Source organism: Leucoraja erinacea, chromosome 7 (assembly GCF_028641065.1).
Source record: "Leucoraja erinacea ecotype New England chromosome 7, Leri_hhj_1, whole genome shotgun sequence".
Taxonomy (NCBI): Eukaryota; Metazoa; Chordata; class Chondrichthyes; order Rajiformes; family Rajidae; genus Leucoraja; species Leucoraja erinaceus.
In genome coordinates, this window is record NC_073383.1 from 46,987,623 (window position 1) to 47,275,980 (window position 288,358).

General features: G+C 43.0%; 4 protein-coding genes across 7 annotated transcripts; 3 read left to right on the forward strand and 1 right to left on the reverse strand.

The window, feature by feature from the left end:
• Positions 1-279: 279 nt before the first annotated feature.
• LOC129698964 (eIF5-mimic protein 2) lies at positions 280-38,390 on the forward strand. The gene is made up of 12 exons (XM_055638495.1): positions 280-433; positions 12,600-12,673; positions 14,798-14,974; positions 18,771-18,865; positions 20,276-20,341; positions 22,334-22,469; positions 25,060-25,169; positions 26,464-26,634; positions 27,794-27,940; positions 30,706-30,844; positions 34,147-34,269; positions 37,350-38,390. The coding sequence occupies exons 2-12, from the start codon at positions 12,610-12,612 to the stop codon at positions 37,376-37,378; spliced, it is 1,257 nt and encodes a 418-aa protein (XP_055494470.1). The 5' UTR covers positions 280-433; positions 12,600-12,609; the 3' UTR covers positions 37,379-38,390.
• A 4,286-nt stretch (positions 38,391-42,676) lies between these two features.
• si:ch211-227n13.3 (uncharacterized) lies at positions 42,677-61,880 on the reverse strand. 2 transcript variants are annotated; one of them, XM_055638500.1, is made up of 5 exons: positions 61,566-61,880; positions 57,907-58,455; positions 56,220-56,298; positions 52,871-52,981; positions 42,677-46,966 (listed from the first exon to the last, which is right to left on the reverse strand). In XM_055638500.1, exons 2-5 carry the CDS (start codon positions 58,037-58,039, stop codon positions 46,366-46,368), a joined length of 924 nt encoding a protein of 307 aa, XP_055494475.1. In that variant the 5' UTR covers positions 58,040-58,455; positions 61,566-61,880; the 3' UTR covers positions 42,677-46,365. The 2 variants fall into 2 exon arrangements, with proteins under 2 accessions (XP_055494475.1, XP_055494476.1); XM_055638501.1 differs by having other exon boundaries at positions 61,490-61,880.
• A 167-nt stretch (positions 61,881-62,047) lies between these two features.
• On the forward strand, positions 62,048-146,915 carry traf3ip1 (TNF receptor-associated factor 3 interacting protein 1). 3 transcript variants are annotated; one of them, XM_055638480.1, is made up of 16 exons: positions 62,048-62,218; positions 83,317-83,385; positions 89,060-89,221; positions 92,811-92,957; positions 94,401-94,841; positions 96,481-96,564; positions 106,263-106,338; positions 111,481-111,567; positions 116,353-116,373; positions 118,888-118,981; positions 119,123-119,206; positions 121,615-121,753; positions 125,424-125,460; positions 126,252-126,328; positions 142,087-142,310; positions 144,056-146,915. In XM_055638480.1, exons 2-16 carry the CDS (start codon positions 83,365-83,367, stop codon positions 144,219-144,221), a joined length of 1,860 nt encoding a protein of 619 aa, XP_055494455.1. In that variant the 5' UTR covers positions 62,048-62,218; positions 83,317-83,364; the 3' UTR covers positions 144,222-146,915. The 3 variants fall into 3 exon arrangements, with proteins under 3 accessions (XP_055494455.1, XP_055494453.1, XP_055494454.1); XM_055638478.1 differs by lacking the exon at positions 62,048-62,218 and adding an exon at positions 69,730-70,045; XM_055638479.1 differs by lacking the exons at positions 62,048-62,218; positions 96,481-96,564 and adding an exon at positions 69,730-70,045.
• Positions 146,916-170,521: 23,606 nt separating this feature from the next.
• Positions 170,522-200,233, forward strand: asb1 (ankyrin repeat and SOCS box containing 1). The gene is made up of 4 exons (XM_055638503.1): positions 170,522-170,938; positions 185,367-185,669; positions 188,434-188,819; positions 193,442-200,233. The coding sequence occupies exons 1-4, from the start codon at positions 170,685-170,687 to the stop codon at positions 193,573-193,575; spliced, it is 1,077 nt and encodes a 358-aa protein (XP_055494478.1). The 5' UTR covers positions 170,522-170,684; the 3' UTR covers positions 193,576-200,233.
• The last annotated feature ends 88,125 nt before the right edge of the window (positions 200,234-288,358 follow it).

Here is a 288,358-nt window from a genome sequence, read left to right on the forward strand (position 1 = left end):
GTCAACAGTCAGGCTGCGTGCAATGACGTCAGCCTGCTCAGGGCGGCGCCAAATGCCTGAATCAGAAAGGGGGAGAAAGCAAAAGGAAAGGCAGGCCAAAACAAAATCAAGTGATCAAAATGCGAAAAAATTCACTCCGGATAAAAAAAATATCCATCCGAACGAAATAAAACCCGCCTGCTTTCCATCATATCGCGGCATTTTGCAATATTCCTCACAACCTCACCTGAAGGAACCGGCGTCCCTTCATCCCGCCGGGCTGGTCCAGTGACGTCAGCGCCCCCCCCTGCGCAGGGATGCGAGTGGAAGCGTCCTGGCCGTACAAAGACCGTGCATGCGCACTGCCCCCCCCAGGCTCCCATTGTAGGACACCATTTGTACGTTAGTTAACTCCTTTAGTCCGACACTGACTTATACAGCTGTATTTATCTCGGTGAGTGTCTCAAATCCATTCTCCCTCCCGGTTCATCGGTGAAATTACAGTTAAATTGAGTGGGATCGGTGGTCGCCTCTGTCGCCCGAGCGAGGGTGAATACGGAGAGCCGCGAGAGGAGATGGGGTGGTGGGGCAGCCGCGATATGGGGAAGGGAGTAGCGGGGTGGTGTTGGAGGGGGAGCCGCGGGATGAGGAGGGAATAGCGGGATCGGGGAAGGTGGTGGAGGAACCGTTGACCGGGGCGCGGGCGACCCGCCCTCGCGCTGCTCCTGGCGTCGGTTGGATCGACGGGCGCGTTTGAAAACAGTCCGGTTTGTTCCTGTTTAAGCCGGATTGGAGGGACGGCTGTGAGGGGGGGGGGGGGGGGGGGGCTGGTGTGGGAAGATGGGGCGGCCACCTGGCAAAAGAGGAAGGATAGATAATGTAGGAAAGAACGGGCCGTGAGTGAGGGTGAACGGTAAGGAGGGGGGGGAGGTAGTGAAAAGTACGAGGCCATCCTTGGGTCGCCAGCTTCTCGAGCCGCTTCGCCCTACTGTTCGCATCGCACTGTTTTTCCGTGATTTTCGAGGGCGACGGGCAGTCGGTGTGTTTGGTTTTAAAACGGTCCCGGGGGCCACTGTTTATCTCCACGTTGTACACGTGCCTCCGCCATTACCGCACCTGGATTTCGCCGGCCACACTCGCTGGCGAAGGAGGCGGGCTTTCCTCTTGCTCCACAGTCCACACAAGTAGCGTGCGGGAAAAAGCTATTTGGCAGGAAATGAGGCGGCCGCGGTGGTGTAAAATCTCCAGACAGTTGAACACCAAATAGTAGGAGGAACTGAGCGGGTCAGGCAGTATCTAAGGAGGGAAATGGACAAGCGGTGTTTCGGTTCGGGATCCCTGAGTCCGAAGAAGCGTTGGGACCGGAATCGTCGGCTGTCTATTCCCTTCCCAGATGCTGCCTGATTTTCTCCAGCTCTTTGTTCCATCGTTTGCAGTTTCTTGTGTCTCGCAGGTCACCAAATGGATCTCGGGCATTGCGCAGCGCAGATTTTATAATTTACTTGCTTAATTGCCAAGAAAGTCATTTTAAGGCTCTAGTAAATGAAGTGTACAACCGCTGATCTGGGACATAACTTAGGAGTTACCACTCTTAATATTGTTAGACCACGCTGCGCCAATTGAGAGTAATTTGTCGGCTGTTATGTTTGGAACCGATTCAATTACTTGAAGATTTAGCTTTATGGGGGATTTTAATGGACCTAGTGCCACGTACCCCACCGAAGAAATGAATAGTGCAAATTCAGTCTGAAGAAGGGTTTCGGCCCGAAACGTCACCTATTTCCTTCGCTCCATAGATGCTGCACCCGCTGAGTTTCTCCAGCATTTTTGTGTACCTTCGATTTTCCAGCATCTGCAGTTCCTTCTTGAACACAATGCAAATTAAAGAGTGATTTCGTGGCTGCCTTAACTTGAGAAATAGTTTGAATTTCCTCAAACATTGTAAAGTAAGAATCTTCCTGGAAGCAATAGGGATATTTAAATTAAAGGCTGGTAAATCCACCATTTTTTAAATTTTGGATTATCATCTAATTGTTTTTAAATACCGAAAGGTGTTTGCCTAAAGAAAAATAAGAAGTAATCTGCTTTGACATTTTCATAGAAATGTCTACATTTCTCTTGAGTACGCCCTGTCATTTTGGAATACAGCTGTTTTCTATGGTAGTCTAGTTAGCTGGCAGATTTTGAGCTTTTGTCATGGGGTGATGAACTTCACTTCAATAATTATTTTTTTATTTTACTGTGTGAGCCCAACCTTATTAACCTTCTCTATTGTTTGTTTTCACCATCTGTTCGTCTTAGTTTGGGCAACAAAAAACTTGACAAGATTTGGAATGTTTATGTCATGAAGGTTCTTGATTATAGTAATTTCAAATGTGATTGTATTAGCTGTATATTGTAATGCATTGGATAAGTGTAGTATATCCACGTTTGCTGCTGTAAAGTTGAATTATGTGTTGGAGGAAAGTAGTGCCTGCAAAAGGATATTTTGGGAGGGGTTGTGGTTAGATGGAGTGTAACTTGAAATCTGAGATTATAAAGCAGATTTTTAAATCCTCAAATTCTTGAATGAAGGCCATCTGGTCCAGCTGATTTGTCTGTCTTTTGTCCTGTGAGTTTCTCTAATACTAATCTTTGATTGGGGTTTTTACACATTTCTCCATGTAATTGGAAATTTATTCCATCTATCATCAGGTTATTTGCACTATCTTCCGTGGTGAAAACTGATGCAGAAAAAAATAGATTTAACATAAATATAATTTCTTTGTTATTATTCACTAGGCTTGTTATCGAGGGGACACATAGTGCTGAAGTAACTTGGCGGGCCTGGTACTATCTGAAAAACAAACACCCACCACAGCCATCTTCCTATTTATAAATGTTCTAGCTTTTTGGCCTATTAAGACGGGTTCCTTAAAACCCCAGTCCTCTTGCCAACACCAACCCTTACACTTCTGTATTTCCTTGTTTTCAATTTAGTGTTGAGGGAACAGCAGATACTGGTTTACCAAAACAAAAGGCGCAGTGCTCGGGTAACTCTGGGTCGGTCAGCATCACAGGTGAACACAAATGGGTGATGTCTGGACCCTTGTTCACACTGGTGGGGGAGGAAGCAAGCTGGAAAATAAGTGGGGAAAGGACAATGTTTGGCAAGTGAAAGGTTGATACAGAGAAGGATGGGAGGGCTTTTGATTACCTTTGTGCAATCATTTGCCAAAGACAATAAATGTAGGTTAAGGAGAGGTTAAAATTAGGAAGCCAAAGGAAGGAATATAAGAGGGGTGGGGGAGGATTGAAGTAGAGAAATTGGTGCGACTCAAATTGGGCCATGGGGTAGGGATGGGAGGGGAGTAACCTAAAATTGGAGAATTCAATGTTCACACTTATGTTGTAAGCTACCCATGCAGAATATGAAGTGCTGTTCCTCCAGTTTGTGTGGCCTCTCAATGAAGGAGGCCCAAAACATAGAGATCAGTATGGGAATGCTAAAATAGTTAGCAACCAGGAGATCTAGCATGCCATGGTAGATTGAGCACAAGTATTCAAAGGTTGCCTGGTCTATGCTTGGTTAGAGGAGGAGCATGTGAAGTACTGTCTTACCTGGAAGGGCTGCTGTGGTGCTTGGATAGATGTGAGTAAGGTGGTATGGGGACTGCTGTTACATCTCCTATCGTTGATGGGGAAAGTACCTGGGGATGGGGTGGTTTAGGTGGGAAGAGATCAGCAAAGGTGAGGATAAGGGGAACTCTATCCATGTTTCATCTGGGTGGGAGCTGTGGAGTCGGAGCAGAACTGTGGAAGATGCGGGTGAGGGATCCAACTATGACAGCAGAAGGGAAACCACGTTTACTAGAGAAAGAGCATGCCTCATATCCTGGAATGGAAAGCCTGATCTTGGGAACGTATGTGGCTGAGGGAGAACTTAAGAGTAGGGATAGTGCATTTCCAAGAGCTAGGGTGGGAGGTGGAATAATCCAGATAACTGGGAGATGATGGGTTTATAGTAGATGCCTGTTGACAATCTGTCCCCTGTGATGGAAACGGGTCACGAAAGGGGAGAGGTGTTAAGCGGTCCAAGTGAATTTGAATGCAGGGTGAAAGTTAGTGGTAAAGTTAATTAAAACAACGAGTTCTGCACAGATACAGGAGGCAGACCTGTTGAAGTAATTGATGTAGCAAAAAAGAGTTGTGGTGGTGGGGGTGCATTTGGAACAAGGGTTGTTCTTCATGACCAATAAAAAGACACATAGTTGGAGCCCATGCAAGTTCTGCCAGGCAGAGGAGAGTGTCGGCAGGGGGAAACTGGCTGGGTTTCTGTTCCAGGAAGAACTATGGTCTTGACCTTCCTGGTGAGGGACTGGAGGTATAAAAGGATTGAACATCTATGGTAAAGATGGGGCAATAGGGGCCTAGGAATTAAAGGTTTTTGAATTAAAGGGTGTACGAGATGTAGGATTTGGGTTGCAAGGGACTGGACAACGGGGAATAGGGTGGAATCAAGGTGTGTTCTTTGGGGCAGGCAGAAACAATGGGTCTGCCAGGCAGTCCTGTTTGGATTTTGGAAACGGTGCTAGGAATGGGCAATATACGGATGGGGAATGATAAGGTTAGAAACTGGAGGGAAGATTGTCAGAGGCGATGAATCAGTAACTCTTGCAGATGGTGGCCTAATTTTCCTCTGAGGATGTGTCACAGTTGGAGCATGATAATGGTCAGCCTTTTAGACTCCAGCAGAACCTCCCTCGCTGGTGGGTTACCAAATGGGCAGAGGGGTGATTGGAGAGGGTAAGTGGGTAGGAACATGTATGTAATTAAAAGGGAGTTAATATGCACATTACCTCTTTTCATTGGTTGTACTTTGTTCCCTTGTGAATTTGTCCTTGATTATCATGCTCCAAGAAACAACACTTTGGCCAATGTGCGAGAGAATAGAGTTGGTGATAGCGAAGGCAATGTTTTAGCTAAAATTAGCATTGGCTATTGCAAGTTGGTGTAAGGGCTTCATAATTGCCCAGCTGGTCTTAATTAGTTATACCCTGCAATTGCAGTTTATTTCTCTCTTGCTGCTCTGGAGTGGAGGTATGGATGTTTATGATCAAGTTTCGGAGGTGGAATTTTTATTTCAGATTTGTGTATTTGCTGTCACGGCAAAGGCTTAAAATACACCTTTGAGTAATTTGCATTGTGTAGAAGTAACTTGAAGATGAAATGAAAAAGGTAAAAAGGCAAAACTTATTCTTTGAAACTTGTAACTAAAGCCCTTGTTAAACTGAGTTCTTTCAATCTAAAGTCAACTTGACTCAAACACTTGTTGCTGTTAAAATCAATTCTTTATTCAGCTGAGACTAGTCTCTTGAACCTTCCAACACAGAGCTGATGCTCTGGGGCGGGTCCAGAGAGGAGTAACTTTGATACAAACTCATGGCATTTATATAGGTATTAGACATTTTAGATACAGAGGGTATGACAAGCTAGTAACCAATCATCTGAGTCCTTCTGGTGATTTACAACATCAGTCACATGATCCCCCTTCCCTGGCCTCATTACAGCCTTTGTTTGCCTGTGCTTTATAACTGTTTTAGAATTATTTTATTTCAACACAGCAAAACCCCAGTAGGCTCTTATGAAAGACCATTCCTCAAAATACAAGATACGTATATAACACAATGATCACACAAGTCATACACACTGTCTATACCAAGAGAAAATATATTTCTATAAATCTAAACAATTTCTATAAGTCTAAAGTGTACCTTTCTATTAAGCCAATACATTTCATAATTGGTGTTACTATAATTTTACACATTTTGAAATACCATTACCTATGTCTTTAAAACATTAATTATATAAGTTTGCTGAATTACAGTTTCTAAGTTCAAAACACACATTTCCATCTCCCATCCAAAGATACATGGGTCGTAAATCTGTCAATTTACTTAATATGAGTTTGGTGCCTTTCCTGTTATCGGGAAGTAGGATTTCCAATCTCATGTACCAGGCAGAACACAAGAGACTACATCTCAGACCATTACGTCAGAATTCCATCTGCTTCAACCTTCTATAAACTACTCCCTCAATCTAATTATTTCTCAAAGCAACTATTCTTTCACTTGCATCTTATTCCTTATCACACATTATAATTGTACACAGCCAAAGCTAACTGCAGTCTATCATCTCTCAGCCTTGAATTCTCTCAAACCTAGCAAAACAAGCCATAACTCTTCACCTTTATGTCACATTCAGAGCTCAAAAATGTACCATAGAGACAGAGCAGATGGCCTAAGAAGAGGCCCCTTATTCAGCTTCCGAATCTTCAACACAAAGCCATATCAAATACAATTTCCTCCAGTGTTATAATTGCCCCAAACAATAACCTAAGCTAAGCAGGTTCTGGTTCAGGCCTCCATGCCTTGACTCATCTTTGCCTGTGTGTATGTGTCTGTTTGCACTTTATTTCGGTTCAGGAAAGCTTTTAGCTTTTCTTTTGCAAATTACCTAGCTTATATAAAAGTCACTATCCAAGCGGTTCTATTTGTATAATATTTCCTCACCCTCATCAGGCATCTGGCTATTCTATACCACCGTGTTGTTTTCTTAATTGAAACAAATGCAATGTCACATTGCAGAGTTCGTGAGTTTGTTACCTTGCAGTGTATTACAGCCAATTCGGTCAGTCTAAACTGGACAGGATAAATTGACTCTCGACAAGGTCCCACATAAGAGATTAGTATACAAACTTAAAGCACATGGCATTGGGGGTTCAGTATTGATGTGGATAGAGAACTGGCTGGCAAACAGGAAGCAAAGAGTAGGAGTAAACGGGTCCTTTTCACAATGGCAGGCAGTGACTAGTGGGGTACAGCAAGGCTCAGTACTGGGACCCCAGCTATTTACAATATATATTAATGATCTGGATGAGGGAATTGAAGGCAATATCTCGAAGTTTGCGGATGACACTAAGCTGGGGGGCAGTGTTAGGTGTGAGGAGGATGCTAGGAGACTGCAAGGTGACTTGGATAGGCTGGGTGAGTGGGCAAATGTTTGGCAGATGCAGTTTAATGTGGATAAATGTGAGGTTATCCATTTTGGTGGCAAAAACGGGAAAGCAGATTATTATCTAAACGGTGGCCGATTGGGAAAGGGGGAGATGCAGCGAGACCTGGGTGTCATGGTACACCAGTCATTGAAGGTAGGCATGCAGGTGCAGCAGGCAGTAAAGAAAGCGAATGGCATGTTGGCTTTCATAGCAAGAGGATTTGAGTATAGGAGCAGGGAGGTTCTACTGCAGTTGTATAGGGTCTTGGTGAGACCACACCTGGAGTATTGCGTGCAGTTTTGGTCTCCAAATCTGAGGAAGGACATTATTGCCATAGAGGGAGTGCAGAGAAGGTTCACCAGACTGATTCCTGGGATGTCAGGACTGTCTTATGAAGAAAGACTGGATAGACTTGGTTTGTACTCTCTAGAATTTAGGAGATTGAGAGAGGATCTTATAGAAACTTACAAAATTCTTAAGGGGTTGGACAGGCTAGATGCAGGAAGATTGTTCCCGATGTTGGGGAAGTCCAGGACAAGGGGTCACAGCTTAAGGATAAGGGGGAAATCCTTTAAAACCGAGATGAGGAGAACTTTTTTCACACAGAGAGTGGTGAATCTCTGGAACTATCTGCCACAGAGGGTAGTTGAGGCCAGTTCATTGGCTATATTTAAGAGGGAGTTAGATGTGGCCCTTGTGGCCAAGGGGATCAGAGGGTATGGAGAGAAGGCAGGTACGGGATACTGAGTTGGATGATCAGCCATGATCATATTAAATGGCGGTGCAGGCTCGAAGGGCCGAATGGCCTACTCCTGCACCTAATTTCTATGTTTCTATGACTGCTCAATTGACACACACGCACGCACACGAAGGTTGGCGCTGTTACAAGACGGCTAAACCAGTGTACGGTAAGTCCTTTAAAAGAAGGGGGAAGAAGGAGTGGAGACTTTTAAGAAGCCAGAGATACACGGCGGTGAAGCTCGGCGGACATTTAACATTACCGGTCGGTTATCCTTGGTTCTGAAACCTACTTTTTGTTTGTTTTTTTCCCCCAATGAGCCAATTAAATTCACCGGTCAGCACCAGCTCCAACCTGCGAGAACCTTTGACATCCTGGCAACCCACTAGGACCTCCTGCCGACCCACCTATGGCTCGGGAATCCTCGCTACTCTCCATGGCGGCTTCATTCTAGTCGTCGCTAATTTTTCAACGTTGAAACATTCACGGCGACCATAATTAGCCGCGACTAATTCCTGGAATGCGGGAACTCCTCACGACCATGAAGGCAATTCCCCGGCAACCACCTGCGAACATGTGGCGACTGCATTGTCTCCTGCAGTCGCCCAAATGGGACAGGCCCAATACTTGTAATTTCTGAATGCTCAGTTTGAGTTTTATCAGGACTGCTCTCCTATAGCTTTTGTTCAAATAAGACAAAAGGGATGAGTTTTGGAAGACTTCATGGGGCATGGGTATATGTTATCTAAAAAAAACTTGCGGAATTAAAGTGCGAACTTCTGAAGGAACTGTCCGTGGAGTGTCCCGAGCATGACTATCTTTGCCTATTTTGTGTGACTGTCAGAAATATGGCTGGTTGTGACGGATGGGACTATTTAATTGCATCTGTAACAGCTCACATAGAAACATAGAAAATAGGTGCAGGAGTAGGCCATTCGGCCCTTCGAGCCTGCACCACCATTCAATATGATCATGGCTGATCATCCAACTCGCTTGGATGGCCCAGCAATCTGGGCCAATGTAGATAGGTAATAAGGGAGGACCAATACTGACTTCCATCAACAAAAGATTTATTGGAACATGTCACAGGTTGGGTTTCTGTTCCTATGGCTTGCAATTTATTTGTGACTAGCTGGTATTGTGTTTATCAATGTAGGGTAAAAATGATTTTCCACGTTGTCCAGCTTGTCATCTGATTCCATTAGTTCATTCAAACTATTAAACAGCCTCCTTATCTTCTTCCACAACTTGTTTCTTTCCTTCTCGGTTTCCTTCAGAACTAGAACTCGGTATTTCTCAGTGAGTTTAACTTGTCTAATTGGTCTTTCGTCACCACCTCGTGGACCCTCGTACATGAAACTTTCAACCAATATCTGAAGTGTTTACACATGGAACTATTCCTGTTGGTCGTCAAAATATACTAAGACATGAAGCGTTGAAACAATGGCCTTACCTGCAGGATATCAAGATATCTGAAATAAATTCTAGTGTTGATCTACTTATCCAAATGTTTTGAAGGCATTGGAACCAATACAGATTGTTAGGAGTCAAGGTGATGGACCGTATGCTACAAAAACCTGACTTAGCTATGGCTCCTTGAAAAGGAACAACGAAAACGAGAATCAGAAGAACTATCCTGCCATTGCTGTTAATCAAATGTCTACTGATAAATTTGAAAAGCTGGCGATGAAGCAATACCATCATGACTTTAATGAAAGTATCAATAAGGAATCTGAAGAGATGTCAAATGAAGAGTTGAAGTTCGTGGATATTATGAACTACTCAGTAAAGATTGACGGACACTATTGTCTGGACTTAACTTTCAAACAAGAAAGTGTTAGTCTGCCAAATAATCGGTGTTTGGCAGAGCAAAGCCACCAGACTTTGAAACGCAAGTTTAGCGAGAATACGAAATTTCATGAAGTAAGAATCTCTTTTAAGAATAATTTCAACATGGATGATTGCTTAAAATCCACGTCTACTGAGCAGAAAGCTGAAGAAGAGACCATCCAGAAGACCATCTGACTTCCCTTTGCAATAAGGGAGGATTTCCACTTTCCAAGCGGATAAGCGACAATTGTGAAAGCATTCCACCAGATGATAGAGCCAAAACTACCAGAGAGTTGGATTTGGACAGACAATCTGCCAATGGAAAGAGCATTGGGAGTTACTAATGTTGCACAATTGAAATATGTTGACACAGAAGAAAATCCTACACATAAAGTTTCCAGAGAACTGACAGCGAACTGCTTCTTAAGCGATAAGAGATGGATCAATGAACTAAAATCTCTCTGTAAGTGTGACCGAGATTGGCCAAAGCTTGAGCTGGGATTTGAAATCTCTGTTAATGATCTGGAAATTAAATCAAACCTAACGGTGAACTTTATTGGTAAAAATCCTGTTATTCTTTTGAACGATTTTCACACTTCAACATTACTGTTACAACGCATCCATTGGACATGGAGGAAGATGTTTGAACGATGATGTTTTGGACTATATATTGGGTATCATGCCTGATTTTAAGGGTTTGGTGCGCTCGGTACAACTTTAAACTAAAACCAGTGTTTTACTAAAGTTAATCAAATTAAGCTTGCTTCTAGAAGGCGAAAGTGAAGATGGAAGAGTCGATGAAGAATTCTGATTGCGGATATATAGTGCATGCTATTTCTTCCTTGTTAGTATAGTGGTTACTATCCCCACCTGTCATGCGGGAGACCGGGGTTCAATTCCCCAACGGGGAGCCAGACCGGGGTTCAATTCCCTGATTTCTTTTTAAAAAAATTTTTTTGATATATGTCAAGCCTTCATGGCTGCTTTTTTGATGTTTATTAATAATTCCTATATATTCTGAACAATTAGGGGTTGGTATGTAGTGGCCATTTGGCTTGTTTTGTGTATCATTAATTATGGCATCTTTCAATTTTAGACTGCCCGTTATATTGTGGGTGGGATTTATGACGTAATTTAATGAGTGTTTGGAGCTAAGTTTCTTGCGCAGAAGCTTCGTTTTTAGTTCCATTTTAGACCAGCATGGGGAAGGCATACCCTTTGACCATGCGGAGTGTAACAGGGACACGAGGAGTTTTCTAACCTTTAAAGCGATATGCTGAAGTTCGATGAAGATTGTAGTGTCCGAGTCAGAAGAAGGTTGGATGTATACCTTATTGTTTTTCATCAACAATAAAGAATCTATTAATCAAAAGATTTATGAAGATTTATCTGTGAAGAAGCTCTGAAGGTCTCTGACGGAAAGCTCACATGCGTATAACGACATTCTCCTTAATCATGCAGTTCACCGTGGCTGGAGGGAGTAATCTCTTGAAAGATATAAAGATCTGCTGCTACACTCCCAGATGCCGTTGTTGAATAATTTTTTAAACATCGGCTATGAAGTGCAAGCCCATACCGCCTCTACTGTTTTGGCTTGTGCTAACTATTAAAGAGCAGTCTATCTCTCAATTCTTATCACTTTTTTGATTAATTATTCAGTTTCTTCCTGAAAGCTAGCATTGATTCTATTTCCTTGTCGGATCATTTCAAATCCTTTACCTTCTGTTTTAATTTGCCTACTGGTTATCGATTCCATTATTGGATCGCTTTTCAATCACCTATTGCAAGTAAATGGTCTGATAAAGCTAGTCGACCTGCTGCATTGCAGTTCCTTGGACCAGATTCATTCCTGGGTTCTAGTACGGTCTAAAATTTGCATGTTCTTTGAATGTAGCCTTTGACATGCTCTTGATTTCTACTCTCATTGCAAAATTGTGCAGGTTGATAGGCTAATTGGCCACTGCAACTGATCCCTAATGTGTACGTAAATGGTACAATATTGGAGTTGATGGGAATGAAGGATGAATAAAATGGGTAAGATCAATGTAAACACGAGTGGTTGGTCAGGATTTGGTAGGCTGAAAAGCCCGTTCCCATGTTCTATCTTTGATTCAATTTACTGGAAGCTTTTAATTTGAACTGCTCATTCAATTTTTAGCTCCTTTTAGAGAATAATTCCAACTTTTCTACTATATATTGCTATTGTTATCTGTAATCTCCAATAATACTGGTAAATCGTTTGTACCCTTTCGTATCCATAAACATCAACTGTGCCAACTAGTTTTGTATCGATCAACAGAACCGGTATTCTTTATTGCTATCACTTGTTTACATCTGCTTTTTTTGTACTTCACCCTCCTCTGGTGCCTTCAAAGAGAAATTAGTAAGAATTAGCAGAAGGTGGCTGTTGGTTTGTACCTGCTTTGCTGTTTGAAACGCACTCAATTGGTAATGCTGTAGGACATTTGGGCCACCAGGTCATTGGACCATGAAGTGAGTATATAAGCAGCTACCTTGGGGCAAAATCTGAATTTTCTGAAACTTGGAATTTCAACGTTGCATGGTAGCACTGGTACGTGGTGACTCTTTAAATGCTGATCCAGAAGTGGATCTTCGATTATCCATTACAATCTGCATTTTACTTATGCATGGTTGTACTACTGAGAAGTGTGATTTGACTTGGTAGCACACAATTACTTGTGAACTGCAGGTCTAGCAATAGAGTGTTTTTCATCCATCTACTTCCAATCTAACATTGGGTGCTTTGGTAATGCGACTAACGGGGCAGAAGGGTTACCTGACTCCATGAAAGGCTTCTGCATACATTAAACCCAGGCCCAGCTCAGTTTTCTTATTCCCTATACACACTCCCAACAGCCCTGGTTGAAATGTTGAAGTTTCATTATTGTGTTCTATATTCTAGCTTGTTGTAAAACTTACGCATCATAAATCAATGAATTTTCTCAACTGGTTCGGACAGAAGAGGATTATATAAACTTTTTGCTCTCTTGACAGGGTGTCTTTTATGAATAATCCAAAGCAGCAGAAGCCAACGCTAACTGGCCAGCGTTTTAAAACTAGGAAAAGAGGTAAGTTTCTGAAGATAAATTTAAAACAGCACAGTAGTGCAAGCAATAAAATTGCTCCCTGTTGGCTCCAGCCACCTCTGTTTAATCCTGGTTTCTTTGCTTGTGTTCTCCCTGGGAGTCGGATTCCTCTGCATTAGTTTCCTTCCATCATTTAAAAACACCTTTTGGTTGATAAACTAAACAGCCATTATAAATTGTCCCTAGTGTGTAGGTGAGTAATAAGGATAGGGTAGTGAAATGCCCATTTCCACGAGTTTAACTAAGTTAGGTATAACTATTGCTGATTTTGTTTTTTCATAAGTTGGTGCAGCTCAACGAGTACAAATTGGACTGGGAAGTGCAGAAATTTGATTTATCTGAATCCTACAAAAATGCTGTATTATACAAAAATAAAAATCACTATATGGCTGTCAATCTGTTCTTTAATGCATTAAATACATTAATAAATCCATACCCAAAGATTCACCCTCAAAGTAGAATTGGGAACTAGATGCTATATCAGAATAAAATTGATGCATATTATTGAATAGTATCCATTCATTAGACTTGACTATATATACTATAGTGTCTGAAGAAAGGGTCTTGACCCGAAACGTCACCCATTCCTTCTCTCCAGAGAGAGAGAGAGAGAGAGAGATCTATTTCTATCTAAAACTCTCATCTTGTTTGTATGCGGGAGTTCGAGAAACTACGCCAGAACAGTTCACGATAGAGCCACAATTTTTGGCCCACCTTGCCATTGTCCTGTGATGTAAATGAAACGGGTTTCGTTCAGATTGATATTTTACCTTATTAACTTTTTTAACTTTACAAAAACCACTTTTCCACTTCACAATGAGGTCACAATGGGATCCCGAATCTCTTTTTTTTTTTAAAGTTGCGATTTTCCTTGACATTGATTTTATTCTTGAAAAATCAATCCGTTTTATTCAAATTCTTCTGTTTTCATTAACACCTACATTGTTGCCTTTTGGAGATCGGCATTTGATATGCTCTACCACCACCCTCCCACGTGGGGTCTGGTGTGTCCTGATTGGCTCTGTAGCTCCATTGATTGGCTCCGACCTCCCGCTTGACGACCAATTGGGGGGGGGGGGGGGGGGTCGATTGATTGGCTCCGACCGCCTAGGCCTCTCCCTCCCCAAGTTCCCCCACAGCCCCCGTTTCAAGTACAGCTTCATGGCCTATGTGGTGAAGAAACCGGGGCCGGCAGTGGTTTACCTCGATCCTGGGGAGGTGAGGAGGGAGAGTGGGGGGGTTAGACGGAGGGGAAAAGTGGAGTGGGGGAGGTGAGGAGAGGGGGATAGAGGGAGAGGATGGGGGTAGGGAGGGGAGGGGTTATGGAGGGAGGGAGTGACTGAGGATAGGGAAAAGGGGAGGAGAGAGGAAAGAAGAGGGAGGGGGAGAGAGTGCTGGCGGATGAGGGGGAATTGATGATAGGGGTAGGAAGAGGGGTGGTGAGGTAATGGAGGGGGTGAGGAGGTAGCAGGAGAGTGGTGGAGGGTGGGGAGAGGGAGTATAATGGAGGAGGGGAATAGGGGGCTGAAGAGGGAGAGTGAGATGCGTTCACATTGATCTTGCATTTTACAAGTTATTGCCATTTTAAAAACGTCAGCTGTGCCTCCAAAGTTGGGGGTATGGGTGAGTGGTGGAATATTGTGTGGTGGGAACGGGGGCCAACGGGTCCCACTTGGTCTAGTAGTCTATAATGTTCACATAATGCTACCATAATTAAACAAGTGCAACATGTACAGTCTTGTTAAGGAACATTTGCTTGCATTTCTCTCACTTTCCTATCTTAACTTTCTTTGAACATATGGGAGAAGTGTTAATTTCAGTAAGTCATGTCTAACCTGGGGAGTGCCCGTGATATTTACTTTGAAACATTTTTTCTGATCTAATGATGACAGTAGGAACTCAAATGGCATTTGTTGCACTACTGTAGCAGTTGGGTATATTTCACTGCGTTATTCCAGATGAAATCACCAGCTGTTTGTTTTTTGGTGTAAAACAATTAAGGTCTTAATAACATAATTCTGAAGATTTAGTAGCATTTTACTAGCAATGAAGAGCAGTTGTATTCTAAATATTTTCTATGCTAACAGTGGGCTTCTTAACATGCAGATGAAAAAGAGAAGTTTGAGCCTACTCAGTTCCAAGATTCTATTATCCAAGGTTTGAATGAAAATGGCAGTGATTTGGAAGCTGTAGCAAAGTTTCTTGATGCTTCTGGAGCAAAGCTCGACTATCGTCGCTATGCTGAGACTCTATTTGATATCCTGGTTGCCGGTGGGATGCTGGGTAAGTTTTCACTCAATGTGACTTTTTAATCTGCTCTTGATGTTTGTTATAGCAATGTAGGATGATCAAAATTTAATTATGTTTTGTGTAGCTGGGAGGACTTTAATCCAGAAATCTGTTCCAACGTAAACTAATCAGTGCTGTACCAGTTCTTCCATGCTTAATTATTTCCTGGATTTTCTTAATGAATTTATTTTGAATAATGAATGCTACAACAGAGCGAGTATAGGAGCAAGGAGGTCCCACTGCAGTTGTACAGGGCCTTGATGTGTGCAGTTTTGGTCTCCTAATTTGAGGAAGGAAATTCTTGCTATTGGGGGAGTGCAGCATAGGTTCACCAGATTAATACCGGGATGGCTGGACTGACATGATGGATGGACTGGGCTTTTACTGGAATTTAGAAGGATGAGAGGAGATCTTATAGAAACATAAAATTCTTAAAGGATTGGACAGGCTAGATACAGGAAAAATGTTCTCCATGTTGGGGGAATCCAGAACCAGGGGTCACAATTTAAGAATACGGGGTAGGCCATTTAGGATTGAGATGAGGAAAAACTTCTTCACCCAGAGAGTTGTGGATCTGTGGAATTCTCTGCCACATAAGGCAGTAGAGGCCTTTTGCTGGATGTTTTCAAGAGAGAGTTAGATACCGTTCTTGTGGCTAGGCTAACAGAATCGAGGGATATGGGGCAAAAAGCTGGAACGCGGTACTGATTTTGGATGATCATATAGAATGGTGGTGCTGGCTGAGGGGCCAAATGGCCTATTCCTGCACCTATTTTCTATATTTCTATAGAACAGTACAGCCCCTCAGCCTAAAATGGCTGCATTGAACATGTCAAGGTAAACTAATCTCATCTGCCTGCACATAATCCATATTCTTCCATTCCCATCGTATCCATGTGCCTGTCTAAAAGCTGCTGAAAGCCAATATTGTACTTGCTTCCACTACCATTGGGGATGATCAGCCATGATCACGCTGGCTCGAAGGGCCCACTCCTGCACCTGTTGTTTATTGGCACCACTTTCCAGATACCAAAAGAAACTTGCCCCACACATCTCCTTTACAGAACTAGGCTGTCACATATTTCTCTGAAATCGCATCCTTACGATATGCTTCAGTGCACTAATGTATAACTCTACAGGCTCTCCCTGTCTCTGGCACCGCTCAATACTCATTAGTCCGTAACTCACATAATTGTCGGAATTTATGCAGGAGGCATTCATGGTCATGGATGGATTCTGCAGTAATCTAGACACCAGCCGCATTAAGTCTAGCCAGTTCATAGTGAAATCTTCTGGCACTGACGTGCAATGACAATAAAATATGTTATTATTATTATTATTATCAAACACCAAGATCTCTGGTTTTCTGAGAGCAGAAGCCATTGCAAGACAGTTGACAAACAATAAACTAAAATGTAATAGAATTTATCAAGGAGTGAGTCCGTACACTCAGACACCATGTTATGGCTGTGGTAATAACTGAAGCCTTTTACACCAAGATAAAGGTTCAAAGACTTTATTGATGACATAGCTTAGATTTTATATACTTCTATCATATCTCCCCTCAACCTCTAGCGAAAACAATCCAAGTCTGTCCAGCCTCTTGTAGCTCTAAACCCTCTAATCCTAAATCCTAAACCCTCTAATCCTAAAATAGCCCCAGAAATAGTGGATGCATTAGTGATAATTTTTCAAAACTCTTTATATTCTGGAGTAGTTCCGGTGGCTAATGTAACCCCACTTTTTAAAAAGGGAGGGGGAGAGAAAACGGGGAATTACAGACCAGTTAGTCTAGCATCGGTAGCGGGGAAACTGCTAGAGTCGGTTATTAAAGATGGGATAGCAGCACATTTGGAAAGTGGTGAAATCATTGGACAAAGTCAGCATGGATTTATGAAAGGTAAATCATGTCTGTCGAATCTTATAGAATTTTTCGAGAATGTAATTAGTAAAGTGGATAATGGAGAACCAGTGGATGTGTTATATTGGGACTTTCAGAAGGCTTTCGACAAGGCTTTCGACAAGGTCCCACATAAGAGATTAGAATACAAACTTAAGGCACACGGTATTGGGGGTTCAGTATTGATGTGGATAGAGAACTGGCTGGCAGACAGGAACCAAAGAGTAGGAGTACGAGTGCAGGCAGGTGGGACTAAGGGAAAAAAGTTGTTCGGCACGGACTTGTAGGGCCGAGATGGCCTGTTTCCGTGCTGTAATTGTTATATGGTTATATGGAGTTAACGGGTCCTTTTTAGAATGGAAGGCAGTGACTAGTGGGGTACCGCAAGGCTCAGTGCTGGGACCCCAGCTATTTACAATATATATTAATGTTTTGGACGAGGGAATTGAATGCAACATCTCCAAGTTTGCGGATGACATGAAGCTTGGGGGGCAGTGTTAGCTGTGAGGAGGATGCTAGGAGGCTGCAAGATGACTTGGATAGGCTGGGTGAGTGGGCCAATGCATGGCAGATACAGTATAATGTGGATAAATGTGAGGTTATCCAACTTTGGTGGCAAAAACAGGAAAGTAGACTATTACCTGAATGGTGGCCAATTAGGAAAAGGGGAGATGCAACGAGACCTGGGGGTCATGGTACACCAGTCATTGAAAGTAGGCATGCAGGTGCAGCAGGCAGTGAAGAAAGAGAATGGTATGTTAGCATTCATAGCAAAAGGATTTGAGTATAGGAGCAGGGTGGTTCTACTGCAGTTGTACAGGGTCTTGGTGAGACCACACCTGGAGTCTTGCGTACAGTTTTGGTCTCCTAATCTGAGGAAAGACATTCTTGCCATAGAGGGAGTACAGAGAAGTTCACCAGACTGATTCCTGGGATGGCAGGACTTTCATATGAAGAAAGACTGGATAGACTCGGCTTGTACTCGCTACAATTTAGAAGATTGACGGGGGATCTTATAGAAACTTACAAAATTCTTAAGGGGTTGGACAGGCTAGATGCAGGAAGATTGTTCCTGATGTTGGGGAAGTCCAGAACAAGGGGTCACAGTTTAAGGATAAGGGGAAGTCTTTTAGGACCAAGGTGAGAATTTCTTTTCACACAGAGTGGTGAATCTGTGGAATTCTCTGCCACAGAAAGTCGTTGAGGCCAGTTCATTGGCTATATTTAAGAGGGAGTTAGATGTGGCCCTTGTGGCTAAAGTGATCAGGGGGTATGGAGAGAAGGCAGGCACAGGATACCGAGTTGGATGATCGGCCATGGTGCAGGCTTTAAGGGCTGAATGGCCTACTCCTGCACCTAGTTTCTATGTTTACATGTCTGTTGTGCTGCTGCAAGTAAGAATCTCATAGTTCCATTTTGGGACATATGACACTGAAGACACCTTTGACTCCCTCTGGCTTTACATTTCATCTTTCTTCTTCTCCCATTGTCTGATGCCCTTTTGTCTCCTTTTGGCAGATGTATGGAATGAGTGACAATCAAAATCTGTATGTGCTGGGCTTTGTTCTGACCCCATCTCTCTTCCAGCTTTCTCTCCCCCACCGCAATCAGTCTGAAAAAAGGTCCTGGCCCCAAAAATTGCCTGTCCATTCCTTCCACAGATGCCGTCTGACCAGCTAAGTTCCTGTCCTCGTCAGAGTTATTTTGCTTGTAGGATCTATAGATGAAGGTATCATTCACTCCTTTTACCTATTTATGCCGCATCTGATTTCTTTAATCTGTCACCTGGGAAGAGATTCCTTCCATCTGTCACCTGGGAAGAGACTATAATTTGGAGAAGCCAATTGTAGTTTGTGTATTTTTAGGCTTGGGGTCTTATTTGTGTTACAGCTCCAGGTGGTACCCTTGCGGATAACGTGAACCGTACAGATGTATGTGTGTTCGCTGCTCAAGAAAACCTGGAGACCATACGTGCATATGCTCAGGTACGGTTTTGTGTTAACAAACTCGAGGAAACTTGTCAAGTTTGCTTTAAACTTCGAAAAGTGGTGAAACTAGCATTCAAAACTTTTTTGAATATCACCTTGCTTCCTTACCGCTTTCCTATATTTTCCTACTGCAGACCCTCATCTTTAATCTACCAGGATGTAGTCGTAAACTGTCAAATGAAAGTTCATGCTAATGGATTCTGGCCTGGTTTTTTAGTCTAAACACTTACTGTAATAGGACTATAAAACACATGATAAAGAAAATAAATGTGGAAATACTCTGATCAGTGTCTGTAAATAAGTGAATTTTAATCTTAAAATTATAATTTTTTGTTTGAATTTTAAATGCCTGTTGCATCATACTTTTGCAGTTGAATGTGGGTTCACGTTTTCCAGTTACATATTGAATATAATCGATATAATTTTTCCACACATTGCCCCTTTTCTCGTGTTTCCATTCAACTTTTACTAAACTCTTACTAAATATAAGATAGACACAAAATGCTGGAGAAGGGAAATCACGGGCTACTTGAAGTACTTACTAAATGTAGTTCTGCTTCCTTCTGGCTCTGGTACTATTCTACAAAATCTTTATTTTTAGGTTGTGTTTTGAATGCCTGATTAGATAGCCATATTAGTATTGTTTGCTTTAACAATTTGTCACTACTTTAAAATGTGCTTTATTGAGTTTATTGACCCGTTTGCTACTTTTAGAGTTGATAGCAATGTAACCGTGTTCCTGTGGGGTTTTTTTGTACATTTGCACGTGTTGGTATTGGACAACAGAATAAATGTTGGCTTTTTTTGTGCTCTAATTGATTACACTTTTATGTCAATGTTAATTAATGAGAGATGGGTTTGTGGGCAATTTTGGTTGCTTGTATATAATGAAGCCATTGATTTTAGAAATTCTGGTTATGATGTTGAAGTAGCGCATGTGTTCTGATGATAGTGTTAGAGTAACTCAACCGATCATGCAACAACTCTGGAGAAAATTGATGGATGCTGTTTCAGGTCAGGACCCTTCTCTGGCACAGACCTGAAACATCACCCATCACTTTTCTCCAGAGATGTTGCCTGACCTGCTGAGTTACTCCAGCACTTTGTCTTTCTTTGTTATAAACCACATTTGCAGCACCTTTCTGTATGTGCTCTTCGTGGTTATTTGGTTATTATTTTGAAATGGCTTTCAATAGCAGCACCCCAACGTTTTATTCCATTGCATGCATTTTTTTATTTGGTTGCTTTGGCTGGAGAAAATGCATTTGAACGGTTCCTTGTGCTTGCAAATATTGAATATTAGCTATCGCTCATCAAACTTTGTAAAACATTGTTTGCCTGATGGGAGTAAACACAATGTGACATTTTCCACTTCAACTTTTTTTTTACTTTTTCTTTGCTTGACAGGTGTTCAATAAGCTGATCAGGCGTTACAAGTACCTGGAGAGAGGATTTGAAGATGAGATAAAGAAGGTTTGAATTGATTGAAATAACTCTTGGTTGCTTCAAATGCTTCTTTATTGGTATTGGTAATTCAGTTTCACAACAAGAATGAATTATAACTGCCCCATGTGCATGTTCCAACATTCAAGAACATGGCTAATTTTACTGACTTCATTTTCCTACCTGTTCTGTCTTGCCCATCTCCCCAATTTATTAAACACATAACAGTACAGTGCAGGAACATGCCCTTCAACCCACAATGTTTGTGCTGAACATGATGCCAAGTTAAGCTGATCTCATAAAAACATAGAAAATAGGTGCAGGAGAAGGTCATTCGGCCCTTTGAGCCAGCACTGCCATTCAATATGATCATGGCTGATCATCCAAAATCAGTACCCCATTACTGCATTCTCGTATCCCTTGATTCCATTAGCCCTAGAGCTATATTTAACTCTCTTGCAAACATCCAGTGAATTGGCCTCCACAGCCTTCTGTCGCAGAGAATTCCACAGAATCACAACTCTGTGGGTGAAGTTTTTGCTCATCTCAGTTCTAAATGGCCTACCCCTTATTCTTAAACTGACCCCTGGTTCTGGATTCCCCCAACATGGGGAACATGGTTCCTGCATCTAGCCTGTCCAAACCCGAATTTAATTTTACATGTTTCTACGATACCTTCTCATCCTTCTGAATTCCAGTGAATATAAGCCCTGCCAATCCATTAGTTCATCATATGTCAGTCCCACCATCTTGGGAATTAACCTGGTGAACCTACACTGCACTCCCTCAATAGCAAGAATGTCCTTCCTCAAATTAGAAGACCAAAACTGCACACAATACCCCAGGTGTGGTCGCACTAGGGCCCTGTACAACTACAGTAGGACCACCATGCTCCAATACTCAATTCTTCTCGCTATGAATCTGCCTGCCTGATCCATATCCCTCTAGTCCCTAATTTCATGTGCCTATCAAAAAGCCTCTTAAATGCCACAGTCCTGTGTGTCTCAAGAGCTCCTGACAATGCGTTCCAGGCCCCCACCACTCTCTAAAAATAACTTGCTCCACACATCTACAGAAGTCTCGATCCGAAATGTCCCCCATTCCTTCTATCCAGAGATGCAGCCTGTCCCGCTGAGTTACTCCAGCATTTTGAGTAGGTTAGGTGTAAACCAGCATCTCGGTTCCTTCCTATCCATTAAACTTCTCCCTCTTGCATTACAGCAATGCTCTCTAGTGTAGGACATTTCCACCCTGGGGAAAAGGTTCTGACCATTGACCTGATCTATGCCTCTCAATTTTATATACTTCTATTGTTTAATTCCCAGATCAAACAATCCATGTTTATCCAACCTGACCAAGTTTACAATCTCCTTCATCCACTGCTCCTTTACTTTGCTGTCCTTTTCTTTCATCCTTGTTGGAAAATGCTGATTCTGCACTTTGATCAATTGGCATTCAAAAGACTCCCACGTGCCAACTGTGGTTTTGTCCAATAACTGCTCTTAATCTACTCTCAACTCCTGTCTAATAACATTGTAATCTGCCTCGCCGCAATTAAGTACCTTCCCCCAACATCCAGACCTGACCCTATTCAAAACAATTAAAAAAAAATTAAGATGTGATCACTATCTCCAAAATGAATTTATTAACTCCCCTGTGACATAAATTGCAAACCAATCCAAATCAAACACTTTTGAGCTGATTATTATCTCTAGATATCTTGATTGAGTTGAATTATTTACTTTGCAAACCTTGTCAGCAACATTGGGTGTGTTTATAAAATCATAAAGTGGCTACTTCACACCAGAGTAACCATTTTGAGCAGTGGAATTGGGAATGAGTTAATGTGAACTGTTTCTAACTGGCAAATGTATTGTATGATTGTACCATGAGCAGAATAAGAAACCTTTAAAAACTGAACCAGTTGGAACTTGTGTACAAATCAACTTTTTTTCAGTTTCCAGCATTCTACACCTGCCATGAATGCAAATGAGACTAATTCACACGTGTGGCTTATTTCAGCTGCTGCTATTCCTGAAAGGTTTCTCAGAATCTGAACGAACCAAGCTAGCAATGCTGACTGGGATTTTGCTAGGCAATGGAACGTTATCGTCCACTATTTTGAGCAGTCTCTTTAATGAGAATTTGGTTAAGGAAGGTAAATTCTAATGTTATGTTCTTGGTTGTTAAATTTTCTGTACAAAGCAATACGAATTGTTTGTGTCAACTTCGAGATATCTCCCAGAATTGTTGATGAATAATACTACAGGTGCACAATCTTTTATCCGAAGTTCCAAATAACGAAAAGCTCCGAATAGCGGACATTTTTTTAGTCCTTGAAGAAAGGTCCTTGAAAACGTTCACCGAGGGCGGCCCGCAGAGGTGACAGCGGAACCTCCGGTCGGTCCTCGAAGAAAGGGGAACTAAATCCCCATTCATAAAAGAGAAGGTGAGGGTATATTGCGCGGGAGGGTTAATAATTGACAATATGCTGCTGCCTGCCCGCTGAGTTAAAAAGTTCCCATGGTAGACTCACGATACGCAGTGTATCGTGAGTCTTGCATGAGAACTTTTTAACTCAGCGGGCAGGCAGCAGCAAATTGTCGCTCCCTTAAGTTTCACCCCACCTACACCCCTCTGCTTCCCGGCCATGTGTGTGACCCCTTCCCTCCCCTCTCCAGCTCCCCGCCCATTGCACCGGCGCGGGGGTTTTGCACTGTCTTCACGTCGGAGCTAGTGCCAGTCACCGGAGACGTCAGGACCAACGGGACACCGGCCCCCAGGCCCACTGCAAGCACGGAGATCCCAGAGACCCACAGCCAGCAGCAGCCGCCCAGCCCCGTTCCAATTCCAGAGGAACACGCTCCCCGTAGGGACCGAAGCTGATGGTGTGCAAGGTGCGTCTTGGTCTTGAGGTTGCGGATGAGGGGGCGCAGCTCGGGCTGTGACGTCTCCGGCCACCCCCTGTACAGGAGCTGAGACTGGGAACTGTGGAGTTGTTTGCAGTTGCAGAGGGAGGGGGCAAGGGCGGTACAGTTCCCAGTCTCAGCTCCAGTCCAGAGGGGTGACCGGAGACGTCAGGACCAATGGGACACCGACTGCAAGCACGGAGATCCCGGAGACTCACAGCCAGCAGCAACTCTAGCCCAGCCCCGCTCCAACTCCAGAGGAACCCGGGTTGCGGATGAGGGGGCGCAGCTCGGGCTGTGGGCGAACTGCCACTTGTCGCTGTAGCGGCGCATCGGGGAGCGGGTTTCTGTTGGTCCTGACGTCTCCGGCCATCCCCCTGGACAGGAGCTGAGAGACGTCAGGACCACCAGAAGCCGCTCCCCGATGCGCCGCTACAGCGACAAGTGGCAGTTCGCCCACAGCCCGAGCTGCGCCCCCTCATCGGGACACCGACCCCCAGGCCCACTGCAAGCACGGAGATCCCAGAGACTCACAGCCAGCAGCAACTTTAGCCCAGCCCTGCTCCAACTCCAGAGGAACCCGGGTTGCAGATGAAGGGGCGCAGCTCGGGCTGTGGGCGAACTGCCACTTGTCGCCGTAGTGGCCCATCGGGGAGCGGCTTCCTCTGGAGTTGGAGGGACAGGGAGACACAGCGGCTTTTGAGAATGGTGGGCAATCACTTCCAAAGTTCTGCCCACACAGTCAGTACACCACTCCTACACTTGTCTCCCGCACTAAGATTATCTCGCAGAGAATGATCCCAGCCTAACCCTCCCTATTCTCTCCTATTCTGCAAGAAAAAACTACATTGAAGACTCAAACTCGCGATCGAGTAACTGCCGGGATCGAGGCGCAAACTCGCGACCTTGCGGATACGAGCCGAGCACTCTACCACTGAGCCGGCCGTTAAAATCTACGCTAAAAATCTTCCATTCCAAAAGCCGAAAAATTCTGAATTACGAAAAGTGTCTGGTCCCAAGGCTTTCGGATAAAAGGTTGTGCACCTGTAGTACAAAATCCCTCTGTTTTCAAGGGCACTTTGAACTGAACTTTAAAGAAATCCCAGTGCTTTGCAGTTCAGTCACAGCCATTTGAGCTTCTAGATTTTGAGGAGCACAGATCTCATAACATTGCAGCTGTTTGACAAATGTATTTGGGGGGGGGGAGAGGGGGCTTATAGCCAAGTGTAACCGTTCACTTTCATTGTGCTCTGATTGAAAGCTTGCAAATTTTTTTGGATTGGTGGTCTTTCAGGTAATATTGGAATACTTTCAACCAGACTGCAGAATATTCATTTTCATAATTGCATTTCAAATAATTTTAGTTCAATAAATTGTAATGCAGTCATGTGACATTGCCACTTTTGGTAGTTGTTGGAATTACAGGTCTTTTCAGATTGTAACAGTTCTGATTCGGAGAACATAAGATGAACAGTTCACGTCATAAATATACCTGTCTGGTAATATATTTATACAAAAACATGGGCTGATCAAGAGCAATGTTTAGTTAACAAGGGCATTTAACTCAACCATTTAGATAATGCTGTAAACAGTTCCTCTATGATAGAAAGGGGCTAGCAACCTTGCAGCAGCTGACTAATCTATCCTGATCTCCCCAAACACTTTTTTTTAAATGTTTGGGCTGTGCCTAAATTGGGTGTTAGTAAACGGGGGTAGGTCAGTATTAAAAGAAAGATTTGGGTTGAGGAGAAATTTACAGTTAATAATACACTTTTGATGTATCATGCCTAAATAGGGAGAATCAATCTGCTTTAATCTTGCATACTGTTTTTGTTCCAGGTGTTTCGGCAGCATTTGCTGTTAAACTATTCAAATCCTGGATAACTGAGAAAGACATTAATGCAGTTGCTGGAGGCCTTCGTAAGGTCAACATGGACAATAGATTGCTGGTGAGTCTTTAAGGAAAATAGAATGAATCATCATGTTTATAACCCATTGGTAAGCCTTTATTTGTGGAAGTTATGTACAGAATTTCACAAGCAAATTGCAGCAAGCGCTGAAATCCTGAAATGAATGCTGCAAATGCTCAGCAGATCAAGCAGGATTTCTAGCTTTGCTTTTAACAATTCCAGAATTTTTGAAATCTCATGCTTTTATAGACTTGTTCAAAGCTGTGCCCTCAGCTCCCTACTATACTCATGACTGCACAGCTAAATACCAATCCAGCTCAATTTACAAGTTCACAGACAACACCATCATAGTGGGCCTGATTTCAAATAACGACGTGATGGAGGCCAGGAAGGACATTGAGAACCTCCCCACTGGATGCTAAGACAGCAACCTCTCCCTCAATGTCAGCATGACAAAGGTGATTGTGATTGACTTCAGGAAGTGCAGCCGTGTACACATCGTTCTTGTTCATGTTCTTGGGAATAAATATCACCAGCAATTTGTCCTGGACTTGCCACAGATAAGCCATGGCCAAGAAAGGACACCAACACCTCTACTTCCTTAGAAGGCTTAGGAAGTTTGGCATGTGGAGAGGATGTTTCCATTAGTGGGCGAGTCTAGAACAAGAGGTCATCGTCTCAGAATTAAAGGATGTTCTTTTAGGAAGGAGATGAGGAGAGATTTCTTTAGTCAGAGGGTGGTGACTGGAATTCATTGCCACAGAAGGCTGTAGAGGCCATGTCGGTGGATATTTTTATGGCAGAGATAAATAGATAGATAGATACTTGATTAGTACAGGTGACGGGCTATGGGGAGGAGGCAGGAGAATGGGGTTAGGAGGGAGAGATTGATCGGCCATTATTGAATGACTTGATGGGCCGAATGGCCTGATTCTACTCTTATTCCTTATGACTTTATGTACCCAACTACCCTCACAGACTTCTGCAGATGCACTGTAGAAAGCATTTTGTCAGAATGCATCACAGCATGGTTTGGGAACGGCTCTACCCAAGACCGCAATAAATTGCAGAGAGTTGTGGGTGTAGCCCAGACAATCACGCAAACCAATCTCCAACTACACTCCATCACCCTCCATCCACACCACGCTGCCTCAACATAATCCAGTTTCTAGTTCTTTCAATGGGATTGTTTGCTCATTACAGTTTTGTCTTGAAGATGTACATAGATTGATATAAAATTATTTAAAACATTTTGCATCATGTACAGCTTGCTTTTAATCAAAATGCATTATGTGAGGCATTGATTACAATAGGCATTCCTTTTTGTCTGCAGGAATTATTCCCAGCTAACAAACAAAGTTATGATCACTTTGTTAAGTATTTTACCGAAGCTGGTTTGAAGGAGCTTGCCGATTTTGTCCGTAACCAGCAGTCTCTTGGTGCACGAAAGGAGCTGCAAAAGGAGCTCCAAGATCAAATGGCCCGTGGTGATCCCCTCAAAGAGGTAATATTAAATCTAAAACTAATTAGTTGTGGGACATTTCTAAAGATTATCTGTTTTAATTGATACATTTAATGCTTCAGTTTTCAATTTTAAATTATTTAAGTTTGTTCATTTTAAGATTTGAAGTAAATATTTAGCACCTGCTTGCTGGCTTAAAGATATGTTGTTCTCTTGCATTAAAAAAACAAACTAAATCTGACAACCTTTTAAAGTTTTCAAGGGGCTTGTGCATTAAAATATGCTTTAGTCTGACAACATTTCTGAAGCTAGAAAAGATGCAATGCTGTTTTAAAAATACAAACTATATATAATGTCCAGATCAAGTGTATGTGATTGTGCATGTTAAATGTATGTTTTACTGTTCTTTGGCTTGTTTTTATGTGGGGGGGGAAGAAACATTTTTCCATCTCTTACCTCGACAGAGATGCGTTTTTTATTTTTCTCTCCCCTCTCCCCCTATCATATCTCTGCACTCCGGCCTAACATTGAGGAGTTGGCGGCCTCTGCTGTAGACTGACTGGGAGCCTGTGGACTTTAACACTCTTGGTCCCTGGTTAGAGCGACTTCAGGTGCTCCAAGCCGCAGGAGCTTCCGACACGGGTGCTCCGATCGGCCTGACTGTGGATGGGTCGACTGCCCTGACCACGGGAGAATAAAGAGGAAGAAGGACTCTATTGCCTTCCATCACAGTGAGGAATGTGGGGAATCCGCTGTGGTGGATGTTTATGTTAAGTTTTATGTAATTGTGCGTCTTGTTGCTTATGACTATATGGTAAATCGAATTTCACGATGCCTTAGTGGTACATGTGACAATAAACTGACCTTCAACTGGGCCTTTTAGCCCACTATGACAGTGCCAACCTTTGAGCATCTTTTTTTTACTATAATGGTTTTCTCCCCACTCTTCAAATTTTATGCTTTGGGATCATTTTAAAGACAATCTGTTCTTACCATGGGTGACTCAGCAATTAGATTGATTTCTTAAATTCCCCATTGAAATGATCTGGCCTCTCAATTAGGATATATTGAGTGACAAATGTTTGCTTTGCCAGTCTTTTGTAACATCATGAATGACTTAAAAATTGTGTGGAAAGTCTGATGTAAAAATGATCATTTGAAGGATGTGAAGAAAATTTATTGTTTCATCAATTTAATTTAGATTATCACATATGCCAAAGACGAGATGAAGAAAAACAGCATCTCTGAACAGACGATGATCACTATTGTGTGGAACTGTATAATGGGTGCAGTGGAATGGAACAAGAAGGAGGAACTGCTAACAGAACAAGCCATTAAGCACTTAAAGGTAAATTCGGGTTTCTTTCAACAACCAGGTAGTGCTTGTCCTAATTTTAAACTTAATCACAAGGAACAACCCTGTTGGGAAATTCATTGTACAGTATATTTTTTGAATAGCTGAAGCTACAGTTTGGGGCTTGCATTTTGAGAATTTTGTAACTTTGTGTGACCAATCTTGTTTTTGTAAAACCCCATTTTACAACTTCCATTGGTCCATTGTACACTTTTTATCCACCATATCCTAATATGATGTAGATTAAGCTCATTTGGTCCATGCTGGCTTTTCCATTTTTTTTGTGCCTGTTTTTAATTTGTCCTTTTCAATATCAAAGAATTGATCTGGCCACTAATTGGATAGAGAATTTTTACTTCTGTCACTGCATCTGGTTTCCTAATGTATCAGATATCCAGTATCTCAGGTGGTTTTGCCCAATGTGCGCATTTCCAAGAAAAGCACCTGACCATATTTGTCTTGTGTAGTGGCATTTGCTAGACTTTATAGTTGTTTAGTATTTGTATTGTTCTCATTTCCTGCTAGAATTTTGGGAACATAATTCGCAATTCATAAATTAGTCACAAATGCATAGGCCATTCAAGCCTGCTTTCCATTCGATAAACAATGGCCGATTCTATATTTCAGGACTCTTTCCTTGTGCTTTCCTTATGCTTTTGCATATATTATCTATTTACCTTTGGATGCCATTAGTAACTTGGCCTTTTGGCCCTAAACAATAGCACTGTCTGGTCTGAGAAAATGGAGGTTGGCGGGACTCACTCAAAACTTGGTAAATTAATCTTTGAGGTGCCATGGCATGGAAGGCTATAGGCTGAGTGCTGGAAAATGGGATTGGTATAGGCTGGTACTTGACTGGCAAGACTATGGTGGGCTAAGACCTGTTTCTGAGCCATGGCAGATGTCACCATCCTCTAGGTAAAGGAATCTTTATCCATGTCTAGGTCTTAAATCTCTTGCTCTGTGACTACCTACCCTGATCTTCCGTTCTCCACAAGGTGAAATGTTCTCCCCACTTCTATTCCTTTGAAACATACTTGATCAAATGTGGTTGATCAAGTGGGTTTGTATTCACTAATCTGTTCATACTACCGGATCAATCGGTCTTTAATGTGCTCGCTAATGGGAAATAAATTCCTTCTACTTGTGTCCTGTACAACTGTAATAAGACTTGCTATGAAGGCCAGCATACCATAACTATTTGCTGTGCCCATGTTTGCTTTCAGTCTTGTATAGGAATAGTCAAATTGTCTTGAACGGAAACTGTTCCCAGTGTAACGGTTTAAAGGATATGTTTTTTTTTCTCTAAAGTTTTTGTCTTTACACTCATCCTTGTGCTGTATCTTCTGCCCGCTCATTCAATCTAGGTTGACTATAAAGCTCTTTGCATACTCTACAATTCACAATGTTGTCCAGTTTAGTGTTATTGAATGAATAAGTTTATTGGCCATCTATTCACATACAAGGAATTTGCCTTGGTGCTCTGCCCGCAAGTGACAATAGACAATAGGTGCAGGAGTAGGCCTTTTCGCCCCTTCGATCCAGCACCGCCATTCAACGTGATCATGGCTGATCATCCCCAATCAGTACCCCTTTCCTGCTTTCTCCCCATATCCCCTGACTCTGGTATTTTTAAGAGCCCTATCTAGCTCTCTCTTGAAAGCATCCAGAGAACCTGCCTCCACCTGAGGCAGAGAATTCCACAGACTCACCACATTCTGTGACAACTTAACATACAGTGACAGTTAGGAATGACACAAAACATTAAACATTAAGAATAAAACATAATTGATAAAACATGTGAATTAAGTTACTAGAGCAAAAGGAGGCTACAGATTTTTGGCTATTGAGTAGAGCTACTACTCGTGGGGGGGGGGGAAAGCTGTGTTTATGTTTGGCTGTGGCAGCTTTGACAGTCTGGAGTCGCCTTGCAGAGGGAAGTGATTCAAAGAGTTTGTGGCCAGGGTGCGAGGGGTCAGAGATTATCTTACCCGCTCGCTTCCTGGCCCTTGCAGTGTACAGTTCGTCAATGGAGGAAAGGTTTCAGCTAATAGCCTTCTCAGCTGATCGGACGATTTGCTGCAGCCTCCAGATGTCGTGCTTGGTGGCCGAGCCAAACCAGACCATAATGGAGAAGGTGAGGACAGACTACGATGGCCGTATAGAATTGGACCATCATTGCCTGTGGCAGATTGTGCTTCCTCAGCTGCCGCAGGAAGCACATCCTCTGTTGTGCTTTTTTGACTGTGGACTAGATGATGGCCCTCCCATTTAAGGCCCTTGGAGATGATGATTCCCAGGAACTTAAAAGACTCTCCTAAAGTCTACTATCAATTCCACTGTCTTAAGAGCATTGATTGTTGCGATGGCACCAGGACGTCAGCTGTCACTTCCTGTCTGCAGGCAGATTCCTCCCCATCCCGGATCAGTCCAATCGGGGTCGTGTCGTCCGCCAACTTGAGAAGCTTGACAGAGGAGTCAGTGGAGGTGCTGTCATTGGTGTGTTGGCAGTATTGGCAAACTTCTAAATATATTTTGTTCCGTTATCCAAATGGGGCCAAGCATTGAACAAGATATGTTTATTCCTCTTGTATGTCCTGAATATTAGCCAAGTCAATACAGTTTTCAAAACTGCTTTATAAATGTTTTTGACAATCCAAATTGCAGTGCCTACAATTCGCACAGGAATCAAATTTTGCCTAATAAAAGTGTACTAATCTATCTGGTTCATTTCTCATTCTTAATCTTTCTATTTTCAGCAATATAGCCCTCTCCTTGCTGCCTTCACCACCCAGGGCCAATCAGAGCTGACTTTGCTGCTGAAGCTTCAGGAATATTGTTATGACAACATTCAGTTCATGAAGGCCTTTCAGAAAATTGTGGTGCTTTTTTACAAAGGTAAATATTATCTTATGGGTAGCCCAATGTGCTTTGGGTAATAGGAGCAGGAAGAGACCATTTGATTCTGCAACACCATTCATCATGATCATTTGTTCTTTTGCTGCAACATCTTTTCCTTGTACTAGTCCTATAATGTTTGATTCTATTAACAAGCAAGCATTTATTTTCAATGAACTTGACTGAGCCTTGCAGCTCTAATGTAGTGAACTCCAAACATCTACAATCTGCTTGGTAAATTTCAATATTGCTAAATCTCTGTAATCAAATCGTCTTGTAATTAAGATCATCTTTCTGTTTGCCTTCCTAAATGTTTGACTACATGTTGGCTTCCAGTGACTGCACATGCCCACCTCGGTACTTTTAAACATTGACAAACAATTTAAGAAGTTTTAATTATTAAAGGCTTGCATTTCTGAAAGAATGCACTGTGCGTCTTTTCATGTTCCGTCTATGTTTTGTCCATTTACTTGGATTGTCTTTACCTCTTTGAAGCCTCTTTCTTTTCTCAATTCAACCCCAACTAATTTGTAGAAACAAATGTGCCATTATCTCTCTGCAGCCACATCATTAGTATAGATTGTGAATAGCTGGGGACCACGTCCAAACATTCATACTAGTTCAAAAGTTATAAGAGTAGAATTAGGCCATTTGGCCCATCGAGTCTACTCCGCCGTTCAATCATGGTTGATTTCTGCCTCTTAATCCAATTTCCTGCCTTCTCCCTATGACCCTTGACACCCGTTCTAATCCAGAATTTGTGTAAGAAGAAACTGCAGATGCTGGTTTAAACTGAAGATAGACACAAAGTTGAAGTAACTCAGTGGGACAGGCAGCATCTCAGAAGGCATTAGTGGCGTTTCGGGTCAAGACCCTTCTTGAGATTAGGAACGTCACCCATTCTCTCCAGAGATGCTGCCTGTCCCGCTGAGTTACTCCAGCTTTTGTGTCGATCTAATCAAGAATTTGTCTGTCTGTCTTAAAAAATACATATATCCACTGACTTGGCCTCCACAGCCGTCTGTGGCAATGAGTTCCACAGGTTAACCACCCTGTTGGGTACCACCTATCTTAGCATCATCTGACTAAATAAGTTCCTCCTCATTTTTTAAAAGAGCGCCCTTTAATTCTGAGGCTATGACACTGTCCTTGACACTCCTCACCAGTGGAAACATCCTTTCCACATCCACTCTCTCAATGCCTTTCATTATACTGTAAGTTTCAATGAGGTTCCCCCTCAACCATCGAAACTCCAGCGAGTGGAGGTCCAGTGCTGTCAAGCACTCATCATACGCTAACCCATTCATTCCTGGAATCATTCTTGTAAACCTCCTGGGGCCCCCTCCAGAGCCAGCACATCCTCAGATATGTGGCTCAAATGTGCTTGCAGTATACCAAATGTGGCCTGACCAGCACCTTAGAACCTTAGCATTACATCTGTTTTTGTATTCCAGTCCTCTTCATATAAATGCTAGCATTGAATTTGCCTTCCTTACTACCTATTCGACTTGCAAATTAACTTTTTGGGAGTCCTGCACTAGCACTTTCTTTTGTTTTTTTTTGTTTGAATCTCTGATTTCTGAATTCTCTCTCCATTTAGAAAATAATCTCTTTATTCCTACTACCAAACTGCACGTTGCTAGACTGAATTTCATCTGCCACTTCTCTGCCCACTCTCCTAACCTGTCCAAATCCTTCTGCAGAGTTCTTGCTTCCTCTACACTGCCTGCCCCTCCACCTGCATCATCTGCAAACCTGGCCACAAAGTCTTCAATCCCCTTATCCAAATCATTAATATACAACGTGTAGCGAAGCGGCCCCTACACTGACCCTTGTGGAACTCCATTAGTCACTGGCAGCCAACCTGAACCTTTTATTGCAACTCTTTGCCTTCTGCCATCCAATCAACCCACTATCCATGCTCGTATCTTCCCTTTAATACCATGGGCTTGTATCTTCCCTTTAATACCATGGGCTCTCATCTTCCCAGGCAGCCTGATGTGCAACACTTTATCAAAGGCCTCCTGAAAATCTAGGTAAACAACATCTACAGCCTCCCCTTTGTCCTGCTATTAACTTCCTCAAATAACACACATCTGCTTCTCTCACTAATCATAGCCTGTTGTTTCCATTCTGATGGTTAACTTAAACTCTTTCGGTTCTCTGCAATCCTCTCTTGCTTTCAAAGAAAGGCTCTGAGATGAGCAGGGATTTGGCTGAGATGCTAAATGTAATTTCTGAAAATTACATAATTTAAGTAAGCCAACTGCCTGATTTTAAAATCTCAGGCGAAGTAACCAAGTAATTTATACTTTTACTGTCATTAAGAGGGATTCTAATCCGTTATACAGCATGGAAAGTGGCCCTTCAGTCCAACTTGTCCATGACAACCAAGGTGACTTCTTGAGGTAGTCCCTTCGGCCCATATTCCTCTAAATCTTTCCTATCCGATACGATAGATCTTTATTTATCCCAGGAGGGAAATTGATCTGCCAACAGTCATACAAACACAAAACGCATGAAACATGAAATTAAAGTGACGAGTGGAAAGGCTTGGGGGATGTGCAAAGATTGTGATGGGTAGTCCGTTTCGGTCTACCCCACAACAGAAGGGGAGGACTTGTAAAGTTTGATAGCCACAGGGAAGAAGGATATCCCATGGCGTTCTGTCCTGCATCTTGGTGGAACCAGTCTGTTGCTGAAGGTACTCCTCGGGTTGACCAGTGTGTCATGGAGGGGGTGAGCTGTATTGTCCAGGATGCTCCACAGTTGGAGGAGAAGCATCCCCGACTAGACCACCTCCCACGAATCCTCCGCCCACAGGACGGAGACAGCCTTCCTGATGAGTTTGATCCTATAACCTGTCCTGATGTTAAATAACATTGATAAAGTACCTGCCTCTCTCATTTCCTTTGACATCCTGTTCCGTATCTCTTCTCCCGCCCCCCCCCCCCCCCCCTAAATATTTTCCCTCACAATAAAGTTGCGCCCTCTAGTTTTAGACTCTCATATCCAGGGGAAATAGTGTGACAATCCAACTTATTGATGCCTTCATGATTTTATAAACTTCTCTAAATTCATCTCTTTGACTTTTTGAGGGAATACAGTACCAGTCTCTCCTCTTAACTCGAGCCTCTCATCCTGGCAACATCCTTGAGCATCTTTTCTGTGCTTGCTAGATTAATTATATCCTTCCTATAGTATGGTGACCAGAACCTCATAATTCCAGACATTGGAGAAATTGTCACTGTTTTGGATTTGTATGTATTGACTTTGGTTTGTTCCCTTGTCCACTTTTATAGTTGATGTTCTGAGTGAAGAAGCTATTTTGAAGTGGTATAGAGAGCCTAATATGGCAAAAGGGAGGAGCATCTTCCTGGAGCAGATGAAGAAATTTGTTGAATGGCTCAAGAATGCTGAAGAAGGTAGATGCATGCATTATAACCATATAACAATTACAGCACGGAAACAGACCATCTCAGCCTTACAAGTCCGTGCTGAACAACTTTTTTCCCTTAGTCCCACCTGCCTGCACTCGTACTATAACCCTCCATTCCCTTCTCATCCATATGCCTATCCAATTTATTTTTAAATGATACCAACGAACCTGCCTCCACCACTTCCACTAGAAGCTCATTCCACACCGCTACCACTCTCTCAGTAAAGAAGTTCCCCCTCATGTTACCCCTAAACCTCTGTCCCTTAATTCTGAAGTCGTCCTCTTGTTTGAATCTTCCCTATTCTCAAAGGGAAAAGCTGGTCCACATCAACTCTGTCTATCCCTCTCATCATTTTAAAGAGCTCTATCAAGTCCCCCCTTAACCTTCTGCGCTCCAGAGAATAAAGACCTAACTTATTCAACCTTTCTCTGTAACTTAGTTGTTGAAACCCAGGCAACATTCTAGTAAATCTCCTCTGCACTCTCTCTATTTTGTTGAAATATAGACATTGAAAATATTCAGCAGGTTGACAGCATCTATGGCAAGAGAAAGTATTTTGAGTCAATAACCCTTAAACCCAACATTTACAGTTTCTGGTATAAATATTTTAAATTGGAATCTAAAGCCCTTTAGTAAATTTAGAAAAGTCAATGATATTAAGTTCAGAAGATGCTTGTCTATTAATATTTAAGTATTGGGTACCTAGTCTTGAGTTGGAATTCTGTATTGGGCTCAAGGGATATTCCACACAGTTAAAGTCTATTTTGTGGGTGGGCTTAAGACACAAAACCATTTTAGACAGTGATAATTTGTAAGTTCCTTATTCTTTTTGGGCATGCATATTGAAGAGCTTGAACAGTGCTGAAGCAAATATATTATTTTTGTAGTTTAGTTTTTTGAGGGTGGATATATCCTTTCTGGAAGTGATTTGTTTAAAAAAATAATAATAACCTATTGGTTTGTTTCGGCATCAGCAACCTAACTGTATTAAGCTTTGTAAGACTTGAGCACTATTATGTGCAATATTTCAATGATATGCTAGCTTTTGGACAAAATGCAACATTGGCAGCCCCACCAACCCATTGATGTAATTGAAAAGTCTTTCATCATATAAGAGTAGAAATGTTTCCAGTCTACGATCCTCCCCCAACCAACAAAACTACAATTTTATCTCTTAATAGGCCATTATATTTAATAATCCCTGGTAAGTAGTTAGTTCCTTTTTGGTTTATTGGCTGTGAATCTGACTAGGATGTGTATACTTCAGAGTATACTTCAATGCACACAAAGTAAGAAGGCTTTGTGTGCATTGTACTGTATGTATTTGCATTAGGGTTCTGCACATTCTGCAATGGATTTCAAAACTTTGCTCCTAGTACGATTTTAGTGCACTTAATATGGCAAATTATAGTTGATTGTCTGAATCTGGTTTTTATTTGGGAAGGGACCCTCAGTTGGATCAAACCATTACAAACTTTACAGCAGCACTAGTCAACAAAACAGTGTTATGCTAAGTGGTTGCATATCTCCTAAAACTAATTGAGTCTGCTCAAGTGGAATTTTTAAATACTTTGCTTTTGGATTTGCCTTTGAAAGACTGTCTTATTTTAAAGAAACTGCAAGATTTGTTAACAAGGTCTGTAGAACATGGAGTTAATCGACTAGAATGTGTGGGGTGGAAAGTCCAAAATGTCACAGCTATTACCTGAATTGTCAGAATCAAGTGCTTGGATTAGCAATGTTACAAAATTTTGAGATTTTAAAAATCAAGTCTGCAATTTATCCCATCAGATAAAGCATAAAAAGAAGTTTAATTTGACACCCAATTCACTTTCATATCTTCAGTATTAAATCAGTTATGGCCTTTTTCATACTCTGAAATTAGCATCTTGTTCCTTATTGTGTTTCCATTGACTTAACACAAAAGCTGTGATCGAGGACTGTCAAAAGCCCATAACTTTCTTAAAAAATTAAAAGAATTGAAAGAAATTTTCAGTTATTATAGATTGAAGCATTCTGAAACAAATATGAAACAATCTTACTTGGATGACCTGAAATTAAAGCATATAATTAGTTAGTTACCCAATTGTAGCTAATTACAAAATTCAATTACTAGATCTAAACATCTATCCATTTCGTAAGAAAAGATTAACATTTTTAAATAGCCTAAGTGTCCAACTAACATTCACACAAGAATTCACAATATAACATGATTTTTAAATCTCATTGTCGTGAATTTATAGGCCAAATGGAAGGAATTTAGTGTTTAATTCCTGTAAATTAATGGCCTTTTAAAACATCTTGCGAGTGAGATTTTGTGGAACGCGATCGATTGGAACGTTGCGGTTTGCGGTGAATTTAAACCCCATATCGGCAGGAAAAATACTGCCAGTTTGTATGGGGCCTAAATCACCTTTTCGCAACGTAAAATTTGGAGTAAGGTAATCCCAAGAAGCACGTTTATATGTAAAATAAACGGCTTCCCTTTAGCTGTCGCGCACATGCAATCCCTCCCGGTTATCGCCGTTGATGGCATTAGAAACGGATTTTTATTTTACTCCAGCGCTGAAATTGTCCAGCAATTTTATTTTTTTTTAATTAAAAAAATTCACAGAACGACCATCTGAACAATTCTTCAGCATTCGCTAGCACCCCGAGAAAATATATCCAGGACAGGCAGGAGAAAAAACGCATTTTAACCCCACGCCCCCCCCCCCCTCTCAAAAGCCCAAAGTCGCGCACACGGCCAGTGACAGAACTGCAACGCCACTGAAGGCAAGTTTTGTAACATACCTACTTGGATTGGATAATGCTTTAAAAGACATTCGATTACTTGCACTAAAAATTCATCACTAAAATTTAGATTTCTGTATCTGTTTGGACTGAAGAACTCAAATTGAATTGCGGCATTAGTGCTCATTTTTGAGAACCAGCATATGTGGTGGACAAGTAGGGAAAGAAAAACAAAACTAAATTTGAGGTTTGAAGAGATGGGAAAAGATGAGAAATTATGGTCTTATCATTAACTGCTTCATTTCTAAATTCTCACCCTATTCTTTCCACAGAATCCGAGTCGGAAAGTGAAGAGGACTGAAATTGCGATCCAATTGAAATCATGTTCTGTATTTTTAATAAACCACAGGGGTTGTAGAATTGAATTTCAGAGTTCAGAAATTGATTTGGCATTCTACCTCCTGTATTTTCTACTGTAATATCTAGATGTAAATTAAGGGCTTTACAGTGATCATACTGGTTTGTTTTAATTTCATTTTCTATATAATAAAAGTTATTGCAACATTGACTTGAAAGTCAGTTGCAGTTACTTTTTGACCAATTGGATTTTTGTTGCTGTTCTTAAGGGAGCTCAAAGCACTTGATGGAACAACAATGCTTTCTTGGTCAGGGGGCATAAATTTTACATACCTTTTATCAGTTGAACTTGAGGACCTAGTACTTATCAGCCAAGTGACAAAACATTGTAGGGATATATTGCTGACCAATGCCAGTTCACAAAGAATAACTTTTTGTCTGAAAGAGAATTTACAGGAGGATGAAGTTTGAATATAGGACCAGTGTATTGCAGTCTCCCTTTGGCAACACAGTTATATTTTGTCCAATTCAAAATTGAATGCTTATTCTGTTCTGACTAAAGTGTTTCAATTTATGACTTTATGAATGGAGACCAGTGCGTCTCAATTTGTACAATCCCAACGTTGTGGTTTAGATCAAGTCAATTCTTTTTGAGTGTCCTTAGAAATTGGTTAACTTTAAAAGCACAGTCCATCAACCCGCAATATACACCTGACTGCGTTATTGGATAAATGGTTACATTTTTTGCCTTCGAGGTACAATCCATGTGAATACTTGTTTTTAAACCATTTTTTGTATTGCACAATAGAGGGATGGTTCTGGGGACTTCAGTCCTGCCACTAAGTGCTTTTCTTTTGGTGGCGTAAAGTTTACAGCCAGTTAAGGATGCATGTTTTCAGATCATGGTTAGAAAACAGCTCCATGGGGTTAATGTGTTATTGATGGTGAAATCTTCCCCAATAAAATTGTTAACTTTGGTTGTGTACCAAAAAATTAAACTACTTTTTATCAACCAATCTGCTTGGTAAACTGGCTTTTTGCAGTTCAGTGTCTTTGTGTGCTTTATGAGGATCTCTGCTGAAAGGAAATTAATACAAATATTGTTCAACTGGACGTAAACCAAACTAACACCTACTCGGCACGTTGTAATTAGTAAATTGGCTCACTAGAGTTAAAGCAACAAGTTACTTCCTGTCTCGGAAACTTTGGCCACTATGGGTGTTTGGGTTTTGATTCAAAGTCAATTTTATTCATCACATGCACCCGAAGGTGCAGTGAAATTAATTTGCCAGCAGTGATACACTTAAAAAGAACGCACAATACACAATAAGATTTAACACAAACATCCACCACAGCATTCTTCACTGTGATGGAAAGCAACAAAGCTCAGCCAGTCGTCCTCCTTTATTCACCCATGGTCGGGGCCATGAACCCTCCGTAGTCACTGCTACGGACGGCCCCATGTACAGGCCCTCTCGTCGGGATGATCCAAACACTGACGTCAGGATGGTCGAACACACTCCGTGGCTTGGAGGGCCCGAATCGGCACTTTCTTACCAGAGACCGCGGCTTCAGGATGCTATGGGCTGCAGGCCGGCGTTCGGAGCTCTCCAGCGATCCCACACCCCGCCCGCGGCCAGAGACTCCGCAGACCACAGCCCCATGATGTCAAAGTCACCAGGCCAGCGATCGGAGCACTCCTTTCTGGCGGCCTCCGGCAAGGGTTCACCCGCTCCATGATGGAAAAAGTCCATGCTACGCCCGCTGTTGTAGCTCTGTTCCTGAGTCCATGCTGTTAGGTCGCGAGGGAGGCGACAAGGGAAAAAGTGGTCTCTCTGTTGAGGTGACTGAAAGCTGTTTTTCACCCCTCCCTTCTCTCCCCACACAAGACATACCAAGAGACACTAAAGCAAACATTTGGACACACCAAAAAAAGTCAAAATAACGAACACGCTGCTGGCAGGGCCGCCAACTCTCACTGCCCCCACCAACCAATTGTGCATTGGTCTTGAATATTCCAAGCCTGTGCTCAGAGTAGATTTTCCACTTTGTTACAACTCAATGCACCAAACTCCATGATTCATTCGCAAATGTTCTGATCAGTGCTTTCTGGGTAATTTCTGCTCTCAAGAATAATCCTCCCATCTTAGCCAGTTAATGTTCCAGGAAACAGCTGATTACTGGATACAGTAACCCATAGTTGCAGTAGTGGTACTGATTTTCTGTATTTTGTATGGAAATGCAATAGGAATAGATTATGGTATAGATGAAAATGTTTTTTTTTTTTTTAAATTGGCTCGACTTCCCGTTTCATGTTGCTGCTTAAAAAAGGGAAGGATAAGTCATACTGTAACTCTAAAAATTATGGCAGATTAAATCGATTAGTATTTTAAATATCAAGATCTGGATGATTAATTTTGTAAGCTTTGATCTGCCTGTCCCGCTACAGGTTTAAACAGCGCTGTCAGTTTAACTCGTGGGAATTTAAACGAACAGTGCTATGGGTTCTAATTATAGCGCTACCAGCTAGAGCGCTATTGCCTTTACACAGCGCTATGGGTGACAAACTGTTCGGGGAGGGAAGGAGAGGGAGGCTTCCAAAATGGCTTCTACATCATCATCTGATGCTAAAAGCAGGAAGCAGCCGTTCAAACAGAAGTATACAAAGAGATGGCAATGAATCCACTGTCAAGTAAGGTGCGTAGAAGACGTGTCAATTGGTAGCAAAGTTATGCATTCTTGTACTCTTACATGGATATGATCGCACATTAAAAAAAATGAGCAAAATGGCACTGCGTAAAAATGCTGATTTCCTCAGCAAAATACTGATTTTCAGGTACTAGAATACTGAAATGCTCTGACAAAACTTGGCAGCTCTGAGTAACCCTATCTAGTACTGTTGCTTGTGCTCCAGCAATAGTTGTGCCTCTATAAAGCTGTTAGTGACAATTAAATGCAAATATTCCTCAATCTAACCAGTAGATAAAAGGTGTCCTCAAGTGGGTTATGTGTGGCATCTACTCTGATATCAATACCGCTTAACCTTTTAATGAGAATGAAGTTCTGAATTAAGCGTCTTTATTTTGTTACTAAAATGTTGCTTGGAGAAACATTAGGTTGAGTCGGGCCATGTGCAATGAAAGTGGGTCTCATTTGTTTCAGGACTTCACTGCAGTTCTTCGGGAAAGACCAAATCCTGGTAATGAAGGAGCTTCTATTGTTTGCTTCTACCACCAGACTTTACCTATATAAAGTTGGCTAAATGTTCATGAGTGTGGCCAGGATGTTGTGTGTCTTTGATGATACTGCCAGCCCTTTTGAGGCAGCGACTGCGATAAATCCCCTCAATGGAAGGAAGGTCAGCCGATGATGGACTAGGCAGTGTTCACTACTTTTTGTAGTCTTCCTTTCCAGGGCGCTCAAGTTGCCGATGGGTATGGTAAAGTTCTGCCTTCTATTTCAGAAAGGACTGAAGCATATCCACCAACGCAGCACAAAGATGGCAAGGGCTTCTACCTTAACTGTTCTATGCAGATCTGTAGGTACACTTTTTGGAAGCATATTAAAATCATTGATTTTTTGGCATAAACTCAAAATTGAGTTTGCACTACCTATCCTGATCAGTTGCAGGATAAGGGGCCCTCCTAACCTAGCACCCCACTTGCAATTTTTAAAGGTAGATGGCAATGAGGAAATCCACCATTATCTGGTGTGCCAGCACAATGGTTGGCTGGCTGAGGAAGATTGGAGATTAAAACCTGAACACAGACAAAGCTCAGTCTTCTAGACAAATGATTTGTCTGATGCCATCGCAACAAAATTCCACAAGCAACCTTGGTGACTGTCGCAAAGCAATATTCCCTGCACTGAGGTCCCAATTGCTTAACACTGGCAAGGCTAAACTCTTATGTCTGAACCTAGACTACAAACCTACATCATTCCAACTTTCATCACTTCAAGAGGTTGACATATGTTATGGAGGCTTTGAAGACATCTGGTATAAATTTTCTCCACCCACATGACTCAAGAGAATCTTTGGTTATGTGACTGCACAAAGGGAGCAGCATTACGGACAACACAGAACATAGTGCAATCATGAGCAGCACCTGGTTTCATAGTGGTGCATCTGCTGCCCTAGCACTGGCAGTTTCTCTGTAACCCAATCCATCTCGGGAACTGCAGAACTTCTGATCACAAGAAGTGGTCTGGAAAAACACAATCATGAAATAGTCCTTCAATAACTTGTCATCATCTTGTCCGAGTCTGTTGGCAGAAACCTACCCTGAGCAGACTTTTAAAAAAAAAAAAACGGGACTATTTTTGCAAAGAAGCCAATTTTTAATCTAAATCATTTTGTCTACGCAATTTAAAATTCTGGGAGCTAGTTCACACATTCCTTTCAGAATGCAATTGTTTTCCTCGGTAGGAAGATGGTTGTACTTTCTCTCCCACCTCCCAGCACATATAGGTCAAGTAAATGCACATGTGCTCTTAGAATCAAAGCTGGGAAGGGAGGCTGGTGCAGAGATGGTAATTCCAAAATAGAACCTGGCTCTGCTGCTACTGTACACCCATGTGCATCTGGCCTTTTACTCAGATGCTCAAGACAAGGCCCGACACAGTCCTTGGATATCTTGTCATTAAATCCTGAGCCTGTTGCTGGCAGAAATCTGGGTAGACAGCAAGGATAGAGTCCTACCTCCACTACATCTCTATAAACCATTCTCTGTAACACGGTGGCATAGTTCTGATTTGACAGTCCATTCTCAAGGTCAGCTAAGCTATTCATGCCTCGGGTACTAATGCCAGGAAGAGTGCAGATTTCTTACGAAAATCCAGCAATCTAGTTGAATTTTAAGTTTCATAGTTGCCATGATACATTTCTTGCATTTAAATTCAGCCTTCAGCTCAAGTCTCCAGCACGTCTTGTCCAAAATCTACATTAACTTAAACATTAACCTATTGTTCAATATATGCACTGGTAATTTTAAAATGTAAGCTAAATTAAACCCAAGAATAAATTAGATTCACCATTGCTCCATTTCAATTCCACAAAACCAAAAGGGGTAACCCTTTAGGATTAGATCTGTCACTGTCCATCTCATGCGTCAGGTTTAATCCTGCTCGCAGCTGCAGTCTGCTTGGAGTTTGCACATTCACTCTGTGACCGCATGGGTTTCCTCTGCGGTGTTTCGATTTCTTCCCACAACACAAAGACATGCGGGTTAATTAGCTGCTGTAAACTGCCCCAACATGCGTGAAAAAAGATACTTATTAAACAGACAACTCACAAAACGGTTAGGTAGACCAATTCAAAGTTTACTAATTATCGGCCGATGGAAGTAGCGAGGATACACCAGCCAAGTAAGCAACATAGACACTTGACTCTCCTCCACTTCAATGAACAAAGAATTACATGGTGTTTTATACTGTTTTTTTGGCACCCAAGCACATTCCAAAGATGTTAGTCATGGTCCAAGGTACAGTCAATACACATTACCACAGGATGCATCTGAGTTTGTCTCTTGTCAATCATCAGTCGCATCAAAGGCATCCTGTCAGTTGGTACAAGGCAGTCGCATATCAAGGTCATCATTCACTGCACACGTCAAAGGCATCGGACATTGTCTTAATACCCCTCACTGGGACTAGTTTGGGCTTCTCTCTCATCAATTGGTAAACACATTTCAAAGTCATCGGTCATTGTCTTAATACACAGCAACCTGGGGTAAGTCTGGGCTTGCCTTTCTGTATCAATCTACTGCAGAAAAGCCTGCTTTGAGACGAAATACAAGTTGTAACCTAGCCCAGGAATCCATAATATTTTTTATATTTTTAACAGCATTTAGCCTTATCATGCGAGTGGAAGAATATGTTAATGTAGGGAGAAAAATGGCCACCGGTAGGATTGGAGTATGTGTGTGCTCAATTGGGCCAAAGCTGCCATCTTTTCCTAAAGCAAAACAGCATTATCATATGCATTCTACTTTATACAGAACTCGGACACTAATCTATTTCAATTAATACACATCGATTGCATTTCTAGCCAGAAAATGCAGCCTACCAGAGAACTGGGAGAAATTCAGAGTCCAGCAGAGGAGGACAAAGGGCTTAATTAGGAAAGGGAAAATAGATTATGAAAGAAAACTGGCAGGGAACAGAAAAACTGACTGCAAAAGCTTTTATAGATATGTGAAGAGAAAAAGATTAGTTAAAACAAATGTAGGTCCCTTGCAGTCAGAAACAGGTGAATTGATCATGGGGAACAAGGACATGGCAGACCAATTGAATAACTACTTTGGATCTGTCTTCACTAAGGAAGACATAAATAATCTGCCGGAAATAACAGGGGACCTAGGATCAAATGAGATGGAGGAACTCCAGGTTAGTCGGGAAGTCGTGTTGGGTAAATTGAATGGATTAAAGGCCGATAAATCCCCAGGGCCAAATAGGCTGCATCCCAGAGTACTGAAGGAAGTAGCCCCAGAAATAGTGGATGCATTAGTGATAATTTTTCAAAACTCTTTATATTCTGGAGTAGTTCCTGAGGATTGGAGGGTAGCTAATGTAACCCCACTTTTTAAAAAGGGAGGGAGAGAGAAAACAGGGAATTACAGACCAGTTAGTCTAACATCGGTAGTGGGGAAACTGCTATAGTCAGTTATTAAAGATGGGATAGCAGCACATTTAGAAAGTGGTGAAATCATTGGACAAAGTCAGCATGGATTTATGAAAGGTAAATCATGTCTGACGAATCTTATAGAATTTTTCGAGGATGTAACTAGTAGAGTGGATAAGGGAGAACCAGTGGATGTGTTATATCTGGATTTTCAGAAGGCTTTCGACAAGGCCCCACATAAGCGATTAGTATACAACTGGGGGTTCAGTATTGATGTGGATAGAGAACTGGCTGGCAGACAGGAAGCAAAGAGTAGGAGTAAATGGGTCCTTTTCACAATGGCAGGCAGTGACTAGTGGGGTACCGCAAGGCTCAGTGCTGGGACCCCAGCTATTTACAATATATATTAATGATTTGGACGAGGGAATTGAATGCAACATCTCCACGTTTGCGGATGACACGAAGCTGGGGGGCAGTGTTAGCTGTGAGGAGGATGCTAGGAGGCTGCAAGGCGACTTGGATAGGCTGGGTGAGTGGGCAAATGAATGGCAGATGCAGTATAATGTGGATAAATGTGAGGTTATCCACTTTGGTGGCAAAAACGGGAAAGTAGACTATTATCTGAATGGTGGCCGATTAGGAAAAGGGGAGATGCAACGAGACCTGGGGGTCATGGTACACCAGTCATTGAAAGTAGGCATGCAGGTGCAGCAGGCAGGATTTGAGTATAGGAGCAGGGAGGTTCTACTGCAGTTGTACAGGGTCTTGGTGAGACCACACCTGGAGTATTGCGTACAGTTTTGGTCTCCTAATCTGAGGAAAGACATTCTTGACATAGAGGGAGTACAGAGAAGGTTCACCAGACTGATTCCTGGGATGTCAGGACTTTAATATGAAGAAAGACTGGATAGACTTGGCTTGTACTCGCTAGAATTTAGAAGATTGAGGGGGGATCCTATCGAAACTTACAAAATTCTTAAGGGGTTGGACAGGCTAGATGCAGGAAGATTGTTCCCGATGTCGGGGAAGTCCAGAACAAGGGGTCACAGTTTAAGGATAAGGGCGAAATCTTTTAGGACTGAGATGTGGAAAACATTTTTCACACTCTCTGGATCTCTGGAATTCTCTGCCATAGAAGGTAGTTGAGGCCAGTTCATTGGCTAGATGTGGCCCTTGTGGCTAAAGGGATCAGGGGGTATGGAGAGAAGGCAGGTACAGGATACTGAGTTGGATGATCAGCCATGATCATATTGAATGGGCCGAATGGCCTACTCCTGCACCTATTTTCTATGTTTCTATGTCCACTTTGATTTTGATCATTTCCTGGGCCTTCACCACAGCTGCATCCTTTTACTGCAAATCATACTGTAGTTATCAATCTTGAAGATTTCAGCACTTAACCACCTAACTTTTCATTTTGCCTCAACCACCCAACCAATAATGTTCCAAGTGAACTTGCATTCCTTAATGTATTAAGCTCTTCCTTTCACTCTTTCTACTTAACCATAGAATTGTTAACTCATTTGCAACTGACCCACATTCTCAGTTGGATGGAAAGGAGACAGTAACTTTATGGCAGATTAGAGGGAAAATTTTAATGTTACTTCTACTCAAGTGGTGGTAATGGCAGAAGAGTCCTCATCATCACATCAATGCATATAGAATCCATTTGCAAATGATGACATACATTGACAAATTCAAATTTAAATTTGAAGTAAATCTGACAGCTATAATAGCACAACTACAATGGTATTAACCCAGCGTTAAATCAGGACCTGCAGCTTAACCAAAACCATTTCCTCAACAAATTCCGGTTATAGTATCAACATGTTATTTGATTTATCCATTTACCAAAAGTTGTCTAAAACCATTCTGCCCGTGGCAAAACAACAGCTGACAAAATATTAGAATAAAATGTAAACAAAATCAATAATTCTTAAACATCTGTAAAGCACCTAATCTCACTACCACAGCTGTACAAGTTTTACCCAAGCAAAAAAAAAAAAAAAAAAAAAAGGATCTATTTGAGGATGTTCCCCGCTGTACTCGTTTTATTTGAATTGAGGGGAAAAAAATCACGAAGATGAGGTTTCAATATTTGTAAATTTTCTCGTGATAACTATGCTAAAGTGAACATAAGCTGCTGAGCTGGGAAATGTTGGATGGTGCTTATCCAAGTAAGAAACTGCATTTGGAATTTCTATTGTTTAGCATTTATTTTAAATAAACTGTATACATTAATCACTGCTGCTTATGGTAATGAATTAAATTTGGCAAAAAATTAAAATACTACAAAAAACATTTATTAGCAATAAATGGAGATAGACAACAACTTTGTAGTGAATTATTTAAGGAAAGTTTCAACAGGCAGGTCATGTCTCTTTAACAACAGTGCCAGGTAAGGTTTGATGTCCAGCCTTTAACTTAGCAATCATATATGTAAATCCCCCAGGTTTTAACCAACTGAAAGAACTGGAAAGAGGATCTGTGGAATTTTTGTCTGGTGTTTCCTGCCATAATTTTGGTTCCTCAAATTGAGAATATAATCGGTTTTCAGTGCATAATACAGCTGAAGTTGAAAATGCAGACGTTGTTTCAGATCCAAATACATCAAGTGCAAACTTATCTTTCCTGGGACAGATGCTGTTGTCACATTGCATGGACCTGCTGTCAGAGCTGCAAAACCCACTTTCACAGGTGTTCGAATCATCTGAAAAATCACAGCCATCTTTCTTGGACCTAACCTCTCGGTTCAGGACTGCAGAAGCTAACTTCCTTTTTACAGAGCAGTTCTTCATTTCAAATTCGGAGTCTTCATTGCCTGAGAGTACATTGGCGGCGGGATGAGCTTCAGGAAGCTTGTAGACAAAAAGATTTTTCTTCCTGGATCGCTTTCTCGCCTTTATACGAGGTGCTCTCTTTCCATTGTCGTGAAGAAATTCATCAACTTTTCTCTTACAAGAGCGTAAATTCCTGAGGTCAGAATAAAATTAGTTTTTTTTTTTAATTTTATTTTTTTTGACACATATCTAGCCAAGATTTTTATTTTCTTGTAGTTGTCCTCCAAATACAAAAGACAATATTCCATTGTTCCTTTATTTTCTGTATTTTCAATGACACCCCAATACCATGCATAGGAATTCCTAGTTTCTAGAGTTGCACTACCTTGTACATTCTGACAATACGCCATTTGGAAATAACTACTGAATTATGAGAACTTTAGCCACAGAGGACCTGTGGAGAATTAGACAACGTTATATGTTGGTGGCTTTGAAAGAATATAGTGACCCATAACATATTTATGGCCAAACAATACAAAAGCTGAAATAAATATGGCTCGGTTTAAGGCAATCAGGAAAGAGGAATGGAGACGGCAATTTGAGAACGTGTTTGTGGGAGCCTCAAGGCAGTGACAGCGAGCACAAATTTGACTAATGCAGTTCTTTGGGAGAACAGAGGGATAAGTATTTCTGTAAATACTTAGTACCTAGAGTTACAACAACAGCCACTTGCACTGTACTACTTTGCAGCATGAAGTGCTTTGTGGAAAACATCATGCTTCATTTTACAAAACTAAATGGAAAATTAGAAGTGCGAGGGATACAGAGCAGATGAGTGGCTGTGAAGAGAAGTTTTGACAATTTGGATGCATACTTGGTTGTTGCATGGGAGAGTTCCAGGGAAAGGGATTGAAGGCTGTTGAAGTGAGTATAAGCAATCTGTTCATGACATTACCATAGCAGTAAACAACTCGTGGCTTATTAGGAGAGGGTAATGTAGTTTTTATCATGGCTCTGAAAGAAAAGGGTAAGGTCAAGGGCAGAATATAAATCATAAATGATTGAGGACACAATAGTCCACTGAAATTCATGGCTAATTAAAAAGAAACACCTTCCGTGGTGTAGGATGTGAAGAAGCAGAGTGAGAGATGGATATTATATTTTTAATGGTACAAAGAGTAGAAGCAAGTGGCCAGGTACACAAGACAGCTTATGCCCATTCCAGAGCACAATCCCAAGGGGTCAAAATGGCAATCAAATTAATAAAAAATATTCTACACATAAATACAAAGATTACCTCTAATTATCCTCCAACATGAAAAAATGTATAGGGCCCTTGCACGGCAGGCGAGATCACTATCCCCAACCCGTTCTGTTGCCACACAACTCTTTCTGGAGCAAGGAGTGAACTTCAGGTAAGCACTTACTATGGCTGCCAGTACAGCGGGTCCGTCTTCTGTCCCAGCATCCGTTCAATTGTCGCAGTATCTATCACTTCAAAGCAATCTATAATCACTACCACACGCTTTCCAAATGTCTGCCGAAATTGCATGGGCATGGTCTTCCACAGAACCCCTTTTTTCGGGCCAAGCACAGAGAGTGGTGAATCTCTGGAACTCTCTGCCACAGAGGGTAGTTGAGGCCAGTTCATTGGCTATATTTAAGAGGGAGTTAGATGTGGCCCTTGTGGCTAAGAGGATCAGGGGGTATGGAGAGAAGGCAGGTACGGGATACTGAGTTGGATGATCAGCCATGATCATATTGAATGGCGGTGCAGGCTCGAAGGGCCGAATGGCCTACTCCTGCACCTAATTTCTATGTTTCTATGTACTTGGATATGCCGTAAAGGGCATCAATTCCGGTATTGAATATGCGCGGTATTGTGGAATCACTAACAAAGAATCGATACGCAAAATTTTCATGAGGCACTGCAAGTCTGAGCTTCATCAAGACGATCAGCAACTGCTGAAAATGTGTTTGTGAATGTCTAGTGGGGAGCTTGTCCTTAACATAATTGAAGACCAGCATCAAAATGGCAAATGTTGGTAAACCTGTGTAGAACTTAACCTTTTTGTCGTCCTTGTAAATAATTGTGTAGGCATTAAACAAGAAAAATTGAAATGTATATTTCGGCAAATAATAATGTCCTCCCTTCCAAAGATATTGTCAATTTACTGAACTGGATTATGTCCAATTAACCACTAGCAATTATGCCATTCCTTGGGCTTGCATCCGAGTAAAATGTATTTAAAACCTACATATGGTTTGCGATATTTTAACGATATATTCAGCTTAAGAAGCGTTTTTTTTGGCATGTAAAAACTCACTTAAGAACCATGGGTGATATTTTACAATTTTACAGCCAGATTTATCACTTGTAAAACTTTTTAGTTGCCAAAGGAAACACAAATAATGCCTTGCTGTTGATGCAGTGAGCAAACGTGATAATTCTCAATAATTTCAATCTTGATATCTGCATGGCCAATGTTCGCCAACCACTTTCGCTGTTGTTGTCCCTTCAGCTCTCGCTTCTCTCTACCATCATTTCTCCTCACTTTTGGAATTCTGAAGTACGATAAATATCTCCCACGGTCACCCATTTCCACAATTTTTTACAGCACAAAAATTGACAATTTTGGCCGTTTTTACCAGGTAAGAACGTACGTGTTGCGTGTGTTACTAGTGTATGCCGGAAGCTGCCTTACTCCAGAAGGCTTGAGCGACTCCGTGCATCACACCCTTTGACCACCCTATGAACAAGTCTCTGGAGCCAACGCTGTGCCATCCAATAAATGACTTCGATGATTGACCCTAAGGCATGCTTGTTAAATTTGCTGATAAAGCAGATTGTGAAGAGGACACAGAGGTTATGAAACAGATTTTTTTTTAAAAGTGGCTAAGATTGAGCATATGAAAATAGGTGGGCAAATGTGAAATTAACTACCTTGATTAAAAAATTGAAAACAAAAAATATATTACCTGCATGATAGATTGCAAAGTGCTGAGATGCAGGAAATTCAAGGCATCCGTGGCATGATTTGCAAAAGCTAGTGTGCAGGTGACGCAAGCAAACAGAATTGTTGGGGGAATTTAAATAAGTAGAGGTTTACTTCCTTCATAATGGGCATTGATGAAATATCTAGAAGACTAAGGATAGATATGCATTAGCAGTTTAGAAAACTAATGCCCTGTATGGAGAGATTGTTTTGGAGGAAACATTAGACAATCTGGGTTTGTATTTGCATGAGATTATAAGAGGACTGAAATAAGATCCTGAGGGGTTTTGACAGGGTGGACGTGGAGAGGATATTTACTCTTGTAGGACAATTTAGTGGGGGTCATTCAAGAGCTGCCTATTTAATACATAACAGGTAACATTTATTTATCTCGGGAGAGTCAATAGCTTTTGGAGCACTTTTTCCAAAGATAATGAGCAAAGTCTTTGAACTTGGATAGATCCTTTATAAACAAAGGAGTGAAGATGGGACTGCAGAGCTAAATTTACAGTCAAATTAGCCATGATCTTGTTAGATGGCTAAGCAAGGTCATGGATTCAGTGGCTTGCTCCGGTACGAATTCATACATTTAATTTAACTGGGTATAGAGTAAATCCTGCGCATTGAAACTTATGTTTATTATTGTCACATGTACCGAGGAAAGTGAAAAGCTTTGTTTTGCCTGCTAACAGATATACCGTGCATACCAGGTGTGGGGAAACCGCTATGGGGAGGTGGAAGATAACAAAAGGAGGAGCCGGCATGCTTTGTAACTGTCAGCACCATAGGTGGCTGCTATTGGTATACATTGGGTATGCAGCAAATAATTACTGTGCTTAGTCACATGTGACAATACAGTATTCCATTCTACCTCGTGCAATAGTTAGAGAACAGAAGAGTGCAGAATATAATACTTAGCACTGTAGCGCATTAATTCCCTGGTAACGCCCAGGATTGGACAAGTCTGATTCTGCTGGCGGCTTTTCCCAGGCAGCCCAAAGTGCTAATGGTGGGAAGTCCAATCTGTATGATGGACTGGGTTACATCTACAACTCTCTGTAATTCCTTGCAGTCTTGAGCAGAGCTGTTCCTAAACCAATCTGCGATGCAACCCGATGTATGCTTTCTGTGGTGCATCTATAGGATGCTCAGTCTCCTCAGGAAGTAGAGGCATTGGTGTGCCATCTTTGCTGTCACATCAATGTAGTTGGTCCACATTAATGCAAGGAACTTGAAGCTCACAACCATTTCCACATCTGTATCATGGATGCTGAATGGGGCTTGTCCACCATGCTTCCTGAAGTTAATAATTTTGTCTTAACAACATTGAGGGAGAGATTTTTGTCCTGGCACCATGACACTATGTTCTCGATCTCAAAGTATATCTCAAATTGTCAAAGTATACAACAGCTGTGTTTAATCTAAATTTCTAATTTGGGAGAGCAGTACTGGAGATCACAAATCAAAACCAAGGACAGATCAATTTCTGGTTAGGCATTGACGGTAATCAAAAAAGGGAAATACAGGAACTATGGAGGTAGAATGCTGCAATAAGACAATCATAGCAAATGGGACAAAGACGTAGCATAGGACAATTTTTTACAAATAAATTAATTTTGATATATTGAACACTACCTTAAATATAAAAGGTAGACAAATAAGCTGGAGAAACTCAGCGGATGAGGCAGAATCTATGGAGCGAAGGAAAAGGCGAAGTTTCAGGTCAAGACCCTTATTCAGACTGATGTCGGGGGGGGGGGGGGGGGGGGGGGGGGAGGGGGGGAGAAAGGAAGAGGAAGAGACAGTAGGCTGTGGGAGAGCTGGGGAGGGGGAAGGAAGGACAAAGCAAGGACTACCTGAAATTGGAGAAGTTAATGTTCATACTGCTGGGGTGTAAACTACCCAAGCGAAATACGAGGTGCTGTTCCTCCAATTTGCCGTGGGACTCACTCTGGTTATGGAGGAGGCACTGGACAGAAAGGTTGGATTCGGAATGGGAGGGGGTGTTGAAGTGCTGAGCCACCGGGAGATCAGGTTGGTTATTGCGAACTGAGCGGAGGTGTTGGGTGAAGTGATCGCCAAGCCTGCGCTTGGTCTCACCGATGTAGAGCAGGTGACACATGGAACAGCGGATGCAATAGATGAGGTTGGAGGAGGTGCAGTTGAACATCTGCCTCACCTGGAAAGACTGCTTGGGTCCTTGGACCTTGCAAGGGAAAGTACCAGGGGAGAGGGTGTTTTGGGTGGGAAGGGACGAATTGACCAGGGAGTTACGGAGGGAATGGTCTCTGCGGAAAGCAGAAAGGGGAGGAGATGGGAAGATGTGGCCAGTGGCGGGAATCTGTTGGAGGTGACGAAAATGTCGGGGATTATATGTTGTACGTGACGGCTGGTAGGGTGGGACTCTGTCTTTGTTACTAGAGGGGGGGGGGGGGGGGGGGGGGGGGGGGGTGAGGGGGAGGAGCTGTGGGATATAGAGGAGACCCTGGTGAGAGCCTCATCTATAGTAGAAGGAGGGAACCCCCGTTCCCGAAAGAATAAGGAAATCTCAGATGCCCTGGTTTGGAACATCTCATCCTGGGTGCAGATGCGGCGTAGATGGAGAAATTGGGAGTAGGGGGATAGAGTCCTCACAGGAAGCAGGGTTGGAAGAAGTGTAGGCGAGATAGCCATGGGAGTCAGTGGGTTTGTAGGAGATGTCGGTCAGTAGTCTGTTAGCTACGGGAGATGGTGAGGTATAGAAATGGTAGGGAGATGTTGTAAATGGTCCAGGTGAATTTGAATGACGGATGGAAGTTAGTGGTGAAATGGATGAAGTCAGTGAGTTCTGCATGGATGCAGGAGGTAGGACCAATGCAGTCGTCAATGTAGGTACGGGGTTGATCAAAAATGGTTATTCTAGAATGGCATTATCTTGATGCATTATTGACACCAATGCTTTATTGGATCTTATACTTCCAAGATGAGACCAAAATCTATTTAAAATAACAGCTTCATTGAAAAATTGAGCTAGTACTGTTATTAGGCAGGGAATGAATCAGACAAAAAATACTTCAAGAAAAAAATGCCTAGAACTACTCGGGAGGAACATGCAATTTTACCTGTGTAGAAACATATGCGGCCTGGAACACTGGGGAATCCATTTCTTTGCATCTCTCGTCTGGGCAGGCCATCCCAATGATTTCAGATATGTTACTGGTGTTTCAATCTCTCTGCAATTAGAACCATAACAGAAGTTAGAAGATTCAACAAAAACTCAACCTAAATCAAGGTAAAAAATTTAAGAGCGTCTCAAATCAGGCAGTATTTGTGGAGGAAAATAGTTAGTGTTTCAAGTCGACAAATGTTCATCAGAACAATCTGGCATTGAAGAGGGTGGGGAGGTAAAAAACAAAGGGAATGTAAACTATAGGGCAAAGACAAGAAAACAGGATGGTACAGACATGGCTGGTGTCAGCTAACATAGATATTCGTTTTGCAAAATAGTACACAAAGTTGACCTGGGACTTTGATTTGCCAATTACAAACTCCTTTTTCCAGGGCCATCTTGATCTTTCTGTCCTGGGCTACTCTATTGCCAGACAGGCCATATGCAAGCAAACTGGTGGAACAATATTGGATAGCTTACAAACCAACAATATGAACACTGTATTTTTTACCAATTTTTGGTAACTGCATAACAATACCCCTCTCCCTTTATACCCCATATAACTGCCCCCCCTTTTTCCCCCTCAAGCCAGGTCTTACCCCGTGCCCAACCTGGACACGCACCTATTTCTCCTCTCCCCCTACATTCCTTCCTCTAGGTTCACAATTCGCAACTCTACAATCATTTTGTATTAACTTCCATTTCAATCTCTGGCCTTATTCCAATCATGTACCTATCACCCGCCCTGCCCCTCCACACCTGCCTGCATTCTCTTATTTTCCGTCACGCTTTGCCATGGCTCTCCTCTCCCAGCTTTCCTTCCGCTCCTCCCCCACGATCAGCCGGAAGCAGCATCCACCGGCGGGCCGACACCCGACCGACCCCTCGCAGCATCCACCGGCCAGCCGACAGCCCGACCGACTGACTGACTCAAACCCTAATCCTAGCTCGACATTTTTATTTATGATTTTTATTTAACAGATCACATCATAAGTTTACAACGATAAATCAATTGTAAAACAAAATGATCAGCACGGTTAGCATTACCTTTATTCCTTTGAAACCTTGCTATTGTTTTGATGTAATTAGGAGGCAGCCATGATCCCACTGTGCTCGCTACCATGAAACAAAGCGCGTGATTGCTCAATTGCGTCCGACTCAATGTCAAACGTGCATTGATTGAACAGAATTTAAGGGGGTAGAGGAACTGAAAGAAAATTTAAATAGACGAGAAATAGTATTGGGTTGGCTAATGTGACTGAAGGATGATAAATCCCCTGGGCCTGATGGTCTGCATCCCAGGGTCCTCTGGGAGGTGGCTCTAGAAATGCATTTGTGATCATTTTCCAATGTTCAATAGATTCAGGATCAGTTCCTCTGGACTGGAGGATATCTAATGTTATCCCACTTTTCAAGAAAGGAGCGAGAGAGAAAACAGGGAATTACAGACCAGTCAGCCTGACTTCGATGGTGGGAAAGATGCTGGAGTCAATTATTAAAGAGGTAATAATGGGGCATTTGGATAGCAATAAAAGGATGTCCAAGTCAGCATGGATTTATGAAAAGAAAATCATGCTTCACTAATCTTCAGGAATTTTTTGAGGATGTGACAAGTAATATGGATGAAGGGGAGCCAGAGGATGTAGTGTATCTAGACTTTCAGAAAGCCTTTGATAAGGTCCCGCACGGGAGACTGGTGACTAAAATTAGAGCACATGGTATTGCGGGTAGGGTGTTGACGTGGATATAAAATTGGTTGGCAGACAGGGAGTAAGTAGGAGTAAACAGGTCCTTTTCAGAATGGCAGGCAGTGGCGAGTGGAGTGCTGCAAGGCTCGGTGTTGGGGCCGCAACTGTTGACCATATATATTAATGATTTGGAAGAGGGAATTAGGAGCAACACTAGCAAGTTTGCGGATGACACAAAGCTGGGTGGCAGTGCGAGTTGTGAAGAGGATGTTAGGAGGTTGCAGGGTGACCTGGACAGGTTGAGTGGGCAGATGCAGTATAATATAGATAAATGTGAGGTTATCCACTTTGGCGGCAAAAATAATGGGGCAGATTATTATTTCAATGGGGTTAGGTTAGGTAAGGGGGAGGTGCAGCGAGACCTGGGCGTCCTTGTACACCGGTCACTGAAAGTTGGCGTGCGGGTACAGCAGGCAGTGAAGAAAGCTAATGGAATGTTGACCTTCATAACAAGAGGATTTCAGTATAGGAGTAAAGAGGTTCTTCTGCAGTTGTATAGGGCTCTGGTAAGACCACATCTGGAGTATTGTGTACAGTTTTGGTCTCCTAATTTGAGGAAGGACATCCTTGTTGTTGAGGCAGTGCAGTGTAGGTTCATGAGATTGATCCCGGGGATGGCGGGACTGTCATATGAGGAAAGATTGAAAAGACTAGGCTCGTTTTCACTGGAGTTTAGAAGGATGAGGGGGAATCTTATAGAAACATATAAAATTATAAAAGGACTGGACAAGCCAGATGCAGGAAAAATGTTCCCAATGTTGGGCGAGTCCAGAACCAGGGGCCAGTCTTAGAATGAAGGGGAGGCCATTTAAGACCAAGGTGAGAAAAAATGTTTTCATCCAGTGTTGTGAATTTGTGGAATTCCCTGCCACAGAGGTCAGTGGAGGTCAAATCACTGGATTGATTTAAGAGAGTTAGATAGAGCTCTAGGGGCTAGTGGAATCAAGGGATATGGGGAGAAGGCAGGCACGGGTTATTGATTGGGGACGATCAGCCATGATCACAACGAATGGCGGTGCTGGCTCGAAGGGCCGAATGGCCACCTCCTGCACCTATTTTCTATGAGATTAGATGATTTAATGCCTGTTGCTAGTTTAATCAATACCCTTTGCCAATTTCAAAATCTGCACCATATTTTCCACTGTCGATTCCAGTGGCCCATGAATCAAAACTATCCCACGCACTAGAACATCCAGCAACATATTTGTACTTTTGATCCATTTCGCCCCATGCTATTCTGTACACGACTTGAGTAACAAGTCTGGAGTTCCACTGAAAGACTCTTTATTTCAAGTTAAACACAAACGAAAACAAACTTCTGTTCCGTCAGATGTTACTATACTTTCACGGCATTTCTGCAGCAATCCATGATGACCTAACATGATTTTATGCCCTCCTATGTTGTACTTGGCCTCTGTTCCATTTTTAATCTGTGGTCTCTTTTAATTTAAAATATAGTGCAAGAAATATTTGGTGGTACTTCCTCATTTTAAAAGCAAGAGCAAATTATATTTTTACCCCAATAATTTGAAAACAAGTTGAAAAAATACTTGCCTTCTGTATTTATGCAGATTACCTCTTGGCAACAAAGGTTTTTTTAAGACCCACTGGTCACAGGATAAAGAAGTAGGATCTGAAAGAGAAATCTACATGAAAATGGAGTTCACTGCAGTTTTACTCTATTCTTTGCAGAAATGAAGTTAAATACAGCAAGCTTTTTGAACAGCACTTGGAATGCTCTTCAGATCACTTGCAAAGAAGTTAAAGATCAATATCCAAGTACATGTAATGCACGAGGGTCAGAATATATAATGCAGTACCCTTCATAATGTTTGGGACAATGACCCATCATTTATTTATTTGCCTCTGCACTCCACAATTTGAGATTTGTAATAGAGAAAAAAAAGGAAAAAAAACCAAAACAAAAAAAAACACACGTGGTTAAAGTGCACATTGTTAGATTGTAATAAAGGTCATTTTCATACATTTTGGTTTCACCATGTGGAAATTACAGCAGTGTTTATACATAGTCCCCAATTTCAGGGCACCATAATGATTAAGACACATTGCTTCACAGATGTTTGTAATTGCTCAGGTGTGTTTAATTGCCTCCTAATGCAAGTATAAGAGAGTTATCAGCACCTAGTCTTTCCATCACCTTTGGAAACTTTTATTGCTGTTTATCAACATGAGGAACAAAGTTGTGCCAATGAAAGTCAAAAAAGCCATTATGAGACCGAGAAATAAGAATAAAACCATTAGAGACATCAGCCAAACATTAGGTTTACCAAAATTAACTGTTTGGAACATCATTAAGACGAAAGAGAGCACTGGAGAGCTTACTAATCACAAAGGGACTGGCAGGCCAAGGAAGACCTTCACAGCTGATGACAGAAGAATTCTCTCTATAATAAAGAAAAACGCCCAAACACTTGTCCGACAGATCAGAAACTCTCTTCAGGAGTCAGGGGTGAATTTCTCAATGACCACAGAAGACTTCATGAACAGAAATACAGAGGGTACACTGCAAGATCCAAACCACTGGTTAGCTGTAAAAATAGGATGGTCAGGTTAGTTTGCCAAGAAGTACTTAAAAGAGCAACCACAGTTTTGGAAAAAGGTCTTGTGGACAGATGAGACAAAGATTAACAAATCAGAGTGATGGCAAGAGCAAAGCATGGAGGAGAGAATGAACTGCCCAAGATCAAAAGCATATCATCTCATCTGTGAAACACAGTGGTGGGGGTGTTATGGCCTGGGCATGTATGGCTGCTGAAGGTACTGGCTCACTTATCTTCCTTGATGATACAACTGCTGATGGTAATAGCATAATGAATTCTGAAGTGTATAAACACATTCCATCTGCTCAATTTCAAACAAATGCCTCAAAATTCATTGGCCGGTGGTTCATTCTACAGCAAGACAATGATCCCTAACATACTGCTAAAGCAACAAAGGAGTTTTTCAAAGCTAAAAAATGGACAATTCTTTAGTGGCCAAGTCAATCACTGGATCTGAACCCAATTGAGCATGCCTTTTATATACTGAAGAGAAAACTGAAGGGGACTACCCCCAAAACAAGCATAAGCTAAGAATGGCTGCAATACAGGCCTGGCAGAGCATCACCAGAGAAGACTCCCATTACCTCCACCGTCACAAATGCCATTGTATGATGTACAATTACAATTTAAACAAACATTGTGCAAGTTAAAGAACAAAAGGGATGAGAAAATCATCCTACCATGAGGCTGTTTCTTGTCCAATTCACGTTGCCTTTTTCTAATATTTTTTTTATTTACCACTTTCCAAAACGTCTCTGAGCATGTTTCACAGGTAACTGTTTCTCTGTAATCCTCCCCAGATTGAATTGACATGGAATCATCATCATACAATGCTTCAACACCAATTGTGGGGCTTGAGCCCTGTATCTGCAGAGTTTGCTGCCTTTTAGGAGAGAACCCAGTCTCGGTGTTTGTCTCTGCTTTATATGGAAAGATGTCACATTTTATGTTGGGAGTTTTGGCAGAAAGTTTTGCAGTTTCAGTTGTGGCACTGCAGGTTCCCGCAACTCGCACATTACTGCTGCTGTCCTTCAGGGTTATATGTTTCTTCTGAATAGAATGCTCCACTTTATAGATTTCTTGAGGAGGTTTTTTTGCTGCTTTGGGTGAAATTCTGCGAAGCTCTATAATTGCTTAAATCTTCGCGTGCGATGAGGCCAGCGCAATATTTCTCCTTCAGGGCAACATTTTCAGCCACATATTCTTGGCTGCCAAGTAAGGATTTATAGCTGCGACAAAAATACAAACAATAGAATACATATGCAAAAAAAATCAAACTTCACAATTCATCGTCATGAATTCATTAAAGATTTTCCTTAATTTCTTAGTCACATTACTAAATAAACACTTCGAAGAGGCACATATTCCAAGTGAAAGAGTGAAGATTATAATAAAGGTATAATATGGGTTAATATACCTTGCCTTTTCTTAATTCCTTGCTGCATATGCTTGCTGACTTTATGTTTTGTGCATAAGAACATTTAGATCCATAGGTCTCCAGATCATTGAAATATGTATATAATAAATATTTGAAGATTTCGGGTCAACCCTTCAGACATTCCCCCTACAACATCCACTTTATATATGCTAGTTTTTAAATTAGGAAATAACGGTCCGAATCAGCATGGATTTATGACGGGGAAATCATGCTTAACTAATCTTCTGGAATTTTTTGAAGATGTAACTAGGAAAATGGACAAGGGAGAGCCAGTGGATGTAGTGTACCTGGACTTTCAGAAAGCATTTGATAAGGTCCCACATAGGAGATTAGTGGGCAAAATTAGGGCACATGGTATTGGGAGTAGAGTGCTGACATGGATAGAGAAGTGGTTGGCAGACAGGAAACAAAGAGCAGGGATTAACGGGTCCCTTTCAGAATGGCAGGCAGTGACTGGTGGGGTACCGCAAGGCTCGGTGCAGGGACCGCAGCTATTTACAATATACATCAATGATTTGGATGAAGGGATTCAAAGTAACAATAGCAAATTTGCAGATGACACAAAGCTGGGTGGCAGTGTGAACTGTGAGGAGGATGCCATGAGAATGCAGGGTGACTGGGACAGGTTGGGAGAGTGGGCAGATGCCTGGCAGATGAAGTTTAATGCGGATAAATGCGAGGTTATCCACTTTGGTAGCAAAAACAGGAAGGCAGATCACTATCTCAATGGTGTCAAGTTGGGAAAAGGGGAAGTACAACGGGATCTGGGGGTCCTTGTTCATCAGTCTATGAAAGTAAGCATGCAGGTACAACAGGAAGTGAAGAAAGTGAATGGCATGTTGGCCTTTATAACAAGAGGAATCTAATATAGGAGCAAAGAGGTCCTTCTGCAGTTGTACAGAGCCCTAGTGAGACCACACCTGGAGTATAGGGTGATTTCACCAAAGGTCAAATGAGCGTAGATCCCCCCTCACGTGACCGAAAATTTTAACTGGAGGACATATCTCAGTTCAGTACATGTTAGTGAATGGGGAAACAAGCACTTTCCCACCCGTTAAAAACATGGAAAACGGCCGATTTTTTAGCTGAAATTTTCTGTGATAGTCAGGGTGACCGTGAAGCACAGCGACCTAAATTTTCAGGCAAAAAAAAAGATAGAAAGTAAAGTAATTACAAGAGGGAACTGAAGGTAGAAAACAGCGGAAGTGAACAGCCGACATTTGCCGTGGAGATTTAAAGATCCAAAATATCGGGAATTATCGCGTTTGCTCGCTGAATTCATCAAAAGTAAGTCAATAATGCCTTACTTTTGATGAAATTCAGCGAGCAAACGCGATAATTCCCGATATTTTGGACCTTTAAATCTCCACGGCAAATATTTGCTGTTCACTTCCGCTGTTTTCTACCTTCAGTTCCCTCTTGTAATTACCTTACTTTCCATCTTTTTTTTTGCCTGAAAATTTAGGTCGCTGTGCTTCACGGTCACCCCGACTAGCACAGAAAATTTCAGCTCAAAAATCGGCCGTTTTCCATGTTTTTAACGGGTGGGAAAGTGCGTGTTTCCCCATTCACTAACATGTACCAAACTGAGATATGTCCTCCAGTTAAAATTTTCGGTCACGTGAGGGGGGATCTACGCTCATTTGACATTTGGTGAAATCACCCTAATGTGTGCAGTTTTTGTCCCTTAATTTGTGGAAGGACATTCTTGCTATTGAGGGAGTGCAGCGTAGGTTTGCACAGTTAATTCCCGGGGTGGCGGGACGGTCATATGCTGAGAGAATGGAGCAACTTGGCCTGTACACTCTGGAGTTAGAAGGATGAGAGGATATCTCATTGCAACATATAAGATTGTTACGGGTTTGGACACGCTAGAGGCAGGAAACATGTTCGCAATGTTGGGGGAGTCCAGAACTAGGGGCCACAGTTTAAGAATAAGGAGTAAGCCATTTAGAACGGAGATGAGGTAACACTTTTTCTCACAGAGAGTGGTGAAACTGTGGAATTCCCTGCCTCAGAGGGCACTGGAGGCAGGTTCTCTGGATGCTTTGAAGAGAGAGCTAGACAGGGCTCTTAAAAATAGCAGAGTCAGGGGATATGGGGAGAAGGCAGGAACAGGGTACTGATTGGGGATGATCAGCCATGATCAGATTGAATGGCAGTGCTGGCTCGAAGGGCCAAATGGCCTACTCCTGCACCTATTGCTCTCTCAGCAGAATCTCCAAATTTAAGTGTTGAGTTTTTGCCTGACCAGCTGAATCACTCCGGTGGTGTTTGTTTTTATACATCTATTGTCTTTCTCAGCATATTTACAATGGTACAGAATCAGAATCCCCCACCCCTGAAGAGCTTAAATCTATCCAGTGTAAACTAAAATTATGACCACTTTTTTTGTTGCAAGATTGGTTTTCATTTCAATACTTATCCACACATTTAATAACTCCTGAATATTGCCTAACACCTTGTTTGTCCTGTTCTTTAAAAAAATATATAAACAATGTTATTATATAATGGTTATATACAATAATAGTGCGAGTTTTGCCACAGTATCTAGATAACTGGGTTACCACTTAAGCATAAAAACGAAAAGAGGTGAAATCTCAACTGTGGAGTTCAATTGCTGTGGTCCATTCGACGGCATAGCAACGATGGAGCAACATTGTGCAAAACATATTCACAGCTCATCTGCAGTTTTGACCACAAGAAATGACGTTAAATATACCAACATAACTCAATGTTAATCGTTCTATAGCCAACAGAAACGCAGCTCAGGTCGCAAATCAGCCTCCCATCCCGTAAATCACCCAGGGCCACTCTTTACTCACCCCTAACCCCGCCCGTCTCCTCGTACATTGTGTCAAAGAAACGACCGTTGCGCTCAAACTGAAAAGAGATTCTTACAGCTCCTGGAAGGTGCTTTCGAACTCTGGCCGGCTCTGCTGTATCCTGCCGGCGGAAGCACCATGCTGCTTCCGCATCGTCCTCGCTTTACCACCTGCAACTCGAACCCCTCATCCCCCCGCCGGCGCGTGCACGCCCAACCAAGGATAACCGCTCCTCCCGGCGCGTGCACGCGCACTGCACCAGTCAAAGATACTAGAGGAGCTCTAGCAGCAATGTCCGACCGCTCCTTCCTGTGCATGCACGCGCGCTGCACCAATGCCCGACCTCTCCTTCCTGCGCGCGCACGCCCGCTACAACAACGCTCAACCGCTCCTCCAGATGAGCTCGAGTCACCCGACTGCCGCCAAACGTTCGAACTGGAGCGTTGGTCCCGCCTACGTCTTCCGATTGGACTGGGCCGCTGTCTACGATGAGCTCATGGGCGACGTTGGGATGGACTCCACCCTGATCGGTGAGAGTCGTCCTCCCGACCAAAGATCTTTGCTCCCGACTGCTCCCGCAGGCCACTTTATATTTGCCAGCTCACCCCCCAACCCCGCCGTTTGCCTTCGGGTCCACACCCTTCCTTGGGTCAGTAAGGCCTTCGATTTGAATGTAGAATTTTTTTTTTGGCGAATGGCGACAATGTTTGCTGGTATAGGTTGACGTAGGTGAATTCCATTAAAACTAGTCCCATTATGGACATTTTATAAGTTGCATTACTTACTTAAGATTGCACAATTGTGGTCTGGTTAACTGGGTAAAGCTGATAATGTATTGTATTATTGTTTATTGTGAAAAAAGACACAAAGTGGTGCAACTCAGCAGATAAGGCAGCATCCTGGAGAACATGGATAGGAGGAATTTCAGGTCAGGACCCTTCTTCAGACTGATTGGGTTAGAAAGCTGGAACAGATGCAGGGGTATGACCAAAGATCCTATAGCAGATCCTCCGCTATAGGATCTTTGGGTATGACAAAGTGTGGCACTTGGTTGAACAAACGCCAGAGATGAAAAGACAAAAAGTGTTAGTTTGCATGTGGTCTCACTCTGGCAATAGGGGGGTTGCACGAAAGGTCACTGGGTCATAGGGCTCGACGCACGGAGCCGCTAAATCCAACTGGAAGACATCCGTCACTTCCGGTATATGTTATTAATGCTAGAAACACGTACTTTCCTACCTGTTAAAAACCGCCAAAATGTTGAATTTTTGCGCTGAAAAAAATTGTGGGAGTCGGGGTAAGTGTGAGAGACATGTACCCAACTTTAAAATTCCAAACATGAAGCGAAATGAAGGTATAGAGAAGCGAGAACGGAAGGGACTACAGCAGCTAAACTGCTTGGTAAACATTGAAAATATTGGGAATTATCGCGTTTGCTCACTGCATTTCATCAAGTAAGGCATTATTTGTGTTTTATCTTGATTCCTTTGGTATCTAAAAATTCTCAGAAGTGATAAATCTGGCTGTAAATTTTTCTTCAGATGCGTTTTCATTTTGTATGTAAAAACCCACAAGAACCATGGGCGATTAAAAAAAATTACAGCCAGATTTATCACTTCTGAAACTTTTTAGATGCCAAAGGAATCAAGAAAAAACACAAATAATGCCTTAGTTGATGAAATGCAGTGAGAAAACGGCCAATGTTCGCCAAGCACTCTGACTGTTGTTGTCCCTTCAGCTCTCGTTTTTATCTACCGTCATTTCTCCTCACTTTTGGAATTCTGAAGTAGGCTAAATGTCTCACACGCTTATCCCGATTTCCATAATTATTTACAGCGCAGAAATTGACAATTTCAGCGGGTTTTAACGGGCCCGCAACGCTGGAAACAATGGTAAGTGCCTACCTGCAGTTCATCGCGTGTAATCCATTTGGAGTAGAGTAGCAACAGTACGGGTCATGGGTCGTGACCCGACTGCCGTGAAACCTCCCTATAGAGGCTGCTCAGTACAGAAAGGTCAGTATGGAAATACGAAGGGGAGTTAAAATGGTGAGAGACCAGGAGATCCAGGACCTGGGCAGACTGAGCACAAGTGTTTGGCAAAACAGTCACCCAGTCTACACTTGGTCTTGATGATGTAAAGGAGGCCACATCACGAACACCGAATACAGATAAGGTTGGAGGAGGTGCACATGAATCTCTGTGTCACCTGGAAGCACTATTGGAGGACCGTGGATAGATGTGAGGGTAGATATAGGGACAGGTGTTACATCTCCTGTGGTTGCAGGGGAAACAAGATACAAGATACAAGATACATTTAATTGTCATTTGGACCCCTTGAGGTCCAAACGAAATGCCGTTTCTGCAGCCATACATTACAAACACATAGACCCAAGATGCAACAACACAACATAATTTACATAAACATCCATCACATTGCTGTGATGGAAGGCCAAATAAACTTATCTCTCCACTGCACTCTCCCCCCCCCCGATGTCAGAGTCAAAGTCAAAGCCCCCCGGCTGGCGATGGCGATTGTCCCGCGGCCATTAAAGCCACGCCGGGTGGTGCAAGGTCGCACGCCGGGTCTTGGTGTTAGAGCCCCTGGTGTGCCTCGCAGAGTCCCGCGGCCATTCCAAGCCGCGCGGGGCGGTGATGTCAGGCCCCGCTCCAGGAGCTCTTCAACCCCGCAACTCGGGCAGGAGAAGTCGCCGTTGCGAGAGCCCTGAAAAGCGGTCTCCCTCCAGGGACCCACGGGCTCCCGGTGCCGCCGTCCACAGACCTGCCGTTGAAGCCTCCGACTCTCCGGTCGGGCCGCAGCAGCAGCAGCAGCAGCGCTCCTCCACCGCTCCACCCGCTCCGGACTCAGCCAGCCCCGCAACGGCGACAGTGAGTCGTCGGCACCAGAGTCCCCGGTCTCTTCCTGTTGGAGGCCGCTCCTCGTTGCAGCCCCAACGATAACGGAAACCCGACGAGAAAAGGTCGGGTCTCCCGTGCAGGGAGAGATTTAAAAAAGTTTCCCCCCCCCTCCCACCCCACCCCACCTCACCCCCCCACACACACACCCCAACAAAAAATAACAAAAACTACATAAAAACATAGACAGAAAATAATAAAAACGCGGACAGACTGCAGAGGCCGCTGCTGACGAGAGTCGCGCCGCCCACCGGAATCGTACCTGGAGAGGGGGAGATTCAGATTCAGATTCAATCTTTATTGTTATTGTGCAATGTACAGTACAGAGACAACGAAATGCAGTTACCATCTCACCCAGAAGAGCGAACATAGAATAATGGAAAAGTAAAGTATATATATGTACATACAGTGGCAGTAGTGCAATTTTTCTGGGGTAAGGAGTGTCCGGGGGGGGATGACTGGCAATCACCAAGGTGCAGAATTAAGTTGTGTAACAGCCGCAGGGAAGAAGCTGTTCCTGAACCTGCTTGTCCGGCAACGGAGAGACCTGTAGCGCCTCCCGAATGGGAGGAGGGTAAACAGTCTGTGGCTGGGGTGAGAGCAGTCCTTGAGTGTGAATTGATGAGTGAACCAAGGAGTTATGGAGGGAGCGGTCACTACAGAAGGCAGAAAGGGGTGGGATAGGAAGATGTGACTGGTGGTGGGATCACATTGGAGGTAGCGGAAACGTCAGAACAATGTGTTGGATGCTGAGGCTGGTGGGGTGAAATTTTACGACCAATGAATCTATCCTTGTTTCGTCTGGGGGGAGAGAAGGGGATTGAGAGCAGAACTTTGGGACACAGAGCAACCACGTCTCCTGACTTTTCTGTCGTGGGCCCCTTCCATTCACAGAGTGAGGCCATAGGCAAACTAAAGGAACAGCATCTCAAATTCCGTTTGGGTAGCTTACAACCTAATGATACGAAGTGTATTCTCCAATTTCCAGAAACTAACATACAAACACCTCCCTCCCCCCCTTTTTTTACCCTCTCTTCCCCACCTGAATGCCCTTCTGAATTTCTCCCTATCTGCTTGCTTCACATTTAGCAAACCTATCTTTATCTCATCTTTTGTTTTTTCATCTTTGATCTTTGTTCAACCATCTGCCAGTCAAACCCCTTCTCACCTATATTGACCCATCACTTGCCAGGCTTTGTCCTGTCCCACCTTACTCACAGCTTTCTCCTCTGGCAACAAATGGTCTGAAGAAGTGTTCCAACCCAAAATGTCACCAATCCATGTTCTCCAGAGATGCTGCTTGACTTGTTAGTTACTCTAGCACTTTGTGTCTTGTAAACCACCATTTGAAGTTTCTTGTGTCTCTATCATTCATTGTATATTTATTTGTTGTGTTCTTAGATTAATATGCATGTGAAGCTGCATCAAGTAATAAATGTGTTGTTCTGTTCTCTGTGCATATAACGGTTAGACACTCTTGACATAACTTGATTTTGGCTCCTTTGCTCCATCTTGATTTTTCTACCATTCACGGGTAGTCACGCGTTAAGTTGCAAAGACCCTCTGTGTAGGAATTTCCTTCCTAAACCTGCCTGCCTCACTCATCTCTAAGTGCTTAAAATCTACCTTGTTGGTTTTTAAGGGTCATAAAGCAGTCATCCCAGCTGATCTACGGGACAAATACTTTGATGCCGTCCACAGGGATCATCCAGGCGTGGAAGCAACCTTTCCCTGAGCAAAGAGCATGCTTTTCTGGCCGGAATGACCAAATTTGTGCACGAGACCGAATTTGTGCAACAGCCTGATGCCACACCAACAGAAGCAGCCCCTTCTCTCATACCCTGTTCCTCCTCTGCCTTAGACCACACTCGCTACTTACGTATTCGAGTGGCGTGGCAAACAGTATCTGGCTCTCGTTGACTCGTAATAGGGCTGGTTCGAAATCGACCTCCTCCAAAGCATAACATCCGATGCAGTCATCCAAAGGCTGTCGCGCCATTTCGCTGTACACGGTGCCCTGCATGCCTCTTGTCAGATAACGGCAGTCAGTTCACTAGCCAGTGTTTCAAAAACTTTGCTCGATGATGGGATTTTTGCCAAGTCACCAGCAGTCCAGAATTCCCACAGTCAAACAGACTTGCAGAACTGGCTGTCCGGAGCGCCAAGCAATTGATGGAGTGCTCACACCTTGTCAAATTCGATGTCTACCTGGTTTTGCTCAACTTAAGAAACATTGTCCGTGACCCAATACTGGGGTCTTCTGCCCAACGCCTGATGTCCCGACGCAGAGTTGACCATGAGGCAGACGCCCCCTCCTCTCCCTTTCCCAGATGCCAGGGTACCATACATACGGTGGATGGAGAACCCTTCAGGCTGGACCGCTGAGTCAGGGGAGCTGGGGCTGAGCCATGTCTCTGTGAAACAGAACACAGAGCATTACGCTAAATCTGCTAAACTCCAGCGAGTATAGGCCCAGTGCTGACAACCGCTCATCATAGATTAACTTTGAGGGTATGAGATGTGAATTGGCCAAGATTGACTGGCAATTAATTCTAAAAGGGTTGACGGTGGATATGCAATGGAAGGCATTTAAAGACTGCATGGATGAACTACAAAAATTGTTCATCCCAGTTTGGCAAAAGAATAAATCAGGGAAGGTAGTGCATCCATGGATAACAAGGGAAATCAGGGATAGTATCAAAGCAAAGGATGATGCGTACAAACTAGCCAGAAAAAGCAGCATACCGGAGGACTGGGAGAAATTCAGAGACCAGCAGAGGAGGACGAAGGGCTTAATTAGAAAAGGAAAAATGGATTATGAAAGAAAACTGGCAGGGAACATAAAAACTGACTGCAAAAGTTTTTATAGATATGTGAAAAGAAAGAGATTAGTTAAAACAAATGTAGGTCCCTTGCAGTCAGAAACAGGTGAGTTGATCATGGGGAACCAGGATATGGCGGACCAATTGAATAACTACTTTGGTTCCGTCTTCACTAAGGAAGACATAAATGATCTGCCGGAAATAGCAGGGGCCCGCGGGTCAAAGGAGTTGGAGGAATTGAGTGAAATCCAGGTTAGTCGGGAAGTGGTGTTGGGTAAATTGAATGGATTAAATGCCGATAAATCCCCAGGGCCGGATAGGCTGCATCCCAGAGTACTTAAGGAAGTAGCTCCAGAAATAGTGGATGCATTAGTAATAATCTTTCAAAACTCTTTAGATTCTGGAGTAGTTCCAGAGGATTGGCGGGTAGCAAACGTAACCCCACTTTTTAAGGAGGGAGGGAGAGAGAAAAACGGGGAATTACAGACCAGTTAGTCTAACATCGGTAGTGGGGAAACTGCTAGAGTCAGTTATTAAAGATGGGATAGCAGCACATTTGGAAAGTGGTGAAATCATTGGACAAAGTCAGCATGGATTTACGAAAGGTAAATCATGTCTGACGAATCTTATAGAATTTTTCGAGGATGTAACTAGTAGCGTGGATAGGGGCGAACCAGTGGATGTGGTGTATCTGGACTTCCAGAAGGCTTTCGACAAGGTCCCACATAAGAGATTAGTATACAAACTTAAAGCACATGGCATTGGGGGTTCAGTATTGATGTGGATAGAGAACTGGCTGGCAAACAGGAAGCAAAGAGTAGGAGTAAACTGGTCCTTTTCACAATGGCAGGCAGTGACTAGTGGGGTACCGCAAGGCTCAGTACTGGGACCCCAGCTATTTACAATATATATTAATGATCTGGATGAGGGAATTGAAGGCAATATCTCCAAGTTTGCGGATGACACTAAGCTTGGGGGCAGTGTTAGGTGTGAGGAGGATGCTAGGAGACTGCAAGGTGACTTGGATAGGCTGGGTGAGTGGGCAAATGATTGGCAGATGCAGTATAAAGTGGATAAATTTGAGGTTGTCCATTTTGATGGCAAAAATGGGAAAGCAGACTATTATCTAAATGGTGGCGATTGGGAAAGGGGGAGATGCAGCGAGACCTGGGTGTCATGGTACACCAGTCATTGAAGGTAGGCATGCAGGTGCAGCAGGCAGTAAAGAAAGCGAATGGTATGTTGGCTTTCATAGCAAGAGGATTTGAGTATAGGAGCAGGGAGGTTCTACTGCAGTTGTACAGGGTCTTGGTGAGACCACACCTGGAGTATTGCGTGCAGTTTTGGTCTCCAAATCTGAGGAAGGACATTATTGCCATAGAGGGAGTGCAGAGAAGGTTTCACCAGACTGATTCCTGGGATGTCAGGACTGTCTTATGAAGAAAGACTGGATAGACTTGGTTTATACTCTCTAGAATTTAGGAGATTGAGAGGGGATCTTATAGAAACTTACAAAATTCTTAAGGGGTTGGACAGGCTAGATGCAGGAAGATTGTTCCCGATGTTGGGGAAGTCCAGGACAAGGGGTCACAGCTTAAGGATAAGGGGGAAATCCTTTGAAACTGAGATGAGGAGAACTTTTTTCACACAGAGAGTGGTGAATCTCTGGAACTCTCTGCCACAGAGGGTAGTTGAGGCCAGTTCATTGGCTATATTTAAGAGGGAGTTAGATGTGGCCCTTGTGGCCAAGGGGATCAGAGGGTATGGAGAGAAGGCAGGTACGGGATACTGAGTTGGATGGTCAGCCATGATCATATTGAATGGCGGTGCAGGCTCGAAGGGCCGAATGGCCTACTCCTGCACCTAATTTCTATGTTTCTATGTTTCTATTAACCTACTCATTCCTGTTCTTACCATTTATTTTCCCGTCACAGATTATTAAGGGATTGGACACGCTAGGGGCAGGAAACATGTACCCAATGTTAGGGGAGTGCCGAACCAGGGGCCACAGTTTAAGAATAAGAGGTAAGCCATTTAGAACGGGGATGAGGAAAAACGTTTTCACCCAAAGAGTTGTGAATCTGTGGAATTCTGTGCCTCAGAAGGCAGTGGAGGCCGATTCTCTGGATGCTTTCAAGAGAGTTGGATAGCGCCCTTAAAAATAGCGGAGTCAAGGGATAAGGGGAGAAGGCAGGAACAGGGTACTGATTGTGGATGATCAACCATGATCACAGTGAATGGCGGTGGTGGCTCGAATGGCCGAATGGCCTACTCCTGCACCTATTGTCTATTGGCCTGCAGAGAGTTTTCACCAGCATGTGTTTTGCATTAATAGTTCTGCATTGGACTAAGCTCCCAATCATTCACGGGAAAGGGTGCAACTGCGATCCCGGTGGAAGTTGCCATGGAATCACAGATGGCAATTGACTGCTGACACAGTGGCCCTGCCTTGACGACAGCAGCTGATCACGTGACTGGTCGATCACGTGTGTTCGGTGTTGCGGCCGTTGCTAGGCTGGCGCGTTCTGCGCCGTGACGGAGGGTGGTGTGCGCGGTGGCTGTTGGGTAGGAGCCGGTTTGAAGTCGTTGGGAGGGGGAGAGGAGCTGAGCTCGATCGCACCCGGCCTGGGCCACTCGCCGCACCGGACGCGCAGGGAGCAAGAAAAAGGGAAGGGGGCCCGGGCCGAAGAAGCACCATGAGTTCCCACTTCGTGAAACGCACTCAAGATTCGCTTGGAAAAGTGATCAAGAAGCCGCCTCTGACCGAGAAGCTGCTCAGCAAGCCGCCCTTTCGCTACCTGCACGACATCTTTACCGAGGTGAGCGGACGGCGGGTCAGGGCGGAGGCTGGTCGGCAGTGCCCTCGTTCCCCTCCCCCCGAGCCGAGCCTGGTTGCTAGGGACAAGGCGACGCTGTGGGACTTGGTTCCTCAGGGCTCTTGTAGCGCACGCCGCTGTAAACACGCAAGAGCCGTCAGCATTTGGCACCGGGTGATGAGGAAGGGGAGGGAGGATGGGCGGTGTGGGTGCTGCAGGGAGTCAAATAAAGCGACATTCGACACACGAGAGCAGGAGAAGGCCTGTCGAGCCGCTTCGCCATACAGTAAAATTACAAATTTGCCCTCGACGACTCGTAACCATGATTTATTTGAATTTTAAACGTCTGTCACTCTTGTAGTATGCGAGTCTAGAAGTTGAGAGGTCATGTTGCAGTGGTATAAGACGCCACATTTACAGTATTGCGTTCAGTTATAGGAAAGACGTTGTCAAGCTGGAAAGTGTACAGATTTACGAGGATGTTGCCTGGACTAGAGGGTCTGAGCTATAGGCGGAGGTTGAGTAGGCTGGGACTATTCCTTGGAGTACAGGAGGATGAGGGGTGATCTTATAGAGTTATATTAGATTACGAGAGGAATAGATCGGGTACATGCACAGTCTCTTGCCCAGATTAGGTGAATCGAGGACCAGAGGACATGGGTTTAAGGTGAAGGGGAAAAGTTTTCAGGTGCGACAGAAGTTCACCTGCATCTCCTCCAACCTCATCTATTGCATCCGCTGCTCTAGATGTCAGCTGATCTACATCGGTGAGATGAAGCGTAGGCTTGGCAATCGTTTCGCCGAACACCTCAGCTCGGTCCGCATTAACCAACCTGACCTCCCTGTGGCTCAGCACTTCAACTCCCCCTCCCATTCCGAATCCGACCTCTCTGTCCTGGGTCCCCTCCATGGCCAGAGTGAGCACTACCAGAAATTGGAGGAACAGCATCTCATATTCCGCTTGGGCGGTCTGCACCCTAGTGGTATAAACATTGAATTCTCCCAATTCCGGTAGTCCTTGCTGTCTCCTCCCCTTCTCAGCTTTCCCTCAGCCCTCGGGCTCCTCCTCTTCCTTTTTTTTTCTTTCTTCTACCCGCCCCCCCCCCCCCCCCCCCCCCCCCCCCCCCCCCACCAGTCCCCCCCCCCCCCCCCCCCCCATCAGTCTGAAGAAGGATTTTGGCCCGAAACGTTGCCTATTTCCTTCGCTCCATAGATGCTGCTGCACCCGCTAAGTTTATCCAGCATTTCTGTCTACCGTCTAAGTTTTAATAGGAATCTGAGTGGTTACTTTTTTACACAACGGGTGGTGGATGTATGGAACAAGCTGCGAGATGAGGTAGTTGAGGAAGGGACTATACCAACATTTAAGAAGCAGTTAGACAGGTACATGGATAGGACAGGTTTGGAGGGATAGGGACCAAATGCTGATAGGTGGAACTAGTGTAGCTGGGACATGTTGGCTGATATGGGCAAGTTGGGCTGAAGGGCCTGTTTCCACACTGTATCACTCTATGACTATGACTCAATATGTTCAACGATATCGCCCCCCACAATTCTCTAGGGTGGAGAATTCCAGAGATCCGTTACCATCTGAGAAAATAAGTTCCTTACCTGCCTGAAATAAGAGACCCTGTATTTCTGTAAAGCCAAACTTCAACCCCTATTTTCTATAGGAAAGCGCCTCTTAGCATCCACTAGATTAAAGCCCTCTCAGAACATTGTTTTGATAATATCCGCTCCAATTTTTACTTAAATTGTAAATAGTTTAGATCAACCACTTTATTCCTGGATCAATTGAGTAAACATTCTCTGTAGTGATTTCAGCGCAAGCAAATTAATTGGTGGATATGGAGAGCAAAACTACACAGTTTAATCGCTTCTTATGGATCCACTGTGTGATTGTGAGTGGTTGACGTTCAAGACTGAGTATAGGTGGGAATGGAGCTTCAGATGAAGAGAAACCACATGTTAGAAGTAAAAGAACAGAAACTGAGAAATACTCGGGTCAAGTAGCATTGGAAAAGAGAGAAATAGATTTAATGTTTCAGGTCAATGATCTTTCATCAGAACTGGGAAGCATTAAAAAAAAAGTCAAACTTTTGAAGATGCAGAATAGGGGAGGGTGGAGACCAAGAGAGACTGGATGAAGTAATGGTGATGGCTGAAAGAGGGCAATAAAGGCATTTTTGGAGGATGTTAATGGAAGAATGTGAACAGGGAGGGGAATTGCTGAAAATTAGATACAAAACACAATAGAATTTGGAAATCTGAAATAAGAAAATGTGGGAAATTCTAAGCAGATCGGGTAGCATCTGAACAGAAAGAAAAATTGAGGTAACTTTACAGGTTAAACTTCTGTCAAAACTGGCCAGTTCTGAAACAAAATGGAAAGGATAGTTTCTGAAATTGTCGAATCCAGTGTTAAGTGCTGGATGCTGTACGCCTGGTTGGAAGATACAGTGCTATTCTTAGAGCTTGTATGGGGCTTTAATCCATTACTCCAAGAGGCACAGTTCAGAGTAAGATGTAGAATTAAAGTGACAGCCATCTTTTAAACCACAGCCAACGTTTCATGATCAGGTTCACTCTGAAGGAAGATATTCTGAAAAGCAATCACCCAATGTGCATTTAGTTTCTCCAGTGCAGGGGAAATCATGTGATGAACATCAGACGCAATACATTGAAATTGGTAAAAGTGAATGGCTATCTCACTGGAAAGGATATGTGGGTAAGGATGAAGCAAAGTGTAGGTGTTGCATCTCCTGCAGTTGTATAGTGAGCTGCTGTGATAATGGGAAAAAGTAGAAAGTTATGGATGGAACAACCACTTCAATATAATGGGAGTGGAACTGAATGTAAGTTTGGTGTTATTGTGTTGAAGTCCTTGAAAATCAGGATGATCTGTTGAATTTGTGGGCTAGTGGAGTGGAAAGTGAGGACATATAGATCATTATCCGTGCTCTGGTTGAAAAAAGAGGGGACGAGAGCAAAAGAACAGGAAATAAATGTCCCCTACAACTCTCCCCAACTTTTAAAGATGCACCATAGAAAGCATTGTATCAGGATTCATCACAACTTAGTTTGGGAACAGCTGCATTGAAGATGGCAAGAAATTGCAGCGAATTGTGGAAGCAGCCCAGACCATCACACACGCTGCCTCAGCAAGACCAGCAGCATAATCAAGGACGAGTTGCACCCTGACCATTCCCTCTTCTTCTCCCCTCCCCCCAGGCAAAAGGTATAGAAATGTGAAAACACACAGCTCCAGTTTCAGGGACAGTTTTTTCCGAGCTGTTATTGGGCAACTGAATCATGCTACCACAACCAGAGAACAGTGCTAAACTATTAACCACCTCATTGGTGATCCTCGGACGATCCTTGATTAGACTTTGCTGGCTTTACCTTGCACTAAACGTTATTCCCCTATGTATACACTGTAAATGGGTCGATTGTAATCATATTTTGTCTTTCTGCTGACTGGTTAGCATGCAACAGAATCTTTTCACTGTACCTCGGTAAATGTGACAATAAACTAAACTAAAACTTAAACTAAACTAAATGGAGCAGGTGTGGTTGAGAGCCCTATTGATTTTGGTATGGAAGTCAGAGGCAGCAAAAAAATAGGGGTGGTGTGCGGTGTGTTGTCATCCAAACAGATATGCCGAACATTCCAACATTTCAAGCATTCTCACACATTCAGATTTCCAGCACCTACAGTGCTTTGTTTTGCAAATCCAGTATTGTTGATTTTTCTTTCTCTCCCCATTTTCTTATCGATCTATATCCTTTTTTTTTCTCTCATTCATCTCAGGATTAGAACCAACAAGCAGTTTGATTGTAGTTATTATCAAGTCCTAACAGCCGTTCTGAACTGACACTACAATCTCTTGCATCATTTGTCCGATTCAGTTTCTTGATTTCCTTTTGTATCCTCTCAGCCATTCCTTTTGTATCCTCCACCCTTTGCCATTTCTTTGCAATTTGCAAATGTGTTCGCATTCTAAACTTTCCTAGCTCTGATGGAAGATCATCAATCTGTTCTCTCTTCACAAATGTTATGTGACCTGTTGAGTATAAACTAAGGTAGACAAAAAAGCATGAGAAACTCAGCGGGTGAGGCAGTATCTATGGAGCGAAGGAATTGGCGGCGTTTCGAGTCGAGACCCTTCTTCAGACTGATGTCGGGGGGGGGGAGAGAGGGGGAGGAAAGGAAGAGGCGGAGACAGTAGGCTGTGGGAGAGCTGGGAAGGGGAGGGGAATAAGGGAGAGAGCAAGGACCACCTGAAATTGGAGAAGTCAATGTTCATACCGCTGGGATGTAAACTACCAAAGCAAAATATAATCTGCTGTTCCTCCAATTTGCGGTGGGACTCACTCTGGCCATGGAGGAAGCCCAGGACAGAAAGGTTGGATTCGGAATGGGAGGGGGAGTTGAAGTGCTGAGCAACTGGGAGATCAGGTTGGTTATTGCGAACTGAGCGGAGGTGTTGGGCGAAAAGATCGCCAAGCCTGCGCTTGGTCTCACCGATGTAGAGCAGTTGACACCTGGAAAAGCGGATGCAATAGATGAGGTTGGAGGGGGTGCAGGTGACCCTCTGCCTCTCACCTGGAAAGACTGCTTGGGTCCTTGGATGGAGTTGAGGGGGGAGGTAAAGTGACAAGTGTAGCATTTCTTGCGGTTGCAAGGGAAAGTACCAGGGGAGGGGGTGGTTTGGGTGGGATGGGACGAACTGACCAGGGAGTTACGGGGGGAACGATCTCTACGGAAAGCTGAAAGGGGAGGAGATGGGAAGATGTGGCCAGTGGTGGGATCCCGTTGGAGGTGGCGAAAACGTTGGAGGTTTATATGTTGTTTGGGACGGCTGGTGGGGTAGGTTTAAGTCAAGAGGGAGATGCTTTTGAAGATGCGGTGTAGATGGAGGAATTGGGAGTAGTATAGAGTCTTTACAGGAAGCAGGGTGGTTAGAAGTGTAGGCCAGATAGCCGTGGGAGTCAGCGGGTTTGTAGTAGTTAATAGTCCCTTACCTACGATGGAAATGGTGACGTCTAGAAATGGTGGGGGGATGTCGGAAATGGTCCAGGTGAATTTGAGAATCTGAATCCAAGATTAGATGAATAGTTATGTTTTATAATCTACGGACCTATCTCCTAAACTGTATTATTGGTAATTTGTACTATTTTTTCATTTTCTTTTTTCCTTTCTTTCCATCTATAAATAAAAATAAACAATTAGAAGCAGTTAATATGTAATTGATAAACGAGGACCCCAGCTATTTTGATAGCTGGGACCCCAGCTATTAACAACATGTAATTGATAAACAAAGTGTGTTTTGATTACGATATGTATATGCTTCTAATAAAAAATATTATACACAAAAAACAAAAACTTTTGACATTATTTCGCCCTGTAAAATATAAAGATAGAGCGTATACAATGTTAGGTAGCCTAGGCAGAAAATTGATCCTTAAAAAGGTGGTCCCTCACTTTTGGCCTAACAGGTTGCCACATCAGTTTGAGTTAAGAAAGTATGGCCTTGCCAAGACATCTTCTTTGAAAAATTACAAAGCAGCAAACAATATTGTGTGGCGGTCCCTGGGGGGTAGGCCACTCCTTGGATCATCCCCCTCGCTGATTGAGGGAAAGGGGCATTGGTCTGCCACGGGGTTTCGAGACGACCCTGGGTTTAGTGCTCTCAAGGTGTGTGTGCGGTGTACTCTCGCTGTTGGGATTAAAAGACTACTGTTTGAACCCGCCTGGCGTCTGGTCTTTTCCTGACCTTGACCAGGCCACTACACTGGTGACCCCACGCCGTTCATCACGCGTCGTGATGGATATGGATAATAACGCTGTTGCGCTGAAGCTCCCAACTCTGTGGACCGAAGAACCCGACACCTGGTTCCTATAGGCAGAGGCACAGTTTGCTGTGAGAGGTATTACAGCAGATGAGACAAAATACTATTATGTGGTTGGCTCGCTTGACCAAGTGACTGCGAGGCAAGTTAAGCCTTTCCTCAGGGCCCCCCCCCCCCCGGTAACAAATAAATATACTGGCCTTAAGGAATTTCTTATCAGGAGGTTTGGCCTAGGTGACACTGAGCGGGCAGCTCAGATTTTCAGAATGGACGGCCTGGGCGACCGCCGGCCGTCTGCCCTCCTGGAAGACATGCTCACCCCAATGGGGGACCATGAACCTTGCTTTCTATTTAAATACGCCTACCTGCAGCAGCTACCTCCCGACATTCGCATGCAGCTCGCCAGGGATCCATTTACCGACAACTTAAGGATGCCCTGAAGGCACGGCTCAATGATTCGGACTGGGTGGACGCTCTGCCGTGGGTTTTGCTGGGGATCCGCACTGCACCGAAAGAGGACTTGGCCTCCTCCTCCGCCGAGTTGGTGTATGGGTCTCCATTGACGGTGCCCGGGAAGTTCATCCCGCCGGCACATGGCCAGGTGGAGCAGCCTTCGGACGCCCTGCAACGTCTTCGGCAGACGGTGGGCAAGCTGGCGCCGGTGCCCATGTCTCCTTCCATCCGCACGTTCCCTCTGTCTGGAGGACTGCCAGTTCGTCTTCCAGGGATGCGCATTGGACACCTCTCCAGCGGCCGTACGAAGGTCCCTTCCGGGTCCTGGAACATGGCTCGTCGACTTTCGACCTGGACATGGGGGGTCGGCATGTGACTGTTTCGGTTGCGCGGTTGAAGCCAGCACAAATTGATGTTGATCAGCCGGTGCTGGTAGCGTGGCCCCATAAGTGAGGGCGGCCTCTCTCTAGGGTACCCCCTTCTCTAGCTACTCCGTCCCCCGCACCTATTGATCAGTCGCATGTTCCGTGGCCAGGCATTGTGTGCACCCGGGCTGGCCGCCGTGTACGCCCTCCTGTCCGTTTCGTGCCTCGGGTACTTGGGGAGGGGGGGGGGGGGGTACTGTTGTGGTCCCTGGGGGGTAGGCCACTCCTTGGATCATCCCCCTCGCCGATTGAGGGACAGGGGCGTTGGTCTGCCACGAGGTTTCGAGACGACCCTGCTCTCGAGGTGTGTGTGTGTGGTGTACTCTCGCTGTTGGGATTAAAAGACTACTGTTTGAATCCGCCTGGCGTGTGGTCTTTTCCTGACCTTGACCAGGCCACTACAATTGTAACAATGTGACAGCCTTAATAACTAAATCTAAAGGCAGTTATGGAAAGGTGCACCAAAGCAGCCCATCTATTTATCCAAGTGTGACAATCAATTACAATGCGACTTCAAAAGAATGAAAATAAATAAGATCAGGAATCGATCATCTGTCGATGCCCAACCATTCGTCAAGATCATGTCATTTTGTACAGTAGCAGTATTTTCCAGCATTATCTGCATATTCCTTCCTTATTAATCGAACAATCTTTGATCGTTTATGAGAGAATTAAAAGATTTACCATCTTTTGAATGAAATGTCTCTACATCTCAGTCCTAAATAGGCTACCCTTTAGTCTGTGACACTGATCCCTAGTTCTAGACTTTTCAGTCAGAGGAAACATTCCTCCTGAATCTAGAAAATTGAAAATAGTTGCAAGAGGAGGCCATTCGGCCCTTCAAATCTGTACCGCCATTCATTGTGATCATGGCTGATCATCCACAATCAGTAATCCGTTCGTGCCTTCTCCCCTTGACTCCGCTATCTTTAATAGCTCTATCTAACTCATTCTAGAAAGCATCCAGAGAATCGGTCTCCACTGCCTTCTGAGGCAAAGAACTCCACAAATTCACAACTATCTGGGTGAAAAAGTTTTTTCATCTCCGTTCTAAATTCCATACTCCTTATTCTTAAACAGTGGCCCCTGGTTCTGCACTACCATAACATTGGGAACATGTTTCCTGCCCCTTGCGTGTCCAATCCCTTAATAATCTGTGACGGGGAAAATAAATGGAAAGGACAACAGGAATAACCCCCTAGAGCTCTATCTAACTCTCTTTTAAATTCATCCAGTGAATTGGCCTCTACAACATTCTGTGGCAGAGAATTCCACACATTCACAACTCTCTGGGTGAAAAAGATTTTTCTCATATCAGTTTTAAATGGCCTCCCCTCTATTCTTAGACTGCGGCCCCTGGTTCTGTACTCCCCCATCATTGGCAGGGCTCGAAATTAACGGTTGCCCGGGTGCCAATGACCACTCAAAGTGCCGCCGGGCCACCTAATTGCTGACTCGTTTTGCCCGGCTTGGCACTGCAGATACTGGTTTATACCAAAGATAGACACAAAAAACTGGAGTAACTCAGCGGGTCAAGCAGCACCTCTGGAGAAAAGGAACGTGACGTTTTGTGTCGGCGACTGCTGTAGTGCGGGGCAAAGATGCGGCGGGGTGACGAAGGGTCGGAGCGAATGACGGGTCCTGCACAGCGGCAGTAGCGGCCGCGATAGCGGCTCCATCTCCTCCTCCTCCCACACCCCGCCCGCCCTGATAGCGGCCGCTGCTTGCAAATCCGCTAACGGCGATAACCGCTTTCAAAACAAACCCTCTCGCACGCCGAGGCCGGGATGAGGGAGGGAGGGGGAGGCCTCCTTCCACCGTCTGAAGCAGCTGAACCAAAGATCCTATAGCTATATGATCTTTGAGCTGCACCGCTCAAGATCCCAACCGTGGTGGCACTTGGCCGTGGACAGTGCCGGCCAAGGCAGCGTGGCGATGTTGTCCGAGGGGCGTTGACCTTCCTTCCTCCCCACCTCCTCGGCCACTTCCTCCCTCTCTCTCTCTTGTACGCCCCCCTCCCCCCCCCCCCCCCCTATCCTGAGACCCCTCCTCTCCATCCCGCATTGATCCCCATTCCCGCCTCAATTCAGTCCTCACTGACATCCCCTGTGCTCCCTTTCTTGCCATAGAGGGAGTACAGAGAAGGTTCACCCCATTCATCCTGCACAGACCCTCTGATCCACACTGTACTGACCCCCCCCCCCCCCCCCATTCATCCTGTACTGATCCCCCCCATCCATCCTGTACTGATTTCCCCCCCCCCCATTCACGAAGAATGGGGGGAACAATCTGAAGAAGGGTCTTGACCCGAAACGTTGACTATTTCCTTCGCTCCATAGATGCTGCTGCACCCGCTGAGTTTCTCCAGCATTTTTGTCTACCCCCATTCATCCTGTACTGATCCCCCATTCATCCTGTACTGATCCCCCCCATTCAACACCACTGACACCTCCCGTGCTCTCTCCTCACAATTTTACATATTCCAACCAACACGTACTAATTCACCTGCCTCAATCCATCCATTCCGCACCGATTGCCTTCTCAACTTCTCACCCCCCCCCCCCCCCCCATCTATCCACCCCGCACTGATTCACACACACCCCTCCCCCCTGACCCTATTGTGCTGGAAATGTCTTCAGAGCGAGCATTGACTATTTTTGATAACGGAATGCAATCAAATGTGTTTTAATTCCCAATGCTATCATTTGTTTTAGTCCATAAAGATGGATTAATTAAATTGTGAACACATGAAACATTAAAACCGCAGTGTTCGATTGTCACTGCTACCGTTGACACGTTATTACAGAATTCATTTTAACGGCAAATCAATGCTCTTAAAATGGGGTATCAGTACTGTAGTTATTTAATGAGCAACATTCACAACTATACTGAAGAAGGGTTTCGGCCCGAAACGTTGCCTATTTCCTTCGCTCCATAGATGCTGCTGCACCCGCTGAGTTTCTCAAGCTTTTTTGTGTACATTCACAACTATACGTTGGATTTATCGAGGTTTTACTTCTACAGTCGGTCATATACATCACAAATTTGGTCAAGAGATATTTCAGTTGAAATTTTAACGTTAATTCTGAAGTTGGAATGATGGAAATAGCGTTTATCAATAAACATTTTTTATCTGGTGCGTACAAACTGGGTATCTTCATTGCTGTTCACAACATGTACATCTAATCTGAATGTCTGGTAATGTGGCGTTTTGACGCCTTTAAACATATTTCCAAAAGAACATTTGCTGCAGTTATGTCCTTTGGCCATCTCTTGTCAGTTAGTGTAATGTTTAACCTGTCAGATGGGTACAGTCGGCTATTATCATAAAATGCCTTTAGAAATTTCCTTGCAACCTGTATATTTTGTTATGGATAAATTATGTGGGAAGCGAGAGTGTTTCTGTACTAATAGCAATAACGACCCATGCTATGGCCATGTCATGGTAATTTTCGGTCCTTCATAGAAAACATGCTTGCATCAATTTGTAGTGTGCATGGTTAAGCATATATGTGACCATGGTCCAGGATTTATTGACACAGGTTCATCTTACGCTGAATAATCCAACCACATTTTTGTTTGGAAGTGGAAAGAACTAATAGAAATTGCATTAATTGCAATGTGTAAAAAAAGTTGAGATACTGTATTATAATTTTGCTGCATGTCATTGTGGTATATATCATGTCTTGATTGGTGAATATGTTTAGTTTGTGGCATTATTTGAAGCAGAAATAATATGTGAATGCTTCATTGAGCATAATTCAGACTGGTAACCACGCACTTCGTCCGAGCACATTATCGCACGCGTCATGCAAACCGTCTTAAATGACCACCTAAACTGTCATTTGGCAACCTAAAAAGCTGGCAAGGTTGCCCGGCTGGCAACAGGGAAAAAAAGTTAAGTGAGAGCCCTGATTGAGAAATGTTTTCCTGCATCTAGCTTGCCCAGTCCTTTTATAATTTTATGTTGTATATGATCCCCTCTCATCCTAAATTTCAATGAATATAAGCCCAGTCTTTCCAATCTTTCCTCATATGACAGTCCTGCCATCACGGGGATTAACCTCGTGAACCTACACTACACTGCCATAATTGCAAGGAAGTCCTTCCTCAAATTAGGAGACCAAATCTGCACACAATACTCCAGATGTGGTCTCACCAGGGCCCTGTACAGCTGCAGAAGGACCTCTTTACTCCTATACTCAAATCCTCTCGTTATGAAGACCAACATTACATTAGCTTTCTTCACTACCTTCTGTACCTGCATGTTTACTTTCAATGACTGGTGTACACCCAGGTCTAGTTGCTCTTTCCTTTTTCCTAATCTGATTCCAATGAGATAATAATCTACCAACTTGTTCTTGCCACCAAAGTGGATAACCTCACATTTATCTACATTATGCTGCATCTGCCAAACATCTGCTCACTCACTCAACCTGTCCAAGTCCTCCTGCAACCTCCTAGCATCCTCTTCGCCGTTCACACTGCCACCCAGCTTTGTGTCATCTGCAAATGTGCTAGTGTTACTTTTAATCCAATCATCTGAATCATTAATATATATTGTAAATAGTTGCGGCCCCAGCACTGAGCCTTGCGGCACTCCACTCGCCACTGCATGCCCTTCTGACAGGGACCTGTTTATTCCTACTCTTTGTTTCCTGTCTGCCAACCAATTCTCTATCCATGTTAATACTCTGCCCCCAATACCATGTGCTCCAATTTTGCCCACTGTGGGACCTTATCAAAGGCTTTCTGAAAGTCCAGATACACAACATCCACTGGCTCTCCTTCATCCATTTTAATTGTCACATCCTCAAAAAATTCCAGAAGATTAGTCAAGCAGGATTTCCCCTTCATAAATCCATGCTGACTTGGACCAATCCTTTTACAGCTATCCTAATGCGCCATTATTACTTATTTAATAATTGACTCCAGCATCTTCCCTTACCACCGATGTCAGACTAACTGGTCTATAATCCCCCGTTTTCTCTCTTGCTCCTTTCTTGAAAAGTGGGATAACATTAGCTACCCTCCTATCCAGAGGAACTGATCCTGAACCTATAGAACATTGGAAAATGATGACCAATGCGTCCACGATTTCTGGAGCCAACTCCTTAAGTACCGTGGGATGCAGACCATCAGGCCCTGGGGATTTATCAGCCTTCAGACCCGTCAGTCTACCCAATATTATTTCTCGCATAATGCAAATTTCTTTCAGTCTCCCTAGATCCTCTATCGTCTAGTACATCTGGGAGATTGTTTGTGTCTTCCTTAGTGAAGACAGAACCAAACTATCTGTTCAACTCTTCTGCTATTTCCTTGTTCCCCATTAAGGGTCTTGACAGGGTGAGGTCTTTGTCTAATGGTAAGCATGTCGGTGATGAGTGGAGACTAGACTCTGCTGCATGGTTCTAACACGTGCATTCTCTGCACAGACATTGATGCATTCTGGCCACACAATCGCATGATCCAGTGCAAACTCATGATTTGCAGAACATAGAAAAAATGATACTTCACAGGAGTGCAAATTATTTAATGTAAATTAATATTCAAATGTGAACAATTCAATGTAATAACTTTGGACATGAGTTTATTGATACTATTTAAAGTTCCCAGAGATCATTGGTAATTAATTTCTCAACATTTTAAATAAAAAAATAAAACTTACCATTTAGCATTTGAAGTTATAGCACAAGATCAGATTGATAGTCATTTTCTTTCGTCCTAAATTCAAGCAGGCGTAACACCAATTTTCAGTAGGTTTTCCCATTACATTCCTACTTTTGAGTATCTTGACAGTGAGCTCATGCCCCAGCTGTGGATAGATACATTGACAAACAAGCTTAAAACATTTACAACATGTTATATATTGAATGTGGACCAGAAAGTCGAAATCATTTCAATATAGTTGCTTAGTTGACTTGTTACCATGTTGTAAATATTTGTACGCTTGAAGTACATAAACAATGATGTTGTAATCTGTGCTGCATGGATATTGAATTTGTTTTTTCTGTCACTATGGTACATCAACAAACATGCCGTGGTGATTTCTCAAAAGTCCAATGGTGCAAACTGTTTAGGTCTTTTATTCAGGTTTCCATAATTATTGAATGTTTACCAGAAACTGCCAAAATATTAGTGACTTCTAGTAAGGAGGAAATTGTTTATTAAAAATATATGGCTAGAAGGGTTAAGTGAGTGGACCAAAGGTGGCAGATGGAGTACAGTGAGGGGAAATTTGAGGTTGCAAGTACATTCGGAGTATTACGTTTGAGTTTGGTTAGATTTGAATTTTAACCTGTTAGTAAGATGAGATTTAGGAGGAATTTAAACTTGCAGTTTCTGTGAGAGAATCACGGTACAGGAGGTTGATGGTGTATTCAAATTCCTGAGACGAAATTTGATGGGCATATGGTTGGTAAGACTGCAGAGCTTGAGAGTCAGTTTGTTGAGAAGGGAATGATGATAACCATTTTGAATGATAAAGAGGCAGGTTTCTAAACTGAATGAGTTGCTCTTTTGTTTACAGGTTTTTGTTTACAGGTTATAAGGATCACCGGGTTCTTGAAAGGACTGTATACAGACTTTGAGATGAAATCTGACAATGTTAAGGTAAGTAGGAAATTATTGTATACATTGAAAAGAGTTTATAAATTGAGCTAATATAAGATTAGCCTAAACAAAATAATTTAAGATAATTAAATTAATGTCTATAAAATCTAAATGATCTGAGGGTTGATTGGCCGTTTTAAAATCCCACCAAGGAGAACAGTGGGGAGATCGGCCGAAATTGTTTAATACTGACCCCTCCTCAATTTAGATTGTATGTAGAATCTCAAAATGAGACCTGATGGAGATGAATGTAGACTTTGAACTTGGTTTGGATACATGTTGGGGTACTATAGACAGTATGAAGATAAAAGATGTGCAATTGGATTTGCAGTTGTAACAAGTAATGTTCCCGAGAGGTTGCTACCGAGTCTCAAATTATCAGCAAATTTATGACATGCTGATTTTTTTTTTGATGGCTGGAAGTATCACAATACTTGAATGAAATATATAGATTAACTACAATCTAACCAATATTTGGTCTACTTGTGCCCCAATGTTATTAGGTGGCCTGATATGGATGTTTGTTTGAAGTTAGTATGAAAAAGCATAGTGTGTCCAGCTGCTTACTTCCTGTGTCCCACAGAAATGTGTTTCAGATGCACGGCTGTTTAGGTATTCAAAATATAACTATCAGTTCTGATAAATTGGAAAATCTGAGTAAATACTACAAATAAGAGAGATCTTTGTTCATTTTGCCTTTTATTGTTGTGGTTGAAACCTGCTGTTCACTCCACTAAGTCACAGATTTTGTGGAACAAAGTTTGGAGACACGTGTTAATAGGAAGTTATTGTAACATGGTGGATTTGGCAGAATAAAGGAAAGTATGTTAGAGTCGTACACCATGGAAATAGGCCTTTCAGCCTAACCCGTCCATGCTGACCAAGATGCCCCATCTAATCTAGCCCAATTTGCCCAAATTTGGCTTGTATCCCTCTAAACCTTCCCTATTCATGAACCTGTAGAAGTTGTTTTAAAATATTGTTATTGTATCTGTCCCAATTATCTCCTCCTGCAGCTCATTCCTTATACCCACCACCCTCTGAGAAAAGGGTTGCCCTTTGGGATTCTATTAAATCTATCCCCTTTCACTTCAAACCCATGACCTTTGGTTCTGGATTCCTCTACCTAGGGTAAAATAGCCTGAGCATTCATCCTCTCAATTCCCCTCATGATTTTATACATCTCCATAAGATTACCACTTAGCCTCCTGCACTCCAAGGAATAAAGTCCTAGCTTGTTCATTATCTCCCAATAACTCAGGCCCATGAGTCCTGGCAACATAAATCTTCTTTGCACATTTTCAAACTTAATGACATCCTTCCTTTTGCTGGTGACTAAAACACAATACTCCAAATGCAGCCTTATTCAATAGCCTGACTGATGAAGGCCAATATACCTAAATCCTTCTTCACCATGCTATATAGCTGTTGTACCACTGACAGGTAACTGCACACTAGTAATTCTAGATCCCTCTGCTCTATAACACTCTCCATGGATGTGCCATTCACTGTGTAGGTCGTGCCCTGGTTTAATTTCCCTAAGTGCAACACTTCACACTTATCTGCATTGAAATTTATTAGCCATTCCTCAGCCCACTTGCCCAGCTGATTAAGATCCTGTTGTAATTTTTGATAACCATCTTCACAGTTTACGATACCACCTACTTTAGTGTGAAATGCAAACTTACTCATCATGCCTGGCATATTCTCATCTCCATCGTTAATATAAACTGCAAAGAGCAACGGGCTCAGCAGCGATCCCTGAGGCACAGGATTAGTCACTGGCTTCCATTCAAAAAAATAACTTCCACCACGACCTTCTGCTTCCTTCCATGAAGCCAATTCTGTATCCAGGCAGCTACCTCTCCTTGGATGCCATGTGATCTAACCTTCCAGAGCAGTCTACCATGTGGAACCTTATCATAGGCCTTGTTGACGTCCATATAGACAAAGTCTATGCCCTTGCTCATGTCAACTGTCTTGGTTACTTGGTTGCTATTTGGTTAATAAAGGATGTTTCAACGATAAAACTTCAAAGTCATGAATGTGATACATGGGAATGTAAGGATAACATTTTTTTCCTAAGAGTAGCGATGGAACTCCTGTACGTATAGTTAATAATTAAGCCAAACCGAGGTTTCAAAAGGGAATTGGATTGATGCTTAGGGGCCAATGATTTGCAGAATTAAGGAGATGGAGAGGGAGAACGGCACTATTGTTTTATTGGAGCTGGCATTGGCTGAGTAGCAAGGCTTCCTTCTGTACCATTTATGATTCTGTTGTAATATATACCATCTTTAAAGTTATGAACATGTGGTTTTTGTCAGCCATATCAATGACTCCATTAACATTTGCTTTGAGACTTAGCAGTCAAACATTCCAAGATGTTACTTGCTTTCTAAAACAAAACTTAGATTAAGAAGATCTGTTACTTTTTTTAAATTGTGTATGAGCAAAGGATGTTAAGAGCTATTATCTATTTATGTGACTGGCCTATTCAGAAGTTAGTCAGATGTGCTGCCAATGGTGACCCCATTCAAGCAACTGGTGTTGTAAATGTATGAATTCCTTTCCTCCCTGTATCTTAAGAGAGATTATTTCCCAGAGGTTGTTCAAGCGCACCTGCAGAAGTTACTGGAAGCATAATGGCATGTTTGCAATACCCACCAATATTGGTGGATTTAGGAGATAGGAAAAAAAATCTCATGACTTTCAAATAATCATGTATTACAATGTCCTGTTAGTTTGATAAATTGGTTAAAGAGATATATCTTTGTACATTGAAGATATCCTTGTTGCGTTTACCATATGAATCTTTGGAGATTTATGATGGAAAAGTAAATATGATCTTAGGATCGCGGTGGAAAATCCAATCTGTGAGCTGGATCCCTCCAGCAATTTCTGGGTCTGGTTAATAAGCCATCTATTGTCTCAGGTTATTTGCAAAAATCTTCCAAAGATTCCAATGATTTTGTCCCATAGAGTCCAGGATATCACTGATTGAAGAACAAAAAGCTCATCAGAGAAAAACATTTCATATTACAATATGGCTTCAGTTAAATGTATATAATCTCTCTGGGGTAAATAGTTAGTTATTTTAAAAATCTCTCCATGAAAAATGTCAAGAAATCAACTAGTTTGTTACTATTTCAAACATAAATTATGAGCTTTTGTTTTAATATATTTGATCAACAATTTTCATGCCAAGAACTCAGGAAAATAAAAATTGCTTTTATGATTATAATCTTCAAATATTGAAGCAAAGCCATAATAACCTGTAAATGATAGTAATTCTTAAGTAATTACTATTCTTTGATGTATGTTGTAAACCACTTCCACAGGGATTCTCACATACCATGATGAAACATAAATTTGAAACTTTAATACTTTTGATTCATTGGGTGTCTTATGCATGATGGTCAATCATAATGTCATTAGAAAACATTAAAGGAATGACATGCAATAAAATCCTTTCATTACTTTGTAACAATTATGTTGTGGATATTGTTTTTTGAAGATAAAAGGCTACTGCCTCAATCTGTTTTATATTTATTGTTGCTTTTAAAATTTGGTTATTTGGTAAATATTGCATTTGTAATCTAGGTTTGTGCCTCATTTATCTTGTATGACTGATTGTGGGTAAGATATATATTGATAATAAATGGGTGGAGGTGGAGTATAGTGAGGTGACTTGAGGAGTAACAGACCAAGCAAGTTGACTCTTTCAGGCTTTTAACATGTTTTTTTTAAGAGTTAGCCATGCAATTTACTTCAAACACAACTTGCCATTTGTTTTAAAATTATAAAATCTGGGATCCTCTTCAAAACCAATATTGGAACCCTCTTCAAAAGCAAGAGTCCCTCTCTTATTATGCTTTGTCGGGTCCTAGGGTTAGTTGTGGTCCATGATTTCAGTACCTCTTTATTGTACTTTAGGGTTGTTGCTTTTTAATTTTCGTCCTTTGATGCTCGCAGTTCCAGAGATGAAATCCTGTGTATTTTCGTTGCTTGAACTGTTGTGTAATCAAGCTTCCATGCATTGTTTTCCTTTCTTATTTTGATCTTTGTTGTGGTATTTTTGATCTCACACTAGATTTTTTTCTGATGAAATCTGGGTTCCAGACTTTCACCCCTTGGGTTTCCCCCATTACATCAATGAGTTCTTCCATTACTTCAATGAATTCTGGAGACACAAGAGACAACAAATGCTAGAAAATGATGACACAAGAGATTTCATATTTTGGAAAATGGAGACACTAGAGACTGCAGATGCTGTGAACTGACACCCCCATCTGCATTTCCTCCATTTCCTGAATATCTACTCACCCCTTCATCCCCCAGATTAAACAGACATGGAATTCCTTTGCTCCTCATCTTTCACCCCATTTGCCTCTACATCCAGCATCGCCCAGCATTTCCACCAGTTCCAATGGTATCCCACTACCTGTCACTGCATCCCACCCCTACCTTTCTTCTTTCTGCAGCTATGACTCTCAGTGACCCACTGATCTGCTCATTCTGTTCCACACAAACCATCCTATCTCCTGGCACTTTCTCTAGAAGCATTAGGAAGTACCACACCTGTCCCTTCACCACCTCCTTCATTTCCATCCAGACCCAAATAGTCTTTCTAGGTGAAGCAAGATACACATTTATCTGCTCAAAACTGGTTGACTGCATTTGGTATTTACAACATGGCCTCCCCTACATCGTTGAGATCAAGTGTGGACTAGGCAACAGTTTTGCAGAGCATTCCGTGCTATGCAATGGCCATCTTGAGCTAATGGTTGCATTTCATTTCATTGCCCTTTCCAATTCCCACTCTGACCTGTCTGTCCGCAGTCTTTACTACTGCCACAGTGAGCCCAAGCACTCATCTCATATTCTGCTGGGTCGTCCTACAACCCAAGGGTATGAGCACTGAATTTTCCAATTTCAGGTAACCTAAACCCCTTTGGTTGCTTTCCCACTCGCATAAGTCCACCCTGGGTCTGTCCTTTTGCTCACTTCTTCCATCTCTCCTTCCCCCCCACCCACCACCCTTTAACAAGACCCATCATCCTCCTCAGCCTGGTTCCAACTGTCTATCAACAACATGCCTATCTGCCTGGGATAGGCAGGCCATCCATTCTTTATCAACCCTATCTACCCTCTTCTCCATCTGCCCATCTTCCCATCCACCATCTGGTTCCATCTATCCCCAAACAGCCTCTGTCTTGCTCTCCCTTTCACTTCAATGTAACGGTTATCTTCTCTCTAAACTCCCAGTCCTGATGCAGGGTCTTGATCTAAAACATCAACATTCCTTTGCTTCCACAGATGCTGTCTGGCCAGCTGAATTCTTTCAGCAGTCTTTTTTCTTTCTTCATTGAGCTTAGTTGTGAATTTGAATTTGTTCCACAGCAGACAATCTGGATTATTACTTAAGTGATCAATGAAATATTGCTTTAATGCTTGAGCCAAGCTTTCATATAAATTGTTACTTGAAGCACAATTTGCATATTTTAAAGGTTAAAGAATAAATCCCATTGGAATACAGGCTGAAGATGTGAGGGAAAGTTCACCATTTGTCATGCTAATACCTATCCTTCAATTCATGTTTCAACTGCTTATCTCAGCGTCCAGTTTAAATTTTGCCTTCCCAATTTATGTATTTTCCTTTTTATTTTGTCAGGATAAAGATGCTAAAATTGCATTCCTACAGAAGGCTATTGATGTAGTGATGATGGTGTCTGGTGATTCTTTGTCTGTGAAACCTGCACGCATCGTGGCTGGTCACGAACCAGAGAAAACTAATGAGCTTTTGCAAGCTATTGCAAAATGTTGCCTTAACAAGGTAAATGTTTCTGGGGAAGAGGAAATGGATAAAAGATGAATAAAAGATGTTCAGCATCTACACTTGTGGGGCACTTGTTATGCTTATTAGTTCCGTGTTACTCAAAAATGTCAGAACTGAATTTTTCAAGAGTCTTGCCTTTCTATTAAAGACAAGAATAATGGGCGCATAAGGAAGGAAGTTCTAAAAGGCAGATTTTGCTGTTGAGCTAGCAATGAAGCTGTTGGCCCTCATAGTTATTCATGTACAAATGGAACGGCAATGTCACTTGAGGGTCCTGATTCGATACAAATATCTAAAACATGATGTTCAAGATGTCCGATGCTGTGAAATGTATCTTTTTTTCTCTTCAATTCACAACACCTCCAAGTTTTATGAAATATTCATACACAGTGTCCTCCATAATGTTTGGGACAAAGACCCATCATTCATTTATTTGCCTCCGTACTCTGCAATAAGAAATTTGCAAATAGAAAAACACGTGGTTAAAGTGCACGTTGTCATACTTTAATAAAGGCCATTTTTATACATTTTGGTTTCACCATGTATACAGCAGTTTATACATAGTCCCCCACCCCCTCATGTTTGGGACACAGCAGTGTCATGTAAATTAAAATAGTCATGTTTAATATTTTGTTGCATATCCTTTGCATGCAATGACTGTTTGAAGTCTGCGATTCATGGACATCACCTGACATCACATGGAGGGCACTGTATCTTGTGTTCTTCAAATCCCAAGTCTGAATTGTTCATATTTATTAAGAAATGTAATTTCCTTGTTCTTCTCTAAGGACACTATATTTAAAGGAGCAATATGGCTTCATGTTCTATTACTGTGGTTTGGACACGTTTATACCAGGGCTGGAACACTGACTAATGATCAGCAGTTAGAGCCAGAATTGCAGGCACTTGCCGTCTTTTTGTTTGGAAGGCATAGTCACCTGCCATTCATGGAGTTAGCACCTATTGTCTGAATACATCCCATAAAAGGGAGTATTATAATTTTTTTTTTAAACAGCAAGAGTTGTACAGTTGAAAGAAGATTAAACAATTGGATAAGAACCTATTTCTTGGGTTGCGAAAGGCAGTGATGGGCAAAGGGTGGGGGTGGGGGGGGCAATGGGGGTGGAAGAGGTGGGCGGGTATAATTTCAAATGGAAGTGTGAAGGATATTCTGAATTTATCCTTTAAAAATAAGGATGCCAAAATTTCAAGATTAATGGGCCTTTCCCTCTTATGCGACTATTTCGGCGACTGCCGGCACCTAGCATAGGTCGTTGCAGGCCGCCGAAAATTTTGGGCATGTTGAAAATCCAGTGACGACCAGAACAAGGTACGACTCTTTGGGCTACTACTCATGATTATACAGGTTTCACCCCGCGATTTTTAACATGTTGAAAATTTTCGGCAACCTGCAGCGACCTACGACGGGTGCCGGCAGTTGCCGAAAAAGGCCCCATAAGACGGATGCAGATCATTGTTAGGTTACAGTTCTCAGTGATGTGGTCAAATCGCAACTTGAATGATCCAGTGTTAGAATAGGCTTGAGATATTGAATGACCTTGTGTTCTTATATATCATCATTTGATTCCCCCAGAATCATTTTTATTCAAATCAATTTGTGGCTTTCCAAGAATATCTCGACAACTCATCTATTGAAAATGTGTATCGAGTGTTACATTTTGTAAGATAGAAGGTGCTTTTTTTTTTCTTTTCTTTTTTAATTACTGAAGTTATCATCCTTGGTAACTTTCATTCTGATGCTTCTGCACTAAATAATTGAGAAAGACATCAACAAAGGCCATGTTGTTTCAACATCCTAAATTTAAGATGGAATCTGGCAGTTGTCCAACAGTTGTTAATTTGTTTTGTGTTTATCATTCTTATGCATGCTGTTCCTAATCCTGTGAAATGTTCCATGAGGAAATCCAGACGGTTGACCTGATCTGTTTGGCTATGCTTGGAATTCTAGCCTTTTGCTGGATGCATTTTCAGTTTTAATTCCTACATTGGCAGGGGAATAAAGGCAATCACATAACAGCTAAAAATCTATCGATCTGTCATGAATATGTTCAGGAACAGCTTTGTAGGGGAGTTAATCCAAAGCGATCTCTTCTCATCTTCATCAATGCAGAAAAGCACAGCTGAAGGAAATTTTGTCATCATCTTCTTGAATGACGCAGGGGACCGAATAGTCTATTTCTGATTGTATTTCTTATGCTTTGATTTGACGACCCAAGTTCAAAGCTATGATCTATTAGAGTAAATTAAGTGTTATGACTGAAATCTAATTAGCTTATTTAGTTTTTAATAGAAACTTAATTAAATAATATCTTATTTGTTTGTATCAGTACTTTGCGCCGTAAACAAAAATATTTTACTTTTTTCTTAAATAACATTTAAATGTTTTTTTCAAAGAAAGCTCTTTAAAAGTGTGGAGCATGTTTCATCAACCTTGGGAGTCAAAGATGATTAATTCGTTAGACCTCATTTGGACTACGCAGTTACAGCATGGGACCCATACACAAATAAAAACATTTCTTCCATCGAACGTGTCCAAAGACAGGCAGCTCGATTTGTTACTAACACCTATGAGAGAGAAGTGAGTGCCACCAAACATCTGAATACTCTGGGGTGGAACCCTCTCCAAGACAGACGTGAAGCTCACCGTTTGACCTGTTTTTACAAAATGTTAAATGGTCAGCTCGACATAGACAACAAGACCTACACCAAACCCAAACCAATTAGGAGCAAACGAGGGCATTTGATCCAATTTGTGATCCCAGCTACAAAGACAGATGTATACAGCAATTTGTTCTTCCCCCGCACAATTAAAGCATGGAATAATCTCCACCCAACTATAGTTACCCAACCAGATGCAATTAAATTTAAAGTAGCTCTTTCTTCCCAATAACCCTTTCTCGCTTAAGCCCTCCCTTCACCACCTCCAGTTTAAATTCCATTTGGAATATTTTGGAGGACCAAGAAACCAAGAATTCAGATCCAGTCAAATGTCAAAAATATATTTGACATTTAGGTTTGGCATGTGTGCTTAATGCATAGTTGTGTCTGAAAAGTGCTGCGTAAAGTCAAAGATTGATGTCCCTGATTGATCAGTTGAGAAGTTAAAAGTGGGCCTTTGGATAGATGTCAGAATGGTATATTGTAAGCAGAAACAGGGAGGATATTGATTCTGATGAAGACCTTGACTGATCATCCATCATTGGTTGGTGAAATATGTGTGATATATTGTGTCATTTACTAACTTGGTGTTGCAGAATGTTTTACTCTTCAATGTGTTTTTGGTAAGTTGCAAGTGTTGCATTTTATGTAACTACTCAGTTTTAGCTGGAGTAACTCAGTGGGTCAGACAGCATATCTGGAGAAAATGAATAGGTGACGTTTCAGGTCGAGACCTTTCTTCAGACAGATTTGGGTAGATTAGGTAGACCTGGGTAGATCAAAGATCTATGTTTACTTTCTCCATTTACAGGCTTTAAAATAAACATTGTGGATCAGTCACTGTAGTAGATTTGTGGAAAAGAAGTGGGAACAATGATATTAATTAGCTTTCTTTCCCACTATCCAGCTTTCTAGTGATGATTCTGTGAGGAGGGTCCTTACTGGAGAAAAGACAGATCCTAAAGCAAAAGCACCATCTAGCTCCAAATCTCAGGGGAAAGAAAACAGAGAAAAAAGTGATGAGCACAAGAGGCAAAAAGACAAAGAACTGGAGGTAATCAATATATCACTTGGGGATGCATAATATAAACATTATATTTTGAAGTGGTGGAATATTATTAAAGTAAATGAATCATTGAAGTTGTCTCTTCTTATACCTATCAAAGTAACTACACATTTCTGAAACAACTTTGGATGTAATTTCAGATATCCTGAAGATGATAATGACATTGAATAAATATGTTCTTTTTTTCCATAAATGTAGTTAAAATATAAAATTAATTTTATGAATCTTTTATGAATCGTTAATATTTGTAGATACAGTATATTTAAAGTAGGTAAAATTAAACCAGCAAATAGAGTAAGACATGGGAAAATCTGAAATGGATAAAGTGATAAATACAAGAAAAAATAGGAAATTAACTACATTTCAGCTTTAAAAATCAAATCAAAATCAAATAAGCTTCAAGTGCCTGAAGAAATCTGGAGATATCAATGAATGGCATGTTATTAGAATAATAATTGTACTATGTTTTCCTACCTATCAGCCTCTCCCACTTGGGCCTTTGATTTTAAAATCCACAAGTGTCTTACCCCGTCCCTCTTCAATGAGCCAAATCAGATTAATGTGATTGATTAACTGACTGAAAGTTACAGCATGAAACCAGGCCCTTCTGCCCACTGAGTTCATGTCGACCATCGATCATCCACTCACGTTAGTTCTATGCCATCCCACTTTCGCATCCACTTCAATTCCACACGTATTTGGAGGAGACAGGACCACCCGGAGAAACCCCAGGAGATTGTGCAAACTCCTCACACACAGCATCCGATGTTAGGATTGAACCCGAGTCTCTCATCCATACCTTTACTCCCTTCAGAATTGGCTATAAGTTCTCATGACTAACCACCCTCGTTGCTCCTTCTGTAAACTCGAACACATCCAACACTATTGCATGTGATCCAACTTGCATCAGTCACACTTACTCAACAACCCTGTACTTGCTGACTAACATTGGCTGCTGTGTTTTCAAATATGTGGGTGCTAAGATCTGGAATCCACTCCTGATCTTTTTTCCCCTGCAAATTCTCTTAATTTTTCTCTTAAAATGCTCCTTAAAATCTATGTCTTTGACCCTGCCTGAAATCTACCCATGGCCTGAAGTGATATGTCAATTTTTAAAATACATAGTATTCCTGTATTGAAGTCACTATCTAAATTGTAGTTATTTACTGGTGTTATTGATATTGCTTATTTTTTTCATAACATGTCTGTATATTTGATCTGGTACTTACTCTCTTCTGGATTGCGAAACTCTGGGTAAAATTTAGCACACACTATTTATGCAGCTATGCATGTTAAATTAGATATTTACTAATTCAATAGTCTGTTTACTCATTAAATTGCTAAATTATCTTCATCTTTTAATCTGCTCTAATTTTCACATATTTCAAAATTGCAGTGTTTATAACTGTTGTATCCAATTTGGCTTTCAAGGAAAAGAATGATAATGGAATTAAAGACTCTAGCAGAGACCGAAAAGAAAAAGAACAGTCAAGGGAACGTGGAAAACAAATGGATAAAGAAAGGGATCGACACAAAGATGGTGATAGACGCGAAAGGACTAAAGAACAGGAGCGAGACCGAGCAAAAACAAAAGAAAAGGACCAGGAAAACCACAAGAATCGAGGGGATGGAGAAAGAGTGGAGAAGGAAAAGAATCGAGGAACAGAAAAAGTGGAGAAGGACAAGATTAGAGGTGATGGAGAAAAGGACAAAGAACGAAGTAAAGAGAGAGAGAGAAACAGAGACAAAGAAAAAACGAGAGAAAAAAGAGAGAAGGACAAGAGAGAAGAGCATGAGCATTTGAAAGACCAAAGTAGAGACCAAGAAATGGAAAAGGAAAAAGCCAAAGAACAGGAGAAATCAGAGAGACGGGTAATTAAAAGAAAACCTTTTTTTGTGAAATATCATGGCACTATTTTAGTAGTAAAACATATGACAAATCCAGCAAATGTGTTAGCAATATGAACATTTTTAAAAACGTAGAAAGCAATCCTGTATCTTTGTGTCCTTTGCTCATTGAAAGTAGGAACAGGGGTTAACAGATTTGTAAAGAAGGTATTTGGTATGCTTGCTTTCATTGATCAGGGTTTTGAGAAGAAGTCAGGAAGTCATGTTGCAGCTTTATAGAACTTTGGTTATGCCACATTTGTGTGCAGTTACATTACAGGAAGGCTGTGGGACATTTTCGAGAAGGTGCGGAAGAGGTTTACCAGGATGCTGCCTGGTTGAAGAATATCATCTATAAGGAGAGGGTGGACAACTTGGATTGTTTTCCTTGGAGTGTCAGAGAGTGTTTGAAAGGCTTTTAGATCGACACATAAATATGGAGGGATTTGGAGCACGTTTATGCAAAAGAGTTTAGTTTAACTTGGCATCATGTTCCGCAGCCAAACAGTGAGTCGAAGGTCTTGTTCCTGTGCTGTACTGGTCAATGTTCTATGTAGCTTTTTCTCTGTGCATACAATTTTCCAATTCAATGTCATAATCCTAGATTTCACAAAAACCTAAAGACTGTAGTATCAATTTATCTTAACCGTTCATTATTTAACAGACTTCCTGAATAGACTGCTCATTATTACAATACCTTAGAGCAGGTGTCTGCAATCTTGTTCTGCATAAGGGCCAGGATGCATGTCTGTGAGCGGATGTTCGCATAGATCCCGCCCCGGATGGCAGGCATCAAATCACGTGTTCACATAGATCCCGCCCCTTCGAGGACGCCACCCGGAGCACTGGCGCCTAGTCACGGACGTTCACGAACATGGCGAACCTACAAACCTTTGCCGTGGCTCTGTCCTGAAGGAGGTGGCTCCAATACTCATACTCACTCGTCCCCGGCCTATTGACAACCCCGATCCTGACAGTGAAGCCCAGACATAGAATGTGCGCGGCTGTGCCGGCAGCTTTGCGCAGGATGCAGTGCAGTCAGAGCTCGGCCCCGCTCGGGCGCTTGGCGGCTCCGCAATTCCGCCAAAACAGGCCTCCTTGTGTCCTTGTGTCACCGTGCCTTGGGCCCGGGATGTACCGGAGATGAAGGAAGTCTGCGGGCTGGATGATTACGAGAATGCCTGCGGGCCAGATTTCGACTCACGGGCCGCATTCGACCCGGGGGCTGTAGGTTGTTGTCCCCTGCCTTAGTTTATAGTACAATGGGAGCAAGTTTAAAGTGATTTATAAATTTTAGCAGATTGGTTGCTCACTACAATCAAAGTAGAATGTGTAAAAGGACATATAGCTAAATGTTGACTTGAAATATACTGAGCTTGTGCAGACATACCACATACATCTAGAGTACGGTAAACAATCAGCTTATAAAAATATAAGAACTAGTTTTTTTGGGGACATTTTTAACATCTGCACCTTTACTTTTGTTAATCTGAGGTTAATTTATGATCCGGTTATATAAAGGTTACAGAATTTAAGATTAGGACACTTATGTAATGCAGTTGAGAATTGGTTTCATTTAGGAATCTCTTTTTAAATTCGACTTTTTTTTTTGTTACTACCATAGTCTAAAGTAATTGCAGAGGACAAACCACCCATACAGCCTTCAGAAGTGGTGAAGAAAGACATCAAAACTGATGCAGAGCAAGAGGTGAATAATATTGATTTATCCTGGAACAAAATCATAGTGACAAACAGTTGTTTATTGTAGTGAAATACAAAGTATGTAAGCTAAGTGTGACCCTCAGAATGAACTCAGACTGGCAAAAAAAAATCTGGGCATAAATAAATGAGGTAGTAATTTTACTTTAAAAATCAGGCTAAATATAAGGAAAACAAGAATCTAATTGCCTTGGACTATATATGCAAAAATTACTAAAGGTTGTGATTTGGGGCAATAGGACTATTGGGCAGCACAGTGGCGCAATGATAGAGTTGCTGCTTTACAGCGGCAGACCAGGGTTTTGGTCCTGTCTATATCAGCAAGTCAGGCAGCAACTGTGGGAAGCGAAACAGAGTTAATGGTTCAGGTTGAATGTCCCTTGTCAGAACTGGAAAATTGAGAAAATTAGTTGCAGGGAGAGTGGGAGAGGGATGCTGACTGGTGAATTTCATTGGCTCAATGAAACCCTCCTCTGCTTCCTCCCCTCACCCCTCCCTCCCCATCTCCCTCTTCCCCTTCCCCCTCCCCTCCTCGATTACCTTACCATCCCTGTTTCTACCCCTATCCTCCATTCCCACTCAGCCCGCAGCACTCCCTCCCCCTCCTCCTCACCCTCCCTCTTCTTTCCTCTCTCCTCCTCCCCTCCCCACTCCCCTCACCTCTCCCTCCCTCTCCTTTCCCCTACCCTCAGTCACTCCCTCCCTCCAGAACCCCTCTCCCCGCCCTACCCTCCTCCTCTCCCCTCCCTACCCTCATCCTCTCCCTCTATCCCCTACCCCACTCCTCACAGTCCCTCTTCTTTTCCCTATCTCCCCCCTCCTCCTCCTCTCTCCCACTCCCCTCACCCCTCCCTCCCTCAGTCATTCCCTCCCTCCCTCCAGAACCCCTCTCTCCTCCATACCCTCCTCCTCTCCTACTATCCTCCTGCTCCCCCACTCCTCATCCTTTATCCCCCTGCTCCCCTTCTCCCCACCTCTCCCCTATCCCACCCACCCACAATGAAAACCGCTATTTATAAAAAATAAGAATTTTAAAAAAAATGATATTCTCAATGAAAATCGTGTTTTTTCTTTCAAATAACTTAAATTGACATTTTTAAAAATGAAGTTTGGGATCCCATTGTAACGCTATTGTGTCGTCGAGCGCGGCTGACCAGCAGTGCAAGTGGAAAACTTTTTTGTAAAGTTTAAAATGTCAATAAATTGTAAATTATAACATCAATCTGAACAAAACTTGCTACAGCACATCACAGGACAATGGGGAGTAAGGTGGGCCAAAATTGTAGCACTTTCCTGTACTGTTTTGGCGGAGTTTCGAGAACACGCACACAAACAAGATGAGAATTTTAGTAATATACTAGACCCCCCAACGCAGCCGTTCCCTACCCGTAGCCATTCCCTACCCGCAGCCCCCACGGGAGACGTGGTCCTCGAACTGAAGCCGTCCTTGAAAGGCCAAATTAAATGGCGTCTCTTGAGGTTGAAATGCGGGCGCCAGCAGCCGTTATGGTCGCTGGCCAGCAGGAGGCGACAAAATGAGTGAGTGGGGGGGGGAGAAGGATTTGATTAAAAACGTGTACTTAAAGGCGACGAAATGTAATGAGGAGCGTATACTTAGAAAGAAAAGCGAAATCTCCATAGAAATGGAAAAGATGTGGGAGATTGAGCGTCTGGATTCGGCGTGCCAGTGAATCAAAGGAAGAAAGTAAAAGGATCCATTCCGATTGGACATCTGCGAGCATCAGCCATTCCGATTGGACATCTGCGAGCATCGGCCGTTCCGATTGGACATCTGCGAGTATTGGGCACGAATCAAAAGGCAGAAAGGCAGCCAGTCCTCAGGCACAGAGTTTTATAGATAGATAGATAGAAGATAATATAATATATGTAATATACTTGACTAAGTGGGACCAGTTGGGTCCCTGTCACATGGGAGGCCTGTTTCCCCCCCCCCCCCCGAAGCACCCCCTGCCCCAACGCAATTTTCCACCACTCACCTTTTCCCCCATATTCCAGCACTCACCCATAGCCCCCAACGGTGCAGGGACGTATACCCAGCACTGCCTCCCCCTTATCTTGCTTCGAAGATTTTGAAATGCAGTTTCCCCCTCCCTCTCCTGTTGAGCTAAAATCGTGCTGAAAGGACTGAGTGTGGCTCGATTGCAACTTGGTTGCAAGCTGGGCCAGCAAGGATTTGGATCCCAATAGCAATTGCCCCCTCCCCCTCCTCTTCTGCTAAAAACTTAGTGGAAGGACAGAGTGTTCCCGGATTGCAACTTTGTTGCAAGCTGGGCCAGCAAGAATTTAGCTGTTAAATTCTTAAACTTGAATTTTTAAACATAAAATTATGAATTTTATGAAATATAACATCAATCTGAACTAAACTTTATAGGAACAACCACTGGACAAAGGTGCATAACGTGGTGCAAATTTTAGCGTTAGCTTGTACTGTTTTAGCAAAACAGTACAAGCTAGCGCTAAAATTTGCACCACCTTATGCACCTTTGTCCAGTGGTTACCATCTCACACACACACACCTTTTATTAGTATACTAGACCAAGTGCAGACCCGTTGGGTCTGCTCCCCCAATGGTGTGATCCCCCAACCCAATATTCCACCATGCATCCGTCTCCTCCAATGGAACTGAAGCCGTTCTCAAAAGTAAGATTCCAGCACTGCCCTGCCTTCCTCAGCAGTGGATTAAAAAAAAAATCCAATGGCACCTACCCTACCTGCTGCAGCAGTGAAAAGTTCAGAGTGTTCCTGTCTTGCAACTTTGTTTCGAAGTGTGTTGGAAGCTGACATGTAAATGGAGAAGCCTGTTTATTTTTGAAATACTTGGGGGTCGGTGGGGGGGAGAAGGATTTGATTAAAAACGTGCACTTCAACACGACGAAATGTAATGAGGAGCGGATACTTAGAAAGAAAAGCGAAATCTCTACCGAAATGGAAAAGATCTCGGAGATTGAGCGTCTGGATTGGGCGTGGCAATGAATCAAAGGAAGAAATGCAGCTGGCAGCCGTACATGCAAATGGATCCATTCCGATTGGACATCTGCGAGCATCGGCCATTCCGATTGGACATCTGCGAGTATCGGGCACAAATCAAAAGGCAGAAAGGGATCCGGACGGCAGCCGGACGGATAGCCCCAGAGTTTTATAGATATAATAGAAGATAGATACTAGACCAAGTGGGACCGTCACATGGGAGGCATGGTCTCCCAACGCAACCTGTTCCCCCAACGCAATATTTGACCACACACCCATAGCCCTCACGGGAGGCCTGGTCCCCCAACACAACCTGTTTCCCCAATGCAATATTCCACCACTCACCCATTCCCCCAACATAACCCATTCCCCCAACGCAATATTCCACGAATCACCCATAGCCCCTCATCCTCCCTCTTTTTAAACGTTTAAAAAATGCAAGCACTTGCTGCCAGGACTTTAAAAAAAAATCCAATTTCAATTCCACTTCCCCTGGCTCTCCCAGCACTCCCTTCCCCTCCTGTTCAGCCTCACTCTGCCAGGACTGAGTGTTCTATGATTGGAACATTGTTGCAAATCAGATACCATTGTCACGTCATAGATGTAACTGGCAGCACTGAAGTGTTGAAGTGATTCTTTCTCAAAGTGGGGTTTTGTAAATTTTTAAATGTCAATAACATGTGAAATATAACATAAATCTGAACGAAACTTGACACAAATTACCACAAGCCAATGGTGAGTAAGGTGGTGCAAATATTTTAGCACTATCGTGTACTGTTTTGGCAGTGGTTCATGATCACACACATATAGACAGATAGAAAGAAAAAAAGATGAGAGTTTTAGTGAGACAGACATCTTTCCTTTCTGGTATTCTATTCAATTCAGGGTAAAAAAAAACTAAATTACAATTGTTGTTGTAATACCATGGGACTAATGATCTCTATGTAATAGATTAATGATATTGCTAATCAAATTTAAGCTGAGAAATCCAAGCTAAGAAATTAGATTTTACAACACATGTCTTTGAGGAGAATGAAATTTAAGGTTTCAAGTTTGCCATAAGACGGTGGAAGGGTGTGTTGTGACAAGGACATTGTGATTATGCAACAAGATGTAAATTGATTGTTTGGATAAAAATTGAGTTTTATGTGGGGAAATGTGAGGTCATGCACTTCAGTAAGAGGAATTGAGAGGAGAAAGACAATAATAAACAAAGCTTGGTTGCATTGCTCATTATATGCTTGGTTCTGGTTTGGATTGAGTGGTTATACCTTTCTTGTAATCAGTCTTTTACTTGGTGTGATAGTTCAATAGCATACAATCAGTAGCATGCTCTCAGTTGCATGATAGAACTGCTGCAGAAGTGAGGTTCTGATGTTGACAGGCTAATTTACTTGCATGATGCCTGTGTTTTCGTACCAACTGCCCATTGAAGGAATAGAATCTCCATATGCCATGAAAATGCCCAATTTCACTGAGTAAACTGTTTCTTCAAATTTGGGAAGGCTTTGTGGGGTTAGCTAATGCAACATTATACTGCCACCTGTGGGTATTATGTGCATCTACAGCAAAAGCCTGGAAAGAGCCAGTCAAATTAAAGATAACAGCTGTGGCCACTTTTGACAGCCATAGGCTGTACTGCGTCGATGTTATAGTTGGAATTGCACCATCAAGTAGATTTAAATGGTGATTTTGCATGTAAATGATTCTGAATGTGTGAGCAAAGAATTGCTCACTAAAGATCCTTGGCAGATATGGCTTCATGCTTTTAGAAGGAACTGCAGATGCTGGAAAATCGAAGGTAGACAAACAGTTTGGCTTAATGCTTTTTTGACTTCTATTTCTGGAAGTTTTTCATTTTCTGTGTAGCTTTTCCACTAACCCTCACTTTCCAGAGAAAGGTCTTGGAAACCAGGCAAGTCTGCAAGCAAATAAATGTTTAAAAGAAAAAGAGTTGTTTTGAGCTTGTAACTAAACAGAAAACTCACAAGATGCCGGACAAATTGTTCTCTGTAGTCTATTGAAATTTTACCAGTGCAGGAATACTCCAGAATGAGGTGCATATGCACTAGCAGTTAGAAGAAATAACCCATCAACTGATCTGGAAGAAACTCACGATTCCTTTATATAGTTCTGGTCAAAGATCCTAGAGGAGCAAGATAGACCACTCCTCGAAAAACGCGTAGTATGACGTGTGTGATCGTCGACGCCATTTTTCGAGGCATTTATTGGGCTTCCCCCACACTGTCATGGCGTCCTTATCTAAATTTCATGTCACTGCTCTGCTATCAAGTATTCTAATCGTAAATCTAAACGACCCGACCTGTCATTCTTTAGGTTCCCCAATAAAAAAGAAAGGTGAGAAAATATTTTTATTATTTTCAGTCGATATTCTGTCGTGAAAATGTTATTTTCTGTTCTCCCATCAACGGCCATTGGGAAACTGGGTTTGTCGGTACATTAGAAAGTTATTAGACTTATTTTTAATAGTTCTTTACTCACCACAATAATAAAGACAATTTTAACACTTCTGTACGTTTTTGGTTTTGTTTTGTAAGGGATTAGTCTCCACAATATGGCCCGCGGGACACATTAGGTCCAGTGACCAGGAGATTTTTCGAGCTCAGATTCAAGTCCGAGAATGGGCGGCTGTTACCCATTATATCCCTCGAATTGTCAAGGCATCACAAGCAAAGATCACAAGCCCGCCGTGAAGAAGGGTGCAATCAAATATTATATAACTCTGCTCTATCATCTTTGGGTGCAATGGTGGGTCGGGGGGTTCGGTGGCGGCGGCCGCAATCAAAGATACTAGTGGAGCTCTGCTCTATAATCTTTGGTCGGAATGGGACGGCTGCGCGTTATAATGTGCTATCGTTCCACTCTCCCTCTCCCCCTTCTCCCTCTCCCCCTTGTCCCTGTCCCCCTTCTCCCTGTCCCCCCCTTTCCCCTTCCCCCCTTTCCCCTTCTCCCTCTCCCCCTTCTCCCTCTCCCCCTTCTCCCTCTCCCCCCTTCTCCCTCTCTTCTCTCGATCTCTCTCTCCCCTCCTCTCGATCTCTCGCTCCCCTCTCTTCTCTCGATCTCTCTCTCTCTCTCTCTCTCCTCTCTCTCTTCGCGATCTCCCTCCCTTCCCTCTCTCCCTCCCTTCCATCTCTCCCTCCCTTACCTCTTCGTGAGAGTTGGCAGCTCTGCTATGCCTTGGGTCCAAAAGAGGATAGATAGAAAATACTTAATGGTCTTTGTAAGAAGATTTTAATAAGCTCTTCTACATTTAAGGTAAATTGACATATTAGAGGCAAAACGCATTTTCAATATACAGGTCTCTCCACACAACTGAAAACAATTGCATTTAAGTGATATATCATCCATTGTTCAGGCAAGTAGCACTAGGTTACAATAAACTTCCTACATATTCCAGGAATTCATCTCATAAAAATGGGAGAGGCTTAAATGCATTGTAAAATCATAAATCCATGTTGACTCGGACTAATCCTTTTACTGCTATCCGAATGCCCCATTATTACATTTTAATAATTGACTCCAGCATCTTTCACACCACCAAAGTCAGGCTAACTGGTCTGTAATTCCCCGTTTTCTCTCTCGCTCCTTTCTTGAAAAGTGGGATAGCATTAGCTATCCTCCAATCCACAGGAACTGATCGTAAATCTATTGATCGTTGGAAAATAATAGAAACATAGAAACATAGAAATTAGGTGCAGGAGTAGGCCATTCGGCCCTTTGAGCCTGCACCACCATTTAATATGATCATGGCTGATCATCCAACTCAGTATCCCGTACCTGCCTTCTCTCCATACCCTCTGATCCCCTTAGCCACAAGGGCCACATCTAACTCCCTCTTAAATATAGCCAATGAACTGGCCTCGACTACCCTCTGCGGCAGAGAGTTCCAGAGATTCACCACTCTCTGTGTGAAAAAGGTTCTTCTCATCTCGGTTTTAAAGGATTTCCCCCTTATCCTTAAGCTGTGACCCCTTGTCCTGGACTTCCCCAACATCGGGAGCAATCTTCCTGCATCTAGTCTGTCCAACCCCTTAAGAATTTTGTAAGTTTCTATAAGATCCCCTCTCAATCTCCTAAATTCTAGAGAGTATAAACCAAGTGTATCCAGTCTTTCTTCATAAGACAGTCCTGACATCCCAGGAATCAGTCTGGTGAACCTTCTCTGCACTCCCTCTATGGCAATAATGTCCTTCCTCAGATTTGGAGACCAAAACTGTACGCAATACTCCAGGTGTGGTCTCACCAAGACCCTGTACAACTGCAGTAGAAACTCCCTGCTCCTATACTCAAATCCTTTCGCTATGAAAGCTAACATACCATTCGCTTTCTTCACTGCCTGCTGAACCTGCATGCCTACTTTCAATGACTGGTGTACCATGACACCCAGGTCTCGCTGCATCTCCCCTTTTCCTAGTCGGCCGCCATTTAGATAATAGTCTGCTTTCCTGTTTTTGCCACCAAAATGGATAACCTCACATTTATCCACATTATACTGCATCTGCCAAACATTTGCCCACTCACCCAGCCTATCCAAGTCACCTTGCAGTCTCCTAGCATCCTCCTCACAGCTAACACTGCCCCCCAGCTTAGTGTCATCCGCAAACTTGGAGATATTGCCTTTAATTCCCTCATCCAGATCATTAATATATATTGTAAATAGCTGGGGTCCCAGCACTGAGCCTTGCGGTACCCCACTAGTCACTGCCTGCCTAATGAAGAACTCAACCATATTATGGTCACTCTTGCCCAAGGGGGCACGTACAACAAGATTGCTAACTAACCCTTCCTCATTACTCAATACCCAGTCTAAAATAGCCTGCTCTCTCGTTGGTTCCTCTACATGTTAATCATATGTATAAATATATATGTATGTGTATATATATGCATGTATGTGTATATATGCATGTATATGTATATGTGTGTATATATGTATGTATATATATGTTTATATGTGTGTATGTATGCATATAAATGTATCCATATGTATGTGTGTATTTGTATGTGTGCATATGTATGTGTATACGTATGTATGTATGTGTATATATGTGTGTGTATATATGTATGTGTATATATATGTGTGTATAAATATATATATATGCATATATATATTATTACTATATAATTATATATATAATTGCCTTTATGGTTTATGTATATCATCTTACAAGACAAATAAATTAATAGTGATTATTTAAATCAAAGTTGCTTCTGATCCATGAGATAAACTTAACTATCTCTAACTTGCCTCTCACACACAGATACACATTCATATAAATATATATAATATGTATACGTTAAATTTAATTTTGTGCAGTGTGTGTTAAAGCAATACAATGCAAGGGAAACTACGCAAAGGAGGGGGCTGTTCCCGCTACAAGATACTCGAGGATCTTTGCTTTGGATCAAAGATTATAGCGGAGCTCTATAATCTTTGCTTTGGATCACAGCGGGTGTCGCATTGAAAAATGGCGGCCGTGACGTTCTACACGCCAGTCCATTGGATTTCGAAGGAGTGGTCTATCTTGCTCCTCTAGGATCTTTGGTTCTGGTGATGGCAGAGGGCAGAGAAGGTCAAGACAGGATGTTGCCAAATGTGTGCTTTATGAAGATAATGGTGCTGGCAGCAAATTAGTTATAGAATAATCATTGATGTTACAGATTATTTGCTATTCCAGCAGTTGTTAGATATATCTGTGGAAAGCATTTACCATTATAATTTTAATGCATCCCACATGATATTTTTGAATGTAGCCACAAAATGCTGGAGTAACTCAGCGGGACAGGCAGCATCTCTGGAGGGAAGGAATGGGTGGCGTTTCAGTTCGAGACCCTTCTCTCCAGAGATGCTGTCTGACCCACTGAGTTACGCCAGCATTTTTCTCCGGGGCTTTATTCTCCAGCGGGTGCCTGAAGGGGTTTTACCTTCTTGGTGACTGACAGGCAAAAAGACTAATCTGCTGATCTCACGATTTTTTAAACCTTCATAACTTTTGTAATCTTCCACCGATCGAAACAAAACTTGGTGCCTTGGAGCAGTGGAGAACGGTGAGTAAGGTGGCGAAAAAATCCTAGCGATATACGGTACAGTTTGTGAGCAAATTTAAAAAAAAAGCGAACTGGAAGTAGTCGAGATGAGAGTTTTAGTAAATGTATAGATGTTTAAAAAAAAAGTACAGCAAAACGCAGATAATCTGGCATTGGGTTGTATGGAAATTCTTTGTTCAGTATCTGGCTTACTCTTTAGTCCAGAATGTGAGCCAGACTCCAGAGTGCTATATATAATCCTCCAGAGTGCTATATATAATCCTATAGATTAATCCAGAGCGGCGGGGTGGGAGGGATGGTACGCGAGAAAGGCATTGTGAAGTCAGCAGCTGGGCAACCTTAATATTTAAAAAAAATGTCAGTTTGGTGATAAATTTGAGTAAATATCTCGGGAAAAAATGGACCAAATTTATAGAGGATTGGATTTTTGAAATCATAAGGAATATTTATACCAGAAGATGTAAACATTTCACTGTAATTGCAACATCAGCAGCTGGGCAGCAGTCAGATGTAAAAAAAAGGTAAGATTGGTCAACAATTTTAATTAAAAAGTCGGGAAAATAATGTACCAAATGTACAGAGGAGTGGATTTCTAAAATCATAAGGAAAATCTCTACTGACTTTGTTTTGAAGGTTGAGAGTCCTGTGAGAATTCCCAGACCCTCGTCTGCAAAAGGCCAAAGAAGGAAACCAAAATCAGGAGTTGAAGGTATTTGAATTTACCTTAACTACTTAAACTTGGCAAAAAATCCTGTAATATCTAATATGTATATTTGATGCAAGAACCAACATTTCTTGATAAAAACAGAAAGTGCCGGCAGTATTCAGCAGGACAGGCAGCATGTGTGGAGAAATAGAGGCAGTTAATGTTTTGGTTCGAATCAGATATTCCATGCTTGATTTTGTTTCTTTTCTTGCACTGTAATTAAAACCTGCTTACCTTCTGAGAAAGGTGAACAAAAGAAAATCCTTAAAATCATCAATTAAACTATTTGTGTTTAGATAAGCAGATTAATTGAATATGCACTCTTATTCCTACTTCCTATTCTAATACGGGTTTTCCCAAACCAGAAACCCTGGATGTCCAGCCAGGTCCGCACACTCCTCAGAGCCCGCGATGCTGCCTTCAGGTCAGGTGACAGAGCTCTGTACAGGGCTGCTCGAGCCGATCTGAAAAGTGGTATTAAAAAAGCCAAGGCGGACCATAAGAGGAGCGTAGAGTTCCACTTGTCCAGCAATAATACACGGGAGGTATGGCGGGGCATACAAGACATTACCAACTACAGAGGCTGTGCCACAAAGTCAGAAGACCTGAGTGCGCCGCTGGCAGAAAAGCTAAATTGCTTCTTCTCCCGCTTTGAAACATCACAACAGCAGCACTCACCTGCTACAGCCCTGTTTCCACCCTCACCTAGCTCCTGTACTACTCCACTCACTGTCAGGGAACACGATGTCAGACGGGTGCTCCTGGCAGTGAACCCCAAGAAAGCTACCGGCCCAGATGGAGTCCCTGGTAAGGTGCTCAAAGCGTGCGCCCACCAGCTCACTGCCATCTTCACCAGAATTTTCAACCTCTCCCTGGCCCAGGCAGTTATTCCGTCCTGCCTAAAATCAGCCACAATCGTCCCTGTGCCGAAGAAGTCTACCATCACCAGCCTTAATGACTACCGTCCTGTGGCCCTCACTCCGGTAATCACGAAGTGCTTCGAGAGGTTGGTCCTCCAACACATCAAGGACTATCTACCACCAGACCTCGACCCCCACCAATTCGCCTATCGCCAAAACAGATCCACAGAAGACGCCATCACCGTAGCTCTCCACTCTGTGCTGAGCCATCTGGAGCAGGGGCAGAGCTACGTCCGGATGCTCTTTGTGGATTTTAGTTCAGCCTTTAATACAATCATTCCGGACATTCTCATTGGTAAACTGGTCACTCTCGGCCTCCCCACTGTCACATGTGCCTGGATAAAGGATTTCCTCACCAACCGGCCCCAGACTGTGAGACTCGGCCCCCACCTCTCCTCCACTCGCAGGTTGAGTACCGGTCCCCCACAGGGCTGTGTGCTAAGCCCCCTCTTATACTGTCTATACACCTACGACTGTAGTCCGGCCCACAACAACAACCGCATCGTCAAATTTGCTGACGACACTACTGTGGTCGGACTTATTTTGAAGGGGAGACGAGGCAGCCTACAGAGAGGAAGTCCTGAAGTTGACAACCTGGTGCTCAGAAAACAATCTGGCTCTGAACACCAGGAAAACAAAAGAGCTCATTGTCGACTTCAGGAGGCACAGCACCGACTTAGCCCCCCTACACATCAACGGCGAGTGTGTGGAGAGGGTCAACACCTTCCGGTTTCTCGGCGTCCATATCGCTGCTGACATCTCCTGGACGGACAACACGACAGCGGTCATCAAGAAGGCTCAGCAGCGGCTGCACTTCCTGAGGGTCCTCAGGAGGCACAACCTGGACTCTAACCTGCTGCTGACCTTCTACCGCTCGTCCATCGAGAGCCTGCTGACATACTGCATTACAGCATGGTATGGCAGCTGCACCATGGCAGACAGGGAGAGGCTTCAGAGGGTAACCAGGACAGCGCAGAGGATCATTGGCTGCCCTCTCCCCTCCCTGATGGACATCTACACCTCCCGCTGCCTTAGCAGGGCAAAGAAGATCATCAAAGACAGCTCCCATCCTGCGTTTGGACTGTTCGACCTGCTGCCCTCTGGAAGGCGCTATAGGTGCATCAAATCCAGGACAAACAGACTCAGGAATAGTTGCTTTCCGAGAATTATATCTACTATAAATTCAAATTCACACATGCACTGACTACACCGCCCAACACGGACTTCCATCTGTATATATGTATGTAGCGCCGCAGAATTTGTGCACCTATTCCCCCCCCCCCCCTCTCCCTTCTGTTTTTTGTTTTTTTTCTGTTTCTTGTTTTATGTGCTAAATTGTATGTATGCACTGAGTACGAGCAGCTTTCAGTTTCACTGTACATGTATAGTGACAATAAATGGCATATCTATATCTATCTAAGATCAATAATTGCGGCAGAGATTTACATGCATCAAAATTTAGGGACTGTATTCGCTGCCCGTGCTCTCCTATTTGCCCGTGCTTGTTTTAGTTTTAGGTTTTTTAGTTTTAGAGATACAGCGCGGATACAGGCCCTTCGGCCCACACAACCAGCGATCCCCATTAACACTATCCTACACACACTAGGGACAATTTACTCATACACCAAGCCAATTAATCTACATACCTGTACGTCTGTGTGGGAGGAAACCAAAGATCTTGGAGAAAACCCACGCGGTCACGGGGATAACGTACAAACTCCGTACAGACAACACCTGTAGTCAGGATCGAACCCGGGTCTCCGGCGCTGTAAGGCAGAAACTCTACCACTGCACAACCGTGTCTGGCACGTTGGTGTGCATATTTAGTGGTTTGTAACCTAAAATAGTACAAATCAAATTTGTTTGGGTATTTAATGCTATATAAAATAAAATAGTACATCAATTTCTAAGAATATTGTTGACATAATTTTTTCACTATCAAGAATATTTGACAATTTCACATGGGTATTTAGTTCACCTGGCATTTTGATGAACTTAGCACTGCTGCTTTGCACCTCTTAGACACCTACATTTGTTCCACACCTCGGGTGCTGTATGTGTGGAGTTTACATGTTTTTCTCATGACTGGGTTTTCCATGGATGTTCTAGTTTCCTCCTCCATCTCCAAGATGTGTTGATGGGTGGATTAATTGGCTACTGCCCCAAGTGCAGGTGAGTGGTGGCAGAAACAGAAGAATGAGAGAGAGCAGCTTACTAGGAAATAGTTGAAGGAATGTGTGTGAAGGCATAGCACTGGCAGCTGTCACAGTCAGTGGGCTGAATGGGCTCATCCTACATCATGACAAACTATGAATAATTGTTTCATTATTGCTGCCAATTATTCACCAACTCTGCTGGGAATGTGTCACTTTCTATGTCTTTGTCTCATTTCTAACATTGGATTTTATAATAGTTAGTAGGTATTACTTTGCAGTAAATCTTAAAACCACAACAGACTTTGTGGCCAAGTTTGCGGGTAATACGAAAATAGGTGGAGGGGCAGGTAGTGTTGAGAAAGCAGGGACTCTGCAGAAGGACTGATAGGTTGGGAGAGTGGATTGAGAAGAGGCAGATGGAATATAGTGTTGCAAAGTGTGGAGTCATGCATTTTGGTAATAGAAATAAAGGAATAGTTTATTTTCTAAATAGGGAGAGAATCCAAAAATTGAATGTGCAAACGGATTTGGTAGTGCTGGTGCAGGATTCCCAAAATGTTAATCTTCAAGTTTAATTAACAGTAAAGAAACCAAATGCAATGCTAGCATTTATTCAGAGAGGGCTTGTATACAAAAACAGGGATGTAATGCTGAGACTCTATAAGGGGCTGGTCAGGCCGCATTTGGAATATTGTGAACAATTTTGGGCACCATATCGGAGGAAGGATGTGTTTGCTCTGCTGGAGAGGTATCCAGAGACGGTCTACAAGAATAATCCTAAGAATGAGTAAGTTAACATATGAGGAACATTTGACGGCACTGGGCCTGTACTCGCTGGAGTTAAGAAGAATTGGGGGGGGCCTCATTGAAACTTACAGAATAGTGAAAGGCTTGGATGTTTCCACTAGTGGGAGAGTCTAGGAATAGAGATCTTAGAATTAAAGGACGTTCTTTTAGGAAGGAGATGAAGAGGAATTTATTTTGTCAGAGAGTGATGAATCTGTGGAATTATTTGCCACAGAAGGCTGGTGGATATATTTAAGGTGGAGATAGATGGATGCTTGATTAGTACAGATGTCCGAGGTTATGGGGAGAAAGCAGGAGAATGGGGTTAGGATGGAGAGATAGATTAGTCATGATTGAATGGCAGATTAGACTTGATGGGCCGAATGGCTTTATTCTGCTCATGATCTTAAGATAGGTGAATACAAATAAGAGGGGGGATTTTATTGGTAGATAGGTGGAGTAAGTGACAAAGACTAGAGATGAAAAGGAGACAAAAGGGCATTAGATAAGGTGCGATAAGCAGTAAAATGTAAAGTCATAGGAAGGGATGTTGGTAGAAGTGGACAGGGAGGGGGGAAGAGGGGAGTGGGAGGGAACATAAAATTGGAGAATTCCATGTTCATACGGTTGGGTTGTAAATTGCCCAAGGGCAGTATGAGCTGCTGTTCCTCCAGTTTGTGTGGCCTTACTGTGCCTATGGAAGAGGCTCAGGACAAAAAGATCAGTATGGGAAGGGGAGTTAAAACGGTTAGCAAAAATGGTGGCCTTGTCTACGTTTGGTCTCACTGATGTGAAGAAGGCCACATTGTGAGCACTGGATACTGGATGAGATTAGAAGAGGTGCGTGTGACCGCCCCCCCCCCCCCCCCCCCCCCCCCCCCCCCCCCCCCCATCCCTTGTCAGGCTTTTTCCTGCTCCCACCTCTTTTCCAGTTTTCTTCCTCTTGCCTCAACTAGGGTACTGACCCAAACCCTTGCCTATCCAATCCCTCCACTGATGCTAGATCCACGAATCCAACATCTATAGTTCCTGGTGTCTCTTTCTTAGAAATTGGCCTTATTTATCCATTGCCTTTCCCTCCCAGCAACAATGCAATGCTATTTTTAATCCATTTTATTTCAATGCATATAGGTACCTTCATCTGCTTCTGCCCAGGTTTACAACACAAACAGAGCAAGATGTTATTCGCTAGATGTTTAAATTGCTGATTGTAATTTTGATGTTAAAATTAGATATATTTTAAAATAACTTGTAATGCTAATATATTCTTCTTGCATTGCCAGAGGAAGGGAAAGAATCTAAAACATCACTTAGTCAGCAAGAGGTATTAGAACAGAAGTCGGGGAAAGAATCCAAAGTAACTAAGCTAGGTAAGATCGAAGGGTCAAATGGAATAGACTTTGAGTAACAAGATGCAGAAAGCTGCTAATATTATTTTACAGATACAGGTGCACAACCTTTTATCCGGAGTTCCGGAAACCGAAAAACTCCGAAAACCGTCCATTTTTTCCAGGATGTCGTCTGCACACCAAAGATCGCGTTTGGCGCCAAACTTGACCCGAAACGACCCACGGTCAACCCAGGTCTGTACTACTGTAACGGCTGCCTCCTCCCCGGAGACCGGGGAGACACTTAAACATCTGTAAATCATTGCTTAAATGTTAGTCAGTTAGTTTGGAGGGCTTCTATGTGAAGGGGGGGGGGGGGGGGGGGGGAAGGGGGGGGTGAAGGGGGGAAACTTTAATTCTTAGTCCCCTACCTGGTCGGAGAGGCGGGGAGCGGTCAAAACCGGGTCGCCGAAGTAAGCTTGTGGCCGCCAACTCCCAGCTGGGGCTGCGGGCGTCCGGCAACAGGCGGCGCCGGTTGTAGCTCCGACCCCGGCAACTCTACCCCTGGCTGCGAGGCGCTCCAAATCCAGCGCGGCCCGCGCCGGACGAGCCCCAGCTCCACGATGTTGTGTGTCGGCGGCCACAGCGCTCCGGAGCTTACCGCACGGCGACCCGGTAAGGCATTGCCCGCTCCCCGCTGGTATCCCAGCGCTGTGACTCCGCCGACTCCCAACATCGCGGAGCTGGGGCTACGGGCATCCGGCCGCGGACCGCGCTGGATTTGGAGCGCCGCGCAGCCAGGGGTAGAGTTGCCGGGGTCGGAGCTACAACCGGCGCCGCCCGCGGCTGGATGCCTGCAGCCCCCAGCTCCACAATGTTGGGAGTTGGCGGCCACAGCACTCCAGAGCTTACTGCACGGCGACCCGGTAAGGCATTGCCCGCTCCCCGCCTCTCCGACCAGGTAAGGGACTAAGAATTAAAGTTTCCCCCTTCACCCCCCCCCCCACCACATAAAATCCCTCCAAACCAACTGACTAACATTTAAGCAATGATTTACAATGATTCCCCGGGGAGGAGGCAGCCGCTCCAGACTTTTCAAGCCGCCCGCGCTACCTACCTAATCTACACTAAAAATCTTCCATTCGGAAATCCGAAAAATTCCGAAATCCGACAAGTGTCTGGTCCCAAGGCTTTCGGATAAAAGGTTGTGCACCTGTACCATTTTGAAGCACTTTATTATTTTATTAAATGTTTTTTTTGTTAAATTGCATTTGCCTCTTATTTTAAATCTATTAAAAAACAAACAAACTAAAGCATAGGTTTGAATATATGGTGTGGGAGGGCAGGGACAATCTGGGAGAAATGTGGTTGATTTGCTTTGAAAAATACATTGCATCTTTGGTTTAACTTATTCGTAGTCATACAGTGGAGAAATAGGCCCTATACCCCAACGCCTATGACGACCAAGATGCCCTATCTACACCAGTCCCACCTGCCTGCATTTGGCCCATATCCCTCTCAACCTTTCCTATCCACTTACCTGTCCAAATGTATTTTAAATATTGTTACAGTACCTGCCTCAACTACCTCTTCTGGCGGCTCGTTCTACATCCCCATGACCCTCTGTATGGAAAAAGTTGCCCCTCAGGTTCCTATTAAATCTTTCCTACCTCACCATAAACCTATGTCCTCTGGTTCTCAATTGCCCTACTGTGGGCAAGAGACTCTTTACCCAATCCATTCCTCTCATGATTTTGTACATCTCTAAAAGATCACCCCTCGTTCCCCTCTGCTCCAACAAATAGTCCTAGCCTGCTCAACCTCTCCTTATAGCTCACCTCCATTCACTTCAGTCACTTGGATTTCCCAATTTCCTAAGAGTAGATCAAGCTTTGACCCCTCCCCTCCACTGAACATATTTGGCAAATTCCACCTCGTCTAAGCCTTGGCATTATGACAGTCAAATCTATATTGGGAAAGTTGAAATCCCCTACTTTGACAACCTTGTTAGTCTTGCAGCTGCTTGCAATCTCCTAGCTTACTTGCTCTTCTAATTCCCATTGACTAATAGGGGACATATAGTACATTCTTAACAAGGTTATCATCCATTTTTATTTCTCAGCTCCACCCATAGAGCCTCACTGATGAACCTGTAATGCCCTCTCAGACAACTGCTGTGACATTTTCTTTAATCGATAAAGAACCACTCCCTTCTCTTTTACCCCCACTCCTGTCTCTCCTATAGCTCTTGTGCCATGGAACATTAAGCTGCCAATCATATTCCTCTCTTCGACAGGTTCCCGCAATGCTGCATTGTCCCATTCACATGTACCAATTGACACCCTGAATTCATCTGCCTTACTCGTCGGGACTCTCGCATTATAATTTTTTGCGATTCAAACCAACAGTGCTTCCTCGCTCCCTGTCATGCTCCTGCCTATTCTATTCACTGAACTTTCATTCATCACTTTCCATCCCTACTTCCAGCCTCTCACCTGCCTCAGTCCTTCATTAGATTCCTCCACCCTTCTGCCCATAGAAGAGATCCCAATGGTCCAAAAGTCTGTTTCTCACCCACCATCACTTCTACCAAGCATCCATCTATCCTATCTTTCCGGGTTGCACCCTCCTGAGTACATGGCACCGGAAGTAATTCATAGATCATTACCCTGGGGGTCCTGATTTTTAACCTTAAGTCTAACTACTTATATTAATTTTGCAGGACCTCATCCATTTTCCTACATATGTCATTTGTACAAATATGCATAACAACATCTGGCTGCTCACCTTCCTCCTTGAGACTGCTTCAAGACATCCTGGACACTGGCATCAGGGATGCAGTACACCATGCTGGAGTCTTGATTGCTGCCACAGAATCTCCTGTGTACCCCCCTAACCGACATCTCCTATTCATCTGGCTCTGCCTGAAATTATCCTTTCCCACTATCAGGACTACACTTCTTCCAGCCCTGCTTTCTGTAAGGACTCCATCCCCTACTCCCAATGCCTCCGTCTACGCCGCATCTGCACCCAGGATGAGGTGTTCCACACCAGGGCATCGGAGATATCCTCATTCTTCAGGGAACGGGGTTCCCCACTTCTACTATAGATGAGGCTCTCACCAGGGTCCCTTCTATACCCAGTGACTCTGCTCTCACTCCCCATCCCCCCCACTCGTAACAAGGGCGGAGTCCCCCTTGTCCTCACCTTCAACCCCACCAACCGTCACATACAACAAATAAGCCTCCGACATTTTCGCCACCTTCAACGTGATCCCACCACTTGCCACATCTTCCCATCTCCTCCCCTGTCTGCTTTCCGCAGAGAACGCTCTCTCAGTAACTCCCTGGTCAATTCGTCCCTTCCCACCCGAACCACCCCATCTCCGGGCACTTTCCCTTGCAACCGCAGGAAACGCTACACTTGTCGCTTCACCTCCCCTCTTGACTCCATTCAAGGACCCAAGCAGTCTTGCCAGGTGCGGCAGAGGTTCACCTGCACCTCCTCCAACCTCATCTATTGCATCCGCTGCTCTAGATGTTAGCTGCTCTACATCGGTGAGACCAAGCGTAGGCTTGGTGATCGCTTCGCCGAACACCTCAGCTCGGTTCGCAATAACCAACCTGGCTCAACACTTCAACTCCCCCTCCCATTCCGAATCTGTCCTTTCTGTTCTGGGCCTCCTCCATGGCCAGAGTGAGGACCACCGTAAATTGGAGGAGCAGCACCTCATATTTCGCTTGGGCAGTTTGCACCCCAGCGGTATGAACATTGACCTCTAATTTCAGATAGTCCCTACTTTCTCTTCCCCTTCTCAACTCTCCCTCAGCCCACTGGCTCCTCCTCTTCCTTTCTTCTTCCCGACCCCTCCACCCTCACATCAGTCTGAAGAAGGGTTTCGACCCGAAATGTTGCCTATTTCCTTCGCTCCATAGATGCTGCCTCACCCGCTGAGTTTCTCCAGCATTTTTGTCTACCTTATCCTTTCCCACTGTGCCTCAGAGCCAGTCTCGGAGCCATGACCTTGACTACGGCTGCGGCTCACCTCTGACAGGTCACACCCCTCCCCAGCAGTATCCACAATGCTGTGTGTATTTTGAAGGAGAATGGCCATAGGGATGTCCTGCAATCTCTGTCAACTCCCTTTCCTCATGATCACACACCCATTCTCTTCCTGTACGTTACGTGTAGTCACGTCTTTAGAACTTCTATCTATGAAGCTCTTGTTCTCCCAGATGATGCTGAGATCATACAGATGCTACTCCAGTTCACTATTACGACGACGTAAGAAGACGCACCTGGATATAAATAATTCCCATAGGTGTAGTTATCGGGGACACCAGCAGTTTCCCTGAGGAAACAGCACCATTCAACCTGCCATCACTACTGCACTAAAACTGAGAAGGAAAAAAAAGCACACCAATCACACACACAACAAACAGCAGACTGTACCTTTACCTCTTGTCTTTCTTCACTCAGTCTCCTTATCTCAGACTCTGGAGCCAAAGCCTCACACATCTCCTCTCCCAACACGGCCGCTCGCAATGGGCCACTCTGCTACACCTAGCATTTTAATTGGCTGCTAAATATGATCACAGAATATGATCACTTTACCTGTGTGTATTGACATTTTTTTCCATGTTTTTGATAAATTCAAATGAGCTCATTGCTCTACTATATTCATGGACTGAATAGATACTTTATCCTTGTGTGTGCTTCTGAAGTTATTTCACTTGTATGCTAAATTCTAAATGACTCAGCACTTTTTACTTGGCATTCTGAGTTGAAAGGAGCGTCCCATTATAATATTCTTTATTCCCTTTACAGATGTGTCTGATGTTGAAGGAGGTAAGTAATAACATTTCATTATTAATTTTGGAATTAAAAGATTAAAAACAGCTATCGGTTGCAACATCTCTGTACTGAGGCTTCTGCTGACATTCAATGTAAATTTGTCAACCAATGAACCACAAAACTTAAAGAATTGCTATCAGCTGTTATTTGGGAAGTAAACTACTTTAAACCACTACATGCTACTACTGTCAACCTTTGAATCCTTACATTGTTAGGCGCACAAGTAGTGGACAAAATGGAAGTCCCTCTCCATTAGTGCAAAAGTATTATAAAAAACACCTTGCATTTATGCAAGGTCACCAACAGAAAAATAGTTTACACCTTTAACTTGGAGAAAGTAAGAGGAGTTGAAAGAACTGTAGGCATGGGCATTTGCATGGGGCCCAGCTATGCCTGTTTTTTTGTCGGTTATGTCGAACAGTACTTATTCCTGGCTTACTCTGGCCCTATCCGGAAGTGGCGGCTCACCTGCAGTCCGTCTGTCTTTTTTTTTTTTTTTGTTTTCTTTTGCCCTGTTGTTTAGTTTATTTTGTTTATTTTAGTTGTGTATGTGTATGGGGGGGGGGGGGTGGGGAGAAACTGTTTTTAGTCTCCTCCTTTGGGGGGGGATGCGACCTTTTCTTGTCGTATCTCCCGTCTCCGTCTCGGTCTGCACTGAGGCCTATCGCGGAGCTGGCGGCCTCTAACTGGGACCGACCTCGAGGCTCCGAGATAAAGCAGAGCCAGGATTTACCAACTGGCCGACTTCGGGGCTGTGGTGGCATTGCGGTGGCGGCGACCCGACTTCGGAGTCTTGGAGGCTCAGTCGCGGGCCCAGTGGACGACAACGTCAGGAGCTCGCAGGTCCCAGGTTGGTGACCGGTTTTCTGGAGCTCCCTCAACGACAGCTTCGTCCGCTGGACTGGAGGGTGGGAGCTTCGACCGCCCCGGGCCGCGGAGTTTGAACCAACCCGTTCGCGGAGCTCGGATGCGGCCACTGGACTTACCATTACCCGGAGGGGGGCCCAACACCAGAAGCCTGGATTGCCTCAACGCAGAGGGAGACGGGGAGGGAAGAGACAGGGACTTTAAGACTTTTGCCTTCCATCACAGTGAGGAGGTGCCTGGTAGACACACTGTGGTGGATGTTAAACTGTGTTAAGTGTGTGTTTTGTTATTTTATTCTATGTTATGACTGCAAGGTATACAATTTCGTTCAGACTGAAATGCCTGAATGACAATAAAGGATACTTTTATACTTTATACTTTTTTTTCTTAATCCCCCAATTCTTTCCCTGCTATGTCAACGATTGCATCAGAGCTGCCTCCAGCACCTGTGCAGAACTCATGGACATTATTAATGTCAGCACTAAATTGCCATAATGATCTCCAATAGAGCACCAACATGTGGTTGCTTGCTCCTATGACTGTCTTGAATCGCTTCTCCCGCTGCTCACCATATGCTCTCTAGTGGGTTAGTTCAGATTCAGTTTTGAACTATGGGATCCGCTCTAAACTGATTTAATTTGATAATGCCAAGGCAACATGCAGGCCTTCGTCCATATCATTTCTACCTACAACAGCTGCATTCACAACAAGTTAATAGGTGAGTCCGTTTATTGATCCATAATATTGGAGCTCTCATCAGCTGGCCATTCTGGCACTTGGCTCCGTGTGTTCCGTGGCAACAATATTGTTGTGAAATATCTCCTTGACATGTCAAAAGATTTTATAAATAAGAAAAAATGGGTAATTAGAGAGGAAATAGTGCCCCTCAACACGCGGCCAGCGGGAGTCGGCGCTCCCGCAACCAAGGAACGTGAGGTAAAGGAAATAGTGCCCCTCAGAAACCCAAATGTTCCTTTCAGAAGTTAGCTTGATTGAAGTCATCGATGATGAACAGGGCATCAAGATTTGCTGCATCATGGGAGTTGAGGACTATGTATGATTTGTCCAAAAAATATATGTACACCACAGACAAGATGGTAGAGATGAACTCATTTGGTAAATAAAAGAGTTAGCATTTTATGATTGTTATGGATGTAAGAAAAAAACTATTTAAACATGCAGCATAATTTATCCAACCTATATAATATTTTGGCGGCATGTACTTGAGGGAAAAAAAAATCACTCAACATCTGAATTCTGCTCAGAAAAAAGGAAGCCATTTACCCTGTTTTAATACTGTTTTTGCAGTATTTTTGTGCCTTCTCTGCTTATTAACAAAGTCCATATTAGAAATTCTAATCCTCTCACCAGGTAAAGTTCTGCACTGGGACTGGTAATGGTTCAAATTTGTATCGGCACTTGTTTTAAAAGAGACTAATGAAATCCTAGTTATAGAGGTAACCGCTGCTTTGTAAAATTACACCCTGCATTCAGTATAATCAGTCCAAAGGATAACAAATTTAGATCTATTTCAGTACAATCATAATTTATTTGAACAGGTCCCATCTTTGGAATATGATTGATTATTTTTTTCCTTGGCAGTTTAGCATATTTCATTAACTTATGTATTAATATTTGCAGATCCTGAAGCTGCCCAATATTCAATTGAGAAAAAACATGCAGCTGAGGTGAATGGAGAGGTTACAGATGAACTTTCTCTGCAAGCTGTTCAGAGGTTATTGTCTTTTAGTATACTTAAATGTTCACAACCAAAACTGATTGAGATTGCCATTCACAAGGCAATTTATTTGTGCTATCCAGTTAAATAGTAATTTACTGTGTGAATCACACTGAAGGCTGATAATTTCTTAAACAGCAAACGAATACCTCGACCAGGCAGTGCAAGGCCAGCGCCTCCCAGAGTGAAGAAGCAAGAAAGTACCGACTCTCCCCCAGAAAGGTGCTTCTTCTTTTATAATTAATATATGTTTAGTGCCCCTGAAATTCATTATCTCTAAAATGAAAATAATACTTTGTTTTATCATTACATTATATTGATTGCATTTTTTGCAGGAAAATTATGCAACATTGGTCATTTGCAAGATGATGGTCAAATAGTAATTCAGCGGGCAAATTAAATTATTCTGCTTTGTTTATGTTAGATTATATTTTTGCAAACCAGCTAGCAATTCATTAGTGGGGAAATTGGTTATAGATTTGTAAAATTTATCACCAATTTCCTAATGACACAACCTTTTAGTTTATTCTCCCCACTTAACAGAATTTTAGTTTGATCTCTTGATTCAGATGTTATCCATTTGAAAGAATAGCTAATTAACTCGAGAGTGACAAACCGGATGTTAAGCTTAGCTGTTTAATTTCAATTGTAGGGTAGCACTGGAACATATTATTAGGGAGAAGGAGTGATTGGTTATGACATTATGAACTCAATAAAATCATCACACTTTTGAGCAATCGTTGATTTTTGTTTTGCTTTGCTTTGCTTTTGAGATTAAATTTTGGTGGATAAAGAATTGCCTGTAGATGTTATTTGCATGGCGTAGTGAAGGTTTTAATGCGGTTACATGCAGGAGATTATTAAGAGAAATCAAATTACATGAAATTGGAAATGGCTTTTGACTGGCAAATTGGTTTGGAAGCAGAGACTGAGAATAAAAACCATGGGATCCTCTCACTTCTCAGGCTTGAATTTGATATGTCATTTTATACCCTATTGTTCACTTATACCTGCTAAAGCCTGAAAATTTCTTCCTTGCAATGAACCACAAGACCAGGTTTTGATGTTGCAAATATCCTAATTGTGACTCCCAACAATTAAGTCTATTAATGCATAGACAGTGGGGTGGGAGATTGCAACCTTCACGTGGTCCACCCTATGTCGACGAATGTAATCAACCTGGCATGCACAATCAAATAAGATCAAATAGACCAAGTTGTCCTACAACGTTAGGCTGGGCACGCCATACACAAGAAGAAGAGATGCATAGACAGCACATTCCAAACTCATTACCAACTAGAAAGAAAAGTGGAGCAAAAGCATAGAAATGTACTCCCTGCAAATTGCCCTCCAAGCCACACACCATTCTGACTTGGAAATATATCACCATTCCTCCACAGTTGCTGCGTGAAAATCATGGAACTTATTCTGTAATGGCATTGTGGGTTTACCCACACCTCAAGCATTGCGTTGGTTCAAGAAAGCAACTCACCTTCTGAAGGGTGATAAGTGATGGGCAATTAATTGCTGGTTTGGCTTGCAAAGCTCACATTGATTGGATAAGAGTGCCAAGGATTATGGGGAGAAGACAGGAGAATGGGGTTAGGAGGGAGCGATAGATCAGCCATGATTGAATGGTGGAGGAGACTTGATGGGCCGAATGGCCAAATTCTTCTCCTATCACTTATGACCTTGCTATACGAGAATGTGACCCATAACGTTGTTGCTGTTGAAAGCCTATAGTGCTATATTTAAACCCCATAGCACTGCAGCCAGTAGAGCTATATTTAAAACCCATAGTGCTGCAGGCGACAGCTCTTTGTTTAAATTACCACGTGTTAAGTTGACAGCACTCTGTTTAAACCTTTGCGCGCCAAACCGGCAGCGCTGTGTGTATTGCTTAATGCATCAAGTCTGTGGCACTGTGCGTATTGATTTACGCGCCCAAGTCTGTAGCGCTGTGTATTGCTTTACGTGCCAGTCTATGGCTGATAGCCCTTTGTTCCCAGGGGGGGGCTTGCTGGGATGCCGTTCCCTGCCATTGGTTATAGTTTGAATTTGGGAGCAGCACTATTGGCCAGGACTTACCAGCGGCTATTTCAACACCTGATATCGCATACCAAGACAAGTATTCTTTTTGTACTCTCGCTTGCCAATAAATTTGATGTGTTCATGTACGAGAGTGGTTCACCGACGGACTGAGTCGCGATCAGCGCCATGGACAGAGGCAGAGAGAGAGAGGTGTGCAGCTGTAAAACTGAATCCCGAGCATACCGAGACAAGTATTGTTTTTGTCCTCTCTTGCCAATAAAACGGATTTGAACTAAACAGACGAGTGAGCCTTTTTGTATTCCACTAGTCAGATCCTTGAACCTGTTCACTGGCAACATTTGGCGTAGTCGGCATGATCTTACGAATAGAATAGAAAATGTTTGGTAAAAAAAATAGCAAACGAGATGGCACTGGTGGGTCTAATAAATGATGGGTCTTTGTCCCAAACATTATGGAGGGCACTGGACGTACAGAAAAGGGGTTGCTTAGTGTCTCATATGGAATCGTAAGCATATTATTCAAATTCATATTTTATTTTGAAACGGTTTGCAATAATCTGCTTTATTATACCTCTTCAGAGTTAGCAGTGCAAAACCCCTGACTAATGTAATTGTGGAACAAGGAAAGAATGCCGAAGAGGAGGAGGAGGATGACGATGAACAGTTTGTGGTGGAAGAAGCTGTTTCACAGCTTCCAGATATGCCTGAGATGGAACCTGTAAGTCAATTATCACAAACTGAAATTGATGTTGGATTAAAATACTCCACCAATATTACAATATTGCCCACTGGTCACATTAAGCTTTTTTCAATATTTTAGCAAGGCTAAAAGGATCCAAATATGAAAATGTAATCTATAACTTAAACCAATTTATTAAAAAAAAAGGAACAAGCAGGTGAATGGCTTTTGAAGTATTGTATCTGTATATTCAACGATGACTAAAAGTAGATTTAGAACTAGTCTAATGATGAAAAACCGATATGATGGTTCTCGCTTACAAATCAGTCATAGTTTAGTTGTAGTTTTGTTTAGAAATACAGCGGGGAAACAGACTCTTCGGCCGACCGAGTCCGTGCCAACCAACGATCCTCGCACACTAACATATCCTACACACACTAGGGACAATTGATTTTTACACCAAGCCAATTAACCTATAAACCTGACGTCTTTGAAGCATGGGAGGAAACCGGAAATCATAGAGAAAACTCACGTAAGTCATGGGGAGAGCATACAAACTCTGTAAAGACAGCACCGTAGTCACGATCGAAACCGGGCCTCTGACGCTGTAAGGCAGCAACACTACCGTTGTGCCACCATGCAGACCGTTTCACGTTGAATCACTGCAGGTGTGTGTACACATCCAGGTTCAGTCACTCACAGTAAGGGCCTGTGCCTTGACAGGTATTGCCATTCCTTTAAAAAGGTGATCACACCACCTGAACTGCATTAGTGGGTGAGGAATAGTTGAGCTTTGGCACTGCTTCATCTGGCCTGCGTTGTGTTTGCAGGAAAGGGATTTTAATCTGAAGAATGCTTCTTATAACCCAGAATATCAGCAACTTTTAAGTTTTCCACTGCAGCAGCACCCTTAGCTCCATTTCTCTCTGTCCCTGGCCAGTACCAAAAGCCATCACATATTTACTAGTGCCTAGAAGATGAAAACAAGGTGAAAGGGATGTATGTAGGATTGAACATTGGGAATGAGTGAAGTTCCGAGCACAGGAGAATTGGCTTTCATCAGGGGTAGAAGAAGGTGGGGCCAGAATTTTATGGAGAATTGGAAATAGCCAGGATGAGTGGAGAAGCTATTAAAGGGATTAAATCTAGGGATTTTACTACTGGTAAATATCTACTAGTATGTGACCAGGGAATGAGGACAGAATTGCAATATTCTTCATTCTTCTGGGCATTTCCCTCTGATTGGGAAGAAGATTTTTTTAAATAATAATTTCTGAAAAAGTCCATCCAACGTAGGCTAATACAAATTTGTAGCCCAACATTGCTTATTAATGTAGAACATCATGAGAAATAGAAGCAGATAACACTAAGACAACAACTTCCTCGCGACCCACCACCTGGATTGGAGCGGCCTTTCCTGCCGGAGGCCGGGGACCGGACCAGAGCTACAGTGGCGGCGCAGCCCTGGATTCACCGCAGGGCGGACGATGCCTTACCTGGATCGCCGTTTGGAGCTCCGGAGTGCTGGGCCGCTGCTCCAACATCGTGGAGCTGGGGTTTGGAGAGCTTCCAGCGGGGCCGGCGCTGAACAACATTGCGGAGTCCTGGGGCCCTTTGCCGTGGGCTGCCAGCGTTGCATCTCCGCCCGGTGTGGACTGTGGACTTAGGGAGCTATGGACTCTAATAGGAGGTGCCCGACTCAGATGTCCAAGCTGCTGAGGATGTCCTCCAGTCCCGACGTTGGACTTCCATCATCCTGGCCAGCAGGCCAGAACATTGGGCCGCCCGTAGCAGCGACAGCGGGGGCTCGGGAGTCCCCCGACCACGGGAGGACAGCAGAGGAGGATGACTGAATTTTGGAGCCTTCCCTCACAGTGGGAACTTTGATCCCGCTCTGTGGGGATGTCTGTGTTAAACTTTGTGTTATGTGCTCTTTATTACTCATTTCACTTTACCAATTGGTACATGTGCCAAATAAATGTATCTTGTATCTATCTTGATTCTTGTAAGAATATTAATATCCAGAATACCATAGTTCTGGTCTTCAATTTATAGATCCAGAAGATTAAGATGCATGGTGACTTGATTGTATAGATACAATAGACAATAGGTGCAGGAGTAGGCCATTCGGCCTTTCGAGCCAGCACTGCCATTCAATGTGATCATGCCTGATCATCCACAATCAGTACCCCGTCCCTGCCTTCCCCCCACATCCCCTGACTCCGCTATCTTTAAGAGCTCTATCTAAGTCAGAACTGGCTTACTCATAAAAGATGGAAGGTTGTGGAAATGTTATTCTGGCTGGAGGTCTGTGACTAGTTGAGTTCCGCAAGGATCAGACGACATGAAGATTGCTGGTGTTTATGGACAATGAGGAAGGCCATCACGGTATTCAGTGGAATATAGATCAACTACAGAAATGGGTGGAGAAATGGCAGATGGAGTTTAGTTCAAGGGAAGTGTGAGGTGTTACACTTTGGGAGATCAAATGTAAGGAGAAGGTATACAGTTGATGGCAAGACCCATACCAGCATTAATGTACAGAGGGATATTGAAATCCAAGTCCATAACTCCCTGAAGGAGACAACCCAAGTAGATTACGGTAAAGAAGGCATATGGTATGCTCTCCATTCGTCATGTCATTGAGCATGAGAGTCAGGAATTAATGACGCAGCTCCATAAGACAAGGGTTAGACTGCATTTGGAGTTTCGAATGCTGTTGTTTATTGCCCCATTGCACGAAGGTCCATATGAAAGCTTTGAAGGGGATGTAGAGGAGGTTTGTAGAGAGAGTACAGAGGAGATTTACTAGAATGTTGCCTGGGTTTCAGCAACTAAGTTACAGACTGCATTTGGAGTTTCGAATGCTGTTTTTAAAATGATTGCCCCATTGCAAACGGGGACATGACATGGTCCATATGGGGTAACATGAGGGGGAACTTCTTTACTCAGGGAGTGGTAGCTGTGTGGAATGAGCTTCCAGTGAGGTGGTGGAGGCAGGTTCGTTTTTATCATTTAAAAATAAATTGGATAGTTATCCCATGGATGGGAAGGGAATGAGGGTTATGGTCCGAGGTATATGGGAGGGAATTATGTTACAACGGACTAGTTTTCTGTTTTGTTTGGATTGTTTTCCCAGATTGATGCCGAATGGAGGGTATTAGGACAAGGAATAGTTTTCTGTTTTCTTGGATTGTTTTCTCTGGAATGCTGGACGTTGAGGAGAGATTTGATAGAAATGTATTCAATTTTGAGAAGTATAAATAGGGTATAAAGTCAGACCTTTTTGTCCCAGGGTGGAAATGTCATAAAACTAGAGGCATTGTGTTAAGGCTATGGTAAAATTGTCTACAGGTGAGATTGAAACAACAGCAAAAGCTTCTGTTCATCTTAATTGAAGGGATGCTTCCAGCTCTTACATTTTTTGAGATTAAAAAAAATATTTACTTGCATTCTGTCACAGTGAGCTACTTAAATATTGGGATTGTTCACTCATTTTTAAAAATATTTAAAAGACCTAAAACTAAAAATTTATAATGATGGGACAATGATGATGCCATGAAAAGTAATCAAGATTGTTTGCTGTATACTTGATCTGAAGAAATGTATAACATTAACAATCATCTTTGCTATTACTGAAATTTAATGTTGCCACCTCCTCTGGAATGATCAGTGGGTTGGATTTTTTTAAATCTGCTTTCTTTTCTAGGTGGCAGCAATGGAACTGCAAGACAATGAAGACCATGGTATGTGTTGCTAATGCATGCTCCTAATATAATAATTCACTACTTTTGAGTTCATTAGTGATGTCATGTTGAAACCCTTAATATGCTTTCAGCATTGTGCAAATGTTCACTGTATTCAAATGAAATGATAGAGAACGTAAGTTTACTGTTATGTTTGTTGAACAATTAAATGGTGTGGATGGAAAGTTGTACATAAAACTGCTGGATTTAGTAGGTGCAAATTTGGTTGTGGGTTTTCAGTGTAGGCTGATAAATGGTCATTTGAGAGATTTAATAACTTAAGTTGGAAATTGATAAAGGCTATAGAGAAAGACAGGAAAATAATTAAGAAAAGGGTGTTCCAATGTTGACCTTTACTTTGAGCTAGAATGCAAAAGGTAGAAGTTACGTTACAACTGTATAGGACTTTGGATGATCTGCATCTTGTGTATAATTCATTTATGGCACCACGTCTCGGGAAGAATATACTGATCTTGTGAATGTATTGATCAGCGCAGATTCGTCTAAATGACACCAAAAATGTTAAATTGTGAAAACTTGCTTTGAATGTAGGTGTTAAAGAGATAATTTATTTGGGGAAGTTAATTTACATGTATCATAATTTCATCAACCCTTACTTAGCCCGAAGATGTGCTTCCAGATTGTTCTGCAAAAGTGCTTAGATCTAACTAAACTTTCTTTTGTTCTGGGTTTCTCAATTAGAGGAGATCAATTATTTCCATCAAGTTTTGCAAGGATTTTAAATTTTAGTTGTTATCACACACCCAATGACAAATCTGTTTTTATGGCAGGTGGACTTGTCAAGAAGATTTTGGAAACTAAGAAAGATTATGAATCTTCAAAGTCTGTCACAAAACACAAAGATCAGGTAAAGGAACATTGTTCTGCAATTGTTGTTCTGGCTAGTTTATAATTTGGTATAACCACTTAAATAATTAAATGCGGCAAATTATTACATTGGTTTTGATGGAAAATCATCTTTATTCTGTTCCCTTTTGTGCTTTAGCTGCGATTATTGCTGCAATTATTTCTGCAATTTACAATACTATTGTTTTCTCCTTTTACCCCATAACCACCCTATCTACTGACGCATAGCCCCCAACTTGCAGTCACATCTAGAGTAGGGGGGGGGGGGGGGGGGGGGGGGGGGGGGGGGGGTAGAGAGTGAGGGCAGAGAGAGAAGGGGCAGCAGAGAGAGAGAGAGACACAGAGACAGGGGCAGAGGGAGGGGGGTGGAGAGGAAGATAGGGGGGTGGAGAGGAGGGGAGAGAGAGAGAGCCACTGCATTTTTGGTCCGATATTAAAGTCGGTGCATGTTAATTTACAAGTTATTGGACTGTTCTATAATGGAGTGTTGTTGCTTATCTACATGGAAAAAATCCATCTTGTGGGCAGCAATTTAAGAGCAGATGTTCTGTTAGCAGATGTGGAGAGGAGGATAAGAGAGGGTGGGTGAGGGAGGAGGGGAGGAGAGAGAGAAGGTGAGAGAGAGGGGGTGCTGAGAGGGGGGATAGGTGGGGAGCAGGGAGGAGGAGGAGGGAAGAGTGTAGGTGGTGTGGAGGGGAATTTCTAACCTTTATGCTACTCCAGATGAGGATAATTGTCCTTTGTTTACATGACACATATGAGCTCCTATAAAGAATAACTTTTCACAAATGATGCTAATTTCAGTTTATGCTCCAGTTACTATGTGCTTGATAAAGATAAACATTAAATCCAATTGATGTAATTCTTCCTATTTGTGTCTATTTTCGGTTTAAACCAGCATCTACCGTTCCTTCTTACACATCTCTTTCTATTTGAAGGTTGCTTTATTAGAAATATTCCATTGTTTCAATGGAGAAATACTAATTTTCAACTGGGGCAAAAAAACTTGTGGATTTTTGTGCTCTTTCCTGTGCAGCACATTGACAAGATAACTTAAATGAAAATCTCAAGACAAATGCTATCCCAATTATACTGTTTAATAAGATTGCTCATTTATGCTTTAGGTCTGGAAAAATATGTGATCGTGTGACTTCTTTAATTTTCTGGTTTTCAAGCCACTGCATTTTTGTGGTCAGATATTAAAGTCGGTGCATGTTAATTTACAAGTTATTGCCATTTTATACACATTTTTTATTCTTACTGTTCTATAATGTCCTCTTTGTAGTGTTGTTGCTTATCTACATGGAAAAAATCCATCTTGTGGACAGCAAGTTAGAATGCTTTTGAGCCAAAAGAGCAGACGTTCTGTTAGCAGATGTCCTCTGCTAATGTGTTCTATATCATAAATCTGATCTAAATCTGTTTTTTTGCATCTGATAGTGTCCTGATTGTGGTTATGCAGAGAAAATAAGCCATGCAGGAAGTGATGGTCCTCTGAAATTGTTTCGGTTGTACTATGCATAACCTATTAAGACAGATATTTTGATGCCCAGCAATGTTCTTCTTAAATTAACTCCATCATTTTGACACAGGGTCAAAATAAAGAGAATTGGTGCAACATTAATTTGTTTTACTAATTGTCAATTTAACAGTTTAAAAATTATTTTCTGCTTTTATTATCTATCTATATTACTAAAAGTCTGTTCTTGACCGGTTTTGGCCATCTGTGCTGCGATTTCTGAGAGATCGCCGCCACCTACACCGTCATTTTTGGCCACCTTGCTCAGAGCCCCCCTCCGCCGTATGTGTGCCGAGGATCTTTCCTGTTGATGAAAAATTACAGAGATATTAATGTTTTTACAAAATTCCCCATTCTCTCTGCTGCCCCCGCTGGAGGCAGGGGAAGGGACTATAAAACCAGGAAGTGGTGTGCCTCAATTAGTCTCTGCAAGCTGGAGCTCTGTCAATTAGTCTCTGTCACTCTGAATGACACTGAACAAATGTCTACAGCGCTGTGAGTACCCTTAAGTTGGTTTGAAAATGAAAATATAGTTAGTTTGAAGTAAAAAAACACTGCCTGCAAATGGTTGTTTGGATTGAATTAAAAAGGTGCGCTCTCTCTCTCTCTCTCTCCCCCTCCCCCCCCCCCCCCCTCCCCCCCCCCCTCCCCCTCCCCCCCCCCCCCTCCCCCTCTCTCCCTCTCTCTCTCCCTCTCTCTCCTCTCCCTCTCTCTCTCTCCTCTCTCTCTCCCCTCCACCCCTGATACTACATAGTGACAGTTTCATTCTCATGATGGATTTTGCTTTGCATCCATACAGATAAGGTTTGCTATTTTTGGAGAAGGTCAGATATTATTTTTATCTGATGTAAGCTCTTAGCTTTTCTCATTTTCTCAGTAATGTGCAGGTGATCCTCTAGATGATGCTGTTGTTAAAGGGAGTAAGATATTCACTTATAAAATCCAAAGTTAACAAAGTACCTCAAGGCATAAGAAGAACAATAAATTGATAATTTAGGTATCTTAAATATTCCAAGACCATAAAACTAGGGAAAAAATTATAAATTTTAAACAAAATTGCTTCCAAGTATTACTGTTGGCTGGTGGGAATTTAGATGTATAATTTCTGTTATTTTTCAAACAACGACATCCAACAACTACTAAATAAGCCTGAAGCCATTCTTACCAGAACTGTTGTACATCTGAAACTGAACAAAGAAAAATAAAACTAAATTATGGTCTAGAAATGTGTTCTCACAATGCTGATAACAAAATGTGCAGTGGTTGAAAAGATGCTTAATCTGAAGTCAAGTACTAATGTCATTTTTGGGTTGCTTGCCATCTTGTGGGAAATTGGAACCTCTTCTTTCCAGATGGAGTTTTCATGAACAAGGTCATGGTCACCTTTGTCTTTTAGTCTTGGTACAATTCCAAGCTGAATCTGCTGATTTATGCTACATTTCCACAATTGTTCAAAATTGTATTAGGGAGGTCACCTGAACTCCATACTCTGGAGAGAAGATTTCAACTACTTTTTATTCTGCCCACAGGAGTAGGTAGAGTACGATGATGGTTTGTTCCTATTGTAAGGTTCCACAAAATGTAAGCCTAAAGAGACTGCAATTTGGGGAAAACCTGGCTGTAGTCCTGTAGCGTCGCTATGGCTTTCTTGCATGAAGAACATGCCCCCTATGGGTACTGTTCTCAACCAGTTTATCCAGGTATCCCTGAGGACTTGGGAGCACAATTGTTTCAATCTTGCATCCATGCTTTAAGTTCCAGTACTTTGAGATAGCTGAAAGAGTGCTGCTTTTAATGTGTAGCTATCCATTCAATCACTTGCTTCAGAGTTTGTAGCTACAAGGTCAGGTGCTGGCAGCTGCAAAATCATGCAATAGATGAATAGAACAACCATTAAAATTTAGCTTGGATGAAGAACATATAGGAAACCTGGCAATGCTATTTGGAGGCCATAAAGGAAGATAAGAATCTTTCTGGAACTTACAAAAGCAGCTTCTGGGGACACAAGTGTATTTATTTGCTTTTATTCTTAAAACTAGGGAAGGAATTTCTGCTTAATGTTTCCATTTTCTTTTAAATGTTTGCATTCAGTTTTAAAGTACTCTTCTAAACCTTAAATCATGTATCGTGTTACCTGGCTACAAACATTTAGTTCAATATTCATTACTCAACCAGTACCTAAAATGCTCTTTATCACATCTCTCTTTGAGGGAGCATACTTTGTGTGATTCGCATACTTTAGTAGTGATTACAGCAGTTGAAAAATACTCAGGGGACTTCCTGAGATCCAGAAGGGTGCTCTATAAATGAGTCTTTCCTGAAAGGACACCCATCCAATTCTCATTTGCTTGGCTAAACTAGTGCTCATATTGAACAACTCCTTAATTTCCATGCATCTTCTTCAAATTAAAGGTATAAACTGTGGAATCTCGAATCAGTCCAAGCTATGCCCATCTTTTTACTCTTGCCTACTAGATAGAGCAAGGTTTGAGCTCCCATGGGCCTCATCTTCTACCCCACCAGTCACTGAATTCATCTAAATGGATAATTGGATCATCTTTTAGAATTTCTGATATTTCCAACAAGATTCCACCACCAAATTCCCCTCCCCTTTCAGGATTTTGAATGGACCTTCCCTTTTGCCTCAGTGTTCTACTCTTCTGTCCCCAACAACCACTCCCCATCTTACAAGACAATACCAGTTCAATGTTTGACATTTCACCTCTTAACTTCCCACCAGTCCAGGACCCAAACAGTCTTTCCAGTTGAAGTAATGAATCAATTATACTTCGAGTTTACTACATTTAGTATTAACAATATAGACTTCTTTGCATTGGAGAAATCAAATATTATAATCATATAACCATATAACAATTACAGCACGGAAACAGGCCATCTCGGCCCTACAAGTCCGTGCCGAACAACTTTTTTCCCTTAGTCCCACCTGCCTGCACTCATACCATAACCCTCCATTCCCTTCTCATCCATATGCCTATCCAATTTATTTTTAAATGATACCAACGAACCTGCCTCCACCACTTCCACTGGAAGCTCATTCCACACCGCTACCACTCTCTGAGTAAAGAAGTTCCCCCTCATGTTACCCCTAAACTTCTGTCCCTTAATTCTGAAGTCATGTCCTCTTGTTTGAATCTTCCCTATTCTCAAAGGGAAAAGCTGGTCCACATCAACTCTGTCTCCCTCTCATCATTTTAAAGACCTCTATCAAGTCCCCCCTTAACCTTCTGTGCTCCAGAGAATAAATACCTAACTTATTCAACCTTTCTCTGTAACTTAGTTGTTGAAACCCAGGCAACATTCTAGTAAATCTCCTCTGTACTCTCTCTATTTTGTTGACATCCTTCCTATAATTGGGCGACCAAAATTGTACACCATACTCCAGATTTGGTCTCACCAATGCCTTATACAATTTTAACATTACATCCCAGCTTCTATACTCAATGCTCTGATTTATAAAGGCTAGCATACCAAAAGCTTTCTTTACCACCCTATCTATATGAGATTCCACCTTCAAGGAACTATGCACGGTTATTCCCAGATCCCTCTGTTCAACTGTATTCTTCAATTCCCTACCATTTACCATGTACGTCCTATTTTTTTTGATTGTGGTGAACAGTTTTGATGCGCCTGCATTAAGCTGCAGAGACAACCCTGAGCGTCCACCTTGCCACTTTAATATTCTATCCCACTCCTATTCTGAGTTATCAATGGTCTCCTGCACTTATAACAAGGCCCACTGCATGCCTGAAGAACAGTCCATCTGTCTGGGCATCTTCTGGAGTTAGTGATGAATTCTACCACTTCAGGTGCTTGCTTTCTCCCTCTTTTTTCTGAACTGGTTATTTCTGCTCTTTTGCCCCTGTCCCACTTAGGAAACTGAACGGAAACCTCTGGAGACTTTGCGCCACACCCAAGGTTTCCGTGCGGTTCCCGGAAGTTCCCGGAGGTTTTTGTCAGTCTCCCTAATGGTCGAAAGTGGTTTCCTCTTCTTCTATGTACCGGCGATTATTTCAACAAATTCAAAACCGGCCGTGACTAAAAATAGGTTGCCGTTTTAAAAATCGATAATTTTTTAGTCGACGCCGGCTGCGATGCTAGTTGAAGGTGGTTGCCGGAGGTTGCAGGTAGTGGAAGGTAAGACCTCTCTGGTGGAATAAAACTAGGTGGAAAAAAAGGTCTTACCTTCCACATACCTCTGTCTCATCTGGAAGAGCTGATGGTGTCCTTGAATGTCATGAAGGAGGAGTTATAGTAGGTATGTTACAAAACCTACCTGAATCGTCATTGGGAATCTGCCCAAAGCCATGTCCGCGATTTTGGCGCTGTTTGGAGGGGGCGGGTTTAAAACGCGATTTTTACTAGGCTGTTCTAATCGCAGATGTTCAGCCTAGTAAATCATTAACGAAAAATCGCTGCAAGACCCGGTCGCAAAAGGTATTATTAGTTTTATAGGCCTCGAATAATAGTTATAATAATTTTAAAATCACTCTCTCACTCCGCAACCTCTCGCAGCCCCAGGGTTTTATAAAGCAAACAATTAAAGGTATGTACCTTATTTTTACATTAAATGGGGCGTGTATATAACCCTGTATATAAAGTTTTCTATAGCGAGTAGTTCATTTTGGGCTTTTTATATCCCGCAGTATTTTTCTCGGCATTTGAGGGCACTAATCCAGCGCGATGTGAACGTTCTAAACCAGCGCGTTCACAGGAACCCACTAGAAAGCCGATTTAAATGGGCATTTATTTACAGCAATTGAACACTAAATTCCTTCCATTTGGCCTATAAATTAATGTAAATTAGATATAAAAATCATGTTATATTGTGAATTATTTGTGAATAATCTTTGGACACTTAGGCTATTTAAGAAATGGATAGATGTTTATATCTAGTAATTGAATTTTGATTAAACATGATTTTCTTTTTTAGTATTTACTATTTGTTTTAGCGTTTAACTTTATAATCTCTACCTTTTTTTCTAAAATTGAAAAATTGAGGAAAAACAACGTGTACAGAGTTGCTTATTGGTTGCAGTCTGAGGAGTATGATGATGCTACTGATTATGATATGCCAATGTACCAGCTAGCAGCTGATCTTCTCCATAAAGACTTGGTCTTTTGCTAGAAATTGTAATTTATTTACCTATCCATAACTGACTTACAGCATATTATACAATAATATTAAAGTTCTGATCTTGAGAATATCACATTTTTGAATTTTCAAGGCAGTCTGGTTGTTTATTACCATTTCTGTCACATCGGTCAATTTTGTAATTAGCTACAATTAGGTAATTAGCTAATTATATGCTTTAATTTCATGTCATCCAAGTAAGATTGTTTTATATTTTTTCAGAATGCTTCAATCTATGATAGGTGAAAATTTCATTCAGTTCTCTTAATTCTTAAGAAAGTTACGGGCTTTTGACTATCCAAGATCACAGCTTTTTTGTAATGTCCATTGAAAATCAATAGGGAACAAGATGCTAATTTCCGAGTATGAAAATGGCCATAACTTTTTTAATACTTGAGATATGAAAGTGAATTTGGTGTCAAATTAAACTTGTTGTTATGCTTTATCTGATGGGATAAAGTGCAGACTTGATTTTTAAAATCTCAAAATTTTGTAACATTGCTAGTTATAGGGGACACATGTTACACCTCCTGTGGTTGCAGGGGAAAGTACTTGGGGAAGGGGTGGTTTGAGTGGGAAGGGATGAATGAACCAAAGAGTTGTGGATAGAGTAGTCTCTGGGGAAGACAGAGAGAGTTGAGGGTGGGAAGATGTGACTGGTGGTGGGATCTTGTTGAAAGAGGTGGAAATGATGGGGAATGATGTTGAGGCTGGTGGTGTGAAAGGTGAGGACAGGGGATTTTCTATTTTTGTTCCATCTGGGAGAAGGGGGGATCGAGGACAGACATATGGGACAGAGAAAAGATGTGGATGAGGAATCCATCAATCGAATAGCAGGAGTGCAACCACATTTATTTTGGAAAGAGGATATCTCAGATGTCCAAAAATGGAAGATTTGCCATCTTGTGAGCAGATTCAATGAAGATGGAGAAATTGAGAGTAGGGACAGCATCTTTGCAAGACGCAAGGTGGGAGAAGGTGTAGACCAGATAATTGTGGGAGTCAGTGATTAAGAAAGGGGAGAGAGATGTCAGAGATAGTCCAGGTGAATTTGAGGTCAGGGTGAAAGTTTGGTAACTAACCAAGGGATTTGTGTGAGCCACGAGGCATGCCGATGCAATCGTCGATGTAGCCGGGAAAGAGTTGGGGGTTGTTGCCAATGTACATTTGGAACAAGGAATGTTTGACATACCCAGGCATAGCTGGGGCCCATGCAAGTGCCCATGGCTACACATTTAATTTGACGTATGTGAGGGGAATCAAAAGCAAAGTTATCCAGGGTGAGGTTTCTGATTAAAATAGATCCCAATTGTCTTTGACAGAATGCTGTCTCTGATGATGATGATGATGATGACTTATTGTGGACAGCAAATAGTCTAACAGAAGAAAATTATTGATATTTTCAGTTCAAATTGAGTTAAAAATGAACACTTTATTCAAGATTCCACATTCATTTTATGATAACCGAAATCCTCCATTAAATTCCAAAGTTCTGTTAACAGTCTTGCAAATGTAAACGGAGTGTTTGTTTAGTCATTGCAGCTGCCTTGCCAAGATTGTGGGATGAAAGGTCCATCATTGGTGAGATCAAGTAGGTCAGACCTCCATTCTATAATTCGACACCGTCAGTGTATACTGAGGTATGTGTACTACTTTGTTTCCTGAAGGAAATCGCAAACTGCTTTATCTTGCTGACATTGAGGGAGAGCTTGTTGGCTTGGCACCAGGTTATGAAGTTCTCAATCTTCTTCCTGTACTCCATCTCATTAGTATTTCATATCTGGCCCACTATGGTGGTTTTGTCTGCGAGCTTGTAAATTTAATTGCATTGGTGTTTGGCTCCACGGTCATGAGCTAATAAGGAACAATGTATGTTAGGCGGCTGAGATAAGCTCCAATTTTATTGAGTGGCAGAGCAAACACAAGTGGCTGCTTGCTCTGTTATTGCTCCTTGCACCAATATATTTGTGATTTGTCAGTTTATGGAGTCATAGAATGATACAGTGTGGAAACAGGCCCTTCGGCTCAACTTGCCCACTCCGGCCAACATATCCCAGCTACACTAGTCCCACCTGCCTGAGTTTGGTCCATATCTCTCCAAACATGTCCTACCCATGTACCTGTCTAACTGTTTCTTAAACATTGGGATAGTCCCAGCCTCAATTACCTCCTCTGGCAGCTTGTTCCATACACCCACCAACCTTTGTGTGAAAAAGCTACCCCTCAGATTCCTATTAAAGCTTTTCCCCTTCACTTTAAACCTATGTCCTCTGGTCCTCGGTTCACCTACTCTGGGCAAGAGACTCTGCATTTACCCGATCTTATCCTCTCATGATTTTATACACCTCTATAAGATCAGCCCCTCATCCTCCTGTGCTCCAGGGAATAGAGTCCCAGCTTACTCAACCTCTGCCTATAGCTCTGTGGTCCTGGCAACATCTTCGCAAGTAAAATGTGTTATTTTAAGGTACAATAAAAAAAGAAATACAGTATATATTAAGGGTAAAACAGGCAAGAAAACGGTGTAATTTCAAGGTACAATTATCAAAACATGTCTGCATAAAGGGCACCCTGGACCCATCTCTCTTCCTCTTTTTTCAACTTTTTCCTGCCTCATGCCGGGGGAAAATGGTGGGTTAAGGAGACGGTATGCACGAGGAATAAATGGTCTGAAATATTCCTATTTCTTTGTTATACGGAGGAGATATTCTGTGATTTATTTTTACAGGTTGTCTGTCATTGGAATTTAGTGCAGAAAGCCACCCACACACTCCCTATACACTTCGACAGCTTCAAAGCTATTCAATATATTTGTATAAGAATGAGCAAAGAAATACCATGCAACTGAGCCGAAATGCTTTAAAAAAATTGAATAAACTTCAGTCTGGATACTGTCTGCACAGCTATTTGTTTCACTTTTAATACAAATGTGTTCAAGTTCAAGTGAGTTTATTGTCATGTGTCCCTGATAGGACAATGAAATTCTGTCTTGGTGGAATGGGCAGGAGGTAGGTTTCAGGACTGGGTGCACTGGCAGGTTTCCCCAGGGTGTACAAACACAGCTGTACAAACTGTGAGGTTTGCAGAGCTAACTTAGCCAAAGGGATGGAATGGGGTTGGGGGAGGTGCAGGAAGGAAGGACAGAGTGATACGACTTGGCACAAGCAATTCCCATAAGGCAACTCCACCTCCAAATATTAATGGTCTGTTTTCAAAGATTTTATTGGTGGTGCTGATTGGTGTCATGTCATACTCTGCATAGTGATGTGTTTAACCTCAAAATGATTACACAAAATATATACTGTTGACCATAGATAAGTTTGAAATGGAATGGAAAACCCTCCATGGATTGCTTCTTTCCATAAGATAAAATGTGCAACTGAGGTCCAACATTAACATAATGACATTGTTCTTACCTGCCATGTATAATTCAATTGCTGTTGAAGAGGTCATTTGGATCACTTTAAGAAAAATGTGTTAAGGTTGTAATTTCAAGGAATGTTGTTCATGGATTTTTAATGTTATGTGCAAAGCCTGCAATTATTGTTTATTCCCTATTAACCCTTGAGAAGATGGTGGTGAGCCATCACTGCACTCTTTCAGATGTGGTATTTATGTGGCTGATCCATTGCAATTCATGGTGAAGACCAGGATATTAATCATGAAGGACTTGACATTGGTAATGTTGTTGAATGTCAAGGGGAGATGATTACATTTTCTCTATTGTTGGAGTAGAACATTGCTTGGCATTTTTGTGGCATTATTATTCCTTGTCAATTATCAGTCCATGGTTGCCTACCTCTCACTGCATGCAGGTATGCACAGCTTCACTTGCTGAGCTTTTGTAAAGAATTGTACATTGCTCAATTGTCAGAGCATCTCCACTTCTGATGATGGAGGGAAGATTATTGGCAAAGTGGTTGAAGATGGTTGGCCTAAGATACTAACATGAAGAATTCCTGCTGCAGAGACCTGTGGCTGGGATTATTAATCTCCAACAACTACGGCCATCTTCCTCTGTGTGAGTTATGATGCCCATTGACTTCAGTTTTACGACGTCTCCTTGATGCCGCATTTGATCAAACTCTGGCGAGGTCAATGTGGCCGAAATTCCTAAGCCATTTCAGGTAATATTGTAAGAGTTTCAGGGCTAGATGTGGAGTGGCATATCAGCGACACCAGGTAATGATGGTGGATTTTCTCTCTTGGTTGACATTACTGAAACTAGGTGGTTTATACAATGTTCCATTGGTTTCTTTGGATCATTATTGCTAGGACTGGCTGTTCCAAATTTTAGATGATTTACTGAACTGAAATTCCTGAGTGTGGATGGATCTGAGCTATTCATCTGCACATCCAAATTGCTGAATTCTTTCCCCATAACTCAACTATTGTGCCTCTGTTACACCCAAGATCTACTTCCATATTCTAGCTATTTACCCCCTGTCCTCATCATGCCTCTACTTAGGGAATTGGGCAGGGCAAGTGACTGCAGTGTCAGTTCATGATCACTTTGGGATCAGCAATCACAGTTCAAGGCATATTCAGTAAGTTTGCAGATGACACCAAAATAGGTGATATCAGGAAGATAGTTATCAAGAGCTACAGTGGAATCTTGATCTTTTGGGAAAATGGGCCTGGTAATGTCAAATGGAGTTTAATTCATCTTTACCACTATCTACCCATGAGACCACTTCCAGGAACTGTGTAATTGTACTCCAAGATTCCCTTGGTCTACAATACTCCCCAGGGCCCTATCATTTATTGTGAAGGTCTTTACTTGGTATGACTTTCCAAAATGCAACACCTTGTGCTTATCTGAATTGAACTCCTCAGCTATGAGTTTATCCATACTATCCTCTTGTTCTTACCTCATTAGCACATGGCAATGGGAATAATCCAGACATTACTAACATTGAGATCCTGCTCTTTCAGCTTTTACCAAATCCCTATATTCACTTTGCAGGACGTTACCCCCTTTTCCTACCTATGTCATTTTTGCCAATGTGCATAACAAACTTTGGCTGCTCACCCTCTCCATTGAGAATGTTTTGCACTTGTAGCTCAGAGACATCCTGTATCCTGGATGGGTACCAAATCTCCTTCCTCTTCTCCCCTAACTATGAAATCTCCCATCACCATAGCCCAGTCTGATGTCACATTTCCCTGCTGTGCCTCAGAACCAGGTCTCGTGCTAGTGACTGAATGGTGTTCTTGCCCCTCCCTCAACAGTTTCCGAAAGAGTGCCAGATATGCAAAAATGTAATGGTGATAAAGGAAACAGGCCATTGTTAGCTGTGTGCTTGGTGAAAATGGGGAGCCAATGAGACCCATTGGCCTGTTTTCTTTATCATCGTTACTTTTTTCATTTGTTCTATATCTATCTACATCACCATCTCTCGTTTCCCTTTCCCCTGACTCAGTCTGAAGAAGGATCTTGACCCGAAACATCACTTATTAATTTTCTCCAGAGATGCTGTCTGACCCGCTGAGTTACTCCAGCTAATATCTTACATTATTGAAACAATGATTTACAGTGCACTTGGGTCCCTTTTGTGTATTTTGATTAAATTGCACTGAAAAATCTATTGACATTGTTGAATTGGCTGATCAACTGATTTATTCTATTTCTGTTTATCCATTTAACAAAAAAATCCTTTTTCATTTAAGCAATTCAAAACAAAGATTTATAGCTGTATTCTTTATTTTTATGGCTATATTCTTTATTTTTTTAGATGCTGAAAACACCTGTTGTGTATTGGCAGCACTTGCTGTTTTCTATTATGTGTAATTCTGAGATATGATTGATAAATAGCACATTTTGGGCAGATTTACAATAATAAATTAGTTATAGATCATGTAAATTGGGCCCCTGTGGCCCAATTTGTCCATGCTAGTCCCATTTGTCTGTGCCTTGTTTATCTATCTCTATACATAAAACTCTGATTTTGGATGTGTGTGTGTGTGTATTTATTTTTTTGTGTATTATCACATCTTCTTAAAAAACCAACGGGCTAAGGGTACATTTTTTTACATATTCCGGTAGAGATTTTCCTCCTGGAGTCTAAAATCACCTTAACTGAAAAATTCATGGTTTATTTCTCGAGTTATTTACGAAAATGTTCACAAATCCGATAAAACTTTGAAAATAAACGAGATGGTCTCGCTAATGACCGAGGCCTCCCCCATCCCCCTCCCCCCGCTCTCACAATGGGTCAGCTGCGCGTGGCCTGTGCTGTGTTCCACGAGCTGCAAGTGACGTCACTCCCCCTCCGCCAAACTTGCAAGGTTTGACGCCTGCTCCCCCCCCCCCCCCGCTGCTACCCCTGCTCCCCCCCCCCCCCCCCCCCACCCCCACCCCCCGCCAGTGCTACCTGCTGCTCCCCCCCACCCCCCCCCCCCCCCCCCGGTGGTGCTGCCCGCTGCTCCCCCCTGCTTACTCCCCGCTGCCCCCCACCGCTCCCTGCTCCTCCCCGCTGCCCGCTGCTGTTGTGGTTGCTGATATTCAAAATTAACTCAGGCGACGTGGAGAATTCTTCAAGAAGTTCAAACCTTTATTTGCAAATTAAGGTTGGAACACTCAAAGAGCAAATCACTTGAGAGTTCACTCCAAACAAAGAGCTGTCCCTTTTTTGGCATGTTTAACTCTGTATGTCCCACCCCCGGTGCATTTCCATACCCAATCACTTGCAGACATTCCCTTATCGATAACCAATCACTTGCTTTTACTTTTCTCCTCCTTCTCAATTATTTTCCCTCCGTAATTCCTATTTTTAAATCACATGACTCCCCTTTCTTGGGCCCCTTATTTCTCTTAGCTAGGGCTTGATACAGAGTTACAAAGGTCATGTAATTGTCACCACAGATGTACTCTAATGGCTGCAAGAGAATCTTGGGCCTCCATTATCTCTCTGAGTCATCTCAGCTAGGGGTGTTATATAAGGTCATATAAATGTCACAACAGATTTACGTTCGCAGAACCCAAATTCCCCCCCCCCCCCCAAATTTATATAAACAAAAATGTCTTATCACGAATGTGAGCAAGTAAATGTCTTATCTCAACATAAAATTGTATAAAATATAAAGATAATATACTCCTATACTGCTCCCCGTCCCCCTTCTCCCCCCCCCCCCCCCCCCCCTCCTCCCTCTCCCCCTCCTCCTCTCCCCCTCCTCCTCTCCCCCCTCCTCCTCTCCCCCTCTCCTCCTCTCCATCTCCTCTCCCCATCTCCTCTCGCCCCTCTCCCAAGCCCCTCCACTCCCCGTTCCTCTTTCCCACCACCCTCCCCCCCGCTTCTGCCCTCTGCGTCTACCCACTGCCTCTGCCTCCTGCCCTCTGCCTCCTGCCCTCTGCCTCCTGCCCTCTGCCTCCTGCCCTCTGCCTCCTGCCCTCTGCCTCCTGCCCTCTGCCCCCTACTCTCTGCCCCCTCTCTCTCCCTCTCTAGTCGCGCCTGCAAGTTGGAGGTTCTGCTTGAGTGGAATAGTGCGGGGATGGGGTAAAAGGAGCGAATGAATAATATTAATATAATATTAAGGGGGGTGGTTAGTGTGTGTGTGTGGGTGGTTTGTGTGTGTGTGTGTGTGGTTGTGTTAGTGTGTGTGTGAGGGGACGGTACCCAATGGGTTCCACTTGGTCTAGTATATTACTAAAACTCTCATCTTGTGTGTGAGTGAGTTTGCGTGTTTGTGATGCTAGTTGAAGATGGTTGCCGGAGGTTGCAGGTTTATATTTGCTATTGCAGCGTGATCAAGTGAATACAATACTTTTAGTAAAACACAAGTGTTGGAGGAACTCAATGGGTCAGGCAGCATCTGTGGAGGAACGGACTGACAGCATGTAGGGTTGGACCCTTCAGACTGAAGAAGGGTCTGACTTAAAGTTGTCTGTCCATTCCCTACACAGATGCTGTTTGACCCACTTAGTTACTCCAGCACTTTGAGTTTCGCTCAAGATTCCATCTTCTGCAAATCTTTATTTCTCCTTAATACTGCAAGTGTGGCCTCACCAATGTCTTGTAACAACTTCTATACTCAAGTACTGATTTGCAGTTCCTGAGGAACCTTAATTATCTTACCCTGGAAAAAAGTCTGCGTTCATCCAGGTGACTGCCAGCATGCCACCCTTTCTACCTGCAATGCCACTTTCAGAGAGCTATGTACTTGTCCTCTTCGAATCCTCTGCTCTGCAACACTACCCAGGGTCCTACTATTCACCATGATAGTGCTATCTTGGTTTCACTTCCCAAAATGCAACACCTAAAAGGCCTGTCCCACTTAGGCGATTTTTTCAGTGACTCACAGTCATAGCAGGTCGTCGAAAAAGCGGCGACTGGACCCCCCTGCGACAATGTCTATGACAGCCTACCACCTAGTCGACGTCAAGCTACTGACAACCGGCGACCCACGTTGTGACTTAGGACGTCGACCTGCGACAACCTACGACCACCCAGGCGACAACCAAAGTCAACCTACGTCCACCCCCAACAAGCTACAACAAGAAATGACCCTGTCGGCGACAATTGAAGATAACTGAAGACAATTTGGTCACCGGTACCTGTCGCCGGTTGACGTAGGTAGTCGCCAATGGAATTCTCCTAAGTCAGCACCCGGTGACAACCAATGTTACCTGGCGACAACCTGCGTCACCCTGGCGCCAACCTACGACAGCACCTACGACAGGAGAAGACAAGCTACGTCGAGCCCACGGTCGGCAAAAAGTTTTGAACATATTAAAATCCAGCGGCGACCAGAAAAACGTTACGACTCTTTAAGCAACTTGAGGAGACTACTCACGACCATACAGGCGTCACCCCGCGACAATGTGAAAACAGCCTAGTCGCCTGTATTTGCCGAAAAAATCACCTAAGTGGGACAGGGGCATAACACTATTTGAATAATACACTATTTGCCATTCCTGCTATAATTCGTGATAATCAAGTTCACTGTGTACGATACCACCTATTTTAGTGTCATCAAATTCATTTAATTTTCTTTCATTTTTTCATTTTAATCTTACATTTTCAAACTTCTGTATTTACAGAAACCAACTTCTGAATTTGTTTAACATTGCCACAAAATGATTTTACAGGAGAAAACCATCATCTCTGAAACAGCAAGAAAAAAGGAAAAGGAGCTAGTGACCAAGGAAATAGAAAAACTACGCATGTCCATCCAGACCCTGTGTCGCAGTGCCTTGCCCCTGGGGAAGATAATGGACTACATACAGGAAGATATGGATTCCATGCAAAATGAGTTATCGATGTGGCGCAAGGAAAACAAAAAGCATGCAGAATCTCTCCTAAGAGAACAAAGGTTAGGAACTGCAGAAACCATGAGTAGATGTGTGCAAATAAATGTAATGTCATTTTATTTTGGGTAAAGCAACAGAAGTGTCTGTTTTCTTGTTTAAAAAAAAAAATCCTCACCCATTCTCTTTTCATTCCCTTTTTACTTAACAGGATAATTTGGTTTAACACATTGTGAGCTAATAAATAAACAGGAACTTGTGTCTAAGAGTAGTTCTGACAGGGAGTGATTCACCCCTGAAATCCATAATGGATAGACTCGGTTTGTACTCGCTAGAATTTAGAAGATTTAGGGGGGATCTTATAGAAACGTACAAAATTCTTAAGGGGTTGGACAGGCTAGATGCAGGAAGATTGTTCCCGATGTTGGGGAAGTCCAGAACAAGGGGTCATAGTTTAAGGATAAGGGGGAAATCTTTTAGGACCGAGATGAGGAAAACTTTTTTCACACAGAGAGTGGTGAATCTCTAGAATTCTCTGCCGCAGAAGGTAGTTGAGGCCAGTTCATTGGCTATATTTAAGAGGGAGTTAGATGTGGTCCTTGTGGCTAAAGGGATCAGGGGGTATGGAGAGAAGGCAGGAACAGGATACTGAGTTGGATGATCAGCCATGATCATATTGAATGGCGGTGCAGGCTCGAAGGGCCGAATGGCCTACTCCTGCACCTATTTTCTATGTTTCTATAATAATTCTTGAATTTTAATATGGTATTTGGTTATTTATTATTAAAGGTATGCACATTTTGTCAGAAGCGATTCTCTAGTTTTGGTTAAAGTTTAAATAAAAACAGTAGGTCAGGCAGGAAGTAACCAACAGCAGAGTGCCTTCCTACTCCATTTCATCCTCTCCTATTTCTCTGCTTTCCTACTACATTTTATCCTCCATGATCGAGGCCCTCCACTGCCTCCCACCACCGGCCTGCTTACCGACCCTCGGTCTGACTCCCTCCTCTGATCCACAGGGCGAGTGGAGGCCGGGCTCATCGGAAATCTCTCTGGGCTGGTTCTCAATACCGTGGCAGGGAGCCAGGCCTGTTGTCGGGCATGGCCGTAGCCGCAGACTGTCAGGAAGCCCTGACGGGTGCGTTGGGACACTCACCCAATCAATGTGGCACCCTTCCATCACTGCGGCATTGCCCTATCCTGCCTTGTGCTAACTCTCTTGAGCCTTGTCTGCACTATTTTCACATGGTTAATCTCACAAAATGTGGCTGTCATGGCTTTTCAATCAAGTTTTCTTCCTTTTCATCACACCAGCTAATGTCACTCTTTCCAAAACAAATAACTTGCTAACTTTTGTATCCTATCCTTTCATAGAGGGTGTTAGATCTGGGATTCTATGCTCTCTGTAACCTCAAGACAGCAAGAAAGAATATTCTTCAGCATCATTTCCTTACAGTGCACACTGCAATGAACACTGGAAACACGCTAATGTGATCCACACATAATTCACATTAGAAAAAAACATAGTACTTGAAATTAAGCGAGACGAACATTGCAGTGGCTGGGAAGTTGATGCACAAAAAGTTGTTCACTGTGGGGTATCTTGTTTAGAACAGTGGACTATGTATCTGGAACTCAGTGGGCCTGCAAGGGTAAAGCACGGTCTGACAATTCTAAACGCTGCTTTGATTGAAGCATACTAATTAACCTTTTTCACCCTTTTGCACCAACTTAGTTATACAAGGTTATCTTTGCCAATTTGTATGTTGATAATAACCACAAATCTCAGCTTTTTCTTTTATACTTCCAGCGTTACTGACACTGCTGTGGAACCATTAAAGACTGAACTTGCTGAACTGGAGCAGCTGATCAAGGACCAGCAGGATAAGAACTGTGCTGTCAAGGCAAATATACTGAAAAATGAAGATAAGATCCAGAAGATGATTTCAAGTATTAACTTCACTTCAAGAACGTGAGGAAGAAGGACTCTTGATTATTCGGCACAAAGTCATTAATATGGTTCGGCTAATAATGTGAAAGAATGATGGCTAGAAGGAATCTTATAGCAGAGCAGATTAAGTGGGTGCAAAACATTTATTTGCATTCCAGTCTCTCAGTCATTTGCATTCCACTAGAGAGCTTTATTATATTGCACATTCTAAAGAAAACAAATGAGTACATTAAATAAAAGAATTGTTTATAAATTGCTTGCAGCTCTGAAAGCAGGACGTACTGTTTTCTATTTTTTGTTGTTTGCTTCCTTAGGGCAGATGTTCACAAGGACAATTTTAGCAAAACACTATGACTATGAATGCGGAACAAATTGGTTAGATTTGATGAGGGGAACATTGCCCACTTCATATTTGACTGATTGTTACTCGTGATTCTACATATGTAACTTGTAACAAGCTACAAGGTGGTTTGCAACAATACAGGAACTAGATAAATGACTTCAACGCCAAGGCATACAAACAAAGCAATCTTCTAGTCAGTGTTCATGGCGCTCAACCCCACATAGGCTCACTTTTATCACCAGAGACTGACAGGTCAGGCCACCTGGAAGTATTATTTTTCTTCACATGCCGATATGAAAATAATATACAATTTTTAAATTTTCTTTTTAAAATCCATTTGGTGTATTGAAGGTAGTAATTTGATCTAGCTGCTTAGATTCATCAGCACACTGCTAGAAGAACTCAGCAGGCCAGGCAGCCTGTGTAGAATTCCTTCAGAATTCCCCAAAAAACATCTGTTCATTTACCTCCCCAGATGCTACTTGACCTGCTGAAGTTGTCCAGCAGTTTTTTTTACTAAAGATTCAAACATCTGAAGTCTTTTGTGTCTAATGCTTAAATTAATTTACTAATATGACTTTAAAATGTCTGATCACAACTTTAAACCCCTACTCGCATATATTATCTCAGCCACTAAATGAAAGTGGCCATAGGACTAAAATTCTTTACAAAATAAACAACTATTTGCATCTATTGCTTACAAGGCAGAGGCAAATGCTGTTAGCTTGACCTTGCGACATAGATCAGTAAAGCATATCAGCAGGGCAGCCTGGTTAATTCAGGGATGCTGATTGAAGATAGTTCTATTACACTGGCATTACATGGCCTCATTAAATGGTGAAACTCTGAATTGCCTGAAATTAACTTCCCAAAAAATGTAATGAAATATGAAGTACTCCAAGGGAGCCATAATATGTCTTCAATATTCCTTGCAAGCAGGAGACACAATGTATTCTCAGCTACCACTTCAACTTTAAAGATAGCTAACCAAGGGAATACCCATTTGCTGTGCTTTGGAGAAGAAAGATTTTAATGAAACAAAAAACAAATATTAAAATTATATATTTTTGACGTGCAAATACATGCATTTTATTTTTATTTTGAAGAAAACCAAACTACGAATGTTGCTTCACTAGTCTTTCATGTTATAGCCACTGTCTGCTGCTTGCTAGGATGGTGCACACTAAACATTTATTCATTCTTTCTAACAAAGAGAAATTGTCTCTTTCTAGTACATCAATTAAATACAGTTCCCCGGACCATCTTTTAAATTTATCACTGGCATACTTGTTTTTATTGGTGTCATGAAAATTATCAGCCAATGCCTGATAAACTTTGGAAATATAACAATTTCTATATTATAACTTTTTTTAAATCACAAGGTTAACTATTACTTTAACAGATATAATATTATCCATTCAATATCCTTCTATACAATTTTGAAGGCTTTGAAAGCCTTTTAAAATATATATTATTGATTTGAAAGAGCTAATGCACTCTTTGGAGCCAGTTGACATTCTGACAGTGCTTCTGACAGTCTAATGTTCATTGTTAGATAAACATACTGGAAGGTGGCAATTGTGCAGCATGTATTTTGACCAATGTTTATCTTTGGGGTAAAATTGCCAGTTAAAATGAGCTGTATGATACATCCCCAAGAAAATACATTCTTGTTTAATATTAATTGGTAACATCTCACTGAATGCTTCTGTGCTCTGAAGTACATTAAAACAATACGACATTTCTGCAACTACTCAACTATGTAGTGGTTAAAGCTTCTTTAAATATGTTTCCTTTGAATGATCAAATCACCGATGACTAGCCTTACTGGCTTAAGATGCTTCACGTTAAATTGGAGAAGCATCCTGAGTGAACTCCAGGTTTGAGCTAAATTTAGATGATGTTAACTTGGCCATAGAGTTTGCCTCTGTTCTGGCCAGGGAAGAAGAAAACCAGCTGCAATTCCAGGCACTGATTGCTTTTTAGTGACTCCTGCTGGAAGCTGAGACTGCTTCGGGTTGGCTAAGGAAATGTTACTGTGAACTCTTTGTTTAGATGCAAGACTGAAAAGTGACAATGAAGAGTGAAAGGAAAGGTCATTTAATACGTTTAAACCAGAGCTTGACATAAGGTTTGAAATTTTGTTTCAACTGTTTAAGTCAGCGATGAGAAAGATTGGAAGAAACTATTGCTTTTTTTTCTAGTGTTCTGAATGCTTTATGCATATAGTGTGTGTTTTTATTTTTACTTTCTCATTCTCGCCCTTGATTGTTAAGCAGCACTTTTGGGATAAATTTACAATTTCATATTTTGTTTACGTCATGGAACTACACCATGGATCTTGTTTTGAAGAATAAAGCATGTCTTTTTAAATTATTCCTCAAGCACAGTGAACAGTTGGATAATCTTGCACATCTCTGCACTGCTACGTTCTACTTATTTCCAACTGGCCATTAAGTATAACCCATTGCCACAACACTTTTTCTTTGCAAATTCACATTTAAACTACAAGTATGTCTTCAAGGATGAATTAATGATAGTGGTGATCTAATTATTACCTCAAGACTTGTATTCGTTTTATAACTGGTTTCGGAAACATTGAAGAAGAATTGATGACAATCTCAAGCTGATACCGTTAACTCCGCAGCAACAGCAAAGGACACTGCAAATTTAAACAAGTAGTGAAGGCTAGAGGTTTTGCGGTGAATTTTCTGAAGAGTGCAGAAGATCATTAGCTTGTAGTAATGTGAGCTGGGATAATTCATTTACATAATTTTGATGAAATAAAATTCTTTATACAGCTTCATGTGTTTGATCCATTGTTAATTGTTTTGCTTGTATATTTTTGTAAATTTTGGTCACTGTAACATAGTTAAATTAATTTTCTAGTGGAGTGAAATAAAATGTGCAGCTTTTTTGACTGTTCTTCTTGTACTAACAGTTAAGCTTTGTTGTGAAGGTTCAGCAAAGGTACATGATTCAGTATTTGGCTATATTTTGTTGACACAATCCTTGTTCTCCAGCCCCATAAAGATTGGAAATGCTATTCTGGTTCTTATGTATTCAGAAATATGATTAGATATTAAATGAAAATGGGATGTCTGACATGCTGTCATTTTATATATAGCATATTGTGGATAGATCATTTCATGATAGATTAACTAGACAACCAAAATATTTTGAGGAGATTTTGCATTCCACATCTATAAGAACTTTCTTCATAGTGCTTTGGCACGCTGCCTGAATATGCTTCAAAATTTCTCTTCTGTTTTTGACATTCACTGGATGAGAAGCAGTTCCTGCAGGAAGCCCATCACCTTTGCTGCACTGTCTGCAGCTAAATCATAATGTTCCTGCCAAACGTCTGCCAGTGGTATCCACAAAAAAAACAAAGTTATGCTCTTGGGAGTATGCTCCCAACCAACTATGCCAGATTAACTTGGTGAGTTCTGCATTTGGAAGGTGGGGATGATAAATAATTGCTTCTACTGAATGTCATGCCTTCACTTTCAAAATATTACCCTGAAGTCACTGTCAAATTGTAATGACAGCAGTATTTCATAGGGTTTTTTTCCACACAATGGTTGGAATCAGGAGCGCACTGCCTGAGGGATGGTGGAGCCAGAGACTTTCTCACAATATTTATGAAGTATCCAGACAAGGACTTCAATTGCCAAGGCATAAAAGGTTGAAAATTAAACTAATTGAAATTAGCATAGATAGAATAGACATATAAGGCCAAAACACCAATTTTGGTGCTTTCGGATTATGATTATTTTTCTATTAAAATGAGTTGTGCATTAAAATGCTACGATTACAAATAATAGTAATTATGGGACATACCTGTTATTGTGAGAGGAAAACTAGCAAAGTCTCAATACATACAGTATTACTTGAGTACAAAAAGTAAGCAAATCAATGACAACACGTTTATTTGGTGTCACTAAGAATAGATGGATAATTCAGGAACTTGCAGCTCATTCTTTTGGCTGAGGTCTGTTTTTTCCAAAGAGAAAATTCTGACGGTGCCAATGATTTTATTTTAAAAAAGTTGATATGCTTTAGCAGTGCCATGATATTATCCTCGGAACTTAGATACAATATACTGACATTGATTCTGAAACTGGAATTAGATTAATTAGTGGATTTACTCAGCAGGACACAGGTTTTACAGTACAAATGCAGTGGGTAAGACTTGGCATAATATTCCTGGAGAGAGGAGGTATGTTTAAAAAGAAAGCCAGGGTAGCAGTACTGATTAAGAAAGATATAATGGTGCTGGAAGGGAGATAAGGAAATACACCATTTGGTTGGAGCAGAACAAAAAGAACACTATTTGGAAGTATTCTATAGTCTGCCCAAAGGAAGATATCGAGGAGGAATTCTATTGGGAAATGAAGAACATGCAAGAAGGACTTTGATTATACCAATAGTGACATAATATTAAAGAAGAAGGCAGAGATGATGAGGATTCTCAGGATGTGGGCATCAACATTAGGACGAGCATTTATTGCCCTTCCTTAATTGCATTTGAGAAGACTGTGGAGAGCCACATTCTCAAACCACTGCTAGTTCCTGTGGTGAAGATACTCCCAAAATACAATTGGGTCCGGATCACAGCTTTTAGTGAAAATGAAGAAATGGCAATATATTTCCAAGTGAGCATGTTGGGTGGCGTATAGAACAACCTGCAGATAGTGGTGTACCCATGTTCCTGCTGGCATTGTGGTAGAGGTTGAGGGGTTGGAAGGCATTGAATGAATAGTCCAAGCAGGCATCTCTAGTATATTTTGTAGATGGTTCACATTGTAGCCACTGAGTAGTGTTGGTGAAGGGGATGACTTTGGTGCTAATTTAGCAGGTTGCTTGAGTAATGGAACTACACTCATTAGGTATATAGAGTATTCTGTCATTGTGCTGAGTTATGTCTTTGTATATTGTGCCATTGATGGGAGAATGATGCAGAGGCAAATGTGGTCAAATGCTAGGGCAAGGGGATCTCTATCCATGTTCTGTCTGGTGTGAAGAAGTAAACAAATAGAACTGCAGGACCAAGTGGGGACCCAGGTGAGGAATCCATTCACAAATCAATGTTCATTGAAGAAAGAGAAGGAAGTCCTAGAGTGGCAAGCTTCATCTTGGAAGCAAATATGGTGGAGATGAAATTGAGAGTAAGCGATGGTGGCCTTGCAAAAGGCAGGGTGGGAGAAGGTGTAGTTCAGGAGTATGTGGGAGGAAGTGGGTTTGAAGTAAACATCAGGCTCCTGGTTCTTATTTAGTACTTAAGGACAATGACCTTTCATTGCCTCAGAAAAAGACACAGAGTGCTGGAGTAATTCAGCGGGCCTGGCAGCATCTCTGGAGAATGTGGATAGGAGGCATTTTGGGTCAGGACCCTTCTTCAGGCATTATTCACATTGTTCAATCAATCAGGGCTTTCAAAAGAAAGTGTTGAGGCGTTTGAGAGAAAGAAGGTTCTGTTGCAGTGGAAGTTAGTAATGGTTTTTCCTATTGATTATCAGAGAATGATTTTGCAATTTAAATTTTTTAAGCTTTTTTAAACAAGGATTGTACAAAAGAAATAGGAATAAAAATGTTTTACAAATGGTCATATTTTGTTGAAGAAGGAACAGGAACCGCTGGTCGGGCTTCTTTCATGTTATCTGCTTGGCAGTGAGCTATTGATAACAATTCAAATGCACACACGGAGTGCAGTATGTAGGTGTAAGAAAGAACTGCAGATGCTGGTTTAAATCGATTTGCGAGCCAAGGTCGCGTAAGTGGGCCAGGCCCTTAAGACTAGTGAGAAAACTGGGGAAGGGGAAGGGGATGGAGAGGATAAGGGGGAAATCCTTTAAAACCGAGATGAGAAGAACTTTTTTCACACAGAGAGTGGTGAATCTCTGGAACTCTCTGCCGCAGAGGGTAGTCGAGGCCAGTTCATTGGCTATATTTAAGAGGGAGTTAGATGTGGCCCTTGTGGCTAAGGGGATCAGAGGGTATGGAGAGAAGGCAGGTACGGGATACTGAGTTGGATGATCAGCCATGATCACATTGAATGGCGGTGCAGGCTCGAAGAGCCGAATGGCCTACTCCTGCACCTAATTTCTATGTTTCTATGAGAGAGAAAGCAAGGGCTACTGAAGTTAGAGAAGTCAATGTTCATACCGCTGGAGAAGATGCTGGAGTAGCGGCACATTTGGATAGCAGTAGCAGGATCGGTCCGAGTCAGCTTGAGTTTATGAAGGGGAAATCAGGTTTGACTAATCTTCTGGATTTTTTAAGGATGTAACCAGGATAATGGACAAGAGAGAGCCAGTGGATGTAGTGTACCTGAACTTTCAGAAAGCATTTGATAAGGTCCCACATAGGAAATTAGTGGGCAAAATTAGAGCGTATGGTACTGACATAGATAGAAAATTGGCTGGCAGACAGGAAACAAAGGGTAGGAATTAACGGGTCCCTTTCAGAATGGCAGGCAGTGACTAGTGGGGTACTGCAAGGGTCCACAGCTATTTACAATATAAATGGTTTGGATGAAGGGATTAAAAGTAACATTAGCAAATTTGCAGATGACACAAAGCTGGGTGGCAGTGTGAACTGTGACGAGGATGCTGTGAGGATGCAGGGTGACTTGGACCGGTTGGGTGAGTGGGCAGATGCAGTTTAATGTGGATAAATGTGAGATTATCCACTTTGGTGTCAAAAACGGGAAGGCAGATTATTATCTAAATGTTGTCAAGTTGGGAAAAGGGGAAGTACAACGGGATCTGGGGGTCCTTGTTCATCAGTCACTGAATGTAAGCATGCAGGTACAGCAGGTAGTGAAGAAAGCGAATGGCATGTTGACTTTCATAACAAGAGGAGTATTGGAGCAAAGAGGTCCTTCTCCAGTTGTACAGGGCCCTGGTGAGACCACTCCTGGAGTATTGTGTGCAGTTTTGCTCTCCAAATTTGAGGAAGGACATTCTTGCTATTGAGGGAGTGAAGCATAGGTTCACAAGGTTAATTCCTGAGTTTGCGGAACTGCCATATGTTGATAGATTGGAGCGGCTGGGTTTGTATACTCTGGAATTTAGAAGGATATTATTGAAACAAGTTTATTAAGGGTTTGGACACGCTAGAGGCAGGAAACATGTTACCAATGTTGGGGGAGTCCAGAACCAGGGGCCATAGTCTAAGAATAAGTGGTAAGCCATTTAGAACGGAGATGAGGAAAAATGTTTTCACACAGAGAGTTGTGAGTGTGTGGAATTCTCTGCCTCAGAGGGCGGTGGAGGCTGGTTCTCTGGATGCTTTCAAGAGAGTGTTAGATAGAGCTCTTAGGGATAGCGGAGTTAGGGGATATGGGGAGAAGGCAGTAATGGGGTACTGATTGTGGATGATCAGCCGATGTAGAGAAGTTGACACTTGGAACAGCGGATACAGTAGATGAGGTTGGAGGAGGTGCAAGTGAGCCTCTGCCTCACCTGGAAAGACTTACGTCCAGTATGTAGGGATGACATTATTCAACATTTGATCTGGTTTCATTTTAAAAGGAAAGCTTTCAATGTAATGCCAAGCAGCTGGTCTAACAATATTAGTTCTACTTATGTTTTATTTATACAAACACACTAACATATTTTTAACTAGGTTATTGCAGGAAAACGTTTTTCTCAGTTGCACTCTCAGCCAGCAGCCTGCAGAAGGCGCTGTTTCCTTTCTGCTGGAGGAAATCAATCTTCATCCTAAAAAATATGGAGCAATGCATTGTACACAGCTCACAATTCATTTATAATTGCATTGGTTGCAGGAACTTAAACTTAGACAAACAGACTTAATTAATTAGATAATATCTTCGATTCTAGCCTGGTTTCAATTGCCAGGATTTGATGAGGTTCTTTATAAAGGAAAACTTGCATTTTTATTTTTACTTTCATAGCTTTAGGTCATCCCAAAATGCTTTTTAGCCAGTGACACATAGCATTTTTGATTGAAAGAAACAATGGGCAATTTGTGTTATGAAAGTTCCCACAAATACAAAGCGATAATGACCATATAATTTGTTTTTAATGTGTTTTTAAAAAATATAAATATTGGCCAGGAAACCAGGGTTAATTCTCCCACTTGTCTTTGAAATTGTACATTCCACTTCTACAGAGGAGCAGGCTCCATTCAGTACGGCCTCCATTTTTCAACTCAAGAATATAGTGTGGTTTGAAGTTAAAAGCTTCAGGTATAGATATTTAGTTTATTTTTGTCATGTATTCCAAGATACAGTGAAGAACTTTATGTACAATCTAGTCAAATACTACTATGTTTTTTTTAGTTTAGTTTAGAGATACAGCGTGGAAACAGGCCTTTCGGCCCACCAGGTCCATGCCCTCCAGCGATCCCTGCATAGTAACACGATCTAACACACACTAGGGACAATTTCTACATCCACCAATTAACCTACAAACCTGTACATCTTCGGAGTGTGGGAGGAAACCGAAGATCTGAGAGAAAACCCACGCAGGTCACGGGGAGAACGTACAAGCTCCATACAGACAGCACCTGTAATCGGGATCGAACCCGGGCCTCTGGTGCTGCATTCGTTGTAAGGCAGCAACTCTAACACTGCGCTACCGTATGTGTACAATCAATGAATACACAAGGTAGTGTAAAGAAAAATGCCAGAATGCAGCAGAAAGTGTTACACCATTTAGTGCTACAGTTTACAGATAAAATACAGATTTTAAAAAAGGGCAAAAACCACAATGAGACATGTTGGGAGATCGGGTCAACACACTTAGCTTATGAGAAGATTGTTCAGTAGTCTGATGACAGCAAGGAAGAAACCATTCCTCAATCTGCTGATATATGCTTCCAAGTTTTTATATCTTCTGCTGATGGGAGACGAGTGAAAAGAGAATGAAAATGGTCCTTGATTATAATGACTGCTTTCCCGAGTTAGCATGAAATGTAGATGGAGTCAATGGTGGGGAGTCTGGTCTGTGATGTGAAACTTTTTATATTGGCTACTCGATTGATATCAGAGCACCTAATATTGAAAACAAATACTAAAACCCCTGGTGCATAAGGCCACATGATGTCAATAGAAAATGCAACTACAGGCTCAATTGAGTTTTTATTCAGAAAGAAAACCAACCAAAAAAAAGAAATCCTGCATACTGGCTTTAAACAATGGTTCACTAGTTTTCTGCATTATAGATTCCATAAATATAAATTTCAGAAAGACACAAAATGCTGAAGTAACTCAGCAGGTCAGTCAGCGTCCCTGGAGAACATGGATAGATGACGTTTCGGGCCATGACCCATCTTTAGACATTGATTTGAATATAAATGTAATTTGCACCCCTCAGATGCATATACAAAGAATGCAAAGTAAAAACAAATCATGTAGACAGGGAAGATTAAGTTAGATGCCCTCCACCTCCTTTTCAGGCTACCAATGTCGTTAATGACAGTAATATAATTTATCATTTAGCACTCTATAATTTATGTCTAACAGTAGTATTTCTGCACATGTCCAAGTGTATATATATATCTTATATATTACTAAAACTTTGTTCTTGACCGGTTTTGGCTATCTGTGCTGCAGTTTCCGAGAGTACGCCACCACCTACGGCCGTCATTTTTGGCCACCTCGCTCCGAGCCCCCCTCCGCCGCATGTGTGCCGAGGATTTTTCCTGTCGATGAAAATTGACAGAGATATTAATGTTTTTACAACATTCCCCATTCTCTCTGCTGCCCCCGCTGGAGGGAGAGGGAGGGAATATAAAACCAGGAAGTGGTGTGCCTCAATCAGTCTCTGCAAGTGATGTGCCTCAATCAGTCTCTGCAAGTGGTGTGCCTCAATCAGAGCTTTGAATGACACTGACAAATGTCTACAGCACTGTGAGTACCCTTAATTTGGTTTGAAAATGAAAATATGGTTAGAGGTAAAAAAAAAGCACTGCCTGCAAATGGTTGTTTGGGTTTGGGTTGAAGTAAAAAGGCACTCTCTCTCTCCCCCCCCCCCCCCCCCCCCCTCCTCCCCCCCCCCCCCCTTCCCCCCCCCCCCCCCCCCCTCCTCCCCCCCCCCCCCTCCCCCCTCTCCTCCTCCTCTCTCCTTTCTCCTCCTCTCCTCCTCCCCTCTCCTCCCCCCCTCTCCTCCCCCCCTCTCCCCCCCCTCCCCCCTCCCTCTCCTCCCCTCCCCTCCCCCCCCCTCCTCCAATCCCCCCCCCCTCTCCCTCCCCCCTCTCCCCCCCCCTCTCTCTCCCCCCCTCCCCCCTCTCTCCCCCCCCTCTCTCTCTCTCTCCCCCCCCTCCTCCCCTCTACTAGCGTGATGCGGGGGGGGGGGGGGGGTAGTTAGTTTGCGATGCTGCATGCCCCTTCCCCCCTCCCCCCCCCCCCCCACAACCGCACGTTGGGGGAACAGACCCAACGGGTCTGCATTTGGTCTAGTATGTAATAAAATCTGCTGCGCTGTTAAGTCCTGATTGGACACTGTCACGTTGAAATTGGTGGGGTATGTGCAGAATCCCACATAGATTCCCAGAACAGTGTTGCTGTGAAATCAAACAAATAGATAATTTCGGAGTTAAATTCCAGGTTACCATTGGGAAATTTGATACAATGTTTACATGGCGCTTGAAGCATCAAAGTTCAAAGAAGAGAATTTCTCAATTAATATAACGAGTTAAAAGTGAGGAAATTATGAACTTTGAGAACATGAAAAAGGCATTTACATGTAAAGGTATTATGTAGATTTTGATCTGTTCTGGAGTCTCTCTACAGTCACATTGGTACATAACTTTTATTGATCCTCTGTGCTCCTCACTATCTGAGATGTTATCTTAACATGAGATGTTAAGCCTGCATTTGTATCTGGCTGAGAAGGTGTTCATGAGAGTATTTGAAGTTAACCAAAGAATTATTCCTGATACCCTGGTCAGTATTTATCCTTACAGCAGATCATCTGGCTATCATCATGTTGTTTTGTACATGCTTTCTATATTTCAGATACCAAAGTTGTGATTTATAAAAGCAAATATTTTTTCTTTATTGTGTAACATTATAACCATATAACCATATAATAATTAGAGCACGGAAACAGGCCATCTCGACCCTTCTAGTCCGTGCCGAACACGTATTCTCCCCTAGTCCCATACACCTGCATTCAGACCATAACCCTCCATACCTTTCCCGTCCATATAACTATCCAATTTATTTTTAAATGATAAAAACGAACCTGCCTCCACCACCTTCACTGGAAGCTCATTCCATACAGCCACCACTCTCTGAGTAAAGAAGTCCCCCCTCATGTTACCCCTAAACTTCTGTCCCTTAATTCTCAAGTCATGTCCCCTTGTTTGAATCTTCCCTACTCTCAGTGGGAAAAGCTTATCCACGTCAACTCTGTCTATCCCTCTCATCATTTTAAACACCTCTATCAAGTCCCCCCTTAACCTTCTGCGCTCCAAAGAATAAAGCCCTAACTTGTTCAACCTTTCTCTGTAACTTAGTTGCTGAAACCCAGGCAACATTTTAGTAAATCTCCTCTGTACTCTCTCTATTTTGTTGACATCCTTCCTATAATTAGGCGACCAAAATTGTACACCATACACCAAGCCGTCGTGATCGAAACAGCTCAACACCCTTGATCGCAAACTTGTGTTTGGGGTCTTTTGAGATCCCCCAATGTAAATTGCTTGTTCTAAGCTTCCCCCCCAATCTAGTTTCAGGTAAAAACCACTGAATCAAGCACTTGATCAGCTGATCTTTATTTTAACAAAACACAATTACAGTTCCCACCACTGTACCTAACCACCGCGGGTTCGATCCTCATATCTGCCTGTTCAAGCCCTCTAGGCCTCGCTCAAACAGAGACACTCCAGAAGGTCACGCAGTCCTAAGTGCTCTCCCAGAAGATCGATGTGGGACCTCGTGGCAGCGAACTTTTATAGGTCCCGGGACCTTGAGGGGCCGAACCACATGGGAATGGTCTCTTTACAATCCAATTACAGATATCGATTAACCCCATACATAACAGACATTTACCTAACCCAATAATACAGCAGTTAATACATTGTATTCAAGCAGGGCTTCTCAAGAAAGCGAACATAACAACATTTACCCAGATCTGCAAGAAAAACAGACAAGGCTCAATACCTCATCCAATCAACACTCGGCAAAGTAGAACTCTAGAACATTATTTACAATTATTTACAAGGTGTATGTCTGGTTTGCAATCATCCAATCCATTCTATGCATTTTGCATCTAATTGACAGGGTTTGCAGATGTTCTCATTGTTTTCCTGCAGCTTGTATCTAGGTTCTAAACAAACTGGCACCACTCCGCAGCTTGTCCCAGTTCTGCAGAGAGCAATTCCAAATTGACCAAATCTCCCTGCAGCCCTGAAGTTTTTACCCCATTTATTAGTCCTAGCCTCTCCAATCTGGCCAGGATTAACAGGAACTGGTCCAGGTGGGTCGGCTACAACTCAGAAATTGACCAAAAGGATTACAATTTTTGTTCAAATTTCAAAACAATATGTTATTCATAATGTATACAGAGTAAATACAATCAGTACATGACTTTCACTAGTCCCATCAATTTGTCATGCTTCCCCTTTAACTAACCCACCCATTAAGTGATTGAGAGGTTGTTAAACAAGACCTCACTCCTCCGTGTCTAGTGGCAGCAAGATTCTGTTGTCCTTTTCCATAGAGCCTTTGAGGTGTCTGCACGGCGCTTTAATGCTGGTACATCTCATCTAGTACATGGAGTGTGCCGATTGGCAGCATTCTCTTATGGAGATCTCCTTACTTTTTTATACCTCATAAATATATTTATTCATAAAAATATATGGACAAAATCTAATCAGTACTTGTCATCCTTTACACACACCCATTATGCCATCAAATCATTAGTACTCTTACAAAGCAGTGGACATCTCCTGATCACAGATCTGTCTTTGCTGTGAGAGAACCCGCTTGGGAATCAGAAGTGTTGGATTGGCCATGTTTTAGTAGCAATATTTGCACTAATGGATACGTGGTTAAATACTTCATTGTACATCTGACTGGATTAGATAATCTCGTCCATCATCAGAGCATCATACACACAGTACATAATAGCTGCAAAATAAATTGCAGCAGCTTGCTAAGCCTTTGGTGTCTTCTCCTTCACTTTCAATCAAGAAGAACCAGGGCTCCAAGGTATGTGGGAACACCGCCACCTGCAGGTTCCCTCCAAGTCTCACATCATCTTCTGATGTCTTCCAAACATAAATAAAGTTGCAATCTCCAACAGAAATCTGTCAATCCAGATCCTAAACAAGCAATCAACATATAAGATTCCGTAGCCACGGGCTGTCTTGAATAATGACAAAGAGAATAAATAAAAGAGACTAAAGACAGTATTGTTAATTTGCTATTTACAGTAAAACGGCAGACATTGTTTTCTTAATTGGACTATTCCTACACTGCTGGTTTACTTTTTAAAACATTTAAGCCTGCACTTTTATGTGTGGTAAGTGCTCTGACATCAAACAACAAGTGGAGGTTCTATATTAAGCCATGAATTTAATTGCAGTGATATATATTTAGTGGTTTAAAACCTCCAAATTGGATTGCAGAAATAATGTGCAGACTCAACTCCTTTCATGCACAATCCAAACTACTTTATTTTGGGACTTCTTATTCCTGATAATCTTTTTGTTGTTTCTTCCTGATTACTATTATATATTTTACAGACAAAAAGACTGCAGATGCTGGAATCTTGAACAAAAAACAAAATGCTGCTGGAACACAAATTGTTGAGTTCCTCCAGCAGTTTGTTTTTTGCTGTTATATATTTAGGTTTAATTGTATGCCCCGATTCCCAGTTTGATTATTGATTCATGTAGTTACAGATAGAACTAGAACTATGAGTTAGATTTGCAGTGCCTGAGGTGTCATGCATCTTGAGAACTGCTATCTTTTGGCCCTCAGTACAAATCTCATCCAACAGTGAAGCCCACTTGCTCAGTACTGCACTGGTGTTGGTCTAGATTAGTGTGCTCAAGCCTCTGGATGGGCTGAGTGAATCCACAAGCAAATGAATCAGAGGTCAGTTACTCACCACCAGGTAAGCAGCATTATATGTGTGTGGCAATAACCCAGCATTTAATTCATAAGGATGAATGCGATCTATTAAAGAAAAATAAATAAAATCTCATTATCCCCTGACCACTATTAGAGTAAAACTCCAATAGTCTGGCATCACAGCATTCACGCTGTGACCATTCCTTCTATCCAGAGATGCTGCCCGTCCTGTTGAGTTACTGTAAATGAGTCAGTCACTCGCACAATATGGTACAACATTATTTATTGAAGTTAACTCACAGTACACTTCAGCGTGTTATTAAGGCAAGCGTAGCAGCTATTCGACTAACAGCATGAGCTGTATTCTGATAATATAAACTGCATGGTAGGCGGAGCTTCTACTAACAAAGCACTACAATTGGTTAGTGTGAAGTAACCAATCTACAGTTACTACAGCATTTTATGTCTCTCTTAGGTGTAAACCAACATTGCAGTTCGTTCCTACACAACCAGGCTGCGACGGTCTTGCAGGTTTTCCTGACGATTGAATGTTACTCTTATTAATACCCAAACACACCGCAACCTCACTTTTCCCCATGTTACATAAATTCTCCAGTTAACCTGATGAGTTTAGAGGTAGCAGGAAATATACAAGCCCTCTGGACTCCAGCTTCAGCTGCAAACCCACCCTTGTTTCTGACTCCTCATGTTTTGGGCCTCAAACCCAGCTTCCAAACATTGAGTTGTACCTGGTCGCTGCCACACTCCAGACTATGAGTGAGTCAGATGCCAAGGCGGCAGGATTTCTGAACAGTTGGATGCCGGGTTATCAAAGTTTTACTGTGGTGATGAAAGCAGCAAGATTTCAGCCCTTTGAACATTCTCTGCCTGATTGTAACCTCAGTTTAGCACTGCTGCTTATCCCAATAACCTTTCAGTCCTTGACTTGTCAAAAATCAATGTCGCTCTGTCTTAGAAATATTCAAATATTCTGCCTCCCTTTGAGTAAGTAGCTGACTAACCACCTCTCTACATCCACCCTCAACCCCATGGGAACTAGCATGTTTCAATCAGGTTACCCCTGACACTTCTAAACTCCAGCAAAGTTGAGCCTCACCTATCGAACCAGATTATTACTCTGTCTCAGATTTTGTCTATGAGGATTTTGAAAACATGACATAGCATTTTATTCAAGTATCAGGATGTGAACTTCATTGGCAAGGACAGTAATTATTGCCCAACATTTTTCACTGTATCTCAGTACTCATGTCATTAATAAACCAATGCCAATCCCTAACTGCCTTTGTTTATAATCTCGCAACATGTCATTTTAGCACTGGGTATCAAAACAACCACTTGACCCCTTGGATGATATAATGTCACCTTTCAAATTACTCTTGTTTTGCTTAGCAGTGAATGACTTTCGCTGCTTTACTTTGGATCACCTCCTGTAAGGAAATCTTTTTATCAACATATATGGATGCTTATGGTTACGTATTTCCTGCTGCTGAACTTACAAGTTGTGTTCCAACACTGGGGCTGATGAGCGCAAAGAAAACTCTTCTCTTTTTCTCTCAGAAATGAAAGTTGTAAAGTCTTCCATAAATAAATTATTCATTAACCTAAATGTCATTGAATTTTGAAATTAATTGTTCTAATGGTTTCATAATGGTGAAAAGTTAAAACAAAAGGGTACTGGTTGAAATGTAAAATAGCCATTGCAATATCATTGCTTTTACAACACTATATTGTTCAAACAAACTCTGCCCAATCAGGTTTACAAACAATCTAATGTGTTTTAAACAGATGTGTTGAGAGCTTTCATAAAAAATAATTACTTTCGTTTGCTCTGAAGTGTCTGCAGCTGCTGAGTTTGAGTACACCAGTTCGTTAAGATCTCACACACACAGAATATTAAGTGCTTCCTTAATAGGCCTTATTCCAGACCACATCATCAGAGCAAGTGGATTACGTTATATGGGATGTGTGCTATAAAACAAGCCATTTGGCCCAACCAGTGAATACTGTACCAGCATCAGTACTCAAGCCTTATCCTGTTTTCTTTGTATTAATTGGGCAGTGTGACAGTCTGTTCATTTTTCTCTCATGCACTTCAGAATCCACTTAACTGTATCTACAACTAATGACATCTCCATTTTATGGACAATGTGTTCCACATTCTCCCACTTCTTGAGTAACAACATTTCTTCTATGCTACCTTGGATTTCTTAGTGAAAATCAATAGTGTCTATGTGTGTCCTTCTTAAAGTTGGAGTATTCTCCCTGTCACAGCGTTCGTGATTTTAAATACATCTCTATCAGATCACCTCATGTCCTCCTAGAGAAAAGGGACTCATTCCAGGTACATGTTGCTTTTACGTTTCTGGTTTCATCCTTGGTGTTCTCTATAATTACTAGAATGCTTTATTAGGCATTGCTCTTACTGGTGGTCTAAACAAGGTCTAATGCTGGTTTATTCTCAATCCTATCCCTCTACAATTAAACTCGAGTTTAACTGTTAACGGTTGTATGTGTTCTCTGGGATCAATTTGCTCCCATTCCACCTAGGGGAAACCTATACATTGACAGGCATCTTCAAGTGATATCCCTACTCTTCCTACAAAAAGGTACTACCGCACGTTTGTGAGCTTTGAACTTCATTGACAAAATTTAGAAATTCTGAACGAAGATGTGACTCTTCCAACATTGTACATTTGGGTCTGTGAAAACATTTCTCCATTTATCGCCCATGATTTATCTGGCAATAAAAGTCATCTGAAAGAAAACAATTTCATAAATTCACTTTTAATACTAATTTTCAACATGGATTGATACAGCTGTTTTCAATTACAAACATGTAAAAGATGGTTTGTGTGATTGGTACGTGATACACTGGTGGAACCTCGAGGGTTAACATGTATAGCAACAGAATCTAAGACTTGTCCCATTCTTTCTTCTCTCTTCTCTTCTGCCAGGCGGATGAAAGAAGCTTGAAAGCACACAAGACCAGTCTCAGGAACAGCTTATACCCCCCTGTGATCAGGGTTCTAAATGATCCTTCCACAAGTTCGATTCGATTCACCGCTACACCATTGTGGACATTGGACTTTGTCGAAGGAACTGATGCACTACAATAAGCTGCAATGCCGAGAATACTTTTATGCACTCTGTAGCTTCCTTTTGCTCTATCTATTATATTTGAGTTCAAACTGATTGGATATAGCATTGCATAGATTCAATCTGTTTGGATAGCATGCAAAACAAAGATTTTCACTGTGGCAATAATAAATCTAAACTGCTGAATGCTGTGATTCTGTGCTGTATCTCTTTATGATTCCATCTCTCAAGATTGCAGGTAGATAGGATGATTAGGGAGGCATATGGGATACTGGCCTTTGTCAGTCAAGACATTGACAGCAGAGGTAGAGAGGTTATTGCAGAAGTAGAGAAGTTAGTAGAGAGGTTACCCGTTCCTAATTGCCCTTGAGAAGGAGGTGGTGCGCGGCCTTTTTAAACCTTTGCAGTCCTTCTGTTGAAGGTGCTCCCACACCACTGTTGGAGTTCTAGAATGTAGACCCTATTGTGATGATAATGTGAGAGCAGCAGCATGAATAAATTAAGTGCATGCTGTCAGTACTACATAGTGAATGCACTGAGTACCATCAAATAAGGAAGTGAAAAGATAATATGATCGGTGGCGTGCGAGTTGGAGCTGCTTTGTCCTGGAGAGGTTGAGCTTCTTGACATTTGCTGAGATTTACTCATTCAGGTAAGTCATAGAATCACAGAGTTATTCAGTGTGGAATCAGGCCCCTCAGTCCAACCTGTCCATGTCAACCGTTGGCATTCTGCACCAGTTCCATTTGCCTGCATTTTGCCCATATCTCTCCCAACCATTCCCATCTATACATCTGTGCAAATGTCTTTTTGAAAGTTGTAATTGTATCCATTTCCTCTGGCAGCCTGTCCCAGACATGAACTACACTTTGAGTAAAAAAAGTTGCCTCTGTGGCCTCACTTAAATCACTCTCCTTTAAGCCAACACCCTCTAGTTTTAGAATCCTCTACCCTGGGGAAAAAGGATAGCCTTTATCCATGCCATTCATGGCGTTGTATACTTTAATAAGGTCACCCTTATATGCCTTATATTTTCCAAAGTCTCAGTGGAGAGTGTTCCTTCACACTGCTTACATATGCCTTCTAAATGCTTGAAAGAATATGGTGAATCAGGAGGTGCGTCACAATAATCCCCTCCAGACCCATGTCTGAAATATTTGCAGACTAGACAATTAAACACACTCCATGATAATTTTCAACACAGGTGCTTCAGAAGGATGGTTTATCAGTTCATTACTATACTCCCTATGCACTCACAAATGTGCAACCAAATTCTGCTCTAACTCCAGTTACAAGTTTGCTAATGACGCCACTGTAGTGGGCTGCATCTTGAACAAAGATGAGATGGAGTACAGAAAGGAGATAGATATCTTAGTCACGTGATATCAAGACAACAATGTCAGCAAGGCAAAGGAGCTAATTATTGACTTTAGGAAGCAAGGTGGTGTACTCAACATCAATGGTGCTGAAGTAGAGATGATCAGGAGTTCAGAGGCGTAAACATCACCAAACATTTGTCCTGGATGAAGCACTTAAAGCTTTGGCCATAAAAGCACAGCGCCACCTCTACTTCTTCAGAAGATTATGAAATATTGGCACGTCTCCAATGACTCCTACCTTCCACAGATGCACCGTAGAAAACATCTCATCAGGTTGTATCACAGCTAGGAATGGCCAAGATTTAAAAAAATTACAGAGAGTTTTGGGTGTAGCCCAGTCCATCACCTAGATTAGACTGCCCACCAATGATTCTACGTACACTGCACGTTGCCTCGATGAAGCAGCCAACATACTCAAGGGCTATCTTCAGCCCGGTCATTCCCTCTTCTCCGTTCTCCTGTTGAGCAGAAGATGCAAAAGCATGAAAATACACACCAGCAGATTCAGGAACAACTTGGCACCATTTTTTTTAATCTGCACCTACTCTGCAACTGAAACTGTCTAATGCTGTACCACTATATTCTGCACTCTGGCATTTTTCTCTTTGCGCTTCCTGTTGTAGTTGTGTATTAGGTATGTTACAAAACTTACCTTCAGGGTGCTGCAATTCTGCCTTTGGCCGTGTGGCGCGATTTTGGCGCCTTTGAGGGGAGGGGGCGGGGTTAAAACGCAAGTTTCTCCTACCTTGTCCTGGATTATATTCCGTTGGACTGCAAGCTTTTGCTGAAGAATCGTTCCGACGGGCGTTCTATGTTTTTTTTTTAATAGCCCGACTAGTTCAGCGCTGGAGTAATTTTAAAATCAGCTTCTAAAGCTGTCAACGCCGACAACGGGGACGTATTTCAGGTACAGATCAGGTAAATGAAAGCCGTTTATTTTATGTATAAAAGTGCTCCTTAAGATGCCTTTAATTCACATTTTACGTTGCGAAACGGTGATTTTTTTCTCCATACGAACCGGCAGTGTTTTTCCTGCCGATATGGAGTTTAAATTTACCACAACCGCAACGTTCCAATTGATCGCGTTCCAGAAAAACCCACTCTCAAGATGATTTAAATGGCCATTAATTTACGTATTAAACATTAAATTCCTTCCATTTGGCCTATAAATCCATGACAATGAGATTTAAAAATTATGTTGTATTGTGAATTCTTGTGTGAATGTTATTTGGACACTTGGGTTATTTAAAAATGTTAATCTATTCTTAAGAAATTGATAGATGTTTAGATCTAGTAATTGAATTTTATAATTAGCTACAATTAGGTAACTAACTAATTATATGCTTTAATTTCAAGTCATCTAAGTAAGATTGTTTCATATTTGTTTCAGAATGCTTCAATCTATAATAACTGAACATTTCTTTCAGTTCTCTTAATTTTTAAGAAAGTTATGGGCTTTTGACTGTCCTCGATCACAGCTTTTGTGTTAAGTCAATGGAAAAGCAATAGGGAACATGATGCTAATTTCCGAGTATGAAAATGGCCATAACCTTTTTAATACTGAAGATATGAAAGTGAATTAGGTGTCAAATTAAACTTCCTTTTATGCTTTATCTGATGGGATAAATTACAGACTTGATTTTTAAAATCTCAAAATTTTGTAACATTGCTATGTGTATGGCTTGATTGTAATCATGTACAGTATTAAGCTAATGCACTACGCTTTTTAACTGTATCTTAGTACACATGACAACAATAAACCAATACTAATTCTAGCTTTTTGATCATCCCTAATTTCAAAAACTCTGTCACTGCTGATTGTGCCTTCTGCAACCACAACTAAGTTCTCCAATCTCTCTCCCGCCTTCTGCTTTTCCTTTCTTTTGCTTCACTCTATTATACAACATAGCATGTTTTGCAGATTGTAGATATCACTTGTCTTTGTTAACTTGCCAGTCTCTGCTCCTATTTCTTAACTTTTAGAATTTAGTTTTCTTTGGTTCAGTACACCCCGCTACCCCTGGGGTAATTTCACAATCACACTGGCAACCTGTTGTAGAATGGGCAAGGGGAGAGTGAAATGTCTTAGACTGAAGAATATTGCAGGAAGGAGTAGGGGTTTAATTAAAATCACCCATTTCTAAGTAATGTGCTTCGTTACTGTACATATAAAATCTTGTCAAACTAAGTGAAAGCCTGTGGGCGAGGAGGATTTATGTGATTAATGAGGGAGATTATAAAAGCACCACAAGGCGAGAGCAGTTCAACACTGGGAGACTGGAGTCAATTCATAAACCCGATTGGCTTAAGAACTATGTGACACATCAGCAAATGTTTTAGATCTCTATTGAAGCAATAACAAATTAATAGGGATTTAATTTGAAGGAATACGAGTTAAACTGTGTAATAATGATGTGAATGACAAAAAAAAAGACTGTTTAAGTGATTAAATGCTGTTGTACTGTATGCTTGGATGGAGAATTAAGTATCCGTACCTTTTACGAGGCAGCAGTTAGTAGTGTAGCCTGGGACTTGAATGGCATTTGAATCTGAAGTACATTAATAACCTATTTGCTGTAGTGTTGATTCTTAGAGGATTTTCAAACCAACATCAGATGTCAGCTGATAACTTCCTTTCGCTCTTTTGTAGAGAAATCTGAAATGGTTTATTTCAGATGAAAACAAAATGGTTTATTTCAGATGAAAACAAAATCATGTCAAGTTTTCCAAGGTTGTCAGTCACCCTGTCACTGGTCAATAGGGCTCTGGAGCTTTAATTAGCTGGATAAACAGCTGCAGGGTAACTTGCAAAAGAATAGAAAGTTAATTATGAGGAAGAAAGGGCAGGAAAAGTCAGTGTTGAAACTAATAGAAGAAGTCACTTACTAAATGCAGCAAGTGGCAGATGGCTGTGCCATTCTGTTCCCTTTAGGAGCTCCTCTACAGTCTGGCATTTTGACAGGAGCACACCAGACTTTTTTTGCTATTCTTTCCAAAGGTTCAGGGAGAGCACACAGAGAATGTCACAAAAAGAGTTCTGCACTGAGCTGTTCCCTTTTTTTACCAACCAAAAGCTCAATTATTGAGTAATATTTTCTTGAATTCCAGATCGGTTTCTCCAATGGAGTTTATTTTCTCAGCCAATTACTCAAAACTCAACAGTTTACATCCATTTAAAGAGTTACAGCACATAAACTATTGGGGAGTAGATCGACTCAACTGGTAGCCTCCCAGTCGCAGAGCGATTCCAGCCTAGAGCTGCTGATAAACATCACATGCCACAGGTTGCCTGTATTACTTGCCTCCCCAACATGTAGATAGTCATAGACTGCACTTAGCAAGAGCTCCCACTGCTTGCCAAGAGCACCTGACCATGGTCCTGGAGCTCATTTGTCAGGACATCGGAAGGGACGTCCTGACGTATATTAATAGGTAAATAATCTGCCCAAATATTCAATCATAATTCTGTCCATTACTTTTAAAAACCTACCTTGGTTTACATGGTTGCTGGAAGTGAAGACATCCTCCTCGGGGAGTGATGAAATCCACCATTGTGATCCACCAGGAATTCGATTGTAAACAAAGTTCTTCACTGTATCTTGCTACACTTAACAATAATAAACCAATACCAATATTACGTATCTCTAAGAAAATGAAAACATGCTCGGTACCTATTCCATAACATTGCACATGACAATATTCTGTCGATTAGTTGACAGAATATTGCTGTAAAACAAAACTCACAACATTGCATCACGGTAATATGGAATTACGTATAGTGTATGTTTTGATACAGGCCATTTAATACATTGAATTCATGCCTCCTTCTAGGGGACCAATCTGCCTCATTCCCCTTTATCCCTGCAGCATATTCTCTCTCACACGTGACCATCAACTCCCCTTTGTTTACCTTTACCGTTAACCTAGGTGTGGGGAGGAACCTCAGCAGACAGAGGACCATTTCGCTGAACATTTATGCTCAGTCGGCCAAGGCCTACTGGATCTTCTAGTTACTAACCATTTTAACACCCCTTCCCATTCCCATACTGACCTTTCTGTCCTGGGCCTTCTCCGTTGCTAGAGTGAGGCTACACGCATACTGGAGGAACAGCACCTCATATTCTGCTTGGGTAGCTTACAGCCCAATGGTATGAACATTGAATTCTCCAATTTTAGGTAACCTCCTACTAAACACCCCCACTACCCCCCTTCTCCTCCACACCCATTCTTTGTCTCCCCCCTCACCTGCCCTGTACCCCACCTATTTCTTCCCCTCCCCCACTCCACTACTTTCCTCCCTCAAGCTTCTCTTCAACCCTGTCTCGCACTTTCTAATTTTATCTCTGGCCTTTGTTCCAACCATCTGCCTAAACATAACGTATCCATGTTTTCCAGAGATGCTGCCTGACCTGCTGAGTTACTCCAGCACTTTGCATCAAGAGGAAAATCACTCAGTGGCAGGAAGAATGTTCAAACTCAGCACAGGTCACCTTAATTCCCAGATTCCTGGAACTGGGAAGTAGCGGCACTGTGCTGTTGTAATGTTACCAACAGCGAGGCCCCAGTTACTCAGCCCAGACTACATTATTCAAACGCCTGACACCAGACTTTCATTGTTCCATCTGGGACATATGACAATTTAATTCCAAACAGAACAGCACCTCATATTCTCCTTGGCTAGCCTATAACCCAATGTTATGAACATTAAATACTCCAATTTCAAGTAATATTTTCTTTCCCCTTAGCCACCCTCAATCTCATGCACACACATTTCACCCACCATCTCCCATTATCCTGTTCCTTCTTCCTCTTCTGCACACTCATGTCCCACCTCTCCCATCTCTTAGTCGCCTATTTCCCTTTTATTCCCCCTCTTTCCTCTCATCCTTATTCAATTTTACCCATATCCCTATCACTGTCTTTATATTACACTCTTCTTCCTTATCTGGCCCCTTTGTTCTCCTTTTCAACGAGCTATGCTGCACGAGAGCTTTCCTCTCACTTCCATAAGGCGCATCTTTAAGAGGCCTACCGACACTAATATGAGAAGCAGGTAGACATTTTGGGCATGCTAAACATCTACATACAGGATTGAGATGATGTTCTCAAGCCCCTGAGCCTCCACCACCAGGGAAGACAGTAGGTGCAAGTTCAGAACTTCCATAACAAAACTTCTTCCCCAGACCTGGGCAGGCTAAGATTATGGCTCATCGCCAACAGAGGACATAGGGGGCAATCAATGTTGGTCCTGTCTGCAATGACATATCTTTATGCCCTAATGAACATCATCATCACTATCACATGACAGCAATGTTGATTATGGGATAAAGATTTAAGCAGAATTTTCATCAGCACTTTGCATCCTTCTGATGGAAGGAAACATCGATATAAGGGTTTTGCTTTACAAAACATAATTACAGAATTGCAACCTCTTGATTCATTGAACAAACCTCACAAAAACGCCACTCTCCGGAAGTGGCGGCGCTGCCCAAGCAGCTGCGGCTCACCTGCAGTCCATTTGTCTTTTTTTCTTTTTGTCCTTTTTTTGTCTTGTTAGAGGTATGTTTTGGTTTATTTTTAGTTGTGTATATGTGGCGGTGGTGGGGGAAACTTTTTTAATTTCTTCCTTCAACGGGGACGCAACCTTTTCCTTGTCGTGTCTCCATTGTCGCCATTTTCGTGGAGCTGGCGGCCTCCAACTGGAATCGATCAGAGAGCTCCGGTCGCAGAGCCTGTGGACTTACAATCGCGGAGCTGGCTGACTTCGGAGGCTGTGGTGGCGCTGCGGCCGGGCCCGGTGGATGGTAACATCGGGAGCTCGCAAGTCCCTGGTTGGAGACCGATTTTCGGGAGCTCCCACAACGGCAGCTTTGTTCGCCTCGAATCCCGGGGTTTGAATCAGCCCGTTGCAGGGCCTTTCATCACCCGGCGCAGCTTAATCGGCTGCGGGATCTACCATCGCCCGCCAAGGGCTTCAACATCAAGAGCCTCGATCACCTCAACACGGCAGTTTGATGACTGCCTGACCGCGAGAAAAAGCAGGGAAGAGATAACACTTTTTGCCTTCCATCACAGTGAGGTGTCTGGAGATTCACTGTGATGGATGTTTGTGTTAAACTGTGTTGATTGTGTGTTTTATTTTTTTGCTGTCATGACCTTTTGTTTGAATGACAATAAAGTAGGTATGTTGCAAAGCCTACCTGAAGCGTGGCTGAGAATCTGCCCCAGGCCGTGTGCGTGATTTTGGCGCTGTTTTGAGGGGGCGGGTTTAAAACGCGATTTGCACTAGGCTGTTGCAATCGAAAATGTTCAGCCTAGTAAATCATTAAAGAAAAATCGCTGAAAGACCCCGTCGCAAAAGATATTATTAGTTTTTATGGCCTTGTATAATAGTTATAGTAGTTTAAAAAACACTCTCTAAACCCGCGACCTCTCGCAGCCCCAGGGTTTTATAAAGCAAACAATTAAAGGTATGTACCTTATTTTTACATTAAAAGGGGCTTCTTAAGAACCCTGTATATAAAGTTTTCTATAGCGAGTAGCTCATTTTGGGCTCTTTATATCCCGCAGTGTTTTTCTGGGCATTTGAGGGCACAAATCCACTGCAATGTGAACGTTCTAAACCAGCGCGTTCCACAGGAACCCACTGGAAAGCTGATTTAAAATGGACTTTAATTTACAGCAATTGAACACTAAATTCCTTCCATTTGGCCTATAAATTAATGTAAATGAGATTTTAAAATCATGTTTTATTGTGAATTATTTATGAATATTATTTGGACACTTGGGCTATTTAAAAACGTTAATCATTTATTAAGAAATGGATAGATGTTTAGATCTAGTAATTGAAGTTTGAAATTTGCTACACTTGGGTAACTAACTAATTATATGCTTTAATTTCAGGTCATCCAAGTTAGATTATTTTATGTTTGTTTCAGAATGGTTCAATCTACGATAACTGAAAATTTCATTCAGTTCTCTTAATTTTTAAGAAGGTTATGGCCTTTTGACTGTCCATGATCACAGCTTTTTTGTTATGTCCATAGAAAATCAATAGGGAACAAGATGCTAATTTCCGAGTATGAAAATGGCCATAACTTTTTAAATACTTGAGATATGAAAGTGAATTAGGTGTCAAATTAAACTTCTTTTTATGCTTTATCTGATGGGATAAATTACAGACTTGATTTTTTAAATCTCAAAATTGTCGTAACATTGCTAAATAAAGGAAATTCTATTCTAAATAAAGAATTGCAACCTTTTGATTGGAGACACGGACTTCACCAAAGATAAATAAAGAATTGCAAACCCTTAATACAAAGAATGGACTTCTCAACCTCTTGATAGGAAGAATGAGCTTCACACAAAAAATACCGAAGATTTGCAATCTCATGAATGAGCTTCACAAAAGAATAAGATGCATGAGTTATATGTGTATGGGTTTTCACAGCCTGTGTTGTGCTCGGGGTCGCGCAGCTGCAGAGGCCCCAGTGGGCGGGACGGGACGCGGGCCCGCGCCTCAGGTACCGGGATAGCGGCCACCAAAGGGCGGCCACGGTGTAAAGGAGGGGGAGAGGACACTTCACCATCACCATCATGTCGGAGCGACAGGGCGTCAAGGGCTGCAGTGGCGCCGCCGCAGCCGAGGAGCGGGGGGATGAGGAGGAGGAAGATGCGGCGGCGGCGGCTGCAGGCGCCAGGGCCGGCCGCGACCTAAAGGAGTGGCTGCGGGAGCAGTTCTGCGACGGGGCGGCGGAGGAGGGCACGGCGGACACCCGGCTGCACGACGCCACCTACGTGGGGGACCTGGCCACCGTCGCCGCCCTGCTGAAGGAGGACCACTTCAGGAGGTGATGGACGCCCGGCTCCCCTCCCCCTTCCCGGACACGGCCCAACGGACCCCCCTCAGATACCCTCCCCACCCGTCAGATACCCCCTCCACATACATCCCCCGTCCCCACAGATCCCCCTCCTGATTACCTCCGCCCCTCAGATCCCCTCCCCTCACATCACTCCCCCCCCTCACATACTCCTCCCCACTCAGATCCCCTCCCCACATACATCACCCCTCCCTTCAGATCCCCCGCCCCTCAGATCCCCTCCTCTCTTCCACTCTCGTCAGATACCTCTCCACCTATATCCCCGTTCCCCACAGACCCCCCCCCCCCCCCCTCCATTTGGAATATTTTGGAGGACCAAGAACCCTCCCTTCAGATCCCCCCCGCCCCTCAGATCCCCCCCTCCTCCTTCCACTCCCGTCAGATACCTCCACCTATATCCCCGCTCCCCACAGACCCCCCCTCCATTTGGAATATTTTGGAGGACCAAGAACCCTCCCTTCAGATCCCCCCCCCCCCCGCCCCTCAGATCCCCTCTCCTCAGATGCTCCTTCCCACTCAGACCCCCTCCCCTTCTCAGATCCCATCCCCTCCTCTCAGAACCCTGTCTCTCAGCCTTTCTCCCGAGGATCCTGCTCTCCTGGACCCCTCCCTCGCTCTGCGGACCCCGCCCACCTCAGCCCAGACCCCGACAGTGCAGCTTCAGCCTTCGCCTTCCAACTGACGCAGTGCTCTGCTTTCGAACGAGAACAAGGGTGCATCTTTGTAACCACGTTCTCTCTTACCACAACCCTTGCACAGATTTATTTTTGCTCCCATGCAGAATTCTATGTATAATTTATTTTTGTGTCTGTCTCCATGTGCCAGTGATGCTGCTGCAAGCAAGATTTTATTATCCCTTGTACCTCACTGTCCTTGTATATGACAATAAACTTGACTTCTCTCCCTACCACCCAGCTTGTGTTATAATAATTTAAGTGTGGACCAGAGTGACCAGTCTCATTATTCACCATCCATTGGGGAATTTAATACCCTGTAGAATCCTGTTCAATTAAGGTGAATGACTGGGCCAGGGTTGATATGAACCTTTGGATGTGTAACATTGGAAAGGACCATCTCACTTCCCCCAGACCCCCCCCCCCCCCTTTTTTTTTCCCCTCCCCTCCCCCTTGCTTGATTCATGTTCAAATGCCTCACTTTAATCAGAATGTATTAGAATTCACATATCAGCATGTTTAAAATGCATTTTGAGTTACAATTCTTGGAACTTAACGATTACTTGAATGCCTTTGTTAATAGGATGCTCTTGAGAAATTGATGGTGGGGCATCTTTTTGAAGCATTGTGGCGCTTTTGGTGAAAATACAACCACAGGGTTTTGTAATGGGTGTTTCATAATTTTGACGAACAATGTGGGAACAAAGGTTTACAACTTTGCAGCTCTTACTTTTCATGGTCTTCTAGGTGATAGTCATGATTTTGGGCAAAGCAGTCGGGTTACCTCAGTGAATATTGCATGGTTGTCCTCATGATGTAACGATGGAGCAGGTGAATATTTAGGAATGTGGGCATGGTGTCCATATAGTCCTAAATTGGGTACGTTCACAGTGATAAGTGCAAAGTAATATTCATTACGTCACCATCGTTTCTTCATTTTTAATATGCCAAAGATCAATTCCATAAGCAGGGTTTCACTCCCATCTAGGGAAATTGTCTGGGATTATATATAGATATCTTTGTTGCTATATTCAACTGAGTGATTTGTTTGTGTTCTCATCCTCCATTGTTGGAGAACAAATGCACTCAAGAATGTGATATAACATTTTAAACTGGAAAAATCATTAAAAAAATATTCTGCCTGCACAGAGGCTTCTGGACTTGCTGAGTTCACACAGCACTTGGTTTGAGATTTCCAGCGCCTGTAGTATTTTACCATTAATTATTACTTGGCACAGAGATAGGCAGAGTAGAGGTGAAAATGTGGCTGATGAAGTGGGCTAGAAGGGTCAAGGAATATGGGGCATAGTCAGGAACAGATTACTATATTTGGATGATCAGCCACGGTCATATTACAATAAATGGAATTGGCTCAAAAGCGCTCAATGGCTTACTCCTATTCTTATTTTCTGCTAGTATCCTGTGAAAGAGAAATGTAGAAAATAGCAGGAGTTAGAAGTAGGAATATAAGGAGAAAGTCAAACTGAACTGGGTTGAACAAGAACCCAGCAGGAAAGCTAAATAGTATACACCACAGAACTTAAAAATGAGATGGGAATGACAAAGTGGATTGTTAAAGGTACTACCCTGGAAATCTTAACAAATGGAGATGGAAAGAAGAAATGAGCAGAAGGACATATAGGGTATGTGGCCAGATAAACATTCATTCTAGAAAGTAGATGTTAAATGAATTAAAGATGTGAATTCCACTTGGAGGGCATGACATGATGCAAACGGGGGGGGGGGGGGGGGGGGAAGGGTTTTGTCGCATGGAGGAGTAGGCTTGGTTCTAAAGAATGGAATCACTTCACTAATGAAAGGTGTAAAAAGAGACGAGGAGGCGATTACTTTATTGGTTGAACTAAAGAATAGAAATGATCGGCGATTTCAGTGATTTTTCATTTTTAGGCAAGAGAAAAGGCATACAGTGCCCTCCATAATGTTTGGGACAAAGACCCATCATTTATTTATTTGCAATAGAAAAAACTCACATGTGGTTAAAGTGCACATTGTCAGATTTTATTCAAGGGTATTTTTATACATTTTGTAGAAATTACAGCTGTGTTTATGCATAGTCCTCCCCCCCCCCCCCCCCCCCCCCCCCCCCCATGCAGATATAAGGGAGCTCTCAGCAGCTAGTCTTTCCTCCAGTCTTTCCATCACCATTGGAAACTTTTATTGCTGTTTATCAACATGAGGACGAACGTTGTGTCAATGAAAGTCAAAGAAGCCATTATGAGACTGAGAAACAAGAATAAAACTGTTAGAGACATCAGCCAAACCTTAGGCTTACCAAATTCAACTGTTTGGAACATCATTAAGAAGAAAGAGAGCACTGGTGAGCTTACTAATCGCAAAGAGACTGGCAGGCCAAGGAAGACCTCCACAACTGATGACAGAAGAATTCCCTCTATAATAGAAACATAGAAATTAGGTGCAGGAGTAGGCCATTCGGCCCTTCGAGCCTGCACCGCCATTCAATATGATCATGGCTGATCATCCAACTCAGTATCCCGTACCTGCCTTCTTTCCATACCCCCTGATCCCCTTAGCCACAAGGGCCACATCTAACTCCCTCTTAAATATAGCCAATGAACTGGCCTCAACTACCCTCTGTGGCAGAGAGTTCCAGAGATTCACCACTCTCTGTGTGAAAAAAGTTCTTCTCATCTCGGTTTTAAAGGATTTCCCCCTTATCCTTAAGCTGTGACCCCTTGCCCTGGACTTCCCTAACATCGGGAACAATCTTCCTGCATCTAGCCTGTCCAACCCCTTAAGAATTTTGTAAGTTTCTATAAGATCCCCTCTCAATCTCCTAAATTCTAGAGAGTATAAACCAAGTCTATCCAGTCTTTCTTCATAAGACAGTCCTGACATCCCAGGAATCAGTCTGGTGAACCGTCTCTGCACTCCCTCTATGGCAATAATGTCCTTCCTCAGATTTGGAGACCAAAACTGTACGCAATACTCCAGATGTGGTCTCACCAAGACCCTGTACAACTGCAGAAGAACCTCCCTGCTCCTATACTCAAATCCTTTTGCAATGAAAGCTAACATACCATTCGCTTTCTTTACTGCCTGCTGCACCTGCATGCCTACCTTCAATGACTGGTGTACCATGACACCCAGGTCTCGCTGCATCTCCCCCTTTCCCAATCGGCCACCATTTAGATAATAGTCTGCTTTCCCGTTTTTGCCACCAAAATGGATAACCTCACATTTATCCACACTATACTGCATCTGCCAAACATTTGCCCACTCACCCAGCCTATCCAAGTCACCTTGCAGTCTCCTAGCATCCTCCTCACAGCTAACACTGCCCCCCAGCTTAGTGTCATCCGCAAACGTGGAGATATTGCCTTCAATTCCCTCATCCAGATCATTAATATATATTGTAAATAGCTGGGGTCCCAGCACTGAGCCTTGCGGTACCCCACTAGTCACTGCCTGCCATTGTGAAAATGACCCGTTTACTCCTACTCTTTGCTTCCTGTTTGCCAGCCAGTTCTCTATCCACATCAATACTGAACCCCCAATGCCTTGTGCTTTAAGTTTGTATACTAATCTCTTATGTGGGACCTTGTCGAAAGCCTTCTGGAAGTCCAGATACACCACATCCACTGGTTTTCCCCTATCCACGCTACTAGTTACATCCTCGAAAAATTCTATAAGATTCATCAGACATGATTTACCTTTCGTAAATCCATGCTGACTTTGTCCAATGATTTCACCACTTTCCAAATGTGCTGCTATCCCATCTTTAATAACTGACTCTAGCAGTTTCCCCACTACCGATGTTAGACTAACTGGTCTGTAATTCCCCATTTTCTCTCTCCCTCCCTTCTTAAAAAGTGGGGTTACGTTTGCTACCCGCCAATCTTCAGGAACTACTCCAGAATCTAAAGAGTTTTGAAAGATTATTACTAATGCATCCACTATTTCTGGAGCTACTTCCTTAAGTACTCTGGGATGCAGCCTATCTGGCCCTGGGGATTTATCGGCCTTTAATCCATTCAATTTACCCAACACCACTTCCCGGCTAACCTGGATTTCACTCAATTCCTCCAACTCCTTTGACCCGTGGTCCCCTGCTATTTCCGGCAAATTATTTATGTCTTCCTTAGTGAAGACGGAACCAAAGTAGTTATTCAATTGGTCCGCCATATCCTTGTTCCCCATGATCAACTCACCTGTTTCTGACTGCAAGGGACCTACATTTGTTTTAACTAATCTCTTTTCACATATCTATAAAAACCTTTGCAGTCAGTTTTTATGTTCCCTGGCAGTTTTCTTTCATAATCTATTTTCCCTTTCCTAATTAAGCCCTTTGTCCTCCTCTGCTGGTCTTTGAATTTCTCCCAGTCCCGGTATGCTGCTTTTTCTGGCTAATTTGTACGCATCATCCTTCGCTTTGATACTATCCCTGATTTCCCTTGTTATCCACGGATGTACTACCTTCCCTGATTTATTCTTTTGCCAAACTGGTATGAACAATTTTTGTAGTTCATCCATGCAGTCTTTAAATGCCTTCCATTGCATATCCACCGTCAACCCTTTTAGAATTAATTGCCAGCCAATCTTGGCCAATTCACGTCTCATACCATCAAAGTTACCTTTCTTTAAGTTCAGAACCATTGTTTCTGAATTAACAATGTCACTCTCCATCCTAATGAAGAACTCAACCATATTATGGTCACTCTTGCCCAAGGGGGCACGTACAACAAGATTGCTAACTAACCCTTCCTCATTACTCAATACCCAGTCTAAAATAGCCTGCTCTCTCGTTGGTTCCTCTACATGTTGATTTAGATAACTATCCCGCATACATTCCAAGAAATCCTCTTCCTCAGCACCCCTGCCAATTTGATTCACCCAATCTATATGTAGATTGAAGTCACCCATTATAACTGTTTTGCCTTTGTCGCACGCATTTCTAATTTCCTGTTTGATACCATCTCCAACTTCACTACTACTGTTAGGTGGCCTGTACACAACACCCACCAGCGTTTTCTGCCCCTTAGTGTTTCGCAGCTCTACCCATACCGATTCCACATCCTCCAAACTAATGTCCTTCCTTTCCATTGCATTAATCTCCTCTCTAATCAGTAATGCTACCCCACCTCTTTTTCCTTTCTGTCTATCCCTCCTGAATATTGAATATCCCTGGATGTTCAGCTCCCAGCCTTGGTCACCCTGGAGCCATGTCTCCGTAATCCCAACTATATCATAGTCATTAATAGCTATCTGCACATTCAACTCATCCACCTTATTACGAATGCTCCTTGCATTGAGACACAAAGCCTTCAGGCTTGTTTTTACAACACTCTTACCCCTTATACAATTATGTTGAAAAGTGGCCCTTTTTGATTTTTGCCCTGGTTTTGTCTGCCTGCCACTTTTACTTTTCACCTTGCTACCTATTTCTTCTACCCTCGGTCTCTACGCTCACACATTTAAGAAACCCTTTCCCTTTAACTCCATCCTCCACTATCCCATTCAACACCCCACCCCCCTTATTCAGTTTAAAGCCACCCGTGTAGCAGTGGCAAACCTGCCTGCCAGAATGCTGGTCCCACACCTGTTAAGATGCAATCCGTCCCTTTTGTACAGTTCCCCCTTACCCCAAAACAGATCCCAGTGATCTAAGAATCTAAATCCCTGCCCCGTGCACCAGTTCCTCAGCCACACGTTCAGGTCCCGTATCTCCCTGTTCCTGCTCTCGCTAGCACGGGGAACTGGAAGCAAACCGGAGATAACAACCCTGGAGGTCCTGCTTTTCAACATTTTTCCGAGCTCTCTAAAGTCACGCTGCAGAATATTCATCCCCTTTTTTCCGACATCGTTTGTGCCGACATGCACTACCACTTCCGGATGTTCACCTTCGCCCTTGAGGATTTTCTGCACTCTGTCCGTGACATCCTGGATCCTGGCACCGGGAAGGCAGCACACCATCCTCGCATCCCGTCTGTTGCCGCAGAAACCCCTGTCCGTACCTCTCACGATGGAGTCTCCCACTACAATGGCCTTGCCTGCCTTAGGCCTTTTTGGTTTTGGCTCAACAGCCCTATTCGCATCGCAAGCCAGTCCGCCGCTCACGTCTTCTGTCCCAACAGCTTCTAAGCGGATGAACCTGTTTACAAGAGGTACACCACCCGGGGACGTTGGCATTCCATGCTTCCCTCCCTTTCTCACTGTCTCCCACCTTCTCTCTTCCAGTACCTTAGGTGTAACAATCGTACTGTAGGACTTGTCGAGGAACGACTCCATTTCTCGTACGAACCGGAGGTCATCCACTTGCTTCTCCAGTTCCCCAACAAGGCCCTTCAGGAGCTCTACCTGGATGCAATAAAGAAAAATCCTCAAACACCTGTCCGACAGATCAGAAACAGTCTTCAGATGTGGATTTATCAATGACAACAGTCCGCAGAAGACTTCATGAACAGAAATACAGAGGCTACACTGCAAGATGCAAACCACTGGTTAGTCGGAATAATAGGATGGCCAGGTTAAAGTTTGCCAAGAAGTACTTAAAAGAGCAACCACAGTTCTGGAAAACGTCTCGTGGACAGATGAGATGAAGATTAACATATCAGAGTGATGGCAAGAGCAAAGTATGGAGGAGGGAAGAAACTGCCCAAGATCCAAAGCATACCACCTCATCTATGAAACACAGTGGTGGGGTTGTTATGGCCTGGGCATGTATGGCTGCTGAAGGTACTGGCTCATTTATCTTCGTTGATGATACAACTGCTGATGGTAGAAGCATAATGTATTCTGAAGTGTATAGACACCCTATCTGCTCAAGTTCAAACAAATGCCTCAAAACTCATTAGCTGGTGGTTCATTCTACAGCAAGACAATGATCCCAAACATATTGCTAAAGGAACAAATTAGTTTTTCTAAGCAAAACAATGGTCAATTCTTGAGTGTGCAAATCAATCACCCGATCTGAACCCAATTGAGCATAATTCAAATTTCACTGTAGCTTAATTGGTTAAGTGACAATAAACGCAAACTTGAACTTGAACTTTTATATGCTGAAGAGAAAACTGTAGGGGACTAGCCCCCAAATCAAGCATAAGCTAAAGATAGCTGCAATACAGGTCTGGCAGTGCGTCACCAGAGAAGACGCCCAGCAACTGGTGATGTCCATGAATCGCAGACTTTGCAGTCATTGCATGTAAAGGATATGCAACATAATACTAAACATGACTACTTTTCATTTACATTACATTGCTACGTCCCAAACATTACGGTGCCCTGAAACAGGACTATGTATAAACACTGCTGTAATTTCTACACAGTGAAACCAAAATGTATAAAAATATCCTTTATTAAAATCTGACAATGTGTACCTTAACCACATGTGATTTTTTTTTTCTATTACAAATCTCAAATTGCGGAGTACGGAGGCAAATAAATAAATGATGGGTCTATGTTCCAAACATTATGGAGGGCACTGTATTTTCTAAGTGATCGTCAAATTATCAAATCTAATACAGTGTTTCAAATGGAGAAACTTGAAATGGCTACTAAGCTTCTAACTCGGGATAACACAGTGACAGGGATAACACAGTGACATGACACTAAGACGGCCCATGGGAAACTGTATCCATCTGTTAATGGGTAAAGTTCTGGTAGATCAGCAGGAGGTGTTTATAAATAATGTGATGCAGAGCTAGTTTATACCCCTCGGGGCCAATAGCTCTACTTGCCAAAAGAATCATTTATGGATGATCAAAGAAATAAGGAACAACATAAAACCTAAGAGAAAAAGCATGCATAAAAGTAAATACCAACTTCAATCCTGATGAATTGCAGAACCAACTAAAGTTAACAAGCAGTAACAGCAACATAAAGAGAGAATTAAAATAACTTAAATGAGATATGTAAATCAACACATTGGAAAAGAGCTGGTAGTCAGATGTCCTACAAGTCCATGGAAATTGATAATGATATTATAAGTAGAAAAATAAAAATGGTGAAGAATGGAGTGGAGAATGTGCCCAGATTCACTTGACAAGCATGTCTTCCTGCTCTGCATTTCATAATAGTAAGATTAAATGAGAACTTACCAGTTCGAAGTTTGATCTGTATTTTATGAGGAGTTACGATGAGGGATTACGTGAAGAACCCGCTCAGTGCGCAGGCGCGGCATACTTCCAAGCAGCGGTGTGGAATCACAGATAGACACAGTTATTTGAAGTAAACATAGTAAAGATCAAGGAGACATCAGTTTACTAGTTTGATCTATATAATGAGGGTGGGAGCGGAGGGCACGTAATCCCTCATCGTAACTCCTCATAAAATACAGATCAAACTTCGAACTGGTAAGTTCTCGTTTAATCTTACTATTTTACTTCCGAGTCACGTGAGTGATTCCGTGAAGACTTCAAAGGTCTGTGATTTCAAACCGTGTAACAGTTTTATTTCACTCACTGCCGAAGTTCTTGAGGGAGGAAGTGTTATCGTAATCAACCGATGGATCTGTTTTTTCAAGAAACAGAAAGGTATTTATTAACAATAACAAAAATAAATAGCTCCCCCGAGCTTATATTAAATATTTGCAGTTTGTAATATTCTGTCTGCAAATAAGTCAGGCTTTATCAACGGTTTATTATTAAAAACATTCTGAATATCGTTTCCCTCGACCATCCTGCCGTATTGAGAATGTGGTCAACCGGGACGTCCATTCGTTCAGCCGCTGATGTCGATGCTGCCCTAGTGGAATGGGATTTAAATGTATTAGTGTCTATTCCGGCAGCTTTCAGTACCTGTTTGAGCCACCGTAAAATGGTTTGGCTCGTTACCCCGCCATGAGGTTTCTTGTGGCTGACCCATAAGGCTTTTTCTCTCCCTCTGAGATTGTGGGTTGTGTCTATATATTGTTGTAGATGGGTCACCACACACAACCTTGGCTCTGGTGGGTAGGCCCGGAATACCACCAGTGGATTGGGCGTTCCTGGCCTGCTTTGTTTCACCAGACCTAGAATGATGAACGTAATCTGGTCTGGGGCGACCTCCATGTTGTCCAGTCTTAATTTGTGCAGCGACTGGACCCTCTGAGCAGATGCGAGTGCCATTTAACATGAGCGTCTTTAATGTAGATATCTCGAGGCTGAGGGATCTAGCTCGTGGCCATTCCCTGAGGTATGTCAATACCACACTGATATCCCAAACATGGGTATACCTGGGTTTAGGGGCTTAATATTAAAAATGCCCTTCATGAGTTTTACCACCAGAGGATGGGATCCCATGGCCTGCTGTCCTGCTGGTTTTAGGTAAGCAGACAGGCCGCTTTGTGCTGTATTGATGGCACTGTAACTGATCCCTTCGTCATGGTGTAGATGGGCCAGGAACTCCAGCACGTCGGTGGTTGTGGCAGTTGCATATGTTGTCCCTGTTTCCTGGCAGTACTTCTCCCATTTTTGATACAGGTTAAATACTGCCTCCTGGTGGATGTTCGCAGGGATGCCGACATGGTGGTGATAGTTCATTCGGATAATCCCAGTCCCTGGTAAGGTCTATTCAAAACCTACAACCCAGGAGTTTGATGTTTTCATGGCATGGGTGGCTTATGCCTGATACTGGGTGAGTCAACAACCGTGGTCCACTAGGGAAATCCATAGGTGACTCGACCACCATGTCGTGAAGAACTGGGAACCATGGCTGTGTAGGCCAGTCGGGCACCATCAATATCCCAGAAGCAGAGTCCATCTGTATTGCGAAGTACCCGACTGATGAGGCAGAAGGGAGGGAAAGCAAAAAGCAGAAATTCCCCCCAATCCAGCGTGTAGGCATCTACCGCTGCTGCCTCTGGTCTGGTTCCCAAGTCACATACATAGGTAACTGGTGATTCCGTCTTGATGCAAACAAATCGATATCTGGCGTTCCATATTGCTTAATAACTTTAGCAAATATTTTGGGTTTAACATCCATTCGATGTTATCATTAAATTTTTCCGTGACCTGGTGTCTGCCACTGTATTTAGCTTACCTAGTAGATAGGCAGCCGATAGTAAAATATGTCTTTCGACACACCATTGCCAGATCTGATTGACCAATTTGTCGCACGATAATGATTTTATGCTCCCCATATGGTTAATATAAGCCACCACCGTAGTATTATCAATCCGTAACCGCACATGCAAGTGCTGCATTTTAGATGCATATGCTTTTAAAATCATAATAGGCGCTCAACATTTCTAAATTGATGCCCAGTGTGTGTGGTAATGATGACTCTGGTTTAGTCCATCTGGCACCTGTGCTGGATATGGAGTTAGTTGCCCCCCCCCCCAGGCTTGAGCACTGGCATCTGATTAATAACTAAAGTAGGTTTAGTGATGATGATAGGGCTGAAACTGTGCCACACATTCTCTGCCCCCCCCTCCCCCCACTGTAGCTCTGATATAGCTCCAGTGGGTAATTTCATGATTCGATCATAGTGACCCGAATATCATTTTAGTGCATGTACCTTTGTACTTTGTAGATTTTGATAGTGCAAAGGTCTGATTTGTCCATGGTAGTAGATGGCTTCAACCTAGATTTATCTGGAGTAGGACGAACCCCAGCGTTTCAAGGAGCTGTTTTGTAGCTAATACTGCTGCCACAGCCAATTTCTTCGTTTCACTACTATAATCGCCCCCTGTTAGTAGAGCACCCTTGTTCTCTATATGCTGGCAGGAACCAGACCCACCTACCTCCATGGTTATGGGTATTCTTCTGTTTCCTCCCGGTCCAACGAGTCTTACACGTCGTATGACGTGGTGGGGGTGGCGCATTTTCCCTGGGGCCTGCTCTGGGCCCTGGCCTGAAAGGCTTACAGGATTGGCATGCAGGCCTCGAGCTTTCACCAGTACCATAAGGTATACCCAGCTGGTGGATGCATTACAAGATACAAGATACAAGATACATTTAATTGTCATTTGGACCCCTTGAGGTCCAAACGAAATGCCGTTTCTGCAGCCATACATTACAAACACATAGACCCAAGACACAACATAATTTACATAAACATCCATCACATCGCTGTGATGGAAGGCCTAATAAACTTATCTCTCCACTGCACTCTCCCCCCCCGATGTCAGAGTCAAAGTCAAAGCCCCCGGCTGGCGATGGCGATTGTCCCACGGCCATTAAAGCCACGCCGGGTGGTGCGAGGTCGCACACCCTGGTCTTGCTGTTTAGATTTTGGCGAATTGTGCGGCTCGCAGAGTCCCGCGGCCATTCCAAGCCGCGCCAACGGTGATGTTAGGTATCTGCAATGATCCGCTCCAGGAGCTCTTTGACCCCGCAACTCGGGCGGGGTAAGTCGCCGTTGCGAGAGCCCTGAAAAGCGGTCTCCCTCCAGGGACCCTTTAGTGATGTGCCCGGGCTCCCGGTGCCGCCGTCCACAGACCTGCCGTTGGAGCCTCCGACTCTCTGTTGTAGCAATGTGCAGCAGCAGCAGCAGCAGCAGCAGCATACTAGTTAGCAGCCCCATGCTTCTTTAAACAAGTGTATTCCCCCACTGCTCCGGACTCGGCCAGCCCCGACGGCGACGGTGATCGTAGCACCAGAGTCCCCGGCTTCAGACCCTGTTGGAGGCCGCCATGGTTATGGGGCCCAACGACAACGGAAACCCCGGTCCAAAGGTCGGGTTCCACGTGCAGGGAGAGATTTAAAAAAAGTTTCCCCCCCCCTCCCACCCCACCCCCCCCCCCCCACACACTCTGGGCCCCCAGCCTGAAAGGCTTACAAAACGATTTAAACATGCAGGCCCCGAGCTTTCAAACGCGTACCATACTGGTATACCCAGCTGCTGGTGGATGCATTAGAGGTACTGCTGACTGGTTTACGTGTGGTGCTCATTCCAGACCCTGCCGCCTTACCCCGATATTTTTGACACGTCGTCCAGTTTTTTGAAAAACTTTGTTTGAAGAAGGGTTTCGGCCCGAAACGTTGCCTATTTCCTTCGCTCCATAGATGCTGCTGCACCCGCTGAGTTTCTCCAGCTTTTTTGTGTACCTTTTTTAAAAACTTGGCTTGATCACGGATCCTGCTGTCTGGCTAAGTTGTTGTGTCGGCGTTCTCACAGTCTTGTGAATTTTGGTTGAAGGCAGGTTTTATAACTTCCTGAGAAGTTGCGGGGCACTGCGAACAGTAGGGTCAGGTGTTTTGCCATACTACCCTGACCTCTGGAAGAGCATGTGAATGATAGCCGACATCAGGCATATCAAATTCATTTTTAAATATTGGGTTTTTTGAGAGCGATGCTCAATGTATCCCCCAATAATGGTGGGCACTTTGAGTAAATGCAATTTAGGGGAGGCGTGATGAAATCCAACACCTCATGACTACCTGTCTTGGAGAGGTTCTTTGAAAAGAACAGGTAGTAAGCTGGTCCGTCAGTCGAGACTGAAATTTATCTCGCTAGTGGTGAAGCCACATAGCGCCCACACCCAGCAGCTGTTCCTGATCCTGTACCTCAAGCATACTCCCGATGTTGTTCAGCCAGTGACCCCTCTTCTTGACCAGCCCAACTCTGGTCCCATCAATCCCTCGACAAGGGAGATGGCCAGTGCAATAGCACTGGAGTGGGAGTGTTAGCTCCCTTGGCAGTTTTTCTGGAGTTTTTAGCTCCATGACCTCCTCTGGCTTGGGGAAACAGACATTCTTGTTTTTAGTTTGAAGTGCTGATCCCATCTTCCGTGTCTGTCTCCAGCCTGAGGTTTGGTCCTGACCTTGTGTGAGGCTGTCTGCCGTTTTCGGGCGGCATTTCAGCGGTTCTCGGGCGGCGAGTCTCCTTGTCGGGAGTCTGCAGGGGTGCCGGCCGGTTTTTGAATTTCCCTCCAGTCCGCTGCTGTTAGTCAAACAGCTGTTTAGCGGACCGGGCATCAGCGCAGCACCCGTGTCTGTGGACCGCAGCGTGTGCGGTCCCGTTGCCGCCTCTCCCCCCCTCCACTGTCGGCTCCTTCGCTGGAGTCGAACGGGGGCCGCTTCCCTCTGCTGCTTTGCTCCCCCTGGAGCAAAAAACACAAGGTAAAGACCGATGAAGGTAAGTACTTACCTAACGTTCCTTTCTTTCAGGCTAGTAGCGGGAGCGCCCGACTCCCGCTTGGCCGCTGTTGCACTGCTGGCGTTAATGCCGCGCCTGCGCACTGAGCGGGTTCTTCACGGAATCACTCACGTGACTCCGAAGTAAAATTCGTACATTATATTGTCTGTATTATGTTGTCTATATTCTCATTCTCAAACTGCACCAATTCATTGCTTTTCACCGTCCCATTATATACACCCTTTTCCCACTCTCTACCCCTTTAGCTTAACAAGCTTCTTTTTCTCCTTTGCTGTTCTGACTGAGGGTCTTCGGCCTGACACATTAATCGTCAGTCCACAGATGTAGCTTTTGCACTTTCTGTCTTTGTGTTAGAGTTCTGCAGCTGCGTTTTTTTTAATATGAGTCTGAAATTGTGGTGATTTGTAGAGATGGAAAAGAATACAACAATTTTTTGAGTAGTGACTCTTCTTGCTAAATTAATGCAAAGAATCCTTGTTGTTTTGGTTTTCAAGGTTTTCAAGTGCAAGGGTTGTGATTCGGAGATTTGCATATCATGTCCAGAGGAGTATTAATTCTTGTACAATCCATTCCTGTGTGTGCGTGCGTGTGTGGTGGTTTATCTGAATGACATTGAAGGCAAAGTGAAATGGGAGTGAATTGTTCATATAAGCTCTTTTGTGCTTCAGGAGAATCAACGAGAAGTCGGTCTGGTGCTGTGGCTGGCTGCCGTGCACTCCCCTGCGCATTGCTGCCACTGCGGGCCACGCTGACTGCGCAGACTACTTGCTCAAGCAAGGAGCTGAGGTGGACTTGGTTGATGTCAAGGGACAGACTGCGCTGTACGTGGCTGTTCTGAATGGCCATGTGGAATGTACCCGCATCCTCGTAAAGGCAGGTGCTGACCCGAATGGAAGTTGCCACCACCGCAGCAAGCCTGTGTATCATGCCTCCCGTGTGGGCAGAGCGGACATCCTCAAAGAACTAATCAAGTAAGTTTGATGGGGTGGGGTTAAGACCTATTCACTATCCACTAAAGGACCTATCCCTGAGGCAAATCCTAAAATTTAAGATACAGATTTGTCCATTTTAAAAACAAAACTAAGCAAAAGATTACATTCCTTGAGGGATAGAATTGGTAAACTAGGAATGCCAAACTTGTATCAAACTTGGTAGAGGGATACAGTATGGAAAATGGCTCTTCAGCCCACTGAGTCTGTGCTGACTAATCACCCATTTACACTAATCCTATATTAATCCCATATTCTCATCTCTCCCAGATTATATTGCTCACTTACACAATGAGGGTGATTTACAGCAGTCAATTAGCTGCACATCTTTGGAATGTTGGATACCGTCACAGAGAATGTGCAAACTCCATCCAAGGCAGGACTGAGCCTGAGTCTTTAGAGCTATGAGGTATCAGCTCTATCAGATGAGCCACTGCGCCGTTATCTGGTTGACATATAAAGATAAAAGATGGACAATGGAGAGAGCACAGAGAAGATCTATAATAGTGAAACTAGAAATGGGAAGATGCACATATCTGCAACGAATGAACTGATTGTGTCTATTTTATGTTGAGAAAGTAATGTTGAATGTCAGGTAGTAGACCGAGGTTATTCTACTACCTGATATATTCATGTATGGTATAACCATATAACATATAACCATATAACAATTACAGCACGGAAACAGGCCATCTCGGCCCTACAAGTCCGTGCCGAACAATTTTTTTTTCTTTTTTTTTCCCCTTAGTCCCACCTGCCTGCACTCATACCATAACCCTCCATTCCCTTCTCATCCATATGCCTATCCAATTTATTTTTAAATGATACCAATGAACCTGCCTCCACCACTTCCACTTCCACTTCCACTTCCACTTCCAGGTATGATTTGCCTGGGTAGCAAATCTTGGTACAAGTGACAATAAAATACCAATACCATTTCCCACGACGGATGCTACCTGACCTGAGGCTCTCCATCATTTGTTGCTTTGAAAGAGTTAACAAATTAGTTCCAACTCTTGTTCTTTCTCCCTCGTCCTACAGTTTTATATCCCCATCAAGAATACATTCAGTTGTCATTTGCTGGTACTTTTTTAATCTGTTCCAGCTGGTTCTTTGACATAGTAGATTCCAGATCATTGAGGCTCTCCATTGAAGAACAGCCCAACGCCTGCCATTATTTCACTAACGTTTAACATTTATGTGTTGCTAGACTTTTTTCCAGCAGAAATAATTTCCCCACATTATTATACGATAATAAAATCTTAGACTTTGAACACATCTATTCAACATCCTCTTAACCTTACATTGCTGGTATTGGTCTTGCTTTTAGTTTATCTTTGGCACTTGTAGCGAGATACAGTGGAAAAACTTTATATGCTGTTCAGTCAAATCATACTATACAATCAAGCCATACACAAGTCTGAAGAAGGGTCTCGACCCGAAACTTCACCCAGTCCTTCTCTCCAGAGATGCTGCCTGAGTTACCCAGCATTTTGTGTCTACCTATAAGTACACCAAGTTGTGCAAAGAGCAAAAAATAAGCAGAGTGCAAAATCTAGTGAAACAGCGTTACAGTTACAGAGAAAGTGCTGTAAAATGACCAAATAACTATCCCCACAAGATATAGAATAGCAATGTTACAAAATTTTGAGATTTTAAAAATCAAGTCTGCAATTTATCCCATCAGATAAAGCACAAAAATAAGTTTAATTTGACACCTAATTCACTTTCATATCTTAAGTATTAAAAAAGGTATGGCCATTTTCATACTCGGAAATTAGCATCTTGTTCCCTATTGATTTTCCATTGACTTAGCACAAAAGCTGTGATCGAGGACAGTGAAATGGCCATAACTTTATTAAAAATTAAGAGAACTGAAAGAAATTTTCAGTTATTATAGATTGAAGCATTCTGAAACAAATATTAAACAATCTTACTTGGATGACCTGAAATTAAAGCATATAATTAGTTAGTTACCCACTTGTAGCTATTCACAAACTTCAATTACTAGATCTAAACATCTATCCATTTCTTAAGAAAAGATTAACATTTTTAAATAGCCTGTCCAAATAACATTCACACAAGAATTCACAATAAAACATGATTTATAGGCCAAATGGAAGGGATTTAGTGTTCAATTGCTGTAAATTAATGGCCATTTAAATCAGCTTGTAAGTGGGATCGTGTGGAACGCGCTGGTTTGGAATGTTCCCATTGCGGTGAATTTGTACCCCATATGCCCAGAAAAATACTGCAAGATTGAATGGGCCCCCAAATTAGCTACTCGCAACATAACATTTTGTATAAAGGGATCTTAAGAAGCGCTTTTTAATGTAAAAATAAACAGCCTACCTTGCGTTGTCCCCTACATGAGATCCGTCCCGTTGGCGGCGGTCGCGGGTTTAGAGGATGATTTTTAACTTACTATAACAATTAAATAAACCAATTTAGTTTAAAAATACCTGCAGCGAACTAATGTCGCAGCGATTTTTCATCAGCAACTAGGCAGGCTGAACAGCCTCGATTTGAATACCCTAGAGAAAATCGCGTTTTAAACCCGCCCCCCTCTCAAAGGTGCCAAAATCGCGCACACGGGCAGCGACAGAACTGCAGCACCGCTGAAGGTAGGTTTTGCAACATACCTATATAGAAGCATCGTGCAACAATACTTTGTGAGAAGCAGTGAGTTGATTTTTCTATGGAAGTCACTGACAGTCTTGTAACCCTGTTTATTCTCTTCTTTCAGATATGGTGCTAATGTTGATGTTGATCATCATTTAGCCAGTCGACTCTCAGCACCTGCTGCTCGAAGATTTACATCACTAGGAGTGTGCCCACTCTATATCAGTTCTGCCTATCATCATCTCCAGTGTTTCAAGTTGTTACTGAAAGCCGGAGCTAACCCCAATTATAACTACTGGGGACAGGTGGATGTTAAGGCCTTTCCCAGGGCTTCGCCCATCTGCATTCTGGATGCGGTCCTGCGGCATGGATGTGATGTACAATTTGTAAAACTTTTGATCGACTTTGGTGCTAACCTCAACCTGGTTAACTGGGAGGGCTTGGATGCTGAAACAATGGGCCGCATGAAGGTGAAGGAGGAGGCCTTGCAGTTCTTCAGAACAGCAAAAGGTAACATGAATTACATCTTGGTTGTAATTCCTGATTTGGCAGCGTTTCTGATTTATTATTATTAACGTAATTGTAGATTAGGACACCTTGGAATACCAAAGGCATGTTGGCCTTCATTGCGAGAGGATTTGAGTTTCAGAACATGGAGGACCTACTGCAGTTGTACAGGGCCCTGGTGATACCGCACCTGGAGTATTGTGTGCAATTTTGGTCTCCTAATTTGAGGAAGGACATTATTGCTATTGAGGGAGTGCAGCACAGGTTCACCAGGTTAATTCCCGGGAAAGCGGGACTGACATATGATGAAAGAATGGGTCAACTGGGCTTGTATTCACTGGAATATAGGATGAGAGGGGATCTTATAGAAACATATACAATTCCTAAAGGATTGGACAGGCTAGATGCAGGAAAAATGTTCCTGATGTTGGGGGAGTCCAGAACCAGAGGTCACAGTTTAAGAATAAGAAAGTTGTGAATCTGTGGAATCCTCTGCCACAGAAGATGGTGGAGGCCAATTTACCTGATGTTTTCAAGAGAGAGTTAGATTAAGCTCTTGGGGCTAAAGGAATCAAAGGATTTGAGGAAAAAGCAGGAACGGGGTACTGATTTTAGATGATCAGCCATGATCATATTGAATGGCAGTGCTGGCTCGAAGGTCGGAATGGCCTACTACTGCACCTATTTTTCTTTGTGTCTATGCTTCTATGCAGATACAAAGTCTGATGTGAATGAAAGCTTATTGTCATACGTATTACATTATTCCTGTTTTTTCCCAAATTAACAGTTCTACACTGATTTAAATATCTGGTGTATTTGAGCGTAGCTTATTATATTACTAGAATAATAGTGCTGCAATTTTTCTTCCAAGTAAGATAGATGTTGAAATAAATTGGGTAATTCTTATTTCCTATTCGAATCCTGAAAGGGCCTGTGGATTGATCCAATTCCATCCCCTCAAGAGCCAACCTAGGCGGATGTGCAGTGCTGAGAGAGTGCTGCACTGTTGAAGTTGATTCCTTGGAGTCAAGATTCTGTCTGGTCTCTTGGATGTAAAATATACCACCTTATAATTTGAAGAATGCTGTCTTTTTGGCCAACATATATCCTTCAACCAGTATCCTGGAAAGAGCAGATAATCTGGCCATTAATCACATTGGTGTTTGAGGGATTGTGCTGTGCACAGAATTGTCATTTTTTTCTGACATTATACCAATGATGAAGTTCTTTATTGGCTGTAAAGTGTTTTGAGAATCTTGCAAAACCAAAAGCTCAATTTAAATGTAAGTTCAGTCTCTCTAAACAGATGTGAATTCAACTATTTCTAATTCCCCCCGTGACAGTCCAGCTGAATGAAATCCATACACAGGGCACAGCATCCAAGATTGATACTGCCTTGAAAGCAGGTTGTGCAGATGCATAATTTTGGGTCTTCCAGATGAAACCACCTCTCTGAGAATGCATCTTCTACAGCTGGCTCTGTTGTTTCAAAGTGCCAGCATTGACATCCTCCCTTTTCTCTGGATTTTAATGTGCCATTGATTTCCCACCGTGGAGGCTCAAATGCTGATTAACACCATCAATTAATAATTTGATGTGGTATTACACTTCATCAATCTCGATTGATAATCTCTTTAAGTGATGTGCTATCTGCCTGGAGTTCTCATCCGTCATCAAATGTGTGGTTTCACTCTGGGGCACAATGTAGATCTCCCATTCTCTTCAGAGGAGCTGCTTGAATAACTAGAGTCGAGAGGTTCAAGTAGAACAAAATTACCAGTGCAGCAGTTAGACTACATTAAAACTAAAGCAGCTAGAAATACTCAACCAGCAAGGCAACATTTATGGAAAGAAACATATTTAATATGTCAGGATAGTGACCCCTCAAGTTGTATGTAAACACAAACTGATGATTGCTAAAGTTAAAAGAAAAATTGAAAATGTAAATGGGGGGGAGAGGGAACAAAGAAATGAGGAAAATGACACCTCCCAGCAAAAAATGAGGTGCTGCATTAATAGTGTGGTTAGTGGAGGGAATTAATTTGTAAAGATATAGACTGTTACAGTGGATAAAATAATGAGAGCTGATTTGTTTCTAGTTATGGAATTATGTTTTTTTTTTAACATTGGTCCCTTCCCTTTTGGCAATCTGTTTGTGGCTTCAGACTGATGAGCTCCAGCCTTGCACAGGTTTCCTGCAGTCACTATGGTCACCTTACACACAAGATACTTGATCTAACAACCCTGCACACAGGATGTTTGATTTCCAAGTCCAGCTGTTCCAATTAATTGACCCACAGGGACAGAAAGATGGGATCCAGTGATTATAAAATGTGTTAAATTGTTTCTCTAAGAAGTTTCATCACACGCCCACTCTGAAAACAATTGCATCAGAGGTGGATCTCATATCTGTCTTGGTCTCAGTCAAACATTTACGTAAAATAAATGGAGACAGTGCAGATGCTGGAATCCGGAGCAAGAAATTGCTGGAAGAACCAAGTGAGTTTAGTAGCATCTTGGTTGGATGGGGAAGGAATTATCAACTTGTGGGTCAAGATCCTGCATTAGGTCTTGAGTGGAGCGGGTAGATAACAGCTATAAAGAGGAGGGGGGAGGGTGAAACGAGGGCCAGCCAGCAATAGGTGGACTGAGGAGGGTGAAAGATGATGGGAGAGATAGGATGTCGGGCGACAGATGCAACTGGTGATAGGTACAATACAATACAATACAATTTATTTGTCATTTGAACCCCATTGAGGTTCAAACGAAATGTTGTTTCTGCAGCCATACACACAAAAAAGAACCAAGACACGACACAATTTACACAAACATCCATCACAGCGCATCTCCTCCTCGCTGTGATGGAAGGCAAAGACTTATCTGTGGAAGCAGACTCGGGGAAATAAAATCAGACATAAAAGATGACAATAAAGTAGGTGGCACCATAGATAACAAAGATGATTATCAAAAATTACAGCAGGATCTTGATCATTTGGGCAAGTGGGCTGAGGAATGGTTAAAATACTTTAATGCAGATTAGTGCATGATGTTGGATTTTGGGAAGTCAAACCAGGGCAGGTCCTATACAGGGGCTATGGGGAGTGCTGTAGAGCAGAGGGATCCAGCAGGTAGTTCCTTGAATGAGGTGTCACAGAATGAGGTGTCATAGGGTGGTTTAGAAGGCTTTCAGTACATTGCCCTTCATCAATCAGGGTATTGAGTAGAAATGTTGGGATGTTATTAGCAATGTTACAAAATTTTGAGATTTAAAAAATCAAGTCTGCAATTTATCCCATCAGATAAAGCATAACAATAAGTTTAATTTGACACCTAATTCACTTTCATATCTCAAGTAATAAAAAAAGTTATGGCAATTTTCATACTCGGAAATTAGCATCTTGTTCCCTATTGATTTTCTATGGACATAACAAAAAAGCTGTGATCGAGGACAGTCAAAAGCCCATAACCTTCTTAAAAATTAAGAGAACTGAATGAAATTTTCAGTTATCATAGATTGAACCATTCTGAAACAAATATAAAATAATCTTACTTGGAGGACCTGAAATTAAAGCATATAATTAGTTAGTTACCCAATTGTAGCTAATTTCAAACTTCAATTACTAGATCTAAACATCTATCAATTTCTTAATAAATGATTAACATTTTTAAATAGCCTAAGTGTCCAAATAATATTCACAAATACTTCACAATAAAACATGATTTTTAAATCTAATTTACATCAATTTATAGGCCAAATGGAAGGAATTTAGTGTTCAATTGCTGTAAATTAAAGTCAATTTAAATTGGCTTTCTAGTGGGTTCCTGTGAATGCGCTGGTTTAGAACGTTCACATTGCGCTGGATTTGTGCCCTCAAATGCCCAGAAAAATACTGCGGGATATAAAGAGCCCAAAATGAACTATTCGCTATAGAAAACTTTATATACAGGGTTCTTAAGAAGCCCCTTTTAATGTAAAAATAAGGTACATACCTTTAATTGTTTGCTTTATAAAACCCTGGGGCTGCGAGAGGTTGCGGGTTGAGAGAGTGATTTTTAAACTACTAGAACTATTATACAAGGCCATAAAACTAATAATACCTTTTGCGACGGGGTCTTACAGCGATTTTTCGTTAATGATTTACTAGGCTGAACATTTTCGATTGCAACAGCCTAGTAAAAATCGCGTTTTAAACCCGCCCCCTCTAAACAGTGCCAAAATCGCGCACACGGGGCTGGGACAGATTCTCAGACACGATTCAGGTAGGTTTTGTAACATACCTAATGTTATGTTACAGTTGTATAATACGTTGGTGAAGATGCATTTGAAGTATTGCGTTCAGTTTTGGTCACCCTGCTATAGGACGTATGTTGTTCAGCTGGAAAGAGTGCATGGAAGATTTACGAGGATGGTGTCTGGAATTGAGGAACTGAGTTATAGGGAGAGGTTGGCAGGTTAGGACTATATTCCTTGGAGTGCTGGAGGATGAGAAACTATAGAGGTGTGTAAGACTATGAGGGGAATAAATTTGACGAATGCACAGAGTCTTTTAGTCAGAGTTAGGGAATCAGAGGCTTAACATTTGTTGGTTAAAATGTTCATTAAAAGGATATTATTTTCTGAACAGGTACTCCTAGGACATTGACCTCTTCCTGCCGCGTAGTCATTCGCAGAGCCCTGGGGAAGTTTCGTCTTGATCTGATCCAAACACTGCCTATACCAGACACGGTCAAAATCTTCCTGTTACATGAAGACACCTGAATGAGGATCACATCTTGCTGCTCTGCAGGATTTCTGTTGGATTGAAACTTCACTGTGCTAATCTGGGGCAGCACTATCACAGGAAATTCTGGTTTCTGCCTCACTAATACAATGTAATGTATCTTTGAGAGCGATGTTTTGCTTTCCTGTTCTTTATTCTCCATGTAATAGTTCAAAAGATTTGTCCTGTTATGATTCATGGAATTCTGCATTCATGGCATTTGTAAAAAGAACAAACAATTCACAAAGAAATGGCCATGTCCTCAATCAACAACAATGTCGGCATAAAACAAGCCTGGAATAATATCCAGTATCTCTTGGCGAATTTAAGGCATCAATCAATCTTCGTAACATTAGGTAGGTTAATCAAACTAGTCGCTGAAATCCTCATTGAATTCCTACCTTGTTGATAACAAAAAGGATATTTTGGAATTTTCCGTGAGTACATACCTGGTGGAATAAGCAGAGTGATTTCACTTGTGATAAGCAGAGGCATTAGCTGTAACGTTACCAATAGAAACATAGAGACATAGAAAATAGGTGCAGGAGTAGACCATTCAGCCCTTCGAGCCTGCACCGCCATTCAATATGATCATAGCTGATCATCCAACTCAGAATCCCATCCCGGCCTTCTCTCCATATCTTTTATCTGTTCTACATTGGGATGAATCCCAATTCATTTTACATGAACTTCCAAAAGATTGAAAATGGTGTAGGTATAATTAATTAAACTAATGGAACAAAGTACGGTTTCCTCTGAAATGTTTTACAAAAGCACTGTTAGAAGTGGGGCAACATATTGCTTACTCCCTGATGACTTTGGTTTGAGTTGAGCAACAGCAATTGGATAAAACTCTTGTTCTGTCAGGTCAAATACAGCAAGTTATCATCTTTTTTTAATTATTGTGTATTCACATGAAGTGACTATTATTGGTAAGGCTAGTATTTATCTGCTTGCATGGTTTGGGAGTTGAATGTAACCTTTGTTCCATCTTGAAGAAATCTGCAGTTTGTGTTGAGGTTTTGACAATTTTTCTTATAGCATGTTGGCCGACTTGGTTGTACTCACTAGACACAGTACATAATGAATGCCTCTTCCAAGTCATGGCATAGCTGGTCCACCAATTTAATTGTTCAGCTACTTATCACAAATGATGCAGAAATTAGGAAGCAGTGTTTGTTTTTGTTAGGTATGCACATGGCAATGAGATGCTTTGGGTATTAGGTGCCACAGTAGATTTATCCATATAGATGTAATGATGGACACATAGTTATGATGATTTGTCGATATGCTCTTGCTAAAAGTACTGAGCATCGCTATCTACCTTGAGTTATTGTCACACATTAGTTCTTTTTTAGCTTAACCTGTGATTTATACCTCTTAATGCTCTCTGGTTTATTCATTTACCACTGTAGTAATTCCTCGATTTACAAAGGGTTCTGGAAAATGTTTCATTAAATTAATAAGAAAAACCTTTTGGATTTACAAAATTTAGCTTGAAGATACACATTTGGGTTGTGTTACAGAACTTGCAATTAAAAGAATCTACAATGATTGGAAATAAAATATAATTTAACGTGTAAGATAATGACAAATAATGTCCCTTTTTAGGTTGAAGAAGTGGTGGCTCTGATTGTTGGAATGGTGGAAGGGAGGTGAGAAGTTGAGGTGTTACTGGTGTTCATTTGCTGTTGCTGGTGAATCTGGGTTCAGTAGACATTGTGACATTGATGCAAGGATTATTTTGCGTGACTTTTCCTGGCTGGTTGAAGAACAAGGCTTTAAGGAGTTTTCAGTAAAAATCTGGTTGGCTATCCTTTCTCACCAGATAAAGTTCCTTACGGCAAATGGTGGGGGTAGTTTGTGTTGCTTGGCTTTTGTTCCTCTTGAGATCCCTGTTGCTTGAGCGCTAATATCTTATTTTTAGCTCTGCAGCATAAGATTCCATCGTTTGCCATGTCACATTGATTTACTTCAAATTGATTGCCAACTTGACAATATTTTCTCTGAGATTTTTCAGGTTTGTTAACCATTACTGTTGCCTAGGTTATATTATCCCAAGAGATACTGTTGTAGTCTTTGGCTATCTTGATATTGTACCTCGTCCCAAATTTCCAGAATGGTTTGTTTGCCTTTGCAGTTCAACTCCAAAATGGCATACCTCATTACAGGCTACAGTTAACAAGCCTAGAAGGTAATAGTAACCACCTTTTGTAACAGCAGAGTGGTGTTAGGGATACTGTAACTATCTGGATGTTACCAGCCATTTCCTGCTTATGCATTGGCAACAATGAACAAGGCTTTGTTGTCCAGTTTATTCCCCACACAACAGGATTCAGTGAAGTGAGAGAGAAATGAAGTAATGTAATCTTGGAATAACAAGGTTTGTCTTTTTTTTGTTGCATTGCTACATCACTAGAAGATTAGTTGCTGAATATTCCTCTAGAGCCCTCAGATTTTCTGCGTGATAGACTAAGGGAGACTAAAGTTCACAGTTGCCCTCAAGGAGACTGTAAGTCCAATGAGAAATGTCAGTGATCTTTCACTGTCATAAAATCTGGAACATTTTTCTCGTGCCTTAAATGAACAGATGTGAGGACATTCTCTTCCGAAGGAGCCCTTTCTCATCCACATTAAATACTTGTTTAGGAGAGAGGACAGCATCTTCAATAATTAATGTTGGCTCCTTGGAATGATTTTCTACAAGCAGACGTTTAATTATGTATTCATTTCTTACATCATTACATGTCTTTCCTTCATAACAGGCAATGCGCTTTCTGGATACAAAGTGGTATTTTGTCCAGGTTTTAAGGATTTTGATTGAATGACCAATAAACATTCATCCTTTTTTCACTTCTATAACTTGGATTCGGCATGGTATTAATGCAAATGTGTTGCTTAGAACAACTGCTGGATGTTTTGATGCCATCTTGAAGGTTGCACAAAATAAATTTCATTAAATCATTGCAATATTTTTAGAGTGCATTACGGGCAAAGACTTTTGTATTATTTTCAACAGCAAACAGTAATTCCATAAATTAAAGACCCATAACCCCCAAAGAGCAAATTATGTTATGGTGAAAATTTGTAAATTGAGTAATTGGTATACATCACAAGCACACTATCAACTAAATTTCATATTATCACAACGCCATTACTGCCATAATGTACTTTTTTTTCAGTATAAGGGTGTCAAACACCTCTTGTTCTTTTATGAACTATTTTTAACTTTCATTGTGTCATCATGTTATCTTAATGTGGGCTCTGTACAAGTCAATCTATATTAGAAATCTTTTTTTAAACTCTCCATAGTTTTTATGCTGTTTGACCCTGGGCATCTTCCTTATATGAGCTAAGATCTCGTTGCTCAATTATTCTCTTCGCATATTTAATATTGAATCAGCTGTAATTTGTGAAGTATGTTGTGGAATACAGGTTATACCTTAGGAACAATCAATTGAAGTAACTTCCAATATTAGTGTGTATTCTGTTCTGATTCCTGTGCCTTGCTTGGCACTAAGGAACAATTTCTTGAAGTCTCATCTCCAAAATATTTGCTGATCGTGGCATTTATCTCTTTGAAGTGGCAATTGGTATATCTTTATATAGGAGTATTGACTGCTGGTTGTCCCTGTATTTAAAAATAAATTGGATAGTTATATGGACGGGAAAGGTATGGAGGGTTATGGTCTGAACGCAGGTGTATGGGACTAGGGGAGAATACGTGTTCGGCACGGACTAGAAGGGTCGAGATGGCCTGTTTCCGTGCTGTAATTGTTATATGGTTATATGGTATGTTGTAATACCAATTAGCCTGCTGGAATCCTTCAGTCCTTTATGGTAATTTCAAGTTTTTCAGTCTTTGTTTTGGCATTGTTTCTTCAGTATGCAAAAGATGCGTGAATGATGACATAATGTGAATTTTGAAGATTTGAATTTCTAGATGATGGCAGATGGGATTTGAGCATCAATTGTGTTAACTTTTCCAAACATTTTTTTTATACAGCAGATTATCTAGGGTATTGTGGTAAAGTGCAAAGGTTTTGTGGTTTTCTTTATCTTCTTGTCAAATTATGTGAGGGTATTTGGTGGTGATTCTCTCAATGTTATTTGGTTATAGATTTGAGAACTACCTTCATTCTTGATCTGATGAATGGCCTTTCACTTTGTATTACTCAAAGTTTTGAACCAACTGCTGATTTTCTTCAGCCTATTCTCCTCTGTAACTTCAGGCTATGGGATAACTTGACTTCCGAATACCTTTCCAAGTATCCAGGAAGTGGGACTTAGGCGGCACAGTGCAGAGGTATATTTTCTGCCTTACAGCCCCAGAGACCCGGATCCGATCCTGACTGCGGGTGCTGTCTGTAGGGAATTTGTACGTTCTCCCAGTGACCATGTGGGATTTGTGTGTGACTTTTTACAATCTATATTTTTAGCTCCAATGCTGGCTTCAAACTGCACGTTTTTCCTCGTCACTTTTTCATCTCGTGTTCCTGAGGTTTGCCAGCATGTTCTTTGAAATAGCTTCCAATCAATTCTTTGCGCAGGCTCTGCATTTTGAACTATACCTGTTGCAAAGGATGTTCTTACTTGGTATAAGTTTTTTTCCAAAGTGGGGAATTTCTTGCAATGAAAAATTGCACTTGACATTTCACATTTCATTGTTTTTCAGCCTGCTTATGCACAAGGTGGAATTTACAAATTAAATGCACTTGACTGCCCAGTCCACTAATTCCTAGATTTCATTTGTACCCAAGAAACGCTCAGTTTCATCAGAAATATATGCACCAGTCTTTATTATTGGCCGAATTCTGTGCTAAAGAATTTCAGAGATTTGCAACAGAAACAGAAAATGCTAGAAACACTCAGTAGGTCAGGCAACATTTGTGAAAAGAGAAACAGTTGATGCTTCAGGTTTGAGACCGATTGCCAGATTTATATTTTTTCTATTTTAATTGACAAATTCATCTATTCCCTTTTACTCTTGCTGCTTATTTCCTCACCATGTGGAGAGCGTGAGAAGCAGATTTAGGATTGTATGATGTTGAGCACTAGTTGATGCCGCACACACTGGACTGTATGTATAGTTGGTAAAATTTGCTGCACAGGGATCATGTGGGGCTATACTATAATGTAACGGGCAATTAAAATGGGTGGAGACTGACATGCATTTCAGCTGATGTTTTTTTGTGGAAAAGAGGGAAGTAAAATTCTAAATACTTTAAGTTTAGGGAATCACAGCGATGCAGCTGGTAGAGCCATGCCTCACTGCTCCAATAACCTAGTTAGTGTGGAATTTGCACATTCTTCCCGTGACTGCGTGGGCTTATACTGATTTTGTTCTGATTTCCTCTTACATTCAAAAATGCAGGTCGGTAGGTACATTTCTCCTAGTGTATAGGTATGTTAGAATCTGAGGATAGCTTGGGTAGTTGATGGGAATATAGGAGAATGACATGGGCTTGAATGGGATTTGTATAAAAATGGGTGGTTAGTAGCTGCATAGACTCAGTGTGCCAAAAGGCTTGTTTCTGTGCTGTGTCTATGACTGAAAACCGACAAGGGATGAAACAGCACTGAAAAACATCTGACAGTGTAAAGTGTAACAATCTTCCTTGCATGGTGAAACGCAGCGGGTGCAGCAGCATCTATGGAGCGAAGGAGATAGGTAACGTTTCGGGCCGAAACCCTTCTTCAGACTGATAGGGGATGGCGGGGAGGAGGAGGAGGAGCCCGAGGGGTGGGGGATGGGAGGAGACAGCTCGAGGGCTAAGGAAGGGGAGGAGACAGCAAGGGCTAACAAAATTGGGAAAATTCAATGTTCATGCCTGCCGGATGCAAGCTCCCCAAGCGGAATATGAGGTGCTGTTCCTCCAATTTCCGGTGTTACTCACTCTGGCAATGGAGGAGACCTAGGACAGAGAGATCGGATTGGGAATGGGAGGGGGAGTGGAAGTGTTGAGCCACCGGGAGGTCAGGTAGGTTCTTGCGGACCGAGCGGAGGTGTTCGGCGAAACGATCGCCCAACCTCTGCTTAGTCTCACCGATATAGATCAGCTGACATCTAGAGCAGCGGATGCAGTAGATGAGGTTGGAGGAGATACAGGTGAACCTCTGTCGCACCTGGAACGACTGCTTGGGTCCTTGAATGGAGTCGAGGGGGGAGGTAAAGGGACAGGTGTTGCATTTCTTGTGGTTGCAACGGAAAGTGCCCGGGGAGGGGGTGGTACGGGAGGGAAGGGAAGAATTGACAAGGGAGTTGCGGAGGGAGCGGTCTTTGCGGAAGGCAGACATTGGGGGAGATGGGAAGATGTGGCGCGTGGTGGGGTCACGTTGGAGGTGGCGAAAATGACGTAGGATTATTTAACAACAAATAATTGAGTTTAGAGATACAGCCCGGAAACAGGCCCTTTGGCCCACTGAGTCCGCACCGACCAGCGATCCCCACACATTAACACTATTCTATACTAGGGACAATTTTTTTTACATTCATACCAAGCCAATTAACCTACAAACCTGTACGGTTTTGAAGTGTGGGAGGAAACCAAAGTACTCGGAGAAACTCACGCAGGTCACGGGGAGAATGTACAAACTCCATACAGATAAGCACCTATAACCTGCATCGAACAGGGGTCTCCTGCGCAATAAGTGCTGCGCTCTACTGCTGCGCTCTTAGTAGAATTTCCCTGATTTGAGGCTTTATACTCTTTAAGCACAAAGGTAGCAGCTGGTGATTAAATACAGTTTTGATAGATACAATTAAATAATTCACTTCAGCATTTTGGATATGGACAAGTGGCATTGTAGAATTACATAATTACAGTAGGAGCACATCTCAACTGACGAGAATACCTCTGCTTATTCAAACACCTTTAGAATGCAGACACTCAAAACAACCGTTACTGTTGCAGCTATATTTGTCTTAGATTGACGTTTTCATTTCTATTAACCGACTGCTGCCCACACCAAACAGACTTTAACAGCCATTGAATCAGCAGGTGATGCTAAAACCAGGAGCAGAAGATAGGCTTGGCACTGTTAGGCAAAGCCACATGGTGCACTATGGAGCGAGCATCCATCCCAGCATGTTTGATGCCCAATATTTTGAAGTTCTTGTCTTTGATGCCGCTCACTTCAGATCCTGTTATAACTATAGTTGCTGGTTCTGATTGCATTGGTATTGCATATAGTTGCTGGTTCTGATTGGTGGTAATTAGCAAAGTGATTTTGAGTTATAGTTTAAAATAATTGGCACATTACTAGTTGTGCTAAATCAGCTGGGATTGGGAATGTTCATAGAGGAGCAGTAAAGACTTGTAAATGATCGTGCAGTTTTGAATTGGTGAAAGTTCTTGTGACAAAAAGTTTTTTTAAAAAGGTGCTCTTGGAAATCACCCACTTTACAGCTTTGGGTTGCCACCAGCTCAGTAGAATATGAAGAAGCAGGTGTTCCCCAATTTTTAGTTAAGGCGTTGGAAGCGCTCTCTGTTTGGGGATGAGTTGCTATGCTTGTGAGATGTTGGGCGTTGAGTACAACTCCCAGTAGTAGATTGCACCTGGCTTATTCTCCAGTGTTACACTTTAAAATTCAGCCTATTGTATCGGCTCAATGTTTTAGTGAAACAGTCTCTCAAAGTTTTTGTTTTGGTTGTAGTATGAGTTCAAAAAAACAACTACCATTTTAATTAGATGACTCCTATTGCTACCTGTTTTGTGGCTTCATCTTTCTATTGCTGCAAATGTACATGAATTTGACATTATATTTTAATAGGACCTCCTTCCCTGCAGTTTTAGGATTGCCCTTGGCAGTTGACATTGGCATATTTTTCACATTATACGTGTACTTCTCGGCAAACAGCAGGGCAAGCAAGTGGAGACATTGTTGACTGTGAACAAGGACAGCGACAGTTGTGAACAGTAATATTGGCTCGGTTCTGCAAACAAATTAATTCCACAGTCTTGCAGAGCTTTTGAACAAAGGTAGAATTCTGTGATTTAAAAACTGATCTCTGCCAGCTCATTCCACTTAATGCTAACAGTGTTTATCAATGAGTACGTATGATTTTACTGTTGATAGTGTTCAGTACAGTTGTGTTACTTAACATTTCCTTTCTTCTGTGTTTCTATCATGTGGCTAATTGACTATTTATAATAAGCTGTGTGGTAAAGTAAGTTTGATTCCACACTGTAAAATAACACCTTTAATTTTATGTTTAGCTTTATGCATTTAAAAGCACTTTATTCTATTCACTGGAGTATGTTACTAATGTTTTGGCAAGTTGTTGTATCTTGCCGGTTGGTATCTCTGGGCTGAATTAATTGTGTGCTATTTAATTCATTAAACACTGTAGTTGCGGAAAAGTTGTTATTATTCCTTTTATTCTTTCTTTATAATTGTGCACAACATTTGGGCAGCACAGTGACTTTTAGCTTCCTTTGCAGTTGCATGAGGGGCTAGGTACTCGAGCATTGCCTTGGTTATTGATGTGGCTATATGAGCAACGCCAGATTTTGACCAAAGCAAAGTGACATTTTTTACTTTCCAATAATGTCAGAAGTGAAGAGTGCAGAAGACCACAAGAGCCACTGTCACCACTGCAGTAGCAATGGAATAAATTCACTGCATCTACCCTTTCCTTGACCTGATTCAGTTTTAAATCAACCTCTCTCCCTGTGACTGGAGTACCATACCATCAGCCACCCTTACTTCTACCAGTGATCAGAACAAATAATTTAATCTTGAAAGTCTTAAATCTTGAGGGCTTCTGTTGGGTGTTGTTAGTTTGTCAGCATAATAACCCAACTCGATCTTATACATTGAGCGAACAATGTTCGTTAACACCAGAGAAAGAAGCTACTTTATTACCAGACCAGATCACTCCTCACCGTCAATGAGACTACTGTTTTCCAATGTTCTCACACATTATTATTGGCAGTCAGAAGTACTTGATGAATAGGTAAGCACAATTTTCTGTTAAAATTATACTCTGCATTATTTTACTCCAAGATTGCTCAGACTAATGTTCTAAAGATGGTCTTTTAATACCTTGGCATCTGTGTTCAGTCCTAGTAGCTGGGTTGCTTTGCTTTGTGTCCATTGCCACTGGTGGAAACACTTAGCATCCACAGGCTTCTGATCTCATGGCATAGTGGTCTTCAATAAGCAAGAGATCCTTCTTTCCAGGCACAGCAGGAGCTCTCAGCATGAGCAGATTATGCCCTTGAGTATCAGTGATCTAAGTAGTCGGTAGAGGTTCTGCTCTTCTCCCCATTGAAGGGAAGGCCAGCTTTGCAAGGCTGGTCGTAGTGTACATTAACTCCAGCCTCTCTGACAGCCTTGATCAACTGCAATTTGCCAACCGTCGCAATATATTCACGGCATATCACTGGCCGTGTATATGTAAATAACAAGGACACCAACATCAGACTGTTGTTTATTGACTATAGCACCACCTTCATCACCATAATCCCATCAACAAATTCCTGGAACTAGGAGATAGCATCACACCCCCACCACTGAATCCATGACCTTTACACACATAGATCACAATCAGTGAGGATAGGCAACAAAACATCCTTGACAATTCTCAACCGCCTACAATAGTCCCGATACACTCATGGCTGTGTTGGAATTCTGTGCTAACTTCATCTATACATTTGCAGATTATACCACTTGTAGTGGACGAGATCTCATACAATGACAAAACAGAGTTTAGGAAGGAGACAGACAGCTTAGTAGCATGTCAAAACAACAACCTCTCCGTAAAATCAGCAAGTCGAAGGAATTAGTTATTGAATTCAGGATGCATGGTGGATTACATGCCCCAATCAGCATCAGTGGTGCCGAAGTGGAAATGGTCGAGAGCCTCATGTTCCTAGGTGTAAATATCACCAATAATCTGCCTGGAAGCCACATTGAAGCTATGGTGAAAAAAACATGCCAATGTCTCTACTTCCGCAGGAGTCTAAAGAAGTTTGGCACATCACCAGTAACTCTTAGCTTGATTTGTGAACAACTCTGCCCAAGACTGCAAGAAATTGTGGAGAATTGTGCATGTAGCTCAGTCTATCACACACCAGACTCCCCACTGTCTTCTCCTACAATTGACACTGCCTCGGGAAAGCAAACAACATAATCAAAGAAAATTTTCATTCTGGCCATCCCCTCTTCTTCCCTCTCCCATTGGGTAGAAGGTACAGATGTTTTAAAGCACGCAGCATCAGATTCAGGAAGAGCTTCATCCCCACGGTTATCAGGCTACTGAATGATCCTCCCATAGGTTAGTGAGAAGTTCCAATCTTCCAACCTACCTTTATTGTGGATGTGTTTTGAAAAAGAACTGCAGATGCTGGAAAAATCAAAGGTGGACATGTCTACCTTTTATTATGGATGCTGCACTTTTTCTCTGCAACTGTAATGTTATAATATTGTAAATCTATATTCTGCACTGACATTTTTCTCTTTGCACTACTAATTGTACTTGTGTATGGCTTGTCTGTATGCATGTATAATATGAAATGCTTTAATTAGGATGCAAAACAACTTTTCACTATCTTGTTACAAAGGAAAATAATAAAGCAATACCAATTGACACAGGGACCAATATAACTGTTCCTAGCAGGACCTCTAGCTTGTTTACAGATGCAGAAAAAAGTGAGTTCAGGTTGACGCTTTGAGGAGATTGTGGATTGCTGCACTGCGGTCCTCAAACATATCCCAGAAATGTTGGAAGTGGTACTAGGAATAGCATCATACAGCATGGAAGCAGGCCATTTGGCCCACTGGATCCAAGCCAACCACCAATCAGCCATTTACACCAATCCCATTCAATTCTCCTCACATCCCGGCAGCACCTCTGAGAATTTATCACCCATCTACCCATTACGGTCGCTAACCAATTAACTTGCTTTTTTAGAATAGACAATAGGTGCAGGAGTAGGCCATTCGGCTCTTCGAGCCAGCACCACCATTCAATGTGGGATTAGGAATTGTAACCAATTCCTGGTTATAACTTTGGGATAAATTGTATCACTGTAAGGATCTGTCTAGATAAATGAATTTCAAGGTGGCATAACCAACGGTCTTTAAGAGTCAAGAGTTTTATTCTCATATGTCCCAGAGAGAACAATGACATTCTTACATGCTGCAGCACAACAGAATATGAGATCAGAATTAAAGAGCTGGCACTAAAAAAAATCCTCAGTGTTACTGAACCTGACCGTGGAGCCATGAGGCACAGCACCCCAGAGAACTAACCCCACCCACACACAAACACACACATTCCTTTTTCGTGAGCACTTACATTTAACCTTACCCATATCTACATGAAAGCTATTGGATAAACCAGCGATGGGCAGAGAGCGGGAGGGAGAGTCGGGTTGCATGGTGGCTGCGGAGTTTGAGACACACACACCAACACCCATCCACCCACCCACTAAACTGGTCCAATCGTCAAGTCACCAGGTTCTATATCACAACTAACAATGAATGACCTGTGGAGGAAGGATCTGCAAGTGCTGCTTTTTATGGAGGGATGGAGTGACTGAGGGGAAAGGAGAGGGAGGGAGAGGTGAGGGAGGGATTGGGGGAGGGGAGGAGGAGAGGGGTAAGATCCTGGGGAGGTGAGAAGGGAGAGTGGGGGGATTGAGTGAGAGGAGGGGGTAGGGGAGTGGGGATTAGAGGGAGAGGAGGGCAGTGGGGAAGGGCAGGAGGGATAGTGGGGGGGATAGGGGGAGGTGAGTGGGAAGAGGGATAGGAATGGAGGGGTAGGGAGGGGAGAGGAGTTATGGAGGGAGGGAGTGACTGGGATGAGGGGAAATGCGTGAGTGGTGAAATATTGCTTTGGGGGTGCGGGTTTCATTGGAACTGGTGAGTGGTGGAATATTGCATTAGGGGAGCAGACCCAACGGGTCTGCACTTAGTCTAGGGTTCTTTTAAATCTAGAGTACACAAATATATTGATTCAGGCATAATGTTTCCTGGGAACATGTCACAATTGAGATATAGGATTTGATTGTCCTGTAAAAATAGATTTATCTTCTTTCACCTTGGGTTGAGAATGGACCTGGCGAAAACCTGTCAAACTGTTACTTCCTGTGGTGGGCATATGCACGTTAGAATCTTGGGATGTTACTCAGAGCCAATGATAAAAGTGTTTTTTTTTACTTGTTTTTATGGGCGAGCAGGAATATATGAGACATTGGCTATTGAATGATCAGTTTATTGTTAATGTTGCAGTGTCAATTCAATAAACTGTAATGTAAGCATCAGGGGATTCTGCATCTTGTGCCATTGCCAATTCAAATTCTTCTTGCCAAATTAATGATATCATTGTGGTTGGAAACATATTGTGGAAAATGCTTCTAGAGGGGAAACTAGAGACTGTCACAACCATCTCTTTCACACGTCTTAGTGAGTCATTACCAGCAGCTTAGTAATAACTTCTCTGGCCCATATAACCAGCTGCTATTTATGTAGAAAACCCCACTGTGCTGGGGTTTTCTACATAAAACTCAGCACAGAGTTTATGCTGTTATATTAATGTGATGCTTTTAGAAACATAGAAAATAGGTGCAGGAGGAGTCCATTCGGCCCTTCGAGCCAGCACCGCCATTTATTGTGATCATGGCTGATCGTCCCAAATCAATAACCCGTGCCTGCCTTCTCACCATATCCCTTGATTCCACTAGTCCCGAGAGCTCTATCTAACTGTCTCTTAAATCCATCCAGTGATTTGGCCTCCACTGCCCTCTGTGGCAGGGATTTCCACAAATTTACAATTCTCTGGGTGAAAAGGTTTTTCCTCACCTCAGTCTTAAATGGTCTCCCCTTTATTCTAAGACTGTGGCCCCTGGTTCTGGACTCGCCCAACATTGGGAACATTTTTCCTGCATCTAGCTTGTCTAGTCCTTTTATAATTTTATACGTTTCTATAAGATCCCCCTCATTCTCCTAAACTCCAGTGAATACAAGCCTAGTCTTTTCAATCTTTCCTCATATGACAGTCCCACCATCCCAGGGATCAATCTCGTGAACCTATGCTGCACTGCCTCAATCACAAGGATGTCCTTCCTCAAATTAGGAGACCAAAACTGTACACAATACTCCAGATGTGGTCTTACCAGAGCCCTATACAAGTGCAGAAGAACCTCTCTACTCCAATACTGAAATCCTCTTGTTATGAAGGCCAACATTCCATTAGCTTTCTTCACTGCCTGCTGTACATCCTTGTTACTTCTTCCTTCGTCTTCGTCTACGTCTTCATTGTTCATCAGATTTAAGTCCCAGTACAGATAGTTGAGCAACAAACGCTGGGTGCAATATCAATACAGTATCAATGCAGTATACCAGGGATCAATCTTGTGAACCCATGCTGCACTGCCTCAATCACAAGGATGTCCTTCCTCAAATTAGGAGACCAATACTGTACACAATTGTCCAGATGACTTTCAGCAAGGACACTCAGGACTCACTGCACCTCCCCCTTACCTAACCTAACCCCATTGAGATAATAATCTGCCCCCTTGTTTTTGCCGCAAAAGTGGATAACCTCACATTTATCTATATTATATTGCATCAGCCCACTCACTCAACCTGTCCAGGTCACCCTGCAACCTCCTAACATCCTCTTCATAATTCACACTGCCACCCAGCATTGCGTCATCCGCAAACTTGCTAGTGTTGCTCCTAATTCCCACTTCCAAATCATTAATATATATGGTAAACAGTTGTGGCCTCAACACCGAGCCTTGCGGCACTCCACTCGCCACGGCCTGCCATTCTGAAAAGGACCCGTTCACTCCTACTCTTTGCTTCCTATCTGCCAACCAATTTTCTATCCATGTCAACACCCTACCCCAATAACATGTACTCTAATTTTAGTCACCAGTCTCCTGTGCGGGACCTTATCAACGGCTTTCTGAAAGTCTAGATACACTACATCCACTGGCTCCCCTTCATCCATTTTACTTGTCACATCCTCAAAAAATTCCAGAAGATTAGTCAAGCATGATTTCCCTTTCATAAATCCATGTTGACTTGGATTAATCCTTTTACTGCTATCCAAATGCCCCATTATTACCTCTTTAATAATTGACTCCAGCATCATTCCCACCACCGAAGTCAGGCTAACTGGTCTGTAATTCCCCGTTTTCTCTCTCGCTCCTTTCTTGAAAAGTGGGATAACATTAGCTATCCTCCAATCCACAGGAACTGATCCTGAATCTATTGAACATTGGAAAATGATCACCAATGCGTCATCTATTTCTAGAGCGACCCTGGGATGCAGACCATAAGGTCCAGGGGATTTATCATCCTTCAGTCCCATTAGCTTACCCAATCCTATTTCTCGCCTAATGAAAATTTATTTCAGATCCTCTACCCCCTTAGATCTTCTGTCCTCCAGTACATCTGGGAGATTGTTTGTGTCTTCCTTAATGAAGACAGATCCAAAGTACCTGTTGAACTCTTCTGCCATTTCCTTGTTACCCATAATAATTTCACCTGTGTCTGCCTTCAAGGGACCCACATTTGACTTTGCTACTCTTTTTCCCTTAACATTTCTAAAGAAGCTTTTACTGTCCTTTATATTCCTGGCCAGCTTCCCCTCGTACTTCATCTTTTCAGCCCATATTGCCCGTTTTGTTTTCTTCTGTTGTCCTATGAATGTTTCCCAATCCTCTGGCTTCCAGCTACTCTTTGCTGTGTTATACATCTTTTCTTTTAGTTTTTTTCTATCCCTAACTTGTCAGCCATGGTTGCCTCCTACTCTCCTTAGAATCTTTCTTCCTTTTTGGAATGAAATGATCTTCCGGATTATGCCCAGAAATTCCTGCCATTGCTGTTCCACCATCATTCCTGCTAGGATCCCTTTCCAGTCAACCTTGGCCAGCTCCTCTCTCATGCCTTCATAACCCCCTTTGTTCAACTGCATCACTGACATCGATTTAACCTTCTCTTTCTGAAATTGCAGATTAAAACTAATCATATTATGATCACTACCTCCAAGCGGTTCCTTTACCTCAAGTTCTCTTATCAAATCGGGTTTATTAGACAACACTAAATCCAGAATGGCCTTTTCTCTGATCGGCTCCATTTCAAGCTGCTCTAAGAATCCATCTCGGAGCCACTCTACAAAAACTCTCTTTCTTGGGGTCCTGAACCAACCTGATTTTTAGCAGTCCCTATGTCTTCCTTTGCAAGGGACTGAATTCCATCCCTCACCAGCAGAGCTACCCCCCCTCCTCTGCCCACCTGCCTGTCCTTCCTATAGGATGTATAACCCTGAATATTAAGTACCCAGGCATGATCTTCCTGCAGCCACGTCTCAGTAATCCCCACAATGCCATATCTACCAACCTCTAACTGAGCCTCAAGCTCATCTACTTTACTTCTTATACTTTGCGTGTTCATATACAATACTTTTAATTCCTTACGCATCTCACCTTTCACATCGATCCCTATTACTAGGTATGTTACAAAACCTACCTGAATCGTCATTGGAAATCTGCCCTCAGCCATGTCCGCGATTTTGGCGATGTTTGGAGGGGGCGGGTTTAAAACGCGATTTTTACTAGGCTGTACTAATCGCACATGTTCAGCCTAGTAAATCATTAACGAAAAATCGCTGCAAGACCCGGTCGCAAAAGGTATTATTAGTTTTATAGGCCTCGATAATATAGTTCTAATAGTTTTTAAATTACTGTCTCATTCCGCAACCTCTCGCAGCCCCAGGGTTTTATAAAGCAAACAATTAAAGGTATGTACCTTATTTTTACATTAAATGGGGCATATATATAACCCTGAATATCAAGTTATCTATAGCGAGTAGTTCATTTTGGGCTTTTTATATCCCGCAGTATTTTTCTCGGCATTTGAGGGCACTAATCCAGCGCGATGTCAACGTTCTAAACCAGCGCGTTCCACATGAACCCACTAGAAAGCCGATTTAAATGGGCATTTATTTACAGCAATTAAATTCCTTCCATTTGGCCTATAAATTAATGTAAATTAGATATAAAAATCATGTTATATTGTGAATTATTTGTGAATAATCTTTGGACACTTAGGCTATTTAAAAATGTTAATCTTTCCTTAAGAAATGGGCTTTTGACTATCCAAGATCACAGCTTTTTTGTAATGTCCATTGAAAATCAATAGGGAACAAGATGCTAATTTCCGAGTATGAAAATGGCCATAACTTTTTTAATACTTGAGATATGAAAGTGAATTTGGTGTCAAATTAAACTTATTGTTATGCTTTATCTGATGGGATAAATTGCAGACTTGATTTTTAAAATCTCAAAATTTTGTAACATTGCTACTATTACACTTAGCCATACTCTCCTATCCCTTTGTGAGCTTCCTCTCCCGTTAATTCTGGGGGTCATTAACTATCCCTTTATTCTCTTTCCCTTTAACTCCCATTTGACACTCCCCACCCTTATTTAGTTTAAAACCACCCGAGTAGCAGTGGCAAACCTGCCTGCCAGAATGCTGGCCCCCCCACCTGTTAGGGTGCAATCTGCCCCTTTTGTACTGTTCCCACTTACTCCAAAACAGATCCCAATGGTCTAAGAATCTAAATCCCTGCACCAGTTCCTAAGCCACACATTCAGGTCCTGTATCTCCCTGTTCCTGCTCTCGCCAGCACGAGGAACTGGAAGCAAACCGGAGGTAACCACCTTGACGGTCCTGCTTTTCAGCATTTTTCCGAGCTCTCTAAAGTCACGCTGCAGAATGGTCTCTTTGGGTTTGGCTCAACAGAACTTTTTGCTTCGCAAGCCAGTCCGGCGCTCAGTACGTTAACGTCTTCTGTCCTGACAGCTTCTAAGTGGGTGAACCAGTTGTCAAGAAGTACAACACCCGGGGACCTTTGCATTCCACGTTTCCTTCCCTTTCTCACCATCACCCACCTTCTCTCTTCCAGTACCTTAGGTGTAACAATCATACTGTAGGACTTGTTGAGGAACGACAGTTTCTTGGACGAACCTGAGGTCGTTCACTTGCTTCTCCAGTTCCCCAACACGGACCTTCAGGAGCTCTACCTGGATGCACTTCTCACATTTGTAGCAGCCAGAGGCACCAGCAGTGTCCTTGACTTCTCACATCCTGCAAGCATCACACTGAATCAGCTTGCTTGACATTTCCTTCTTTCGTCTCTCCCTCTCCAGCGTTTGGTGTGGCGTCCTCCCTCAGCCTCCTCACCGAAGACTCGCAGCCAAAGACTCCTTGAGCAAGTCTTGCTTATATCAGATGCAAGATTTTACATTTAGCACTGGTGCACTCTGACTCAAGTACGGTCCTTAAGAATATTTCTTAAGCCTGCTGCATATGCTTGACTAAGTAATAGCACAACCACTGTTGATTCAAACTCCCATTCTGTATTTGAACAAATAATCTTGAGTGAAGCTTTACTACAATGCAGAAGAAATGCTGCTCTGCCCAGAGGAAATTTCAGATTCAGATTCAGATGTGACATTAACTAAGGCCCATCAAGGTGAGATTCACTGACACAGTATATCACCCCATGTCGCTGAAAACAGTTGAATTGGTTAATTATCTACTGGGGTTTGTTGGAGCTTTTAGTGAATCAGACAATGATGAGGCACCCATTGGCTCCATAACAGCTCCAACATGTAAGGACAATCTAGTTGATCCCATTTTTCCTTGGAGTTCTTTCTTTTCAGATGCTTATTATTGAGCTATTGAGCAGGAAAAATCTTGTGTACGACTGGTGCCAGTTTATTAAAAGGAGTGAGAGCTAGGTTGATCACCGAAAGATCGGGTAAGTGAAAAAGCACAGAATGACCATGATAAAAGATTGGTACAAACTTGAAAGGGAATCCAGAAATGTGTTTATAGATATGTTTGCAGGCAAAGGATTGTAAGAGGAGAGGTGGGGTTGATCAGAGACCAAAGAGGAAATCAAGGAAGAACATGCTGCACGAGTCTCAGTACCAATAGCACTATGACTACATTAAAAAATATGTTTAGAAGCTGTGAGGAATTTGGTACATCTGATATTGTTAAAATGATCATGAGTATTTTTTTCTCTTTAATAAGCTGGTTTGACAGAGTTCGATGCTTTGCTCCACGCGGGCACTCGTAGAACTAGCAGAGTATTAAACTTTGCTTATGAAATTTATTAAAAGTAAATGAAGCCAGACGTTGACAGTGGTGTGCAGCTGATGCTACAGTTGCACCAAGAACAATGTTCTTCATTTGCCTGCTCTGCTTGACTGAGAAGTCAAGCAGAACAGAACTAAGGACAGTGCTGTTAACAAACCTCAGTCATTTAACATGAGACACATTGGTTGGTGCAGGACTATAGCAGAATCATGGAGTCATGGGGCAACATAGTGGTGCAGCTGGCAGATCCAATGCTGCGAGCGACCCTTGGGTGTTAACTGTGTGGTGTTTGCAGGTCTGAATGTCTCGTCTTTCTCCAGGTGCTCTGGTTTCCTCCCACATTCCAAAAATGTGTGGGATAGTATGTCAATTAGTCATGTTAATTGGCCCTAACATGTTGGTGAGTGGTGGAATCTGGGGGGAGTTGATGAGAATGTGCAGAGAATAAAAAATGGGAATAATGTAGGATTAATGTAAAAGATTTCAGCATGAAATCAATGGGCAGAAGGGCCTTTTTATGTGCAATATATCCTAATGATTCCAAACCAAACAGAACACATAAATCAATGCAAGACTATATATTGCTTGGAACAAACCAGTACACCAATTATATCTAGTTGCAATCAGTACAGGATGATGGGCATTTGGGGATCATGACAGAAGCCTCCTGGCGATCCCTGGAAGCGACGACGCAATGCACTCTATGACACGTTGGGCAACAATTCTGTCAACATGTTGGACGACGACAGAAACCAATAGCGAGCTACATCGTCTGACATACAAGCAAACGATTGACTCTTAGACGTGCAACATTCAAAACCCTCATCTAATTCTAGCTACTGATCAAAAATAAACAATCTCACATCTCACTCAAACCTGTTTTTTTTTAATTTGTTGCATTGCAGCTGAGAAGGCTTCTATTTGATGGCATGGAGAGAAGGCAGGTACGGGATACTGAGTTGGATGATCAGCCATGATCATATTGAATGGCGGTGCAGGCTCGAAGGGCCGATTGGCCTACTCCTGCACCTAATTTCTATGTTTCTATGTTTCTATTTCATTCATGCATTTTTGTAAACCATCTTCTTTTGATCTGAAAAGTCTGTGTTTTTTGTTTTGTATGCAAAATATGAAGTACATCAGAAATTAATACCTTGATGAGCACAATATGCTGTTTGGCTAATGATGTGTATTTTGGGAACTGGCAATAAATTGGTATTTTTATTATCTGCTGGAAGCATGAATGCACCAATAAAACAAACATCTATGACTCTCCGGCCTAAAATCTATTCCATCAATTAATTAGATCTGTATGTCAATTCCATTTCTCGTGTTTCATATCGCCTTGCATTCTTTAGCTGAGAAAAATTGCTCCAGCACGGTGAAAACATTCAAATGACCCATCGGGCACAGCCAGTGCAGTCAGTTCCAGTTTCCCATCACCAAGGGCTCCTTCCCTGAAGGATATGTGAACCAAATTATTTTTTATGCCAATTCAAGGGTTCATTGGTCACCATTTCCTGATCCCAGAGTGTATGCACCACTGCACAATGTTGGTATTTGACACTGTATCTCTGGGTCATAGTCATGGCTTCTTGATTACTAGTAAACATTTACCACTCAACATGATTTGCCCATTCTTATCTGTATTCCTTCTGCTGATGGGTAACCTTAATTGAATGTCAGAGAAATATAATATTGGGATGGTTCATGCTCCCTAGTCCATTTACGTATATTGGTGCCACTAGGTTTTTCCAAAGAAGATCTTAAAGGGTTTTCTTTACATCAAACCAAACAAATTATTTTTAAAGCATGATCGAGCAGACTTTGATTTTTTGCTTTGTAACATCTCTGCAGGAGGGATCGGGATGTTTTGGGAGAACATTTCCCCAGCAGTTATTGATCAGCAGACAAGGATTTTGCTTTTGAAACATTCCAATTGAGTTAGAAACGGGGAACTGCAGACGCTAGTTTACAAAAGAAGACAGAGTTCTGGAGTAACTCCACGGGTCAGGCAGCTCAGGAGAATATGGGTAAATGATGAAGAAGGGTCTCGACTGAACTGTCACCTATCCCCTTTTCTCCTAAGACGCTGCCTAACCCCCGGTGTTACTCCAATACTCTGTGTTTATTTACATTGGTTTCTGTCTGGCAGGATAAAGACACTGTGCCTCAGGACAAGGTCCAGACACAGAGGTCAAGGCTAGCAGGTTGATTTAGGTAGCCTCCCAGAGTCCGGTTTCTGCTGGCTTTTATAAGACTAGCAGGTTTGGTGTAGCATTGCAAATTACCTGAACCAGGACTTGACAACTCATCAAAGCGAGATGGCTGACAGTGCAATTGAGGAGCAATTATCCACCAATGACATGCTCACCTAAATGCTCAGTGCTTTAACAACTGGCCTGCACATTTCAGTTCAGCCTTGGTGGAGATGTGGGCAAAAGGACTGGACTCCTGAGATGAGATGCAAATGGCTGTCTGGCCATAAAGATAACATTTTACCCTAACAAGGATTGGGGAACCTCTCTACTGGCTAGGGTCACACCTTGAAAATTGGAGATGTTTGTGATTAATGCCAACTATTCACCTGAGTCTCAGGGCACTACAGCAGGATTTTCTCAGTTCCCTGCAGTCTCCTTCTGACAGGCGGAGAAGCAATTTTGACCCTTGCTCTGCTCTGTAAAGTACCTGCTGGGGAAACAAAAGACCACCTTTGAAGGACCCAACAGCGAATGAGCTAAAGAGCAAAGTATGGCATCAGCTGATAGACAGACCATTTACAGTCGAACCCTCGTCAGTGGTTACAAGGACTGTCACGTGACGTCATGGGTTAAGGGGAGTTTCCTGTTACATAAACGTATCTCACCTTGAGATCAGCCCAGTCGACAGGTAGCTGAACTCGAGACAACACCCTCGCTCAGCTACAGCAGCAATGGCAATTATGTTAGTGGACCAAACTTGCATGTAACACCTGAATAAAGCAACTGTTTATTCACCACGTTTGGTGCCGCTAGATTGGTGACCCCGACGATCCAAATTGGGATTTTGGATTTCTCCCGACACACGCAGCCTCGGGAGACCTGATGTCTGCGGCCGACAGCCCAGTCCTGCAGAACGATGCTGCCGCCAACCCGATCCTACTGTAAGGTATGCCGCAGGCCACTGGGTCGATGGGCGTGGTCCGGGCCGTGTGTGACGGCCACCAATTTCTCCTGCATGACCCGCCCGGAGCCAACCATCGGGGCTGAAAGACCGGGGCCGTTGCGGGGGGCTGTATTTCTCAGGACACGATCCCCTGCTGGTCAAAGAAATACGACTGTATCTCGTCCATCCGGCAGCTTTTGCATTGGTCTCCTCACACCCCTCGGCAAATGACTGGGATGGCCCTCAGCCGGAGCCTCAACTGCGCCTGCGGGCCCCACCGTCCTGACCCACGGCCGGGGTGCCTCCGACCCACAGCAGGAGCCGCCCTCGCCCTTGCTTGCACACCTTCTTGTCGAAGGTTAGCATGTTCTATTCCTTCCTCCGGTTCTGGGGGGTCCTGTGGCGTCAGCTGATAGACAGACCACTTACAGTCAGTGGTTACCAGGGCTGTCATGTGACGTCATGGGTTAAGGGAAGTGTCCTGCTACATAAACATATCTCACCTTGAGATCATCCCAGTCGAACGGTAGCTGAGCTGGAGACAATGCTGCAGCAGCAATGGCAATTATGTTAGTGGACCAAACTTGCATGTCACACTTGAATAAAGCAACTATTTAATCCCCCCTATTTAATCAGTCTGAAGAAGTGTTTTGGCCCGAAACGTTGCCTATTTCCTTCGCTCCATAGATGCTGCTGCACCCGCTGAGTTTCTCCAGCTTTTTTGTGTACCTTCGATTTTCCAGCATCTGCAGTTCCTTCCTGAACATATTTAATCACCACGTTTGGTGCCGCTATAAAAGTAGCAAAAAAAACGTCTGTCCTGACATCCTGAATTAACAATATGCTGGGAACACAGAGTAATAATTTAGTTCATTATTATCCCTTGGCATTAAACATTATTCCCTGTTGTCTGTGATTATTGGCCACAATGTGTGCCACCAGGGAACAGTTAATGGGAGGTATGGGGGGCACATATGTTGGAATTCAAGGGAGTTTAAAAAGATTCTGATGGATAAGCTGCGCTCAAACATCACTCAGTCCCATTAAAAATTTCCTTATAGTGCTTGCCAGTGAACTGGGCCTTTGAGAAGTATAGTGTGCAACATGAGAAACTCTAATGCTCAGATCTTTGGTCCCAATACTTGGCTGTGGTTTCTATGGCACATTCTCAAATATGCTTGTTATCCGCAGCCTGTTTAACCTTACATTTTGGATCCCTCGTAAGATGTACTAAGAATCAAGTGTTGTCGGAAAAAAAAAAAACTGGGAAAACATTACACAGGGGACCATGCTGAATAAAGTCTTTGTACTGTGAGCCTTTAGGCATTAGCAGGAGAGCTAAAAAGCTGAATGTCTGAAGTGCTTTTGATTAAAATGTTACACTCTTAAGCTGTCGTGTTCCTTCCTCAAAGGATGCAGGAATTGCCATCAGAATCAAATAAAATATTATTTAAGTATCTTTTGGCAACCTGTCACTGACGAGAGATTTAACATGATCTCTGCATCTGTTTAAAGTCAGAAAGCTTAAAGCTAAAAATAGGAGTTGGTGGGGTTACTGTTTCATTAAGTTCAATTAAAATTAAACAGGTATGGCCCATTCCTCATTCAAATTTGCTCGTAATTCACCTCTGTTAATAGTGCAAAAGTTAAAAATGTGTGGAGCAAGTTAATGATTGTGTCATGGAATTAGTCATACAATCCACAATGTCACCCCTGACCATCCAGACCAAATCATATGAATCCCATTTACCAGCATATGGTCCATAGCCTTCTCGTCTTGATGATTCAAGTTCTCTTCCAGGTGCCTTTCAAATGCTGCAAGAGTCATTGCCTCCACCTCCCCTAACCTCCCCCTTCCCTCATCCCGCCCCATCTCAGTCATTGTGTTCCAGATACTAACCATCCTCTGAGAAATGTTTCCTCAGATCCTCCCTAACCTCTTACTTACTCCTCACATTAAACCTATGACTTCTAGCCTTAAACACCTTTACCATGGGGAAAGATTCTTGATATTTAACCTGTCCTAATCTTAGGATAAAGTTCCCCATTGGAGGGTGTTTGTGCCACCTGAGGCACATTGAACTGAGAATAAGTATAATTGACGTATATTCAAACTGGGCGGAAGTGTGGTCCGCATTGGAAGTACAACATTCTCTGTATATATAAATGATCTTGATAATGCAGTTGAAATCTACATATCAAAGTTAGTCAGCAGTATGAAGCGGGTCACCATTGTATGCACTGGAAATGGAAGTATTACATTGCAATGAATATTGAGAAAATAAGCAAATTTGTGATTAATGGATTTGGATGCAGGTAAAAGGTATAACATATTTTGTAATAGGAGTGGCACATTTTATTGCCGGGGGAATAGAATACAAAACTAAGAAGATTATGCTTTGGTTGAGAGAGTACATTTGGATTATTGTGTATAGCATTCTTCTTATTTAAGGAAGGATGTTTATATATTTTGGAAATATTTAAGAGATGGTTTACTTAACTAATCTTTGGAATGGGTGAGTTGTCTTAAGTGAAACATTTGGACGGGATAGGCTTGCATCTGCTCGAAGAAACAGTTAGACAGGTACATGGATAGGACAGGTTTGGAGGGATAGGGACCAAATGCAGGCAGGTGGGACTAGTGTAGCTGGGTCGATGTGGGCAAGTTGGGCCGAAGGGCCTGTTTCCACACTGTATCACTCTATGACTCTGACTCTAATGTCTCAGTAGTACAAATCAAATCCCCACTCCCCCTCACATCCTTCAACAGGAATGTCCTGAAAATTGCAGTCCAAGTATTCTTAGAAGGTCTGGGTGGCTATCTCTTCCTTGCTCCTGATGGAATTAAGTACCAATTAATTAATATTTCTTTGGCTCTGGAATGTGAGGCTTGAAACATGCGAAATAGCTTTTCCCAGCTCCTTATCCGTTCCAGTAACCTGGTCCATATACATTTATAATAGTTAATGGGTAATTCTGTGAATGTAAATACATGAATTTTCACAGCCATCAACATATCAATAATGAATACATACTCATTAAGCAGGGGAGGAAGGTATCTTTAAAAAAACAAGGGTAAAGTAGAGATTACTTAGCTCCCTAGCTTTCTGAATCAGAATGATTTTACTCTGCAAGGAATGGTGTGTCAAGCATTTAACAGAAAGACCTCAGAAACAGTAACCATAATGGAATTAAATCTAATTTTAAAAAAAGCAGAAATTCAGATAAGATAAATTATTATATAAAAGAAAAGTTGATGTTATAAAAAGAAAGCAAGACCAGATAAACTCAAAAGAATAATTAATAAATAAGTCAACAACAAAATTGAAATGAGGCTTAACAAGTGCAACATGGTAAATGTTGAGTTTGTTCTCTTTTATAATGTGTTGTTAAGGTCAAATGGGTACAAACACTATTGCAAGACTATGGATAAGAATAATGGGCAGTGAGCAATAAACAGATGTGTTTAAGATGGAACTGCAGATGCTGGAAAATCGAAGGTACACAAAAATGCTGGAGAAACTCAGCGGGTGCAACAGCACCTATGGAGCGAAGGAAATAGGCAACGTTTTGGGCCAAAACCCATCTTCAGACTGATGGGAGGTGGCGAGGAGACGAAAGGTGAGCAATAAACAGAGTTGGACTTAGAAAAAGGCAGTGTTCAATGAAAAGCTCAAGAAGTCATATCTGGTGAATTGGAAAATGCCCAGATATATCTCAAAATAGATTTAAGGAAGAAGAAAAGGCGAACAGGACAAGTGAACTAATTGATAGCATTTCAAATAATGAAGCTTTAATACTTAAAAATAGCAAAGCATTGAAGCAACACCAGACCCGTATAATTAATTGGTTGGCTATGATTAATTTAGGGACCTGGATGGAGAACACAAAGGTAAAATCATGAAAGTAAAGTAAAGATTATTTCTCAAAATACTATATGCCGAGTACAGTGCAGACAGATACTTGAGAGCCAAAGGGAATAAGAGGGAAACCAATTGAAGGACTTGGGCCAAATTAAGGGTTCCTGCAATTTAAAAAAACCCAGAAAGTGCAGGGGGTCAGGACAAATCCAAAATCCAGATACAGGGAGATTAAACAAAGTGTGAATGAAAACATTTTGGAATGCTTAAGGACCTGAAGTAAGCAGTAGTGATACAGGGCAAGGTTAGTGGGAAAATCAGTGCCAAAGGATAGGATGGATGCCAAACCAGTTCTTGACCTGTTATCAATGGACATTTTCAGCAGCATAGGAAGAGGCATTGGTTGTGAAAAGAGCAAATGTCTCAATGACAGTTGGAAGAAATTAAAGGTAGAAAGTCTTTGTGAAAATCATGTTAAGGATAGTAGAAAATGAGTCATATCCTTATTAGGATCTTTGTGGAATATTTAGAGATGGGGCTAGTGCTTGAGGATTGGAAAGCATCTATCAATGATTACCAATCAGTAGCTCTAACATCGACCATAATGAAGTGCTTCGAAAGATTGGTAATGGCCCACATCTTGTAATTTGCATACAGGAACGATAGATCTACGGAGACTGCATCTCCCTTGCACTACATTCAGCTCTGGATCACATTGACAATAAGAATACCTCATATGTTCGTTGTCTATAGCTCAGCTGTCAACACCTTATTATCAAATAAGCTCATCTCTCTGGATCTTGATCTTGGAGTTTCTGTCTGCAACTAGGTTCTGGACTTCGTGATCAGCAGATCTCAGTCAGTTGGAATTAATTAGAATTAGTCATGACATTTCCTTCATCTTGACACAGAATACGTCAGATTGTGTGCTCAGTCCCTTGTCCTACTCCTTGTACACTCACGACTGTATGGTCAACTAAGGCCCTAAATTGATCTTTAAGTTTGCCAATGATATCACTGTTGACAGACCAGATCAACAACAATGATGACGAGATGTAGTACAGGAAAGAGATTGAGAACCTTGTGGCATGTTTATAGGACAACAACCTAGCCACAGTCCAGTACACCTTTGGTTCTACTCAAGCCCAAATCCATTGCTTTATAACTTACTAACTTTGTAAGAATTACCTTTGAGCCACAGATTATACAGTCTGAGGCACAAAGATAATTTTGTAGTGTTGTATGATTATGGCTTGTGGACAGGCAGGGGAAAGGGTATGAAAGAGAGACCAGAGATAATTAGCTTTACATCTTCACACTTTTTGGAAATGTTACAATGTTTGTGAGATGTCTGGTTGCTTAAGTGTAAGTTCTTAATGCTCTTTTGAATTAAGGTTTGTCCGTCTGAATCTTTACTATTTAGCTTTACGATTTAGCTGAGCCACTTGAGTCTTTGCGAGTTTTTATTTGATCAATTTCGAAATAAAATTTAATATCTGACTGATACAAGTTTTGAATTACAATCACTTCCTTTTCTTAAAATTACCAGTTTTGCTTTGATCGCTTGTACCTTTGGCAGCGTTTCGTTATTTATAAAATAGTGATCTGGTCATGTATGCAGGAATAGTTTTGATCTTTTGCCCACTTTCTCTCTCACATATACCCGCCACACATTGTTTAATGGAAGTCTGTTTCTCATAACTTGCAGCAAAATTAACCATTTCACAACTATGGCTGCTTTTTGCACAGCCTGTGTTACTTCCTCACCTCCATCGAACATTTGTACGTTCCAAGTACATTGTGTCACACTTCAGCTGAACCACCAGCCAGCAGATTCAAAAGTGTGGGTTTCCTTCAGATCTGTAGTCCTCAATTTCCGTTTCAACTGATTTTTCGAAGAGTCAGCAGTCCCATATGGAAAAAGTATTTGCCAAGTATTTGGTCTGGAGACATGAATAATGCTGATGGATATATGACTTCACCCCACCCTGTGTGCCCACAAACACACACAGACTTTTGTAAATCCACCCACACCACATGAACACATGCACACACATGTGCCCATACACACACAAACAAACACTCACACACACCTATACATACACAGATGTATACACACACAGAAACGTTTGAAAATATATACGTCCATCATCACACAATTCAAATGCAATGGCAAAACACACACACACACACAAATAAACACCGATGCACAAATACGCGCAGTTCAGATTCAGATTCAATCTTTATTGTCATTGTGCAGTGTACAGTACAGAGACAACGAAATACAGTTAGCATCTCCCCAGAAGAGCGAACATAGACTAATGAGCAATAAATATATATACGTACATACAGTAGTAGTAGTGCAATTTTTCTGGGGGAAGGAGTGTCCGGGGGGGAGGGCGGTGACTGGCAATCACCAAGGTACAGTGTTGAATAATGTAACAGCCGCAGGGAAGAAGCTGTTCCTGGACCTGCTGGTCTGGCAACGGAGAGACCTGTAGCGTCTCCTGGATGGGAGGAGGGTAAACAGACTGTGGCTGGGGTGAGAGCAGTCCTTGACGATGCTGCGCGCCCTTCGCAGACATCGCTTGCTTTGGACAGACTCATGGAGGGGAGTGAGGAACTGGTGATGCGTTATCACATATCACATATCTCATGCACACATCTCTCACGCACAGACACACACACACACACACACACACACACACACACACACACACACACACACACACACACACACACACACACACACACACACACACACACACACACACACACACACACACACACACACACAAACACACACACACACACACACACACACACACACACACACACACACACACACACACATACACACACACTCACACACAAACATATCAAATACACACTGCACACACACACACACACACACACACACACACACACACACACACACACACACAAACATATCAAATACACACTGCCACGCACACACACACACACACACACACACATACACACACCTCACACACAAACATATCAAATACACACTGCCACGCACACACATGCAGACACACTCCACCATACAATCTCTTGCAAATGAATCCATGGACACCCACACATATGTAAACTTGACTAAACATGCAGAGGTTGACAGTGAGGAGGGAGGTGTTGGAATTCAGAAAGATATAGCTGATTAGTGGTACACAAGTACAGGAAATTGAATTTATTCTGAAGTGTGGGTTGTTGCATTTAGGGAGGAGAGGAAAGATGGGGGGATATATGACAAATGGGAGGATATTGAGTGATATGAAGAAAAGCAGGAACTTGTGGGGTTTCGGTGCAATCTAGAATTGCTTTCTTTGGAACAGTCGGCTGAGGAGAGATTTAAATGTGAATAAAGTTATGAGGGCTGGATTGAGTAAAATTGAAGGAGCTATTTCCATTAGCAGACGGGCCAAAAACCAGGAAGCATGACAGAGTCATACAGCATGGAAACAGGCCCTTCAACCCAACATGCTCATGTTGGCCAAGACACCCCATCTACACTAGTCCCACCTGCCCGCATTTGGCACATATCCTTCTAATTCTTTCCTATCCCGTACCTGTCTGAATGTCTTTTACATATTGTTATAATACCTGCCTCAACTAATTTCTCTGGTAGCTTGTTCCATATACCCACTGCCCTCTGTGTGAAAGTTTCAAATAAAGGAGATGTACAGCTAATGGGAACTGGTCTCCTGTTTGCACACATGGAACTCGGTCAAAAAAATACACAATCCAAAATTCCAGGGCAATAAAAGCAGACAAATGTGCGGAAAATGTTACAGGGATGCCTCCTTCTTTGGAACTGCATTGATGGAAAGATAAAGAAGTATGGAATCCATGTGTCACTCTGACTGAAGTGACACTGTCTGCAAATGAGGCAATAATGCATTTTTGTATGTTTTTCATCATAGTGTGTGTTAAGTAAACAGTTAGCGAAAGTTTTTTTTCCCCAGGAACATGTTGTCCTTTTCCAGCTGGTGAAAGCACTGGGAAAAAAAAATGAAGTCAGGCAGATATCACTCCCGGTTCCTGGAAAAAAGTATCGATTTACTAAAGAAAAAGCAACAGATGTTGCGGGCTTTTGTTCGCTTTGGGATTGGTGCACCTTGTCATGTATGAACTTTGTTCAAAGATGATTCCCTTCCTACTCACGCCTCCATTTCCACCCAAAACCTAGCTCATATACTCTCATGAAGTAGACGTTCTGAAGAAAGGTCCCGACCTGAAATGTTACCTATCCATGTTCTCCAGAGATGCTGCCTGACCCACTGAGTTACGCCAGCACTTTCTGTGCTGTTTTTTTTTTTGTAAACCAGAAACTGCAGTTCCTTGTGTCTGCTACCTACTTTCCTGCAAACTTAGATGAGCATTTGTGGGCATTAGGAGCACGTTGGACAATTAACTATTGTTCATCTGTAGAATTAGGCAGTAAATGGTGGAAGGCTGTTTAACCTCATGGGCATTACATCTGACCATAACCTGATCCTGCACATGTTCCAGGGAGAGTGGAACAGAATCACACACACCAACACCGGCCAACATGCTTCTTTCACAATGATTCCCAGCTTGAATTCCTATTCCAGTTTTGCATTCCTGTTGGGGCGATTTAATTGATGTGTTTAGCACGATTAAAGGATTTGATTAGCCAGATAAAGAGAAACTATTTCCTCTGTGGAAGAATCTAGACCAAGGGGTATGAACTTAAAATTAGTGCTGGACCGTTCAGGGATGAAGTCAGGAAACATTCCTTCATGTAAGGGACAGTACAACCCTGCTGCTTTCCCCTTGAACACGGCTGAGGCGGTAGAGTTGCTGCCTTTCAGCTCCAGAGGTTTGATCTTGACAACAGGAGCAGTCTGTACAGAGTCTGTATATTCTCCCAGTGACCGCATGGGTTTCCTCCGGGTGCTTTGGTTTCCTCCCACATTCCAAAGATGTGCTGTTTTGTAAGTTGAGTAGGTTCAGTAAATTGCCCCCAGATTGGAGGATAGAACTAGCGTATTTGTGATTTCTAGTTGGTGCGGACTCAGTTGGCTGAAGGGCCTGTTTCCACGCTGTATCTCTAAAACTAAAAACAAAAACTCACCCAGTACACTCAGGGTCATCGTTACAGTAGCCAATTACTCCACCAACTTTGAGATGTTGGAGGAAACCAGAGCACCCGGAAATAATCCACGCGGTCACATGGAGAAAGTGTAAGTGCCAGTCAGCACCGAAGACTGTGATTGAACCAGGATCTACGGAGTGTAGGCAGCTGTTCTACCACCTGCACCACTGGACCTCCTTGTGTTTATTTGAATGAACTCAGACCAGGATGGGCTCATAAGGACTGACTGGTGCGCTGTTCCCGTGTGATGTTAGTTGATTCAACTAAGGCAGCTAACGAGTGTTTTTTGTGACTGAAGTAGCACAGGATAATTCAAACGTCAACATCCTGAAAAAGAGCAAAGGTGCAATGGATCCTCGAACTTGTAGCTGTGACTAATAACATATTCTCAGTTCTTGCGTTCACACATCAAACCGGATCCCCCAAGAAGTAACGCAGCACTTTGCATTCAACAGGGAATATTTCTGCACACGTTAATTTTATTAATAAATTTATAACTCGATGGGATAATCAAGGCAACATTTCATCGTACGCTCACTGAGAGACTGATAAGTTCATCCATCTCTGACTGGATTCCTCGTTAACTCTGTCAAGTTTACACAGTGGTGAAATGAGAAAACAAAGAGAAAAAACAAGATGCTCACATCCCAAGCTCCAGCGAAGACGTTTTCAAAGAGCTGTACATCTGCGATCAAAAGCAATAGCTATTTTTGATTTTCCCTCCCAGTGTGTTTTGGCACTGTATGAGATCTGCTCACATACAGGGTTTTTTTAGCACACACGCAACGCAGCTGAAGTCATCCAGCAGAAGACTTTGAAATGCAGCAGGCAGCTGAACAGATGTAACCATATATTTAGGGCTAAGCCAATTACCTCCTACATAGTGTGTCGGAAAGAACTGCAGATGCTGGTTTAAATCGAAGGTAGACACAAAATGCTGGAGTAACTCAGGCCCGAAATGTCACCCATTCCTTCTCTCCAGAGACGCTACCTGTCCCGCTGAGTTACTCCAGCATTTTGTGTCTACCTCCTACATAGTGTGGGCCTGGGCTTTAATCAAACTTCATGGTCTGAAGGTATGCTGTGTTCTTTTTGCTTTCAGTTAATTGAGCCACACATTGTTAATGTGTCGTATGTTACGGGTTCTCCGATTTCAGAGCTCACTCCCACAATTAGGGGCTTGATTGCAATGAGCAAATGGGTCAGTGCATTTGTTAGGCGGAACAGACAACTCTCAACAATAAATTAGCTATAAATTTCCTCTCCCGGATATGGTTGTAATATTTCCAAGACATGATTGCACTTTCAGTTGATATTGAGTTTTATCACTGTTTGCCACGTTTAAAAAAAAAATCTGTGTGTTCTTACAGTTAATAAGAGCTAAGCAACACAGAAACAGGCCCTCAGCCCAGCAAGACTGTGCCAACCATGAAATACCCAATTGGTCAAGTCAAGTCAAGTCAGGTTTATTTGTCACATACACATACGAGATGTGCAGTGAAATGAAAGTGGTAATGCTCGCGGACTTTTGTGGAAAAGACAAACAACAAAACAACCAAACAAATTATAAACACAATCATAACACACATATTCTTTTACATAATAAATAATGGAAGGAAAAACGTTCTGTAGAGTTAGTCCCTGGTGAGATAGGCGTTTACAGTCCGAATTGCCTCTGGGAAGAAACTCCTTCTCAACCTCTCCGTTCTCACCGCATGGCAACGGAGGCGTTTGCCTGACCGTAGCAGCTGGAACAGTCCGTTGCAGGGGTGGAAGGGGTCTCCCATGATTTTGTTTGCTCTGGAGTTGCACCTCCTGTTGTATAGTTCCTGCAGGGGGGTGAGTGAAGTTCCCATAGTGCGTTCGGCCGAACGCACTACTCTCTGCAGAGCCTTCTTGTCCTTGGCAGAGCAATTCCCAAACCAGATGGTAATGTTCCCGGACAAGATGCTTTCCACCACCGCTGCGTAGAAGCACTGGAGGATCCTCGGAGACACTCTGAATTTCCTCAATTGCCTGAGGTGGTAAAGGCGCTGCCTTGCCTTACTCACAAGTGCTGAGGCGTGTGATGCCCATGTCATATCCTCAGAGATGTGGACTCCCAGATAGTTAAAACAGTTCACCCTATCCACAGGATCCCCATTTATCCTCAATGGAGTGTACGTCCTCGGATGATGTGCCCTCCTAAAGTCCATGATCAGCTCCTTCGTTTTTTTGATGTTCAAGAGGAGGCTGTTACTCATTAATCCCATGTTATTTTCCTCACTTTCCCAACTCACCCCAGGCTCTACCACCTGTACGTGGCAATTTACAGCAGCCAGTTAAGCTACTGACCCGCACATCCTTGAGATGTGGGACAAAAGTGAAGCACCCAGGATAAACCTACACAGGTCAGAACCAAACCTGGGTCGCTGGAAGTGTGAAGCAGTGGCTATACTCGCTGTGCCACTCTGCCACCATTTCTGATCACCTCATTCAGAGATTCTGGAAGATCCTTGCCCACCAGGTAACTGATAATATGTGGGGCAATGGTTGCCAGTGTTTGACAGCTTGACATTGTGCTGAGACAAAGCCTGGCTCCTGGGAAGAAGGACTCCCTGCTTGAATGGGCTCCATGAACATGTGGAAATTGAATGAACAATCCGTGATGCAATCAATGTTTGTACGAAGGATCTCCGTAATGTTCAGCAGATTCTAGTTGATGCATTGCCCAAAGTCTTCTTCATGCTTGTCTGGCTCTCCCTCAAGGGCCTGTCCCACTTGGGCGACCTAATCCGCGAGTTCTGGCGAGTTTGCCCTCCACTCATACTCGCAGCATGGTCGACACGAGGTTGTAAGAGGTCTTCGTAACTCTTTTTCATGCTCAAGAGTGGTCTCCGCGTACTAGCTAGGTCGCGGCGTTTTTTTCCATATGTTAAAAAATGCCAGCGAGTTAAAAAAGGTTGCCATGGAAAAAAAACGATACTTTTTACTCTTAGGTTTAGTCGTAGTAGGTCGTAGTACGTCGGCATGTTAGTCGTAGGTAATTGAGGGTAATCGAAGGCAGACGAAGGTAGTCGTGGATAGTCTTCATCATAGTCGAAGGAGATCGTCTTCATTCTCCACTATTCAGTGTCCAATTTTCCCGAAGCTAGTCGTAGCTATTCGAAGCTGGTCTTCAACATAGTCGAAGCTGGTCTTCAACATAGTCGAAGGAGGTCTTCTATATGTCATTTTTTTCAAACGCTTCTAAACTCGCCAATAAGGTCGCCCAAGTGGGACAGCCCCTTAACAGTCACACAGCAAGAACACTCGGGGGAGCAGGGTGTGGTGAAAGGGGAGGAAAGGAGGAATCATTGTCAACAGCTCTCTTCCAGTCTATCTGCCTGCGGCCAGTTCATCAGCTGCCAGTATTGATGGACTGGCCCCAAATTCCTGATTCACTATCACAGACCTAATACACCTCCTGGTACTGACATTCTGTCAGCCAGAGGGGAGTTATACAACACACCACAAAATAATCATTCCAAACAAAGTCTCTAAATCAATCAGCTTCTTTCATTCCCCTCATACATCTCTTCCTCACAATCCTCTCACAACATTAAAGAATTAACTAGAAGACCACTTGAATTGCCAAGGCAATGAAGGGTTTGGATCTGCTGAAGGTAAATGAGACTCAAGTAGATGACTTCTGTAGTTATCAAGGATGTGATGGGCCAAAGAACCATTTTCTGTGCTGTGCCACCAACTCTATGATTTTTTTTTCTCCAAGAAGGACCATCCTAGGCTATGGTGGGGCTAGTGGAAGGTTGCTGGCTTGAGCTTCTTGTGCAGCATCCTGGACAATACAGCTCACCACCTCCATGACACACTGGTCAACCTGCGGGGTACATAGAAACATAGAAACATAGAAATTAGGTGCAGGAGTAGGCCATTCGGCCCTTCGAGCCTGCACCGCCATTCAATATGATCATGGCTGATCATCCAACTCAGTATCCTGTACCTGACTTCTCTCCATACCCCCTTGATCCCCTTAGCCACAAGGGCCCCATCTAACTCCTTCTTAAATATAGCCAATGAACTGTCCTCAACTACCTTCTGCGGGAGAGAATTCCAGAGATTCACCACTCTCTGTGTGAAAAAAGCTTTCCTCATCTCGGTCCTAAAAGATTTCCCTCTTATCCTTAAACTGTGACCCCTTGTTCTGGACTTCCCCAACATCGGGAACAATCTTCCTGCATCTAGCCTGTCCAACCCCTTAAGAATTTTGTAAGTTTCCATAAGATCCCCCCTCAATCTTCTAAATTCTAGCGAGTACAAACCAAGTCTATCCAGTCTTTCTTCATATGAAAGTCCTGACATCCCAGGAATCAGTCTGGTGAACCTTTTCTGTACTCCCTCTATGGCAAGAATGTCTTTCCTCAGATTAGGAGACCAAAACTGTATGCAATACTCCAGGTGTGGTCTCACCAAGACCCTGTACAACTGCAGTAGAACCTCCCTGCTCCTATACTCAAATCCTTTTGCTATGAATGCTAACATTACCATTCGCCTTCTTCACTGCCTGCTGCACCTGCATGCCTACTTTTAATGACTGGTGTACCATGACACCCAGGTCTTGTTGCATCTCCCCCTTTTATAATCGGCCACCATTCAGATAATAATCTACTTTCCTGTTTTTGCTACCAAAGTGGATAACCTCACATTTATCCACATTATACTGCATCTGCCATGCATTTGCCCACTCACCCAGCCTATCCAAGTCACCTTGCAGCCTCCTAGCATCCTCCTCACAGCTAACACTGCCCCCCAGCTTCATGTCATCCGCAAACTTGGAGATGTTGCATTCAATTCCCTCGTCCAAATCATTAATATATATCGTAAATAGCTGGGGTCCCAGAACTGAGCCTTGCGGTACCCCACTAGTCACTGCCTGCCATTGTGAAAAGGACCCGTTTACTCCTACTCTTTGCTTCCTGTCTGCCAGCCATTTCTCTATCCACATCAATACTGAACCTCCAATACCGTGGGCTTTAAGTTTGTATACTAATCTCTTATGTGGGACCTTGTCGAAAGCCTTCTGAAAGTCCAGATATAACACATCCACTGGTTCTCCCTCATCCACTCTACTAGTTACATCCTCGAAAAATTCTATAAGATTCGTCAGACATGATTTACCCTTCATAAATCCATGCTGACTTTGTCCAATGATTTCACCACTTTCCAAATGTGCTGCTATCCCATCTTTAATAACTGATTCTAGCAGTTTCCCCACTACCGACGTTAGACTAACTGGTCTGTAATTCCCCGTTTTCTCTCTCCCTCCCTTTTTAAAAAGTGGTGTTACATTAGCTACCCTCCAATCCTCAGGAACTACTCCAGAATCTAAAGAGTTTTGAAAAATTATCACTAATGCATCCACTATTTCTGGAGCTACTTCCTTAAGTACTCTGGGATGCAGCCTATCTGGCCCTGGGGATTTATCGGCCTTTAATCCATTCAATTTACCTAACACCACTTCCCGGCTAACCTGGATTTCACTCAGTTCCTCCATCTCATTTGACCCCCGGTCCCCTGATATTTCCGGCAGATTATTTATGTCTTCCTTAGTGAAGACAGAACCAAAGTAGTTATTCAATTGGTCTGCCATGTCCTTGTTCCCCATGATCAATTGACCCGTTTCTGACTGCAAGGGACCTACATTTGTTTTAACTAATCTTTTTCTCTTCACATATCTATAAAAGCTTTTGCAGTCAGTTTTTATGTTCCCTGCCAGTTTTCTTTCATAATCTATTTTCCCTTTCCTAATTAAGCCCTTTGTCCTCCTCTGCTGGTCTCTGAATTTCTCCCAGTCCTCTGGTAGGCTGCTTTTTCTGGCTATTTTGTACGCTTCATCTTTTGTTTTGATACTATCCCTGATTTCCCTTGTTATCCACGGATGCACTACCTTCCCTGATTTATTTTTTTGCCAAACTGGGATGAACAATTGTTGTACCTTCAGCAACAGACTGGTTCCACCAAGATGCAGTACAGAACGCCACAGGAGATCCTTCTTCCCTGTGGCTATTAAAGTGTACAACTCCTCCCCCTTCTGTTGTGGGGTCTCCTTCCCGCTCATCCCCCCCCCCCCCCCCCCCCGACCCCCCCCCCCCTCTCCCTCCCCCCCCCCACCCCCCCACCCCCCAATCTTTGCACATCCCTAATCCTTTCCACTCATCACTTTAATGTAATGTTTCATGTATTTTGTGTTTTATGACTGTTGGCAGATCAATTTCCCTCCTGGGATAAATAAAGTTCTATCATAATGTTTTGCATTGTATCGTTGAAGTTGGGGAGATTGCTGATCCCCCTGGAGAATTGCATGGAGGAGCTCGGTGTTACAAGGCATGAGTTTGGGTGGCACATTCTCCATGGCCGGGATTGACAACACCCCCGGGAGGCTGACGGCAGACTGAGGCCACATTGCCTGGAGGGTATAATATGCTGTGAAAACCTTCAAACACTGGCATTCACTGCCCAGTGGAGCAGCTGGTAGAGACATTGCACCAGAGAATCTGGTTTAGTCTGGGCCTTTGTTGCTGTCTGTGCATGATGTTTGCATGTTCTCCCATGGGTTTCCTCTGGGTGCTCCAGTTTCCACGCACATCCCAAAGACGTGCAGTCGGCAGTGTAATTGCTTTTGTAATTTACCCAGTGTTTTGTTGCCTGTGCAGTTCTGAGTACGGGACATGCCCTGAGTAGGATTGCCATGAGAGCTCGGCGAGGAACCAGCATGTACTCCTTCTCCTTGTCCATCTTATCCACGACCCTTTTCGGTTTTCCCAGCTCATTGGACAGCTGGGGCAAAGGGACTAGACAGCACAGAAACAGGCCCTTCAACCCACCACATCCATGTTGCCTGGTAGACAAGAATGCTGGAGAAACTCAGCGAGTGAGGCAGCATCTATGGAGCAAAGGAATAGGTGACGTTTCAGGTCGAGAACCTTCTTCAGACTGATGTGGGGGTGCGGGGGCGGGAAGAAGAAAGGAAGACAGTATGCTGTGGGCGAACTGGGAAGGGCAGGGGAAGGAGGGAGAAAGCAAGGATTACCTGCAATTGGAGAAGTCAATGTTCATACCGCTGGGATGTAAACTACCCAAGCAAAATATGAGGTGCAGCTCCTCCAATTTGAGGTGGTCCTCACTCTGGCAATGGAGGAGACCCAGGACAGAAAGGTCGGATTTGGAATGGGGGGGGGTTGAACTGCTGAGCCACCGGGAGATCAGGTTGGTTAATGCGAACTGTGCGGAGGTGTTGGGTGAAGCGTTCGCAAAGCCTGCGCTTCTTCTCACCGATGTAGAGCAGCTGACACCTAGAGCAGCGAATGCAATAGGTGAGATTGGAGAAGGTCCTTGGATGGAGTCGAGGGGGGAGGTAAAGCGACAAGTGTAGCATTTCCTGCGGTTGCAAGGGAAAGTACCAGGAGAGGGGGTGGTTTGGGTGGGAAGGGACAAATTGACCAAGGAGATATGGAGGGAGCGGTCTCTGCAGAAAGCCGAAAGGGGAGGAGATGGGAAGATGTGGCCAGTGGTGGGACCCCGTTGGCCACATCTTCCCATCTCCTCCCCTTTCGGCTTTCCACAGAGACCGCTCCCTCCGTAACTCCTTGGCCATGCCAAAGGCCGCGCCAATCCAGATGGTAGGCCACGGGGACTCGGAGAAAAGACGCATCCTCAACCAGGAAGTGACGGAAACAGTTTCCCCTCTTCCCCCCCCCAACCCCCCACAAAAAAAAGACTAAGAAATCTTTGAAACCATACTTTTGATACACTAAAAATAACAAAAAGGGGGAAATTACAGACCAACTGCTGGCGAGGCTGATGACTCTATCATAAGTACTTTGCACATGGTGTCGGAGGTGGGATTTCAGTTTGACTTTGGCTGTTATTTACATTTTCATTGTCTCAGACATGGCTGAAGGTTTCAGAAAAAAAGACCCACTTGTTTTCGATAGCAGAATCAGACAGTTTACCGTATGATTTGTTCATTGCTGCAACTTCTCATGACAAGCCGGCAATGGTCCGTGCAAGCAAGCAGGGGCGGAAAACCTGGGGGGGACAGGAGGGACACGTTCCCCCTCTGTTTTGAGAGGTGGGGGACATCCCCCCCCCAAGTTTTTGTAATCCGGATTTTAAAACCCAGTGAAATCTCCGCTTTCCGCGAGTCAGTGGGGGTGCGACTGATGATCGAGGGCGCCGATTGGACGAGAGGGACGTCGGTCAGCATGCAATGGGGACGGGACATGATGATTCAACGCAATCATTGGAGGAGGGAGGAGTGGGGGGGGGGGTGGGACTGAGGATGGAGTGCGGTGATTGGAGGGGGGAGACGTGGCACACACCTGCGCCTCATCTGCAGCCAGGATCGATCCAGGCTGGATCTCCGGCGCTGTCCCCCGTCCCCACCCGAGTGCCCCCCCGCCCCCCCCCCCCCCCACCCCCCCCCATGGGTGGCCAGAGAGGTCGGAAGTCAGGCGGGAGCTGTGCCCCCAGGCCCAAAGCCAGCGCAGAGAAGCAACGCTAAATCCTTCTCCTCTCAGGAGATGAAACTAACGAACAAGCACAACAGTTTGTGTATGCTGAGGTAATATCTCATCAACCTGTTGATGGTGGAGCACCGATCCTGACTCCGGCCAACCCGGAGTGTCTCAAGAGAAAGTTTAGACAGTTGTGTGACCCTCAAGCTAATCCACTCATCGAATGTGTGAACATTTTCTCAAGATACCAGAATGAGAAGGAAACTATTGTACATTTTGTTTGTGCTATAAAGAAGGCTGCAGGAACTTGCAGATTTGGCGATCTCAAAGACAAATTTATTAGAGATCGGTTGGTATGTGGTCTTTTTATCGACAAGCTGAGAAGAAACCTTTGGATAGAGCTATCGCAGTCTGAGCTGTCAATTCGTAATGCCCAAACGCTCACTCAGGCACACCATTCCAATGCGGGAGTTGATTGTATACATTCCAGTATAGGAGTTGAGAGAACGCTAGCTCCGTTTCCAACGAAGGTAGCAACAGATGGCACTCCGAGGTCAGCTTGAGAACACTCACTTTTTACCTCCCAGTCAACCCACGCAAGAATTAACAAGGCAGAGACAGCTTAATTATCCTGCTGCTTGTTTTATTCAAGAAAGTAACAACTGTGGTGGGGGGCACTTGGCTAAGAGAGAGCAGTGCCATGCCTTTGGTCAAGTTTACCATGGGTGTAAAAGACGAAACCATTTCTGGAGATGTTGCAGATCCCGACCTAACAGAGACCAGAGAGCAGGCTGAGCCACTGTCAGATTTGTCCAATAGCAGCATGGACGAGAGGCCAAAGGTCGATGGAATCATTTTGCAGGCACATTCTATTATCACACAAAATGTGCAGAATAGTGAGCCAATGGCCACCGTAACAGTAAACAATAAAGTATTCGAGATGAAAATCGACACTGGAGCGAAATGCAATGTTCTGTCTCGGGAACAGTACAATCATCTGAGGAACACAGAGCTATTAAAGCCCACTCTTCTCGCATATGGGGGAAGCAAGATCAATACAGTCGGTATTGTAAAGCTGCAGTGCCACTTAGGGGATCAACCATACAGGTTGCGATTCTATGTCGTCGACCACAATGTTATTCCACTTTCCTGACATGGATTATGGATCGGGTCATCAGCAGCAGAATCAGACACGGATCAAATCAGCAATACTGTTTGATCTATAGTAAGAAGATAGAGTTTAAGCAAACACATGAGCAAAAAACAAAATGCTGGAGGAACTCAGCTGGTTGGGACCATTCTCCTGGCGGATGACTGAAGTTCCTTTAGAGAATAGTTTTTGGCTCAAGATTCCAACATCTGCCGTCTCTTGTGTCTCAGTGGGACCTTTGCCTGCAGTCAATGTCTCTCAAGGACTGATGGTGCAGAAGTGAGAAAGCATGTCTATTACTGGATTATATAGCAGTGAGCGGGCAGGCAGGGCTGACACCACACGAGAGCAGTCCCACCAGACCTGAGGAGAGATGTTGGGAGAAAATGGCTTGATCCACCCGAGAGGTCAAGGAGAAACAGTGGGCCACATTCACAGTTATGGTTGTCTTTGTTCCATATCCTTAAACTTCTCTTCCGTGAAACACAAATGGTAAAAATAATAGCATTGGCAGTAATGGATGTATATGATACCTAGTGCACAAGAGGCAGTCTGCTGAGCATTAAAATCGCAGGGATACATCAAGGGCTTAGTTAAAATTGTAACCCACAAGAGCAAAGTCTGGATGGTTCATAAAATAATCTGAACCACAATACAGTATGTGTTGTAACTCAATGCTGACTCTGTGGTATTCTGTGTAGTACATAGCATGCAGGATTATAGACCACACAATTAGATAGGCATTGATACTAGGATTTATTTCCATAAGTAATATCACAGCATCTGTAAATTTTGCATTGACGGATCAACAATAATTGTACAAGACTGGAAGTCCGGAATTCATTGTGGTGTTGTGCCAGGGTTTGTGTAATCAAGTAATCAGCTTGCACGGACACAGGGGAGGAGGCAAGCGGAATTGCTGTGTGCTGAAGATGGCTGAGGATGGTGGTAAACATGAACCACAACCATCTCATTACCCTAGTTATTCTGCAAAGTATTCTACAAAACTGTATTGCTCCTATTTGTAACACATTTTGATTGTATACAAATAAACAGTAAATGTTATGAATCATATTTGGTGTGAACAATCAAGACCAGATTCACAACATCTCTAAACAGTAGAAGAGAGAAATAAACAATATTACTGGGTTTTCTTTCTCTGGGTCCAATGATCTTGGTGTTACCCCATTTTTACTTCAGCTCCACAATTTTACAACTTTATAGACTGTTTCTCATGAACACTACCCCATGATAATTAATAACAGCATGGCAAACATAATGGTGGTATCAGATGGAATAAAAATCCTTCAAATGTGCCGACTAACTTCCACCCTGTTCCTCCATTAACCAGTTCCTTATCTGGAAACTACCAGGTTAACTGATTCTCAAAACAATTATGAACATCAATCAACAGACTTGACCCTGACACCCACTGTCACTTCAGCAGAGAATCTTCAGTGAATACTATACATTACCCGTCATAACAACACAGCATGTCCTAATTCCTTTATTCTAAATAAAGTTTATTTTTGGAAACAAAACTGTCTTTCAAATGCTGTAATTGTACCTCCCTCTACCACTTATTCTGGCAGCTCCTTCCAGATACCCACCTCTCCTGTCTGAAAAATGTGCCCCTCAGTTCCCCTTTAAATTATTCCCCTCTCACCTTTAATTTTAGACTTATTTAAGCCCATTATGATTCTATAAAGCTCTATAACCCCAGCCTATGTTCCAGGGAAACAGTCCTAGCCTCTCCTGCCTCTTCTTATAATTCAAGTCTTCCATTGCCAGTAGCATCAGAGAATCTTTTCTGCACCCTGCCCTCTCGCTTCAGATCATGTAATTACTCTTTTATCGGTTGTGTTGTTCACCCCCCCCCCCCCCCCGCCCCACTCATTCACTAAGACGGCACAGAGAATGGACATTGCACCTTAGTAGTTGACCCAGAGCAAAGTTTCAAATGCCAAATCGTGTTCATCACAAGGTTACTTATTTACCAGGATTACAGGGTTGTCTTTTTGTGAACTGCTGAAAAAGTTAGATCAATATTCTTTGGAATCTGGAAGAATGATGTGCGATCTTATTGAAACATATAAGGGGGTATGATCAGCTCGACGTGGAGATGTTTCTTCTCATGGAACAGTTGAAACAAGGGGATATAGTTAGGGGACAGAGGGACAAGGCGACAGTCATTTAATACTGAGATGCTTTGGAAATCCTTCCCACAGAGGGTAGTGAATCTGGAATTCTTTGCCCCAGTAGTTGTGGACACGAGATCACTGGAGGTGGTTAAAGAGAAAGCAGATACATTATGGGAAACTCAGTGCAGGAGATGAGGTCTGTGGCAGATCAGCCCTGATCAAATTGAATGGGAGGGTAGACTTCAGGGTGGGATCCCCGACTCCTGCTCCTGTTTTCTTGTGCTTTGTGTTCTTGAGAGTGATTGTAGTTATCCAAGTAAATATCTCATCTATCTATAGCTGGAGGCTTCAGAGGATTGCAGAAATCATTGTCTTTCTTAGGCACCACCAACAACCAAAATACTCTACATGCAGAGAATTAAAACAATCTTTGCTCATGCAGTGACAATTACTTCTGATAATAATACATGTTTTTTCAGAATGTAACCGTATGATAATATATTTGTTCATGGTCATATTGACTGACTAATTTGTGGAATTTTAAATACTCATTCTGTTTTTAGTTTATGATTTATTGCTTTGGATAAGAAATGGAAGTAGGAAAACGCTGGTGCTGTGGTGAAGTGGAATTAATGTGAAATATTGGATGGGTTAAACAGAGCAGAGGAGGACATATTAAACATTTAATCATCTTCGAAAATGGGTAAATCACCAGGTCCAAATGAAATATATCACAGGCTCTTAAAAGGAGGACATTGTGGAGACTCTGACTACAACTTTCCCCTATTTTCTGGCTACAGTAGTAGTGATTGTACTGTGAAAATCTAGGTTGGGATAAACCAAATAATTAGAAACTATTCCAAGGGAAGAATAAACCTTCATTTAAAAAGTCCCAGATTAACCAGACAAATGTATTTGTTAAGAGAAGGCCATGTCTGATTAATTTGATTGAAACCTTTGATGAGCTATCAAGTGGGATCATTGAGTGGTGCAGTTTAGATTTTTAGACTTTAGAGATACAGCATGGAAACAGGCCCTTCGGCCTATCGAGTCCATGTTATCACCCCTTACACTAACACCATCTTACACATTAGGGACAATTCACAATATTTGCCAAAGCCAATTCACCTACAAATCTGTACATCATTGGAGTGTGGGAGGAAACCGGAGCACCCTGCGAAAACCCACGTGGTCACAGGGAGAATGTACAAACTCAAGATAGACACAAAAAGCTGGAGTAACTCAGCGGGACAGGCAGCATCTCTGGAGAGAAGAAATGGGTGACGTTTCAGGTCAGACTGGTTAGGGATAAGGGAAACGAGAGATATAGATGGTAATGTGGAGAGATAAAGAACAATGAGTGAAAGATATGTAAAAAAGTAGCAATGATAAAGGAAACAGGCCATTGTAAGCCGTTGTTAGGGTGAAAATGAGAAGCTAGTGCGACTTGGGTGGGGGTAGGATAGAGAGAGAGGAAATGCCGGGGCTACCTGAAGTGAGAGAAATGAATATTTATACCACTGGCCCGTAAGCTGCCTAAGCGAAATATGAGATGCTGTGCCTCTAATTTCAGTTTAGCCTCACTCTGACAATGGAGGAGACAATGGAGGAGACTAAGGTCTGTGTAGGATTGGGAAGGAGAATTAAAGTGTCCAGCAACCGGGAGATCAAGTTGTTTCACGCGGGCTGAGCGAAGGTGTTCTGCGAAACGATCGCCCAGTCTGTGTTGTGTCTCGCCGATCTATAAAAGTCCACATCTTGAACAACAGATAAAGTAGATGAGGTTGGAGAAGGTGCAGGTGAACCTCTGCCTAACATGAAAGGACTGTCGGGGTCCCTGGACAGAGTCAAAGGAGGAAGTATAGCGACAGGTGTGGCATCTTTTGTGGTTGCAGGGGAAAGTACTTGGGGAGTGGGTGGTTTGGGTGGGATGAGTTAACCAGGGAGTTGCGGAGGTAACGGTCTCTGTAGAAGGCGGAAAGGGGTGGAGGTGGGAAAATGTGGCTGGTGGTGCGATCCCGTTGAAGGTGCAGAAATTTTGGAGGATTATGTGTTGTATGCGACGGCTGATGGGGTGGAAGGTAAGGACTAGAGTGACTCTGTCTCTGTTGCAACTAGGGAGAGGGGGAGCAAGGACAGGGCTGCAGGATACCGAGGAGATACGAGTGAGGGCCTCATCTATGATGGGAGAGGGGAACCCACATTCCCTAAAGAATGAGGACATCTCGGATGTTCTCATATGGAACATCTCATTTTGGACGCAGATGCGGCGTAGACGGAGGAATTGGGAGTAGGGGATAGAGTCTTTGCAGGAAGCAGGGTGGGAAGAAGTGTAATCGATATAGTTGTGGAGTCAGCAGGTTTGTAATAGACGTCAGTAAATAGTCTATTTCTTGTGATGGAGACTGTGAGATCAAGAAAGGGGAGGGAGGTGTCGGAGATGGTCCAAGCAAATTTGAGTGTAGGATGAAAATTGGTGGTGAAGTTGATGAAGTCCATGAGTTCTGCATGGGTGCAGGAGGTCGTAATGGAGATAGAGTTTGGGGATGGGGCCAGTGTACGTCTGGAACATGGATTGTTCAACGTACCCTACAAAGAGGTAGGCATAGCTGGGGCCCATGTGGGTGCCCATAGCTACACCTTGGACTTGGAGGAAGTGGGAGAAGTCAAAGGAGATGTTGTTGAGTATGAGGACCAGCTCCGCTAGGCGGAGTAGAGTGTTACTGGAGGGAAATTGGATAGTTCTGCGGTAGAGGAAGAAACGGAGGGCTTTAAAGCATTCCTGGTGGGGGATGGAGGTTGAGAGTGACTTCTTCTTGTGTTTGAGGCAGCAGAAGTCTGCAGCAGGGTGATGCCATCCGGTTCGACATCCGTAGCTGCGCGCACTAAAAAGGCGGCAAGCTATGGCGCTGCTGCTGTTTCGGTTTGTTGTCGTTCGCCTGACTGAGGTCAGTTGACAGGGCTCACTACGGGGAGGTCAACAACATGAGCCACGTAGAGTGACTGAACATCCATAGTAAAGATGAGGGAGTGGGGGCTCGGAAAGCGGAAATCATTAAAGAGACGAAGGGCATGTGAGGTATCTTGGACATAGGTTGGGAGAGATTGGACCAGGAGGGATAGGACAAAGTCGAGGTACATGGAAATCATTTCCATGGGACAGGAGCAAGCAGAAACAATGGGTCTTCCAGAGCAGTTGTGTTTGTGGGTTTTGAGGAGAAGGTAAAACTGAGCTGTGCGGGGCTGGGAAATGATAAGGTTGGAGGCTATAGAAGGCAGACAGCCAGAAGTAATGAAGTAATCCCTTCATTTATTCTCATCCACTCCTCTGCAAAATCTACTGCTCAATACAGATTAAGGGTCTGTCCCACGAGCATGCGTCTCCATGCGGCAAACACGACCTAACCAGAAGCGGGGGCCGCGCTGAGGTCGAGTGAGTGACATGATGTGCGAGCGAAGTCCGCGGGAAGTTCGCGCGTGACGTACGGCGTCGAGGCGGCTGCGGGCCGGCAGGCCATTGCCGCGCGGAATTTTTGAACACGGTCAGTTTTTCGGAGCCCCGAGCGATGTCGGGACCAGCTCCGCACAACTCCATATGGCTCCGGCGATCGAAGTGGGACCGGCCCCGCAAGGTCGTACGGCTCAAGCGACCACGTTAGGTAGCGCTTGCCGCATGGAGTCGCTTAGGTCACGCTTGCCGCATGGAGTCGCATGCTCGTGGGACAGGCCCTTTAGGGGCAATTGACAGTGACCACTGACCTGTGATCTGCCAAGCTATGGATCAAATGGTGACAGCTGACTATTGATATCATGAACACATTGGGCTCACTGTGTTGTGATTTTTTTCTGATTCCGTCTTGGGATCGTGCTTCAACTGGAATCTCCATCGTTCAAAGGTCAGCCATGGCCAAAGTTTTCCCTTGGAAATTTCCTAGAATGTATCATCAATCTTTTCTGATGAGTTGGGTGAGGGAAGGCTATAATTAGGATGATGTGATCACTCCCTCAATTGTTGGGCAAAACGTCTTTGTTCATGTTGGACCAGTTACCCTTCATGTCAGAGGACAGTGGAAATACTGCGGCCAGGGCGAAAATCCAAATATATAATTTTACAAAACAACACAGAAAAAAGACTGGATTTTTGTAACAACAGCTTCCATACACGAGTGAGATTGCCTTTTTCAAATAATAAGCTAGCTAGAAAAGATGTGATAAAAATCTTTTTAAAATGTTATTTAATAACTGTGTGGCTTTTGTGTGGCCTTTACATAAGTTTGCAATATAAAACTAGTCACTAATATATTCACACTGGTTCCTATTTTTAGGTTATGAAGTAAGGAATAATTTAATGGCTTGGTTAATTAACAAAATGCAACAACTAAAAACCTGTAAGCAGAAGAGTATGTTTTATTTTGCATTAATGCAGATTTGTGGTGGAAATCTGTTGCTGGATTCCAATTGAAATGCAGAAACAAGACTCCTGTGGTGACTTGCCCTGGGTGTGTATTCAGTTCATGATTAATGCTGTTATGAGATGCTCGGAAGCTCGGCTTGTGATCATTAGAATTAGAATTAGAATTAGATTCCTTTATTGTCATTCAGACCTTTCGGTCTGAACAAAATTATGTTGCCTGCAGTCATACACAGAACCAATAAAAACAAAACATACAATAAACACAAATTAAACATCCACCACAGTGAGTTCACCAAGCACATCCTCACTGTGATGGAGGCAAAGTCTTAGTCTCCGTCTCTTCCCTCCTTGTTCTCCCTCTGCGCTGAGACGATCGATCCAGGCCGGAGATGCCGCCCTCCAGTCCAGCGGACGTCCGTGGTGATGTCGCCGCCGCCGCCGAAAGCCGGAATGCCGTCTTTGCTCGGAGACGGCCCGCCACAGCATCAGCTCCGGGCAGCTGCCCCAGCTCCAGGCCGCCGCCCCAGCCCCGGGTCCCGCAGACACCACTCCAGGTCCCGCAGTCTCCGCTCCGGGCCGCCGCCCCAGCTCCAGGTCCCGCAGTCTCCGCTCCAGGCCGCCGCCCCAGCTCCGGGTCCCGCAGTCTCCGCTCCGGGCCGCCGCCCCAGCTCCAGGCCGCTGCCCCAGCTCCGGGTCCCGCAGACACCACTCCAGGTCCCGCAGTCTCCGCTCCGGGCAGCCGCTCCAGATCCAGGCCGCCGCCCCAGCTCCGGGTCCCGCAGTCTCCGCTCCGGGCCCTGCTGCATCAGCTCCAGGCCGCCGCCGAAAGCCAGAACGCCGCACCAGCAAGTCAGGCCACCGCTGCCTCAGCCCCGAAGACGGCCAGCCTCTCGTTGGTAAGTCCTGGCTGGCTCTGCCTCCGGAGCCTCGGGATCGGTCGCAGGTTGGAGGCCTCCAGCTCCGCCATTAGGCCTCAGCGCAGACGGAGGCAGAGAAGGGGGATACGACACGAAAAAGTCGTATTCCCCCGAAGGAAGAGACAGAGAACATGTTCCCCCCCCTCCCTAACACAACCCAACAAACTAAAACTTAACCAAAACAAGACAAAAAAACCAACAGAAAAAAGTAAAGACAGACGGACTGAAGGCGAGCCGCAGCTGTTAGCAGCGCCGCCACTTCCGGAACTTTCAAGCCCTACTTGTCACCATGTAACCTGTAGATAAGCTGGGTTTAACCACTTTAATGGAGCTGAACTTGTGAAAGGAACTTTGATTTAACACACAACTATAAAGCACCACGTCTGGCCAAGATTATCTGGACAAACAGGAGCTGAGCAAGGCAAACTTCTTAGCCTGACTAACACTGTGGCTACTGGTATTTATATAATTAGCCCAGCCTTATCATACTATTACTGACAGGATATAAAAGTCAGATAAAAACAGCATTTCCTCTCAGTCATAGAATCAAAAGTAAAGGTACAAGCTCTTTGGCCCATCGAGTCTATGCTGGTCATCGTCCCCCATATACACTAATCCCATTTTATTCTCCCCACATTCTCATTCACTTCCCCAGATTCTTCCAATTTACAGCATTCAATTAAGCCACCAACCTGCATGTTTTTCGGATGTGAGAGGAAACTGGAGCACCCAGAGGAAATCCATGGGGTCACTGGGAGAACGTCACCCATTCCTTCTCTACAGCCTGTCCCTCTGAGTTACGCCAGCATTTTGTGTCTATCTTCGGGAGAATGTCTAAACCTCACAAGACAGCACCAGTGGTTGGGATCAAACCAGGCTGACTGGATCTATGAGGCTGCACTACTGTGCCCCCTTTGGCATTATTAAATCTTAAAATTGCACAGGTACTCTTCTATCATCCTGATATAGCAGAGTTCCTGCAGCAATGGCCAAAAAAGGTGGTCTACTGCATTTCAGAGTCACTTTTATCTCCTGGCAAAAGGCGAAAATGGAACATAGCTCTGGAGTCATACTGCATGGAAGCAGGCCATTTGGCCCAACTCGTCCATACTTTAAATTTAGGTTTAGATGACTATGAAAACTTTTGTTTTGCGTGCTATCCAACAAATCTGATATACCATACTTAAGTACCTTCAAGTCAAATTCAATTACAATAGATAGAGCAAAGGGGAAGACACAGAGTGCAGAATATACCTAGCTTTTAACATTGTAACACATCAGTTCCATAGACAAAGTCCAATGTCCTCAATGGGGTAGAGTTGAATTGAACAGCACCCTAGCTTATGGAAGGACTGTTCAGAAGCCTGATAACAGAGGAGAAGAAGCTGTTCCTGAGTCTAGTGGTACGTACTTTCAAGCTTCTGTACCTTCTGCCAGACAGGCGCAGGGAGAAGAAGGAATGATCGGGGTGGGATAAGGCTTCCATTATGTTGGCTGATTTACTGAGGCAGCGTGAAGTGTAGATGGGGTCTGGTCTGTGTGATGAACTGGGCTATATCTACAACTCTCTGCAATCTTGGGCAGAGCTGTTCCCAAACCAGGCTGGTGGAACCAAACAGTAAACTTTCTATGATGCATCAGTAGAAGTTGTAAGTATTTTTTTGACTGTCACATTAATGTAGTTAGTCCATACAGATAGCTGGTAACACTAATGCCAAGGAACTTGAAGCTCTCAACTATTTCCACTTTGGCACAATGTTGCTGATTGGAGCATGTACTCATGGGGGAGTGGGGGAGATGGGGACACACACGTCCCTCCCATGCTTTGAGAGGTGGGGGACTTTCCCTCCCATGTTTTGTAATCCGGATTTTGAAATTCGGTGAAAAAAAATCTATTAAAATCTCTGCTTTCCTCGAGGTAGTGGGGGTGTCACTGTTAAGCGCTTGTTAAATGTCTCTTAACATCGTATATACACGATATGTCACCAATTGTGTTTTGACCTTCAAGTATTACTGAAGGTATTCACGGAGAATTTCTTAAAGCTGTCTGATGCGGGTACAATTACCGTTTGAACTAATTGGATGTATTGTTGGATGGGAAAGATTTAAACGAGTCGAACAGGTTTCCTGGCTGGCTTGCAGGTAAGTCCCTCATTCATGGTCACTCACGTTATTTACTATTTTTTTCCCCCATCTCTCTCTCTCTCTCCCCCCTCCAAGGTTGGTTCTTCTGTTTGCTTCAGTTTTATTTGTTTAAGTGTTATTTATCACATTGTAGCTTTTGAAAGATTCAAGCAGGTATCAGACACTTTCTAAGGGCTGAATTAGCCCGTTCGCGGGGCCTCTCATCGCCCAGCGCGGCTTAAAATCAATTTGCTGCGCCGAGGCGATCGAGGCTCCCGATGTTGAAGCCCCCATAGGCTGATTTTAAGCCGCGCCAGGCGATTAAAGGATTTGGGGCGGACGAAGCTGTTGTTGCTGGAGTTCAGAGTCAGTCACCAACCAGGTCAGCTCCTGATGTTACCATCCATGGCTGAAGCCTCGGAAGACGTGTGTGTGTGTGTGCGCACGGCCACCAAGAAATCGTGCCTCCCCCCCCCATGTTTTGATAGCGATTTCCACACCTGCATGTACTCACTAAAGTCAATAACTAGCTCCTTTGCCTTGCTGACATTGAGGGAGTGGTTATTGTCCTGACATCATGTTACTAAGTTCTCTATCTCCTTCCTGTACTCCATCTCCTTCCCATCTTAAACAGTGGAAGGACCATACCACATTGCAAAATGCCCAGTCCTGTCGTGAACCTCCTGCCACATCTATTGGAGAAAGTTAAGGTTGGTGAGATATAAATAAAGGATAGAAATGAAGGAAAGAAAGGAAAATGGAAAGTAGAATTAAGCTCAGCCAAAAGGCTTTTCTGCTCATTTATTTATTCAATTAAAACTTCTATTAAAAACTAATAATACAATTTCTAAATGTACTGCACTGACATAAAGGCAAATAGTTGCTGACTACAGATTTAAAGCCACATTAAATGCCACTACCATTCCATTCCAACACTTTAGAAAGGATAATATACAGAGATCAGCAATTTGAAATCAGATACATTGGCTTTTTCCCCATTGTCTGCTGGCTTTTGTCAGGACTGGTGATGTTTTTGATGTTAAAGCCAAAGAATGAAAGTCTCAATGAAGGGTGAGTGGGTTGCATATAGCTTTAATTATTCTACAGCTCGAAAGATGACCATTTCCATTATTAGGTCCTGATTTCTTGTTACATGAAACTCTTAATTTTTATGGAAATACATTGAGAGTTTACAAGCAAGATGTCAGTTGCATGTTCTTTCATGTCACAATTACCCCGTACTAATGAGACCAGAATATAAGACAGTCCTAGGAGTTCGAATTAAGCAATGAAACTACTTTGAATCATTATTGCAACTCATATCTCACGTCAATTTTCCTGCTGCAAACTCTATTGGATTAGAGCCCCGTAGAACAGCAAAGCTCAGCTGCCGTATATCAATGGGGATTTCTGCAAATTTATGCCCTTGTTCAGGTTTACATCCAACTCCAGGGTTCAAGAGGGCAAAAGGTTCTCTGGCCTATCCAAATTCCAACCCATCTGTGAAATCCATGCCACATGGCATTATTATTGGACTGGCTTATTATTGTTAGGTGTATGAGATTCAATGAAAAATGTTGTTTTGCATGCTATCCAGGAAAATTATAGCTTACATCAGATAGCGAAAGAGGGAAACTAAACAGATTGCAAGATATATTGTTTAAGAAGCGAAGTAGACAGAATCCAGAGAACTACATGTCGGTGGTAGGAAAGCTATTGGAGAGGGTTTGTAAGAGTTGTTGGAGACATGCCAAACTTTCCAAATCTTCTGAGGAAGTAGAGGCGTTGGTACACAGAAATGCTGGAGAAGCTCAGCGGGTGCAGCAGCATCTATGGAGCGAAGGAGATAGGCAACGGTTCAGGCCGAAACCCTTCAGTCTGAAGAAGGGTTTCTGCCCGAAACGTTGCCTATCTCCTTCGCTTCATAGATGCTGCTGCACCCGCTGAGTTTCTCCAGCATTTTTGTATACCTTCGATTTTCCAGCATCTGCAGTTCCTTCTTAAACAAGTAGAGGTGTTGGTTGTTTATTTGGATGAGCTTCAATGTGGTTTGTCCAGCACAGATTGTTGGTGATAGTTACACCCAGGACCTCGAAGGTCTTGACCTTCCACTTTCCAATTTCCACTTGACCTCATTTTTGCTGGTGGTTGGGGCTTGTATTCCACCACACCTCTACCTGAAGTCAAGAACAAGCTCCTTTGTCTTACAGTATAATATGGTGTTACAGCTGCAGAGAAAATACAGATTAAAAAGGTGGAAGAGCCTCAATGGGGTAGATTTGAAGATCGGGTATTTTTACTTGGCATATGAAAGGTCCATTCAAGAGTCTGTTCTTACATCTGGAGATATCTTCTTTTTGTACCTATTGCCCGATGGGAGAGGGGAGAAGAGAGAATGATCAGGGTGTGAATGGTCCTTGATTATGTTGGCTGCTTTCCCAAGGCAACATGAAGTATAGATGGAGTCAATTGGGGGAGTCTGGTTTGGGTGTCCACAGTTCTTTGCAATTTCTTGCGATTTTGAACTGAGCAGTTGTCATACCAAGCTGTGAATAAGGAATGGTAGGGAAATGTCGGAAATAGTCCAGGTGTATTTCAGTTCAGTTCACCAACTTCCATCCGGCACTGAAATACACCTGGACTATTTCCGACACTTCCCTACCATTCCTTGACCTCACTATCTCCATCGCAGGTGATAGATTCCTGACTGACATCCACTACAAACCCACTGACTCCCATGGCTATCTGGACTACACTTCTTCCCACCCTGCCTCCTGTAAGGACTCCATCCCCTACTCCCAATTCCTCCGCCTATGCCGCATCTGCTCCCAGGATGAGGCGTTCCACACCAGGACATCTGAAATGTCCTCATTCTTCAGGGAACAGGGATTCCCCTCCTCCACCATAGATGAGGCTCGCACCAGGGTCTCTTCCATACCCCGCAACACTGCTCTACTGCTCTCTCTCCCCATCCCCGCACTCGCAACAAGGGCAGAGTCCCCCTAGTCCTCACCTTTCACCCCACCAGCCGTCACATACAACAAATAATCCTACGTCATTTTCGCCACCTACAACGTGACCCCACCACTCGCCACATCTTCCCATCTACCCCAATGTCTGCCTTCCGCAAAGACCGCTCCCTTCGCAACTCCCTTGTCAATTCTTCCCTTCCCTCCCGTACCACCCCCTCCCCGGGCACTTTCCGTTGCAACCGCAAGAAATGCAACACCTGTCCCTTTACCTCCCCCCTCGACTCCATTCAAGGACCCAAGCAGTCGTTCCAGGTGTGACAGAGGTTCACCTGTATATCCTCCAACCTCATCTACTGCATCCGCTGCTCTAGATGTTAGCTGATCTACATCGGTGAGACTAAGCGGAGGTTGGGCGATCGTTTCGCTGAACACCTCCGCTCGGTCCACAAGAACCTACCTGACCTCCCGGTGGCTCAGCACTTCAACTCCCCCTCCCATTCCCAATCCAACCTCTCTGTCCTGGGTCTCCTCCATTGCCAGAGTGAGCAACACAGGAAAGTGGAGGAACAGCACCTCATATTCCGCTTGGGGAGCCTGCATCCGGTGGGCATGAACATTGAATTCTCCCAATTTTGTTAGCCCTTGCTGTCTCCTCCCCTTCCTTAGCCCTCGAGCTAACTCCTCCCATCCCCCAGCCCTCGGGCTCCTCCTTCTCCTTTCTCCTTCCTTCTCCCCGCCACCCCCTATCAGTCTGAAGAAGGGTTTCGGCCAAAAACATTACCTATTTCCTTCGCTCCATAGATGCTGCTGCACCCGCTGAGTTTCTCCAGCATTTTTGTGTACCTTCATTACATTTAATTACTGCCTAGTTTGAGTTGCTTACATCTAGAATATTCAATTCCTTAGCCTGACTGGGGGATAAAAATGGAAAGTACATTGACATCTTCTCCTGAAAATGTGGCCATACTTGGTCAGAGTGATTCTTTAACTGGTGGTGCTTCTGCTTCTACTCCCTGCCTGTCCCAGAGGCAGGTAACCTGGCACAGGTTGGTGCTTAGCTACATCTGAGTTCACACTGCCCAGCCTTAAAAGAAAAGGCACCTCGGGATCCTGCAAAGGGATGTGAGCAAATCAATAAATGGAGCGGGATCAAAGACTGCGCTGCAAATTCATTCCTTCTGCAGATAAATTCCCAAATCCTCATGTCAGCCATTTGTGGTGAATGCTAACATAACAACCCAATAAAAGACCAGGAGGGGAGAAGAGCAATGCCAATGATTAGGAAAAGATGGCAACACTCAGATAAATGTTTCAAAATTCCATAAAGATACTGTAAACACTCACATGGGAACATTCTATTCAAAAGCCATTTGAAAGCAACCACAAATTATGGCATTTCAAATCGACAATTAAAGCACTTGCCACTAGGATAGTGCTAATGATATCAAGATACGGATTTATGTACAAAATAAAACACATGTTTGGCAGTCAACCAGCCAGATTGCTTCAGCTGTTTATATGCAGCCATTTTGCATTTTTCTGGAAGAGCAATTATTTTCTGAAAATGTTCATTTTATACCCCGAGGTTCATTCGACACCTATCTAAATCTAGATTTGAGCTTCTCAAACCACCAGTCCAGTGTTGATTTTGGGCATTATCCTTATGACAATACTTCTACACAGAACCATAAAGGCACTAAACCATCAGAAATTGTATGCTGCCTAAGAACATCCGAAGAAGTAGGCAGTAACGGAGTCAGTTTGGAAATTAGCATAAATCACCACATACCCTGGGGTTCCTTCAAACCAAATAGTGCCAGGTCTTTTTTTTATGGACAGATTAAAACATTTGAGAATAAGGATATTGTGGGGGAGATCGAAGAGATCAGCTGATTCATCAGCCAAAGAGATGGGGATAATATCAGGGCATGAGGACCCCGTGGATACCATTGTACTGACAGCATTGTGAATTACATCCTCACATGGTCTGCACAGATTAGTCTACCTGGTGTCTGTGTGTTATTCCTTTCCATATTGAATAGTGGAGCCGTGATAACTGGCAACAAGGTCATGTAATATGCTTCTTTAGAAGTACATTTTGCTTACCTCTCATGAAGCAAACTAATCCACTGTGTCTTTTACAGTACAAGCCAGGAAATCTTCAATTAATGCCTTGGACTTCTTCAGTGGTGCAGCTGAGACTAGAGTTGAATATGCAGAAAGAAAAGTATATTTTTTCCATTCTACATCACATTCCTGAAGGGAAAGGTCAATTTTCCTCTTACGTGTAGATCTTAAATTTAAATTCTTGCTCGTTCCAGGCAAACAGGAGACTGTAGTTTTTTGGAGTTGGTTAATGGGGCTGAATGGTGAGATTTCCCCACCCTGCCAACCACCCCACTGTTGCATACATTCAATGGTAGATGTTTAACAGTGGGGATCAGTTGGATAAACAACAGCGGGCAGAGAGTACAGTGAAGCTCAAGTAATTATCCGTTTTTCTTTGCACCTACACTGAGGAGAGAATCAATGTCATAGGTGCACATGGTGTGGAGTGAGATGCAGTGGGATTGAAGCAAAGCTCCCACTTCTGTGTCCAGAGCAAGGCTCATTGATGGCTGGAACTGGCTATGAAAGATGTGGTTAGATCTTGGAAATATCAATAACATGCAGGAACTGAATACATCAGCTGTGCCTGACACAAGCCCTTGAGTTTATGATCTATTTTGACTTACAACATAGAACAGCACAGGAAAAGGCCCTTTAACCCACAATGTATGTGCCGAACAGGATGCCAAGACCAACTCTTATCTGCCTGCACATAATCCATATCCCTCCAAAGTATGGAAGCCAAGATTCATCTAAAGGAGGCTACACCTTGGTTATTAAAGCATGAACTGTACTTTACGGTCTGAAATATACGACTGGGAGATAGCTGGAGAAATTGCAGGAGACAGTGTGCACACAGTGTTGAACCAGTCAGGCTTTCTGACTGGGTTCCTCTAGTTATTCCTGGGTGGCAGTTTTGGGATATGTGAACATCAACAAGGCAGACAGATACCCCTTCTATCTGATTGCTGACTTGTTGATGGAGGGGAACAGCTTCAGTGTTTGGTGAAAGCTGTAGGGTAGGCAATACCTATAACGGAAGATTGCAGATATATTTCCAGGGGAGGGTAGTGTGGGGTGGTGTCCCCAAGTTTCTGCTCTTGCTCTAGTTGGCGGAGGCTGCTAGGATAGAGTTGCTGAGGAGTTCCCCTCGTGTGGCTCTGCAGTGAGAACTGTGGGTAGTTCACACTGGTGATTGAGGACTGAATATTGATGATGTTGCGTCCGCATGTCCCAGTCATCTTGAGAGCTGTTGCAGCCCCACTCGTCTAGGCAAGTACAGGGCGTTCAGTCACACTCTTGACTTGTAGGTGGTGGAAAGACTTTAGGTCAGGAATTTTACTTCGGAGTCACGTGAGTGACTACGTGAAGAACCCCGCCAGGACGCATGCGTGCCATATCGCTACACGCATTGCAACGAGTCACAGCAGCGGGAACGACATTCCCCTTAGCGGCAGAATTTGAAAGCCGGGAACAGCAGGTAAGGAGACTCTGCGTTCCTTCCACTTACCTTACAGGTGGAGACATGGACCAGATCCACGAAGGCTGCGAAAAAGCTGGCGGGGGAGAACCGCGGAGTTGCGGGCAGCCAGCAGCAGCAGCCAACGGCACGCCAATCTCCCAAAATGGGAACAGCTGTGCCCGACTTCGCTCCCGCACCGGCCACGGCCGGGCGGTAGAGCGAAGCAAAAAAACTAACAGTGTCGTTGACTCCGATGAGTCCGACTCTGAATAGCCGCGAGCGGCCAGTGCCCATGAGCATTGGGGCCGGTTGGAGCGGCTTCAGGAGCAGCCGCGAGCGGCCAGTGCCCGTGAGCATTGGAGCCGGTTGGAGCGGCTGCAGGAACTGAAGCAGGAGCGACTTCAGGAGCAGCTGCGATGGCCAGTGCCTGCGAGCATTGGAGCCGGTTGGAGCGGCTGCAGGAACTGGAGCAGCCGCGATGGCCAGTGCCCAAGAGCATTGGAGCCAGTTGGAGCGGCTGTTGGAGCAAATACTCCAAAGTGACAGGCTCCGGGAGATGGAGACTAGTCACAGTGGGCAGCTAGTACCTCTTGTAGGGCTGCACAGTGTTTCTCCCTCATCAGAGGGGAGTACGGGGGGTCAATTCTGGGCTGACCCTGAAGTGGGGTGTGCAGAACATACCCATAGTGCACATGGGGTGCAAGAAAACCTATTGGATATGGTGTCCCAGTTTATTCAACCCGACCAAACTGGCCAAAACCTGGAACCTAAAATAGCTGCAAGCATTGACTACTTGTCATTCAACCAGCTATAAGGACAGGCATTATTGGACACCACAGCAAGACACTTACCACCAGGGAACTGCAAAACACTGAATGTTCCCAGTATCAACCAGTGTATTTGAAAACATGTTGGAGCCTCAATCAGAGCCAGGGACTTGAAACTACAGAAAGTTCTGAAAGTCCTAACAGCGGGAATTACGGTTTTTGCCCGCACAATAAACGAAAAAGACATGACACAAGATCACCAGGATGCACTGGCTTTATTTTGCAACTACCAATAATAGTAAACAGCATTAGGAAGAAGTGCCATCCAACCAGCTTTAGACCCTAATTTGCAGGCCTATGCAAACCTGGAACCTCCAAACCACCAATATTACTATTTGGAGGCAACTTATCAAAACAGGTAAAAGAACTTGACGAAGAGGGTAAAACCCTGGGGCTCATTAAAGCAATGTCTAAAAACTACTTCGGCCAGGAAAAAGCACCCCTACGCACCACCAGTCGGCCACGACAAACTGGTGAAAGCTCACAGGCCTGGAACACTCAACATCGGTCTTTTTAGGCCATGGCCCAGACTGGCCAACCTGGGGAATGCTCTAACCATCAACACCGACCCAACTACAGATCCAGACACCGACGCCTCAACGTCCACGGAGGATGCCGAAAAAGTAACAAACCTACCAATAGTAACCATGGAGGTAGGTGGGTCTGGTTCCTTACGAGGTTGGTGGGAGATTACAATTCTATCTGGATGCATGGAATAAATTAACTACAGACACTTATATTTTCAGAAGTATAGGGTTATACCATAGAATTTATACAAAAACATAATCCTCCAGATCAGCATGTACCGAACCGAATGTTCATGCTTACAGGCAAAGAAAAATCAAAAGCGCATGCTGAACTACAGTGGCCATATAAAAAAGGAGTAATGGAGGAAACCCAACACGAATCACAGGAATTCGAGTCCAAAATCTTTATCATAAACAAGATGGCGGTTGCCGCATCATCATAGATTTGACTAATTTGAATACTTTCGTACTATATATTCATTACTAGATGGAAACCTTTGTTACTGTTAAGCAATTGATTTCCTAGGTTACTACATGGCAAGCATCGTTTAAAAGATGCTTACTATACAATACCCATTAGAGGTGACCACAGATGTTATTTAACACAATGGATCATCTGGGGTTCACCCTTAACACAGTTCACATGTCAGTGACTTTGCCGAAAGAAAAGGTTACAGCCTTCATGGAGGCTTGCAGCAAAATCATTGACATCACAAAACCATCCATCAGACTGGTAGCAAGAATAATTGGCATTATAGTGGCTGCGTTTCCAGCCACACAAATCGGACCTTTACATTATCGAAATTTACAGAGAGCTAAAATACGAGCACTCAAAAATTATGGTGGTCATTTTGACAGACCAATGAAGCTACCAACAGAGGCCATAATGAAACTAAAATGGTGGAAAGATAACATTAGGCATTGTTCCAATCCAAACATTATCAGCTACCCGTCTTTGGAACTACAAACTGATGCCAGTGCACTTGGTTGGGGTGCTACCAATTCCATCTCCAGCTGTGGGGGAGATGGAATGCACAGGAGGCATCATTATTACAAACACTGGGCATAAACTACCTGGGAATGTTAAGGGCATTCCATGGCCTTAAGTCATATTGTTCTGGGTTATATCACCAGCATGTTAGACTACAAATTGACAACACCGTGGTAGCATATATCACCCATATGGGTGGAAACAAATCGACATTATGTGACAATCTGGCCAACACAATTTGGCAATAGTGTATCCAGAGAGAGATATTTGGATATCAGCTACCTACTTACCAGGTAAACTAAATTTAGTGGCAGACAACAGGTCACGCAAATTCAATGAAAACGCTAATGGACGTTGGATAAAAATGTATTTGCTGAAATTACAGCACGGTATGGAACACCAGATATCGACCTATTTGCATCCAGGCTCACACCAGCTATCGAATTATGTTCATGGGAACCAGAACCTGGGGCAGTGGCAACAGATGCATTTTCGCTGCATTGGGGGATTGTTTATTTATGCATTCCCTCCTTTCTGCCTCATCAGTCGGGTATTTAGGAATATACAGCAAGACTCCGCGTCTGGTATTTTGATAGTACCCGATTGGCCTACTCAACCATGGGTCCCGGTGATACTCGACATGGTATTAGAACCATGTATCACCATCCATCATAGACCTAATTTACTGGTTCATCCCGCAACAAGGGGAAGTTACCCATGTCATAATTATATAAACCTATTAATTTGTAGAGTTTGAAACCACCTCTACTACACCTGGGACTGACGGACCGAACAGTGGATATTATTTCAGCGGCCCACTGACAGTCCACCAAAAAACAGTACTTGGTGTCATCAAGAAATGGGAAGTACTGTCACAACAATAAACATCACCCACAGATCTATGAACATCCCGTCTGTTCTGGAATTCCTGGCAAGCCTCCATTACGATGAGAGGCTCAGATATAGTGCCATCAACTGCGCCAGAAGTACTCTGTCAACATACCTGTGGCAAGGAACAGAGCGGCATTCTGTTGGGACACACCCTGGTAACCAAACGCATGAGGGGCATTTTTAATGTTAATCCCCCAAGAACCAGGTACTCCCAAATGTGGGATGTGAGCATTGTACTGACCATGTTAAGAAACTGGTCTCCAGCTACAGCTCTGTCCCTACAGAAACTGACTATGAAAACAGTCATGCTGATGGCCTTGGTCACGGCACAAAGGGTCCAGTCACTACAGAAACTAAGGCTGGACAACATGACTATTTCATCTGGAAATTTAACTTTTCACATCAATGAATTAGTCAAACAAAACAGACAGAGGTCAGCAGGCCTAAAAACAGAATTCAGGGCCTACCCGACAGATGATCGTCTCTGTATTGTAACACACTTACTATTATATATGGAGTATACTAAGATCATCAGAGGGAAAGAATTGTCACTTTTAATCAGCTACAAACAGCCACTCAAAACAGTGACAGTCCAGACCATCTCTAGATGGCTAAAACAGGTCCTAATAAAGGCTGAGTAGACACTAGCATTTTTAAATCTCACTCCACCAGGGCTGCAGCTACATCGGCAGCTATGAAGTAGGATGTTCCTATGGACCAAATCCTCAAGACAGCAGGATGGTCAACGGAGAAAATTTTCCAAAGATTTTATAACAAACCAGTCATTGAACCTGGAACATTTGCAGAAACAATTTTAAGTTCTGTAATATAATTTACCCCATATATAGGGGCTATAATCTGGTGTTAATATATTTATCGTTGGGTTTTCAATATCGTATTGATGTCTAATGATGTTAACACTATTCTCCCCATAATCAAGGCAGATGTGATGCATGGACTCGTTTCCACGGCATGAAATCACAGAGCTTTAAAATCTTCACGTAGTCACTCACGTGACTCCGAAGTAAAATAGTAAGCTTAAACGAGAACTTACCAGTTTGAAGTTTGATCGTTATTTTATGAGGAGTAACGTTGAGGGATTACGTGCCCTCCGCTCCCACCCTTGATCATATACTCAACTGGTATCTCTTCTCTAATCTTACTATGTTTAGTCATTACAGTTATCTGTGTTAGCCTTCAACACGATAGTCCCCACTGGACTGGCAGGGAAGCTAATGAAATTGGGGCTCAACACCTCCCTGTGTGCCTGGGTCCTGGACTTTCTCACCGCCAGGCCCCAGGTAGTCAAGATGGGAGGGAATACATCGAAGTCCCTCACCCAGAGCACAGGATCGCCCCAGGGTTGCGTCCTCAGCCCCCTATTGTACTCCCTGTACACACATGACTGTGTGGCTAGGTTCAGCTCCAATTCAATAATTAAGTTTGCTGATGACACTGTGGTGGTGGGCCTGATCTCAGACAACGATGAAAAGGCCTACCGGGAGGAGGTGGCTGATCTAGCGCTCTGGTGCCAGGATAACAGCCTCCTCTTGAACATCAAAAAAACGAAGGAGCTGATCATGGAGTTTAGGAGGGCACATCATCCGAGGACATACACTCCATTGAGTATAAATGGGGATCCTGTGGATAGGGTGAACTGTTTTAAATATCTGGGAGTCCACATCTCTGAGGATATGACATGGGCATCACACGCCTCAGCACTCGTGAGGAAGGCAAGGCAGTGCCTTTACCACCTCAGGCAATTGAGGAAATTCAGAGTGTCTCCGAGGATCCTCCAGTGCTTCTATGCAGCGGCGGTGGAAAGCATCTTGTCTGGTAACATTACCATCTGGTTTGGGAATTGCTCTGCCAAGGACAAGAAGGCTCTGCTGAGAGTAGTGCATTCGGCCGAACGCACTATGGGAACTTCACTCACCCTCCTGCAGGAACTATACAACAGGAGGTGCAACTCCAGAGCAAACAAAATCATGAGAGACAACCTTCCACCCCTGCAACGGACTGTTCCAGCTGCTACGGTCAGGCAAACGCCTCCGTTGCCATGCGGTGAGAACGGAGAGGTTGAGAAGGAGTTTCTTCCCAGAGGCAATTCGGACTGTAAACTCTACAGAACGTTTTTCCTTCTATTATTTATTATGTAAAAGAATATGTGTGTTATGATTATGTTTATAATTTGTTTGGTTGTTTTGTTGTTTGTCTTTTGCACAAAAAAATCCGCGAGCATTGCCACTTTCATTTCACTGCACATCTCGTATGTGTATGTGACAAATAAACTTGACTTGACTTGACTTGACTTGATTTCACACCGCTGCTTTGAAGAATGACACGCATGCGTCCTGGCGGGGTTCTTCAGGTAATCCCCTCAACGTTACTCCTCATAAAATAACGATCAAACTTCAAACTGGTAAGTTCTCGTTTAATCTTACTATTAAGTTGCACATCAGAGAACAGCTTGTACTTACGTGACTGGCCAGGTTGCTGAAGCTCTGGTGCATTTCTGCATTCAGAAGTGAAACATAAGACTCTGTGGGTGAATCAATTGAACCCTGCACCATTGGGAAGCCAGTAATCGTGGCAAAACCACACACACTTGGCCCTTTTTTGTGAGCTTTCTCTTCCCCCTACTGTTGTTTTAGAGGCCATGAGGATCAAAAGTATTCTGCTTTTTAAAAATTCCATAAATAAGTTAATTATTTCTAATTTCATCATTTTATATATCTAGCAACTGTTTTCTCCAATCACTAAACATTTCTGTAACACTCTGTGGCCTCACTGTGTCCTCATAGCTTACATTTCCTCTCCATGCCCTCGTTGAGCTTGGATACACGGCCCACGGCCCTTTTATCCAAGCGTCAAAATAGCTCATCAACCTGGGACACTGCAATCAATCACAGCCTGCCAAGTTAAAAATTACTGTTATTCCTACTCTCTGCATCCTCTTTAAACAATCTTCTATCAATTCAAATATTACTCTTAGTCTTGTCTACTTTGGTTTAATAATCTTCTGTATGTCATTTTAGTCACAGTCATAAGCACGGAAACAGGCCCTATGGCCGACCAAAAGGCCCTTTCTAAGCTAGTTCCATTTACCTGTGCCTGGTCCATATACCTCAAAACCTGTCCAAATGTATTTTAAATATTGTTATTGTACCTGCCTTAACTACTTCATGTGGCAGCTCGTTCTATATACCCACCACACACTATGTGAAAGAGTTGTCCCTCAGGTCTCAATCAAAAATCTAAAAAGATTGTACCCCAACTAATTTTGAAATTTTCAATAAAGTACATTAAACTGCATCTTCTTTTTACACCCTGCCAATTACATAATTGCTGATAAAGATGATATTTATCAAGTATACTTTCTCACTCATAACAGTTGGTTAGCTGCCCAATCATTGTATGCTTTTCTCTGGACTCCTATCACTTAATCAGTAGTAATGCCAGCATTCACCTGTGATGGATTTCAGGCTAACTGCTTCCCCCCTCTCTCCTCCTTTGAATGGTAAATTACATTTGCTAGCCTCCAGTCCACTGGACCCATTCCAGAATTGAAGAATTTTGGAAAATTATTATTAATACACCTATTATCACTGCAGTCACCTTCCTTGAACTCAAAGATAGATCAGCTCTGTTGACTATCAGTTATTAATTTAGTTCCGATGAGGGTCTTTGACCTGAAAAATTAAGTCTGTTTCTCTCTCCAAACTCTGACTGCTGAGAGATTCTGTTAGTTCTTCCACTATTTTCTCTTTACTAACATAAATTGCTTTAAATTTCACACTTCTATAAGACCCTTAGTCACTGACTCTGGCTTGTTTTCTACTATGAGTATTGCTGCCCATGTTCCACGAATCAAAACCCCTGAACTAGGCACCACTCAGTAAGTTGTGCCTTCAATTCCCTCATTTGTTTGGTTTACATATAACATAAGGAATAATCCAGAGATCTGAGATGCTGCAAATCTATTTCTGCCCCGGCTCCTCAAATTCCTTTAGCAGGACTTCATTCTTAGTTCTGCTTTGGCTATGGTTTCTGACTTTGGCCATACCTCTGCCGTCCCCCTCAAACACTGTGAAGTGAACCAATTTCACCATATATTGCAGCAACTCACTTGAGACACAAAGTGTGCATGCGTAGATTGTTCTTTGCAGATCACCTCTCCAATTTTCTAATTAATTTGTTGCGACCCACTCTGTAATTAATCACATGACGTGATTCTTAAAGGAGCATGATCCTATTGTTTCCAATTCTTTTTGCAATGTTTTATCATTGTCCAATAAGTTAGTTTAGTTTAGTTTAGAGAGTCCGCACTGACCAGCGATCCCCATGTATTAACACTACCCTACACGCACTAGGAACAATTTTTACATTTCTATCAAGCCAATTAACCTACAAACCTGTACGTCTTTGGAGTGTGGGAGGAAGCTGGAGATCTCGGAGAAAACCCACGCAGGTCACGGGTAGAATGTACAAACTCCGTACAGACAGCGCCTGTTGTCCGGATTGAACCCGGGTCTCTGGCGCTGTACGGCAGTAGCTCTACTGCTGCACCACTGTGCCGCACATTTTCACATTCCTGTTGGACAAAATCAGAATCATCTGTCTGACTCATTGACAACATCCTCTGTTCTTATCTATAGAGTGAACCTAAATCTCTAGCTAGCCAAGATCTGGATAATTTGAGAGATTGGCCTCTCCAGTAAAGTATAATGAGCATACTCTGAGACATTATACATCCTGTGCAATTTGTTTGTTGCTGGCCTTTTGGAGAGGTAATAATTTGTAGGCATTGAAGGAGTGGGAATCGCACAGTTTCCCACAAGGTCATCTTCCAGCCTCCCATGAGTATTCTGTGCTCTTCTTCTTCTTGCGTATGGCGTGCACAGCTTAAAGTTGTAGGACAACTTGTTCTATTTGATCTTATTTGATTGATTGCATTTGTCGAAACAGGGAAGACCACGTGATGGTTGCAATCTTCCCCCCCAACATTCTGTGCTAACTTCATGGAAATTAAGATGGAGTATAGGAAGGCATCAGTTTCTCCTCAGTTGGGAGAAGTACGGAGCTCCTTAACTATCCTTAATGGCCACGCAGGTTGGGCACCAGTGCAAAAAGTGTGCACCTGAAGCTATTGAAAAAGCTGCCAACTTCAAGGGGAAGTTCTCTGGATACAAGAAGTCACACCAAAACTTTTATTGGAAATCATTTCTCTTGGCCAGCCATGGCTAACATCTGAAATGTCCTCACTATTCAGGGAACGGGGGTTCCCCTCCTCCACCATAAATTAGGCTTGCACCAGGGTCTCTTCCATACCCCGCAACACTGCTCTCTCTCCCCATCCCCGCACTCGCAACAAGGGCCGAGTCCCCCTAGTCCTCACCTTTCACCCCACCAGCCGTCACATACAAAAAATAATCCTCCGTCAGTTTCGCCACCTCCAACGTGACCCCACTACTCGCCACATCTTCCCATCTCCCCCCATATCTGCCTTCCGCAAAGACCGCTCCCTCCATAACTCCCTTGTCAATTCTTCCCTTCCCTCTCGGCCCACCCCCTCCCCGGGCACTTTCCCTTGCAACCGCAGGAGATGCAACACTGTCCCTTTACCTCCCCCCTCGACTCTGTTCAAGGACCCAAGCAATCGTTCCAGGTGCGACAGAGGTTTACCTGCATCTCTTCCAACCTCATCTATTGCGTCCGCTGCTCTAGATGCCAGCAGATCTATATCGATGAGACCAAGCGGAGGTTGGGCGATCGTTTCGCCGAACACCTCCGCTCGGTCCGCAATAACCAAGCTGACCTCCCGGTGGCTCAGCACTTCAACTCCCCCTCCCACTCCGCCTCTGACCTCTCTGTCCTGGGTCTCCTCCATGGCCACAGCGAGCAGCACCGGAAATTGGAGGAACAGCACCTCATATTCCGTTTGGGGAGTCTACACCCCCGGGGCATGAACATCGAATTCTCCCAATTCTGTTAGTCCTTGCTGTCTCCTCCCCTTCCTCAGCTCCCCTGCTGTCTCCTCCCACCCTCCAGCCTTCTGGCTACTCCTCCTTTTCCCTTTCTTGTCCCCACCCACCCCCACCCCCGATCAGTCTGAAGAAGGGTTTCGGCCCGAAACGTTGCCTATTTCCTTCGCTCCATAGATGCTGCTGCACCCGCTGAGTTTCTCCAGCTTTTCTGTGTAACCATGGCTAATTATAGTTGAGATGCAATCCAGTTCATTATGAATTCATTGCAGTCACGAGGCTAAATCGCATGCATGTGACTAATTGTAAAATAAAGAGGCAAAATAACACCAACCTGATTACCAATCAAAGTGACGAATCCACAACTTTGCGTAGTGCTGTGGGAAGAAAAAGAGCTGGTCAGGAGGGCAGCTGGTTGGAAGAAGGGGAGCAAGACATCCAGCTGCTTCAGTTATTAAATTCTGTCCAAAGGCACTCCTTTATTCCAGAAATTGCATCTTATCATTTAGATCAGAAAATTGACTCAACTCCTTTAAATGCATCAGTCTGTGGTTATGCAATGCATCTTTCCAATAAATTGAATAATTTCAAGCGTGAAAAAAACATAATTTAAATTCCTAACCTTTTACTGCAAAGCTAAGTCTCCTTGGCTGTCCAACTCGGCTGGTGTGATATAATGGGACCATAAAATCTCAGGTCTCATCTTGGAAATCCAGTTACTACAGTGCATTCAGAAAGTATTCATATCCCTTCACTTTTTCCACATTTTGTTACATTACAGCCGCATTCTAAAATGGATTAAATTCATTTTTTTAAAATCATCATCCTATACACAATACCCTATAATAAAAAAGCGAAAACACGTGTTTAGAAATTTTTGCAAAGTAATTAGATAGAAATAACTGAAATATCACATTTACATAAGCATTTAGACCCTTTACTCAGTACTTTGTTGAGGCACCTTTGCAGCGATTACAGCCTCAAGTCTTCTTGGGTATGACGCTACAAGCTTGGCACACCTGTATTTGGGTAATTTCTCCCATTCTTCTCTGCAGATCCTCTCAAGCTCTGTCAGGTTAAAGGGGGAGCGTCGATGCACAGCTATTTTCAGGTCCCTCCGGAGATGTTCAATCGGGTTCAAGTCTGAGCTCTGGCTGGGCCACTCAAGGACATTCACAGACTTGTCACAAAGCCACTCCTGCGTTGTCTTGGCTGTGTGTTTAGGGTTGTTGTCCTGTTGGAAGGTGAACCTCTGGCCCAGTCTGTGGTCCAGAACGCTCTGGAGCAGGTTTTCATCAAGGATCTCTCTGTACTTTGCTCCGTTCATCTTTCCCTCGATCCTGAATAATCTCCCAGTTTCTGCCGCTGAAAAACATCCCCACAGCATGATGCTGCCACCACCATGCTTCACCGTAGGTATGGTATTGGCCAGGTGATGAGCGGTGCCCGGTTTCCTCCAGACATGACGCTTGGCATTCAGGCCAAAGAGTTCAATCTTGGTTTCATCAGACCAGAGAATCTTGTTTCTCATGCCTTTTGGCAAACTCCAAGCGGGCTGAGGAGTGGCTTCCGTCTGGCTATTCTACCATAAAGGCCTGATTGGTGGAGTGCCGCAGATATAGCTGTCCTGCCGGAAGGTTCTCCCATCTCCACAGAGGAACTCTGGAGCTCTGTCCGAGTAACCATCGGGTTCTTGGTCACCTCCCTGACCAAGGCCCTTCTGCCCCGATTGCTGTTTGGCTGGGTGGTCTATGAAGAGTCCTGGTGGTTCTAAAGTTCTTCCATTTAAGAATGACGGAGGCCACTGTGCTCTTCGGGACCTGCAAAGCTGCAGAAATTGTTTTATGCCCTTCCCCAAAGCTGTGGCTCGCCACAATCCTGTCTCGGAGATCTACAGACAACTCTTTTGTCTTCATGGCTTGGGTTTTGCTCTGACATGCACTGTCAACTGTGGGACCTTGTATAGACAGGTGCGTGCCTTTCCAAATCATGTCCAATCAATTTAATTTACCACTCGTGGACTCCAATCAAGTTATAGAAACATCTCAAGGATAACCAATGGAAACAGGATGAACCTAAGCTCAATTTTGAGTGTCAGAGCAAAGGGTCTGAATACTTATGTAATTGTGATATTTCAGTTATATATTTTTAATTACTTTGCAAAAATGTCTAAAAACCTGTTTTCGCTTCTTCATACTGGGGTATTGTGTATAGATTGATGTTAAAAAAATGAATTAAATCCATTTTAGAATAAAGCTGTAACGTAACAAAATGCGGAAAAAGTGAAGGGGTCTGAATACTTTCTGAATGCACTGTATGTAATGGGAAGAACCATCAATGCCCCCTTTTCAAGGCCAGATGACAAGACAGAGGTAGTAAGTGGCTAAAAGATAATCCTGCTAAAGGAAATATTGGCTTCCCCATCTCCAGTTTGGAAACTGACCCAGTTGGAGATGGGAATCCTGGAGCAGCAGCTTTAACCTTGAATAATAACCATATAACCATATAACAATTACAGCACGGAAACAGGCCATCTCGGCCCTACAAGTCCGTGCCGAACAATTTTTTTTCCCCTTAGTCCCACCTGCCTGCACTCATACCATAACCCTCCATTCCCTTCTCATCCATATGCCTATCCAATTTATTTTTAAATGATACCAATGAACCTGCCTCCACCACTTCCACTGGAAGCTCATTCCACACCGCTACCACTCTCTGAGTAAAGAAGTTGCCCCTCATATTACCCCTAAACTTCTGTCCCTTAATTCTGAAGTCATGTCCTCTTGCTTGAATCTTCCCTATTCTCAAAGGGAAAAGCTTGTCCACATCAACTCTGTCTATCCCTCTCATCATTTTAAAAACCTCTATCAAGTCCCCCCCTTAACCTTCTGCGCTCCAAAGAATAAAGACCTAACTTGTTCAACCTTTCTCTGTAACTTAGTTGTTGAAAACCAGGCAACATTCTAGTAAATCTCCTCTGTACTCTCTCTATTTTGTTGACATCCTTCCTATAATTGGGCGACCAAAATTGTACACCATACTCCAGATTTGGTCTCACCAATGCCTTGTACAATTTTAACATTACATCCCAGCTTCTATACTCAATGCTCTGATTTATAAAGGCTAGCATACCAAAAGCTTTCTTTACCACCCTATCTATATGAGATTCCACCTTCAAGGTTATACCCAGATCCCTCTGTTCAACTGTATTCTTCAATTCCCTACCATTTACCATGTACGTCCTATTTTGATTTGTCCTGCCAAGGTGTAGCACCTCACATTTATCAGCATTAAACTCCATCTGCCATCTTTCAGCCCATTTTTCCAAATGACCTAAATAATGTAGAGATCTTTTTTGCTCATCTTGGAGCTTTCTCTTCAACTTCCTTAAATTATGGCAGAAAGGAAGATGTCAAACACAGGCAGGTGGGACTAATGCAGATGGGACATGTTGGTCGGTGTGTGGGCAAGTTGGGCTGAAGGGACAGTTTCCATGCTGTATGACACTATGACTCTATGTCAAATGATCCTGGAGCATGTGCCACCATTCAATAAGGTCAAGGCACGTCTTGTTCCTTGCCCACACAATTTCTTCTGATTTTGTTTGTTCTAAGCAGTTGTTGATCTCTTCCTTGTGGTTACTCAGTTCTGGCACATTTCCTGACCTAGATAACCCTCATTTAGTTCAAAATGGAGAACATCGAAAGCTGAAACTAGGCTCTTCACTTCTTAAAAAAAAGACTATCTCGACCCAGTCAGATTACACCATCTCAATGAAATCATTCCTCTTTCATCCAGGCTTCTGTGTATTGGTCCGGTTTCCTCAATCTCTCCTCACAAGATAACCCCCTCATTCCAGAAATCCATGTTGCATTAAATCCAGGGAAGTGTTTCAAATTTTGAACAGAAGTTCAAAGAGGCACATAGTACTCGATTTTCAGAATGCCACAGCAGCAATGGGGGCCAAGAGGCATCCAAAATGCTCCCTCACCACCACGTGTTACGACTCAGAGGCTTAAGCACAAAATTCCATGCTGATTCCCCAACAGTGCCTCTGGGATGAGCTGCTCATTGTTGTTTGTGGGAGATTATGATGTTGGGTTGGCCTGCTGATTGCTGTAGGTTGGTCAGATGCTATTCCGAGTGGAGCCAGATAGTGATCAGAAGGGTTTCTCATGGAGGCCAGGAATACTGAATGGTGGTTAGGGGCAGCTGATGACAAATGGAAGATCCTAATTACCACACCTCCTGCTTTGAATTAGTTCAGGCAGCAAAGATAGCTTTATTAGCCGTTAGGGGCTTTTTGATGCCCTGGACATGTGAAAGGTTCTGACAATCACAAATGCATAACAATCCCTTCATTCAACTTGGCACTGGAGGGTACTGCCATTATTCATGAGCTAGTTGTCCCGAACTTTCAGAGCCAACCCACACTTCCATAGCCTGCAGAAAAGGCTATCCCTGTGTTATTTAGAAAAACATAGATACTGTCTCCCTATCCAAATCGTGAATCATGTTTGGGCCTTGACACTACTTTTCTGTTTTTAGTTCATCAGTAATTGGTTTTCCACTGTTCTTCTGGCAAAATGTATTGGAATCGGGTCGGTGTGGAGGAAAGTCCTGGTCTTAGTTTCATGGGGCTGTATCTTAATTCCCCAAAACACGTGGCCTGAGGTCGAGTTGCAAACAAAAAAAATGTGTAAAAGGCAACAGACCCTCCTCGAACTCTGGCTGTCAAAGAAGCGGGGATGAAGCTTGGGTGATCAATCTGCTGGAGGAAAATGGTAGGTTATATTTTGTTACATTTGGAAAATGTTAGGTATTATGAGGTTACTAGCCTTCATTTTCACAGTTGGAATAGGCATGGGTAGTAGAGTTGGAGGGGTCTGTGCCTGGTGCACACCCCTTATCCCCACTAATTTCAGGATGTAAGAATTATGTCAGCAGTCAGCTATTTTAGGAAGTACTTAATTATATGTAGGATCGCACAGTGGCCTAGCTGATAGTGCTACTGCCCCACAGCACAGGAGACCAGGGTTCAATCTTGACTTTGGGTACTGTTTGTGTGGAGCTTGCAGGTTTTTTTCTGTGACTCTGGTTTCCACCCACATATGAAAGGGTGGTTAGGGAAAGAGTAGGTCCCCTTAAAAATCAGCACAGCCCTCTTTTTGTTGAGCCCCAAGGGATGGGGGAGATAGTAAATGAATACGCTTCAGCTGATTTTACCGAGCAGACGATTAAGGAAGTGAGACTTGGGAGTTGTGACTTCTTAGATCAAATATGAATTACCAAAAAGGATGTATTGCAGTTTTAAACCACATTGGCTCAATCACTAGGGCCTGACCAAGTGCATCCTTAAAGCTAGAGGAGAAATTGCAGAGGCCCTTGGAGAGATATTTGCAACAGATTTAGCCATAAGCTACGTTTTGGGAGGCTGAGGGTGGCTAATTTGTCTTTTTAGTTAAGTAGGTCAGCTAGGGAAATACAGGACGGTGAGCTTGAGTGGTGTGAAAATTGTTGAATCAAATTTTTAGGGACAGGATCTAACAGCATTTGGGCTGGTTAGAGATGGTCAGCATGGTTTTATGCATGGGAAATCGTATCTCACAAAACTGATAGAGTTTTTTTGAAGAGGTCTCTAAGAGGAGTGATGAGGGCAGCGCAGTGGACAGTGTCTATATGGACTTTAGTAAGGCCACATGATTGGCTTGTCTAGAAGGTTAGATTACATGCACAGACAGAATCTTTTTCTCCAGGATGGAAAATCAAATACTAGCGGGCATAGCTGTAAGGTGAGAGGGGCAAAGTTTAAAGGAGATGTATGGGGCAAGTTTTTTATGCAGAGGACAGTGAGTGCCTGGAATGTGTTGCCTGGGGTGGTGGTTGAAACAGATATGTTGAGGCCTGTGGATAGGGATATGGAGGGATATGCGTTACGTGCAGTGTTAAGAGGAAATCTTATTGTTTTCATATCAGATGCATAGGCCAGGAATCTCAGAAGAGGCTACTAGACCAAGTGCAGACCCGTTGTTCAACGCACCCGTTCATTCCTGATCAGCCTCCCTCAGTAGTGCAAAAAAACAATTCCATTTGCACTTGCCCTGCGTATTGCAACAGCAATTCGCCCTCCCCCTGCTAGTCGAGCTATTGTGTCGTCATCAGTTGAAGCTGGTCGGTTTGAAATTCAAGGTATTTTGATTATTTTAAACTTTGATCATTAAGTTGAGAAATAAAGCATAAAATGTTCAGTGAAAGTGTTCTCGGCCTCGAGGGGAAAAATGTGAATCAGAATGTGTAAAGAATCTTGTGAAAGTTGGCAATTTTAAAGCTTTAATCGCGAATAGTGTGTCAAATATAGGATGAAATCTTCAGTGAAGATGATCACTGCTAGCCTAGCCATTGTGACGTCATCAGTTGAAGCTGGTGGTTTTAATTTCAGTCTTTTGACTTTTTTAGACTTTTAATCAGTAATGACTCGAGAATAAGTCGAGAAATAAAGCATACAATGTTCAGTGAAGGTGCTCCCGGCCTCAAGGGGAAATATGTCAATCGGAATATGTAAAAATGTTATTGTTACCACGTAGTGTTTTTGCGAAGATGTAAAGACAATCACATATACACACACACATATACTCACACATATATATACACACATACAAGATCAGACTTTTAATAAGTATATGATATGATATGATGGACCAGATGCAGGCAAATCAGAGTTGTCCACTATGTCAATTTGGTTGCATGGACAACATGGACGGAGAACCTGTTTCCATGCTGTAGCTTCATGACTCTATGCTGCAAATTGATCATAGTGTGTAGGTGAGTGGTAGAATCTGAGGGGAGGTTGATGGGAATGTGAGGAGAGTAAAATTGAATGAATCTGGTTAGGTGGTTGATGATTGGCGTGGACTCAGTGGACTTCATTATCTCTCTATGACTTTAAAATGTGGCTGAAGACACTTTTTATGTGCAGGGGCACTATCCAGAGATTCAAAGCTTTCAGCTGCAGGCAACTGGGTCAGCCAGCTGACTGAAGGTAGCAGTCAAGGGTTGAAATGATCAGGTACATGCTCGCTGCCCAGGGTATGTTCAGGTTCCAGATAGTAAACCAACCCTTACCGTCTCTCTGCTTCCCCCCTAACCACTCTATCGTATTTTCCAATTGCCATCTGCTGCCCTCAAATACCGTTCTGAATTCCTAACCTCCTTCAAACTCCCTCCTCTTCACCATCTGTGTTTACCTTCAATATCATCTGACCAGACTGTATCTATCAGCAGGCCAACCCCAGCCATTACTCCCAGCCAACTGCAGAAATGCACCCAACCCACTACCAGCCCTGGAACTTGGTGCTTTGTTAAAATTCAAAGACTTCACATCAGGCTGTCTAAAACCAAGAATTACATGTTTACTTTACTTGCACTTCCACTGAATCTAACTCCAGCTGGGCAGTTTTCCACATCTGATCTTACACAGTTATCAATACTCCTTCCTTTTAAAATCCACATTCTGGATTCACTTGTGCATCAGAAAGATCTCAAAGCAGCAGAGGAAAAGTCAATTATTAAACCAAATGTTCTTCCTGATAACAATGATAAAATCTATCTTTGAACCATATTCACAATTACAGTATAAAAAGATGTTGCACTACATGTCTTTTACTCTGTTGTGCTCACGCCCCTTCAAAGTCCAGGTTTCGACACAATTGGTGTTATCTGGATGTTTTACTTTTAATATTTTCATCAGGATAATATATAAATATTATATGTTGCAGAGGATCCAGTATGAAGCATCAAGTAATTCTTTAGTCACAGCTGTTCCTTGGAACTTACTGTTATTGATCACTACCCTTTGTTCCACATTTAGCCAATCAATTATCTAATGTTCTACTTCCTTCTTTGTCCCTTGAGCTTAGGCTCCATTAGACATGAAGCTCCTGCCTTTCACCATACCAAATATCTCATATGAAAACTAACCACAACTATCACCAGCAAATGATCCTAATGTGGGTGACGGTCCTAATGATGGATAGGGTATTATTGTTTTTTTTAAAAATAGTTTTGGTCGTGTAGTGCATCAGAGGAGATTTACTAGAATGTTGCCTGGGTTTCAGGCATGAAGGAATTCTTAGCGCATAATTGATAGAGGTTTTTTGATGAGAGGGATAGACAGTTAAAAGCTTTTCCCACTCAAACAAGGGGACATGACATGAGAATGAAGGGACTGAAGTTTAGGGGTAACATGAGGGGGAACTTCTTTACTCAGAGAGTGGTAGCGGTGTGGAATGAGCTTCCAGTGAAGGTGGTGGAGGCAGGTTCGTTTTTATCATTTAAAAATAAATTGTAATATGGATGGGAAGGGAATGGAGGGTTATGGTCTGAGCGCAGGTAGACTTTAGTGTTCTCCCTTTTCTTAAAGTTAATTTCGGATATGTTGGTGCTGTATTGGATATACAAACGAAGACTCCAGGGATATGTTACAAACGCCCAGGTTTCGAAGGTGAGAGCACTAGTTTTTCAAAGGGGAATCAATTTCTTTATTATCTCAAATGCATGTTTTGCTGTAAATAATGAAATTACGTTTTCAGGAGTAGACCAAAAATTGAACAACAAATTCACAAATGTTTCTCTCTTCCTTCATGCAACTTGTTCTCTAACACTAGAGGCTTTAAAATTCAGATGACTTTAAAAGTATATTGATGCAATTAATTGAATTCAGAGGCACAATAGAGATGATCTTGGGATGTGTGGAAAAGAATTTACAGTTCTTGGTGGGGAATAAAATAAGATAGCGTATGATTAACTCTCTTAAGTGACTTCAACGGGCAAACTACATATTTATTATTGATGAAAGCTTTTGGCACATTGGCCATGAGTAAAGGCATTGAGTATAAAAGTTGAGACATTATTTTGCAATTGTACATTGATGTGGGCACATTTGGAGGACTGTATTCCATTTTGGTCACCCTGATGCCACTAAATTGGAAAGAGTAAAGGAAAGATTTATAAGGATATTGCCTTGGCTCGAGGGACTGAGTTACAGGTGAAGGTTGGGCAGGCTGGGACTAGTCCATACAATAAAGGAAGACTGAAGAGTAATCTTAGAGAGGTGTATAAAATCATGGGTAAATGCACAGTTTTTTCCCCCAGGCTGTGGAATCAAGAACTAGATGGCATAGGCTTGGGAGGAAAAAGATTTAACAGGAACTTGAGGGACAACTTTTTTCACAAGCTGGTAGGTATATTTTACAAGCTGCCTGAGGGTGTAATTGAGGCACATATAATAACCACATTTAAAAGACATTTGGCCAGGTACATGGATAGGAAAGGTTTAGAGGGATACAGTATTTATCAAACATAAGCAAATGGCACTAGCTAAGATGGGGCATCTTGATTGGTATGGATAATTTGAGTCGAAGGTCCCGTTTCCCTACTGTATAGTCAAAGTCAAAGTCAATTTTGTTCATCACATGCACCCGAAGGTGCTGTGAGATGAATTTGCCAGCAGCGATACACTTAAAAAGAACACACAATACACAATAGAATTTAAGACAAACATCCACCACAGCTTTACTCACTGTGGTGGAAGGCAACAAAGTTCAGTCAATCCTCCTCCTTTGTTCATCCGTGGTCGGGGCCATGAACCCTCCCGTAATCGCCGCTACAGACGGCCAGATGTGCAGGCCCTCTTTGTTCGGCCGTGAGGGAGGCGACATGGAAAACGTCGCCTCTCCGTCAAGGAGGCGACCAAAAACGGTTCCCACCTTCCCCCCCCCCCCCCCCCCCCCCCTGCCAGCCACACAAGATACACCAAAAGACACCCAAACTAACATTTAGACACACCAAAAACACCTAAAAAAGTTGAAATAACGAACCCGCTGCTGGCAGGGCAGCCGACTCGCAGCGCCCCCCCCCGACCAATTTATTCTATTACACAGAAATATACATTTTAACAAAACCTGTAACTCCTGATGGAACTTGGGTAACAAATCCTACTCCCTGATTTGTTCTGGTGTATAACTATTATCAAGTTTCCTGCATTCTAACCTATGTTTCTTGGTGGAAAAAACTAGCAAGCTGAAGCAGGAACTGTGGCACATTGTACTTATAACAATTAGATCTGCTGGGTGAGCGGTTATCATAGGGCATAAAATTATAAATTGTTCTTGTTAGTGCAACCAGTAGGTGCAAATAAACCTGTGTTTGATGAGTGAGGAAGATCAAAGAGAATAATAGCTAACAATTTATATTCTAAATTTATGATTAAATAAACTACCGTAACCATCCAGTTGCTTTTGAAATTCATCTTCCTATGGACTGGTCAATATTAAATGTACATTGATCTAGAAATGGTGGAGGCAGTTATCAAGACTATTTGCCAACATTTCCTGTTCCAGTTGTAATTCAGAATTGTTATCATGAATTAACTGCAGCCAATTAAAGGGCCTGTCCCACTTGGGCAACCTAATCTGTGAGTTCTGGCGAGTTTGCCCTTGACTCGTACTGGCAGCATGGTCGACACGAGGTCGTAGGATAACTTTGTAACTCTCCTTCATGCTCGAGAGTGGTCTCCGCGTACTCGATGCCTCAGCTAGGTTGTGGCGGTTTATTCAATATGTTTAAAAATACCCGCGAGTAAAAGAAGGTCGCCATGGAAAAAATCGATACTTTTTTTACTTCTAGGTTTAGTCGTAGTAGGTCGGCATGTTAGTCGTAGGTAATCGAGGGTAGTCGAAGATAGTCGTAGATAGTCTTCATCATAGTCGAAGGGAGGTCGAAGGAGATCGAAGGAGGTCGTCTTCACTCTCCACTATTCGGTGTCCATTTTACCTGAAGTTAGTCATAGCTAGTCGTAGCTAGTCGAAGCTGGTTTTCAACATAGTCGAAGGAGGTCTTCAACACAGTCGAAGGAGGTCTTCAACATGTCATTTTTTCAAACTCTTCTAAACTCGCCAATTAGGTTGCCCAAGTGGGACAGCCGCTTAATGGCTATCTTTCAGGACAACCTGTCAGAATCTAAGAATGGTATGTTAGTTTTGTTTTATGTCTGGGGAGACTGGTAGTCAAGTCATGTTCTAGCAAACTGAGTTTATTGTCATATGCATAAGTACGGTGAGTACAATGACCATTTTACTTGCAGCAGCATCATAGACATGGAGGGCACTAACAACATTTATAAAACACCTCAAAGTTTACAATCTACATTTGCCTTTGATGGGAATGTCCTGGTTAAACCTGTATTTCCATATCATCATCCAATGACATATATTTGAGGCACAGTAAAGGTTGCAATTTAGCCACAACAATTTTCTGCAATTAATGATGGGCCTCTTTTAAGCAGAAATAGCTATTGAATCTATACTTTCCGCATTTTTAACCATCAAGACACCTCTGTTCTTCGATGAAGAGTGCAGTGGGTGCTGAGCGGCAATGTATTACCCTGATAATTAGATTTCTAGTCAATAAGGGAGTCAATGATTATGGGGAAAGGCCAGGGATGTGGAATTGGAGAATGTTGGATCAGGCACGATCCTATTGAATGGTGATGCAGGCCGAACGGGTTGAAATACTCCTGTCCCTACTTACAGAGTCTGAAGAAGGGTCTCAACCCTAAACGTCACCTAGTCCTTTTCTTCAGAGATGCTACCTGACCTGCTGAGTTAAACCAGTTTTTTCTGTCTATCTTTGGTGTAAACCAGCATCTGCAGTTCCTTCCTACCTACTTAATGTTTTGCAGTCTTAAATGGAACTTATTAACTTTTCACTTTGGAAGCATTAGGACTGAAACCAGGAATGAAATAGTTGTGGCGTTTGGATAGTTAATGGAGATAGAAAGGGAGAGGTGGCAAAGAGGGGATCAAAAACTTTTCTTTAATTCATTCATGGCATGCAGGTACCACTGGTAAGGCCAGCATTTATTGCCCTCCCATGGAAGATAGTGGTGAGCGCCTTTCTTGAACCACCAGTGTTTAGTATGGTGAGGGTAACGCATAATGTTGTCAGTAGGAGTTCTCGCATTATGAGCCTGTGGCAATGAAACAGTTAGATTGGACACCAGCAGGTGCTTATACGGAAGAAATTAGGAGAACATGTCAAAAGATAGACTCTGCTCCCAGCCTTCAGTCTCCAAGTGGAAGACTTTTTCTTTCTGAAAGTAGATGTGATTGTTGTGTAGCATTCAGGGATTATTATTATTATGTACCCCAGGAGTGTTATACATATGATGTTATATATGTTAACATCAGATTGATGTTATACCCCTGTTTGACCCAAGGAGTTGAAACTACTGAAACAAAATTGGCTGAGGACTTTTTTAATTTACCTAGGAAACCACCTAGATTTGTGTGAATATGCTGTGCTTGTCAAAATGTCACAATTGTGTGGGTAGATAAACAGAAAGGGTTTCTGTCTGTTTGTAATTAACTTACCTATTCTTGTTCTTTCATGTATGTGAGTTGCCAGTCACATCATGAAAACTATAAAGAATACTGAAGCAGAATTAGGATCAGGAGCAGGTCAATCGCTTCTTCAGCGGCTCCACCATTCAATAATGTCATGGGTGATCTGATCATCTCCACTTTCTTGTCAGTTTCCCAGAGTGCCTGATTGCTTATAGATCAAAGATTTGGCAGCCACAACCATGTTTCATGATTTAGCATCCACTGATCTAGAACTTAGAACGGTACAGCCCTTTAACTCACAATGTCTGTGCCGACATGATGCCAAGACAATCAGTTATCTACCAGCACATAACTCATATTCCTCCATTCCTTGCATAACAACATGGCCATCCAATTAAATGCCACTAATGCATCTGACGTTTAGTATGATGAAAGAATGGGCCTGTCTTCACTGGAATTTAGAAGGATGGGAGGGAGTTTTATAGAAACATATACAATTCTTAAAGGATTGGACAGGCTAGATGCAGGAAAAAAATTCCCGATGTTGGGGGAGTCCAGAACCAGGGGACAAGTTTAAGAATAAGGGGTAGGCCACATAGGACGGAGATGAGAAAAAACTTTTTCACGCAGAGAGTTCTGAATCAGTGGAATTCTTTGCCACAGAAGGCAGTGGAGGCCAATTCACTGGATGTTTTCAGGAGAGAGTTAGATTTAGCTCTTAAGGCTAAAGGAATCAAGGGATATGAGAAAAAAGCAGGAACGGGCACTGATTTTAGATGATCAGCCATGATCATATTGAATGGCGGTGCTGGTTCGAAGGGCTGAATGGCCTACTCCTGCACCTTTTTTCTATGTTTCTAAGCCTCAACACCACCCTCAGCAGCACGTTCCAGACACTCACCATCGTCAATGTAAAAATGTAAAAAATTTGCCCCACACATCTATCTATCTATATATTACTAAAACTCTCATCCTGTCTGCGTGCGCACATGTGTTTGAGCGCGTGTGCGTCCGTGCGTGTGAGTGCGTCATGGCCTGAACTACACCAGAATGGTACATGATAGCACTACAATTTTTGGACCACCTTACTCACAATTGTCTTGTGGTGTGTTTTTTTTATCAAGTTTCGTTCAGATTGATGTTATATTTTGAAGATGGAGGATGAAGTGGAGGGGGAGGGAGTGTTGGGGGAAGAGGGGAAATGAGCCATGCCTGCGCAGTTGGGGGCTATGGGTGAATGGTGGAATATTGCATTGGGGGAGCGGGTTGCATTGGGGGAACCGGTGAGTGGTGGAAATGGTTTGCGTTGGGGGAACCGGTGAGTAGTGGAATATTGCGTTGTGGGAATGGGGCCCAACGGGTCCCACTTGGTCTAGTCTCCTTTGCTTCTCTCACCTTCAAGATATGCCCTATAGTATTTGAATTTGCCATCCTGTGAAAAAGATTTTGCCTATCTATGCCTCTCATAATTTTATATGATATGTTTAACAGATCTCCCCGCAACCTCTGGCATTCCATTGAAAACAATCCAAGTCTGTCCAACCCTTTCCCTGTAGATAATACTCCCTAATCCAGGCAACATTCTAGTAAATTGCACCCTTTCCAAAGCCTCCATATTCTTCTTGTAATAGGGCAACCAGAACTAGACACAATACTCCAATGTGGCATAACCAAAGTCCAATAAAGGTACATCATGTCTTGCTGACTATTATACAATGTCTTGACATATGAATGCAAGCATGTCATATGCTGCCTTTACCACTCTATCTAGATCTGTTACCACTTTCAGGGAGTTATGGACTTGGAGCCCATGATCCCGCTATACATCAATGCAGTTAAGGGTTATGCCATTAATTGTATATTTTCCTCATACATTTGCCGTCCCAAAGTGCAACAGCTCACACTTGCTTAGATTAGACTCCATCTGCCATTCTACTGCCCATATCTGCAGCTGATCTATATCCTACTTTGACAGCTCTCTTTGCATTCTACGACCCCATCAATCTTGGTCATCTGAAAAATTACCAACCCATCTACGTTTACGTCCAATCATTCATGTGGGGAAGAGAATCCTAAAGTTTCACATCCCTTTGGGAAAATAAATTCTGCCACAGCCGATTCCTCGTTTTGAAAGAATGACATTCAATTTTCCAATACCATGTTCATCAACCTCCCCTCAGCCTCTCTCCATCAGTTATTTCAGTACCCCTTCAACCACAATTGACAAGGGAATGTTCTCAATGCGTCAGTGCCCCCTGGAAGCACGCCGGACGATGGATTTCAATAATAAATTAAGGCTTTAACAACTTTTCCAACAAAATGCTTAGTCTTAAATGAGTTCTGACTGGAGCATGTTATGAAGGAAATCAAAATTTCATGTTGATGGAAATATTATCAAATGTAAAATAGAATTTCCATTAAAATGTGGAGGAAGTATTCATAGTCTTTAAATGCTATGCTTTTATAAACTACTGCAATTGGAACACATTAACACCTTTGCTCAGTCCACCTGGACCTACCTGATCTCCCAGTTGCCAAACACTTTAATTCCCATTCCCACACTGACCTTTCTGTCCTAGGCCTCCTCCATTGTCAGAGTGAGGACAAACGTAAATTGGAAGAACAGCATCTCATATTTCGCTTAGGCAGCTTACAACCCAGCGGTATGAACCTTGATTTCTCCAACTGCAAGTAACCCTTACATTCCCTCATTCTCCATCCCAACCCCACCAAAGTCGTACCAGCATCAATCATCTTGTTGAATCTCAATGTCTGTGCTCGTTCTCACTTAGCACACAGCTAACCATAGCCTGTTTCCTTTACCATCATTACATTTTTGCATATCTTTCATTCATCTATCTATACAAAACTAAAACTCTCATCTTGTTATCCTCTGGTTTGCGTCGTTTTTACATTTGCTCAAAAACGGTACAGGATAGTGCTCCGATGTTTCGCCACCTTACTCACCGGTGTCCTGTGCCTCAAATGCACCAAGTTTTGTTCCGATAGGTGGTATATTTTAAACATTATTAAGGTTTAAAAACCTCAGCTGTCAGTCACTGGCCATGGCCCGCCTCCCTGCTCATCTTCCTGCCGGCGCGGCCTGCCTTCCTGCCAGCACGGCCTGCCCACATTCCTACTGGCGTGGCCCGCCTCCCTGCCATCGCGGCTCACCCACCTTCCTGCCAGCACGGACCGCCTGCCAGCTGGCGCAATCTGCCTCCTGCTGGCGCAGCACGCCTCCCTGCTGACGCCCACCTTCCTGCCGACGTGACCCGCCTGCCTCCCGGCGGAGTGTTCGTGCAGGGGATCCTGAGGCCTGGGCACTGAGCCTGGTTCTGAGGGCGCCGTCGGCTGATGCTACTCCGGGGAATGCAAGAAGGGAGAGGAGCGGCAACCTCGTGATCCTGGGGAGGTGAGGAGGGAGAATGGGAGGATTGACGGATAGGATGGGGTAGGGAGGGAGATGGAGGTGAGGAGGGAGAGAGGGGGAGGAGGGGCGATAGAGGGAGAGGAGGTGGGTAAGGAGGGGAGAGGAGTGATGGAGGGAGGGAGGGAGTGACTGAGGGTAGGGGAAATGAGAGGTGAGGGAGGGATTGTGGAGGGTAGGAGAAGAGGGAAGAGGGAGTGGGGGGAGGTGGGGGAATAGAGGGAGACGAGGAGGGAGTGGGGGAAGTAGGGAACGGGGAATAGAGGGAGAGGACGGCAGTGGGGAAGGTGAGGAGGGACAGTGGGGGGGATAGGGGGATGTGAAGATTGTGGGATAGAGGGATAGGAGGGGATAGGGAGGGTAGAGGAGTTATGGAGGGAGGGAGTGAGTGATTGAGGGTAGGGGAAAGGAGAGGGAAGGAGTGCGGGATGAGAAGAGGAGAGGGGAAAGAAGAGGTAGGGTAAAGGAGCGAAGGGAGTGCTGGAGATGATGGGAAATGAGCCGCGCATGCGCAGTTGGGGGCTATGGGTGAGTGGTGGAATATTGCGTTGGGGGAACGGATTGCGTTGGGGGGACCAGGCCTCCCATGTGACAGGGACCAAATGGGTTCAACTGAGCCTAGTTTCTTCTAAATCTCTCTACATCACTGTCTATATCTCTCATTTCACTTTCCCCTGAGCTTCAGTCTAAAGAAGGTTCTTGACCCGAAATGTCACCTATTCCTTTTCTCCAGAGATGCTCTCTGACCTGCTGAGTTACTCCAGCTTTATGTGTCTATCTTTGGTTTAAACTAGCATCTGCGGTTCCTTCCTACACAACACTGGAAAAGTACTGCAAGATAATGAGAGTAAAATTACATAGAGTGGCAAATGTAGGAGAATATGAAGAAACATGAAGTTGAGATCAAAGAAATGTTGGAGATGTGTAGATGTTGGTGCCCCGCGGCAGCCTGAAGCCGGGGTCTGCAGAGCTCCAGCTGGCGCGGCGTCCGCAGCCTAGGATCCCTCGCGGGAGACCCGGGAGAAGAAGAAGCTCCGACTGCCGGCCCGCGGCCAACTTCTACGTGGGCGCGGCGTGGACTTACCAAAAGGTGCGGAGTCCCTCGCCAGGGACCCCTGGAGGGGATCTTCGACTGCCGGCCCTGCAGTCTGCGGTGCTTCTGGCTGTGGCGCGGCGGGAACTTTAAATCTCCAACCGCCGGCCTGCGGCCTACACCAACCTGAAGCCGTGGTCTCCGGTGGGGGAGGCACCGTTTCAGGACTTACCTTGACTTTCATTCATCTGGACACCCGCAGCGGCGGCTGCGGAGGGTTGAGGTCCCGACCACGGGGGAAAATGGAGGAGGACTGGCCAAATTTTGTGTCTTCCACCACAGTGATGAATGCTGTGGTGGATGTTTGTGTTACATTTTTTATTGTGTTTTTGTGTGTTCTTTTTCATTGTACCGCTGCTGGCAAATTCATTTCACTTGCACTTTATGTGCAAATGACGAATAAAAGTGATTGGATTGTTGTATTGTATGAGCCTTGGTGTGGACAACAGCCAATATTCACTCCAACCCATTTCTTGCCATAGGACATCGAAAATCGGGTGGATCAATGTCTTTGCCAGAAAAATCAATGCTATCTGTGGGATTTGGCAGAGCCAGCTGGATACTAGGGCATTTTCAAAGCAATGTGGGTTATACACAACACCCCTTGCAGCCTCACCAACATCTTGTACAACTGTAACATAAGGTAACCACTTCTATCAGTCATCTTCTGACATAGGCCAGCATATCATTTCACTACCCTACCTACCTGTTTATGATGGCTTCTTAAATAGCACCAGTTGTGTCGGCTCTGGTGGAAATTATTAAAAGGACTTCCAGACTGAAAAATATTAATTTACTAAGAAACGAATGTTCACCAATGACACTATTAAATAGTTCAGAAGCATTTTGTTTGATGTAATTTCAGTGATTCTAAATCAGGTTATTCATAGTTTGGGGACATATTCAGCTGTGTTAATACAGCTGCTGAGGTTGTTACTCAAAAATTCAACCCACAGTTTTCTTTGATGGATTAAAAAACAAAATAATACTCTATTAAGCTGTCAGATTGTGCGAGTTAGCAGACGGTTTTACAGTATGTGATTGCGTAAGTGAATTTTAGGCGAAACTTAAGGCCTAAACTAACAGGTCCTAACTCTCCCACCTCACTCAATATCAGGTCCACTCTAGATCCAGAACTAGGGCGTTTTCTTTCCCCATGGGAATTATTTCACAATTTTGCTCTCACCCCAGTTGCCATGGCTTGAATCTGGGATAAACCTAGTCTGTATTACATGTACACATACAGGATTCATTTAGTAATTTTAATTCTTACAATTAAAACCATAAGATTGGTTCCTCCCACTCAGTCTGGCAATTAAATTTAGTGGTTGGTAAGTTGGACTCAGTAGTGACTAGTGACGGAGGAATCAACAGCAATGCAGAGGTTATTGCTGGTTAATTTATTTGGCTTTGTTGCAATTCTATTTATGCTCTGCATCACTGTTTTATGTTGCAGAAGTCAAGAAGGAGTATTGATGCAATTACTTATCAAAACCCTGTAGATTCTACCTTTCACCTGCATATCAAGAATTGGTCAAGAGCCAAGAGTGTTTCATTGTCATATGTACTGAAACAGAACAATGAAATTATAGCTTGCAGCAGCACAGCAGGTTTGTAAACACAATACTCAATACTCACAGTACTCATCAGGGGTAATTAACCCACCAACCAGTGGTGGACTGGGTCTAAAAATATTGGTTGCCAGGAGACAAAGGGGGCCCACTTCATCAGGGGCCCACTTGATATAGGAGGCCCACTTCATCAGGGGCCCACTTGATATAGGAGGCCCACTTCATCAGGGGCCCAAGCTGGGCACTGACACCCTGGCCAGTCCGCCACTGCCACCAACCCACACAAGTTTAGGATATGAGAGGAATCCAGAGCCGTCACATGGTCCTAGGGATAACGTGCAAACTCCACACGGACAGCACTCAAGATCAGGATTGAACCCGGATCGCTAGAGCTGTGGCTGGTTCTTGAATTCTATGAATGGCCTTAGGATTTCCGAATGGTGTCAGTAATGTGTCCTCCCCATTCTGGCATAAGTCATGTTGGTGAAGGTGTTGGTTTCTGCAGTGAATGTTCACTGGAACATAGAATAGTGGAGCACAGGAGCAGCCCCATCGGGCTTTAATGTCACGCCAAACATGATGCAAAGTTAAGCTAGTCTCTGCTGCCTACAATTGAACCATATCCCTCCAGTCCCTGCATACCCATGTACCCAATCTAAAAGCCTCTTAATTGTCACCATTGTATCTGCCTCCACCATCATCCCTACCACGCACACCTGCCTCCAACACCAACCGTGCCGCACACCTCCTTTACATTTTGCCCCACTCACCTTAAAGCTATGCCCTGCAGTCTTTGACAGTTCCAGCCTGGGAAAAAGTGTCTGACTGTCTAGCCTACCTATGCTTCTCATAATTTTATAGACTGCTATCGGGTCTCCCCTCAACTTTCAACATTCCAGCTAAAACAATCCAAGTCTATTGGTCTGAAGAAGAATCCTTCTCCCAAGGCACAACCTCGGGAGTTTGAGTTATCGGAGCAGCAGTGGGTGGGAGGGGGCAACAGTGCACAAACCCCAACCTTCACAGGCATCCATCCATCACATAGGCAGAAGGCTGAGTTTCTGCTAATCGTTAGACTTTCAGCCAATGGAACCTGACATAATTGTGAAGACTGTGCAATGTGCTTGGGCTCTCCGGGTTGGATGGCTGACAGCATTGTCAGGTTTCTGGACATGGGAGTGAGATTTGCAGCAGGGCTAAATACTGTGAGGGAAGTGCATGCAGAAGGAGGTATATGTGTCCTGGTTGTTAAACATTGTTGGCTGGGTGTCATAGTGGCAAATTGAACAATTTATGGAGCAATTGGAAGGATGAGACTTTCACTGAGCTGTTCCGACTCTGACAGAATCATTTTATCCATTACATCCAGGCATATGTGCATTGTTATTTGTACCCACCATAGAAAAAGGACATTTATCCTCCTTTCTCCACTGTGACCTCAAGTATTACGCTTTAATACCGGGGCATCTGGTCCAGGTATAATACCACAGAGGCAACCAAGTGGTCAGCCACACAGATAAACATTCAGCTGTGCAGGCTACATGAAGATAGGTGGCTCCTCATATGCTTCCTGAAATCCTAATACTTGCACTCTGAGCACAGAGACAATCTCACACTCTTGCTCTCAACCAATCCCTTACCCATCTCATCTAACGTCTTCCCTCCTTTAGAGCCCTTCCCCTAACCCTATAATCCCTCCTTTGAGTTTCTACCTTACCATCCTCTTTCTGACATCTCTCCCTCTTGTCCCATCATTTCCTCAGCTCTCCCATGCTTGCTTCCCCATTCCCATTATCCCCCATTGTCCATCTCTCTCTCTCTCTGTCTCTTTCTCCACCCCTCATCACACAAGCTTGCGCGCACATACACACACACACACACACAGGCACACACATGCACACAGGCACACACATGCACTCCACATTGTATTAGAACCTACAGTCCTAAAGTATTTCATCAGGTATAAAGCCACTTGGGATGTTTAAGCTGTGAAAGCAGCAATGTAAATTAAAACATTCCTTCTTTTGACATCTTAAATCCCAGTAAAACTAATTCAGATTACAAAAATATAGCAGATCAGTCAGCATCTGTGGAAAGAGAAACAATGAATAACTCAGATTGAAAACCTTTCACCAGAACTCAAACTATTTAGTTCTCAGCCTGATTTCTCACCAAATTTCCAAGGTGGCAACATGTGTGCATCACCTATGCCACATTGAAAGTAATCACACAAAGGCATCTTGGAATTTGTGGGATTATGTCATATTCAGCCCTAGAAAATGCACACCATTTTTAAAACATTCTGAATAAATTGGACCCACTGTTGGTGCAAGCAACCAGTCCGCATTGTAACAAGTATGAATTCCACCCAGAACCTATGTTCATCTACGGCCAAAACGCACATTACAACTTCTCTGCATTGCTTTAAACGGTTGCAGGATTATCACATGTTATGACCCCTCGGTTGTCAAATTCATTTGCCATTGGTCATGCATTCTCTGGGATATGAGCCTATAATAAATTTCCTCTTACAAAACAGCGTAGTCTTCCGTCGTATGAGACAGTACGGTCCTATGCTTGCCAAACTATATAAAGGCTACATATGCATCTAATTTTTAAAATCCTTTGGGATTATTCTCAGCCATTTTATCAACTACATTTTGACTCTGGCTATACCATGAGGATTGAAAGCTAGCTTTAATTTTATTACAATATAATAAGATTAAAACTATCCTCGAGTGGCGTTAAAAATAAAGAACTGCAGATGCTGGGTTACAAAAAAAGATGCAATGTGTTGGATTAACTCAGCATGTCAAGCAGCAAATCTGGAGAACAGGAGAGGTGAAGTTTTGGGTTAGGACCCTTCCCGACCCGACCAGAATGGTCACCTATCCGGTGATGCTGCCTGACCTGTTGAGTAACTCCAGCACTTTGTGTCTTTTCTTGAATGACTTTAGCCTCTTTATTGACTTTATCCATCTTTTTATTTGCTTGCATTCCTGATGGCTGTAAAATAGATTAATGGAAGTCTTCTCTCTAGTGGCATCTCTATTCTTTTCCCTAGTGCAGTCTCAATGTTTTCCATTTCCCTTGCTTTAGACAAGGTGCTGACCACATCCCATAAGAATAATACCATGTGTGCAAAGGAGCATCCTTCTTGGTCCAATTGTACAGGTGGGATGTGCTGTGTCCAGGTTATGACTGCCTGACCCAAGGATGTACAGCAAAACTTTGATATTACATTAGTTTTCAGAGGGACAAGTTTAACACCAGCACTATATTTGAAAGTAATATTTACCTAATTTCCATTTTGAGGATGTTAATTCCTGGATATATCTGAAATGGTGATATAACAAGGAGTGTGATATCAAAGTTACAGTGTATTTCTGAAAGTGGCAGTGACGCAAGATTCACCAGGTTGATTCCTGAGATGGCAGGTTTGTTGTAAAAGAGATTAATTAGACTGGAGCAATGCTATTGGTTCTGGAACATGCAGGCTTCACTCTTCCTCCCCCCCCCCCCCCCCTACCACTCCTGCTTTCCCCCTTTCATATCTCTCTATCCCTCCTCCCACCCCCTTTCTCTTCCATCCTTCACCTTACACGGGGTGCTTCTGATGGTCAGGACTCCAGCCAGGCCAACACCTGATGGCTGGGGTCATCGTCGGGTGCTACCTTGGTTCGGGCCTCTGACCTGGCGTCATCATTGGTTGACCTGGGAGGTTGGAACTATGGTCTGGTTGGCTCCCGCAGGTCAGTAAAGGTGTTGTACGGTCCTGGAGAAAGCTTCTTGTAGTGATGGAGAACCGAGAGGAAAATGGCTATGGCGGTGGATGGAAAGAAAAATCAATGCCAGTGGCTCTCGGTGCTCTGGGTTGTCTGTGGGAGGCATCCTGGGATAATGAGGTTGAGCATTGGCCGTTGCAGGCAATGGATGGTGCGTTCATGGACTGATATCGAGGCGGTGTCAGTGTGGTCGAGACGGTGGAGTAGGCCATTGGTGGCCCTGAAGCAGCCTGGGATTCCATTAGATGGGGCGCAGTTCCGTGGCCGGGCCTGTGGAATGGACATGGCCGGCAGTGGTTCGGAGCGATGGAGCAGCGGTGGAGGACAGTGACACATTGCCTGGGTAGAACGACCCTTGCAACACCGATCCAGTTGTGTCCCCAAGACAACAGGCCTTTATGGCCAAGTTAAGACTAATATTTTTTTATTTCGAACTTGAAGGATACAGTTTAGCACCTAAAATGTGGTGGGTCTTGTGCACTGGCTTTGTGTGGTCTACTGTCTTACACACATACCTAGAATGATTGTGCCTAATGTATAGGAGAATTGTCACTGAACTGTATGCAAAAACATAATTTCACTGTACTTTGCTTCTTGAGATAATAAAGTACCATTGAACCATTGCCACCCTCTCTATCCACCTTTTTACTTCTCTTTCTGTTGCCCTTTTTTCATTTATCTCCATCATCCCTTCGCTTCTCTAACACTCTTTTCCCTGGGGTGCTCCCACTCCAAGCAGCTCAGTGTTGCTCATTCCAGCTCTGGCAGATTCTGGCTTCATCCGCAGCTTCCTTATGGCTGTCAACTTAAACAACACAATAAGAAGCACAGGCAAGACCTGCACATGATCAACACCCAGCCTATTTAACATGGGTGTGGAACGTGGTGCTACATTTTCAGATATCCTGGCCACCTATCCCCAGCAATGTCGTCCCTGTCCTAGAGTCTAAGGAACAGTTCAAAACCTTTGGCAATGAACAATCCTCTTTCATTCTCTGGCAAACATGGTGAATATTTGAAGCCTGCGGTCAAAGACAAACTGCCACATGGTGAGAGCCTAAAAATCTTTTAATTGGTGTTGTTTTCAATTACTTAGTAGGGCCTTACAATGGAGGTTCCTGCAAGATGATTGGATGCTCACTGAGCATGTTTTATTCAATTTTTCCAAATAATGCAGCTCTGCCTGAGGTTTATGGGAACAATTTAATAATTACCCTAACCTTATTCATGGGCTCAAGCCAGGAACTAAACCTCAGCTGCTGCCATTGTGACTGCTTCAAGTATCACTTTGTCCTCTATGTTCAGCCAGGTGAGTGTATGTTTCCATTGCAGCAGAGTGGTGCAGCAGGTAGTGTCACTGCCTCACAGCTCCGGAGACCCGAGTTCCAACACGACCTCGGGTTCTGTCTGTGCGGAGTTTGCACACTCTCCCTGTGACTGTGAGTGAACCGGTTCCCTCCCACATTCCAAAAAGGTGCACGTTGGTCAGTTAATTAGCAGTTGTAAATTGTCCCTGGTGTGTGGGCGAGTGGTAGAATCTGGGGGTAGTTTAGTTTGGAGATACAGCACGGATACAGGTACTTCGGCCCACCGAGTTCACACCGACCAGCAATTCCCGCACACTAACGGTATCCAACACACATTAGGGACAATTTACATTTATTCCAAGCCAATTACCCAACAAAACTGTATGTCTTTGGAATGTGGGAGGAAAATAAAGATCTCAGATAAAAGCCACGCAGGTCACAGGGAGAACAGCCAAACTCCATAGTCGGGATCAAACTTGGGTCTCTAGTGCTGTAAGCCAGCAACTTGACCTCTGCGCCACCATGTCGCCCTAAAGTTGATAGGGATATGAGGAAAATTAAATGGAATGGAGCAATTGGCTGGTTGATTGTCGGCAGAATCAACAGGCTAAAGGGGCTTGGACTCCGTATGTCCCTTGACTCTATAAACTAGAAGAAACCTACGTGATCACAGGGAGAACATGGAAACTCCACACAGTCAGCACCAGAGGTCAGAATTGAACTTGGGTTGCTGAAGCTATAAAGAAACGGCACTACTAAAGTGTGCCACCATAAGGTTTGCTTGCCCTTCTCTCTGTGCACTGGTAATGGTGACCATTTATAGGTTCTTCACTGCTGGTGTTGCATTCTGTTATAGTCTGGGTGAGCACTTGTTGGAAAGTTCAGTCAATAACCAGTCAGTATACATTGGTAGGTCAGTTTTAGGGAGGGTGGGAGATCTGGTGTGGGAAAGAACTGGCTGCAATTCCTCTGCAGCACCTTAAATGGAAGGACCTGAAAACCTGGGAAGAGAGGTTGGCGTGGAGCAGCTGGTTTTATGGAATGTTTTAAAAGTACAGTCAATGCAATCCATTGAAGCAAAGATGACATATGAAGATCAAAGGTATCAAGAGTAAATGTGTGTCAGCCTAGCGCTGAGACTCCCATTCTGTGCATATTGAATGGTTGACTCTGGAGATGAATCTTAGTTAGTTTAGGGGCAGATTGAGGAGGTAGTGGTGACCGATGGGAATGTTGTGTTTGGCTTTATGTTTTATCAATAGTCAATGGGTAAAAGGGCTGGGATGTGCATTGAACAGTGAGAACATCAGATATGGTGGCAACAGTGGGCCACAGGATGGTTGTCCAAAATTATCAATATTCAAAAGCATACACCTGCACGTATTATCCAATTGCAAAATAACTCGTACGTTGTTAATTAATTAATTCCAAGTCTTCCCTTAACTTTCTTTAGATACTTGTTTGTGTTATAACTATTAATAATGTAAATAAATCAATAATCTATGCAAAAATATGGTTTTAAATTCAGCTTAAGACATTGTTAATCCTCAAAGCTTTTACCAGACTTACGACTCTTATTAGATTTGCAAATAGCGGAGCTAAAATGTCTTCGGCTGCTGTTTCTATTTTATCAAGAAATGGAGCATTTTTTATGCATTCGATGGTAACAAAGTGCAGCTGGAGGATTTTCATTGAAACCTGATTCCAATTATTGGGTATAAGTACATGCATCAAAGCTCACTGTTCCCTTGAACTAAAACTTTAAGGTGGTGGCTTTGTTCTTTCATGTCACGTTATTTATATATGTCTAACAGAGCGATGTGTAGCACTTCAGACATTTGCTGGTCTTTTTTTTCCCCCCTTCTCTGTACATCCCAAATACTAACACTAACGCGGAGTATTTTCTTGAACCACGATTACCATCGACCAACTAATTTCCTCTCGAATTGCTCCATCTGATTCCTATTTGTTGGCTCATCTCCTCGACTCTTTATCCGCGAGGGGGTTCCTGGGACTCTTTCTTCCTTCCGCACCAACCCCACTCCTAAATGTACTTTTGCCTCTCTCAGTGTAGATAGAATGATTCTTGACAAGCCAGAAACAAAAGGGCTGGGTGAGAAGTGTGAGCCCAAGACTAAATGGTGGGTCTACTTTAGATCTGTTTGTAGACCTTATAATGCAACATCCAGCACACTGAATCACAGCCTCTTGTACAGATTATAGATCTCTAGGCATTAGTGGCCTTCAATGTGGTCAGAACATTCTTATTTCTTTCAGCTCTTCAGTGACAGGTTTGGCAGGAGGTGGGGAAGAGTGGTGAGTGGTATATGTGTCTGGCATTTCAACAGTGAGATGTTCCACTAAATTCATGCCAAGCTTGTCTGTTCCCATCTTCTCCTCAAAGTCCTCCTGAACCCCCTGCCAACCTCACCTCTCACAACTCGCTCCAGCAGGTCTCACCTTGCTACCAATTAAGAGCCGTGGAGTCACTGAGCGGTACAGTGCAGGAATGAACGTTTTAGCCCACCGAGTCCACGCTGACCATGAATTGTTCGCTTACACTGCTGGGACGCAAGTGCCTACATATGCTGGAATCTGGAGCAAGGAAATGGTCAAGGTTTCGATTTGAGACCCTGCATCAGCAATCACTTACACTAATTGTACACTCGTCCCAATTTAAATTCCCACATTCCCATCAACACTCCCGTACATTCTACCACTCGACAACTCACACCAGGATCAATTCACAATGGCCAAGTAACTTACCAACCCGCATGCCCTTGAGATGTGGGAGGAATCTGGAGCACCTGGGAAGCTCACGGTTATAGGGAGCAAGTACAAACCTCACACAGACAGTATCGGAGATCGGGATTGAACCTGGGTCTCTGGTGTTGTGAAGGCATTGTCTTTACTAGCTGTGCCACACTTCGCATTTCCCATTGAGAAGAGTTAATGAGGTTTGCGCTTGGAAGTTGTTCTGCCTCCTCTTCATTGTGTTAACCAAAACATGAAACCAGAGGCACCTTCACAACCTCTTCAGTATAACCAGCTGTTTCCACATTTAAATGTGACCCCAATATTTTGATTCCACATTCATGCAGATGATTTCTTGCATCTCATAATCTCCTCTGACACTAGAAATTTTTTAAAGGACCACACACCTCCCCATTCCTTCGCATAACCATTCAACTTCTATTAATCTCACATCTGTTTGACTATTACTATTACTACTATACCTGACATGGTATTTTAGTCACCCATCTCAGACCGGTGGACGGCATCATATCTCACCACAGGCCTTCAATGTTCTTCTCTTACGGCGAAGAGACTGTTTCCCGGCTGATGTGCCTAAAATTATGAGAGATTGTCTCTGAATAAGAAATTTGCCTTCAGGGCAGAGATAAGAAGCACTTGAAGAGCACGGCAAGATTCCACAATTACTCCTTTTGGTGATGTTTGCTAAATAAATACTGATCTGATGTCAGAAGGAACTGCCCTTCTCTGCTCTGAGGGTTGTGAAGCTTTGAGGATTCCCTGTTTCAGAGACAGTCAGCATTCAAAGCTGAGACCATGCAGGTTTGGGGTTCTGAGGGAATTGAGGGAAGGGGGCTGAGCAGCCATAATCTGATCGTTTGGCCAGGTTCATACGAATGGTCTACTCCTACTCCCATTTCCGATGTTGCACCTCTTTTTATCTTTTCATTTACATATCGTGCATTTGAACTTTAATTTATTCCATCACAAGGTATAAATAATCAGTTTATGTGGCTCTGCACATTTATAGCGGAACCGGCAAATGAATTCAGTGGTTATGTAATTTCAGACTTGCATGAATTGTGCTAACTCAGCCTCAGCAGGTTGGTCGTATTCCTGTCCCTGAGTCAGAACATTGTGGGTTTAAGTCCCACTTCACAGACTTGAGCTCTTAAATATAGGCTAGAATTCTGCCCAGTATTTTGGGAGTGCTGCTGCTTCCTTGGAAGAGTCAATCTTTCAGATGAGATATCAAACCATGGTCCTCTGTTGAGCTGTTCTCTCAACATTCCATGGCTGTGTTTTATGAGGATCTGAATGTTCAGTGTGATTATTCAATTAGTATTTTCCCCATCTCAATGAACACACCACAATGTATTAACAACTTGTCTCCACAGCAACCCCAGCCTCACACATATTATAGATATTGCCTTTCTCTCGTTCATCCGTCTCCGACCTTCTCTCTAACTTTAAGACAACTTGTTTTCTCACTTTCCCGGTTCTGAAAAAAACAGTCCCCAACTTGAAACATTGATTGTGTTCTTCTCTCCATGGCTGCAGCCCGAACTGCTGACCGCTCTAACATTTTGTGTTTAAATATTTTACAGTCAACGCACAGTATGTTTGATTTGTGTGGTTAATATTGCGTACATGTAGGAAGCATGGCAAACAATCTGCGGTCAGTAAGATCCCAAATCATTAACAGTCATCGGCACATAGAAACAGGCCCTTCGCTGACCAAGTTGGCATACTGGGCCTGCATTTGGCCCATATCTTTCCTCAAAACCTCTTATCCATATATCCACCCGAATGTCTTTTGAAAGTCATCATTGTATCTGCTTTTATAGCTTCCTCTAGCAGGTCATTCCAAATGCAGACTACCTTCAGAGTAATCCCCTTAAGATCCCTCTTACATCTCCCCTCCCCTCCCATCTCCTCTCTACCCTCTTACCTCTTACCATAAGTCTTTGCCCTGTAGTTTGAGAATCCTCTGCTCTGGGAAAAAGATTGAGCATTGACTTTATCCATGCCCCTCATGATTTTGTATACTTCAGATCATGCCTTAGCCTCCTATACCCACTACCCACCCCCCCACTCCTCCCCAGCCGACAGAGCCTCTCCTTATAGTTTAAGACTGCACAACTAGGTAACATCCTGATGAACTTTCTTTGCATCATTTCCAACTTAATGATATCCTTTTGTTGTTGATGTTTGATATTGGCATGATATCCGGAGTAACTCCCTTTCTCTTCCTCAAAGTAATACTATTGTAATATTTTATTTCAATCCAACAGCAGATTGGATCTTGGTTTAACATCTCATCCAATAGTGCATCATTCTCAACTTGCAGCTTGAACTATGGCTCTCAATTTGGACTGGTCTGTGTAATCCAGTGACTGTGTAAGAAGAGGCTGCCATGGAGCCACATCCAGAGATGTCCCTGAATCAAAAAAAAAAGTATCCCATGATTGGAGTGCAGAATTTGAAGAGTTTGGCCCAGGATGGAGGAGGCTAGTTCCAGGTTTGGAGGAAGGTGGCCTGGGATTGATGGATTGAGGGGGGAGGCCTTATATTGGTATTCATGAGAAGTTGATGAATGCCAGTCTAGAATTGGAACTTTAAATAATAGAATTTGAAGAGGATGGTTTAAGATTATGGAGGATGATTGAAGTCGTTAAGGATTGAGTGAATGCCATCTAGAATTTGAGGTTCCTTCCTAGATAGGGTTGGACTGAGATGGGAAATGAGGTGGTGGTGGAAGGAGGTCCAGAAACTATGCATGGTGGTTTAAAAATGTAATTTAGGTCAGATAAGGTGGTCTACAAATGTATTCAGGAATTTGTGGAGTGAGGGGTATGATCAGAAAAAAAATGTACTTGGATTGGAGGAGGCTGATCTCAGATTAGAGGAAGGTGAGCGAAGATTGGAGGAAGGTGGGCTGGCACAGATTGAAGCATAATCTATTGTTGGAGGGTAAAAGTCTTGGATTGCGGGAGGGCAGTCAGGAATTGGTGGGTATTTGTCTAGGATTGATGGAGGCTGCCTTAGGGTAGTTGGGGGTAGTCTTCTGGCTTGGATTGGAAGGTGGAAATCTAAGTTCAGTGGTGATTATTCTAAGATCAGAAGTAGGAGTCCAGAGCTGATAGAGGTTGTTCTTGAATGA

Bases quoted from the DNA above. Each gene is read 5' to 3' on its own strand.
- traf3ip1 (XM_055638478.1), top strand. From the start codon at position 69,923: ATGAGTTCCCACTTCGTGAAACGCACTCAAGATTCGCTTGGAAAAGTG. The intron at 111,568-116,352 runs GTAAGATCGAAG...TTCCCTTTACAG, and splicing joins ATCCAAAGTAACTAAGCTAG to ATGTGTCTGATGTTGAAGGA. The intron at 121,754-125,423 runs GTAAGTCAATTA...TTTCTTTTCTAG, and splicing joins ATATGCCTGAGATGGAACCT to GTGGCAGCAATGGAACTGCA.
- LOC129698964 (XM_055638495.1), top strand. From the start codon at position 12,610: ATGAATAATCCAAAGCAGCAGAAGCCAACGCTAACTGGCCAGCGTTTT. The intron at 18,866-20,275 runs GTACGGTTTTGT...TTTGCTTGACAG, and splicing joins CCATACGTGCATATGCTCAG to GTGTTCAATAAGCTGATCAG. The intron at 27,941-30,705 runs GTAAATTCGGGT...TTCTATTTTCAG, and splicing joins AAGCCATTAAGCACTTAAAG to CAATATAGCCCTCTCCTTGC.
- asb1 (XM_055638503.1), top strand. From the start codon at position 170,685: ATGTCGGAGCGACAGGGCGTCAAGGGCTGCAGTGGCGCCGCCGCAGCC. The intron at 185,670-188,433 runs GTAAGTTTGATG...CTCTTCTTTCAG, and splicing joins ATCCTCAAAGAACTAATCAA to ATATGGTGCTAATGTTGATG. The intron at 188,820-193,441 runs GTAACATGAATT...TTTTCTGAACAG, and splicing joins GTTCTTCAGAACAGCAAAAG to GTACTCCTAGGACATTGACC.
- si:ch211-227n13.3 (XM_055638500.1), bottom strand. From the start codon at position 58,039: ATGTCAATTCAATCTGGGGAGGATTACAGAGAAACAGTTACCTGTGAA. The intron at 56,299-57,906 runs GTAGGATGATTT...TTTCTCTTTCAG, and splicing joins GGACAAGAAACAGCCTCATG to ATCCTACTTCTTTATCCTGT. The intron at 46,967-52,870 runs GTAAAATTGCAT...TTCTGACCTCAG, and splicing joins CCGCATATGTTTCTACACAG to GAATTTACGCTCTTGTAAGA.